At 32.9% G+C, this 288358-nt stretch overlaps 4 protein-coding genes and 1 non-coding gene across 6 annotated transcripts; 2 read left to right on the forward strand and 3 right to left on the reverse strand.

Moving 5' to 3' along the window:
- Window positions 1-10001: 10001 nt before the first annotated feature.
- On the reverse strand, window positions 10002-16648 carry LOC126880930 (52 kDa repressor of the inhibitor of the protein kinase-like). Its single transcript, XM_050645007.1, has 4 exons — window positions 16480-16648; window positions 11858-12286; window positions 10899-11425; window positions 10002-10811 (listed from the first exon to the last, which is right to left on the reverse strand). Exons 1-4 carry the CDS (start codon window positions 16646-16648, stop codon window positions 10002-10004), a joined length of 1935 nt encoding a protein of 644 aa, XP_050500964.1.
- Window positions 16649-22460: 5812 nt separating this feature from the next.
- Window positions 22461-62590, reverse strand: LOC126880444 (vesicle transport protein GOT1B). Its single transcript, XM_050644304.1, has 5 exons — window positions 62459-62590; window positions 62309-62400; window positions 47545-47723; window positions 38784-38865; window positions 22461-32597 (listed from the first exon to the last, which is right to left on the reverse strand). The coding sequence occupies exons 1-5, from the start codon at window positions 62481-62483 to the stop codon at window positions 32553-32555; spliced, it is 423 nt and encodes a 140-aa protein (XP_050500261.1). The 5' UTR covers window positions 62484-62590; the 3' UTR covers window positions 22461-32552.
- Window positions 62591-62885: 295 nt separating this feature from the next.
- Window positions 62886-219760, forward strand: LOC126880443 (carboxypeptidase D). Of its 2 annotated transcripts, XM_050644302.1 has the most exons (19): window positions 62886-63512; window positions 69244-69346; window positions 103226-103355; window positions 105131-105300; window positions 122358-122667; window positions 132102-132193; window positions 162295-162525; window positions 164833-165024; window positions 168134-168219; window positions 169720-169917; window positions 172550-172792; window positions 173609-173800; window positions 187038-187280; window positions 190010-190440; window positions 197939-198201; window positions 201988-202341; window positions 205210-205485; window positions 210983-211144; window positions 219426-219760. In XM_050644302.1, exons 1-19 carry the CDS (start codon window positions 63072-63074, stop codon window positions 219560-219562), a joined length of 4254 nt encoding a protein of 1417 aa, XP_050500259.1. In that variant the 5' UTR covers window positions 62886-63071; the 3' UTR covers window positions 219563-219760. The 2 variants fall into 2 exon arrangements, with proteins under 2 accessions (XP_050500259.1, XP_050500260.1); XM_050644303.1 differs by lacking the exons at window positions 62886-63512; window positions 69244-69346 and adding an exon at window positions 76809-77269.
- LOC126880999 (U6 spliceosomal RNA) lies at window positions 105419-105525 on the forward strand. Its single transcript, XR_007696704.1, has one exon. It is a non-coding gene; the product is annotated as a U6 spliceosomal RNA (small nuclear RNA).
- Window positions 219761-241579: 21819 nt separating the features above from the next.
- LOC126880452 (rhomboid-related protein 2-like) lies at window positions 241580-278634 on the reverse strand. Its single transcript, XM_050644317.1, has 6 exons — window positions 278619-278634; window positions 278182-278286; window positions 259689-259891; window positions 255684-255953; window positions 251666-251876; window positions 241580-247156 (listed from the first exon to the last, which is right to left on the reverse strand). Exons 2-6 carry the CDS (start codon window positions 278269-278271, stop codon window positions 246845-246847), a joined length of 1086 nt encoding a protein of 361 aa, XP_050500274.1. The 5' UTR covers window positions 278272-278286; window positions 278619-278634; the 3' UTR covers window positions 241580-246844.
- Between the last annotated feature and the right edge of the window lie 9724 nt (window positions 278635-288358).

Below are 288358 nucleotides of genomic sequence, written 5' to 3' on the forward strand. Positions count from 1 at the left end.
ATAAGTAACTAAAATTTATATAATATGTACTTATATGTACTTACCTATTTAAGTAATATTGAGTTATCAAAATAGATTATATGTATTTTGAAGGACCGCAAACAAAATAAACAGATTATGTATGTTCTTTAGTCCTAGTACTACATCATTCGCCTTCATCCTTAACACTGCATAGATCCATAGATGATACAAATAATGAAATAATGCCTGTTTTCTTTTTCATATTTTACGGTTTTTTCCTATCCCTGATCCATTCAGGTAATAGAAATGGTCAGAATATGATGGGGGGAGGGGGGGTTATGAATGTATTGTGGAATAACAAAATCGGTGGTCAGTGTTGCCAAACGGAGAGAAATTTCCCTTTTTGCGGGAATTTTCAACATAAACGGTGATAAAGGGAAAAAGTTAACTCAAAAGGGAATTACTGTTCCAGTCCAAATTGTAAAATATTAAGAAAAAATCAAAATATTTGAAAATAATTCAACATATCTTCTCAGATTTTGTAAACAGGAGGGAAGTTTTTTTTTTATAAAAGTGGGAATTTTTAAGGTAAGTTGACGGAAAAAGCTTACTCGACGGTTGGCAACGCCAAAGCCTTTGGTTGCTTTGGTTGTGTAGTTTGGCACGTTTTGGTTCTGCGAAATGGCCTATTGAATTGAATGTACCTAAATTCAAATTCCAAGGATGTAAAAATACTAATGATTCATGATAAACTCGAAATGGTAAAGTCATTTCAATTATGAAAACGAATTTTTAATAGTATCTATGTAAACGTTAATACAATTAATGTTTAAACTTTTTTACCCTACAACAATTTTGAAATGAAATTCGTCCAATACTACCTACATACATAAATTTTATTAATTATGTATTCTAAAAAATAACGAAGTTGATAATCTATAAGGCTAATATTATACTTCCTATACATACAAATTATTTTTAAGATATTTTAAAAGTATCTACTTATAAGTATGTGTTAAGAATGTACTTATAAGTATGTGTTAAGAATATTCGATAAAGGTATATTCTAAGAATAAACTTTTACGAATATTCCGAGATCCTACGTACACGAATATACTTAGTATATTCGGTACGAGAATATACTTTGAAGTATATGCAAAGAACATGAAATTTAGAATGTTTTTTAAGGTAGATGCTATGCTTGTACTACACATATACTAAAAAGAATATACTCCGACGAATGTTGGTAGTATATGCTTAGAACATGATGCGAACATCATTGTTATGTGGGTGTGAGGTCGTTTATTTTCATGCAGTTCTCGAAAAGATCAAGTTTTTTGCGAAATGTCTCAATTTGACCAACCAACTGTGATACATTTTTCCCCTGGAGTTGTAGGTTTAATGTGTTCAAGTGAGAGGTAATGTCTGTTAGAAATGCCAGTTGATGAAGAAATGTTTTGTTCTTAAGCTTTGTTATAAATACGTCCGTGTTAAAAACAATTTCCGTTTCAAAAAACAGTAAGATCTCTTTTCTTAAAGAAAAAAATTTCTATGGCACTTACTTGCACTCAACCAGCGTATCTCTGAATGTAGGGAGACGTCCTTATATTCAGTATTTAATTCTCCCAAGAAAGAGATGAATTTTCGGTGTCGCTGAGCTCTGTTTCCTCCTCTTAAACTGTTTACTATCTGCACTACAGTTTTCATAGTATCGTTGATTTTAATTATCTTTCCGCAGAGAGCCTCTTGATGGATAATGCAATGAAACATAACACAGTTAACACCATTTTCCCGCAAAAGTCCAGTCATTCCCGTTATGCGTCCCGTCATTGCTTTTGTTCCGTCGCGTGTCGGACCAAACGCTAGAGCACTTTTGAAAACCGCCTATATTTTTCACAGCGTCACTACCGGCTTCAAATATATTTATTTATACCTTTGTTCCCGTCTTCCATGTGGTGCAGTTTTAGAAGTTCCTCAGTTACACAAAAATCTTCACTGATGCATCTAACAAAAATTAATACAGTGGAACCTCGATAACTCGGATTAATCGGGACCGTGGCCGATCCGGGTTATCGAAAATCCGGGCTAGCCGGAGAATATGGTAAAAATTAATAAAATACGGTATACTTACAGATAAACTCCGTTAGAATTGAAATAACATGAAATATATTATATAAATAAGCACAGTACCTACACATCTAAATTACTAAAAACACGCAAACACAAACCTAAGCAAACGGAAGCGAACAATACAATACTGTATTCATACAGTCACAATCGGAACAATGTTTTGTTATTATGTATTAAGAACAGTGAAAACTAAGACCATTGATTAAAAAATAATTTTTGAAGATATTCTTCTTTAGGCGCGATTCGATTGAGGGTAAAATTGTACTAAAATCTGCGAGCCTGCGCACACAGAGAGCATGTAGTTCCTTGCTAATCTTTCAAGATAGGTATTTATGTATCTGTATCCGTGCAAATAAGTCATTAAAAGAATATATTAGTGTTTTTAGTAAATGTATTATTTATTATAATTCTTGTGTTTTTGGATTTGTGTTTCTCTGTAGTAAAATAATTATTTTACACTACATAACATTTTTACACTACTTGTCGCCGTGCTGTGTAATTATATCCGAAACTTACATGTCAATTAGAAGGACCTCGCTGGTGTAGTTGGTAGGGCGTTAGCTCCGTGATTGGAATGACGCGGGTTCAAATCCTGGGCGATTCATATTTTTTTTATTTTTGGTTGTTTTAATAAAAAATTTTTGAAAGTGGTAGATAAGAAAGTTAATTTAATTTTTAAATAAAATACAAATAACCTGTTAAGTATATTTACTTTGTTGAAATTACCTATATAATAGAAGAATATCTTCTTACGTGCGTACAAAGTATACACACATTCTTTTTTTAAATAGTCTTTCTTAAACAATGCTAACACAGTTTGAAATAAAAAATAAAGCAATACTACAGACAGGTGCATGTTGTTTCTGCCGGCTTGTGCCATGAGTCATTTTTACTATCGTATAATTCAAATTACACAAATACACATTATCTCTCAAATATTATATTACATACATACATTTTTATTGTTGAAATTTTTATCTGATAATTAACTATTTTGATGGGAAATAAGCCACAATTAAATTGAAAAAATTATTTTATTAACATTTCGACGCCCAGAACGGGTGTCATTGTCAGAATACAAAATATGTACTGAAAATCAAAATGTTTATCTGATGAAAATCGGTCCGGGTTAGCCGGACTTCCGGGTTATCGGGGGCCGACTTATCGGGGTTCCACTGTAGTTGATTTTTGTCAGTAATATCAACAGATTCGTCCAGGGCTAAGGAGTAGTACAAACGATCATGAACTGTGTCGACACCATTTTTTTTAAATACATGAGTATTCAGCTCATCAACTCTTCTAGATACAGTTTGATGGAAAACTGAAACACATTCAAAAATTTTGGCCATCTTTTCATCTCCAAAGGATCGCGCCATTTTAACCGCACACCGCTTGATCATTTCTCCATCTCTAAATGCCTTTTTACTTTTGACAAGCTCTAAACATACTTCATATGATGCTGCTAAGCTTAATGATTGAACAGCTGTCGGTTTTGTAAATAGAGCTTTTTTGTTTATTCAATTTAGCTTTAAGTTCTTTTACAAGAATATTGCGAGCTTCACCTTGATATTTGTCGTATTTTGTTTTGTGCTGGGTTTCATAATGCCTACTAATATTGTGTTCTTTTGATATCTTCGGTCCAGAAATTAACTGTAGTGGTGTAGGATTTGCAAACGAAATTTTTGGTTATTATTTAGCCAATGTCTATACTGTTTCAGTCATGTAAGTAAAACTAATCAAATATTTACTAAGTGGATTTATTATTATGTATATCATAAAATTTAGATATGTTTTGAAAATTAAAATGAATAATACATATTTGGATAATATTAAAAATTAAAAACAAATGAATAATTACTAATGTACGAATACATACAGTATGTCCCTGTAAGTTGGAACCATATGGAAAACTTTTTTATTATTGACTTTACGAAAAAAAGATATTCTTCATAAAAAGTTCTGCATGGTCTAAAACCGAAGATGCAATCATCTGATATTAAGTTTTATTAATAGTATATGAGAGATGTCAAAAAATATGAATTTCTTTCAAGAGTAACGTATCTTTATACAGAGAGGGGCTAAATTATGGAATAAATTAATTTTCTCTAAAATGGACGACTTGGGAGAAAAATACTGAAACAGGTCGATTTTTATTTTTAAATTATAATTTTTTTGGCATATATTTCATAATAGTGACGTCGTCCATCTGAGCGTGATGACGTAATCGATGATTTTTTTAAATGGGAATAGGGGTCGTGGGGCACCTCATTTGAAAGGGTGTTCAATTCTCTATTCAGTAATATAAACACAAATATCATTATTTATACAGGGTGGCCAAAAAAATAATTTTTGAATTATATTAATTGGCGAAAAAAGAAGAATGTATACAATTTATTTAAATCAAAATACTTTCTATCGCTGTCAGAAAATAGAAAAAACTGTTTATTTGGCAAATAAACATTGGTTTTTGGCTTAAATTAAATGTTCAAACTGCCAAGAGGTATGTACGTGGGAGGCTGTTTGTGATTTAATTTAAGCAAGAAGAAATGTTTATTTGTGAAATAAACATTTTTTTTTATTTATTGATAGCAATAAAATGTATTTTGAGTTAAATAAATTACATACATTCTTCTTTTTGCGTCAATTAATTTAATTAACAAATTATTTTTTGGTCACCCTGTATAAATAATGATATTGTTTATATTACTGAATATAGAATTGAACGTCCTTTCAAATGAGGTGCCACATGACCCCTATTCCCATTTAACAAAATCATCGATTACGTCATCACGCTTAGATGGATGACGTCACTAGTATGAAATATATGCCAAAAGATTGTAATTTAAAAATAAAAATCGATCTGTTTCGAGATTTTTCTTCCAAATCGTCCATTTTAGAGAAAACGATTTATTTCTAAATGTAGCCCCTCTCTGTGTAAAGATACCTACTTTACTCTTAACAGAAATTCATATTTTTTGACATCTCTCATATACTATTAATAAAACTTAATATCAGATGATTGCATCTTCGATTTTAGACCATTCAGAACTTTTTATGAAGAATATCTTTTTTGCGTAAAATCAATAATAAAATTTTTTCCATATGGTTCCAACTTACAGGGACATACTATATATGCTTACATTAGTAATTATTAATTTGTTTTTAATTTTTAATATTATCCAAATATGCATTATTCATTATAATTTTCAAAACATATCTAAATTTTATGATATACATAATAATAAATCCACTTAGTAAATATTTGATTAGTTTTACTTACATGACTGAAACAGTATAGACATTTGCTCAATAATAACCAAAAATTTGGTTTGCAAATCCTACGCCAATACAGTTAATTTCTGGACCGAAATAGCATAGGATATGTAACTAATATTCTGCATACAAACCCTACTCGAATTCAGTCGCTGCCGTGACTGAAATGGTATAGGTTTTGTAAATTCGCGTACGGGCACGTACAAAGAAACATAGGTGGTAGAAAAGAATATTGGACTGGGACCCGCCGGGAAGAAGATGGAGAGGAAGACCTGATATGAAATAGAAAATTTACTTAAGAAATGATATAGGTAGAGACCTCAGAGAAGGTGACTGGGAGAATAGAGTGTTGTGGAGGACGAAAACGGCAAACTCATAATGGGAAAAGCCAAAGAAGAAGAAGAGCAAATTTGCAATGGTTGGCAATGGATGGGGCTACCTGGCAAAATAGACTTGGGAAGGTGGATGCTCTACTATAGGGCAGTAGTAGGTACCAATGATGATGATGAGCATCCACTATTGTCTTTAATCATAATAAAAAAAACTAGTTGTCATCACTAAAAATCATTCAAATACCTACTCTAAAGCATTTGCTCAATAGATTTCTGTGATATTATTATAACAATTAACATGGTAGCAGTGGCGGCTCGTGATTTTTACCATAGGGGAGGCTATACCTAACTGTAAAATATCTAGACAAATTTGCACTAGCAACAAAAATCCGCCAAAAGAATCTAATTTAAGTCCCCCTTTATTTGACCATTTTTATTTACATTTTATAATATCATCATAATTTCATAATATCATATCATTTTAAAAATAGTTAGTCAAATTTTAAAAGTGTATTACCAAAGTTGGTGTCGTTTATTTGTTAACAATTCTATCTCTATAAGTAGATATGCATATCAAAATAAATACAGATTTGAACATTTGTAGTCCATACAGGTTGAAGGTTAACATTTTTTAAGATACTCACGTGATTTTTTTTAATTCTAAAAGCGGCCTACTGCGAATCCAAAAACACGGTAAACACCGATATTTTGCTTTTCATTTCAGATATAGGAAAAAGTTATTTGAACAAGTTGTTCCAAATATTATTCAAACCCCACATACCAAATTTCATCACAAAATTCGCACTTTTAGTTTTTTCATTATTTGTAGTCATGATCCTAAAATTGCAAAGGAGGCTGCTGGCCGATCAGCCGCCCTTGCCCAATCTCCGGGCAGCGTGTGCGTTAAACTATAATACAGCTTTAAGGAGACCGGGTCTCCGTAAACGCTGCTGCGCTGCGCGGAGCATTAGCAAGTGAGATTTTCCGGTCATTTAGGATCCTGACTACAAATAATGAAAAAACTAAAAGTGCGAATTTTGTGATGAATTGGTATGTGGGGTCAGAACATTATTTGGAACAACTTGTTCAAATAACTTTTTCCGATATCTCTAACGCGAAGCAAAATAGCAAAGTAAACAAAACAGTGTAGCATGTGAAAAAATTTATTGGGAGGCTAAGCCTCCCTTGCCTCCTCTGATCAGCCGCCACTGCATGGTAGCCACTATAGGTAGGTACTAAGAAAATTTGGTACCATGCAACTCATAATCTAAAATAGCAGAGCATATATATCTTCAAGTTACATAACACTTTAGTAACTGATTAGTATTGATAGGTCCAACACAAGTTGGCATTTAATGTCACAATGTTCCAAAAGTTTTTGATAAACGAAAAAAGTTTAATTTTATATGACCGTTCGTTAATGCTATCTTGTTTATATTAATAATTATGCAGAGTTGATTGACCTTTGCACTCACTTTTAAATTGATTTGAAATATAATCACACACACTCAAAATGACTTCGTTGATTGTAAAATCCCATAGGTCAATTTCTCACTGAATTTACCTTAATCTGAATTACCGCATCAACAATTACGAGTATCATAATACTATGTGGAAGGCATTATGTATTATTTTATCTACTTCTATTATTTTATCTATTATAAAAAGTATTATCTGTTATAAAAATCTGTTAAAAAAATAGGTACCTACTAATTAACAGGATTTCAAAAAGATATTAGTCCAGGGCGCATCTGTTTTGAGATGGATGTTGAGAGGTGACTCATATTTTTTTGCAGAAATTGCTTGGAAATTACTCATACAATAATAATTGAGTTATCCTCCCACTCAAAAAGTTCCGGAACATTGTTTAAATAATCAAAATGTCAAAAAATTAAGGAAAAATTCGATTTTTTTCTTCGTTTTTTGATTATAACTTTAAAAGTGTTCATTTCCGAGAAAAGTTGCACTGGCAGAAAAGTTGCGTAATTAAATTTTCTACAAGATAGGATTGGTAAAAATTTTTAAAAATTGTCACCCTTGTTGCAAAATAGCAATAATTGCGAAAAAAACATAAAAAACAAGTATTTTTCGCATTTTACTTTTTCAACAAGTTATGCTACACTTTGGACCTTCATATTTCACCCAGAAAAACTTTATGATATAATAAAACAATAGTGTAAATTTCATTAAGATCGGTTCAATAGTTTTAGCAAAATCAATTGTGCAATTCAGATTTCGCAAAAAAAAATGCAAATTTTTAAAATTTTGCAGAACTGAAAATAAAGCAGATAGTACGTTGAATTTTTTTGCGTATATAAGAACACGGTATCTTTCATTTGCAATATGCAAAATTAAAATCGGTCAGGATTTTTTTTTAAATAAACAATAATTTTTGGTGCTAAGCGCAGGACAGCGGATACGTTTGCTCTGATTGGGCATTCCAATGACCTGTTAAGTTGGTGTTTTAGTTTTTATTGTTTCGAGAACAGAGACAAAAGTAAGTTTATACTTGTAGTGATTTTTTAAATAGTTTTTAAAAGCAACAGGTACTTAAGTGTAAGGTACATTCCATGTCAAATCAATCAGGCAAAAAATTTTGGATCTCCGGTTTGTCTGAAAATTGGTATATAGCTTCTGCGGGACGTAAAAATAAGATATTTAAGGTCAAAAAATCTTCTTCTTCTTTTTTTCTCAAAATGTGATTTTATGCGATTTTACAGTGATTTTGTGTTTATTTAAACAAATTTGCATTTTCTGTCGTAAAGTATCAATGAAAAACATAATATTTTAATAGAAAGGACTCAAAAATGTCATTATATGGCATTATAACAAGTTATTTTGAATCAAAACAAGTTTTTAATCAAATTTTATAGTGTAAAAAACGTTAAAATACCGTTTTTTTACATTTTCCTCCATTCCCAAAATACATCATCATCGATTTGGCTAAAAATTTGCCCACAGATATCTAAAAGATAGAACTTTAAGTGGTTAGAAGGATTTGAATTATATTACAATACCAAAAAAGTTACATGCAGTAATATCAGACTCAAAAGTATATATTAGTCCAGTCGGGATAGCATTTGACCTTGAATGCCGAGCTGCCCAAAATTTTATTTTTCTGATCTTTAAGGGAGTCAATAGTAGCCTAAATTTAAAATCACGAATGAATTCCTCCGTTACGTTAGCCGCCATCTTGATTTTAAAGGAGAACCTGTTTGGCTCAATACCTCCGCCATTTTTCGACTTTATTTTTTTACCTCCAACTTTTCGACAAAAATGGTAGGAACTGAAATTGTTCCAAATAAATTTATATTTACAATTATTACAATTTTACGTATTTACAATTATTACAATTTCTTTTTAACAATTTTTGTCGTGAGGTCGATATTTTCGAGTTAATTTTACTTACAGTAGACGCCTATATTTTTGACTATAATATTGCATGTAACTTTTTTGGTATTGTAATATAATTCAAATCCCTTTCACCACTTAAAGTCCTATGTTTTGTCTATCTGTGGGCAAATTTTCAGCCAAATCGATTATGACGTATTTTAGGAATGGAGAAAAATGTAAAAAACGGTATTTTAACGTTTTCTACACTATAAAATTTGATCAAAAGCTTGTTTTGAATCAAAGTAACTTGTTATAATGCCATATAATGACATTTTGAGTCCATTCTATTAAAATATTATGTTTTTCATTGATACTTTACGATAGAAAATGCAAATTTGTATAAATAAACACCAAATCACTGTAAAATCGCATAAAATAACATTTTGAGAAAAAAAGAAGAAGAAGATTTTTTGACCTTAAATATCTTATTTGTACGTCCCGCAGAAGCTATATACCAATTTTCAGACAAATCGGAGGTCCAAAATTTTTTTTGCTCCAAAATTGAGTGATTTGAAATGGAATGACCCGTAAATATTTTAGCATGGTAATGAAAAATTATATCAATATTCTATTTGGAAAATGTAAAATGTTCGATTTACACAAGTTGATTTAAAACAAAACTTCTACCAATCTTTATCTAATAGGTATATTATTTTCTTACTCTATATTTTGTTGTATTTTAATATTTAAATTCCACAAAAATCAAACTAATTTGATTATTGTTTGTGAAATATGGTTTAAACAATGGCATATATTTAAAAATAATCAGGCCCGTGCGCAGAATTCGTTTATGGGGGGGGGGGGGGTTTTGACATATGTGTATCATGTTAGGTTATGAAGTTAATAAAAAATAATAAGAAACTTTTCTTATAAATGAAGACATTTTATTGTGTCTTGGTCTTGACTTGATATTCAGTTATTATATAATAAATTAACTCTGCGAGGTGTAGAAAAAAACTTCTCCAAAACTCTTTGCGGATCGACCTCGACATCGCGATGTATATTGAGCGAAGCTAATCCGTTCAGCCGATCTTCAGACATTGTTGACCTGAGGTAAGTTTTGAGGCGACGCAATGTTGAAAAGGAGCGTTCATTCGTTGCTGTCGTTACAGGCAGAACTGCCAAAATGCGAAGCATTTGATGTACATTTGGAAATGCATCTCCATTGCACACATCGAGTGCTTCAAGCGAATTTTTAACGTTCTTTCCGGCGATGCGTTGACGCCAAAGTTTGACTTCGTCTACCCAGATGTCACGGGAATCATCCCGCAAAATTGAAGAGTATGGTTCAAACAGTTGAGCGCAGGATTCTTCATTGAAATTCTTCATTTTGTTGGGGAAGAGGCAAGCAAAGTTTGATAAAATTTTGCGGTGATTCAAAAATCGATCTTGTATATGGGTCAGAAACAAATCAATGTATGGGATGTAAATCGTTATGCGAAAATAATCTTGAACTGAATCAGTTTGTACGTTGGAGCGTTGAGTCTGTTTTGACGCGAGCCTTGGTTTCCGCAGTTCGATGTCGTATTTTGCGCTGATTTCGCTCACGGTTTTGATAATTCCTCTGAAGTCCTTTTCGGCGTTTTCTCTTCTTTCAAGCAGGACTTGTTTCGCAGCATCAGCCAGTTCGATAGCCTCGCCAAGATCCTGGTTTTCGGACTGAAGTACTCGACTGAGAGACAAAGTCAAAGAATGTACTGAGCTCAAAATATGCATGGAGATCTGGAAATTAAATTCAAAGAATGAAGAATATACAAACATCTTATAATAGAGAGCTGGTAACGTGCTAGTGTGAGTCTTGAATTTTACCTGGAAATTTGCAGTTTTTATTGCTGAAAGAAGTTGGAAAGCTCCAGATGAAGTCGTCGGATCCTTCCAGGTGGTCGAAATCACATCAAGAGCGCGAATTACTGCTGGTTGTAAGTGCAGATAAGTTGCGACAGACTCGTGTTGCTCTACCCATCTGGTTTTGCAAAATTTTTTCAATTTCTTCAACCGACTTTCACGTAGCGTCTCATCTTCATTGATCGCATCTTGAAGAGCATTTTGGCGTTTCGGATAGATGAAGAAAGTATGAATGCTTTCGAGGGTTCCCAAACAATTTCTGATTGCTGTTATATTGCATGCAGAGCTGACTGCCAAATTAAAGCTGTGAGCCGCACAATGGGAGTAGAGCGCGAGTGGATAACGCTCTCTGACAACAGCTTGGGCTCCATGGAATTCTCCGCTAACCGCTCTCGCGCCATCATATCCCTGTCCGAGAAAATATGTGCAATTAAGTCCGGAAGAATCCAAGAAATTGAGATAAGAAGTTCCTATTCCTTTTCCAGTGAAATCTGTGATAGTGATGAAGCACAAAAAATCTTCACGAATGATAAACTTCCCGTCGCTCTTATCCAAGTATCGAGTGCAAATTGAACTTTGTTCTATTCCTGCAATGTCCGGTGTGTCATCTCCAAGAAAAGAAAAGCCCATCGATTCGTTGACTCGATCGACAATGTGATTCATGATCAGATCGTGACAAATGTTAATTAGTTCATTCTGAACTCGGTTGCTTATATACATAGCATTCTTTGGCGATTCAACCAGTTGTTTCTTCAACTTCTCATCATTTTTTGCTTGAAATCTCAAGAGAGCTCGGAAATTTCCATCATTAATTAACGGTTCATCTTTAGAAATTCTCCCCGTATCCCTGGAACCCCGAAGAGCAAGCCCTTGCCGGCCACAAAGAATAATTGTTTCAATAATTGGAATCATGCGTAGTTTACTTTCATTTATAAAGTCAAGTTTTTGTTTCGAAAGTTGTAAATCAATGGATAAAGCATTTTCGTCTTCGATTTTCAGTCTCAAGCTCCATTGCAACAGGCTTCTCTTGTGATATTCTGATGCATTGTGCTTTTCGAAAGTGTCCAGTGCTTTTTTCCAGTTTCTCAATGGATTCGTGACTAACTGGCCCAAGGTTTGGCGACCAACCCCTCCCGCTCGAGCACAAAATAAGACACAGCATTTGCAAAATGCACCGTCTTCTCTCTCCGAGTACGCCAGCCATGAGTATGTCAGGAGCCAAGAGCGTTGGAACTTCAAATTTCTAGGGCCCGATGCGGGAAAACTGTAGCCGTCAGGTGGAGTCCAAATTTTCTTTTGCAATCCAGGGATTAAATTTATCCCATCAGCCGAAGACCTTTGTACGAATAATCCTATATCGTATGAACTTAGATTATCATTCGTAGAGCAAACTGGCGAAGATGGACTTTTCGGTACCTCAGGATCTCAGGTACAAGATCGAGAAAGTTGAGAATGTCGAAACAAAAATTGACAACAAAATATTTATTATCAAGTCGGTTTGACTTTCGTAGAATAAGGACTATTGCTAGTGGAAAATTATGTGGAAAAATTCTCGATGGGGGGGGGGGGGGGTTAGAACCCCCAAAACCCCCCCTGCGCACGGACCTGAAAATAATAAACTTTTATTCTCTTAAACTTTTATTCTCTCTAAGTTAAAATAATATGAACAAAGAAAGTTTTTGGTTAAAAAGGTATTATTTCAAAGGACAGATAATGTGTTTTTATTTTGCAATAAACAAATTTATTTATATCGAAATGTACTAAAAATTAAAGTTTATCAATACGTTATTTTTGATTTTTGCTTCGAGTTACATCAGTCAAGATATAATAATGCAATTTTTTTATGTTTCCATTTTGAAAGTTAGATTTCATTTTTTTCTCGGCTCAATAAGTAGTATTTTTTTACTGATATGGAATATGTTTATTAACTTTTTTAAGGTGTTTGTGACTTTCAAACATTTTGAAAGTTTGTACATAGAAAGAGCTTCAAATGACAAACATTTTAGCACAAGAAAAATTCACGTATTGTTTACACTTTTGTTGTAAATGGCACTCAACTTTGAAAGTCTGTATCTCGAAAACTACCGAACATAACCTAACTTTTTGTAGTTATACTTCTTTAGGCGCGATTGAGAGTAAAATTTCATAATACTGCGCGCATGCGCACAGAGACAGTATGGCGTTTAGTTGCTAAATCTTTCTAGTTATGTATAAATATATCAGTGCAAGAAAAGGTGTGAAAAGACTATATTAGTGTTTTTAGTAAATATATTTATTATAATTTTTGTGTCTTTGGATTTGTCTTTCTCATGAGTAAGATCAGTATTATTAAAACATTTTATTGTATATTTATTATACATCACCTTGTCTGTTTGCTACCGTGAATTGTCATTAGGTACGTTCGAACCGATACAGACACAGTCCTCGTAGCGTATTTGGTATAGCATTCAGCCAGAGATCGAGAGGTCTTGAGTTCGAATCCAGTGCAATCCTATACTTTTTTTTTATTTTTTTGAAAGGGGTAAGCACAAAATTAGTTTGGTGTTTAAAAAAAATTAAAACGAACTGTTTAAAGTACAGTGGAACCTCGATAAGTCGGCCTCCGATAACCCGGAAGTCCGGCTAACCCGGACCGATTTTCATCAGACAAACATTTCAACAATAAAAATGTATGTATTATGTTAAAACATTTTATCTGTAGCCGCTTCTGGAATGTCTTAAAAATATCGAGTTTCATTGATAAAACTTGGCTTTGACCATAATATAATGTAAAAATGACTCATGGCACACGGCGGCAGAACGTTCATTATCCATTATCGGGCTATCGCAAACAACAGGCACCTTTTATTCCTTTATTTATTTTCAACTGTCTTTTTTAAAAAATTATTTTTAGAACAATGGTCTTTTAAACTTTAAAGAGCCACTGTTCTTAAATAACATAACATCGCATGGCAGACGAAATTGACACAACCGAAACTGACTGAGTTTTTTTACCTAGAAATAAACAATACTCTATCTATACTGTCTATACTACAACTATAATAGGTAAGGTAGATGTGTAATATGCATATATAATTCATGTTGTTTTAATTATAACGGACTTTATCTATAAGTATACCGTATTTTATTAATTTTTACAATGCTCTCCGGCTAACCCGGATTTTCGATAACCCGGATCGGCCGCGGTCCCGATTAATCCGAGTTATCGAGGTTCCACTGTATATTTATTTCTAAGAAATCATATAATAGAAGTATAACTTCTTACGTGCGTACAAAGTACACACACATTCTTTTTTTTAAAGAAGCGGTATTAAAGACCTTTCCAATGAGCGTTTATAAATTTCATTTGATTGAGCACCTAGTTTAAAAGATATTTTATTTGTTTATAAGCAAAAAAATTTAGTCCATTGAAATGTTACATTTCTTATAGAGGAGTAAATTCTATTTTTTTTAATGTGTAGGGGGATTCAGTAAAAGCTTAAGTTCAAGTTTTTGGGGTCGCCACCCTTGTCCCCCGGCCGCCATCTTGGAAAAAGGTGTGCAAAGGGCTTTCGCATTGTATCTACTAAACTAGCAACCCTACAGAAAATTTCCTACACATAAAATGTAGCAAATTAAATTTTCTACAATTTTATATCTATTACTTTTTATCGTCAAATGACCAATAAAAAAGTTATAAACAAAAGAGAAAATTTTGTAAGAAGTTTCCTTTTGGAGGTTATAGGTAACTTTTTTTTCCACCTACCTCTACCGAAAGTATACTTTTCCGGACCTGATTGTAGGGAGCAAAGTTGTACTTTTCCTCCCTAGGGAGGAAAATATTTTTCCTCCCTAGGGAGGAAAAGTAAAAGTGACGTCATGGTATTTCATTCATGAAATGTAACTTATTGACGCCCTGTACAATATCTATTTTCTATTACGTAAGTTTCTATACATTTTAACGTTTCTTTATAAAACACTCTGTATTTTGCAGAATGGTAAAAAACAGTAAATTGTTATTTTGATTTAACAATGTTTACATTATTAATTTGACTTATATTTGACAGTTGACAGTTATATTGTACGTACTTGTTAGTTTTAGTTCTAATAAATTTTGTTGGTTAGTTACATAAATAAATTAAGTAAAAATGAAAAAATGACTTGTTATTTGAGGAAGGTGGAAAAACCATATGTATAACATGGGAGTAAAGTGCCTTTTCCTCCCTTGAATGATTACTGCCCTCCGCTACGCGTCGGGCAGTAAACTTCATTCTCGGGAGGAAAAGTAGCACTTTCCTCCCTTGTTATACAAATAGCTATTTCGTTCATTTCACAATAAAATAACATCATAGCGATTGTGTAAAGGATTTTTCAAAGAACAATTTCCACTATAAAGTTGTTTAATATTATTTATTTGTCTAGGTTTTACAGCGCTCTAAACTTGACCAGATTCTCGAATTCTCATAGGAATACAATAAAAACAAAACCTTAGGCTTACTTTTCTATTTATACAGGGTGTCCAGAAACTTTACCGACAAACGAAGACAGGAGATTCCTCAGATAATTTTAAAATAATTTAACCAAATTCACCTAGTCTGAAGGGAGCTAGAGCTCTTTGAAAATGGTGTCTTGTAATTAGTTTTTCTTAAATACCTCCCGATTAGAGATAAATCGATTCCATCTATTGCGAAATTCTAGTACCGGTTATAGGTGTCCGTTTTGGGTAGGGCAACGGTTATTTTATCGCATAACTTTTTTGTCTTTAAATTTTAAGCATTTTGCACTTTGCATTATTAAAATGTGAGGTATTCTAGTACCGTACACATGGCCTACTTTGCCCAGCAAATTTCAGTTTTATTTAAATATTTCTTTTCTTAGCACATATAAATAAATACAAAAATTATTTTGAGAACTCTCGAAATATTAACCGAGAATGTTCTTATTATTTTTTATAAAAATCTGTAACACAGCCGAGAAAAAAAAAATAAATACAAGGTGGGCAAAGTTGCCCCGGAAAAGTTCAACATTGCCCACCTATTTTAAATTCACTGTAGGGCAAAATTAAAACGTAATAGGACTACTTTGCCCATGGCATACGTTTTAATTTGTCTACTATTCCCACGATATACGTTTTTAATTTTATTTTTTAATAAAAACTAGAATAAAAAGCTCTATTTTTCAGAGTTTTCTTTAATTTCAGAGAAACTTTTATTAAAAAAATTGGAAAAAAAATTATTGCACTTTTATTATAAAAATAGAAAAAAATATTACACTTTTATTAAAAAAAAAAACACGACAAACTATAACTGAAAAAAACTTAAATTTTCTTTAAAAGAAAAATATCCTCTTCTACTTTTGGAAGGTTCCTTTAATGTTTTTATAATGTCTTCAAAATTGACGTCCGATATGTCTAATACAATATATATGTTTGGATAAAAAAACCATTTATATTTTTTCTTAAAAATTTTACGGTGCAGTATGTATTGTCGTCGTTTATTACTACTATAATTCCGATGAAATGTTTAACGGTTTTTTTTTGTAAGAAATTGGACCACCACAAAAGTACCAATTTTTAGATTATTTCCATCTACTTCGATATTTTCATCAGACTCGATATTTTCAACCATTTCATCATGCTCTTCTTGATGTAATTCATCTGCCTCCCCACCAATATCATCGCCACTGTTAGTCATCTCCATTTCTTCTGCTAAATTTTCGTTGCCACTCGTCTCCATCTCTATTTCTTCTTCTAAATCATCGTTCCCACTTCCCTCCTGATTCTGACCAATCTCTTCAAATTGAACTGATTGACCGGGTTCAGTATTAAGCAACTTTTATTTTTGTTTTTAATGGTATTCCCTTTATTTTTTGTTGCAAAAAAATTTAATAATGCATTATCAATATCAGAACTTATATTTTTGGCAAATCTCTCATTTGGCATCTTTTTTAGCACTTCATGTGGGCCAAAGGGACAAATTCTAGTTGCACGAAATAAACTTTGAAGATTTTTTTGAAAATTTGGTTCAATCACGTCTATTAGTTTTGTTAGCAATTGAGGAAAGATGGTTTTTTCAACTGAATTTAAGTTAGGTTGACTAGTTTTTAAATCAGTAAGGATCTTTTTCCAGGCTCTTTTTAAAGGCCGGAAAAATCCAACATCAAGTGGTTGTGTAAGCCCTGTAGAATTAAGTGGCAAAAATACAAACCTTATATTTGCCCTTTGACAAGCCCTTATTATCTCAATATTCAAATGTGAGGACAAGGTGTCCCCAATCAAAACCTTTGTGCTGTTATCCCGTTTTGACCAAGGTAAAACAACTTTAAAAAACCAGTCTTGGAAAGTTGATGCATCAAGGAGCACCATATTCTGCACTTGCAACATCCACTAAATGACGTTCTTCTATTTTAGTGAGTGTAAGGGGATGGCCAATGGAGGAAACATGCGTTCGTTTAATTTTATTCAGAATAGTTCGGCATGGCACCTTAAAACGTTCTTCTGCCTGACGGGAACTTAAACCTCCCCTCACTGCTTCCACAGCTCGTTCAAGCATGATTTCAGAGTAGTTTACATACTGCCTTGCTCCCAATTTTTTACTGCTTTTTCTTGGCATTTTGATTGGTCCTTGAACGAAAAAAAAAACAATTAGGTAAATACTTACATGCTTTTTTACGTAAAAATTAATACTTTGTAGCGTTAAACTCAAAAGCACACTTCCGATTCCTTTTAAATGACTCTAAAACATTTTATATAAAAAAATTAAAAATTAAAAATTAAAGACAAATGACAGGACAACATTGCCCACTTGGATTTTATTTTATAAAGAAGAAACATGTAATCCCTGATAAACGTTTCATCTCAAATGCAGTTAAAACAATACTAAATAAGACGTATAAACAAATATTTAGTTAATATTACTACTGGTGTATACCCAGCAGTGCTTAGCTTTTACCCTAAATAAACTACAAACACGTGTTCAAATTTCTTACCTTCCTACAAGCATTACACTTCACTCACACAGGTTAGATTACACCGTCTTGATTTATGCATGTTTCTTAGTACGCGTGTAAACGTCTGTGGTACTTTGTTATGTTGCCAAGTATTTTTTTTACAAATATTATAACCCTTACAGTGGGCAAAGTTGAACCCACTGGGCAAAGTAGGCCATGTTTACGGTACTTAAAGATACTCTTACTTTAAGTCGGTAGGAGTAGGACAAACCGTTTTCTAGAAAAATCGATTTAGAAATAGTAGCATTTAAGTGTAGCATAACTGGTTCAAAAAAAGTAAAATGCGAATACCTACTTGTTTTTTATGGTATTTTTCACATTTATTGCTATTTTGCAAGAAGGGTGACAATTTTAAAATGTTTAACCAATCCTATCTTGTAGGAAATTTAGTTACGAAACTTTTATGTCAGTGCAACTTTTCTCGGAAATGAATAGGTACTTTTAAAGTTATAATAAAAAAACGTAGAAGAAAATCGAAATTTTCCTTAATTTTTTGACATTTTGATTATTTAAACAATGTTTCGGACCTTTTTGACTGGGAGGATATCTCAAATATTATTATATGAGTTATTTTCAAGCAATTTCTACAAAAAAAAATATGAGTCACTACTCAACATCCAAATGTACTAATATTTTTACAGATTCGCCGCGCCCTGGTCTAGATGTAAACAGTACTTTTAGACGTACCTAATAAATGAAGAATTTGAAAGAAAACAAGTTGAGTTAACGGAGACAGTAAGAGCAATTACACAAAATTATAAATGAGGAAGTGGTTCATGCAAATCAACAAAGAAAAGAAAAGTAGTCGGAGCAGATGATATTCCTAGGGAACTGTGGGTAGCATAAGGAGAGAGGAATAAGTTGGCTAACAGGTTTATTTAATAAAATTATAGAAATTGAACAAATAGGGGGAAGACGAAGACGAAATGAAAAACAAATGGAGAAGGAGTATAACAATAATTAATATTATGTTAGAACAGGTGTGGGAGAGACTGATCAATTTCATGTAGGATTGCAACAAGGCTCGCTGCTTGTTAGACTTTATTTATTCGCATTAGTTTTGGATCAGATAATAGCGAAACTACAGAGTAACATTTACTGGTGCTTAATGTACCTATGCTAATGATGTAGTATTAGGAGGAAATGATGAAAGCGACTTAGAACAAAAACGGGAACAGTGGAGACAAACTCTTAAGGAAAAAGGTTGAAAACAGTAGGGCAAACAGAGTATTTGAAATGTATATACATTTAAAGATGGAGTTACTACAATAAAGTGATATCTTTGGATGGTGAAATCAGAAATGATTGTGAAAAGTAATAGTTTTAAGTACTTATACATAATAAGAAATACTTAAAGTAATAGGAAAATAGATGCGGTTGTGTGCAGTAAAATTGGGGTTGGATGGATGAAGTGGAAGGAAGAGAGTGGTGTGTTGTGTCACAGAAAAATTCCAGGCGGTGATTTATGCAATACTGCAATGTGCAAAGGGAAATAATGAGAGAGCATTTAAAAAAATAGCAGATCCATATATTGTCTGAGAGTCAAGTGAAAGTGAAGGCACTGGGGTGTCAAGAAGTGACGTCCAGAATGGCGTGGGCTGTATGAACTGGGAGACCGGAAAAAGATCGAGTTTGTCTAGGTATCAATGCACCAGAGCATCTAAAAAGCAGATTAGCTTGTTGAAAGAGGATCGAACGAATCAAACGGACCAGCCATAACCCTGGGAGCACCAAAGGCTGCAGTATGTAGGGCTGTAGAACACTGGATCCGAGAAAGTCACGAGCGATATTGGGAGAGAATTCCAAAACAAACATGGGAAAATCTTCATTGGTGGAGCATGTACCAGTGGCGGCCGGTCAGGGTCGGCAGTGCCGACCCACACATTTATAGATATTATAGATTTTTTAATATTTAATTTAATCAGAGTTAATGTCATTTGTATCTGTGAAATAAAAAAAAATCTCAGATAATACAGACTAAATTTTATTCATGGTTTTTAAAAGAATTCGACCAGTTCGAGCGTTGGAGTTATAACAGACTTTTCAAAAAATGAATGATCCGAACCATTCATCTGACTGTTTTCGCCGTTTTCGGCTAGCCGACCCCAGCTCATCCCTAGCTTGACGATTTTCACGTAAAACTCAACGAAATACAAGTCGATGAGCAGCCAAACATACATTTCTCTCCGTAAGCATGTACGGCACATTTAAATCTGCCGATGCATCGGCATACATAATGGCTCGATGCCAGAATGAATCGATGCATCGGCATCTGCCGATGGAAGCATAGGCAAAAATTGTAAAGAATAATCACGCCGTTTTCACCGTTTAATTGATATTGCAATTTTTTTTAAGTTGTCAGGAATTATCATTTAGGGGACACTAGAATCAGATTATCCGTTAAATCAAAGTAATTATAGAGAACTAATAAAATTGTTTAAGAAATACCATTTGGAATTTTCTAATTTACTTTCTGATTCTAAGATATTTAGCGGCATGTCTAAAACAGTACAGAATCAACTAATATAATCAATTAGCTACATTTTGAATAACGTTATTGAATCTGAGATTCAGAAAACCATTTGCTTTTCGCTAGAAGTAAATGAAACTTCTGATTATCATGTCATTCACAATTATCAATTATTGTTGTTCGATACGCGTTACGTGGTAATATTTATGGAAGGTTTTTAGGTTTTACAGACAAGGCAGAATATATTTTTGGTGTTTTAAAGAACATACTAATATTTTTTGATATCAAAAATAAATTGGTATGGCAAACTGGGGCAAACTTATAAAGGCGCTGCCGTGATGTCCGGTGAATTGAATGGTCTCCAGGCAAAAGTTAAAACTATTGCACCACACATTTTATTTACTCACTGTTATGCACATAGAATGAATTTAGTTTTGCAGGATACTTTTAAAAAATAAAGAATATCGTCTTTTCTTGCCAGTTTAGCTCGCCTAAATGCATTACTATATTAGAACAATTTGTTAAAAAAAAAAAATGCAAACAGTTTGTCAGACGCGATGAAATTTTAAATCTCGGTTAGTTTTCACTGTAGCAGATTTTCGTTAACAGCTTTTGGAAGTTTATTTTATTATCGAAGGGGACGATTTTGAAAGTGGTGATATCTCGATCGGTGAAGCAATCGGTTTGAGAACTTTATTAAATGATTACTCCTTTTATGCTTTAAATATTTTTAAGAAAGAGTTGTCCAAACCGATTGGATATTCATTGTTGTTCAAAATCAGCCAACTGACATTATTTATTCCAAAAATAGAAGCAATTTCAGAGATTTTCGTAATGATAGTAGTTTCTAATATATATACCTACGCAGTGACGTTCTGGATTCGCTTGATATTTCCGAACCATCCCAAAAAAGACCAAGGCATGATACATCTCGACTATTACTCGAATACTACTATTATGCAAACAGATACCTACTCGTTTTTTCGAATTTTGAAGATTTACAAATTTTTAACCTCTTTGACGATTCAAAATTTAAAAGTTACCTTCGTCAAAGAATTTCCAATATATTTATTATTACAAGTTAGGTAGTTAAAAATTATGCTGATCCAAATATTTTCGGAAATTTGGATAAGTTACAAAATATGTATAATTTTGTATAGTAAGTATGTACTGCAATTCATTACAACAAACTGTTCATCAATTCTCTTATTATCACCAACTGCTGCCTCAAATGAACGGGATTTCTCTTGTTTTAAAAGAGTCAAAACGTATTGTCGAAATACCATGAAACAAGACAGAATGTCAAGTAAACCAAACAAAAAAATGATGATGTAAGCCTTTTAATTTGATGGTATACCTATATGAGGAAAAACCTTGCCGACCCTGTCTCTAAGCCCACGAGCCGCCACTGGGCATGTACAAAAAAAAAGTACCTACAGAGGCACTGCTCCATATGGGCAGGAATGAACTGAGAACAGTAACAAGAATGGTGACCGGGCATGCACCAGTAGCAGAATTCTTGATTAAAAAGAATTTACAGTGGAGTAATATATGGGCAACCAAGAGGAGGCCCTGATAGCAAAAGACCTGTACAACCTTTTACAGAGTACAAAAATTGTGAACTGGATGTACAACGTTTAGGTATACAATTCTCGGACTTATTCTGGTAATACTAACTATATTTTATGTGTGTTTTTTTATAATGAATCCTACTCCACCATTTGACGTGTCTTCTTCGTTATTTGGCCCATTTGGTTGTTTTTAGCTCTTCTTCCAGTTCGATCATCTTCTGGTCCGATATAAGAGTTCTAACATTGTATGAAGTAATATACCTTTATCGCTCTTTGTGGTATCCTGATTTTCCGGGGATTCTTAGCACCGTCTGCTCCAATCGCTACCTTGCTTGGGGGTGTTGGAGCCACCGGAGATTGAGTTATTCAGTAGTTTCGTCTTTTATGGAAGATAACTTTTGGGTTTTTGAGCTATTAAAATGTCATGCTTGGTTAATGCGTGTTGGTGAGTTGGTTTGGATGGTGGAGGAGAAAAGGACTGTAGGTAATAGAAATACGTTTATATAAAAATAATTTATTGAATGATATTATCTGATGCATGACGAGAGGGAAACATTAAATAATACAATACTAAAAAGGTTTTAAACAATCAGACATAATAAAATAAAAATATAAGTCAATATTTTTCCGGTTGTACTTATAGTGAACTATGAGCTGACAATCAATTTAGCCGTGATATAATGTTACAAAATACTAAGCAGACCATACAACATCGTAAAACAATACAATACGACACAAAAATATAAATTATTGTAATAGTGAAAATATTATTGTTTAAAAACATTATAATATTAAAAATAGTATGGTATAACTAGACCCAAACCCAGACATCCAAAGTGAAAGTTATCCTCCAATACCAAATTGTTCTATATGGTCCACATAATGTCCACAAAAAAGTCACACCATTTTGAGCGTTGGGTTTGAGGGGGCGGGGAGAGTGGAGAGAAATCGGTATATTAGTAGCTTTTTACGTTTTTCGTCAATATTTCTAAAACTATGCAGTTTAGCTTGAACAACCTTCTATACAAAAATATTCTACATAAAATTTGAAATAAAAAAGGCCCTATGCATAATCCTTCTAAAATGAACGGTTCCAAAGTTACGGAGATAGTATATTATAATTGGTCCAAAAAAAGGCATAACCCAGACATCCAAAGTAAAAGTTTTCCTCCAACACAAAATTGTTCTATATGGTCCACATATTGTTCAGTAAAAAGTTACACCAATTTGAGCGTCCGGTTTGGGGGGGAGATGGGGGAGAAGTCGGTAGATTAGTAGTTATTTTACGTTTTTCGTCAATATTTCTAAAACTATGCCCAACAAAAAAGGCCCAATACATAATTGTTATAAAATCAACGGTTCCAAAGTTACGGAGGGTGAAAAGTGGACGTTTTCGATACTTTTTATATTATTTGGCCAATTTAATATTATTACGGATGAAAGAAATTTTTTTGTAAATAAAATTTGCTATTTCAGTGGCCGAGGATATGTTAGTGAAAGCCCTTGAAGAAACGTCACCCTCACCACCCAAAATCATCATCAATTGTCCAATTAATATAAAAAGTATCGAAAACCTCCACTTTTCACCCTCCGTAACTCTGGAACCGTTGATTTTATAACAATTATGTATAGGACCTTTTTTGTTTTAAATTATATGTCGAACATTTTTGTATAGAACATTGTTTACGCTAAAGCATAGTTTTAGAACTATTGACGAAAAACGTAAAGAAACTACTAATTTACCGACTTTTCCCCCATTCCCCCCCAAACCGGACGCTCAAAATGATGTAACTTTTTACTGAACAATATGTGGACCATATAGAACAATTTGGTGTTGGATGAAAACTTTTACTTTGGATGTCTGGGTTAGGCGTTTTTTGTTTTTTTGCATCAATTACACTATACTACCTCCGTAACTTTGGAACCGTTCATTTTAGAAGGATTATGCACAGGACCTTTTTTATTTCAAATTTAATGTAGAACATTTTTGTATAGAAGGTGGTTCATGCTAAACCGCATAGTTTTAGAAATATTGACGAAAAACGTAAAAAACTACGAATTTACCGATTTCTCCCCCCTCTCCCCCCAAACCCGACGCTCAAAATGGTGTGACTTTTTCCTGAACATTATGTGGACCATATAGAACAATTTGGTGTTGGAGGATAACTTTCACTTTGGATGTCTGGGTTATGCCATTATTTGGATCAATTTTATCATACTAAAAGTATTTTATAAAGAATTTAAATTCTTGAACCTTTAAATAATATAATTATTATATTCTTAATTTAAAAGACACATTTTTTTGGTCTTGACTGGCCTTGGTTTGGAACCGTTAGCCACGTAAATTACATAAATATAGACTATTTGTGGTAAGTTAGTTTATCACTAGCTCAGGGGAGTAATATGTAGTGTGTGTGTTGAGTAAATGCCTTGTTATTTAGTAAAGTCGACTTAATTGCCTTTACAAAGAGACGCTCATAGAATCCGAACATCTGCGATCCCTCAGGTGAATATCGATCCAACAAGGATAGAAATTTTTTTTATTTATTAATTTTTTTAATAAAGAAAAAGCTCACAATGGCTGGATTAGAAGAAAGGTCTTTAATTGCAACAATTTTGAAATACAGAAATAACTCAGAAATCAAAATAAGTATTGCTGCATATCACAGATTCAACATTATAAATATATACGAATAATTTGACAAAATAATTCAACAAACTTCTCTTTTCTAAATTTAGTTAAGTATCTTAAACCCATAATTTCTGCAGATAGCCTGTTGCTAAACAAAATATCTAGGTATTTTCCAAAACGATAATCGGGTATACTGTGTCCCCTATTTTTATGAATAAAATATGAGCGGCAAACAATAATTATTTACTATGTTTAGCCGCCTCAATTTCATTAGGGCGTCATTGGAATATTATACTACACTCTTTCAGCGGAAGAAGCAACAAAAATAAAGATTAGGTACTTTAGAAATAACGACGTCGCTGAAATTTTGAAGTTCAACAGTTTATGGTGCCAGATTTCGTTTGTATGATGATTTATCTTCTTCAAGATATTTGTGGACTTACCTATATTCAACACATAAAATTAAAGTATTATACGCTTTTTGGAGATATTAAGTCACAATGACGACCTCTCGTGGATTTCAGCGGAATTAAAATTGAGGCCTTTTTATTTTTATTGCACTGCTATAATGGGGTTTTTACTGTCAAATCGTTGTCGGTATTTTCGAAAATCAATAAGTGAAAAATTTAGTAGTCCCATCCATTAATCTACCAGCATCTTCTTCTTATGCAATCCACTAATGCAGGGGTTCCCAACCTTCTAGTAACTGCCTACCACCTAATTATTTTGAAGATTTTGGCGTACCACCAAACATCGGTTTGGGGGGAGGGGGTATGGAATGGAAGGAAGCTCCCCCTATCTTTTTAGAAAACATATTGGCTATCAGAAATATGTCCATTGGCTTGTTTTAATTTATAATACAGTAGACTCTCTTTATAACGAACACGGGTATTACAAGGTTTCGCTTATAACGAGGTACACTAGATGTCTCATAACATTTCTATTGAACTATAACACCTCTATAACGAGGCATATTTGGTTATAACGAGGAAAAATGAAATCGAAGAATATGTTTTTTTACCTGTTTTTGGCATGGTGATGGCTATAAATAAATATCCCAACTACCTGTATACAGGAATGCCCAACATCTGTATGTTTTAGTGATGTAACGAATATTCGTATTCGCATTCGCGAATATTCGCATTCGCATCCGCATTCGCGAAGTTTGTGCGATTGTTTTGCGAATATGAATATCAGAAAAAAAACCATTTGAAGATAATATTAGGTTAATAAAATCAAAATCTATTCACTTCTCAACTTCTTTTTATTAAGAAAAGGCAACTTAACCTAGAATAATCACATTATCAGCTTTCACTTTATTTTATTATTTGGTATTATGTGATAAAGATTAAGAATAAGATTGATTTACACTAAATACCAATTAACTTTTCATTATAAATTTAGGAAACATTACAAAAATACAAACAAATTATTAAAAAACTGGACATTCGCATCCGCATTCGCGAATGTCGGTACCAAATATTCGCATTCGTATTCGCGAATGTTCAAAAAATGACATTCGCTACATCACTAGTATGTTTACCGAGGCCAGTGCTGTAACAAACTTCTTCCTTCCTGTTTATCTATGGACCGATATTGAATATTGTAATAAATTTACAATGTACGATGGCCAAGTATCATTGTTGAACTTGACCATCGACACCTTATAAACGACGTAAGAGGTATCAAAACATTTCATTAGTTGTGGTATGCATAATGTTATTGTTGTCTGATATAAGATTCGCTTATAACAAGGTAATTAGTCCGTCATTTCAGTTCTCGTTATAGAGGGATTCTACTGTAATAGTAGTCTTCTGTTTTATACTGCTACGCGGCTTTGGGATTATAGCAGGGTAGTCTGCTATCTCTAGGGCCTACGGTATACAAGAAAGGTAACGGTGCCAGTGCTACTCTTCAACCGCCTATTAGTCTGGGCTGATTATCGGAGAATAGGCCATTTTTGGGAAAAGTTATTTACCAGCAATTTTATTGCTGGAATCGAATTATAAGATCCTATTTATTAATAATATAGGTATGCAAAGTCCTCAGATAGTGTGCTACTTTTTGTATAAACAAAATGGCGCCCGAAAATCGTGTTTTTTTCAATTATTGCTCTATAACTCCGAAGATTTTAACTTTACAACAAAAACACCCAAATAAAAATTCACCGTGATTAAATTCTGCATAGAGACGTGTTTTTCCCGATCTGCTCCGACGAAAATTTTCCTCGGAAAATGCGGGTTTTCCCAACAAAATCTTTAACTTTCAAATAAAGTTTAGATAAGTAATTATTTACCAATAATTAAATAATTTGGTGACTTAAAAGCCTTCTTGGTTTAGATTATAGTTCCAGAAGCTGGTGAAAATTAAACGAATATTTTAGCAACAATTCAATTGTTAATTAATAATTTACAGTCGCAATAATAACCAAAATAATTATGATACACTGATCAAACTTTGAAATCTTATAAAGATGAGATGCCTATTTAACATTTTGTCGACAAAATATAAATTTTTTATTTTTTGCATAATCTTTAAATGTTAAAAAAAAATAGTTATAAACAAATTAACGTTTCTCAGAAAGTTTTTATTATATTATAATTTTAAGAAATAGCTAAAATGCGCATTTCAAATATCTTGAAAATGAATGGCTTAAAACTTTTTTGCAACCATTTGCAAAAAAGTTATGAAACAGCAAAGTAAACATACGATTACTACGGTATTTATAATTTTTTTTAATTCTTTCAAAGCGTAGAAGTGAGTTTAAAGTACAAGCTAATTATTTATAAAAAAATATCGATTATCAGTTTAATGGTTATATTTTAATTAAAGATTATAAATATATTTTTTTTGTAATTTACACGCGCGAAAGTAGAATAATACAGTACCGTAGCCACCCGCCCACATACACAACTCGCGCGAGTTTAAGCGTGTCAGTCGCTTCGAGTGAGCATTTTATCTCCGGCTCTGTATCAAGCCTACTTTCGCGATAAAAATTACAAAAAAAAGTATTTTTAATCTTTGATTAAAATATAACCATTGCACTAATTTTTGACATTCTTTGTGAGTAATTAGATTGTACCATAGACTCACTTTTAAGCTTTAAAACAATTAAAACAAATTATAAACAACGGAGAATTCGTATATTTACTTTGCTGTTTCATAACTTTTTTGCAAATGGTTGGAAAAATTTTTTAAAGCATTCATTTTCAAGACCTATGAAATACGCATTTTAAGTATTTTTTAAAATTAGAATATAATAAACAATTTCTGAGAAATGTTAATTTGTTTATAACAATTTTTTTTAAACATTTAAAGATTATGCAAAAAAAAATGAAAAATTTATATCTTGTCGACAAAATATTAAATAGGCATCACACCTTTATATTCTTTCTAAGCTTGATCAATGTCTCATGATTATTTTGGTTGTTATTGCGACTGTAAATTGTTAATTTACAATTGAATTGTTGCTAAAATATTCGTTTCATTTTCACCGGCTTCTGAATTTATAATCTATAACAAGAAAGCTTTTATTTCACCAAGCTATATAATTATTGATAAATAATTACTGGCCCAAAAAATTTATTTGAAAATTCGATATTTTGTTGGGAAAACCCACATTTTCCGAGGAAAATTTTCGTCGGAGCAAATCGGGAAAAACATGTCTCTATGCAGAATTAAATTGGGGTGTATTTTTATTTGAGTGTTTTTTGTGTAAAGTTAAAATCTTAGGAGTTATAGAGCAATAATTGAAAAAAATACGATTTGTCGGCGCCATTTTATTTATAAAAAAAGTAGCACACTATATGCGGACTTTGCATACCTATATTAATAATATATAGGATCTTATAATTCGATTCCAGCAATAAAATTGCTGGTAAATAACCTTTCTTTGTACTTTACTAATTAGACCAGCGTATTATAACTATTTTTTTTCAAAATTTAAAGATTATGCAAAAAAAAAAGAAAAATTTATATTTTGTCGATAAAATATTAAATAAGCATCTCATCTTTATAATCTTTATAAGTTTGATCAATGTATCATGATTATTTTGGTTATTATTGCGATCGTAATTTGTTAATTAACAATTGAATTGTTGCTAAAATATTCGTTTAATTTTCACCGGCTTCTGGAATTACAATCTATACCAAGAAAGCTTTGATGTCACTAAGTTATTTAATTATTGATTAATAATTACTTACCTAAAACTTTATTTGAAAATTAGAGTTTTTGTTAGGAAAACCCGCATTTTCCGAGGAAAATTTTCGTCGGAGCAAATCGTGAAAAACATATCTCTATGCAGAATTTAATTGCGGTGAATTTTTATTAAGGTGTTTTTGTTGTAAAGTTAAAATCTTCGGAGTTATAGAGCAATAATTGAAAAAAATACGATTTGTCGGCGCCATTTTGTTTATAAAAAAAGTAGCACACTATCTGCGGACTTTGCATACCTATATTATTAATATATAGGATCTTATAATTCGATTCCAGCAATAAAATTGCTGGTAAATAACTTTTCCATGAATTTTGCTAATTAGCCCAGAGTATATTATCACCCCTGGTGTTTACCCAAAGTACTCATTTTATTCAGGCTGAGTCGATCTGGGGCCTATAGACATTTTTAAATATGTCTAGATGTTTTCGCCCCCGGACTACCTGCTTGGAAGTCAGACATCTACCGCCTGAGCTATCCGGTCCCGTATATTTTATCCAGAAGTCAATTAAGGATTTCTCTTTAAAACTGTCTTCTGTGAAATAGATGAATATTTCCTGTAAAACGTGTAATTCTCATTTGGTAGTGTTCCTGCAAAATGATTTCTGATTCAGTCAAGTTTGGAATAAACTTCAGAGAAATATTTATTAAAACATTCTTGAATATAGATTCCAAATGAAGAATTATATTAGCAACCACATCGGTATTGGATATATTTCGTTTTTGTCAAAAAATTATGACAGCGTCGGAAAGAGGCATCCTTGTCCTGTATTTGAGAACATAAATGAAACTTTCTCATTGGCTGTGAACTGCGAAGTGTGCTGTGTTTGCTCTCTGAAGCCCCATGTTCAGCTTGTTGAGTCTATCATTATTTTTTTCAGTTAAAAGCATTAAAACTTCTGACCTCAGTTTGAAGAAACGGGCGAAAACTTGTGCTGGGATGAAGAGACGCACTGGCACTTCCGTAGACAAAAGCCCATCGTAATTGCTTGCTTCACCCACGCGACGCGTACCACCTGAAACCTTCTCGCGTACCACCAGTGGTACGCGTACCACCAGTTGGGAACCCCTGCACTAATGGATGTTCGCGATCACGTTTGACCATTTTTCCCTATCCCTTGCAGTATGTATTAGGTATTACCAGCATCAGTAGAATAAAAAAGAGCGTGTTCGTCCTAAATTTACTCCAAATATTCTGCAACACAACATGCAAATAAGAACACTTGATAAAAGGTTTGTAAGCTTTTAATTAAATCTTTTGTATTAAAATTTATTAGGTAATTATATTGATTTTTGGAAATACTGACAACGATTTTAACAACGATTTGACATTAAAACCCCCATTATAGCAGGGCAATAAAAAACGCCTCAATTTTAGTTCCGCCGAAATCTACGAGAGGTCGTCATTGTGACTTAACATCGCCAATTCAATTGAATCACATCTTTGATCAGCAATTGTTCTGCAATGTTAGTTATGTTTGTAAACGTCACACTGACCAGTTCCCTGTCATTTGTATTTGATTGTGATTTTAAGTAATGTGACTTAAAAATGACGTATGTTGTTAACATAATATGTATATTATAATCAGCGTGCAGTCATTCAATTTGCTTATGCTGAAGGTTTGCAACCATTGCAAGTTCAGACGAGAATGCAAGTAGTGTATGCAAACGTATGGTTTGCGTATTCAACTGTCAAGGTTGGTCGATAGTGTCGAAAATTTAAGGGTGGAAGACAGGTGATGAATGATAAGCCGTGAATAGGTGCATTGAGTTATTCATCGACAGGAACGTGGCCTGTATGGAAGACTTGATCAAATTTTTAACTTTTGACGTCAAATTTCAATTTGAGCAATTTCAGAAAATATTGGCGTGAGTATAGGATCTGTTCATAGTATTGTTCACAAACTGAATTACAACAAAGTTTCTTCGTAATGAGTTTCTCGTTTTTCGGTTAGAGAACCAAAAAAGCTTGCGTATAAGATTATCTTTGCAACATCTCACAGAATACACGTAAAATCAAAACGGTAATGACTTTCTTTCGTTAATAATTTCTGGCGACCAATCTAATCTAGGTATCATTATTACTTTATATTATCTTGTCATCAAGCAATAAGACGAAAACTTCAAGATAATCGCTCACATGGTGTCATTCTTCTGCACTATGACGACAGCGTCTGTCATCGGCCATGGTTCACTCCGGAAGCTGTAGATATCCCAGGCAACCAAGTGACGTCATATAACGTCGAGGAAACGTCAGCTTTGGTTGAATTTATACACGTGTTTGAACATTACGTCATATAGACGTCTTCTGTAGGTGATTTTAAATACGTAAAATTAATGACGTTACAATTACGTTTAAAAAAATGTTTTCACTTCAGACAGCCAAGTCTGACGTCACAAAATTGGGAGGAGCTTAAAAAGCTTGTTTGTATTAACTCCAAACTCCAAACAATTTCGTTTATAACGTTGTTCATAAGAAATTTCTCATTTATTGTTTACGTGGTTTGTGTCTTGTGTGATAAAATAAGACTTTTCATTTAGATATTTAGTTGAAGAAACTTGTTAATTGAGAGATTTTTATGCGTTTTTGCTCAGTGAGTTATTTTAATGCAGTAATTCTTCATGTTAACTATTTGAGGTTATGTTTATTTGTTTTTGATGTATATTTTCTGTTAATGAACTAATTATGTGTTATTGAGTTTAATTAAATTAATTTTTAGCCTACATTTTAATGTTACCTATTTTTATACTATTTTGAAACATCTGAAAGAGGTCACTTTTTGAAAGTATTTTTAAAGACTTGATTTTACCGACGGCGACGTGTAAAAGTCGTCATCTTTTTGACGTTTGAAAATCGTCACAATCTCGACGTCAAAAATACACGTGATTTTCAACATCAGTACTGTGTCATAGAAACACGTCAGTTGGTCATTTTTATGACGTGTTATCTACGTTATAAAAACGTCGTTTGGTTGCCTGGGATATTTACCAATATTTTTTTTCTGGGGCAAAGATGGGTTTCAATTGAACAAGACTTGATTGTGATGTGAGCTAGTGAACTATATACTTAATATAATGTTTATATTACTTGCTTATCGGTAAAATTTCAAATAGTTTAGTAGTATATTTGAATTTGATATCATATGGAAAGTAACTTTATGGCAATAGTGATACATATTGCTGTTCATAGAAATTCATTGTCTATTTAATTTTGACAGGAAAAATATGTTTTCATTTAAAAATGGATGACGTCATCACGATATGACTATACATTGCCTAAATAATTTAAAGTTCACCCAATATTCCTTCAGAAATATCTATTTATGCAAAAGAATAACGACAAATCTGAGAAACGGTTTGAAGATTTGTCGTCACAAACATACCTGACTCTATATTAATTACGAATAATGCTTCTAATAATAAATAAAAGAAATATTGTTGCCTGTCTATTTCAAACTGTTTATATATGAATCAAATTAATCAAGAATTTGATAAGTAAAAAATATTCTCCAATATACAATTAGTAAATCGAAAACTACAAATTATATATTTGTAATTTCTCATACTGCTAGATCATATTATTATACACAATTATTGGAGGCGCTATTCACCACTAGATTGTGTGATTTCATTTTACTATATTTATTCACATATTACAAGTGGCACATCCTCATTGATTGTCAGCTCTAAAGGAATAATTTTAGTATTAATTTTATTGACAAAAACAAACAAATAACAATGCCTTTACACTCTAGTCCTATTCGCGTCTCCTGTTATCCTGTCCACCAACTAAAACAAAAAAAAAATAAACAGTGAGATTTAGAATTGATTTAGGAATATTTAAAGCTTATAGCCAGGGAGGTAATGTCAAATTTGACCGGAGCATTTTAGCATGGCTGCTTTCTTTTTATTTAGTTAGGTATTCCAAAGCTTATTAACAAATGATGTGTCAGCTGGCCCAAAACCGGGGATGTTAGACAAGAAAAGGTAAAATATGAAACTTGATGGAAAAACGCTACAACTTATGTCAAATATTTATCTACGTGACTTACAACTCTTAATAGCTTTGCTGACTTCTCTCCTAGCTTTCACTCAGGCAATCCGGGTTCAAATCCTGGCGTTGAATTTTTTTTTTGTTTTTAAGATTGACATTTTATTTTGAAAAATAATTATTTTTATAATACCACGTTATTATTATTTATACGAGACAATATAAAAAATCTGTATGTCTTATAGAATTATACATAGAACTTGTGAAATAGAACTATGCATTTGATCATAAATATTATGATTGACCTTAATAAGCAAAGTTGTTTTAAATGAAACCCTGAAGCTTCCTGAGTTAGTACGACCAATCTAAGTGAAAAAGGGGGTTGCCCTCCCCACCTCCTCCCGACATTTTTTTTATTTTTGGACAAACTGTTTTTTCTTAAGGGTTGCCCTCCCCACCTCCTCCCGACATTTTTTTTATTTTTTGGACAAACTGTTTTTTCTTAATGTAATATGATGTAGAACCAAAAGATACATACAACCCTAATTTTTCACTTTTCTCTCACCAACCCCCATTTTATAATAGCAATCTAAATATTTCCCTGTTCTCTATAACAGGTATATAAAAATGGATGTTTGTCTGTATGAGGAGCGATCAATCAAAACGCAATAAATCCTGTTTTTTAGAATTTGAGTTAAATTAATACTAAATAGCTTTGTCATGAAATATATCCAGTGGTTACAGCCAATTCCTTCCAAACGCAATATATCCAATGTAAAATAGCTATCGAAAGTGTGCAAATCAATCAAAACACAATACATCCAGTATTCCGCTGAATAACGCCCTTATTATAAGAATAATTATTTTTCAAAATAAAATGTCAATTTTAAAAACAAGAAAAAAATTCAACTCCAGGATTTGAACCCGGATTGCCTGAGTGAAAGCTAGGAGAGAAGTCAGCAAGGCTGTTAAGAGTTGTAAGTCACGTAGATAAATATTTGACATAAGTTGTAGCGTTTTTCTATCAAGATTCATATTTTACCTTTTCTTGTCTAAAATCCCCGGTTTTGGGCCAGCTGACACATCATTTGTTAATAAGCTTTGGAATACCTAACTAAATAAAAAGAAAGCAGCCATGCTAAAATGCTCCGGTCAAATTTGACATTACCTCCCAGGCTATTATTAGTTTTCGCGTTGAAAGTTCTTACTGGTACATCCTTAATCTGCGACTTTTTCAATTAATAAGACAGCAGACGACGAATATAGAAAACGAAAGGGAAACGATCACATTCCGCCTTCGTCCGTCTAGGAAAAGCACAGCAGAGGAACTTTCAGTACTCAAACCAAAACTATCATTTATTATGAAATTAGAAGAATTTCGCTTGAAATCCGGTGTCTTGTATTTTCGAATACTTCGTGCTTCGTGTACGAATTTTTTCGTATACGACGACTCGAATGGGTATTCGAATCGTGATGCTCTTATACGAATTGTTGTCATTTCAAGGTCATTTCAGTTGTCATGATAGTTTTAGCCGATAATAGTGTTAATTGTGTTGTTCTATACAATATTTTTACATTGAAATTTATTTTCAATGACTGGTTTAAATAATTCTTTAATAGAAAGAAAGAACATGTTGTACGATTATGTCTTGAAAATAAAACATAACCTAACTTTATGTACGCATGTTAGCATTGGATCTAAGCTCCAAACTTGACATATGACACCGTTGCCATAACCTTAATTTTTTGTTACTATCACATTACATAAACGTGCATTAAAAATCGCTTTGAAGTAAAGTTTTGAAAAGTATGTAAATAGTAAAATATCAGTATAAATACTGGATACAAAAATAATATTAAACAAAATAGCATCTTTCTGCGGACTTTGCAAATCGATATTACTAATATACCTATGCAATCTTAAGATTCGATGACACTTAAAATAACTGCTAATCAACTTTTCCCAAAAATGGCCTTTTTATAATTTGTTCAGACTGTAAGTCGTTATCTTTATACATTAAACGTTCTTATATAGTCGGTTCGCTAAACTCAGACACAAATGGCTAGTGATTTTAGTAGGTAATTTTTTTGTTTTTGACCAATTTTGACAAAATTGGCAAAAATACTAACTATTTAGTAAATTATTAACTATTTAGTAATTATTATTATTAAGATCTTTTCCAATTTTACCAAATTGGCAAAATTACTTACTAAAATCACTAGCCAGTTGTGTCTGAGTTTAGCGAACCGATTATACAATCTTATTCTTGTACATTATACCCCAAGTATATATAACAAATATACAACATTTTGTTTTTAATACTGCGATTATACCATTGATTGAAATTATACAAGAAATAGACAAACAAAGTATGGCAACATTGTGACTCTTCAGATGACAAATCAGTTCAATGTTATTCGAATTTGCAGTGTTGCCGGTGCAAATTCTGCTCGTATACGTATAACATTTCGAAGGACGTTCAAAAATACACATTGCGAAAATATTCGATTGAATTCGAAAATACGACTCCAGTAATGATCTACGGTGCGGATACAGTGTCCTTAACAAAAAATCACAAAACAAAGACTCACGAAACAGAACCAGAGTTACAGACGCTGTGGAGAGAGCTTGCAAATTGAAATGGAGATGGACTGTTGCAAATTGAAATAGAGATGAGCTGTTGCAAATTGAAATGGAGATGGGCTGGCCATGTGGCAAGGGTGGACGGTGGACACGCAAGTTAATCGAATTGAGACCAACAGCGAATAAACGAAACAGAGAAAGACCACCCACACAATGACAAGATGATCTGCGAAATATGACGACAAATGCACACACAACACCGTGCACTTTGGATACAGGCAGGGGAGCAGGGGAGGCTATGTCCTACGATGGACTTAAAACGGTCTGATGATGATATAACACCTTCATAATTTGCTCGAGTTTATATTTTAATTTCTGGCTTTTAAATTATTCGTATTATTTAGGATATCTTGTTGCGATTTTGCTGGAATACACTGTGCTGTCACTTCAATATGGCCTCATCCTTATTTGCTCAGACATTTCGGAACTGTACATTTTAAAATTTATTTTGATAAAGCGAGTATATAGGAGTTAATTTTTGGCATATAATTAATAGTCCAAGTAATGAAGCTTAAAATAGGACAAAACCTCGCAATGTTTACAGAATGGATCGATTTGCTTGAACATTTGAGAATAAGTAGTGGATAGTCCAAGGATCAAAATCTATATCATGATAAAAACCCCTTTTACCTTGGGGGTGGTTGCCACCCCATCTGGGGGGTGGAAATTTTTATTATTCTTTGACCGCAAGAGTTTGTAAAAACATTCATTATAAGCAAAAAACGTTTCATACATTTTTTTGATAAAATTAATAGTTTTCGATTTATTCGCTGTCGAAAGTGTTAGTTTTATATCAAAAAAATCAATGTTTTTAATCAGTTTTCTGCTAATAAGTCTTCGTTAACCTTCGGATGACCAAGCGGGGGAAATTGTGACCCCAGCGTATGTCTTTCTTTAATAAATTCAAAAGTATTTTCAATTTTTAACTCATTATTTTTTTATTTAACTTTAATATCATTCTAGATATCCTCATATTTTGAAATAAAAAAAATTCCCTATATTTATACGAATAAAAAATATATTAGGTTGGATCAGGGAGAGCAGCATATGTGCCTCCTGATGAGAGACTAATAAGTTTCGAAACCGGTAGAGGTGCTTGCTGCACTCTCTGATTTGACTAGAATATGGTTCGGCTGTATTTTCTTTAATAAATTCAAAAGTATTTTCAATTTTTAACTCATTATTTTTTTATTTGACTTTAATATCATTCTAGATATCCTCATATTTTGAAATAAAAAAAATTCCCTATATTTATACGAATAAAAAATATATTAGGTTGGATCAGGGAGAGCAGCATATGTGCCTCCTGATGAGAGACTAATAAGTTTCGAAACCGGTAGAGGTGCTTGCTGCACTCTCTGATTTGACTAGGATATGGTTCGGCTGTATTTTCGTTTTGCAACGAAATTGAAAATGGTTATTCATTTTTGATTTACATTTACTCTGATTGGAGTACGAAAGGAACCATTCTCGTTGGAATTTTACCGCGCTGAGCAGATGGGACGTGAATTGTAAATTGTAGAATTCCCTCATCTTCCTTAGTCTCAGCATCCGTATGGCTTGCATATTGTAGAAGCCTCGGAGGGGTAACCAGAGAAGGTTCCCATTGTTTTCATTCTGGTGGGATGTAGAATAGCATTATGTTTTTTTTATATGCCATTAGAGGGAAAACTTAGTCTTTTTGTAGCAGTTGCCGCTAGGGCATCTATGCCATTTCGTTCGTTGCAATCCGGGACTGCACGCTGGGGTTTGTTTTGGTTGGATCAGGGAGAGCAGCATATGTGCCTCCTGATGAGAGACTAATAAGTTTCGAAACCGGTAGAGGTGCTTGCTGCACTCTCTGATTTGACTAGAATATGGTTCGGCTGTATTTTCGTTTTGCAACGAAATTGAAAATGGTTATTCATTTAAAAAATATATTCTGAAGTTGATGTCTAGTAAAATACCGTCTATTATGTGTAATTCCAAGTAGTTTTACGCTAATGACGTCGACTTTGTAACAAGACACTTACTCAACATACACATTACACATGACACTAATACTCATGTTGTGACTGGCTGAATGACATAAAGCCCATGCCATAAAAAAAACTTCATTTTTTTGTTAATTGTCATTTTTGACCTGGGGTCATTTCCTCCCCTTGGTCATCCGTGTAACAAAAAAAGGTTGGTCATCGGAAGGTTAATAACTCTTACAACTTCGTTGTATCAAAACAACTTTACGTAACAAAAATGTACCTTTTGAAAAAGTAAACAAAACCGTTTTTTTGAAGTTATGCTTTTTAGGCGCGATTGAGATTGAGGGTGAATTTATATTGATCTGCGCGCATGCGCACACCGACAGTATGGTATTAGTCGTTATACGGGCTCTGATTGGGTGTTGAAATGATCTGTCAATAATAAATAATTGTTCAATATGAAGGTAAACAAATGTATAATATATTAGTTTTAATGTTGTGAGGACAGAAACAAAAAAGTTTATAATTGTAGTGACATTTAAATAGTTTTTAAAAGCAACAGGTACGTAATAATTGTAAATGTATCATAGGTACCTAACTATTTGAACCTACCAAAATACATAGTATGTAATACTTTTATTTACATAATTTGATTACCATCAAAATTTCTATCAATGTTCACCTAACATATTGTTTTCTTACTCTATGTTTTGTTGTATTTTTTCAATTCTAAATCATTTCAATTCAAAATCAAAATAATTTAATTTAATTCAAAAATGTCACAAGCTTAATCCGTTTAATTAGTCGATCTTCGCACATAATGACACATTGCCTAAGTGGCGAAGCGTTTTAAATTTGTTTTACAGCAAAAATTGAGTGAATCGTAAATAAGTATACCATCGAAAAACATTGATTTTTTAGATATAAAACTAACACTTTCGATAGCGATTAAATAAAAAACTATTAATTTTACCAAAAAAATGTATAGAACATTTTTTGCTTAGAATGAATGTTTTTATTAACTTTTGCGGTCAAAATATAATAAAAAATGTCCACCCCCCGAGATGGGGTGGCAACCCCGAGATGGTAAAAGCGCCTGTCGGCATCATATAGATTTTGATCCATGGAGTATCCACTACTTATTCTCAAATTTTCAAGCAAATTGATCTATTCTGTAAAAATTGCGAGGTGAAAAGCTTTGGTTCCTGGACTATAAATTAAGATTTTAGGAAAAGAAAATATGAAATAAATAATTGGATGTTAAATATCCAACCGCATTCCTACCGTAATAATGCATTTACAGAACTAGTGAAGTTAATTACTTTAAGAATATTTCAAAAATTAATAATAGCCACTTACAATAAAAACACCAATAAACTTACCATACTAATTCCTGGAAAATTTAAAACAGTTCCCAAGATGGGTATCCTCCTTAAAAAGTTTATGGCAATTGGGAAAAAATCGCTGAAAACAATAGAATGTTAAGAGTTGTTATATTACTGTTGAATAAATTAGAAATCATCAAAAGTATCAAAAAGTTGAAACAAATCGGAACGTTGAAAAAAGTTATTTTATAATTTGTTTAAAAATTATTATAAATAAATAGGTTCCCTTGAAAAATTTTTGGTGAACTTTTAAATATTGTTATTTGAATCATAATCTATTTATTAAAACATGTTTCAGCCTGTGGATATGAAATCGACACTTTTTAACAAAAGCCACCCAACTTTATCCCGCTGACATGAAAAAAATTGAAACAGGCCAGAAGAAATGCCAAGTCATATGAAAACGTTGTTTATTAATTCAAACAAGCATTATCCTCTAACTTACGAACAGTTACTTGACTTCCTTGAACACTATGAGGGTTTACTTCATACCACACACAGAAGAAATCACAATTACAACCTTACTCACCAAAATTTATCCTTAGCTTAAAGACGAGAATATAAAGGGCTGATGTGCATGAATAAAAAATAAAATATTAAAGCAAACAATCAAATCAAACAAGCAATCAAAACTTACTAATCAATTAACAAAGATAAAAAAGATCAAGGCAGGTTTTGTTTATATTTGATTCAGAGTTGGACCACCATCTCCATATAGCTATTTCAGCATCCTTATGCCTCATCGGTGAAGCTCAGAAGTCTCAACTCTGAAGGAAATACAAACAATTCTGCCAATTTAAGGCAAACCATCGCAATGCAATGAACCCACCTCTGAGACGCAATTCAGCGACATCTCTCGTATTACGAGGAAAACAACGAAAAGCCCCAGATGCAAAGTTTACTACCTTTTAAACAATTAGAATAATTGAAATAAAAATATAATAAACAATATTTTAAATCCAAGACTTTTCGTTAATAAACTGCTTTCTGGCTGCATCCCATATCTCCGGATTTTACAATATATAATCACAAGAGACGACGAAAGTAGGAGAAAGCAAATAGAGGACGCTTAGGCCACGCATTTACCTTCCCTTCGTCAAGGAAAAGGACCGAAAGACAGTTTCTAAATACTCAAACTGAGTAAAAATGAAAAAGATAAAAAAGATCAAGGCAGGTTTTGTTTATATTTGATTCAGAGTTGGACCACCATCTCCATATAGCTATTTCATCATCCTTATGCCTCATCGGTGAAGCTCAGAAGTCTCAACTCTGAAGGAAATACAAACAATTCTGCCAATTTAAGGCAAACCATCGCAATGCAATGAACCCACCTCTGAGGCGCAATTCAGCGACATCTCTCGTATTACGAGGAAAACAACGAAAAGCCCCAGATGCAAAGTTTACTACCTTTTAAACAATTAGAATAATTGAAATAAAAATATAATAAACAATATTTTAAATCCAAAACTTTTCGTTAATGAACTGCTTTCTGGCTGCATCCCATATCTCCGGATTTTACAATATATAATCACAAGAGACGACGAAAGTAGGAGAAAGCAAATAGAGGACGCTTAGTGATTATATATTGTAAAATCCGATATGGGATGCAGCCAGAAAGCAGTTTATTAACGAAAAGTCTTGGATTTAAAATATTGTTTATTATATTTTTATTTCAATTATTCTAATTGTTTAAAAGGTAGTAAACTTTGCATCTAGGGCTTTTCGTTGTTTTCCTCGTAATACGAGAGATGTCGCTGAATTGCGTCTCAGAGGTGGGTTCATTGGATTGCGATGGTTTGCCTTAAATTGGCAGAATTGTTTGTATTTCCTTCAGAGTTGAGACTTCTGAGCTTCACCGATGAGGCATAAGGATGCTGAAATAGCTATATGGAGATGGTGGTCCAACTCTGAATCAAATATAAACAAAACCTGCCTTGATCTTTTTTATCTTTTTCATTTTTACTCAGTTTGAGTATTTAGAAACTGTCTTTCGGTCCTTTTCCTTGACGAAGGGAAGGTAAATGCGTGGCCTAAGCGTCCTCTATTTGCTTTCTCCTACTTTCGTCGTCTCTTGTGATTATATATTGTAAAATCCGGAGATATGGGATGCAGCCAGAAAGCAGTTCATTAACGAAAAGTTTTGGATTTAAAATATTGTTTATTATATTTTTATTTCAATTATTCTAATTGTTTAAAAGGTAGTAAACTTTGCATCTGGGGCTTTTCGTTGTTTTCCTCGTAATACGAGAGATGTCGCTGAATTGCGTCTCAGAGGTGGGTTCATTGCATTGCGATGGTTTGCCTTAAATTGGCAGAATTGTTTGTATTTCCTTCAGAGTTGAGACTTCTGAGCTTCACCGATGAGGCATAAGGATGATGAAATAGCTATATGGAGATGGTGGTCCAACTCTGAATCAAATATAAACAAAACCTGCCTTGATCTTTTTTATCTTTTTCATTTTTACTCAGTTTGAGTATTTAGAAACTGTCTTTCGGTCCTTTTCCTTGACGAAGGGAAGGTAAATGCGTGGCCTAAGCGTCCTCTATTTGCTTTCTCCTACTTTCGTCGTCTCTTGTGATTATATATTGTAAAATTCGGAGATATGGGATGCAGCCAGAAAGCAGTTTATTAACGAAAAGTCTTGGATTTAAAATATTGTTTATTATATTTTTATTTCAATTATTCTAATTGTTTAAAAGGTAGTAAACTTTGCATCTGGGGCTTTTCGTTGTTTTCCTCGTAATCAATTAACATTCATATCCTGAGAATTAAAATGACTGAAACGAAACCACAGAAGAAGTGGGCAGACGATTTAGATAGACATACCGGTTTACGATGAATGAAAATCACATTGGATAGAGAAAAATAATAGACAGACCCACATATATCCATTACATCCGTTTACAAAAACAAAAAATCACTGACATATATCAACAAATTTGGAATAGCACTTTCATCAGGGAGTACGAATACCAACATTATTATTAACCGGAATAAAAAATAGAAAAGAACAAATAACACTGACTACACATTGATCACATTTGTTCCAGCAGAATGTTGAACTGATTCAGGATCGTACTGAGCGTGCGCTTTACATAAAACCGTGTAAATTTCTCGTTGCTGGAAGGCGTTTTATGTAAAGCGCACGCTCAGTACGATCCTGAATCAGTTCAACATTCTGCTGGAACAAAGCTATAACTTAGCCATGACTATTTAGTTCAACACAAAAATAAACACATGTTGCGAAATGTGAAATAATGATACAACATTAAAGTAAAACATGTTTTATTCCAACACTATTAAAAAAACACAACATATCTAACACCTTAAAAAGTGCCCTAAAAAAAATCTATAAACAAAATCTACACTCTTAAGGGTGATTACATTTAATATAGAGTATGCGGCAAAAAAAACAGTACTGAAATGAATATTGAAATGTTGATTATTATTTATAGATTTATCCTCCCCCCTCAGAAACTCAGAAACCAAGAGTTTCCTCACAATTTAAAAAACACGTCAATTTGTATTGGAAGGGGGACGAATTTTCATGCAAAATTAATGCCCTCAAATGTAACCAACCCCCTACTGCCCCCCAGTTTTTTTTAAATAGCAAGTGTAGTCGAGTTGCACATCATTTGACAGGTATTTTTTCTGTACACGACCCTCTATTTTTTTTTAATTTGCGGAATAACTTTAAAGACAATTTTGGATTTAACTAATTTATAATATATTTGTTAAGTCCAAAATTATCTTTAAACTTATTACGTAAATAAAAAAAATAGTGTCGTGTAGAGAAAAAATTACCTTCAAATGATGTGCCACTCGACCACACTTGCTATTTTAAAAAAAATGGGGGTTGATGCGGGGTAGTAGGGGGTTACATTTGAGAACATGAATTTTGCATGAAAATTCGTCCCCCGCCCATTATAAATTGACGTGTTTTTTTTAATTTTCAAGAAGCTCTTGGTTACTGAGTTTCTGGGGGGTCAAATTTTTGTTGGAACAGACTGTATATCTAGTATCCATGATATAGCCTTGCAAACATTATTCACGATGACGCACGTTCCCGATAAAACAGATGTTAAAGATACCCTCTGACCAGTAGCGGATCTACGGGGAGGGAAAATGAGGAAATTTCCCAACAAAACAAAAAATTGTTCAAAAAATGTTTTTCTGAAGCTATTTTCTTGTGGCATTTTTGCAATTAACTATTTTTAATGGAAAATAAGCTACAATTTTACAAAAAAAAAAATGATTTTATTAACGTTTCGACGCCCAAAATTTTTGGTTCTCAAAATATACAAATTATTAATGAATTAAACAAAAATGTTGTTGCTTAGTAACAAAAATTCTTCTAATAATTTATTTAATCTGACTCATTTATATCGGCAATTCAGACATATATTATACATTTTAAAGTAGAAGACTTAAAATGATATTGCCAATATTGGGATTTTGGGACGACTTTGTTGAAAGATGGTTCATTCGATTACATGAAATCAACCTCAACTCAAGAATATCTGTCACAAAAAAATCATGACATCTGATCTGTCTTTAAAAAGACAACCACATGCAGTGGTGACAGTAAAATTCTCGCGCTAGAGATTCCATAGTAAATCACGAGGGAAAACCAGGAAAAACCTCGTGATACTATCCCGACATCGTAAATATTAAGTCTCACTTTAGTTTACTCTCAAAACTAATAGCAAATTCTGACCTTAATATGTACATATGTTATTTTAAATTATAAATAATATTAATAATACACAGATACATAAAAAATACTAAAATATAAAATATGTACTAACTCGATATGTTATTGACTTCTAATCCTGATATTTTCTTTCTATTGACTTCCTCTTTTAGTATGGGTATCCACATCCTACTGCATTCTACCGAGGAATTTGCGACACAATTGGTTTCATTTAGCATAATTAAAGCCGCTTCTTTGATTTTTCTCTTTTTACTATCTGTTTCTTTCAGGACTATACTTCAATCTCTCCACTGAACTCTATGTTCATTATCCCATGCGTGTTGACATATTTGAGATCTATCAAATTCTCTATTTTTAATATAAAATTGATGTTCACTTATTCTAACGTTTAATGGTCTTGATGTTTCACCTAAATAAAATTGTTCGCATTCACAAGGTATTTTATAAATACAATTTTTTTTTTGTTCTTTCTTGTTCACTATTAGGTTTAGTTTTAGATAGAATAGATCTCAACGTGTTTGTTGTTTTGAATGTTGTTGAAATGTTGAATTTATTTCCTATTGTTTTAAGTTTCTCGGATAGTCCTTTTATATATGGTATTGATATTTTCCTCGTATTATTTCTTGTGAATGCTATAGGATCCCGTTCTAAGTTGTTCTGTTCCATTCGATCCAATCTGGACAATTCCTCATTTATAAACTTATGGAATGGAACAGAACAACTTAGAACGGGATCCTATAGCATTCACAATAAATAATACGAGGAAAATATCAATACCATATATAAAAGGACTATCCGAGAAACTTAAAACAATAGGAAATAAATTCAACATTTCAACAACATTTAAAACAACAAACACGTTGAGATCTATTATATCTAAAACTAAACCTAATAGTGAACAAGAAAGAATAAAAAATTGTATTTATAATAAAATGCGAACAATTTTATTTAGGTGAAACATCAAGACCATTAAACGTTAAATAAGTGAACATCAGTCTTATATTAAAAATAGAGAATTTGATAGATCTCAAATATATCAACACGCATGGGATAATGAACATAGAGTTCAGTGGAGAGATTCAAGTATAGTCCTGAAAGAAACAGATAGTAAAAAGAGAAAAATCAAAGAAGCGGCTTTAATTATGCTAAATGAAACCAATTGTGTCGCAAATTCCTCGGTAGAATGCAGTAGGATGTGGATACCCATACTAAAAGAGGAAGTCAATAGAAATAAAATACCAGGATTAGTAAGTCGATAACATATCGAGTTGAGAAGGTCGAGGCCCTCTAAGGGCTGTAGCACCAAGATGATGATGATGATGACTTTAAAATGTATAATATATGTCTGAATTACCGATATAAATGAGTCAGATTAAATAAATTATTAGAAGAATTTTTGTTACTAAGCAACAACATTTTTGATTAATTCATTAATAATTTTTATATTTTGACAACGACACCCGATTTGGGCGTCGAAACGTTAATAAAATCATTTTTTTAGTAAAATTGTGGCTTATTTCCCATTAAAAATAGTTAATTGAAAAAATGTTTTGTTTGAACAACAAATTGTTCAAACATAACAATACATTAGCTGGCATGAAACCGAAACCACAAAAAGAAAAATTCAATCCAATTAACACGCTAGTTAGGAAAATTAAGTGAACTTAATGCCTAGAAGTTATTATTTAAGTCTTCTTTTTTTGTCTTTTGGTTGGCTTTTCATTGGAGCAAAAGGCAAAAAGAGCCCAAGGCAAATTTATAGATCCGCCACTGCCTCTGGCACGAAAAAATCTTTAATTCTAGTCCGCAATTCCGAAATGGCAGACGGTGGATCTGTCTAACTCCTTCAGCATTCTTCATATGTACGCACCTGGTGGCGTTAGTTCTGGTGAGTGGCAACTCCCAAAATGATCATGCAGTATTCGAAGAGACTCCCTGGCAGTGTGACAGGTTGTCCCGTCCTGCTGAAACCATTGTTGATTTTAAGCTTGGACCGTTTTCGTGACCTTTTCCGTATGACCGAAAATAGTACTCCACCATAAAATTTTTTTCTGCACAACTGAGAACCATTCTGAAGCACCTAACATTTTCACGACATTCACATACGTTATAGTCTAAGAGCTAGTGAACCCTCCGACTAACAGTCGTCCTGTAAGGCTAGAAATTTATCTAGTGATAATTCATAGCACACCAAGGCTAAAAACCATGACCTGGCAGGCATCAGCCGTGCACGTGCAGGTGAATCGAAAAGTGCAAATTTAGGGGGTCAAAAAAACTTTCTCCTGTAAAGTTTAAATTTAAGTATGTGTTTGAGTAAGTCATTTAGAAGAAATGTGTACAATGACAGGCGATTCTGAAGAGCATAAGACCTTGCCAGGCGAGGGGAAAGATTAGGGGTTTTTCCTAAAATTATTTTTTTGCATCGAACAATTTTTTTTTAGGTTTTTTGAATCATTCCAAACAGAAAAGGTCTTTAGTGATTTTTCTCTTAAGTGGATAGTTTTTGTTATATAAGTGATTGAAAATTTTGAAAATTGCGAAATCGACCATTTTTAACCCTAAATCGGACATTTATCTAAAGATTTCAATGTTGCCAAGGTACGTAGATATTCTTTAAACATTGATTGATGAAATCCCGAAGAGTTTTTTGCAATAAAATATCGAAAACCCCTTTGTTTTTTTAATTGCTAATCAAGCGGGCGCGACACTGTAGTATAAGTGAGGACGTTTGAGTTTGCATAAATTCATTATCTCGAGAATGGGCAAATTTCAAGAGAAATCCTCAGACAGGTCGATTTTTATTTTTGAATTAGGACTTTTTGGCATATATATAATACCAGTGACGTCATCCATCTGGGCGTGATGACGTAATCGATGATTTTTTTAAATGAGAGTAGGGATTGTGTGATAGCTCATTTGAAAGGTTATTTAAATCTCTGATCACTAATATAAACATTAACATAATTATTTATACAGGGTGTACAAAAAAAATGTTTCTTCTATTTGTCAAATTTAATCAAAGTTAATTTAATAAAAAAAAATTTTTGTACACCCTGTATAAATAATTATGTTAATGTTTATATTAGTGAATAGAGAATTCAATAACCTTTCAAATTAGCTATCACACAATCCATACTCTCATTTAAAAAAATCATCGATTACGTCATCACGCTCAGATGGATGACGTCACTAGTATTATATATATGCTAAAAAGTCTTAATTTAAAAATAAAAATCGACCTGTCTGAGGATTTCTCTTGAAATTTGCCCATTCTCGAGATAATGAATTTATGCCAACTCCACCGTCGTCACTTATACTACAGTGTCGCGCCCGCTTGATTAGCAATTAAAAAACAAAGGGGTTTCCGATATTGCATTGCAAAAAACTCTTTGGGATTTCATCAATCAATGTTTAAAGAATATCTACCTACTTTGGTAACTTTGAAAGTTTTAGATAAATGTCCGATTTAGGGTTAAAAATGGCCGATTTCGCAATTTTTAAAATTTCCAATCGCTTATATAACAAAAACTATTAACTTAAGAGAAAAATCACTAAAGACCTTTTCTGTTTGGAATAATTCAAAAAACCTAAAAAAATTGTTCGATGCAAAAAAAATAATTTTAGGAAAAACCCCTAATCTTTCCCCTCGCCTGGAAAGGTCTTATGCTCTTCAGAATCGCCTGTCATTGTACACATTTCTTCTAAATGACTTACTCAAACACATACTTAAATTTAAACCTTACAGGAGAAAGTTTATTTTACCCCTAAACTATGCACTTTTCGATTCACCTGGTAGATACTCGTGCACGGCTGATGCCTGCCAGGTCATGGTTTTTAGCCTTGGTGTGCTATGAATTATCACTAGAAAAATTTCTAGCCTTACAGGACGACCGTTAGTCGGAGGGTTCACTAGCTGTTAGACTATTATAACGGCGCAGACGTTCGGAAACCACTCAGTACATTTCGGCGCCTGATGCATACAAATTTGAGGCATACGAATTTCAGTACTGTTTATTTTGCCGCATATCTTATTACTAATTTACCTGAATAACAAAAAGAATCCATACAATTCTAGTAACATCCCCACCAGGGGCCATTTTAATAATACTAATATAATTCCTCCAAAAAAAGCAATTGACCTTTTAGCTTTGTGCCGTTGAAAGAAAAATAGGAATGTTCTTTGTCGTCCTATGATAGCTACCAAACCTGATATAAATAAAATCTAAAAATAATAAAACAATCACTATGATAACAAAGTATACATTTTGATATTTTTACAGTTTCAAGTACTCATTTTAAATACCTACTTTAATGAATCTTTAAATTCTATTGCTTAGTAATAGACGGAGAGGCAGCGCTGAAAAATCTATTTGAATTTACTAAAGCTAGATTTTTCACAGTTGATTACTGTGAGTGTGTAGAGAAACATACTGCGGTCGGTCAAGCGAAACGTAGAACAGGGTTTACTGAGAGGGTATCAAAGTTGCTTTCCTACAAAGGTAATTATTTCCATTTACTAAGGCTGAAAATCAGTACACACATTCTAAATTAAATATAAATAAAAGTTATTATAGTCGGTCAGCTGTATGACGGGACAGAGCCGGTCGGTCGGCCCCAATAGTCGATTGAGGAAATGAAGCATTTTGTCTCGCAATTTTTACGTCCAGCATAGATTTACTTGAAATTTTCACAGATGGTAGGGAATAGTCCAAGGATCATTTTCTATATCATGCCGCTATCATACGCTAAAACCTTGGGGGTGGTTACCACCCCATCTCTTGGGGTGGAAATTTTTTATTACATTTTAACCATGTAATTCGATGGAAAAAGTGATTCTAAGAAAAAAAATGTTTTTTACATTTTCTTCGTAAAACTAATATTTTTCGAGTTATTCGCGCTTGAAAATAACAGTTTTTCGACGAAAAAATCGACTTTTTTAGAGGGTTTTTTGAGAATACCTCGAAAAATATGCATTTAATTAAACAAACTCTAATATTCAAAGCCAAATAATGGGAAAAATTTGCATTTTTCGAGGAAAACTTAAATAATCTTTTTTCAAGTATACAATTAGACCTTTCAACAAAAAAATAATAAAAAGTTTCTTGCATGCAAATTAAGTGACTTATAGTCAAAAAATTGTCGGTACCTACCTGATTTTCTCTACGAAAAAATCAGTGAAAACAACCCCCTAACTACCTTCCTAATTCAAAATTGGTCTTCACCTTTCTGTAGTTCCTTTTATATTTATATTATCAATACACTCAAGGAGTTTGACCTATTTAAAATTCCTAATTTTGGAAAAATATTATATCTCACTGTGTACTGATTTTCAGCCTTAGTAAATGGATTTAATTACCTTCGTAGGAAAGCAACTTTGATACCCTCTCAGTAATGAGACTACTCAAAAATTATTTTGTAGGATTTTTAAAGAGATATAAGACTGTGTAAATTAAATTCCGTAAGATGCCTCAGTTTTTAATTGGGGCGGGTTTAAAGGGCTCGAATAAGGGGGTGTTTGCTGGTAAATATAGGTTTTAAACAGCTATATCTGGCTAACTATTCTTTGTAATGAAAATCTATGCACAGTGTAATTTTAGTCACTAAAAAAGCTACAATTTAGTAGTTTATAATTTTTTTCATTTCTTCAGTATTATCGGAGATATTTTGAAGTAAAAGGTGAAAAATATCAAATTGCAAAAAATTTATTTTTCTTTAAACTCAAATTTTTCCAAAATTAGGCATTTTAAATAGGTCAAACTCCTTAAGTGTATTGATAATATAAATATAAAAGGAACTACAGAAAGGTGAAGACCTATTTTAATTTAGGAAGGTAGTTAGGGGGTTGTTTTCACTGATTTTTTCGTAGAGAAAAGCAGGTACCGACATTTTTTTTAAGTCGCTTAATTTTCATGCTAGGAACTTTTTATTATTTTTTTTTTGAAAGGTCTAATTGTATACTTGAAAAAAGATTATTTAAGTTTTCCTAGAAATATGCAAATTTTCCCATTATTTGGCTTTGAATATTTCAAATTGTGCATTTGACGAAAAAAGCTAACCTTTAACATGCCGTATCTCGGTTTCTATTGGTCTTAAAGATATTATAGGAAAAGAATTTGGTTTGTGTTACTAAAAGATACAATTTCGATATCCACAGTTTTTTTGATTAAATGCATATTTTTCTAGGTATTCTCAAAAAACCCTCTAAAAAAGTCGCTTTTTTCGTCGAAAAACTGTTATTTTCAAGCGCGAATAACTCGAAAAATATTAGTTTTACGAAGAAAATGTAAATAACATTTTTTTCTTAGAATCACTTTTTCCATCGAATTGCATGGTTAAAATGTAATAAAAAATTCCCACCCCCGAGATGGGGTGGCAACCACCCCCAAGGTTTTAGCGTATGATAGCGGCATGATATAGAAAATTATCTTTGGACTATTCCCTACCTTCTACGAAAATTTCAAGTAAATTCATGCCGGACGAAAAAATTGCGAGAAAAAATGCTTCATTTCCTCAATCGACTATTGGGGCCGACCGACCGGCTCTGTCCCGTCATACAGCTGACCGACTATAATAACTTTTATTTATATTTAATTTAGAATGTGTGTACTGATTTTCAGCCTTAGTAAATGGAAATAATTACCTTCGTAGGAAAGCAACTTTGATACCCTCTCAGTAACCTCTGTTCTACGTTTCGCTTGACCGACCGCAGTGTGTTTCTCTACACACTCACGGTAAGTAATCAACTGTGAAAAATCTAGCTTTAGTAAATTCAAATAGATTTTTCAGCGCTGCCTCTTGGTCTATAAAACTTAATAAATAAAAAACAAATCCATAGGATTAAATTAAAACGTATTGTAAATATAGCATATAGTGTAGGAAACAGAGGTTAAACCTCGCAAACTGGACAAAGTCCGGTTTTATTTTTTTTTTCTGGTATATCTAGGGGTGCTGATTATGAGACTGACTTTTTCTTAAAAAAGTTCGCCCCAAAACCCCCATTTTCATCCCTTTAAAAAGGGTAATTTGTGGTTTTTGCGAAACGTAGCCCTTCCTATACGTTTTGCAAAAAAATTTTTTTACAGATATCTGAAGAAAACTATGTTTCCTACAATTTATTCCCCGACAGCATATTATATCTATCACCCACCATTTAGCGGGAGTGGCGCCCCAAAGATGACATGTTTTTAAAAAAGATCTTTTTTAAAAAAATAATTATTTTCCTAACTAGTGCGGAAAGTGATACTTTCACGCACGAGACTGCCGTTGACCCGAACGACGTGATAGCGGAGTTCGGGCAAGCAGTCGAGTGCGGGGAAGACACTTTCCGCATGAGTTAGGAACAATATTTTTTCTAGGGCCGTGCGTTTGGAAAAAGCCACAAAAATAGAGTTATATCAAGTTTTATTTAGAAGTGAAAATACACAAATTAGTTCTTTGACAAGGTTGTCAAAACCAAACCACACCAAACTTTCAATATAATGGCTTACCACGACGACGATATTGGTTTCCATGACGACGATTCAAAACCATTGTAATTGTCTACTGAGCTGACTTTTAAATATTATGTCAAAATAATTTTATTTCACCGAATTATCGCGCCCATTTCATTAAAACATGAACACAATAAGATAAACTTGAAATAAATTAGTAAATAATATCTAAATATTAGTTTATTGCATGTATTATAATATATTATAATGCCATATTACAAGGTATTTTACTTTCCTGCACGCCGTGTGGGACAATTTACTTTCACGCACGCTGTGCGGGAAAGTGCAACTTTCGGAAACGAAATACGTGCGTGAAAGTGGCTCTTTTAGCACGGCCGTAGAAAAATTATTTTTCCCTAACTGTAAGTAATAGTAATAGGTTCCATTTAAGCGCAATTGCCCATTTTTTAATTACAGGGTGTTACATTTAAAAAAACCCCTTTTTATACCATCTGAACCGCTTATGCTAGAGTAAAAAAACTTTCAGGGATTACCCATGTATATATATATATATATATATATATATATATATATATATATATATATATATATATATATATATATAGAGAGAGAGAGAGAGAGGTTTAGACGAAAACCTTTGGGAAGATAGAGATGCATGGAGATTGGGCATCGGAAGACGTTTTAAACCTATAATCGGTTTAAAACGTCCTCCGACGTCTTCCGATGCCCAATCTCCATGCATCTCTATCTTCCCAAAGGTTTTCGTCTAAACCTCTCTCTCGGATCTCTCTGTCTATTCCTTCTCTCCAGCTCTTTCTGGGTCGGCCTCTTTTTCTCTTACCATGTACTGGTGTTATTTACAAATTTGTATAATGCACCCCTATATTTCCCCCGGAACTTCACCCAAAAAAGGAGAATTAATAAAGAAGTTGATTTTCTTGGAATCCTTCACACACCATGACCTTTATTAAAATGCTTCATAATATCATTTTGTGCACGTTCTTATTACACATGCATGGACACCAAAAGCGATTTCTTAGTGCAACCCCTGTAGCCAAACAAAAAAAATTAAAAGGGGGATTAAATTTTTGTTTTGCTTTTTACCCATATGGGCACATGCTCCATCAATAGGGTTTCCTATAAATATATATGGATATTGCAACATCCCTGCAGAAACTACCCCTACCCCTGAAACTAAGTTTTCACAAGCATGTTTTTACGATTTTCTCATTACCTATGCATTTTTTAACAAAACTTAACACAATTAAAGACCACTATTTGCTCACAAATAAGGTCCTATGTATTTTTTTTTCGTATAAGCAACCGTTACGGCACAGTGGCGCCGTAAACCTCAGAAATGCTTTGGCGGGCTCCAGTTTTTGTTTTTCTTTTTTCGTCAACTGTTCATTTTATTGATAAAGTAGGTACTTATGGAAAATAAAATAACACAATGCCAGCTTCAAATTATGACCTATGCATATTTTACTTTCTGTGCACCCTAAAGCCACAGTGGTGGCCCAAAATTTCTACAGTGGTGAACCATTAAACGAACCATATTTGGGCTACCAGACCACTTCCTTTGGATTCAGCGACCCAAAAAAATAATACCACCATCAAATCACGGCGAGCTAGAATTTCCCACGGGACCCCATATGTTGCGACTAGACTATACTTGTAAAGCACTTTTTTACTAAGAATTTAATTTCTATTAACGTACCATACCTTGTTTTTAAACTAGGAGAAATAGTTCAAATTTGCCGCGCTGTAATGCTTGTTTGTAATTGGGGCAAACGCAGGCAAATTTACTCCACTAAATTATGAAATTTTGACACTTTGACATTTAAAATTCATAATGTTGTTCTGAAGCTATTTCCTTGTGGTATTTTTATAATTAATTATTTAATATTTTGTATTTTGTCAACGACATCCGATGTGGGCGTCGAAACCAGTGGCGGCTCGTGGCCTTAGAGACAGGGTCGGCAAGATTTTTTGTCTCATATAGGTATACCATCTAATTAAAAGGCTTAAATCATCATAGGAGATTTTTTGTTTTTTTTTTGTTTGGTTTACTTGACAATCTCTCGTGTGTCATAGTGTTTCGACAATACGTTTTGATTATTTTGAGACAAGAGAAATCCCGTTCATTTGAGGCAGAAGTTAGTGGTAATAAGAGAATTTATGAACAGTTTGTTGTAGTGAATTGCAGTACTTACTATATAAAATTATACATATTTGTAACTTATCCTAAATAATATATATTAAAAATTTTTTGGCGAAGGTAACTTTTAAATTTTGAATTATCAAAGAGGTCAAAAATTTTCAAATCTTCAAAATTCGAAAAACGAGTATCTATTTGCATAATAGCAAGTATCCAAAATTTCAAAATATACTCCTTTTTCGAGATATGTATCATGCCTTTGTATTTTTTTGAGGTGGTTCAAAAATATCAAGCAAATCCAAAACGTCACTGCGTATTATATTGGAAACAACTATCATTAAAAATATCTCTGAGATTTTGCACCAGCTTTCTTATTTAATTTTTGGAATAAATAATGTCAGTTGACTGATTTTAAACAGCAATGAATATCTTGGGCAAACTCTGTCTTAAAAATATTTAAAAGAGTAATTATTTAATAAAGTTCTTAAACCGATTGCTTCACGGATCGAGGTATAACCACTTTCAAAATCGTCGCCTTCGAAAATAAAATAAAAAACTTCCAAAAAGCTGTTAACGAAAATCTGCTACAGTGAAAACTAACCAATATTTAAAATTTCATCGCGTCTGACAAACTGTTTGCATTTTTTTCGAAACAAATTGTTCTAAAACAGTAGTCCGTTTAGGCAAGCTAAAATGGCAAGAAAAGACGATATTCTTTAATTTTTTTACACGTATCCTGCAAAACTATATTCATTCTATGCGCATGACAGTGAGTAAATAAAGCTTGTGGTGCAATAGTTTTAACTTTTGCTGGAGACCATTCAATTCACCGGACATCACGGCAGCGCCGTCGTAAATTTGCCTTACCAATTTATTTTTGATATCCAAAAATTGTAATCTGTCCTTTAAAACACCAAAAATATATTCTGCCTTATTGCTTTTACTGACGTCTGTAAAACCTAAAAACTTCTCATAAATATTACCACGTAACCCTATCGAACAACAATTGATAGTTGTGAATGACATGATAATCAGAAGTTTCATCCACTTCTAGCGAAAAGCAAATGGTTTTCAGAATCTCAGATTCAATAACATTATTCAAAATGTAACTAATTGATTATACTTATTAGTTTATTCTGTACTGTTTTAGACACGCCGCTAAATATCTTCGAATCAGAAAAAAATTGGAAAATTTCAAATTGTATTTCTTAAACAATTTTATTAGTTCTCTATAATTACTTTGATTTAACGAATGCTCCGATGATGTCTCTTATGCACAGAGATCACTTAACGCTCGGATTGGCCGAATCCTTTTAAAAACAATGAATAAAATTCAGTCTGTATTATCTGACAGATTTTTTTTATTTCACAGATACAAATGACATCAACTCTGATTAAATTAAATATTAAAAAAATCTATATCTATAAACGTGTGGGTCGGCACTGCCGACCCTGGTCGAAACGTTAATAAAATTAGTTTTTCAATTTAATTGTGGCTTATTTCCCAATCAAAATAGTTAATTATAAAATTCATAAGTTGATTAAGTTACATCGGGGATTTTTTGTGTTTTCTGCGTTATTCCTTTAACTTTTAGATTTTTAGTCTGCATTTATACAGGGTGTCCAGAAACCCTACCGGCAAACGAAGACAGGAGATTCTTCAGATAATTTTAAGATAATTTAACCCAATTCACTTAGTCCGAAAATGCTTCCTAAGGGAGCTAGAGCTCTTTGAAGATGGCGTCTTGTAATTAGTTTTTCTTAAATACCTCCAGAACGCTTCTATTTAGAAAAACAAAAATTGGTACACGTATTTATCTTCAAGATATAAATCTAATCCATTTATTGCAAATTTCTAGTACCGATCATAGGCGTCCGTTTTGGGTAGGGCAACGGTTATTTTGTCGCATAACTTTTTTTCTTTAACTTTTATGCATTTCTGACACTGGATTATTAAATTGTAAAGTATTCTAGTACTAAAAGGTACTCGTGTTTGAAATCGGTAGGACACACCGTTTTCTAGAAAAATCGATTTAAAAATTTTTCGCTTTTTGAATTAAAAAAATTACAAAAAAAACTGTTTAGAAAGACGAAAACTGGTACATTTATTTATATTCCAGTGATAAATCGATTTCATTAACTGCGAATTTCTAGTACTGGTCATAGGCGTCCGTTTTGGGTAGGTAAACAGTTATTTTATAGCATAACTTTTTGTCATGAATTTTTGACACTAGATTATTAAATTATGAGGTATTCGAGTACTAAAAGTTACTCTTACTTTATGTTGGTAAAATACTTCGTTTTTTGTTGAAAAGTTCTTTCAATTTTTTTTCAAATTCCAAAAACGAAAAACTTTCAAATCGATTTTTCTAGAAAACGGTGTGTTCTACCGACTTAAAGCAAGAGTACCTTTTAGTACTAGAATACCTCAAAATTTAATAATCCGGTGTCAAAAATGCATAAAAGTTAAGAACACAAAAGTTATGCGATAAAATATCCGTTGCTCTACCCAAAACGGACGCCTATGACCGGTACTAGAAATTTGCAATGGATGGAATCGATTCATCTCTGAAAAGTAAATATGCATACCAATTTTCGTTTTTCTAAATAAAAGCGTTCTGGAGGTATTTAAGAAAAACTAATTTCATGACGCCATCTTCAAAGAGCTCTAGCTCCCTTAGGAAGCATTTTCGGACTAGGTGAATTGGGTTAAATTGTCTTAAAATTATCTGAGGAATCTCCTGTCTTCGTTTGTCGGTAGAGTTTCTGGACACCCTGTATAAAGAAACTGCTGTTTTTAGAACTCTTTAGCGTCGTATTAGTGTTATTAGTCTTATAAGTTGCCCGATACTGATTACTGGATTACCGTCGAAGGCCGACATGGATAATTGAATAAGAAGATGAATCTGGCGATTTTTCTAGTGTCGTTATTCTTGAGTTTACTCCTCCTAGTTTAAAAACACGGTACAGCTCCAAGCTCCATAAAATATACCATATTTAAATATGATTCCAAATTCACACATGAATGTACCTTTAATGTGTAAAAATTTACAATTGACTTACTGACTTACAATTCAAATTGAATAAATTACACAATGTTTGAATAATAGATATAATATGATTTAAAATTTAAATGACCGTTTGTGCTAATATTTCTTTCAAAAGAATAATTATTCATCTATTGATTTAGATAATGCTGAATTTGCTGCATTTACAAATTCTCACATGTTTATAGAAATTTTTTATCTGCATAGTTTATTACGGGACAGACATATTGATATCACCAAACAACGCTTGAGCGACTCGTTGCCTAGATCGACTAACCAATGAATATTAAGGGTGCGATTACGTCACGAGAGTGTACTGTCATTTGAATCGTAATATGATTTTGTTCGAATCCTGAGAAAACTAATTATTTTAGAAAAATTTAAACGCAGGATGAAATATTACATTATTACCGAGGGCGGAGAGCCCCTTAGAATAAACAAGCAGTTTCTATTGAATCAAATATTTGAAACTAAATATCACACTTCTCTTTTATTTTCAGCCCTGTAACTTATTAAAATAAACATTATAGAAGTTTTCAGGGACTTTCGGCCCTCGGTAATAATGTAGTCTTTCATTCTGAGTTTAAATTTTTCAAAAATATTTATTAGTTTTATCAGGATTCGAAAAAAATGAATACAATTAAAACACATTGAGAATTTTGACATGCGTCAAAATTTTGCATTAACTCAATGTAAAATTCTAAACTGTTAAATTCCAGCTTCCCTAATTATTTTAGATCAAAAGACATTAGAAACTATTTGTAGAGGATTGAAAGCTGTATTGAAAACAACTGTTAAAATTGGTCTACGTAATTAAACATATTCCAAAATTTTGTAAAAATGTAATACATTTCAGTTTTCAGCCCAAACTTAGGCCACACATAATGCAATAATGTTCACATTTTTGAACTGTCAATATTTTTATTTAATCATCTATTGTTTAAAAACAATACAGTTGATAAAATACCCTCAGTTGCGGAGAAAGTATTAATAATAAAGATTTTTTATTCAGTCAATGGTGTGAACACTAAATAGTAACGTGTGGCCTAACTTTTACACGCATACCTATTGTGGCAAATGTATCATATTTTTCAAAATTTTGGAATGCAATTAAATCGTCGAACAATTTTAACTTTTGATTTTAATACAGATTTTAATTCTCTACAAGTATTCTCTCCTGACTTTTGATGTAAAATAATTAGGGAAGCAGGAATTCAACAATTTAGAATTTTACCTTGAGTTTCCTATGGCCCGTTTTACTATTCACCACCCGGTATAAGATAAAATGTGTACTATTTGTCTTATTATTTCATAATAACACAAATAATACACATATATACACAATACCACACATTCAGTGATCGAAAATCATTTAAAAATATGGGATGTGTACTCTTGTGACGTAAAATCAAAAATATAAGTCTCCCCACCACCGTCGGTCAAGGCAACCGTAATAAAGTCTAATAACCATGTGAGCCAGTGGCGGCTGGTCCTAAGGGGCCACCGAGCCATGGCACTGGCTCTGAAAAATATACTTACAGGAAAACAGATTGAACAATAAAAAGAATATTATTTTTACTTTGTTTTTTTTAATATCAATGCATTATCTACAAACATTATTTATCATTATGTAACTTAATATCCACGAAAAAACAAATAATTCCTGTGAGTTACTCTGCCCGAGCACCATTCCGTATGGCTCGAGATTTGACTTCAAAAGCATAGGAAAAGGTAGACGCGGTCAGCTTACAACGGACGCCGGGGCTTATGAGATTCCGAGCCAGACAAACTTTGGCTCGAGTGTGTTTTAGAATGTGACTTTTCTAGTGTTAGAATGTGTGTTAGAATGGTTTTTGCTTATATATAACTTTTTAGCGTTGATTTGAAATTTCATCTAGCTCTTCAAATTTTGAAGGCTGTGCAAAGATTTTAAATAAATATATGTATATTCAAAAAATTGCCGGATTTGTGGATGTGATAAAAAAAATGCATTTTTCTGTTTCGTGTGTGTTTTGTTTGAGAGCGATTCTACATGGGCAAGACATGGTATCATTGATTTAGTGCATATTTACGATAAAATAAATATTATGCCTTGACTTATTTTCATAATTCTTTATCCATGCGATCATCTAATTATACATAAATATCAATTTTCAAGATACTGTGTCAAAAAACGAAAAAAAAAAAATCCTTTTTCATCCAGTACCCGGTAAATTTACGTATTAAGTTGTGTTAAGGGTAAATTTACCTATGGTAAATTTATCTATTTGTGCACCGCCTCTTTTAGTAATCACGAGCCGCCACTGATGTGAGCGACTGGCGTTTTGAATGTCAGTAATGCACAAAATCAATTTTTTAAATAAAGTTTGTACCAACTTGACAGTAAAAATTCGATATCTAAAGATCTGAGTATCCTCCTATCGACAAAAATCAAAATGCGTTTTAAAGATGAAAGTGTAGCTTTTGCATGAAATTTTTGCATTTTGGCACAAATAAAGTCAGTCTGTGAAGTAAGATGGTCTGTAATATGAATGTTTAAATTCAGCGTTTTTGGGAATATTTCAAATGCCTCATATTTGTTGCCAAAACTCAAAATCTAAATTTCATGTTACTGGTTTTGAAGATTAAGCCTCTAACAATGAAAATTCCACAATGTCCAGTCAAGGGAATTGATAAGTTTTATTGATCTCATGAGAATTAATTATAAAACTCTTAAGTGTATAATTCTTACAACTTTTTTGCAATGACAAATGATCATTATCCTTTTCAATGTGGAAAGCGCACCAGTGTGCCATGTTCATTGTTGATAAAGTGTTAAAGGCGCACCAGCACATTAACTTTTTATTTAAACAAAGTCTGGCTGCACAGGGCAACTCTCTACTATTTTACTCAGCACTGAAAGGGTTAAGGGTTTATAGGTAATTTTCAAAATAAATTATAAATTACACCTAAACATAAAAAGATTACCATTAAAATTATACCTATTTAAAATTGCTAAAAACCCATTTTTTCTTGAAATGTGGTCCTAAGCGGCTGTTTTTAAGGATTGGAAAGTTAATAAACATAAATTAAATGTCAACACATAAATGGATATTATTTATTATGTTCATTCAAGTATATTTCAGTCTATAATGGTTAATTTTTTGTCTTGAGGACTTTTTGTAATTTAATGGATAGTTTTCATCTCTAAAGCATAAAACAGGCACATACAGGGTGAGCCAAAGAAAAGAGTCCACCTCGATATTTGGCAGTAGTCATTGGATTTTAAGAAAATGCCGATACAGGTCGATTTTTATTTTTGAATTACAATTTTTTGATAATATATTTTATACTAGTGACGTCATCCATCTGGACCTGATGACATAGGTAATCAATGTTTTTTTTTAAATGGGAATAGGGATCGTGTGGTAGCTCATTTGAAAGGGTGTATTCAGTAATATAAATATGAATATCATTATTTATACAGGGTGACCAAAAAATAATTTTTGAATTAAATTAATTGACGCAAAACAAAAAGAAGAATGTATGTAATGTATTTAACTCAAAATACATTCTAACTGCTGTCAGAAAATAAAAAAAATGTTTATTTCACAAATTAACATTTTTTCGCTTAAATTAAATCACAAACAGCCTCCCACCCACCTCTTGGCAGTTTAAACATTTAATTCAAGCGAAAAGCGATGTTTATTTGCCAAATAAACATTTTTTTCTATTTTCTGACAGCAATAGAATGTATTTTGAGTTAAATAAATTACATACGTTCTTATTTTTGCATCAATTAATTTATTTCAAAAATTATTTTTTAGCCACTTTGTATAAATATTGATATTAATGTTAATATTACTGAATAGAAAATTAAACATCCTTTCAAATGAGCTACCACACGACCATTGGTGGCTAGTAGAAATGTTTCTGGAGCTCAAATTTCTATTCCTTAACCCGGCACCTGCCACATGGGGTGCTACCAGCACCCCATAACACATTTTTATCAAATATTTGGTATTTCAAGTTTGGTAACAGAGCTGTGCGTCATAGTAGCTTTCTATAATATTATATAGCATATATGTGTTAGTGTTTGAAGTGGTTATTTAGTGTCATTCTGAACTTATAGCTCTAAAGTCGAATTGAAGTGTCATCATCTGGCACTTTAAGTTTTAAATTTTTTTGGTATTTTTGATAAACAGGTCAAATTTACATTTTTTATTGAAATAACTGATTTAAATTATTAATATAGACTCTATACTCAGTAAATCTTAATTTTTTTAGTTATTTTACTTGACTTCATTTATTATGGCTTGGTACTTGCTAATTTGCTTATAACACCTTTTTCATTTTATTTTTTAACTTTTATAACATATTAGTGGCTAATAAGTTAATAAAACATGTTTATTTATATTCTTGTGTTACTCAACACATTATTTTGTTTTTTAAACAAGTAGATCACACAAAATTTTTAAGGGGTGCTGTGAGCACCCCATGTGGCAGGTGCCGGGTTAAAGCGGAATATTCCTATAACCAGTATTCTAATAAGGGGGTTCGACTGTATAGATCATTTTGTCCTAATAGTCCACTGTGGTCATGTAACTTTCAGGAATATGTACTTTTATCTATCAGCTGTTGATTAAAGTTACATTGGAGGTAGAATATAGCCAAAACAGGAGGCTATTTATAAAAAAAAAATGGAAATTGAGGTACTAAATGAACATTTGAGTTCCAGAGCCTTGATGTCAGGTTTACAGTCATATATTCAGCCTGCAGTGATCAAATACATCGATGGTTAAGAGCGCAGATATAGTATGTCCAAATATCTTAATTGTTGAGGAGAACGTTTTGAAGTTTTCGCGTTACTTTTTATTTGATACTGCTGATACCGATATATCATAATGTTTGGGTAATAAGTTCGGGTATCATTATTAGCTTAATGTAGATATTTTTTAAAATATTATGTATCATTGGGTTAAAAAATATTTTTTTTGAAAATGTGTATGAACATACAACATAAGGCGCATGTTACTGCATGTCCGGTCAAATAATATTTACCGCCATGATAAGTTTGATCGCGTGAGCACTAACATTGTATGTCCCAAAACATACTATGTTTGTGCACTTCCAAATGGACATAAAATATCTGTGCAAGTCGGCTTTTAGTACAAATGGGAAATACTATATTTTGACAAGGCCGTTTAACCTATTTACAATCATTCTGGACTTACAATAATTATGCAGAACATTCATATGACCCTACTGAATATTTTTATAATGTTATCTTAAAATCAGCAAAAAGTGGACATACTATATCTGTGCTCTTAACCATCAACATCATCTTTAAAGTTCTATCAGATCAACCCCCCCCCCCCTAATAAAAGAGGACACTGTAGGATATTGCAAAAAACTTAAAACAAGACATTTCTAAAATTGGTTGTGCCGGCATCGTGCAATATATTGTAGTGTGGTAACAAATGTGGAAAATGGAACAAACACTAAAATAAAAGATAACAGATACAAAGAAATGGAACAAACATTAATTAAACCACAGTATGTAATTCCGCTAGTATGTCAGGCTCATGTTAGCGCAAAGTGCCTACAACTGTTAATTTATGGTTAATATAGAGATATTTAAGAAGACTCTTAGACACACTACTACAAAATTATACTAGAAAATTATGACATACATTATCTACGAAAACTGACTAGCCACAAAATGTATTGTTAACTAAAAAACTAGTTGTACAATAGATTACTTACAGTAAAATTTTTGCAATATCACAAAATTACAAAAAAATATTGCATCATAATCTTGGGTCCTGATAGACCACTGTTGTGCACTAATGTATTTTTTAGATATTGTGTAGGCATAGTATTAATGACACAAAAAACAAAGACTTTAATGCACTTAAATGCAATTTAATTAAAATTAAAACACACAAGAGATTGTAGAAAAACGGAATTTTGCAAGATATAATATTAACTACATTAACAATAAACGTTGAGTACCAAATAAAAAGCATCCTACATTAATCAGTAACCATCAGAATCCATTAATATAAATTTTAGTTTCAAGACCTAGCCTCTTACCACACTGATACCAAAAGCAGTATTTTGAATGCAATATATAAATATATTTCAATATAACCAATTAAAAGCAACTTACATTTCCTAATGCTAATAAACTCCTATCCAAAAGAAGTAATACACCTAAAAATATAAAAAATATTCCAAATGTGGACAATCCAACCCCGATTTCTAAAAATAAAAAATTGTTAGTTATGCACCATAATAAATCATTACATACAGTTATTACTTTGTGTATCTGTTAATTCAAACATATTTAAATTTATTTATTATGATAGACTTGGCACAAGAACATAACCTAGCAAAATTTTATAATGATTTGTTTAAAATGTTTTTGAATTCCATTGATGACACATCAATAATAATACCAACCTAATATCGTAAGTCAAATTTCGAATTATTTTACAAATGTTAATATTATTTTACCATAAAAAAAATAAGTTATTCCCTATTTTTGTTTTATTTATAATTTTCGTTGGTTTTGTATTAATGTTTGTCTAAAGTAATTCTATTTTTTACATTTTTTTCTAAATTTAAGTTTGTACATAGTTCCTTTTGTATACTTCGGTTGGTTAACTTGGGTTAAAGAGACACGTTATCAAATACCATAGGATAACAAAGGAAAACATAATCAAACACTGTAGATAGAGAGAGACAGATGTGGTCAACAAAAAATACAGTTCGACACATTCGACAGTACATTTGACGTTTACTTTTTTTATTTATGTATTTGTTCTCCATGCATTAAGTTTATTGCTGGAGAAAATTACATCTGTGTCCTTTGGTAAATTATATACAGCCGGAAGTATACAGATGTAAAAGTTCGCAAAACTTTTAATAAAATGATACTTAAAGCAATAATTTTTTTGTGTGTGATATTTAGTTTAAGTGAAACATTAAGTATAAGAAGTGCAGAATATGAGAAATTCCTGGAAAATCCAAGATACCAAAACTACGATGAGCTCACCAATCTCTTCAAAAAGCTGGAATCCGAACATCCTGACTTGGTAAAATTAAGATCTGTGGGAAAATCTGTAAGAAATAGGGATTTGTGGGCTTTAGAAATAAATTCTAATGTCCAAAACAGGACATTGTTAACACCAATGTTTAAATATGTTGCTAATATGCATGGGGATGAAGCCATAGGAAGACAGTTGATGATTTACCTGGCTCTCTATTTAATTCACAATTATGGCACTAATGATAGGGTGACCAGATTGGTTAATTCAACTGATATTTATTTAATGCCTTCAATGAACCCTGATGGTTATGAAAATTCAGAAGTAAGTACTACTTCAATATGTTAGATTTTGTTTTTATAGTTTAGTAAGATATATCGTAGAATGGTCAGATTTGTAGGTTTTGATAGTTTTGCTTTAAGCTATCTTCTTCATGTGCCGTGTCTGTTCTGAATGTTGGCAATTAACATGGCTATTCTGACTTTGTTTAATGCAGACCTAAATAGTTCAGCAGATGACAATCCGAACCATTGTTGCAAGTTTTGTAGCCACGAGTGTCCCCTCCTCCCTGGATCCCTTCTGCTTGGATAATTATCTGTAGTACTCTACATGTACTGTGCATCATAACATGACCCAAGTATTCCAACTTTCTTTTCTTTATAGTTATTCCTACCTCTCTCTCCTTACCTCTCCGGTGTAGTACCTCCTCATTGGTCACATGCTTGGTTCAGGATATATCGGCTGCCCCAAGTAGAAACACTGTAGTATATCCATTTTTTTCAAAATCACTTTTATTGCATTTTTGGATTTAGGGTGTTGTTATCTACCATTTACCAAGGAAGAAAAAAAATAAAAAATTAGTAGAACCACAATTTAACATTGCTATGAAACACATTATATCACATTCTATCTTCACTTCACCAATTTAAAACACATTATGTCCATATCCCCAAGTATAAACACTGTAAATACAGGATATACAGTGTTTTTATTTGGTTTTTGGGATTTACAGTGATTTACCGTGGGAATCACATGATTTACATTTTACATTCGCCAAGACCATTGATATCCCCAAGGCAATTTTTAGTTGTTTGTTAGTTATTGATGGTTATTGTGATAAGTGCAGTAGACATTTGTCGTGTATAAAATATTTAAATTTATTATATTAATTATTTAAAATATATTTTTAAAATTAAACTGGGTGTTACCTATTAATTATCAAATATGAATAAAAATCGAATAATATTTTGACATGCTGAATTCGAATTTATAACTTTCTTTTGCGTCAGAAGTGTTAATTGTTTAAGTTATTATAATTCGTAAACTAACAAATATACATAGTCTTTACAAAATGCATTTTGTTCTTAAAAAAATCTACAAAATAATGTTTGGTAAACCTTGACCAATAATTAGAAACACAGATGCTGCAAAATTAGTGCAAAAACATTGCAAAATTACAGAATTTAGTCGATTTTTCACTTGTAAGTCGGCTGAATTTTGAGTAAGATAACTTTATAATAGCCCAAATTAATAAAAAAAACTACAAGCTGTAAAACTAAACCTTAATATAAATATTATATAAACAAAGTTATAACAATATACGAACATTTTTTATTAAAAACTGCATAATATAATTTGTATAAATATGTATACAGAAATAATAGAGAAACTTATTTCTTTGATTCCTGAAAACGGATGATCGTTTTGGTGTACTTGGTCAGTCTCAGAGACACTAGTGGACAAGCTTTTCCATAACCCTGGATGACAGCAATTACATGACCCAGACACTGACCATTAAATTGTTGCAATTTGTTATATATTTGTTAAAGGAACTTGAATAAAGTATCATTTGTAGTACTTAATGTCTTTAAAAAGTGGGATATTTTATACTATATTTTCAGGTTTCCCAAATAAAAACACTGTACTTATGTGTTCAAAACCTAGTCAGGAAATAAAATTCAGACATAAAAATATTTACTGAAAAACAAGAGTATTTTTTACTAAATTAATGTGTGTTCACTTTTATTTCAACAAAATAGAAATTTGAAAAGTCGAGTCCTTTACGTTTTCTACTCTGGTGAACATTTTTCGAATTGGTGCTTACAGTGTTTCTACTTGGGACAGCCGATATAATATGTAATATACAGTGGAACATGCTTAATTTGAAATCTTCTTTCATTCAAATTTTTATTATGGTTCCTAACATTTCCTATATAAGTAATAATAAAAAGTCGTGAATAATTTGAATTACATTTTGGATAATTCAAACTTTTCTACTATCTTTTCTGAATATCTTAGAATCTTTTGTCATTACAGAATGTTTTGTCATTACATAATCTTTTGTCATTACTGAGAAGCTGAATTCTAAAAAGCAGCTAAAAATTTCGGATTTCTTTGGAAAAAATTAAACTGTCTTTTTTTATAGCTTGCAAATGTTTTAATTGGTATTGTTGGCCCATTTTTTTCGGTTGACAAAATTCGGGCAAGAATAGGAACAAAAACATCGGCAAGCGATAAGAATAATAATTGTCACCTACTATTATTGATTTTTATTGTTTGCAGATGTTTTTGTAGGTATCATTGTTTTTTATAGATATTTTAATTAGAATTTTGGGATAATTCAGATTTTTTTAACAGTTTCCTGAGATTCGAATTATCCAAGTTTCACTGTACATTGGTAAGCCCACATTTCAAAGGCCCCTACTTTTTTCATTAATATTGCAGTCATTGTCTACACTTCCATTCCATATAACAAAACAGGAAATACATAACAATTGAGAAGTCAGATTTTGAGAGGTATGGTGAGGCTGTTAGATTTGCTTCACGCTGGTGAACTACACTCTTGCTTTTTCTATTCTTATAAGTATCTCTAATGGGAAATAAGCCACAATATTATTAAAAAAATTTTTTTAATAATATTGTGGCTTATTTCTTATTATAAATAGTTAAAATTGTAAAAATGCCACAAGAAAATAGCTTCAGAACAACATATAAGTATCTCCTTTGCTTGATCACAACTTGTATTAACTGTTGTTCCTGAGTAAGTGTACAAATCCACCTGTTCAATTCTTTGATTGTCTAATATCAGTTGTCTTGCTCGTTGCTGGGTTTTGCTTACTAGGATCCATTTGGTTTTTATGATGTTTAGTTTGAGCTCATATTGTGTACTTGTTCTTTGTATCATACTCATCAGGCACCTCAGCTCCTCCTTGCTACTAGCGAGAATCACAATGTCATCAGCACACCTTATGTTATTAATTATTTCTCCATTTATCTTTATGCCTTCTGTGCTTTCCTCTTTAAGCTATAGTGCCTTTTTTCTGGTAATTAAATATGTGATTAAACATATTTATTTTTTACTAAGGTATATACTGTTACAGAACATGTAAGACAGTACAACTCGTAAGAGCTAAAATTAATTTTGGCCATTTTTATTAACATTTAACCTTACAGTGACCCTCCCTCATACTAAATGTTTGCATTGCTAAAACTGATTTAGAATAGCCTTTATAATTACTCTTGTTATTGTTAAAATTATTGATACTAAAAGAACTTTATAATAACTTAGTTACAACTAAAATTGATGTAAGTATACAGTTCAAAATTTTAAAAATTAAAACCTACACTCTACTTAACCCGCTAGTAGTCGCGCCGTTAGGTAGAATCTCACATTTTATCCTTTTCTGCGATAACTTGATGAAAAATTTTGCAATTTTGAAAAAATTTCGTAAGTGCCTCGAGGAAGGGTGTAGTAATGCGTAGGATTTTCTTTTTTTTTCTCTTCTTCTTCTTCTTTTTGTGGAATTTATGGCTTTGCCTAAAACCTAAAACTCTTTGCACTCTGTGCAAACCAATCATGTAAACAAAAAAAGACTTCTTTTTTGTTTACACCAGTCGGCATAAACAAAAAAGAGTCTTAAAGTGTTTCTACTATATTTCTTGCTTATAACTCTATACTCTATAGCTATACTATACAAGATTTGGCATTTAATTTTTTATTTCTAAAAATTATGGTTATAGTCGTAATATTAATTTGAAGTTACTTTCAAATGGTGTTAATAGTCTCACATCTATAAATAGTTAACTGATATCTAAACTTGTTAACACTTAGAATATATTTTTATAAACTAAAGTGGGAAAGTACAGATATAAAAATGAACAGTTATTATCTATATTGTTTAATATTTGCAAATGTATATCTCAGTGTTGATCTCATCCAAAGTACAGAAGTGTTAGAGTTTAAACATTTAGAAGATTAAGTTAAGTTTATCCCAATTTCATTTAAAATATAAATGAAATTGGGATAGTTCCCAGGAGTTGTATACCATTTAGTTAAAATACATCAACATGGAAGTAAAAACTTTTGTTGTAATTAGTATAAGTATTTCATTAAAAATTATATTAAAAAACTAAACGGATTACAATAGTTGTTCAGAATGAATGTTTTTGAACTTCTCAGTACATCTTCAGTACACTTTGAAGTACTTGCGCTAATAATTGAAAATCCAAACAGTTGTTGGGTTTACGTAAGTACTTAAAAGTATTAAACTAAATGATAAGTCGGTGAAAATGGATTTAATTATCTAGGAACATCCTGAGTCCCTACTTGAAATAATAATTACATCTGTATGAACTGCAGTAGAGGCTAATAAATTATCGATACTTTTTTTGCTAATCAATCCTATATCTTATTGTGATCAGAATACTCTTATAGGCTACATAAAAAACTGCATTCAAAGATTATTTAAAATCCAAACTGGGAATCTAACCCTTCAAAAACTGAACAACCTGTATTTTTGTGACAAATCTATCTAATGAACATTACCTCTAAAATTTGTGTTAGGTTATGTTATATGCTAATCATAAATGATAATCACATCTAAATTATTGTTTTCTTTACAAAATGCAAAGAGAAAGTTTTTGGCCGTTTCTAATAATTCTAGTGTACTGTAATAATTTCTAGTAGGTACTCATAGCTAAAATGGTTTCCAGCACTCACTTTGGAAAACAACATAGTATTTAGATCGTATTTAATTTTAGTTGCTGCTTGCAATTTTTCTTCAATTTTCTTAAAGACAATAATATCAAGTTTTTTGTTGGACTTTGGTTGTAAGTAACTGATAATTACTCCACACTTAGTTAACTAACTTCTGATTTTGTACTTTTGTATTTGTATGACAGTTTTTAAAACTTTCTAACAGTGTTTGGTATTACTTGGATTTCTCTATTTGAAATGACATTTTAATTAAACAACTCATTTGTGGCGAAGGTGGATCAACAGTAATACAAACATTAACTTGCTTTGCTTACAATATGTCAAATCCTCAATTGTACCAAAACAAATCAATAGATTGACAGAAGGAATTTGAACAAGTGAATAGTACGCAGTAATTCCCCTACTTGTTTGCAAGCAAGTGCCTAAACGAATGCATTCTTTGTGTGAGTTTCCAAAAACACATTTTGTTTTCAAACAGAGACAATGTTTGGGTTGCAATATGTGTAAAACAGTAAATTTAATTCGTATCGATTGTCAATGGTTCGGACTGCAAGTTATTAGAAAATAAATCTCATTTTACAATGTCATAACACTGGCTGGGCAATAAAAAAGGTATCTATGTACCGCTGTTTAGTACATTAACGCTTCGAATAAAAACAGATTTTTAACAATTTCAACAAAATTCAATGTACCAATAATTGTCAATGGTTCCTACTGCAAGTTATTAGATAAATAAATATCATTTTACAATGACAACACAGTCTTGGGCAATAAAAAGGTATAGATGTAAAACAAGAAGAAAAAACGTAGAAAAGATTTTACTGCTATTTAGATATTTATATGCGTTTATACAAATACCAACTTCGCAAGTGCTTAAAAAATTGAAAGATTAAAATTTAATGGTCGCTCGGGCCAGAGTGGAGCGTGTACAAAATTGCCAGTAAGGCACGCTCGTGTCAGAGTCGAGCGCGTACATTAAGGGGTTAAATATTATTGAGTTGTTTTACGTTTTACTGTCTGCCATTGAATATTACAAAATAATATTTTGCACTTTTCTAGGAGGGCAGATGTGAATCTAAAAAACAATATGTTGGAAGAGAAAATGAAAATAGTGTTGATTTAAATAGAGATTTTCCAGATCAGTTTGATGCTACAAAAGCAGGTAAGAAACTTTTCTTTTTGAAATAGTATATAAAAACGGAATGTGGCACTTCGGGAGTGCTCGCCGAACACACGGAGCTATGGTTTTTAATTTAATTTGTTTAATTTATTTTTAGTTTTTTCTATTTTAATTTATTTTATTATATTATATTTTAATTAAATTTATGATATTTTATTAAGAAACATGCAAGGGACTGAGTTTATAATCTATGTAGTGTGTGGTCGTGCAATCTTTCGCTATATTGTATTTCATTGTGTTTCTTTTTTTTTCTGGTCGTGCAATCTTTCGCTATATTGCATTTCATTGTGCTTCTTTTTTTTTTCATTTTTTCACACCTCTGCGAGATCCATGGCACCGATCAATGCATTCTACATTCATACTAAGGAAACTGTGCTTCTAACGAGTTAATTTTTAAATTGAAATGTAGAATATTAAAAAAAAGGTTTTTGGTGACCCGGTTGCAACTCTGGAACCTGAAGTCCGAGATCAAATTTCTCACCCTTGATACCATCTTTGGGTTTTGTAAAAATCTGTTCTAATAACGGAGGAGTTTTGTTCACGGAACAGACAGGACAGAGAGGCATGGCACAGGAAGTATATATTTATTCTCGTTTTGCTGTGTGTCAAATAATATATCGCTAGTACTATTTCGGTGACTTTAAAACAGTATTTCTGGTTGCAGCTCTGGAACCGAAAGTCCGAGGCCAAATTTTTCACCCTTAATACCATCTTTGGTTTATATGCTTTCATTCGACACCTCATTTGTCATTCTATCTGCTCTAATAACGGAGGAGTTGTTTACAGACCAACAGACAGACATGAATAATGCAAGCTTTTCACATTTTAATGTTGTAAAATGAGTGAAAACAATGTTTATATATCAGTGTATATTTTATTCCAATACTTCTTCCTTCATTAAATCATCTTGGGGCAAGTTTTAAGTTTATTATCTTACATATTAGCATTTTTTGAATATTTTTCCAATATTTTTACATATCTTTATTGTATACGTCAGATATTTTTTATAAAGTTACAAAGTATATAAAATTAGTGAATTCTGTCTCATATTGAAATTTGTAAAATTTATTTTTATTAATCACAAGGTATAATAATTATAATGAATTACAAAATTTATGCATCTGATATTCGGTCTTGTTTCATACTCTTTATTAACTGATGGGAAATCCAAATATCTGACTAAGACTTCATTATATACCTTTTGTTTTTTTTTTCATATACTTAGAACTATGTGCTTCACATCTATTCAGAGATAATAAAATATCTTGGAAAAAGTATGTATAAAATTGAAATTATTTGAAATTATTATTTAGTTTATCTGATAAGCGTTTGCCCAATAATTACGTAAGTGCTTTATCTAATTAGTCGTTTACTATTTTGTTTGCAATATTATCTGGGGATTTTACCGCAAAAATTAAATATTTATTTAGTTTTTTGACCTTAATAATTCTGTTAGACCTATTCTAAGTGTGTCCCATAGATGTTTGATTTAAGTGAAGTAGGGGCTGGAAGCTGACCAATTGTTAAGGACAATCTTCACGTCTTTTAAATCTTCATTAAATTAGGTCCCAAGAATGGCGCAAAATGTATCACATGCTCATCTAAAATAGTTGTTATATACCTACCTACCTTGCTCCTGTCATAGAACCTTTATCCACAAGAGCTAACTCAGTACAAGCATCGGAACTTATAAGGCCCAAACTATAACTGAGGCTACCCGATAGATTATTCTGTCGGCAATATTGCATTGAAGAAATCGTTTTGCTGGTTTTTTCCAGATTCTTTCGTGAGTGTCTGGTGACCACAAGCAAAACCTGGACTCATCCGAAAACAAAACATTGCTCCAATCTGCGTAATTCCAATTTTCCCCATGCAAAAACAAGTCGAGCTTTACGGTGTTCGATGGATAGCTGTGGACATAAGACTTGGTCTCTTGGATAATAAATTCGTTTCAATCAACGAACTATCCACCTACTTACATCCATATTTCGGACTTCGTTCCAGCGATTTGCCAGCTCAATTCCAATATCCTACATTATATTTTCTCCATTTGTGTTTGCATTCTTTTATTACGTCATCTAATACTAGGTTAAAGAGTAGTGGGCTCAGGACACAACCCTGTTTTAATCCAATGTTGTTGTCGAATACTTTTGATTTTTCATTTCTTGTCCTTACATAGCTTTTCGTTTTTTCGTATAAACTCTGGATGCATCCTATTAGATCTTGTTCAATTTTTCTCTTCTCTAGTATTTTCCAAATATCTTTTCTTTTAATTCTGTCGAATATGTCGAGCTTTTTCCATATCTATGAAACATGCATGTATTTCTTTTTCTGTTTTAAGAGCTTTTTCTATTATTTGTCTTATTATGAAAATCTGATCGTTCGTCCCTCTTTCTTTTCTGAAACCACTCTGGCTCTCCTCAAAGGTGTTTTCTAGTTTTTCTCTTAGCCTGTTTTCTAGTGTATGTACTAGCATATAGTTTTACCACTGTTCTTCCAAGTGTATTCCTCTATAGTTTGAGCATTCTTTGCTATCTCCTTTTTTATACAATGGTGTTTTCTTTCTAGTACCTAAAAATCTAAATATGTATGTATTCTCATCGCACCACATTCACCTCTGTTAATAATAATTGCCGCCTTAAATACATAGTTAAACTTATGTTTTTAAACGTACATTTAGATACGCTTAAAAAACTTTCCTAGTTGACTAGAACAATTACTTTAATTATGAAGTTTACTTAGGTCGTGTGTGCAAGTTATAATTAATTTGTTTATTGTTGGTAAATGTTTCATGCACTCGTTTTCCACCCATGACTTTAAACATTTTTACAATTTATCGCTTAAATTGTTCTTACCCTTTTTTTAAATTAATTGACGAGAACTACTGATGAAAATTTAGGAGTCTCATATGTTATATTTTCCTTTTAGTTAAGCTGATCTTAACTTTATTCGGGTTTAAAAGGAGTTTCCAAGCAATCAGATAAACTGCTTTTTAGTAGGTATACGAATCTTCAAATACAAATTCTCCTCAAGTAGAGCTGTTAAGCTTTGTTGCAAGTGGTATTGAAAATTGTTCTATAATTTTAAAATGGTGCGAATCGTTGTGCTTTTAGTGCAGTCATTGAAGCTTTTTAGCTCAGAAATTTTTTACTATGAACCGATTTACATGAAATTTTGGAATTAGGCTTATCCTACCCTTAACTTCAAAAGTGATATTGATCCGAACTCCGTTTTCACCCTGGGGGTGGTTGCCACCGCTTTTCGGTGGTGGAATTTTTTTTTAAATAACCTCAGATATCGATAGGGGAGCGTTCAAGTATTACGTAACGCGATTTTTGAAGATTTTTGACCCCCCTTCCCCCCTACGTAACGCACTGTAATGGGCGTTTAACTATTACGTAACGCAATTTTTGAAGATTTTTGACCCCCCCCCCCAACCTGCGTTACGTAATACTTGAACGGTCCCTAGAAGACCTAATTTTAAGCAAAAAATGTTGTATAAAGTTTTTTCAAAAACCCAATACTTTTCATGTTTTTGGCAATTGAAAATTCGGAATTTTCTCACGATTTTCAACAGTTCTTTGCAAATATCTCCAAAAATATGCGTTTTAACGATAATATTATAATAAACAAAATTGTAGCAAGTAAAAAAATGAACAAATTGGTGTTTTAAAGAGTGTTCTAAGTGCAATATTAAGCTAGATATTGAAGATCAAAACCGTTTTTTATTTTGTGTGAAATTTAATCGATGTATTGAATGCCATCTAGCGGAGAGCGAATAAATTTTATGCATGCTAATGAGAAAGGATTTTATAGTGCTTAAAATAAGCTTTAAAATGAGTACTGTTAAAAGTCTCTTGTACGTAAAATGAGTAAGCTGTAATGAAAAAAAGGAACATCTAATGGTTTTTTTTTAAATCAATGTATTTCATAAGTCCCATTTCCACCAAAATTAAAATTAATCGTATTCCGTCTAAATTAACTTTAATATAAAGAGTTTGATGGATTCTAGCAGTTTCGCTGATTTGGAACACATACTTTTTGAAAAAATCACGATTTTTTTTTTATTTTATTTGGGATACAGACAGGACAAACCCATAAAAGTATCCACTACAGAATTTCAGATACATTTACAATTTTACAAACTGATATATAACTACAAACTAAAAGTACAAATATTCATTGAAGTAAGAACATAAATACAGAAAATGATATAATATGTATGAACAAAAGAGAAGAAAAAAAAATGAGAAAATAAGCGATAACAAAACTGAATACACCAAAAGACTAAGTTTCAAGAAAGTGATTCTTCAATAGTTTTTTAATCATATCCGCTTTATGAAAGAAGATATCAATATCCACAACGCTAGACAATTTATTATAAGTATTTGTCATTCTCTGAGCAGGTGAATTTAAAAAGTAATTTGTGCATGCTTGGTCCGTAACAAAAGTATAATTATTTCTAGTAGTGTGGCTTGGAGTACGAATTTTCAAGAAATTTATAAGGTCAATACAATCTACATTATTATTTAGGACCTTGTGAACAAATAAGACATGCACAATTTGTCTACTATGCTCAAGAGAAATTATTTTTAAATTAGAGCGAATGCGTTGTCTATCACTATCAGGATAAAATTTCCTTTTACAATAGGAAATAAACTTATTTTGAATGGATTCTACTTTAGAGATGTATACCGAATAACGCGGATTCCAAATAATAGAACCAAACATTAAAATACTATTGACATATGCCATATATAACGTTCTAATGGTAAAAGAGCTTTGTAACTCAAAACAAGTTCTATATATGAAGCCCAACTGCTTACTGGCTTTTCTAGTAATATTAGAGATATGTTGATCAAAGAGTAGCTTACGGTCCAAAAGTATACCAAGATCCTTAACGCTTTCTACTGCATGCAATACACAGTTAGAAATTTCATATGTGTTATAGTTTAAGTCAGGGCTGCTGCGAGAAAAATGTATATAATTACATTTTGAAACATTTAAGAACAGGTTATTTCTTACACAATAATCAGATAAATTGTTTAAGTCTTCTTGAAATTGAATTCTATCATTAGGACATGAAATACAGTGATATATCTTTAAATCGTCGGCATACATAATAAATTTAGCAAATTTAAAACAGGCAGAAATATCATTAACATATAAATTGAAAAGTAAAGGACCTAAATGGGACCCCTGAGGCACTCCTGACGTAGTGATCACAGCATTGGATTTAAAAGCTCCTAAAGTTACTTGTTGTGATCTATTTCTGACGTATGAGTCAAACCATCTTAATAAATTACCATGTATACCGATTTCAGATAGTTTCAAAACAAGAATCGAATGATCGATTTTATCGAAAGCTTTACTGAAATCAGTATAAACTGAATCAACGCTTTTTCTCTCATTTAGACTTTGAAGTATGTATTCGATGTATAAGAATAAGTTTGTATCGACTGAACGTTTTTTCATAAAGCCATGTTGTTCAATATTAAGTAGGTTTTTTACGTCATAATAAAGAAAATCAGAAATTATACTTTCAAATACCTTACTAAAAATATTTAACTTAGAAATAGGTCTGTAATTTTCAACTTTGCTTTTATTTCCGGATTTATGAATTGGAATAATAAAAGCATTCTTCCATTTATCAGGAAATTGGCCGGCATTAAGTGATTTATTAAACAATAGAAATAAAGGTTCTGTTAGAGATTGTTTACAGTTTTTAATAAAATCAGTAGTTAGCTCATCTGGTCCAGGCCCTTTATGAGGTAAATTTTCAAGTTTATTTTCAATAATTTCGCGAGTAATAGTATATTTACAGATATTTAAAAGCGTGTTAGTGTAAATATTACCAAAATTGCTAACATTACTAGGTACAAAAACGGAAGCAAAGTAATCAGAAAATACGTTACAAATTTTCTATACGTCAGTAGTAGAGCCCTGAGCAGTAAGCAAACTGTTTGGAAAACTATTGGAATTTCTCTTATTTTTTACAAATTGCCAGAAGTATTTAGGATTTTCAGTAATATTGGTTTCAACGTTAGTTAAATATTTTTTATAATCTTCATTTATCAAGAATTTAGATCTGCCCCGTAAAATTTTGAAGGTTAAATAATCTAAATTATTGTTGTATTTTTTCCATCGACTATGAAATTTAAGCTTTTCTTTAATAACTTTTATTGTAGAAGTAGAGAACCAAAGAGGGTATCTTTTATAGTAATTAGGATATGTAGGTACATGCAAATCAATGATTTTATCAATAATATTATAAAACAAATTTACAGCTTCATTTATATCATTTAACTTAAATTTAGTTTTCCAATCAACTGCATATAAAAGACGGTTAATTTCATTAAAATTCGAGAGTTTAAAATTTCTTCGAGATTGGTTTAAAACCCTAGTGCAAATATTAAAAGGAATATCTACATCAAACTCTAAAGTATTGTGATATTTATCCTCGGGAACTAGTGGATTCGTAGACAAACATACATTTTTTATCAAAAAACTATTGTTAAATATAAGGTCTAAAGTATTACCTGATTTATTGACATTTGGGTTGTACTGAACCATACCAACCAAAGACATGGTGTCAACTAATAAGCTTGATCTAGGATCATTATAATTACTTGGTTTGCAGTGGTCATTCCCATATAGTAACCATTTAATTTCAGGGAGATTAAAGTCTCCACAAATGACAAAAATATCATTAATATTATTTAGGTAGATATCAACAAGCTTATTACAAAAAAAAAATTAATGCAGCCATGTCTCTGGGAGGTATCTAAACACAACCCACGTGTACTTTTTGTTTATTCCGAGGAGTGATGGTGACTTAAACATCTTCTGCTTCAGAACACCAAGACTCCTCGGAATAGCTAGTAAGTTCCTCGGACACAGCTATAAGAACACCTCCTCCCGTAAGTTTGCTAGAAGAACTTGTCTCCCTATCCCGTCTATACACTTTATAACAAGAAAAAATTTCTTCACTTAAAATTGATGTATTCAGCCACGTTTCCGTTAAACAAATTATGTTTTGTTCACAATTAAGAATATTGCGAAATACAATGCTAACTTTTGAATTTAATCCTCTAACATTTTGATACAAAAAAGACAGATTAGAAACACCAGTATCCATAAAAAAAAATACAAAAAACAATGTCAAAAAAATAAATATGTAGTTTAATCCAACTTCTCGATATCCCCATCGCATGAAATTTTTATAATTCGGGATCTATCATCCTTTCGCACAAATATGACGCAATTTCTTTTCCAAATATATTTGTATTGTTTTGATTTCGCAGCTAGTTTCGTATCTCGTAGAAGTTTTTTATTTTTAGGGGTCAAGTGTTCATTAACATATAATTGGTCAGATATATTTGCTATTTTAAATCCCCTAAAACTACCATTTTGAGGACGTTTTGCTTTTGCGGCAGCCAGAAATGCATTCTGAACAATTATGTTTATATTTTTGTACAATTTAGAATTTAACTTAGGTGTTAAACGTGGCAACAATGCTTTCCATATTATTGACAGCGCCAGTGCGGGGTGGCAACTCTGTCTCTCGCGAATTGACGTGCGACGTGCAGCGCAAGAAAAAAGAAGATTCACTCTCTGATTTAACCTTCACAAAAGAAAAATGAAGTCATGTGCATTGTAAAAACTAAATGTTTGATTTTATGTATTCAAGTAAATTTGATTTAATAAAGTATTATTTTAACGATTACTACAGTCCATTAAATCGAAGTAACCATTTTTGGACCTTCGACCGAATGTATTAAAAACCTATAAGCGGTATTCAAGAATAAACTTGTTGATTGCAAGTGGTGAGTGGTGATGGTTCCTGATTTTAGCCAAGAAGCGGTACAGGGTACAGTGATAGCATTGATTTGAGGAGAAATAAATGTGAGTCTTTTCCTATTTTTTACAGTTCCTGATTATCTTGGTGTAGTTTGATTTGCACAAGTATACAGTATACCGGTGTTTAGATTTATGAATTTAATTCATGTGACTATTTGATTTGCTGATTAGGTATTTCATTAATTGGAATTTGATTGATTTACGGCATAAATAATTAATTATTGTCGTGTGAATAAGTATATTTTTTGGGATTTGTTGATTTATAGATGTATTTTTATGATTGGGTTTTATGTAAGGTATTTTTAGTTAATACTAAGTAGATTATAACAAAGATTACAAGGTATATTTAACCTGCAATTGTTCTGGAATTTGTCTATTGTAATTGATTGCCAGTAAATACAGTTTGAGGTGCATAATTGCTCTTTATGTTCGTACAAATTTAAATATTTAATTGATATTGATATTGGGTTTTGATTTATATAAAAAGTATTTAATCCATTCTTCATTGACAATATGAGGACTTTAAAAGCAGCAGAAGTTAAGCAGTTGTACAAAAAACGAGCGTTAATTTTAAAAAGATTAGAAAGCTTCGTAGAATTTATAGAACCATTGGAATCGATTAATGATTTAACTGAACAGAAGATTTCTGAACTAGAAATCAATGTTCAAGATATTGAAGATAGTAGAAAAGAGTTTAACTCTGTTCAGGAATCGATAGAATTAAATTGTGCTGACGATGTAATCGATGATGAGTTTGAAAAAAGAAAGAATTTTGATGATAAATACCGGAGATATATGTCAATTGCTAAATGTATCTCAAAAAAGTGGTATTTTAGTCAGGAGTCAGGTGATTTTAGTTCTACGGCCAGGGTGGAACAAAGGGAAACAGTACAAGGTGCTTGTGGATTGGAAGGGATTCGATTACCTCCAATAAGACTCCCTTCATTCAATTCAGACTATTTAAGATGGTTAGAGTATAAAAATACTTATGAGGCTTTAATTCATAATAACAAAACTCTTTCAGACATTCAAAAATACCATTACCAGAAGAAATATTGATAGGTCACTAAAGATTTTTATCGATTCAGATCTTACCCCACACCAGAGAACAGCATTAAACACTGTCAAGAGTGAACTTAAGGAAAGAGAGAGAAAGGGCGAACAAAACTTATTTATCAAGTACTTAAATGGCACTCCTAGAATAATGTCAAAAAACTAACACAGTCTTCCTCTGGACTGTGGGTTTATTTCCAAAATGTAGGAGGTCTCAGAACTAAGCTTGACCATTTGTTTATGAATGTTTCCTATTCTCACTACAGTATCATCATATTCAACGAGACCTGGTTGACATGTAACTATGCCGATGAAGAGCTGCAGTTGTTTGACCTCAACGTATATAGAACTGATCGCTCCAGTGAAACAAGTTCATTCTCAAGAGGTGGTGGAGTCCTTATTGCAGTTCATAAGGGCTTAAGCAGTAGATCTTTAAAAGTTAACGGGACAATCGAACAGCTTTTTGTCTTGGTGACCGAAGGTGCAAATCAGTTTATTATAGGAACAGCATATTTTCCACCTAAGTCTACATTGGACAAATATTCCATATTTTGTGAAACCCTGGAAAAAATAGCCGAAGATTATCCATCTGCACACTATTATCTGGCTGCTGACTTCAATTTACCAAACTGCGAATGGTTTTCAAATGATATGTGCTCTTCAACAATTCCTCTGCCAGGTGCCACAGCTTCTGAAGTTGAAGCCCTGCAGGTTGTGACTGGTATGTGTGCATACCACAATTTGTTTCAGTCCAATACTATTGTGAATGCAACTGGTAATATTCTGGACTTGGTGTTGGTCGATGATGCTGATGTAACTGTGTCCAGAGCTAATGAAGCTCTTTTGAGGGAGGGTATGCATCACCCACCCCTGGAATTTGAGATAAAGATGACCAAAAGGCGCCCCAATGATGGTGGTTTGGTTAGTGACGGTTTTTATAGGGACTTCAAGTCAGCTGACTATGTGAAAATAACTGATTTTTTGTCACAGTTCTGTTGGGATAATTTATTTTTAGGAAAAACACTGAATCAAATTGTAAATATTTTCTATGATATAGTTTACTTAGCTATAGAATTATTCATCCCCCTAAAAAGGTATTCAAAACGTAGATTCCCTCCTTGGTTCTCTTTAGAGTTAAAGAACCGGATAGTTGAGAAAAAGAAAGCTCACAAAAAATATCTTTTATCTAAATCAGTTCTGGATTATCAGACTTTTTCACAGCTGAGGGCTAATTGTAAATTGTTAAAAGCTGAAAGCTACAGAAATCATATTTACTTAACAGAATTATCAATAAGAAATAATTTGAAGGGATTTTGGTCGTTTGTGAATTCACGGAGAGGAAAGCCCTCTATGCCCGCTGTGTTGAGGTATGGTGGTGTTGAATCCGGTCATGGACCAGATATTGTAAATCTTTTTGCAGAATATTTTTCTACAGTATATTCCACTCAAATATGTGTCATACCCAGTGACTCACCTACATTTGGTCTTACTAATCTGACTGGCTTCAACATAACTATATCTGATATTTATCTAAAATTATCAGAACTGGATGCGAATAAGGGTCCTGGTCCTGATGGATTGCCTCCTAGCTTTCTCAAGAACTGTTGTTTTATATTATCCAGACCTCTTTTTCACATCTTTAATCTATCCTTAAATACAGGTGAATTTCCAGAATGTTGGAAAAATAGTTATTTAACACCCATTTATAAAGCGGGAGATAATTCATTGGTGAATAATTACAGGCCCATTAGTATAATTAGTGTAATACCAAAGATATTTGAATGTTTTGTATGTGACTATCTTAAAGCTTCACTTGAAAAACAACTAGTAGACCAACAATTTGGATTTCGGAATAACAGATCAACCGAATGTAACACACTAGTATTTGTGGACTTCCTGAGGAAGGCATTGGAGAGGGGTTGTAGGGTACATGCACTATACACCGATTTCTCCAAGGCCTTTGATCGGGTCAACCATAATATTTTAATATTTAAACTTAAACAAATGGGTGTTAATGGTCCACTTCTTGAGTGGCTGAGAACATACTTGATTGACCGAGTTCAGATGGTGCGTATCAGGGATTTTGTTTCCAGTGAGATTAAGGTTCATTCAGGAGTACCTCAGGGTTCACATTTGGGGCCCCTGTTATTTAACATATTCATCAATGATATACACCACTGCTTCCGACACAGTTCACCTCTGCTTTTTGCAGATGATCTAAAGTTCTATACAATTATCAACAATACAGAAGACTGTATTAATCTTCAACATGATCTTGATCGGTTGAGTGAGTGGTGTATGTTGAATGCCATGGCCCTGAATGAATCTAAGTGTCATGCTATTTCTTTTGGACGATCGAGAGACCCAATAGAATATAATTATAATATACAGAATATTCCTGTTGACTGGGTTACTGAAATTCGTGATTTGGGAATTAATTTAGACTGTAAACTTTTATTTGAATCACATTATACATCAAAAATTTCCAAATCTTTACAAATGCTTGGTTTTATAAAAAGATGCACTAGAGACTTTCAGAATATTGATGCAATTAAATTACTATATTGTTCTTTAGTTAGACCTCATCTAGAGTATTGTTCTTGTGTTTGGTCTCCATCTTACAATATTTACATAACAAAAATCGAGACAGTCCAACACAAGTTCTTAAGGTACATAGCATATAAACTGGGTATACCTTTTGAGTTAAATCAGTTAAATTATTATCAAATTGAAACCCAATTGGGTATTCTCTCATTGCGTGACCGACGAGTAATTAAGGATGCAAGGATGCTCTATGGCATAATTAATTCAACAGTTTTGTGTCCTCAGCTACTTGAGCAGGTTGGTCTCCATGTACCTCTCCGCAGAACTCGATTAAATCAAACATTCTATGTTCCTATCCATAGAACCAACTATGCATATAACAACTTTTTATCTCGAGCACTAAGATGGGCAAACACTCAACCTGATCTAGATTTCTTTGCACCGAAGTCTGAATTCATCTCTGGCCTCAGACGTTTGTTTGTTTGAGTAGTTGTTGGATATTCATTATTGTGATATATGAATCTGATTTATGTGTTTAAGTTTGTGATATTTATATTTTATTGTATTATCGTTTTATTATTACTATTTTACTGTAGTTTTATTATTATTGACACATGTATTATGTATATTGGACTTATAAACTTGTAATCTTATTGGGCAGTGTCCCGTTGAAAATAAATAAATAAATTACCTAAAGTCAAGTTTAACGGATGAAGCTATAAGTATTATTCAGGATTTAGATTTTTCTCCACAGAATTATATGTATGCATGGGAAACTTTGTGTAACAGATACAATAATAAACGAATGTTAGTGGATAATCATATTAAAGCTCTGTTTAATATTCAAAATTTAGCAAAGGAATCGGCAAGTGGTATACGAACTTTAATTGATACGGTAAAGAAACATTTATATGCACTTAAAAGTCTTGAATTGCCTACAGAACATTGGGATGCAATAATTATTCATATAATTTCATTAAAATTGGACAAAGTTACTTCTCGTGAATGGGAATTGATTAGGGAGAGATTAAATGTCCAGCAAACGACGGCACTGTTGCCAGATTTACCTTTTTCCTTTTAGCGGGAATTTTAAAATTAGTCTAATGCCACTTTGGTTTTAAGAGAGAGTTCTGTATTCTTAAATTTATAACCTTACTTTTACAAGTAATTAGGATTATTTTATTTACATGTAAATATTGAAACAAGTATTGTACTGTGTCATAATTTAAAAGTCATGTTGCAGTATTTTGAAAAAAAAAATGAAGCTCAAAAGAAATATACTTATACAGTACAAATTATTTTTTAATGGGAATGGAAATTTACGATTTCAAAGGTGAAACTGTGTTGGGATAGTATAGATGGACACTTTTTTATTTTAGTATTAAGTGGTTACATAATTATTCAGAATATTAATAAAATTACTAGTAATTTGAATTAGTTTTAATATGTATTATAATAGTATTAATTCTCATCATGTATCTGGCTAAATAGTTAAGTGCTAAAGCCGCAAAATAAAAAAAATTGAAAAAACATTCTTAGTGGCCTAGCACCTTTACTTTGCCTGGGGGCGAGGCGAGTTAATAAATTCTATTTTCTTATTGCAGTCATTTTGTGACGGCTTAAGAAGTTACATAAATGATGTCCTTAGGCTGTGAAATTTTAACCGTAGAAAGACATCTCTATGACTTGTATTTACATGATATAGGGCTTTTCACTCAGTCATTTGTTTCGAGCTTCTGTCATGTGTTGTCTAATATTAATATATCTATGTCATATGTTATTGATATTGCCAATGATACAAACTAAAGACGTATGACGTAGATATATTAATATTATGTGACGCTTGACCAAAGCTCGAAACAAATGACAATCGATGAAAAAGCCCTATTCAATGGGGCATTTCATTCACAGTCATTTGTTTCGAGCTTCTGTCATGTGTCACATAATATTAATATATCTACGTCGTACGTTATTGGTATATACCAATGATACAAACCAAAGATGTATGACGTAGATACATTAATATTATGTGACTCATGACAGAAGCTCGAAACAAATGACGATCGATGAAAAGCCCTATTGGCGTCTGCATATCAGGATCCGGTAATACTACATTATTTATCTATGATCAGGATATTGCTGGGTGTACACAAGTAAACAACACTTTTTTGATTAAAAGGTTTATTTCATTAAATCAAAACTTACATGGATACAATTTAAATAAGATATTTTTTCTATTTAAGGCAATATAATATAAGATATATATTTTAGTATAACTCTCCTACATTAACAAGCTTTAACACATTCAGTGGCCATGAAGTATGGGTAGCATCACGAAGGTTTTACGGAAGGTACTGACGACACATAAGTTATGTGAGTAGTACTGTGTAACTAAATAAATGATTTAAGTATGTGGTACCAGCCAAGTAGAGCTTGTTCGAGATGGGTACCAAACATGTTAATCTGGTCATGCACAGAGACTTATACTATATTATGTTATATCTCATATTGCTCACTCATTACTTCTGGAGTGAACAATATGAGATGTAATATTATGAGATATACCTATTATATATTATGGTATAGAGTATAGCTCTCCATGAGTGCCAAGTTTTAAACTTAACTGATAACAACTAATGGATACCCTTTTATCCAAAATTTTATGAAAATTTTGAATGGTCATATTGGTATTAATTCCACAACCCCTTCCTATAACAATAGGCCCATTGTTGGATGTTATTGCAGTAGTTCTACTGGAAATACTTACTAAAATTGTATGTATCTGCATCACTTAGAAGTCTACCCAAAAAGCTATTAATACTCTCTAAACCATCATTAATACATCTTGTATATATAATAGGATTTTTTTTCAGAATCAGATATTTTATTAAGATTTACTTACCATGCTCTATCTATGTGCCAGGCACTTAACAGTCTATTAGGAGCAATACCCATTACATTTGACGAGGCATTGTAAAAGGTGTCATATGAAAACATTTGACTATACATATAATACCAACACAGACATGTATTTAAAAAAATTGGTAAATTAAACTAGGTATCTTTTCTATTTGAAAATAAGAAAGCAGTACAAAATCCATTCCCAAATTCATCTTTTACTAATACTGTCATAAGTTCAAAGTCATAGGAATTGAGCCCATGAGTTCCATCGATTGCGATAAAGGATTTGCCAAACTTAATTAACATTTCCTTTTGGCACAGTATTAAGGAAAATAAGACAAAAATCATAAATGTTAAATTCAGAATGAATATCCATTAGTATGCCCTGTTGTTTGTAAAAAAAATATTGGAAAAAATAAATAATCTGTAAGCATTCAACCCAAAAATAAACACTGATTGCATCATCATTGTACATATACCCATCTTTCAAATCAATGCCATAAGAGAGTTTAATGTTTGTGATATCTCTTGTAAGTAAATTAATTCTTTTTAATTTGCCTCCTATGCTATTATGCTATCCTGGACAGTCTGAAGTTTACTAAAAAAGTAAAATATAGGTATAGGAGAATCAAACACACTAGTTTGAAATTGTAAACTGTAGTAAATATTCATGAGTATAGGCGGGTTGACATTACTAGTAAATAACGAACGTGGCTCACGCTTACGTATTTTGCCCGTGCTATTGTTAGATATTTTATTATCTATTTTCAAACCCAAGCAGTACATTTGTATTTATGCAATGGCTCACGCTTACACATTTTGCCCGTGCTATTGTTAGATATTTTATTATCTATTTTCAAACCCAAGCAGTACATTTGTATTTATGCAATGCATAGATACAAATGTACTGCTCGAGTTTGAAAATAGATAATAAAATATCTAACAATAGCAGGGGCAAAATATGTAAGCGTGAGCCACATTCGTTATTCACTAGTAATGTCAACCTGCCTTAATATTTAAAAAGTGGTTTAGTGGTAACATTCTTGTTTTAAATTATATTGTGTATATCGACGGCGGAAAGGCAGGACCTCATAACTGAAAAAATTGTATAAAATGAGTTACTTCGGTTTTCGCTTTAGAATAAGTGTATCAGCACCTATTAAACAGCTTTTAGAGCTGGGAAAGCCTTTTGGAAGCCTTCCGGAAACTTTCCCAGCTGTAATCGCTGTTTAATAGCTGCCAATAAACTTATTCTAAAGCGAAAACTGAAGTAACTCATGTTATAAAAAATTTTCAGTTACGAAGTTTTGCCTTTCCGCCATCGATATGCAATTATTTTACTTACATTTTTGAAGAAAGTCTCAAAATAAACTTTGAAGAGATATTTATCTGATTTTGGTATTTATGTAAGTGCTCTATATCATCCTCATGTTTTAAAACAGTTTCATTATTTTTAGATACTATTATTCGACTAGTACACCAAATAGACATTTTGCAGGATCCTTGGGATTTTAAAGCTCATTCTCTATCTTGTTTTGAAAAATAAATTTTTGAGGATCACATACATATACATTCATAATAAGATGTTTCATGTTCTTGTACTCTTGTTCTCTGTTCTCTTCCTGTGCCATCCATACAGTACAAATCTAAAAAAAAAACAACATAACAGGTGATTACATGGGCAGTTATACTACTTACAGCTTACTTTGTATCTAATCTATTATCTAGTTTATTAGTATTTAGATTACTCTATTAGTATCTACCTACATAAAACTATCTTTGAAATCTAAATTTTTGATATCAACATCAACCTTAATACTTAAAAAATAAATAATAATGTGGAAGTTACACGTACCTACCTAAAAGTTTTTGAATTGCAATTTTATCAACTGGAAAAGACTTCAACATAATGAGTTTTAAATTATGACAAAGCACAATATTTATTGTTTCAATTTACATGTAAATAAAATAATCTTAATCACTTGTAAAAGTAAGGTTAAGATTTTTGACTTGAGAAAACAGAACTGTCAAATTTAAAACCAAACTGCTATAAAATTTTAAAATTCCCGCTAAAAGGAATCTGGCAACATTGCCGTCGTTTGCTGGACATTTAATCTCTCCCAATTGATTAAGGGTGATAATAATATGCCCCGATTAGATGAACTCTTTGAATTTCTGAAAAACGTGCTGATTTTTTGGAGACATTAGATTTAAATCAACAAGTTAGTCAAAATAAGTCTGATAATAGAAATAAAAACTTATCACGTTCATTGGTGGTAAATAATGCAGGAAAGAGTTGTAATTTTTGTAAACAGGATCACATGATATACAATTGTGAAAAGTTTCTCAAATTATCCATAAATGATAGGTGGGCTCAGATTAAAAAATTAAAATTATGCAGTAACTGTTTATGCATAGGCCATTTTAATTCAAAATGTCAAAGATTTGGTTGTAAAATTTGTAAACGTAAACATAGTTCCCTATTGCATGAAAACAAGCATGCGGATTCAAGTTCGATTGAAAATATAGATTTACAGCAAAAAGGTGTAGCAGACGGTGTAAGTAATGTTAGCTCGTTATTCTCAAATCAGCTGACTGATATTGAAAGTAATTTAAAACAATCTAGTAATGAGATTTTAGCTTTGCAAAATAAAAGGGAAATTGAATCTGCTAGGAGTTTAGTCTTGTTGAGTACGGCTAATATTAAGGTTGTTGACCATTTGGGTAACTGTCATATAGCTAGAGCAATTTTGGACTCTGGGAGCCAATCTTGTTTCATTAGCGAAGAATTTTGCAAAAAATTAAATTTAAAAACAGAAAACACTAGGATTTGTGTGACAGGCATTAACAATTCTTCAACTTCCTTAAATAAAAAATGTAGGGTTCAGATTAAATCTAGATTTAATGATTTTTCGTCAATTGTTGACTGTTTAGTAGTTCCCAAGATAACAGATAATTTACCTGCATATACTTTTGATATTTCTAAGTGGAACATACCATCTAATCTTGTGCTTGCTGATGAATCATTTAATGTTTATGATAAGATTGATATTTTAATAGATGCTAGTTTATTCTGGGATGTTATTTTAGATGGGCAGATTAGGCTTGGAAAAAATTTACCTATGCTTCAGAACACAGTATTTGGATATATTGTGACTGGAAAGATTTCAAATCCCTCACAAAGTGTTAAATGTCATTTCTCAGTTCAATTATCCGAAAACGATTTAGATAAACAATTACAAAGATTTTGGTCTCTTGAAGAGCCAATGGATGTACCTATAGAATCTGAAGAAGATAATTTTTGCGAAGAGCATTTTCAGAAAAATGTGTCTAGAGCAGATAATGGGCAATTTATAGTAAAGGTTCCTTGGAAGAAAGGTCCTTTAGATTTAGGTGATTCTAAACCTATGGCGATTAAAAGATTACTAAACCTTGAGAAAAGGTTTCAAAGGGATTTCAATTTTAAAAGGGATTATATTGAATTTATGAATGCATATAAGGATTTAGGTCATATGACCTTAGATAATTCAGATTCAGAGGCATCTTATTTTTTGCCGCATCATGGGGTGATTAAAAGTGAAAGTCTAACGACTAAACTAAGGGTTGTATTTGATGGGTCTTCACCATCCAGTAATGGAAGATCGCTGAATGACATTCAGTATGCTGGCCCAGCGATACAAAATGATATCATAGGAATTTTATTGCGATTTAGGGAGCATAAGGTGGCAGTGATTTCGGATATAAGTAAAATGTACAGAATGATTCTCTTGCATGCAGATGACAGGTCAATGCAAAAGATTGTATGGAGAGAAAATCCATCTGATCCAATTTTAACCTATAAATTAAACACAGTAACTTATGGTACATCGAGTGCACCATTTTTGGCAATGCGGTGTATACGACAATTAGCATTGGAGAACAAGGAAAGTTTTCCTAGGGCATGTGAAATTATTTACAGGGATATGTATGTAGACGATTTAATTACCGGATTTTCAAACGAAATTGATGCTATGGAAGTTTGTGATCAGATAGTTCAAATTTTGAGATCAGCTCATTTTGATTTACGAAAATGGACATCCAACAATGAAACTATTTTAAATCATTTTCAAGATCATTCTGATTCACTTCGTGTATTAACTCTTGGAAATTATGATTCAGTTAAAACATTAGGAGTTCAATGGTCTAGTGAATTGGATGTTTTCAGTTTTCAAGTAGATATTGTCAAGACTGATTCAATTACTAAACGTTCAATACTTTCCGTAATTTCAAAGATTTATGATCCTATGGGGCTCGCCAGTTGTTGTGTAATCATGGTGAAAATTATTATTCAGACACTTTGGTCTCTAAAGATTGATTGGGATTCAGAGGTTCCTCCAGAGTTGTGTTCTAAATGGAAACAATTCCATTCAAAACTTACGTCATTGAATGATCTGAAGGTTCCTAGATTTGTTTTAGTTGATAACCCGATTCTAATAGAGCTTCACGGTTTTAGTGATGCCTCTAAGAATGCTTATTGTGCTGTTATTTATGTCAGATGTATTGATTCAAATGGTAATATAAGTGTAAAGTTACTATGTGCTAAAACTAAGGTAGCTCCATTAAAGATTTTAACTATTCCCCGATTAGAACTGTGCGCTAGTGTGCTGCTGGTTCGATTAATGAAAACTGTTACGAAATCAGTTACATTTAAACATGATATATTTTATTGGTGTGATTCGCAGATTGTGCTGCATTGGTTACATACACCTCCAGCAAGACTGCAGGTGTTTGTCGGAAATAGAATAGCAGAGATTCAAAATGAATCTAATATAGAGCATTGGAATTATATAGCATCTGCGCAAAATCCTGCAGACGTTGGTAGTCGCGGAATTTTACCAGATCAATTACAACATTGTCAGATGTGGTTTAGTGGTCCATCATTTTTGTCGACAGATTTTGTTAAACCAAAATTTCGTGATTTGCCTACAATTAAGGAGGTTCCAGAAATAAGAAACAATGTAAAAGTTTTTACTTCTGTAAAAAATGATTTATGTTTAATTTTTGATCGATTTTCAAATTTGAATAAGTTAATTAGAACTTTTGCTTATTGTTTGAGGTTTATTTCTAATTTGAAACAGGCTTCTAGAGGTAAGAAATGTGTGGGTGTAATTTCCGCAAGTGAATATTACAACAGTAAGATGTTCTTAGTAAAATTAGCCCAAGAAGAGTGTTTTTCCAATGAGATTAACTTATTGAAAAATAATAAGTCTATTCCTTCAACAAGTAGATTGTTATCATTGACCCCCTTTGTAGACGATAAAGGTATATTAAGGGTTGGGGGACGTCTTAAAAATTCATTTTTAAATTATGAGGGAAAACATCCTATTTTGCTTAGTAAGAGTCATATATTAAGTAGATTAATTTTCAATCAAGAACATTTGAATTTACAACATGCTGGTCCACAACTTTTGTTAGCTAGTGTGCGTCAACAATTTTGGATTATTGCAGGAATGTCCTTAGCAAAATTTACAGTTAAAAATTGCATTCGTTGTTATAGATTTAAACCAAAGGCAATAATGCCATTAATGGGACATTTACCTGAACAACGTGTTATAAGTTCAAGACCATTCTCGATTACAGGCGTCGATTATGCTGGTCCTTTTCTTTTGAAGGACAGAAAGGGAAGAGGTTGTAAAACATACAAGGCCTACATTTGTTTGTTTATCTGCTTCTCAACAAAGGCAGTTCATTTAGAATTAATTAATTCATTAAGTACTGAGGCTTTTTTAGCTGGCCTTCGCAGATTTGTTTCAAGACGGGGAAAGCCATCTCATATTTACTCAGACAATGGCTCTAATTTTGTAGGAGCAAAAAGAGAATTAAACCAGCTATTTAATTATTTACAACAGATTCATGATGACATTTTGAGTGATTGTGCAGGTCAAAATATTACTTGGCATTTTATTCCGCCTAATACACCACATTTTGGTGGACTATGGGAAAGCAACATAAAGGGTGTTAAGTTTCATTTATATCGTGTGATTAAAGATACCATTTTAACTTATGATGAATTTTTAACATTTCTTGTGCAAGTTGAAGCTACATTAAACTCCCGCCCACTCTATGCACTTTCATCCGATCCTAATGATTATAATCCTTTGACCCCTTCACATTTTTTGATTGGAACTACATTAAATACTGTACCAGACCCACTCTTTGACCATGATGTGAAGATCAATCAATTATCAAGGTTCCAATTGATTCAAAAATTACTGCAAGGATTTTGGAAGCAATGGTATAAACTATATTTAACTCAACTTCAGCAACGCAGAAAATGGAAAACCACTGAGGCTCAACTTAAGATTGGCGATTTAGTATTACTGAAGCAGGACAATATTCCACCTTGTAAATGGCAGTTAGGTAGAGTTGATGAAATTCATCCAGGTGAAGACAATGTAGTGCGAGTTGCAACGATTAAAACTGCTCACGGAACTTTTAAAAGAGGTGTTTCAAAACTATGTCCACTACCTTTAGCAGAAACTGTGTACTAAACTGTAAGACGGTATAATTTAAATTGACTATTATTTAGTTTTTGTTTGAACGCTTGTTACCGTTCAAAGGCGGGCAGGATGAACAATTATGTTTATATTTTTGTACAATTTAGAATTTAACTTAGGTGTTAAACGTGGCAACAATGCTTTCCATATTATTGACAGCGCCAGTGCGGGGTGGCAACTCTGTCTCTCGCGAATTGACGTGCGACGTGCAGCGCAAGAAAAAAGAAGATTCACTCTCTGATTTAACCTTCACAAAAGAAAAATGAAGTCATGTGCATTGTAAAAACTAAATGTTTGATTTTATGTATTCAAGTAAATTTGATTTAATAAAGTATTATTTTAACGATTACTACAGTCCATTAAATCGAAGTAACCACATTCTTTTTAATTTTTTTAGAAAATTTTACAATAATAGGCTTAGGTAAATCTGTACGAAAAGTTGAGGAACGGTAAAAAGAGTCAACATCACCTTCGGTTATAGGGAGATCGATAGCCGAACCAATTTCGGAAACTATTTTTAAAACATTCTCGTTATCTTTAAAAGGAACTCCGCATATCTCAACATCATTGGCTCTTAACTGTAGCTCAAGTGTATCCACTCGAGAATTTAAAAACTTGACCTCATCCCTTAAATTTAAATTTTCTTTTGTCAACTTTTCAATTTCCTTAATCTTGTTAGTAAGAGTAGAAATAGTATTTTCAAAAGTTGTAATTGAATCGCTGCGAAAATTAACAGACTGCAACAAATCTCCGTATTTAATGTTCATTGATGCCATATCCTTCTGAATACTATGCAAAACTTTCAACGTTTGTGACGAGGAGGTTTCTTCTAAAGGAAAGTCATCAGAATCTTCATCAGCAACAATGACCGAACGCCTCTTATCAACTGTCCCTCTGCAATTAGTACACGTCCAAGATAAACCTGGTGTCTGAAAGCGTGAGACATCCGATTTAGTTAAACCAACACACTTAGGGCCGGTTGTTCGAACGCTAATCAAAACTGATCATTATCAAATATTTAATTACAATTATATTTGATTAAACGTACTTCTGACAGATGTCGAATTTTGAGGTTATGTTGACTGATTTATTTTATTATTTTGGTTTTAATTTAAAACAAAACATAATTAAACTCTTTCTGATGTTAATTTCTTGTTTTTACTTACAAATCAATAATAATAATAAGCAATTTTTTAATAATTTAAGAGCTGCGGCTATATTTTAATTACTGTTTTACCTACAATCAATAACTGATTAGTGTTTTGTATTTTTCATGTCGCGATTTGATTCTCATCAAGAAAATTGATTTTAATAAATGATTGATTATAATCAACTTCTTGATTAGCGTTCGAACAACCGGCCCTTAGCGTGATAGAATTTCTGACAACCACCACAACATTTCAGACCAGGTGATTTGCCGGTGACTCCTTGAGTACAAAGTACACAGATTGGCATCGTATAACCAGAAACGATTAGATAGTCTATTAAGTAAAAACTAGACAAACTTTTTACAGTAATTAGTATATTTGATTTCTGACAAGGGCCGGTTGTTCGAACGCTAATCAACAATGATCACTATCAAATATTTAATTACTGTCACCAAAACTGTCAATGTCAACTTTTATTGGGTTGCTGAAAACATAATTGATTAAAATTATGAGATTAGTTAATCAATTAACATAACAATTATTGACATAATTGATTAAGTAATTTCATATTATGTTTTCAGGAACCCAAACAAAGTTGACATTGACAGTTGGTGGCAGTAATTAAATATTTGATAATGATCATTGTTGATTAGCTTTCGAACAACCGGCCCTGAATTATAACCATCAAATTTATGAATTAATTACTCACATTCAGAATCCATATGCAAACAGAAAAACTACACCAACTAATACTTTAAAACAATACTCTGCTGCAGTGAAAATTTAAACAATATCGTTTACGGCAAGACTGAGAATTTTAAGAAAAAAAAAATTTTCGAATTAAAAAAAAACTACCTTCTTTTCATAATATCTCAAAAATAATGAAAGATACGTAAAAAAGTGTAGTAATAAAAAAATAGTTTTTTTTGACAAAAATTTTGGTTTGTTTGTTTTTCCTATCACACAAAAATTGACAAAGATAATATGATTGATTAAAGAGCGCGCGGTGGTTGGGCAACGTGGCATTAGATAGAAAACAGTGTTTTAATTTTCGCCTGCATTTTACCCGATTTTCGCGTGGTGCAGCGAACATTGAATGCTGAGTGAGTGAAAAAGGTAAGGTATAAACTGTGCCCTACCTAATGCAAGAATAATATAAGTAAAAACGGTAAAAAATAGTATAAAATACTAAACGGACAAATAAAAGTGAGGTTAACAGCTAACAGATAAGCTTATAAACACTGGCGAACGCTGGTCAAATTTCAAGCGGTGTTGCCGGATTTAAAAAAAATAGAAACACCTGCCGAAAAACAAAAGCAATTTTGGTGCGTGGATAATTGGGCATACCTCCTCGTGGTTGAAACGGGTGTGCCCAGTTAACGCTACGTACAAAATGGCTGAGAACGAGTATAGTGTGGACGAAAAGACAAGAAAAAGAGGAGATGAATCGGAAGATGAGGCAGACGATAGCAGAAGTAAAAAAGTACATCGGTCGCCTGGGAATGATAGGCAACTAGAAAAAATATTGGAGAGCCTAAATATTATCACAATGGAAATAAGGGAACTAAGAGAAGAGCAAAAAGAGTACAGAGCGGAAATGAAGGAACTCAGACAAGAAAATGAAAAGCTGAAACAGGAAAACAGAGAAACCCAACAAAAAGTGGAAGAATTGGAAAATAAAATAGACAGAATGGAAAAGGACAAAAGACGAAATAATATAATACTGCAGGGATTAGATATGGATACCTACGATCAAAACATAACAAAAGATAACGTCCAAGATTTTTTATGCAATGCACTAAAAGTTGAGACAAAAATAAAAAGCGCAAGAAAAATTGGAAGTAAATCCTGCTTGATTGAGCTCGAAAATGCAACGGACAAAGAAGAAATTATGAAAAATAAAGGCAAATTGAGAGACATAAAGGGAAAAGAAATATATATTAATGACGACATGGACAAAAATGAACGGATGATACAGGGTAAAATCAGAACGAAGGCAAAAGAGGCTAAATTGGAAGGAAAAAACGTCAAGGTAGGATTTCAAAAAATAAAAATAAATGAGGAGGTATGGACATGGAATAAACATCAGCAACAACTCTTAAAAATAGAAAACCAAAACAGAAACCAAAAAAACTAAACGACGTAAATGAAACGGTAGCAACAACGGCAATGGACAAGGAGACGATTGGGATTAAAAACAAGAAAATGAAAACTAATTTGGGAACATGGAACGTAAGAGGCACTTATGAAACGGGAAAACTTAAAGAATTAATTAGAGAAACAAAAAGATATGAAATAGATATATTAGCTTTACAAGAAACAAAACAATTAGACACAGAAATAGTAGAAATAGATGATATAGTATTTTTTAAAAGTGGGGGGAATAACAGATTGCTAGGAACAGGCTTTATCATACAGAAAAGATGGAAAACCAGAGTGATGAATTTCAAGCCGATATCAGATAGAATGTGCACAATCAGGTTAAAAGGGAATCAACGAAACATAAGCATAATAAATGTACATGCACCAATAGAAGACGCCACCGAAGAAGACAAAGATGCATACTATGAGCAACTAGAGAGAGAATATGACAGATTACCAGCATTTGATATCAAAATAGTAATGGGAGACTGCAATGCTAAAGTGGGAAAAGAGGATATATATGAAAATATAACAGGAAAATACAGTAAACACGATGTATCAAATGATAATGGTCAACGAATTATAGGTTTTGCCACAGAAAGACAAATGGTAATAAAAAGCACATACCAACGCAGAAAAGATATACATAAAGGAACGTGGATTTCCCCTGACAAAAGGACAATAAATCAAATAGACCACATATTAATAGAGAAGAAGCACGCCCATAATATAATAAATATAAAAAGTATGAGAGGAGCGGAATGTGACTCAGATCACTTTTTGGTAAGAGCAGCCTATAGAATAAATGCTAATATAAAGAAAGACAATCAAAGGGACAAAGAAATCAAAAAACAATTCAACACAGCAATACTAAAAGATAATATGACACAGAAGAAGTACGAACAACAAATAACCAGCAGACTAAACGAAGAACCAGAAACACTAGACCCGGAAGAAAAGTGGGAAAGCATAAAAGAAGCAGTTTTAAACACCAGTAAAGAAATATTAATTAAAGGTAATAGAAAACAAAAAGCAAAAGAATGGTATGATGAGGAATGTCAAAAAATAGCAGAAGAAATTAGAAAAATAAGAATAAAAAACTTAAGAAATAATAGTGACATTAGCACACAAGAATATAGAGAATTGAAGAGAATTATGAAGAGAACATGCAGAAATAAAAAAAGAAAATACAACGAAGAAAAACTCAAAGTGATAGAGGAAAAATTCCAAAAAAAGGAAATAAGATCCTTTTACCAGGAAACAAGAAAAATGGAAAGGGGATATCAGAAACATAACCCATATATGAAAAATGAGGAAGGAATATTAATAAATGAACCCGGGGAAATAATGAGAAATTGGCAAACTTATTTTACACAACTTTTAAACAAAAACGAAGAAGAAAGGGGAACAATCCAGGAAATTGAAGATGACCATATAGTAATAGTAACACCTACGAGGGAAGAAATAGAAAATGAAATAAGAGGGCTAAAAAACAATAAAAGCCCAGGAATAACGGAAATATCGGCGGAAATGATAAAGGCAGGAGGAAAAAGACTACACAAGGAGATACATAGCCTGATAAAAAGTATATGGGAAACAGAAAGAATGCCAGGAGAATGGACCAGGGCAAGGATATGCCCCATACATAAAAAAGGTGATAAAATGAGATGTGAAAATTATAGAGGTATCGCGTTGCTAGAAGTCGTGTACAAAATATTGACAAACATCTTAAGAAAAAAGCTGAATCAATACACGGAAAAGATATTGGGCGAATATCAGGCAGGATTCAGAAGTAATAGGTCGACGACAGACCAAATATTTGCGTTAAAAGAAATCCAAACTACGTGCTACGAACATAAAATAGCAGTATACGTCCTGTTCGTCGACTTTAAACAGGCCTATGATACGGTAAAGCGGCAACAGATGTACGCACTAATGAAAGAAATGGGCATACCAAGTAAAATCGTCAGGATGGTAAAGATGACTATGGATAACTCCACAAACGAAATAGCATGAAAGGGACATAAATCAAATAATTTTGAAACAAAGGAAGGATTAAGACAAGGAGACCCACTATCAACGACTCTTTTTAATGTAATACTGGAAGGAATAATCAGGAAAAGTAAAATAAGCACACAGGAAACGATTTTTAAAAATGGCCACCAATGTATTGCATTCGCAGATGATCTAACATTATTATCGACAAGTAAGAAAAAGCTAACAAAATTAATGAGCAATATAATAAAACAAGCCAAACCTTTTGGTCTTCTCATAAATAAGGAAAAGACAAAATACATGATAATGGGAGAAACAGATAAAGAAAATGAAGACAATTTCACATTGGAGATAGAAGGAGAAAATGTATGCGCATTTAAAAGAGTTTCAGAATTTACATACCTGGGTGTAAAAGTAGATGAAAAGGGACATGGGGAAGGGGAAATAAAAGCAAGAATAGCAAAAGCAAACAAAAAGTATGGAGCATTGCGTCCATTAATGAAATCCAAAGATGTGTCAAGAAAAACAAAAATAAGAATCTACAAAACAGTTATCAGACCTACAGCTACATATGCATGTGAAACATGGGTGCTTAAAAAATCAGAAATAGACCTTTTAGAAAGATGGGAGAGGAAAATACAACGAGCAATATATGGAGGCGTGAAAATAGACGGTCAATGGAGAAGAAGAAATAATAAGGAACTTGAAGAACTATATAATGAACCAAAAATAACGACGGCAATCAAAGCACAGAGAATCCGATACTTAGGACACATAGAAAGAATGGGAAAGGCGAGAATTCCAAAAATGGTTCTATTACGTAAGCCAATACAAAAAAGAAGAATAGGAAGACCAAGAAGGAGATGGAAGGACAGCGTATATGAAGACTTAAAACAAAGTAATATTGTAAACTGGAAAGAAAAAGCTTTGGACAGAAAACAATGGAAGGAAGTGGTGAAGAAATGTATGGAAAGACTATAATGTTAAGTGTAGTATTAAGTGTTTTATACAAACAAATGTAATATTGTATATATTATAGTAGTATAGGATATAGCATTATATATAAATATGTAATAGTAATTGTAAGGAAAAATTAAATCTTTCAGCCCTAGGCCTTCACGGCCTGTTGAGCTTAATAAATAAATAATAAATAAAGAGCGCGCGGTAGCGCAACCACAGTCTCTCTCGAGCCCTTTGACCCTTCACCGTTTTGAAATAAAAGGTTCTTCACTACATAATACACTGAAAAAAGTTGTAGCTCTTTTAATTACCTTCAAAATGGTTTTTTATAAGTTGTGATAGCTTCAAAATTGAAGTAGTTATGGCCCACAAACTAAATCATACATATTCAATGTTTTAATTTAGGGGTAGTTTTAAGGGTTAAAAAACTTGAGTATATGATTTGCCAGCATAGCTTTTTCGAGAACGTGGAACGATATTTAAATCCTTTTTAGTTTATCAAAAGAAATTTTTTATACAAATTTTAATCGAGGGGTTGATTTTAAGGGTTGAAAGGGTTAACAATTAAATAATTAAGATAGAGAACGTAAAATATTATTTACTCTATATTTAAGTCTTCGTGTCAAACCAAATTAATTTTTTGTAAATTTTTTCTGTTTAGCGGTTGTTTTTAAGGGTTGAAAGGGGGTTATTAATATGATAATTAAGATAGAGAACGTAAAATATCATTTACTCTATATTTAAATTTTTTATGTCATACTAAATTAATTTTTTGTAAATTTTTTCGATTTAGGGGTTGTTTGCAAGGGTTGTACGGTTTTCAAGGGGATGAAAATGAGTTTAACATGCGGTTATTGTGTTAGAAAACATTTCACAATGTCACTTTATTATTAAACACGTTTTCTGGCGATAAAATGGCTCAATGTCAATTTTTCCATTAAGGGGTTGTTTTCCCCTTGTTTAAAAATAAAAAACGGAGTTCGGGTCAATATCACTTTTACGCTGTTAGCGCTCATTGATAATAATTAAAAATAACAGCTTAGTAATACATTAATGACACACATTTCTGCAAGATCATGTGGGGGGGGGGGTCCTTAAACTTTTATTTAGTCACTTTTTGACTTTCATAATAATAATTTTTAACCGAGTTATTAAGCTTTGAAAATGGTCATTTTGGCGTTATATTATACAGGGTGTCCAGAAACTCTACCGACAAACGAAGACAGGAGATTCCTCAGGTAAATTTAAGATAATTTAACCCAATTCACTTAGTCCGAAAATGCTTCTTAAGGGAGCTAGAGCTCTTTGAAGATGGCGTCTTGTAATTAGTTTTTTTTAAATACCTCCAGAACGCTTCTATTTAGAAAAACAAAAATTGGTACGCTTATTTATCTTCAAGATATAAATCTAATCCATACATTGCAAATTTCTAGTACCGATCATAGGCGTCCGTTTTGGGTAGGGCAACGGTTATTTTATCGCATAACTTTTTTATCTTTAACTTTTATGCATTTCTGACACTGGATTATTAAATTGTGAAGTATTCTAGTACTAAAAGGTACTCTTGTTTTAAATCGATAGGACACACCGTTTTCTAGAAAAATCGATTTGAAAATTTTTCACTTTCTGAATTACAAAAAAAAATTTCAAAAAAAAACTAGAAAGACGAAAACTGGTACATTTATTTATATTCCAGAGATAAATCGATTTCATTAATTGCGAATTTCTAGTACTGGTCATAGGCGTCCGTTTTGGGTAGGTCAACAGTTATTTTATAGCATAATGTTTTTGTCTTGAATTTTCGAGCATTTTTGACACTAGATTATTAAATTATGAGGTATTCGAGTACTAAAAGTTACTCTTACTTTATGTTGGTAAAATACTTCGTTTTTTGTTGAAAAGTTCTTTAAATTTTTTTTCAAATTCCAAAAACGAAAAACTTTCAAATCGATTTTTCTAGAAAACGGTGCATCCTACCGACTTTAAGCAAGAGTACCTTTTAGTACTAGAATACCTCACAATTTAATAATCCGGTGTCAAAAATGCATAAAAGTTAAGGACAAAAAAGTTATACGATAAAATACCCGTTGCTCTTCCCAAAACGGACCCCTATGACCGGTACTAGAAATTGGCAATCGATGGAATCGATTCATCTCTGAAAAGTAAATATGCATACCAATTTTCGTTTTTCTAAATAGAAGCCTTCTGGAGGTATTTAAGAAAAACTAATTTCATGACGCCATCTTCAAAGAGCTCTAGCTCCCTTCAGAAGCATTTTCGAACTAGGTGAATTGGGTTAAATTGTCTTAAAATTATCTGAGGAATCTCCTGTCTTCGTTTGTCGGTAGAGTTTCTGGACACCCTGTATAATCTTAGCTTGGATTCTAGGCCATACTGGAATAAAGGGGAATACAGAGGCTGATAAATTGGCAATTATAAGCAAGAGTTTAAATGTTTCTGCAGACATTAAAATAGATAAATTTGACTTTTTACCTTTTATTAAACACAAAATTGTAAATGAGTTTAAAGTTGAATGGACAAAACAGTTTAAAACTAAAGGGAAATGGTATCAACAATGCCAAAGTGATTTTTCTACAAACCCTTTTACAGTTCGAAGACAGTCGTTCGGTGCGGACGTGTTTATATTCGCTCTCAATTTACGGCGATATTCTCAGTCTTACCGTAAACGATATTGTTTAAATTTTCACTACAGCAGAGTATTGTTTTAAAGTATTAGTTGGTGTAGTTTTTCTGTTTGCATATGGATTTTGAATGTGAGTAATTAATTCATAAATTTGATGGTTATAATTCTTTTTCAAGTCAGAAATCAAATACACTAATTACTGTAAAAAGTTCGTCTAGAATGAATATTTTTACTTTTAGTTTGTAGTTATATATCAGTTTGTAAAATTGTAAATGTATCTGAAATTCTGTAGTGGATACTTTTATGGGTTTGTCCTGTCTGAATCCCAGAATAAAATAAAAAATAAAAAAAACCCTTGGTTCCACAAATTCACATTAATTTGTGGATCGAAGGCACTTGACATCAATTAATGCGATGACATTAAAATGCGAACGGGTCAATGCCTCACACCAGATCATTTGTTTAAAATCAATTGTAGTGATACTCCTTTTTGTGAATGTGGACAAATAAGAAGTATAACTCATATGTTACTTGAATGCCCAATTAACAAAATAAATCAATTTGACCGGTATCAGAAACTTGTTAATATAGGAAGTCCAACCCCCATTTCAATATAAAATCTCTTACATAATATTAATGACCAAATCTTAAGAAAGATCAATCAATTTATAATAATATTTCAAATTAAATTATAAAATAGTTATTTGACAATCATAATACATTGAATTACCGAAGGGAATATGGAAAAATCCAGACCCTTTGAAAAGAGGATTCCCTTCCAATTGCAGTCTAAATACGAGAACTGGCCAAGTACCTAAGAGGTGGAGGTCAAGAAACTAAAAGGAGAAGAAGTCATTTTGGCGTTTTTCAAATTTTAAATCGCGTATAACTCGACAACAATAAATTTTAGAGAAAAATCACAAGAGACCTTTTTTGTCCATAGTGACCCAAAGAATCTAAAAAAATTTGTACGAAGTGAAAAAATTGATTTTTTTTAATTTGTTTAAAAAAAATGTTTAAACAATTTTCCGACCGCGGCTCTTCCCGGTACCCTGTGGATTTGTTATTCGGACCTCTTTTTCAGTAAGTTTGTGCAAAAAAAACGAATCGGAATCATTTACCTAACGGGGGCAACGATACAGCATGGTCTAGTAAATAGCAGCTGTTAATATACAGTAAGAGTCACCGTACTAGACACATGGGTATGTACTTAATTGCTATGCTTATGGGCTAATCCGGTCCGTTCTCAGATGTGACTTTCATCCCTATGTAACTGTCAAGAAACTATTCAAAATAATTGATTTTTGATAAAAAAAAACATTAGTTAATAGTATTATTACTCTATTTTAAAATAATGTTATTCAAACACCAAGAATAGTACAATACTTTAAAGTGTTTACAACTTTAACAAAATGACAACTATAAACTTCAAAATTAAATCAGCTGTATTTAATACAGCTGATCTATTATTATTTGTCAACTTTCTATGTTAATATTTAGTTTCTATACATTTTCTGACGTTCTAAACGTCACTTGACATAAAAATAAACATTGCAACAAGTGAAGGGTCCAGGACTGTAATAACTCAATGTTCCTATGTGTCTAGTATGGTGGCTCTTACTGTATGTAAAAAACTCATACAGAAGTAAAAAACTTCAAATTGTATTCTGGTATAAAATTGTTTATTAAAACTATCTAAAAAGTCATCCAAATGGATTGCAAAAGGTTTTCGTTCTAATTCAGAACATCTTCAGTGCATTCTGCAGAGCAGTTTGAAACTAGCACACTATTTAAAGTGGTAACCATAATATATGGTTTACATATTATATAATAATAGAATATGTTGATTACAAGTCGACAACCAACCAGTTGGTCTGTGCCCATTGCCCATTGAATTGGCAAGTACCTAGCATTTTCGAGCAGGGAAGCATGTTGTCCTTTAGGCATGTATTCTATTATATCTAACAACATCGACTTGTAGTCAACATATTCTATTATTATATAATATGTAAACCATATATTATGGGGTTACCACTTTAAATAGTGTGCTAGTTTCAAACTACTCTGCAGAATGCACTGAAGATGTTCTGAATTAGAACGAAAACGTTTTGCAATCCATCTGGATGACTTTTTAGATAGTTTTAATAAACAATTTTATACCAGAATACAATTTGAAGTTTTTACTTCTGTAGGAGTTTTTTAAACTATGGTATACAGCCAACTATTGGGATTTTCACATTGAAGTTAATATATGTATTCAATGCACTTAAACTACCTACAGTAGGAAAAATGAAAGAATACCCATGAACGAACATATAAAACACGTTGTATTTTCCTGTCACCGTGTCAGACAAAAAATTGGCCAGCGCAAGTACGTGTAATAAGTATTGTTACATGTACATGCACTGGACAATTTTCTTTGTGAGACGGTGACAGGAAAATACAGCGTGTTTTATATGTTCGTTCATGGGTATTCTTTTATTTTTCCGACTGTAGAACTATTAGCAAGCAAAATCATCTTTTACTTACCTAGAATTCTTTGAAACCTCGTTCACCCATACAACGGTATCGGATTCTCAAAAAAAAAGCAGGAGAGTGTGCCAGATGTCCAGATGTGTGTATTTGGGATTGAGGGCGTAGAATAAGAAGGATCCTAGGGCATTATAATTTTTGAGATAATAGGTTTATTCAAATCAATTTTTTACAATAATTTGTTTACTTACATAATAAACTTAAAAAATCTTAAAAGCATAAACATGCTTGTTGACTTTTTTTTCTCTGGCGTCTTCTTAAAAATTGCCAAGCTACAATAACGTCTTCTTCGCTTGAAGACATTTCAAATACTGATTATACTGAAGTTCCAAAATTGGCACGCTCCTGTATTCAACATATAAAATGTGTTATGCGACGTTATCTCTGTTGAGTATAAACAGATGTACGCTATTATGAAATGTGCAACATTTTACGTATGTATTTTAATTTGTGTGTTGCATTGGTGTGCGAGCTCGCTTAGAATTACGCTATGGTTTAGGCAATTTTGGGCAAATACTTTTTTCGAATCATGACTCTATGTCGTTCTGAAGGTTCGCTATGCCGCTGAGAAAGAGTGCGACGTGCTGGGAGAAATCTCGCAACACTACGTTACACACAGCTTTCCCTCTCTTTACCCCACCACTTTCGTCTCGCTGCATTGCTTAGTGTCGGACTAGCAGCCTTTGAAGATAAAGGTCACGGTTGCTGTTACCGCCAATACGAAATTCATGATATGATACGTTTCTTAAATGCAAAATGGATTTCACCTATTGACATTCATCATCAGTTAATCGAAGTTTATGGTAAAAGTTAAGTTTAAGTTTAGGGTAAAAGTGCATACTTGTTCAACATGTTCGCAAATGGTGTAGGTGTAGAGAATTCAGTGAAGGCCGAACGGAAATTCACGATGAATCTGAAGGCCTTCAGCTCCCATCTTCATCGTGAATTTCCGTTCGTTGCGAACATGTTGAACATATGTGCACTTTTACCTATAAACTTTGATTAACTGACGATGAATGTCAATAGGTGAAATCCATTTTGCAATTAAAAACGTATCACAACATGAATTTCACATTGGAGGTAACAGCGACCGTGACTTCCATCTTCGAAGGCTCCTAGGCCGACACTGAGCAATGCAGCGAGGTGAAAGTGGTGGAGTGAGAGAGAGAGAGAGAGAATGAGAGTTGATGTGTAAGGCAGTGTTGCCAGATGTCTCCTAACACTTCGCGCTCTTTCTCAGCGGCATAGGGAACCTTATTTTACGAGTGACCTTCGTACTTTTGAATTATTGATAAGGAGTGTTGACTATGGCCTCCACTCGTTAGGGTGTATGTTGACGGAGGAGGATGAAAATATGAATGGATTCGTAGGGTGGAGACCTGAAGAGTGCATTCATTCTAGGACAAGGTGCTTTGAGAACACTTCGAGGCCCAGTGATAGAGCCTCTAATCTACATCAAAGCTTAAAGCGTCTTTCTAGTTCTTGCAAGATGGATATGTAAAATAAGATTTGTTGTTCTGTAGTTATCGTTTCGTTTTTTTTTCAGGAACAATTCTGTCTGGTAGGCAGCCTGAAACGATAGCTATGATGACTTGGATTATTTCCAGACCATTTGTTTTATCTGGAAATTTGCACGGAGGTGCAGTAGTAGCTAGCTATCCGTATGATGATTCTAAGTAAGAATTTAACATTTTAAATTAATTATTATATAAATAATATCCCTACCTTCGACTCACCTTGCGCAGCAGCTTCACGTCAGCGCGCTTGAACATAGCGAGAAACATTCAACAGCTGTTTCCCTTTTCTTGTGTAAATTACTCCGCGATTCAAAAACATATTCCGGTCTGCATCACTTTACGATTTGACAGACAAAAAGAATTGGAAGATAAAAGTGGTCCAAACTTTAAACGCTTTTTTTATCAAAACAGCTTTTTGGAAAGGCGGCGGACATTGTAACTCAAAAACTAATGGACCGATCCACCTAAAATTTTGCATATTATACTTTCTTTAGACATTTTTTGAGGTAACGTTGTCGAGATAGTTTTTGTTTTATGGTTACTTTTTGTGTAGCAATAATAAATACATATGTTAATTTTCATCGTTTTTTTACCAAAAATTTCGTTATTTTGACTTCTGAGTGATATAAAAAACTCAAAATCGTTCAAACTAAAAAAAATCGGCAGCGTTACCTCGAGAAACTCATAAGCTAATAAAATCTTTTTGAATTCTTTGTTTCACATGCTACAATGACGAGTTCTGATGTCCACCGCAAAATCCATTTTTTTGGAGGTGTTTGTAAAAATTTGACAGCGTTGGCTTATTTTTCAATATTTTGCCTTGAAATTATTTTTGAATATTCTTTGAATTGTACTGAATATATTTAGTTAATTTAAAAATAAAATAATTCTACCATATTTAAAAAAAATCAGAAAAATGTGTTCCCCCCTTAAACTAAAACTGTTTTTTTTTATGAAAGAAAACATAAAGAAACTTAACAGAATATAAAGAAAGTATAACTTTACCTCAACAGTAACGTCGCAAAAATATTAGAATGTTTAACTTTAATTTAATTTTTATTTAATTTGATGGCTTTGGTAAAGACCAATTAGCCAGACAATTTTTACATCTAAGTATAATATTACATATCTAGAATAGGTATATGATACAAGTATAAAACATACGTATACATATATAATCAAGTATATTCAAATGGGAAATAAGCCACAATTTTACCTAAAAATGATTTTATTAACGTTTCGACGCCCAAGATCGCCCAATTTTATTAACACCCAACATATATAAACACATACATACACATATATAAACACAAATTATACATATTTTTCGAATTAAAAAAAATCATCCTTCTTCACGATTATATTTATAAATTATATTAATATATTATATTAATACAATTTATTTAATTATTAAACTAAAATATTACACTAATTTTCCAAAAGTATTACACTGTTCCAAAACAACCCACACTGAAACAACTCTGTACGATTTGTACAAAATTTTGAATGTTTTGTTTCATATGATCCAATGTCGAGCTCTGATGTCCACTGCAATTTTTTTTGAGGTGTCTGTAAAAATTTGCCATCGTTGGCTTATTTTTCAATATTTTACCTTGTAATTTTTTTAATATCCTTTGAATTGTACTGAATATGTTTATTTAATTTAAAAATAAAATAATTCTACTATAGTTTAAAAAAAATCACAAAAATGTGCTTGAAATGTTGATTTCAAACCATACTCCACCCCCCCTTAATAATTGTTCCTCTTGTTATTATTCTTCTTGTTATGATATCGATATCGTCTGCATACGGTAGTATTTGTACACTCTTATTAATAATTTTTCCTCTTGTTGCTTTCACTAATTTCACTTTACTTATACGTTCACCTCTTTGATTTCTTATGTAATAATCATTTTATATTATTTATTGTCTAGCTCTGGTCGAAGATGCTGTGTAGAGAGTAGATCACCAGATAATAATATTTTCAAAACGTTAGCATTAAACTACGCTCAATCGAATCCTGTGATGAAAAAGGGTAATGCTTGTAAAGACGATACATTTGATCAGGGCATCACAAATGGTGCTTTTTGGTATGAAGTGAGAGGTAAGTATTACATTTTATTTTTTCTATTAATTTAATTTCATTTAAACTAGAAGTACCTATTAGAGGTTAACTGACATTTAGGATTGGTAAATTTTTCGTAAGAGAAATGAATAAAGTTGTACTCGCTTCGGCGGTACATATACTAAAATTGGAACGGTACAGAGAAGATTAGCATGGCCCCTGCGCAAGGATGACACGCAAAATCGTGAAGCGTTCCACATTTTTATAACCATGTAAATAATTATGCATTAGTTAATAACGTAACCTTTGTTTCTAACCCAATTGTTAAATACCTTTCTTACGGTGGTCTTACGGTATGTCTTAAAAAAATGCCTTGATTTTATTGTTGTTTATGTTTGTATTATGTTTATTGTTTTGTATATTTATTTTAATATAAACTCGGACAACCATTTTTACCATGTTGTGTCTGGTTGAATGACTAAAAGTCTATGCAAAAAAAGAATGTGTGTGTACTTTGTACGCACGTAAGAAGTTATACTTCTATTATATGATTTCAACGAAATAAATATACTTTCGAACAGTTTATTTATATTTTATGTAAAGATTAAACTAATTTTTACTTATTACTTTCCAAAAAGTTTTATTAAAACAATACTAAAAATTAAAAGAAATTAGGAAACTCCCGGATTCGAACCGGGACCTCTTGATCTCCAGTCAAACGCTCTACCACTGAGCTATACTCCTTTTGTTTGTGCGGGTGCGGACTACAAGATTTCTCAGACAATGTGTCAAATAGACCAAGTGAAGTGTAAAATACTGTAAATATTACTTTTATTATCTTATTCCCGAGGTAGACAAATCCAAGGATACAAAAATTATAATAAATATATTTAATAAAAACACTAATATATTATTTCCACATCTTTTTTGGACTATAATACATACATAACTAACATTTAGCAACGAACTCCATACGGTCTGTGTGCGCATGTGGGCAGAACAATAAAAATGCACTCCCAATCGCGCCTAAAGAAGTATGACTTCAAAAAAATGAATAAAGTTGTGTTGATTTTGTTGGTTTTCCTCCATATACTCCTTCATACACTTTTTAGCCGTCAGTATACCAGCATTGACGTGGCATCATGAGATTCATTTTATTTGACTCCCATAACTAACCTAAGTCCTCTTTGTTATGAATTGTATATATTAACTCAATTTTTGCCGTAGAAATAATTTTTTTCATATTAAGTTCTTGGGAATTAAATAACCTACAATTTCATATTTAAAAATTTTTTCGTATCTCTGATGCTAATCTTTCTATTCTGAAGAAAATGGCATTTTTTACCAAACTACAAAAATTCGTTATTCGCTTTTAACTCCAGTGTTTTAAAAACTAATCATTGTAAGCCAGCCAAACTTCTAGAATCTACTAATAATACATAAATAAAGAAGAATGAATAAGGCCAATGACTAGAAACACCGCTAACTTACATTATTATGCTTCCAATTGGATTTCTCCTTTTTTTTCCAAAAAATATATTGATTTTTTAACCGCAACTTTTTCATTTTTTATCTTAGAAAATTGGGTTAAAAATAATTTTGTAGGTTTTTACAAGATCTATAAGCTTATTAATATTAAATCTTTGGGTTGGTAAAGGTGGTTTTTGCATGCTATTATAAGTTTTAATTGTCAATAGCTCACTCAATTTTTGTCGTAGAAAATTTTTTTGCAAACCAAGTTCTTGGGAGTAAAATAAGCTACATTTCCCTATTTAAACATTTTTTCGTATCTCTGATGATAATCTTTCTATTCTGAAGAAAAGGGCATTTTTTTCCAAATTACAAAAATTCGTTATTCGCTTTTAACTCCAGTTTTTTTAAACTAATAATTCTAAGCCGGTCAAACTTCTAGAACAGGGGTGTCAAACTCAATTTTGCAGAGGGCCATATATTAAATTCAGAATGTGTCGGCGGGCCAGATTCAAATAAAAAAAAATGTACTGAATTATTATAACATTTTATTTAATAGTATACTTATAATATACGGTTGTTAAAAATCATATCAAAGTTATAAAAGAGGGTAATTATTTTGAGCTCGAGGATCCAGATACCTGACTTCTCTTGTTTTTGACAAGCTCATTGATGTCAGGTATCATATTCGTTGTATTTATTTTAAGAATTGATTGGAGATGTTCATTTGTAAGTCTTGTGCGATGTTTGTTCTTATTTATTTTCATGACGGAAAACATCTGCTCACATAAATAGGTGCTACCAAACATGCACAGAATGCGTGCTGCATGCTTTTTTAATTCCGGGTAGTTATCCAAACTCTTGAAATATTGTGTATAAAATGTAAGTGCGTTAACCTCTTTAAATTTTTCTTTCAAAATACTGTCCGATTGAAGATCTATCAACTCCATTTGCAAATGAACTGGTGCCTGTGAAGCTTCAAAATTGAATGGATTGTTGAAAATTGGGAATTCCATTTCATTCATTTTGTGGAAGTCTTCAAAACGATTGTTGAATTCCGTGATAAGATTTTGCAGAAGTTGAGAATATTGATCCAATTTTTTTTGATCCACTGTGCCAAATGATTTTAAATGAGGGAAATGATCCAAAGTTTGATTTTTTACCTGATTTTCCCACAGCCTCAACTTTGTTTCAAAGGCTTGAATACATGAGTACATTTGAGTGACAATCAGATTTTTACCCTGTAACTTTACATTCAGATCAGTCAAGTGTTTATTCATATCTACCAAAAAGGCACAATCAACCCACCAGTCATTGTCATAATCAATTGGGTTGCCTTTTTCTAACATGAAAGCTTGAATAGGGTCACGTAATGCAAAAAATCTTTCTAAAACTACTCCTCGACTGAGCCAACGAACTTCGGTGAAATAAGGGACATCAGAAAACTTTTCGTCCAAATCTTGTAAAAACTGCCTGAACTGTCGGTGATTTAGTCCTCTGCTCCTTATAAAATTTACTATTTTAATTATAGGTTGCATGACATGGTCCATTTTTAAATGTTTGGATGCCAATGATTCCTGGTGAATTATACAGTGAAATCCCACAAAATTTCCTGATGTTTTCTGTTTTAATTTAGTTACAACGCCCGAATGTTGGCCAACCATGGCAGGAGCGCCATCCGTAGTTGTGCTGCTAAGTATATTCCAATCGAGTCCATATTCTGCCATCAAATGCTCCAATGCAGAATAAATATCATTTGCTGTTGTAGTACCTGTCAATGGAACGCACTTTAATAGTTCTTCAGTTATTTCAAAGTTACTGTTAATACCTCGTATAAAAACAGCAAGTTGAGCTGTATCAACAGTATCAGTGCTCTCATCAACAGCCAGTGAAAAGTTTGTAAATTCCTTAATTTTCTCCTTCAGTTGAAGAACCAAATTTTGAGATAAATCATTTATTCTTGAAGCAACAGTGTTTCTTGACAGCGAAATATTTTGAATTATTGACTTTTGAAATGGAGATGAAACATCGGCAACTTTCAACATACAGTCTTTAATAAAATCACCATCAGTGAAAGGTTTTGATCTCTTCGCGATTTCTAATGCAATAATAAAACTTGATTTCAGGGCATCTTCGCTCTCAGTATTAGCTTTACTAAACATCGATTGTTGACCTTGAAGTTTAGATTTTAAAGATGACAATCTGTCCATTCTTATTTTTTCAGTGTAACAATCTAATTTTGATTTATGATTCGTATCATAGTGTCTCTTCAAGTTAAACTCCTTACAAACAGCAACTGTTTGATTGCAAATCAAACACAGTGGTTTACCTTTCCATTCTATGAAAAAATATGCATTTTCCCATTTAGACTGAAAAACTCTACGTTCACTATCAACTTTACGTTTTTGTGACATTATGCCGAAATCGTAACAAATATGGAACTCGACACAATTATGGATATCGCACACGCACGACACAAACAAATGTACAATACCTTCTCAACCACTACTTCGCAACTGACTCACGTGACACGTCGACGCACTTCTTTTATATCGATAAGGAAGGTTCTAGTCTAGACTCGAAGCGCATGGAAGATTCTATTGTTCTCAACAAAAATAATAGGGTGTTTCCGCTAAGAGATGGTGTTACTGTCTATCTCTCTCGCTTGTCTAGGCTGTAATATATATATAATATATATATATAATAGCTTGTCTATCTCTCTTGCCTTTGAAATGACTTATAAATGTAGTGTAGTGTACGCATTTTAAAACTTCCGTAGAGCAATCGAGTGAAGTCTAAAAGCTCTAAAAAACATGATTCTTCTTTCTGTGACACATTGCGATCGCGGGCCGTATTGGTATGGCCCGGGGGCCGGATGCGGCCCGCGGGCCGTATCTTTGACATGACTGTTCTAGAACCTATTAATAATACATAAATAAAGAAGACCAAATAAGGTCAATGACTAATTTTAATTTGGGTGGTGATTAGGAGGTTGCTTCCGATCACTTTTTAGCTGAAAAAAATAGGGACTGTCATTCTTTTCATTATAAGTCACTTAATTTTTGAGCTAGAGACTTTTTTATTTCTGGAGATAGATATTTTTAAATACATACTTTAAATTAGTTTAAACAAGTTATTCTAGAAAAATGCATAGTTTTCATGTCTTTTGACTTTGAAACTACAATATTTAGCATTTGACGAAAAAGACATAATATATAAAAAAAGACTAAGTTTTCACTCTAATGGCATATAAAACAACATAATACTATTCTACATCCCACCAGAATGAAAACAATGGGAACCTTCTCTGGTTACACCTCCGAGGCTTCTACAATTTGCAAGCCATACGGATGCTGAGACTAAGGAAGATGAGGGAATTCTACAATTTGCAATTCACGTCCCATCTGCTCAGCGCGGTAAAGTTCCAACGAGAATGGTTCCCTTCATACTCCACACAGAGTAAATGGTTATTCATTTTGAAAATGGTTTTGGAGTATTGAAAATGGTTATTCATTTTTTACATAATATATAATAAAGTATAGCTCGATTACTATTGGACTTAAAGAAAATTAAAAAAAAAACGGTTTTGTTTATTTTTTTAAAAGGTACATTTTTGTTAAGTAAAGTTGTTTTGATAAAACGAAATCTTTTAGAGTTATTAGCAGAAAACTTATTAAAAAATTGATTTTTTCGATATAAAACGTAACACTTTCGATAGCGAATAAATCGAAAACTATTAATTTTATCAAAAAAATGTATAGAACGTTTTTTCCTTAGAATGAATGTTTTTATCAACTTTTGCAGTCAAAATATAATGAAAAATTTCCACTCCCGAGATGGAGTGGCAACCACTCCCATGGTAAAAGCGCCTTTCGGAATCATATAGATTTTGATCATTGGACTATCCACTACTTATTCTCAAATTTTCAAGCAAATCGATCCATTCTGTAAAAATTGTGAGGTTTTGTCCTATTTTAAGCTTCATTACTTGGACTATTGCATTCGATTTGTAAGAGCCTTAAGAACCTTTCTAAACTAAAGCGATGATGACGAAATGAAAATTGCATGATTGAACAAAGAAAATGCACTTTCCAAAGTGCATTCGAAGCGATGAAACATGGACGAAAATGGGTTAAATATTACTACTCGGTAGGTTTTTGGGCGCGCTGAACACGAATATCACAACCACAATAATCTCCGAGACACTTGGTGCTCAGGATAGGCCTCGTCTGGAGTTTTGTGAATATTCTATACAAAATCAGTGCAAAGTGGTTACACGGTTGCACATTGCCTCGCCTATATTTAGTTAATCCAATTCGATTTATGTTGATTAAACATGTTTAAAATAGGGACTGCACAACATTTTAATTATCATCAAATAATTAATAATGAAATATAGGGCAGTCAATGAGGGTATTTGGCTCCGAATTCCATCCTACTACATCGATTTACTTGATATTTTCACACTAAGTAGGGAGTAGCTCAAGAAACAAAGTCTACCCTATGCCGATGTGCGCTTTTATCTTGGGGGTGGTTCCCACCCCTTTTCGGGAGTGAAACATGTTTTGGTTAAAATAGCCACGGAAGAGGCTAGACTACCTAATTTTAAGCAAAAACTGTTCTATAATTATTTTTTTGAAAACTCAATACTTTTAGAGTTATTTGAGATTGAAAGTGCCATTTTCATTGAAAAATGACACCTTTTCGGACGGATTTTTGCGAATACCTTAAAAACTATGCATCTAACAAAAAAACTATATAAAATATTTTTGTAGGTTATAAAAAAACAAAGAGATTCGTTCCTTCATAAATCTTCTAAGTTAAAATATAAAGAGGGATATGGTAGGTAAGAAGAGTTTGTTTTTTTTTGCGGCATGCTCCAATTGGTGTATTCAACTTAAAATAACAGAGAAACTGTCGATTTTAGGTGTATCATGATACTAAAATAATAATAATTTATAATAACTTTTGTAGTGCTTTAGTCCATTCTTTCACGGTTTTTGCTCTAAATTTTAAAGAACCGCTTGGATTGACATGAAATTTGGCATACGCATAGCTTAAATGTCAAAGAAAAAAAGTGATATTGTGCCGACGTGTGCTTTTGCCCTGGGGGTGACTTTCACCTCCTCTTGGGGGTGAAAAAATATATGTCCAAAACAACTCCGGAAATGGGTAAACTGACTAATTTTAAGTAACTTTTGTTCTATAGAGCTTTTTCGCCAAGTCAACACTTTTCGAGTTATTTGCGAGTGAATATGTTCATTTTTCAACAAAATAACCACATTTTTAGACGGTTTTTCGCAAATAACTCAAAAAGTAAGTATTTTGTCGAAAAAACCGTTCTTAGCAAAAATATAGCCTATAAAAAAGTAACAAAAATGGTGTACGCGTTAGATCTCTGGATATCGTAGAACCAGAGTTATAGCCAATGAAATATAGATTCATATTCACCAAATTTCAAATAGAATATTTCGACGTAAAATATCCAAAAAATTAAGCACTTTTTGGGGAAAACCCATTTTAACTTTTTTAAAGTGTTTAAAAAAAGCTTTATTTCTGTTTTTACGAAAAGTTTCTAGCATTAAATTTAAGCAAGTTACGCTCAAAATAAAGTTGGTCCCTTTTGTTTTGGCAAAAAAAATCGGGAAGACCACCCCCTAATTAGCAACTTAAATGAAATTAATCGTTGCCGCTCCATAAATTATTTTACTTATATTGTGTTTATATGATCTGTAAGTTTCATCGATTCAAAGTGTTTATTTTTTAAAAAATTTGGTTTCAAAGTAAAATTTTTAAAAATTTAAATTTTGAAAAATATGCTTTTTTTCAAAATAACTTAAAAATTGTTAGAGATACCAAAAGTCTCGAAATACAAAAAAAGTCAGATTTGCTTTTCTGAATATCATGTATTTTTTTGTTTTTCTGTTAGACAAAAATTGATCAAGATTTGGTGTTTCTAAATTTGCATACATTCGTGATCAGTGACTCGTTCAACCCCTTTTAACTACAGCCGTTTCAATAATAAGGACTTTGAACCGATGAAACTTACAGATCATATAAACAATATATACACGAGTCAAGAAACTTGTGAAGTCGTTACGATTAAAAGATACTAATTAGGGGGTGATTTTCTCGATTTTTTTACCAAAACCAAAAGGGACTAACTTTATTTTGAGCGTAACTTGTTTAATTTTGATGCTAGAAATTTTTTTTATAAAACAAAAATGAGCATTTTTTAAACACCTTAAATAAGTTTAAATGAGTTTTCCCCGAAATGTGCTTCATTTTTGGTTATTTCACGTTAAATTATTCCACTTGGAATTTGACGAATATGAACCTATATTTCATTAGCTATAACTCTGCTTCTACTAAATAAAAAAACGTGATATATTCACTATTTTTTTAAATTTTTTATAGGCTATATTTTTGCTAAGAATGCTTTTTCGACAAAATACTTACAATTTGAGTTATTTGCGAAAAACCGTCTAAAAGCGTGGTTATTTTGTTGAAAAAATGAACATATTCACTGCCAAATAACTCGAAAAGTATTGACTTAGTGAAAAAACTCTATAGAACAAAAGTTACTTTAAATTAGCCAGTTTACCCATTTCCTGACTTTGTTTGGACGAATATTTTTTAACCCCCAAGAGGGGGTGAAAACCACCCCCAGGGCAAAAGCACATATCGGCACAATATCACTTTTTTTCTTTGACTTGTTAGCTGTGTGTATGCCAAATTTCATGTCAATCCAAGCGGTTCTTTAAAATTTAAAGGTTTTGCAATATTTTACCGTTAATGAATGGACTACTTGGAAAGACCTTTAAAATGAGTAATACTAAATGTCGATTACATTCAAACTAAGCGAGATATTCTACAAAAAGGTTGATGACTAATGTATTTTAAGAATAAATGAGAACTATATTTAACCCCTCATTCATCAGAATTTAAATACATCGTTTTCCTTCTACAATACTTTTTATTATAGTGTTATTTCTATGTTCAAAAAGTTGGAATGGATTAAAATGAATGGTTTTTGAAAAAATAAGATCAATTTAATTATAGAGCGCATTTTTAAATTCTCTAAAAATCTTCATTTTCCTCCATGTAACTCGAAAAAGATAAGAGATACAAAAAAAGATACCACACAAAAATGTAGGGCTTTTTCAGATACAAATTTTCTTTTTGTTTTTCATTAAAGTATCTCTTATCATTTTCAAGTTACATGGAGAAAAAGGAAGATTTTTAAGAAAATTTAAAAATGCTCTCCATAATTTGATCTTTTTTTTTTCAAAAACCATTCATTTTAAACCCGTCCAACTTTTTGAACATAGAAATAACACTATAATAAAAGGTATTATGGAAGGAAAACAATGCATTTATATTTTGGTGGATGGGGGTTAAAATTACTTCTCATTTTTTTCTTAAAATACATTAGTTATCAATTTTATTTGCAGCATATCTCGCTTAGTTTTAATGCAATGGACCTTTAATATTGCTCATTTTAAAGGTCTTTTCAAGCACTACAAAAGGTATTAGTAGCATTATACACCTAAAATCGACCGTTTCTCTGTTATTTCAAGTTGAATATACCAATTTGAGAATGTACCAAAAAACAAACTATTTTCACCTACCATATCTCCTTTTGTATTATAACTAGAAGATTGATGAAGGCAAAAGTGTCTCTTTGTTTATTTATAACGTACAAAAATGTTTAATATAGTTTTTTAGTTAGATGCATAGTTTTTAAGGTATTCGCAAAAAACCGTTCGAAAAGGTATTATGTTTCAATGAAAATGGCCAATTTTCAACCACGAATGTCTCAAATAGTATCGAGTTTAAAAAATATATAGAACAGTTTTTGCTTAGAATTAGGTTCTCTAGCGAATTCCGTGGTAATTTTAACCAAAATATTTTTCACCCCCGAGAAGGGGTGGGAACCACCCCCAAGATAAAAGCACACATCGGCATAGAGTAGACTCTCAATTAGGAGATCAGTAGAGGCTAGGCCCAAAATTTCATTAAAATCCATGCAGTAGGATAGAATTCGGGGGTAATATCCCTATTCTTGCTCCCACTGACTGGCGTAATATGCACTATAGTAAGGTATAAAAAACATTAAATATTACATTCTATCTCGTAACTCAAGTCAGTCTCTTGGATTTTTATATAAAGTTTATTAACTTAAAATAACATTACTTGAATTGGTTTAGAATAAAATTGCTTTTAGAGAAGAAAATGATGTTTAATCTCGATTAAAACATGTATTTTTCCTAATCCAAACTATTTTTTTAAACGAAAATAAGAAAAATAATAACTTTAACTGACGTGGTCACTACGTAGTGTGAATTTGAAAAAAAAAAAGTTGAATTTCTGTGTTTTTGACTTAATTGCCTCATTTATAGGGTTCTGCTGTTAAATTTAATGAAAAATTTAATGAAAGTATAATATAAGTATGGAAATCATGTTTGTGTAAATTTAAGGAATTCTTTGCTTGAACTGTGTGTAATAATGGTAAAAAAGTTTTACTTTTTAGTAATAGATATTAAAAATTTCTCTAGCTAATGTGATAATCATTCTGTGTACCAATGATTAATTAATATACCAGTACTAACTGCTATTTAATCACGTTATTTATAATTTGCCTTACGTTGTAACGTGTATGTAAATAAGACGTTAAAAAGTAAAATAAACTTGCGTTTTGTCATTAGCCAAGTCTAACGCTTAACAAAAATATTTTTTTATTTATCGCACAATAAATGTTATATTGTCCAATTAATATTTGTTTATATTTTAAAATGATAAAAAGGATGGTACTGTACATATGTATCTAATTAAAATTATAGTCTAACAGTGTCGAATATTATATTATTGGAAACAATGTTATACTGAGGTGTACTCATAAAAGATTATTATTAATATTCAGAAAACCTTGACAAACTATCTATATAAGGATTTTTACAGCTGTTGCGCCTGCCTTCTTTCAGCCAACGTCTGGGAACATCCATAAAATACGTCGTAAAATTTTTGGACTTTGTAATACCCTCTCCCCTTCCGTCGTAAAGCGTCGTTTACAGTTGACCCCCCCCCCTCTTACCGACGTCGCAATTGCAACTCATGACTCCCCCTTTTTAGTGATTTTTTTTTTAATTCCATGTTATTTCTGGATTTTTAACTATGTTTTTAACTATGATACTTTTTAACAGTATTACTATGTAGCTCATTAATATCCGCGTACTTTTGTCTCTCAATTCACTGTTCAACTAATTACATTTTTTTTTGGCAAAAGTCAATACTTTTATCGCAGTTCCTATGCTTTCTTAACCGAATCATATAAATCTTGATACTTATTTTGTTTTGATTTCAATACCATTTCTTTTATTCATTATAAATACAATGTGGTAATTAAATAAAATAGAATATTTTATTTCTATTCATTCTTGTAGAATAATTGTTTCACACAGAGTATTAAGTAAATCAATGAGTAGTTTAATATTTATTGCTTCCAGACGTTGTTCTGTATAGAAGCGTTTGTTTAAATACATAGAACAATGTTTTATTGTTTGTTATTCTGTACAAAACTGCTAGCAATATTATTAAGGCTGTGAGTGATAAAAACGAAATGAAAAGTATGCCATAAAAGTAATATATCTACTAATTCTTTTTAATCCTACAATAGGGTATATTTTTTATATTCGTGAACATCAAACGACGTCGGATGTGCACTCATGGTCCCCTTCCCCCTGTCGTATACCGTCGTAATAAGCAAAGATCCCCCTCCCCCTTATCAACGACGTAGTTTAAGGATGTTCCCGTCTCCAGTCGTTTCTGTTCTGCCATTCTCCATCTCTAAGGTCTCGTCTTTCCATGGCCTCGTCCACTTCATCACTCCATGATCTTCGGAGTCTACCTTTTCTTCTCTTTCCTATTGGGTTCCTTGACAAATTTCAGTTATAATTTAAGGCAGACATACGAAAAATTTTAATATTTATGTGATTAAAATATGAGTAAAGTGTGGTTAAATAAAAATGAGTAAAATATTTCAAATTAACCCATTATAGGCCAGCGTCCTATTTATAGATCATTGAAAATTTAATATTTTGTTACGCTTATAAAGTTTGTTTAAATTTATAGAAATTGAAAACATGAAATGAAAACATTTCCATAGATAATCGGCGGGCTGAAAAGTTCGTAGGATGACACATAGATGGCTCTACTGGTATTAAATCCATATGATTTTTACTCAGCCAAAAAGATGCGTTTATAAATTTGATAAGCAATATTCGGACTCTGCACAAGGAAAATCAACCGTTGAGGAATGGTTTGCTAAGTTTAAACGAGGCGAAATGAGCACCGAGGACGATGCATACAGTGGACGCCCCAAAGAGGCTGTTACCGATGAAAATATCAAAAAAGTCCACAAAATAATTTTGGATGACCATAAAGTGAAGTTGTTCGAGAAAGCTGAGACTGTAAAGACATGAAAGGAACGTGTTGGATATAATATGCATGCATATTTGGATATGCGAAAGCTCTATGCAAAGTGGGTGCCGCGAGAGCTGACAATCGATCAAAAACAACAACGAATTGTTGTTTCTGAGAAGTATTTGAAGCTATTCAACCGTAATAAAACCGAATTTTTGCAGCGATATATTACAATGGATGACACATGGCTCCATAATTTCACACCGGAGTCTAATCGAGAGTCTGCCGGGTCGACTGCACGTGATGAACCGACTCCAAAGGGTGGACAGACGCAACAGTCGGCTGGCAAAGTTATGGCATCAGTATTTTGGGATGCGCATGGTATAATATTCATCGAGTATCTTCTTAAAGGAAAAAAACATTAATAGCGACTATTAAGTTGCGCTATTGGGGCGTTTGAACGACAAAATCGTGTAAAAATGCCCCAATTTGAAAAAAAAATAAATAAAGTGCTGTTTCATCAAGATAACGCACCGTGTAACAAATTAATAAAAATGATGGCAAAATTTCATGAACTGGGATTCGAATTGCCTCCGAAGCCACCGTATTTACCAGATATGGCACCCGGCGACTACTACCTGTTAGCTGACCTCAATAGAATGCTCGCTGGAAAGAAATTTAACACCGGCGAAGAGTTAATCGCCGAAACTGAGGCCTATTTTGAGGCTGAAGAGAAATTGTATTATAAAAATGGTATTGAAAAGATGTATGACCGCCATAATCGTTGTAGAGACCTCGAAGGAAACTATTTTGAATAATAAAATCAAATTTTATCAAAAAAAATTATTTCTATGTTAGCCTACGAACTTTTCAGCCCGCCTGTTATTTTAGACTGTAGTAATAGTACATTCTTTCACGGTTTTGCTGTAAATTTTAAAGAACCGCTTGGATTGACATGCAATGTGGTATAGGCTTATAGGCACAGCTAACATGTCAAAGAAAAAAAAGTGATATGGTGCCGATGTGTGCTTTTGCCCTGGGGGTGAGTTTCCTCCCATCTCGGGGGGTGAAAAATATATGTCCAAGATAAGTTTCGAAATGGATAAACCGACTAATTTTAAGCAACTTTTGTTCTATAGAGTTTTTTCAACAAATCAATACTTTTCAAGGTGTTTGCAAGTGAATATGTTCATTTTTCAACAAAATAACCACGTTTTAAGAAGGTTTTTAGCTAATAACTCAAAACGTAAGCATTTTGTCGAAAAAAATATTCTTAACAAAACTATAGCCTATAAAAAAGTGAAAAAAAATGGTGTTATAGCAAAAGCAGAGTTATAGCTAATGAAAAATAGGTTCATATTCGAAAAATTCCAAATAGAATAATTCAATGTGAAATATCCAAATAATGAAGTATTCTTGGGGAGAACACATTACAACTTTCCTATAGTGTTTAAAAAAGCTTTATTTCTGTTTTTATAAAAAAAATTTCTAGCAACAAATGTAAGCAAGTTACGCTCAAAATAAAGTTGGTCCCTTTTGGTTTGGCAAAAAAAAAAATCAGGAAGATCACCCAAAATTAGCAATTTAAATGAAATTAATCGTTACCGCTTTACAAGTTACTTTACTTATGTTGTGTTTATATGATCAGTATGTTTCATCGATACAAAGTGCTTATTTTTGAAAAAAATTGGTTTTGAAGTAAAATTTTTAAAAATTTTAATTTTGAAAAAAAAATGCTTTTTAAAAAAATGCTTCTTTTCAAAATAACTTAAAAATTGTTAGAGATACTAAAAATCTTAAACAATAAAAAGTGTCGGCTTTACTTTATGAATATTTTGTATTTTTTTGTTTTTCTGTAAGACAAAAATTTTTTAAGATTCGGTGTTTCTAAATTTGCATACACTCGTGATAAGTGACTCATTCAAGCCCTTTTAACTACAGCTGTTTCAAAAATAAGGACTTTGAACCGATGAAACTTACAGATCATATGATCAATACATACGCGAGTAAAAAACTTGTGAAAGTGGTAACAATTAAGTTCATTTGAAATGCTAATTAGGGGGTGATTTCCCGATTTCCTACCAAAAAAGGGACAACTTTATTTCGAGCGTAACTTGTTTACTCTTGATGCTAAAAAATTGTTTTAAAAAACAAAAATAAGCATTTTTTAAACACTTTAAAAAAGTTAAAATGAGTTTTCCCCAAAAAAGTGCTTCGTTTTTTGGTTATGGCACGTTAAAATATTCGATTTGGAATTTGACGAATATGAACCTATTTTTCATTAGCTATAACTCTGCTTCTACTAGGTATAGTGACTTAATATATACACCATGTTTTTCACTTTTTTACGTGCTATATTTTTGATAAGAATGTTTTTTTCAACCAAATACTTTTTGAGTTACTTGCGAAAAACCGTCGGAAAACGTGGTTATTTTGTAGAAAAATTAACATATTCACTCGCGAATAACTCGAAAAGTATTAACTTGGTGAAAAAACTTTATAGAACAAAAGTTGCTTAGAATTAGTCATTTTTATTTCCGGACTTATTTCGAACATATATTTTTCACCCCCAAAAGGGGGTGAAACTCTCCCCTAGGCCAAAAGCACACATCGGAACAATGCTTTTTTCTTTGACTTGTTAGCTATGTCCATGCCAAATTTCATGTCAATCCAAGCGGTTCTTTAAAATTTAGAGGTCTTGCAATATTTTACCTTTAAAGAACATACTATAAACTGAATAATTCTAATTATACGAGTATAATAATAATTATACAACAAAAATTATTTATGGTGTATAATTATTGTTATATCGTTTCAATAAAAAAATTAAAAACATTGAACAAATTTGCGGACTTCGTTTAGATTTATATATTTAATAATACAAGTTTCATATCGGCCCTTTTTTATCGTTTACTGGATTATCCTTGTTGAGTAATGTTTATTATGAACTATAATTATGAATAAATCTCGGAAATATAAATTGTCGAATGATCATTACGAGTATAACTTTTATTTTACTGATCTATAAATAGTTAATGGGTATACTAAAAGAGCCTGGATTAACGACACATTCGAATAACAGCAAATTTGTACTGGAATCAAACAGCTGACATCAGAATTAACAACCAGACATCTAAAGAAATTGGAAAAGACTGTGAGACTTGTACACACTTCTAAGTAGGTCAAAACGACAAACAAGTGTATGTTCTCAAAAAAATTGATAGTGTGTAAAAAATGTTTTATTGTCAGCTAAGTATTTTCAACACATAACGTGCCATCATCAAAGCTTCGTCCTCTTATAAAACCTTCATAGAAGAGCAATTGCTAAACGACACAATAAAAAACATAGATTCTGGGCAAAAGCCACAGATATCGGGTATAGACCCCCTTAAAATGAATAAATTTACATCTAATTTCTTTTTTATTTTAAAAAGACAACATGGCTGAGTCAAACCATTTTGAGCCCACGTGATGGCTGCACTGATCTGCTTAATGGATAAAAATTATTGGATATGTAATTTAGTATGTTAATATTTATAAGAAACAAGTGGTGCCCTATCTAATTTTGTTCTGACATAAGTAATTAATAATTATTAAAAAATGACTTAAATTGAAGTAAATTTAAAAAAAATTAGGACCGGGCAGATATTATTTTAGATTTTTTGGGTCATTCGAAACAGAAAAGGGCTTTCGTAATTGAAGACCTATTTACAAAATCAACATAACTGTATTTTTAAAATTTCTGTAATTTGTTTGTGTAAAAACCTAATTTCTATAAAAGAATTTGGAAATACATATTAATGATATTATTTATAAATATTATAGATATAATATCTATAAATACTATCTATAAATAATATCATTAAAATTTACAATTCCTTCATAGAAATTGTATTTTTACACTAAAGAATTACAGAAATCTTAAAAATACACTAATGTTGTTTTTGTAAATAGCTCTTCAATTTTTCTCTAAGTTAATCGTTTTCAAGTTATAAACAATTTAAAACTGAATAAAGAACGAACGATGGAGATTTTCAAGGCTTAAAATAAAGAGTAAAAAATATTATTTTTGTAATCATCAAGTACCTAAATTCAAGTTCAAAAGTTCTATCAAGTTCCGGTAAAAAATTTTCCCATGTTCTATTCTAAAATGTATTTTTTAAATTGTTAATGAGGAAGGTTCCTTACGAGAAGACAGGCGATCGTGCTGCATTAAACTAAAAAAACAATATTTTAAAATGAAATAACTCCAAAATACTTACCAAAAACTGATAGAATAATGTTTTTAACTTGAATTTAGGTACTTTGTAATTTCAAAAATGATATTTTTTTCTTGTTTTTGAGTCTTGAAAATCGACATCTTTCGTTCTTTTTTCGGTTTTAAATTGTTTATAACTCGAAAACGATCAACTTACAACAAGAAAATTACAAATTACAAAAATTACAACCAGAAAAATTACAAAATACAACCTTTTTGTTTAGAATTATCCAAAAGATCTAAAATAATAAATGCCTGGGCCGAAAGTTTTTTTAACTCATAAAAAAAGTAATTTTTTAATTATTAATTATAGTCAGAAGAAAATTAAATTGGGCACCTCTTGCTTTTTAGAATTGTTAACATACTAAATTACATATATCCAGTAATTTTTATCCATTAAACAGATCGGTGCATTTCGACCCTATACGCTTATATTGTATCTAAACACTACTAAGAGGCCCGCCTCTCTAGGATATTTGAATCAGCGTCCGAAATTGTTGACAGGTTGAATATTGTTGCTGGTTCCGAGCTCCGTCTAATAGTCCCTTTTACGAAACCGTATGCTAGACAAGGGACCTATGAGAGACTGGTTTCACCCGGCTTCACTTAACAATTTGAGACATATACTCGCACGTGGACGACAGAAATTTTATTTTTTTGTCATAAAAATAAAATTATTTAGCAAATTTCAAAAAGTTAAATTGTATTTAAGGAATTGATGATTGAATAGAGAAATAAGGTAAACAGTCAATTTATATACTGGTGAGGCACTGCCTCACCTGCCTCATAGGACCAGCCGCCACTGATACCTTTTAGAACCTTCAAAACCTATAAAAGATTTTGAAGTGAAATCGATGATTTTTTCTCAAACTGGGATAATGCTATTATATACCAAATAGGCTCTTAATGGAAAAAATTCTAAAATTGTATATAATGTTAATTTTAGGTGGCATGCAAGACTTCAACTACGTTCACTCCAACTGTTTCGAAGTAACTTTTGAACTGAGTTGCTGTAAATTTCCGTTAGCCAAAACTCTACCTCAGGAATGGGCAAACAACAAGGAAGCCCTACTAACTTTCATGGAGTCAACACATTGGGGCGCTAAGGGATTGGTTAGAAACGAAAACGGTGACGCCGTTTTGGACGCCGACGTAGTGGTTGTGGGTATTACACATAACGTCACTACATCCAACCGTGGAGAATATTGGAGGTTGCTTCTACCCGGACGTTATCAGATGTATGCAGTAGCTTTTGGGTAAGATCTATTTGAGCTCAATTAAATTTGCCTTCCTAGATTAAAACTACTATACCCTGTTTTTAAACCAGGAGGAGTAAACTCAAACATACATATTTACACCTAATAATGCCACTAGAAAAATCACCAAATTTATCTTCTTCCCACATAACAATTTCATGTTCTTAGTAGATTCATAGAACATACTTTTCAGAAAAAGTATATACATACTGAGAATATGCGTAATTACCATTGCGAATGTGCAGAGGAGATACTGAGTATATACTACATTACAGTACTTAAACGTTCTATTTATATACTTAGAATGTACTACCGCACTTCTTTTCAGTATATACCAAGAATGTACTTTTTAGCACATTCCAAGGAAGTGCTATAAACCTTCTATTTATATACTTAGAACGTACTACCGCACATCTTTGTATGGGAAGAATATATTTTTAAGAATGTTCTAAGAAAGTGCTATATTGCTCAGAAGTAGCTTTTCAGCATCACCTAATCTCATCTTAGGTTCTACTGGTTCTACCAAATACCTATTCTGCCGTACTAAGCTCAAAGGCGGTAACTGATTTTTTATCGAAAATGAGATTGTTTTATTTCTAGGGTAGAACAGGGTATTTAGAATATATTTACAAAGTTCTTGGAGTTGCAGAAGTATTATAATGGGTATCTAGAATATATTTACAAAGTCTTTGGAGTTGTAGAAGCATTATAATATAATGAAACCTACCTAGAAATACAAAAATCTCATTTTCGATAAAAAATCAGTTACTGCCTTTGGGCTTAGCACGGCAGTATTATATTTACATATTCTAATTGCATATGAGAATGTAGATAGTACCTACATTCTACAATATTACTTAAAAGTAAGTACATATTTATAAATTTTAGTTATTTATATAAATTATTATATAATATTTAGCTAAGCTAAACTATGTATAAGTAACTAAAATTTATATACTTATACATATGTACTTACCTAGATAGGTATCTACTATTTAAGTAATATTGAGTTACCAAAATAGATTATATTTTGAAGCACCGCAAACAAAATAAAGAGATTATGTATGTTCTTTAGTCCTAATAGTACTTTATCATTCGTCTTCCTCCTTAACACTGCACACTGCATAGATACAGACACCCTCTTATCTATGGATACAGATACAAATAATGCCTGTTTTTGTTTTCATATTTTACCTTTGTTTCATTGTTTCCTATGCCTAATCCTTATTCAGGAAGGAAAGACTGGCCGTGTGGCCGTTGGCAGTTTGTTTGGTCACCGAACGAAACATCGGTGCATCGATGGTTAGTGTTGCCAAACGGAGGGAAATTTCCCTTTTTGCGGGAATTTACAACATAAAAGGTGATAAAAGGAAAAAGTTAACTCAAAAGGGAATTTTTGCTCCAGTCCAAATTGTAAATTATTTAAAAAAATCAAAATATTTGAAAATAATTAAACATATCTTCTCAGATTTTGTAAACAGGAGGGAATTTTTAAGGTAAGTTGACGGAAAAAGCTTACTCGAGGGTTGGCAACACCAAAGCCTTTGGTTGTAGGTTTTGGTGCTGGAATGACCCGTATTGAATTGAATGTACCTAAATTCAAATTCCAACGATGTAAAAATACTCATGATAAACTCGAAATGGTAAAGTCATTTCAATTATAAAAACGAATTTTTAATAATAAACGTTAATACAATTAATGTTTAAACTTTTTTACTATACAACAATTTTGAAATGAAATTCGTCCAATACTATACCTACATACATAAATTTTAATAATTTTATTATTCTAAAAAATAACGAAGTTGATAATCTATAAGGCTAATACATATATTATACTTCCTATACATACATATTATTTTTAAGATATTTTAAAAGTATCTACTTATAAGTACGTGTTAAGAATGTACTTATAAATAAGTATGTGTTAAGAATATTCCATAAAGGTATATTCTAAGAATAAACTTTTACGAATATTCCGAGATACTACGTACACGAATGTGCTCAGTATATTCGGTACGAGAATATTCTTTGAAGTATATGCAAAGAACATGAAATTTAGAATGTTTTTTAAGGTACATTCTATGCTTGTACTACGCATATACTAAAAAGAATATACTCCGACGAATGTTGGTAGTATATGCTTTGAACATGATGCGAACATCATTGTTATGTGGGTTTTTTGATTGATCATGTCGGCCTTCGACGATAATTCATAAATATTATAATTATACTAATACGTTGCTAATGAGTTCCAAAAACAACTGGTTTTTACATAAGTGCACACTAAAAAACTAAAGATTAAAGCAATAACGCAGAAAACACAAAATCGCAGATATAACAATTAACCTATGAATATTAAATGTTAATAGTGTCAAAATTTCATAATTTAGTGGAGTAAACTTGCCTGCGGTTGGACCAATTACAAACAAGCATTACGGCGCGGTATATTTGAATAACTCCTTCTAGTTTAAAAGCATGGTATAGTAGTACAATTTAGAAGACCAAAAATTAGCATTTTTTACTCAGCCCCTTTATTAAATAGGAACTTAAAAAAAATTATCACCCATTTTGAGTGACAAATTCCTCAAAAAAAAACAAATCATGAAAATTTCAACAAAATTGTGAAAAAATCGACTTTTTTTCTTGACATTTTCCGCATGAGTTAGGAATAGAGATGGCATGATGGAACTGGAGCAGGTACATCGGAATAGGTTCTAATCGTCTAATCGTTCTAATTTCGACCTCGGAATAGGTCCACGCACCAGTGACAAAAAGTCGACGGCATCGGTTTCGATTCCAACGGCGCCGCATCGACCGCAATCCGCAATTGACAATAAACTCGAACTGGATTCTCGCTCGGAATAGGTTTTAGCATGATACTATAAATAACGAGATAGTATCTTCCCGTAGCTCAAATACGTCCGAGTTCGCGCATGATGACGTACCTGGAGACCGGAAGTTGAATTTGAATTCTTGTTAAAATAAAATGGGATTTGTATGCATTCTGTGATGAAATTATTCAATTAGCAACATAACATTAAACTTCAATGTATTCGAGAAAAATTTAGTGTCGAGATTCCTGTCAAAATAACCGACATAAATAAAATATAAAATACACTTAGCTTACAACCGTGAACAATTCAAACTAATGGGACATTACGAATGATTACGAACCATTACGAACTTGCCGGTCTCCAGTTATGTCACGACTCCAGGATGTGCAATATATTAGCTTTGTTCCAACTCGATACAAAACCGTTCTTGAACGGTTACGAGTATGCGCAGTAACGAAGAATGTGTTACTGCGCATAATTATTCGTTTTGTATCGAGTTGGAACAGACCTAATATCCTGTTATTTATAGTATCATGGGGTTTAGCACAGCACAGCCATTTAGACATCGAAAGAGCCACCGTAGGGTTAGTAGGGAACGCATCGGTGATGTTCGTTTCGATTTAGGGATAGCATGATGGAACTGAAGCGGGTACGTCGGAATAGGTTTCAATCGACTATTCCACGTAATACAAGTGACAAAACTTTGACGGCATCGGTTTTGATTCCAGCGCCGCCCGTAGTTAAGTACACTTTCCGGAACGACCGGGCAAGAATTTGAAATGAAACTTGAACTGATCTCTCGGAATAGGTACCATAGAGAAACGCATCGACGCCGTCTGTTTCGATTCCAACATCTCACATCTGTTTAATGTGATGGGTTCAAAAGAATTTCAGGTCGATACCGCTGTTAACAGATATCAAATTATTTATGGCGGGTATAGTTGTCATTTAAAACTGTTAAAATTTTGACTCTTTCGCATTATGTTTTTATTTATATTACTATAATCTAATCGATCCTATCTTCTGTAATAACTTAGTGTCTTCATTTTCCATTTGCATAAATGAATTCTGAATAAACCTCGACTTTAGGTAATTTAAAAACCCATAATTACATGCAAGAAAAATTTGTTTTAATAGCTGTTATATAAATTTACGAATTGTAGGAAAAACATGGTAAGAAATTGAGGGGTCTAGATTCAAAACCGGACATTTCCACTTAATGTCATTCCGAGTAAACTGAAAAAAAAACAATTTACAACTTTACTGTTCCCTATCTCAAATTGGAGGAAAAGTCCACTTTTGCATCTGAACCAATTCTTTCGATATATCGTCTTTTCACCTCGGAATCAGAAACTCGCATTAGGTTTCTGGAATAGGTATTTGTTTGGAATAGGTTTAGTTCCAACCTATTATCGAAAAATGCTATTCTGTACCATCTCTAGTTAGAAACAATATTTTTTCTAAGGCCGTAAGTTTGGAAAAAAGCCATAACAAATAGAGTTATATCAATTTTTATTTACGAGTAAATACAACATACAACAATACGTAATACAAAAATGTATGCAAATTTAATAATTTGAAAAAACAATAATGTCTTTACTTATTGCTTGGTAATATTAAATGTAAACGAGCAATTCGTGGCATTTGCAAATGTATAACTAATACAAGCTGATCCTTGAATTGTTCAATACGTTATCTGACAAGGTTGTCAAAACCAAATTTTCAACAAGTAATTGGGCTTCGTAAGTCCTAGGTTTTCACTCAAAGTAATCGAAAGTAGAACTGGAAGTCGATATTTGAACTCTTCGTGTAACTTTGCGTTGATTGATATACGATTTTACTAATTTTGAGTAATTGAACTCTAAAACCGGAAGTCCGATGTCAAATTTCTCATCTTTAATACCATCCTTGGGTTATAAGCTTTGGGTTATAAGCATTCGACACCTCATTTGTCATTCTATCTGTATTAATAACGGAGGTGTTGTATTCACGAACGGACAGACAGACAGTCATGAAACCGGAAGTATATATTTGTTCTCGTCTTGCGAAGGCGCGTCGAATAATACATCGCTTGTACTCTTCCGGTCACTTTAAAACGGTACTTCTGGTCGCATTTCTAAAACCGGAAGTCCTAGGTCCAATTTCTCACCCTTAGTATCATCCTTGGATTATAAACTTTCATTTGACACCTCGTTTGTCATTCTACCTGGTATAGTGGCGGAGGAGTTATATTCGCGGTCGGAGGGACAGACGGGCAGACAGTCTAGGTCAAATTTCTCACCTTTAGTACCATCCGTGTATTATGAGCTTTCATTTGGCACCTCATTTGTCATTCTATCTGGTATAATGCCGAAGGATTTATATTCACGGTCGGACGGACAGACAGTCTAGGTCAAATTTCTCCCCTTTAGTACCCTCATTGGATTATAAGCTTTCATCTGACACCTAATTTGTAATTCTACCTGGTATAATGACGGAGGAGTTATATTCGCGGTCGGACGGACAGACAGCCTAGGTCAAATTTCTCACCTTTAGTACCATCCTTGGATTATAAGCTTTCATTTGACACCTCATTTGTCATTCTACCTAGTATAATGACGGAGGAATTGTGTTCACAGACAGACGGACGTGAATAATTCAAAGTTTTCACATTTTTTCAAAATTGGGTGAAAACAATAAAAATAAAATTGTTATTGCCAACTGATTAACTTTTGAATATTATGTCAAAATAATTCTATTTCAATGAGTTATCGGGTTAATTTCATTAAAACATGAACACAATGAGATAAATTATGACAATTATGAGAAAAACATGAAATTAATTAGTAAATAATATCTAAATATTAGTTTATTGCATGTATTATAAGATATTAAAGCCATATTACAAGATATTCTACTTTCCCGCACTAGTGCGGGAAAGTGCAACTTTCGGAAAGGAATTGCATGCGGGAAAGTTCCTGTTTTAGCACGACCGTAGAAAAATATTTATTTTTTATTTTATGGCCAAATTGTGTAAATTCTCACACAGAATATAATGACAAATAAAACGCACCAAGATTTATTTAAATTGGTTCAGCCAATCCGGAGTTTATTTGTCCGCAAGTGAGTGGGCTTAACTGATTAAATAAAATAAATTTGTCCGCAAGCTGAAAAATGACATTTCGAGAAAAAGACGTTTAAAATTTTATTTGTTCAAAATTTGGTGAAAAATCGAGTTCTGACTCTTACCATCAATTAAACCGCAATGCCTGGGCGATATAAAAGTACACCACTTTCAAATAATTCATTTTCTTCGACTTTCTTACTGTTTGTGTTATTATTTTATCCAAACTGCCTTCTCTCTTTGCCACCTTGCTTGCTTCATTGGCCATGAAAATTCTCTCTTCGTCCCACCTAGGGCTTACAATACCGAACTAAAATCTGAATACCGGTATTTGATATTTGAAATTTGAAATATCGGGATACCGGTATTAAAAGCGGTATTATAATGTCTAGTCTAATTTCTAAAAAATACTTGTTTGTTAACTGCCCAGACTTTGAAAATACTTTTTCGGAGGGTACCTACTGATGTGGCAGGTATTGACAAATAATTTTATAGCCAAATAATAAAGCTCAGGGAAAGTGGATTTGTATTTTTTGTGAATGTGGCATTGGGTAGTAGACGTAAAACATAAACAATCGCTTTATTCGCTCCGAGCGTTAACAAAGTGTCAAAGCAAAATCGACCGACCTGCTCATGGTGGTTTTTTGAAAGTTTGTAAGGACGCTTTGGGTATGTTTAAATGGGATATTTTAAAAAAGTGCCGTGTCACGCTAGTGATATTATGTATTGATATAAACAGGAAATAAAAACGCACTTAATCTGATATAAATTTTTCACTTTCCAATATTGATTATCACTTTGATTATGTATACATAACCTCACTCTCGCAGTTCATGTCAATAAATCTTTATTAAGGCGGGTTGACATTACTAGTGAATAACGAACGTGGCTCGCGCTTACGTATTTTGCCCGTGCTATTATTAGATATTTTATTATCTATTTTCAAACTCGAGCAGTACATTTGTATTTATGCAATGCATAGATACAAATGTACTGCTCGAGTTTGAAAATAGATAATAAACTATCTAGCAATAGCACGGGCAAAATACGTAAGCGTGAGCCACGTTCGTTATTCACTAGTAATGTCAACCCGCCTTAAGAGGATCGGTACGTATTTTCGGCTGCAATGCTATTCAAATAAGGATTCATTTTTTTCGAATCCTGAGAAAACTAATAAGTATTTTTGAAAAATTTAAACGCAGAATGAAAGATCACGTTATTAGCGAGGGCCGAAAGTCCCTGAGAACTTCTATAATGTTTATTTTAATAAGTTACAGGGCTGAACAACTAAGAGAAAATTTAGTGTGATTTTTAATTTCAAATATATTATTCAAAATAAACTTTTTATTTATTCTAAGGGACTTTCGGCCCTCGGTAATAATTTAGTCTTTCATTCTGCGTTTAAATTTTTCAAAAATATTTATTGGTTTTTTCAGGATTCGAAAAAAATAAACACAATGCTGTGGTAATATTTTCCAAATCTATCTTTGTCTTACAACGCACTCAGCCGAATATAATATTGTCAGCATATATTGTCAGTCAGACACTGACAATCAGTGACAATTGCATCGGGAATATGTTGAGTTATTGATTAAATATTATTGAAATATTGGGACCGTGCAAGTTCGGCAAAGCGACCTCTATTTCTACGCTCTGTACTTTTATTCGCACTTTTAATTATATTGGCCAATTATATTAGTCCTGGTTGCTGGATAATTGTCAAGGCCATAGTCCAAAAAAATAATAAGAAGAAAAATAAGATGCAGGTTATGTTATGCAAACGTAAACAATTGTATGTAGTAAATAAAATTAGTTATTAAAATACAGTACTGCAAGCAAAATACAATCAATTAAATTTACCTTTATATAATAATTGCATATCATATCAATATTGTGGAGCAATATATAATTTTTCTGCTTCAATGACAGAAGGTATGAAATATACGTCAATTTGACAATTTCAATTGACAATATGAATTATTTAAGATAGTTGCAATATTTCTCCGCGACTCGCGCACGGTCGTTTCTCGTTTCCCTTCCAAGTACTTGCACACCGCGAATAGTGTATTTGATAAATAATTGATTTAAGACCTGAACTTGATAAAAAGTTATTTATTGTGTATTATTTGTGGAAGATCCAAGCAGAGAATACATCAGGATAATATATTCTGTGATCCAAGTATTTTGTTGTTAAAGATGTTCAAAATTGTAAGCGTTCCATAACAATATATTATTAAAAAATCACTTTAACACTTTTCTTCTTTTCTCGATTGAGTATTAGTCTTTGTTGTACAAATAAATTATTACAATCACTGAATACATAGTTAGTGAAAAAATTATCACATTTATTAACTGAATTAATAATTTCCAAATATAAAAATAACAGTTATCCAAGAACATTCAAAACCCATCTCTTTAAATTAATGATGATATTTTCAAGTAGAATGACATTCTAGTAATGTTTACATATCAATATCAGTGTGAATTTTACTACACGTAATTTGCCGTCTAAAGACAGAAAAAGTAGGGATACACGTAAAATATTTGCGAATTATGTACCCATAGCCTTAACGAAAAAGAAAATATTTTTGTTGCACTATAAATTACACTATAAATTAATAAATAATGAATTCTAACAATTGTATTCGGTTATTATCACTAAAAAATAAAATATTCAAGTTTAACAAAATAATCCCATAAGACTCAATGTTAAAACAACCTTACAAAATCTGACAGCGTGTCACGTGACTGTAAATAGAGGGGAGACGCTCGGAGCGAATATTGCCGACACCGCCGCTTCTCGATGGTGCCATACTTAGCTCGGTATGGGTAATAAAAAATATGCCTGATATAGATTTTAACACAACGAAATTGTTTATCTTCAAAAAAAATTCTTGTAATTAATTAATATTATTTTAAATTAGATATTTATTGTGCATAAATTCAATTTTTATCAACTAATGTAATACCAAAATACCGATATTTTTAGATAAATACCGGTTTTTAATACCGGGCAAAAATCGTCTATTCGTCGTATTGTAAGCCCTAGTCCCACCTCCGCACGTAACGGGGAAGCATCGAAGCCAATGGTACAACCCATAACTTCCATAAACTTTAGAAGTGTCATACGACATTCATTAAAGATAGCCAATGGTATTTGGACTGCCAATTCAACAATATTTTTACCAACGACACGGGGAAGTTTAAAAGTTCTTTTAGACTCCCCACCCCCGTGTCTTCTTTTGTTCATCGTTCGTTTGGTTTGTAAATAATAGAAACCACGAATAGGCGAAACCAGAAACTTGGTCCCAATAGGGGTGTTATTTCTCCGAAAATAAAACTGAAAAAATAAAACTGAAATAAAATGAAATAGAATTGAAAAAAAAAATAATTCTGGGAATGAGGGCGTTTTGCCTATCTAACGAGGAGTACCATTTAAATTTTCTACATTTGAAAAATAAATTGCTATATTTATTATTTAATTATATTTTCAGATATCAACCATCGGAGACGGTGAATGTGACAGTTGAAGAAGGAAAAACTGTGATACAACATTTTGAATTAAAATTACACACTCCACAATCAGGTAATTCCAGGCTAAGTTCTCAAAATGATGATCTCTGGTATTGGAACAAATAACAATAGATTACTAAGGAATTAATCATTACTAACTCTATTTTAAAATACACTTGGTACATATCACTCATAAGTTTATGGTTGTATTCAAAGATCAGGGTTTATTTCAGTATTTGGATCTAATAAGAATTTTCAAAATGATGGTAATTGTAACAAATTGATAATTTAAAAAAAATGTATATAAAAGATCGGTGACTGCAAGAAGACCTTAGACCTTACAAGAAATTTTGAAAATAATTAGAATGAAATATAATTTCTTTAGTTTATGTAATTGGTAGCAAAGTACAATATGTAAATCAACGGGTTCGATTTGGTTATTCAGATTAACTGTGTCCCTTCACATATCCACCTAAGAAGTCCCTTTGTGCTAATACCTCTATCAAAATAGCAATATTTTTAACAATGTTCCACATAATTTTATTGTCCACGTAATTTCTACCTTGTTTCACATGTTTACTCCTCTTCAAGTGTGATATTCTCCTTCTGGTTTTTGCCATTACAAAGGATGGATGAATTCCTTACATCTATCAGGATGTGATCTATCTAGTTAACCGTTTCTTTGTCAGATGATTTCCATGTTCCATTGTGTATCATTTTATGGGGAAATCTTGTTCCTCCTACTATCATGTTTTTCGCGGGGGTTTTTCATCCATCATCGTTAAGAGGGAGAGCCGATTTGCTAAATTTCTATAAAAATAAATGAATGTTTTTATAATCTTTATATATAATTAAAAAAAAATTAAATCACTTGGTTTGAGACGGCCAATCACCCCCATCGCCCCTCCTGGATCCGCTACTGAGCAGGTATTGTTGTGACTCGTCATGTAAGCTCTCACGTCCTATAATTGGCTGGAAAAGTTGATCTTTGCCAATTTTTGCATTAAGATCTCCAATAATTATTATTTTCACAACATGATATGGGCATCGATCATATTCATAGACATATTTTAACATAGATTAAGCGTATACTACCCTCGGATATCGGTGGGAAAATTTACAACCAAAATAACAAAATTCAGTTTGGCAACACAACTGTAATTTAGTCCAGACAAATTATTATATTTTTTTGCCAACAAAAATGAGATTTTTCAACCAAATAATGTTTCAAATATGATATACAAAATAATTTTGAAAGACTTGCTTTTTTTATTATTAAAGTAGAAAAAACTTTAAATTTATTCTTTGTAATCATTATCGTCCAGTTCTCGTCTTGTTCTCCAGTACTAATATCCGTCGACTAATTTACAATGATTAATGCGATGTTAAAACCTCTTATCGTAAGCGGCTTCTGAAATCTCTTAGACATATCTAATTTCGTTGATAAAATGCGCATTTCCACCGATTTCCACTTGAACCATACCTTCCGCACTTCCTGCCAACTAGATATCTTGGACTGGTTTGATGCTATCTCTTTCTAATACATTGTATCGAGAAACTAACATGTTTCATCCTTTTCTCCACTTAAAAATGACGTGGATGATACTGTCGCACCTTTACTATGTGTAAGAGTGAAGCAGTACTGATCCAAAAAAAGATGGTGTCGTCACTTCGCTCAACGTCACACTCTGTCTATGTTAATAATATATATATAAGTCTATGATCATATTCTTTATCTAAGGTGTCCTAGAATTCATTTTTTTCGTCATCTTTTTCTTCCGTACATGCATGTACACTAAGTAAGCTATATAATTAAAGAATTTTTCCATTTTCCAACTATATTCCCATTTGATTTATAAAAAAAAACATTTTGATCTTTAGTTTTAGAGAAAGTATTTGTTCCGTGTGATGAATTTTTAAAGCAAAATCATTTGTTTTACAAATGTTACCACATTTTAAATCTATGTAGATTCTTATACTATATTTTTCCAATATATATACGTAAATAAATGCAATTTTTTTTAAATATAAACAAGAATATAAATACCTCTTAATATCCATGACAGGTCCAAATATATTTTACACATAAAATGATTTATTTAGACTGTATTATATTAGAACTGATTTACTTAATCATAGTGTGCACTGTTTTATTACAGAATTAAGTTTACACAATGAACAATTTTTGAGCTTTTATTGTTATGATTTTAAGTTTAAGTAGCTTACTAACTCCTCACATAATCTATTAATGGGTCATCTTTAATAATAAACAGTAATCCTTCTGATAAAATATCTAACATTAAGAAAAAAATATGTACATACCTAAAAAGTAGTCAATATAGGCATAATAAAGAGTTATTCGCTACATATTTAATAACTCTTTGGAAAGTGTGCGAATCAAGATTTTCTTTCTTTATGTGCTCTCTGCCCTAAGAAAGTTGGCAATCATCACGGCAATAACTGACATCTTTGCTATTGATGAGTAAGTGCCTCTTGAGAGTTTAAATATTACTCTGAATGCCCCATTTAAACAAGTAACAGGACACTTATCTTATCATTTAACAATTACATTATCAAAAATGACAGTCATTTACTAGCTAATAGGGCGGTCCAATAAGTCCTTAGCCTACGAAACAAACACGAAAATTTGGGAAAATGGCGATTTATTTCTCAACATTGACCCAGCATGCTCCGACTTATTTCACCTGTTTGCAAAGTAGGCTTCCGTGGCGGCGATTACCTCCCCATTCGACTTAAATTTGGAAACAAAAGAAGTCACAGTGGGCCAAATCTGGAGAATACTGTAGATGGGGTAGCGATTCCTAGCCCAATTCGACAAATTTGGCCATGGCAACAGCGGAGGTGTGAGCCGGTGCTTTAACATGGTAAAAGAACACTTTTCTTCGCCAAATAGGGTCGTATTATCTGCAATTCGGCGTCCAATTGACCCAATAATACGGCATATTAGAGCCCTGTTACCGTTTTGCCCTTATCCAGGTAGTCGATGAAGATCACACCTTGTGAATCACATAAAATGGTGGGCATCACCTTTCCAGCCGATAGGACATCTGTATAAATTTCCCATAAATTTCTACAGTGAACAAATATTTTCAATATTACCTTATATTTCAACATATTACAACCTTGTACCTGTTCCTTCAAAACTAGTTTTTTTCCATATACCCGCCAACTATTTTCGCGCCAACCACGTAGCATCGAAACTATAAGTTGCCCAATATACCTGTCTGTCTGTTTTCAACCATCGTCGAATGCACACCGCATGTAAGAAGCTCCCGATAATGGAGTTTTTGTAAGTACAACTATAATCCTATTTACATCTTATTCATTTACCTCTCGTCAAGTTCCCGGTGTTGCAATTACGTGGAAACGGTTCACTGTTCTATCAAAAACTCTAAGCGGGATAACTGTCTCACAAACTCACAATTTAAACTTATAATATCAATCTGCTACCTCTCATTTATTCTTCGATTAACTTAACTCTTCAATATACCTATTTTTGTTAGTTTATGAACATTGTGCTTTTATTACCTATCATCCTCTCCTTATCCCTCGCAAAGATTACTCCTTGCAGGTGCTGAATTCAGCTGGTCCTTCGACAAATAAAAAGAAGAACTTAACCAGCCGAGTTCGCTATGGCGAGCTCCTTAATCGCACAACATATTCTCCTTCTTAGGAGCACGTTCGCCGGGTGACGTCCACTGTTTCTACTGTTCCTTGGTCTCTAGTGTACACTAGTTAATCCATGTTTATATGTCTATGAGAATCTATTATACAATAGTAGATTTCTCTAGAGATAGTTACGCCATCGGGTGGTGAGGATAAGTACTTATCGGACCGCCTAGATAATTGAAAAGTTGTAATGTGATTATTTTTGAGTGATGTTAACTACAGAGTGTCCCAAAAGTAGTGGAACGGTCGAATATTTCGCGAAATAAACATCGGATCGAAAAACTGAAAAATACGTGTTTAATCATTTTCAAAAATCTATCCAATGACACCAAACACCAACCCCCACTACACCCCCTGGAGGTGGGGTGGGGGGTAACTTAAAAAACTCAAATGGAAACCCCTAGTTTTTCTTGCAGATTTGGATTCGTTGCGTAAAAGTAAGCAACTTTTATTCAAGACATTTTTTCGAACTGTGGATAGATGGCGCTATAATTGGGAAAAACGATTTATCCTGATACCATAGGTAAATTATACAAACGGTCCAATATCTCGAGAAATACACTTCCAAATGAGAAACCAAAAAAAAGATTTTTAATACTTTTCGAAAACCTATCGAATAACACTAAACATGACCCTCCAACTCACCCCCTGGAGGTGGGGTGGGGGGTAACTTTAAAATCTTAAATAGCAACCCCCACTTTTTATTACAGATTCGGATTCGTAATGAAAAATTAAGCAACATTTATTCGAAACATTTTTTAGAATTGTTGATAGATGGCGCTTTAATTGGAAAAATACGATTTTTCAGCGCCATCTATCAGCAATTTTAAAAAATGTTTCGAATAAATGTTGTTTAATTTTTCATGACGAATTCGAATCTGCAATAAAAATTGGGGGTTGCTATTTAAGATTTTAAATTTACCCCCCACCCTATCTCAAGGGGGTGGGTTAGAGGGTCATGTTTGGTGTTTATCGATAGGTTTTCGAAAACTATTAAAAACCTCTTTTTTGTTTTCTCATTCGGAAGTGTATTTCTCGAGATATTAGACCGTTTCTATAATTTACCTATGGTATCAGGAAAAATCGTTTTTTCCAATTGAAGCGCCATCTATCCACAGTTCGAAAAAAGTCTTGAATAAAAGTTGCTTACTTTTACGTAACGAATCCAAATCTGCAAGAAAAACTAGTGGTTTCCATTTGAGATTTTAAAGTTACCCCCCACCCCACCTTCAGGGGGTGTAGTGGGGGTTGGTGTTTGGTGTCATTGGATAGATTTTTGAAAATGATTAAACACATATTTTTCAGTTTTTCGATCCGATGTTTAGTTCGCGAAATATTCGACAGTTCCACTACTTTTGGGACACCCTATATATACAGTGCGGTGGAATAAGTGTTGCCCCCCCCCCGTTAACTTGTTTATTTTAAGAATATAAGCAAAACGCTCGGACAGGTCGATTTTTAAACTAACCATAGTCTATTATAGCATCAACGTTTCGAACTTTACGCGATCCCTCTTCAGGTGACAGTCATAACTTTGATTTTTTTAAATGCTAAAGTACATCATGTGACACCTCATTTAACAGCTTTTGAAATACTGATTTCAACAATGTATAATACTTTAATCCTTTTTGAGATCGTAGGCGCAAAATTTCGGTCGAACTCTTTTTAAACGTATTTATTTTTTTCGAATTCTGAGAAAACTAATAAGTATTTTTGAAAAATTTAAACGCAGAATGAAAGATTAGATTATTACCGAGGGCTGACAGTCCTTTAGAATAAACAAAAAGTTTCTTTTAAATGATATATTTGACATTAAAAATCGCACACAATTTTCTCTTTTTTTCACCACTGTGACTTATTAAAATAAACATTATAGGAGTTCTCAGGGACTTTGGACGATCGAGAATACTGTAATATTTCATTCTGCGTTTAAATTTTTCAAAAATATTTATTAGTTTTTTCAGGATTCGAAAAAAATGATTGCATTTAGAAAGAATTCGACCGAAATTTTGCGCCTACGCTCTCAAACAGGATTAAATTATTATACATTTTTGAAATCAGTATTTTAAGAGCTTTTAAATGAGGTGTCACATGATGTACTTTCCCATTTAAAAAAATCAAAGTTATGGCTGTCACCTGAAGAGGTATCGCGTGAAGTTCGAAACGTTGATGCTATAATATACTATGGTTAGTTTAAAAATCGACCTGTCGGAGCGTTTTGCTTATATTCTTAAAATAAGCACGTTAACAGGGGGGGGGGGGCAACACTTATTCCACCGCACTGTATGAAAAGTCAGCGTGTCAGTATAAAAATATGAATCACAAAAAGAAATAAAAAATATCAAACGAGGTCGTGATAAAATAAAATTATCTATTTGATAGCAGTAATACCATGTTTTATGTCTATTAGCAGATAAAAATCAAAAATTTACATTCTATTTCGACTCGGGTATGGAAATTTATAACAGAAAAATAGTAGAAATGTGATAATTCTGAATCTTAACTGTTTATTTTTATGATGACTCATTATACAAATCATAGTTCTTCTATGCGTATTTGAAGCAATTACAAACAGATAGAAATTAAAGACTTTATATTGTAGGCACCACATTTTTTTATTTTTTTTATATTTAGTCATAATAGTAGTTGTAACATATACTCTATATACGTAACTGGGAACGAATTATTAGATGCTCTCTAATTTTTAACACACTTCATAACTTCTTGGGTTAGTTAACTGATAATTTCTTTCTCATGAGTATCAGTGCTACTGCTTATCTTCATCTATTAACAAAACTCTTGAGCTTCAATTAGGACTAGAAGAACTATAGATACATTAACCTCGTATTTCGAACAAATAAAATACATATGTTTTGTATTTATTAAGTGTTTGCATGTTTTTCAAGCCCAAAGTCTATTATACTTTACATTTTTTTATCGTTTTACAAAATTTTATGAACATTCCATGACAATATACATTTTTATAATTGATATTATTGTGAATCTCATATTGAAATGGTAAAACCGTTAAAAGACATGTTTGTGAATCTCATATTGAAATAATAAAATCGTTAAAAGACATGTGTATTTTATTTTCTCTTTTATTACACTCACATGCACTGATGGGACATTCCTGATTGGCTTAAGCCGGTAGCACACTAATCGGTATCATAGAGCTTCCATTGGTTTACATTTAATTTGCTGGTTACTCATTCCATTGTACATATATATGCATATTTACTTCAGCACTTGCACTTCGTTAAAGCATTCCCTTCTGCTACTAAAGACTAATAAGCTACTGACTACTATTATAATGTTTCTTTTACGCAGTATTGAACATAAGAAAGAAGAGATAGATTTACATGAACTACCCATTTAGATTCAGAGCCGACATATGAACGAGAGAAGCCGCGTTCAGTTTACTAGTTCTGGTCCGAAAATGCTACGAGCAACAGAAAGATATATTTGTATGCTTTATAGACTTTGAAAAAGAATTTGACAGAGTAAGACACGACCTACTATTAGAACGTTTGCAAGAAGTCGGTTTAGATAAAAAAGAAATCAAATTACTAAAAAAGGACTGAAACCAAAAGGCCAGAGTTAGTATCGAAGGTTCCACATCCACAGAAGTAGAAATCAGGAGGGGAGTTAGACAAGGATGTGTTTTATCACCCCTGCTGTTTAATCTTTACTCCCAGTTTATATTCAAAGAGGCACTGGAGGATTCCAAGGATGGAATCAAGGTAAATGCCGTAAATGTCAACAGCATCAGATACGCCGATGATATGGTATTGATTGCGGATTTCGACTTGGGTCTACAGCGAATCATCGACAAGACCAACTCGACCTGTGAGCAATTTGCTATGAAAATAAACAATAAAAAAAAATTAGGGCACTCGTGGGAGTGCCGACAGGAGTGAAAACCTCTTACGAAGCAAGCCCCTTCGGGTACACACTCTATCCCTCCTTCATCCATTATAACTTCGGTCGAACTTATACGCAATTCAATCTATAGTATCGTCGGCTTACTGCCAAAACCAACCAACTCCATTTTAAAAGTTTTGGGAAATCTACCTTTTAAACTTTAATTTGAAATTGAAAATATACTGAATTTAACAAAATTATTTAATAACTGAAAAATATTTTTGTCATACTTTTCAGTTAATAAATCATTATTTAAATTCAGACGATTTTTCATTTCAAATTAAAGTTTAAAGGTAGGTTTCTCAAAACTTTTAAAAATGGAGTTGGTTGGTTTTGGCAGTAAGCCGACGGTATATAAATTGCTAATATCTGCCGTGTCGATAACTATCGCGAGTTCAATGCTTTTTCCCCATCCAAAGAGAAGTTATATACCTACATTAAATACCCATTGGGTGCATCCTATACTATTTATATATGCATACACATAATACATAAACGTACAGAATTTATTTCGGCGAAGCGATAACGGTCACGAATTCAATGCTTTTTCCCCATCCAGAAAGTGCAGAAAATCGCTACAGAAGTTTTCACTTCAAAAATAATTTAAACTCTAATCACTTATAATGATTGGAGTAGGGACCGTGTGGCCCCATATGCGCTTGCTTCGCAAGCTCCTTCGGGTACACACTCTATCCCTCCTCCAACCATTATAACTTCGTTTAAACTTATACATACGCAATTCAACCTATAGTATATAAATTAGGTGCTAATATCTCGCCGTAGCGATGACGATTGCGAATTCAATGCTTTTTCTCAATCCAAAGATAAGTTCTAAGCTATATTATAAACGCGTTGCGTGCGTCCCATACTATTTATATACACCTAATATGTTGGTACTACAAACGCGAAAATTTCAAACCAATAAGCCTGTTGCCACATCCGTACAGAATGCTTACCAAAATAATTACTAACAGGCTATTAAATAAATTCGATAGTTACCAGCCTCTTGATATAGTACCATAGAACACCTACAGACAATAACGACACTTATCGAAAAGTTCAACGAATACAATGAACCTCTTCGTTTGGTATTTGTGGATTACAGTAAGGCATTTGATTCCATAAAACTCTGGGTCGTATTAGAAGGAATGAATAAACGCAAGGATTGATTCTAGATATAGAATACTCCTCAAATACATATACGACAATGCAACTATGCAAATAAATGTATCAGAAGGTCTAACAACAAGCAAAATAAGAACGGGGAGAGAAGTTAGACATATAGGACAAAAACAAATAAAACGAAAGTGATGACAAATCTATATATCACAATCGACTTAGATGGAAGTGATATCAAAAGTGTCGAAAAGTATACCTAGGTCGCACGATCAAACTAGGCAAACATAATCAAACGGCAGAAATAACTAGAAGAATCCGAATGACTTGGGCAGCAGTAGCAAGACTCAGTGATTTGTTGAAGAAAAAAAAGATACCAATAAATCTAAAGAAATGGGTATTCAACAGTTGTATTCTACCAATTGTTACGTATAGAATGGAGACGATGACAATTACAGAGGTGTCAGCCAATAGATTGAGAACGACACAGATCTCTGAGGGAACATATTTACACAAAATGAGGATGTGCGAAGCAGGACGAAAGTGGAATATGTAATTGGAAGAATTGAAATGCAAATGAAACGGACCTGGGTAGTATACGTGGCACGACAAAACATCGAAACGTGGACGAGAAACATTGTACATTGGAGACCACGCTAGCACAGTTGTAGTAGAGGAAGACCGCAAAAACGATGGCTAGACGACATCAAAGCAAAAATGGGGAGAAACTGGCACCAAATAGCACAAAACAGGGAAGAATGGAGAACTCATGAGGAGGCTTTTGTGCCGGAGTGAATGCAAACAGGCTAAAGAAGAAGATAATATATAGGTATATGTACATACAAAATTTATTTCGACTAAACGATGACGGTTGCGAAATCAATTCTTTATCCCCATCCAAAAATAGGTGTTATACCAATATTATATATGCGTTGCGTGCCTTCTACACTTTTTATATTATATACATACAGTCATACATATAATAGTATATATGTATATGTACAAAATTTATTTCGCTGAAGCGATGACTGTCGCAATGACGGTCGCGAATTCAATGCTCTTTTCCCATCTAAAAAGTGCACAACGTCCTTAAAGAAGTTTTCACTTCAACAATATTACTATTATTATACGTACATTATAATAATATACGTACCAGTGGCGGCTCGTGACCTCAGTATGCGGGTAGGCTACACATATACTTCGGGTAGGCGACAAAAAATATCCTACAGTTTGTAATACATTTTGAGCCGTCTTGCAATACTAAATGTAATCTATGAGCGCAACAATGTGTAAAAATTGCTTTTGGAGCATCTACTTTAATTTTTGATTGTAATCCGTTTAAAGAGCCAGCCATTACACTTGCACCATCGTAAAATTGAGCAATTAATTTATTTTTGTAATCATATGGCTCAAGCACGTTTGAAATTAAACTATATAGAGCGTCTGCAGATCTATTATCGCTAACATCAAAAAACCCTAAAAATCTTTCTGTTACCTGACCAACTTTGTTAACAAAACGGATTGTTAAAGTACACTGTGATTTTTCGGTTATATCAGTAGTATCGTCAGCTAGTATAGAAAAAAATTGACTTTCATTTATTTCTGTTGAAATTTCATTTTTTACGTAATCGGCAAGACAATCTATTAAATCATTTTGTATTGTTTTTGACAAACCCGTGAACACCCCTTCTATTTTTTAACATGATCCTGGATTTCCTGATCGCGTTTAACTACTAAATTAAAAATTTCTTTAAAATTACCCATGTTTGAAGAATTATGGCTCTTATGACGACCGCGAAATGTAAGTTCTTGTTTTGCTAAAAGAATTGTAACATCAATTTTTTCAACTTCTTCAATCTTTTTCAACTTCTTCATTATATATCTTATTAGATAGAGAAATATGTCCAGCGAAAGCACTGTCAGTAGTTTGTTTATTTTTTTCTAACCGTTTTAAATCTAAGCAATTGTTTAAATGTTCTTTCGAAGATTCATGTTTTTTTACACTAGCTGATAAATTTTTCAAATCTGAATATCCCTGACTCACCCAAACATTTTGCTTCAAATTTGAGAGCAACAGACAAGGCCAACAGAAAAGTGAATTTTTAAAATAACTTCCGGTTAGCCATTTATGATTTTCATACCATATTGTTTTAAACGATCTCGAAAATGGTTGATTGTCTTTTGTCTTATCTGTGGATAAAATTGTTAAATTTTGTAAAGGCCGGCCCATTGAAATAATTACTAATCTTTCTTGATTTTTGCGCCTTGAAAAGGTGTCTCGATCAAACTGCATATTACATCGTTTAAAATATTCATATTCGATGACTAAAGTTTTTCCACCAATAAAACTAACACACCTACGTTTCAACAACGTCAAATATTACTTATTTTATTTATGTATCAAATAATAATTTACTATTCGAATAAATTGATAAGTTAACAATTAACCTCGCTTTAAATTTTTAATTATCTATATAATCTAATAACACATTATTCAGTTTTCATAAACAAATTTAAATTGTCCTACCTAGTTTTATTCAATACTTAACCTACTAATAACAGTCAAAATCAAAAAACAATTATTTTAAAACAGTTTCACAAGACACAAGAGAAGCAACTGATAAAATTTTGTAGGTCCGGCTATAAGACTCTGTGCCTATCCGCCCATTCAAAATCCGCCGGCCTGCAGCAGGCCTGCTCGCGTAAACAGAGAGAGATCGCACGTCAATTCGGTATTGGCGTCGTTCTATTTCAGGCTACGTTCCCGAGTGCCTGACCAAGGAGAATATAGAATCTATACAGTACTACTGATACTACAAGGAGCGTACAATAATTATAACTACGGAGAAAATTTTTTGGATATTTTTAAAAATAATTTGGATAATTTTTGCTATTTTATTGTAGATATTTTGTCAAAATTTATAAATTACAATTTTGAAATAAGTAATTTATATTAATAATTTATATTATTGTACTACATTTGAAGAGGGTAGGCGGCGCCTACCTTGCCTACCCCGACGGGCCGCCCCTGATACGTACAAAATTTATTTCGTCGAAACGATGACGACCGCGATGACAGTCGCGAAATCAATCCTTTCTCTCTTTTATATTTATTTTAAATTTAAATGTTTCTATACAATTTATATATACATACACATAATATACATACGTACAAAATTTATTTCGCCGAAGAGATGACGGTCGCCAAATAAATCCTTTTTCCCCATCCAAAAATAGGTTTTACATTTATTTTAAATTTAAATAATTCTATAGAATTTATATATACATACACATAATGTATATATGTACAAAATTTATTTAGCCGAAGAGATGAGGGTCGCGATGACGGTCGCGAAATAAATCCTTTTTCCCCATCTTAAAATATGTTTTACATTCATTTTAAATTTAAATACCTCTACACAATTTATATATACATACACACAATATATAGCATAAGCGATGACGGTCGCCAATTCAATGCTTTTTCCCCTATCCAAAAAGTGCACAACGTCCCTAAAGAGGTTTTCACTTCAAAAAACCAAAATGTACCTCCACCTATCACAATAAACAGGTCAATAGATTTAAGTAACTGGGATGTTGGATCGATAGCCGCCTAAATCCTGATCTAGAAATGAGATCGAGAATAGAACAGGCCAGAAAATCTTTCGAAAAAATCAAAACACTGCTTTGTGATTCTCGAATAAAACTCGAAATTCGAGTACGTTTATCAAAATGCTAGGTCTGGTCGACTCTTCTCTATACAGTTGAGACATGAAGCCTTACAACATCAACCATAAATAAATTGAAGGCCTTTGAGATGTGGATCTACCGGAGTATCCTCAAAATTTCATCACATTTGCAAGAAAAACATCATACCTAGGCCACATACTGAGAAATAATAAGTACCAATGTACTCAACTGATAGTGAAAGGAAAGAGAGGACTAGGAAGTAAAAGACTATCATGGCCACAAGAAACATCCGAAAATGGGCAGGGTTAAATTTTGAACAGCTGAAGACAGAGAATAGTTTGCAATTGAAGCGCTTATTGTATAAAGGGTATAAATCGACAATACTCAGCTTTGAGATAAAACGAAAAAAACTATTTAGTTTAGAAACTTGATGATCTATCAAATTTTTTCTACGGATGAAATGTAGAAGGAGACTAGTAGAGTGACATGTGATACAGCAAACTTGGCTTTGAAAACGATTGAGGTCAAAAAGTCGTTTTTAAAGGCTGGGACTTGATTCCTTTATACAATCAATGAATAAATGACGAAATAGTGCTTCTACAGTTAAATTATTAATTTATTTATAAAAAAAGTTTATTATTACAAACACACATACACAAACTACTGAATATTAATATAATACAAGTCTATGCACCAACAGCTGACAAACCTGATGAAGAAATTGAGCGATTCTACAGCGAAATTAAACAAATTCTCCGGAGCACAAAAAACATGAAGCTACAATTATTATGGGAGACTTCAACTCAAAAGTCGGTGCCGAAATCACAAAAGATATAACCGGAAAGTATGGACTTGGAGAAAGGAACGAAAGAGGGCAAAGACTAATACAGTTCTGCCAAGAAGAGAAATGCATTATATCAAATACTTTGTTTCAGCAACCTAAAAGACGACTATATACCTGGAAATCTCCAGCTGATCAAGAGAGAAAGATAGTCAGAAATCAAATTGACTACATTATCATTAATAGAAGGTTTAGAAACAGTATTACATCTGCAAAAACATACCCAAGTGCAGACGCAGCAACTAACCATAATCTGCTCTGTGCTGTATTCAAACTAAAACTAAAAAGAATAAAAGCCCCCACAACGTAGAAGAAACCAATACTCGACTCCTAAGAAACGCCGTAATAGCAGATGAGTTCGGAAATAAGATAAATCGTAAGATTAAAGAGCAGTTAGAAAGATCTGAACAAGAAAATATCGGTCAAAATCTAGATATCATGAATTCCGCCATGGTCACCATAGCAAACGAAGTTTTGAAACCAGAAAAAGACTCAATAAAGAAAAAGGATTGGATGACCGATAAAATACTAGACCTTATTCAACAAAGAAGAAATTGGAAAAACAAAGACGAGATTCGGTATAGAGAGATATATCGACAAATAAGGTACGAGGTTAAGCGAGCAAAAGAGGACTGGATGGAACAAAGATGTCGTGAAATGGAAGAACTACAAAGAAAACATGACGAGTTTAATATACATAAAAAGCTTAAAGAAATTACCTACACTCAGAGAAAAAGAACTCCTCACTTTATGAGAAACTCCAAAGGTAAAATAATTCTCGACTTGGATGAAAAAAAGGAAGAATGGACTAACTATATAAAAGAGCTCTTCCTGGATACGAGGCCACCACTTAACACCACAAAGTATACGAATACTGGTCCTAGCATTTTAAAAGCGGAAGTAGAGAAAGCCATCCAACAGAGCAAAAATGGGAAATCTCCAGGCCCTGACCAAGTACCATCAGACTGGCTCAAACTTCTGGATGACGACAATGTCTCACAACTAACAAACATTTATAACCATATATACGAGACTGGAATGATGCCACAGATATGGTTAGAGTCTACATTTATTCCACTCCCAAAAAAAACCTAATACATCATCATGTAAAGACTTCGACTAATTAGTCTCATGAGCCACTCTCTCAAGCTACTTCTTAAGATAATTCTTAATAGAATCAAGCAGAAATGTGAAGAGACAATGGGAAACAAACAATTCGGTTTCAGAGAAGGATTGGGAACAAGGGAAGCTTTGTTCTCAATGTTAACATTACTTCAACGATCATGGGAAGTACAGAAACCAATTTACGTCTGCTTTATAGATTTTGAGAAGGCGTTTGATAGAGTTCAACATGATAGGTTGTTTCAATATCTAGAAATGATTGGAATAGATGATAAAGATCTGAGACTTTTACAACATCTATATTGGAATCAAGAAGCTTCTATTCTGGTAGACGGCAAAGAAACAGACAAAATTTGCATTCAAAGAGGTGTCAGACAGGGTTGTGTGTTATCCCCAACTTTGTTTAACGTATACTCAGCAATAATTTTTAATGAAGCCTTGGAAGGACAATGTGGAGTTCGAATCGGGGGTGAAACTATTAACAACATCAGATATGCAGACGACACCGCGATCATGGCTAAAAACATCGAAGATCTTCAATTCCTTATAGATCGAGTCACTAGAGAATGCTCCAATAACGGACTTAACATAAATGCAACAAAGACAAAGTTACTTGTGGTTAGTAAACAAGACGTCGGCCCTATGCAACTAATTGTCAGTGATGAATCAATAACAAAAGTTAACCATTTTAAATACCTAGGATGTTGGATAAACGAGACACTAAATCCGGATGAAGAAATTAAAACTCGTATAGAAATTGCAAGAGGAGCATTTGTGAAACTTAGATCTATTCTGAGCAACTCTCAGCTGAACTTACAACTAAGAATCAAGTTCCTAAAATGTTATGTGTATCCTGTATTACTATATGGATGTGAAACCTGGATCATGAAGGTTAACATGATGAACAAATTAGAAGCCTTTGAGATGTGGTCATACCGTAGAATGCTCAGAATATCTTGGGTTCAACGCATTTCTAACAGAGAAGTCTTAAACAGAGTAGGTCAAGGCGAAGGTGACTTAATGAAGATGATAAAAAAAGAGAAAACTTGAATATCTGGGGCATATAATGAGAGGTAGCAGATACAGGATGCTGCAGTTAATACTCAATGGAAAGATCGACGGAAAAAGAGGAATTGGTCGAAAGAAATATTCATGGCTCCGAAACCTTCGTCAATGGACTGGCTTATCAGCAGATCAATTGTTACATGCCGCACAGGATCGAGAACGATATCGGCAAATTGTTATGGAAGCTACCCACGCCTAAAAATTTGGGCACGGTACTTAAAGAAGAAGATTACAAACAAGACCGAAAATACATCGTAAGACTAACTAATAACGTAAGCTAACCGAAGTAATAAAATAAACGACAAAGTACCACAAACGATGGTGGCACCACAAGAATTATTGTATAAAGGTAATCAGTCCCGGACTAGTTCCCTTTATACGCTCAACAAAAATTTTATCGTGCAATATTTTGCGTATAGTGAGAGATACAAATTTCCTTTATAGACTCATCGATCCGTCGACGTTGGTTTAACAAAATGTATATCTCACTTTAATTTCGTACGGAAGTGGACTTATTCCCTTTATATAATAAGCGATTCAATTGTAGTAGCCAAGGGCACTTAGAAACGGACTTGGAATTGTAAAGGATTGGAACCAAAAGAACAAGAAATCAAGGACGAACTACAAAATCGTAAAATAATAACAGAAACAAAAAAAAACTTTGTGTAATGAAATATTTGAACGGTTAAACCATGATATACCCTGGCATAGATCAAACTAAAGAGCTTGCTACGGTGTAGCTATACTGATAGACAGTTGACACCTAGAATAGAAAGCTAATCAAACAAAAATAAATGAACGAATAATGTTGTAACGGGTAGTTCTTTTGGACAACAAACCCACTAAAACATAGGTTAATTAAATTAAATTAAATTAATTAAATTAAATAAAAAATATATTCTTGCTCTTTCAATACAAAAATCAAAAATAATAAAATAAAACAGTACTCTGGTCTTCGTTCTGCCTCCGAAGAAAGATCCCTGTGCGGTTGTCTGTAAAAGAAAAACCAAATTGTATTTTACTACTATTTATCAAAATGCAGTAACAAAATACAAGAAGCAATCCCGATATTCCTCAATACAGAATCAAAATATCAACAACCACACACATACCACACGACTGGAGACGGGCGATCGCTCAATGCGCGACCACCAACTAAGCAATCCTTCAATTCAGAACCGCTTCTGGCAGGCTCCGACTCGTACGTCCCAACCCAATTAGCTCACTAAGTCAGTACAGTAAAACCAATTTGTCTGCAACCGTGATGAGAAGAGATGACAGACGTTCGTTTATGCGGTGCAAGTGACCTTGCGGGTTTTTGTTAACTCTGTTTACCTGTACGTTAGTTAGCCATGCATTTTAGAAGGTCAACGCCCTGAAATACTGACTATTGTTCCTCGCTGGCTCGCTTTTATACCTTTGACTGGCCACCTCTCTCTACCTTGGCTGCTTCGTGGTGGGACGTACACTATCTATCCAAAGTCAGTTGAAAATTACAATTTTACGAGGAGGTTCAAATATATTATTTAACAGATCTGTTTTCTGTATGAAGCGCTGTACGCAACATAACCAATATATTACAGGATATTACCGTTGCACCTCAATCCGTGCAGCGAGAATACGAGGATATCTTACATAGCTTGGTTACGTTGCGTACAGTGCTTCGTGCAGTAAAAAAGATCTGTTAAATAATATATTTGAACCTCCTCGTAAAATTTCAATAATTGACTTTGGATAGACAGTAGATCGATCGCGTATACGGTTCGATTTTTCGGCGTCGAGGCAGTGCGCGTTCGGTATACAGAGAGGTTCAAAAATTATGGAATAAGTTCATTTTTTCTAAAGTAGGTGACTCTGAAAAATCCCGAGACAGGTCGATTTTTATTTCTAAATTGTAATTTTTTGAAATATATGCCGTAATAATGACGTCATCCATTTGGGTGTGATGACGCAATCGATGATTTTCTTAAATGGGAATAGGGTCGTGTGGTAGCTAATTTGAAAGGTTATACATACAATTATTTATTCGTATATAATATCACAAGAGAGAAAATTTTGCCGGCAATATTTTCGACTGGTATGAAAGTTTGTTGCCTGGCAATTTTCGCGAATTAAATATTGACTTAAATCACGAGACGTCAGTCGAGTGATTTTGTCAAAATTTCATAAGCGAAAATTACCAAAAAGCAACGATCTTGAATGAAACCAGGAGAAAATTTTGCCGGTATATAATTTTCTCTCGAATAATATTCGACAAGACTATTTCACGAGTCAATTAATGCACCATATTAACGAAATATAATCTTTATTTATTTGTTATTACCAGACACTTTCGTGACGGATCTGTCATAATTTTGTCGCTGAGAAATCACGTCGCTAAGGAGTTTTGTCCAAAAACCATACATACTTATAGACGTTTCACGTAAATTGTCAAGGTCAAGACAGCAAATTAGTTACCATTCCAATCCAGAGATGTCGCTGTCAGTCAATTCTCTTGTCATATTTAACAACTGACAGTTGACAATTAAATTAATTTGTTATTTACTTTTTATTTTACAGTTTGTGGCTTAAATATTTTATTATAGTGGTGTTACGTTTTTAATTAGATTTAATCACAATTTTAATCAATTGTATTAACCTCCTCTCCGTTTTTGTGAGTAGAATTTTTAGTTTACATTGATCATCCCGTGTTGTGTATCTCCACATTTAAAAAAACAATATAATAGATCCTGAAACAGTTTATTCCAATATACAAGTGTGTCATCAACATTTCGGGCCTATATATTTTTGGAAGTTTGTGAAAGATTATAAGGTATTTAGCTAAACAATCATCCTACAAGATTATTTCAAAAATTTTCATTCAACTCAATATTACACATCAGTGCTTTCACGTGACACATGGCAGTAGTGTTTATAGCATTTTGAAAACAAATTGGAATATTTGAAGTTTTCAGTAAAACATTGAATAAAACATTGAATTGTCTTTCTGTTGTTTTAATTTCCTGCGAAATTTCATCAAAAATCCCGCAAAATTTATAATTTGAAATTCCCACGTAACAAATTTGTCAATTTAGTTCCCATTCCAATCAAGAGATGGCGTTAATTCGATCCGAAAGATTAACATGGCCGTGAAACGTCTATGAGTATGTATGGTTTGTGGTTTTGTCAGTAGGAAACGATGCGTTGCTATGACGTTTTATCAGTTAAAAACAGTCTAGTCAAATAATCATTGCTTTTCGCTTAAATTAAATGTTCATACTACCAAGAGGCAGATGGGTGGCTGTTTGACATTTAATTTAAGCGAAAAGCAATGTTTATTTATCACACAAACATTTTTTATATTCTCTGACAGGAGTAAAATGTATTTTGAGTTAAAAAAATTACATACGTTCTTCTTTTTGTTTCAATTTAATTCAAAAATTATTTTTTAGCCCACCCTGTATAAATAATAATGTTAAGGTTTATATTAGCGAATCAAAGATATATTTTTTCTTATGGAACACCCTGTATTTGACTGAATTTTTTAATTGTCCGCAAAAATACGGTATAGTTTCATAAGGCTTCCCTATACCTCTGTACAGAATGTTCTGAGTTATGTTGACTTTTCTTAAAATGTAAAGTTTTAAAAGAAGGCTTATTCTCAAGTTATTTACGAAATTATAAAAACATTACTTTTACATCTAAATAGTTGGATATTGGTTGAATGTATTCCATGATTAATTATTACACATTTGTCTACAGGGTGTTTAAAATTTACAGTTTCAATGTGTCATATGATGCTTATTTTAAATGGAACACCATGTATATTAATAAATAATTATACTAAACAAGTTTACCTCTTTCGAATGGTAGGTATATGGATGTCCTATACCTAGGTGTCATAGTTTTTGCGTAATTTACAATTATTTAAATTCTTAATCTGTAAATTTTAAAACAAAAGATATAGGTAATTAATGTCATTGTATGACATTGTCAGTTTATGACAGTACGGTCTGGTAATTATCAAAACTATAAACATTGGTGTATGATATTTAATTTTTTTTTACTTAAAAATGGCTTTGGCAGAGCCAATTACATTAAAATTTAATTATTCCTAAAAATGAATAATCACGATATCTATGAAAGAGTAGACATGCTACTTTTCATTGGGGAATATTTTTAAAATTGTCTCTTAGCTTCTTAAATTTACGCTTAAAGGTATCCTGATAGAAGACACCCAAAAAGGACGTTTTTGAGAGATTTCTCGATAAATTCCGTGCTACTGGTAATGTTGCATAGGTACGAAAAGTTAAATAAAAATAAACCATTTATTTTTAATGACGTCAACGAACTTGATGTCCTGCTTTCTGTTACGGAAAACCCAAATACTAGTAAGTGAAAAATTTCGAGTCAATTGGAAATCAGTCAAACGAGTGTATGTAGAATACATAAGAAAAACCACTATCATCCGTATAAAACTCAACTACACCAGCATTAGACAGAACAGGAACGTTTAACTTTTCGTTAATAGACTTAAGAATTTGGAGAAGATCCTGATTTTTTTTAAGAATGTATTGTGTACAGAAGAATCTACCTACTTTTCATAATAATCGTCTAGTTAATAGACATAGCTTTCATTTTATTATGATACAGTAAACAAACATTTTACTGTTGATCACCAACACCGATAAAGTGTTAATGTTTGGAGCAGTATTCTGACCGAGTACGTTATCGATCCATATTTTTTTGACGAAAATCTGAATAGAGCAGCTTTTTTAAATTACTTAAAACAAGTTTTTTGGATCCTTCTTAAAACCTTCCACTTAGCGTGCGAACAAACATGTGGCTCCAATTGGACGTAGCTCCTGCTTATCTTTGACGTGATGTTAAGAACAACCTCAACATAAAATTTAGAAATAAATGGATAGATAGATTCGGTCCATATATTTGGCCACCTAGGTCACCAGGATTGACCCAGATGAATTTTTTTAAATGGGGTTATATTAAAAATATTGTAAATGCTACACTTCCTACCCTAATACTTCAGATGACATTTTTATGAAATTAAGAATTTCGAACGCTTTTGCGTCTATCTATAACACCAGCTATGTTAAATAATGTAAACAAATAATTTAAAATCGCTTGTTATATAAACATTTTGAACATGTATTACATAACTGAATTTTTTTACTTATAGTAAGTTGTGATTCATTTTGTATTTAGTTATTTTCTTAATATTATTACTTAATAACGAAAAAATTTATTTTACAAATCAGCAAATAAAAATATATCTACATATTTATTTACAACTACACTCTATAACAACTATGCCAAGATGATGGGTTTAAAAATCGAGAGTGACTATAAATATTTTTAATATCGATGTACCGTTTAAGAAAATTTTAAATTACGCAAAAACTATGACTCCTAGTTATAGAACATATACCATATACCATTCGAAAGAGGAACAACCTGTTTTTAGTATAATCCTTGATTAATATACATGGTGTTTTAATAAAATAACCATCATATTATGCTACATTGAATAATCCAACAATGAAACTGTAAATTTTGAACACCCTGTAAATAAATGTGTAATAATCAAGCATGGAATGCATTAATTATAAGACAGTTACCAGACCTTATTGTCATAAAATGACAATGTCATACAATGACATTAATTAACTTCATCTTTTGTTTTAAAATCGATTTACACATTAAGAATTTAAATAATTGTAAATTTCGCAAAAACTATGACACCTAGGTATAGGATATCCATATACCATTCGAAAGAGGTAAATTTGTTTAGTATAATTATGTATTAATATACATGGTGTTCCATTTAAAAGAAGCATCATATGACACATTGAATACTCCACTAATGAAACTGTAAATTTTGAACACCCTGTAGACAAATGTGTAATAATTAATCATGGAATATATTCAACCAATATCCAACTATTTAGATGTAAAAGTAATGTTTTTATAATTTCGTAAATAACTTGAGAATAAGCCTTCTTTTAAAACTTTACATTTTAAGAAAAGTCAACATAACTCAGAACACTCTGTACATAGGTATAGGGAAGAATTATAAAACTATACCTTATTTTTTGCCGACAATTAAAATATTCAATAAAATACAGGGTGTTCCGTAAGAAAAAATATAACTTTGATACGCCGCAATTTATTGGGACACCCTGTATATTTCAAAATAATTTTAAAATGTAGCTTTTATCAACTGACAAACTATTCAATTTAAATTTTTTTTCAAATCTTTTACCATTTCGCTGTAATCTTCCGTCGCGTTAGTGGTGACTCACCCTGTATATATGTCAAAAAAATCATAATTTAAAAATAAAAATCAACCTGTCTTGGGATTTTTCTCCAAAGTGGCCTATTCTCAAAACATGAATTTATTCCATAATTTTGAACCTCTCTTTATACAAATCATTACAGTATCAGTAAAATTAATATCTTATAGAGGTCATATCACACGTATTTGCGTGTAATGCTTCAGAGGAGGGTAGAATTAGTACATATATATCTATCCTTATTTAAGTGCCGTCTCTCAATCGGAGTTTGGATAGCACCATCACTACCTTTACTATATCTACTGCTGTTTTGAAGAGTTATATTGAACTGCATTTAAACCAGTGCCTTAAGATTTTCAACCAGGACACTCTCCTTCTTCCCTCACTCCTTCCTCCTCTTATCTTTCTCTGTATTTTGAATCTTAGCAGCGTATATCGCTGTCTCTTCATTACGTGTCCTACATATTCTAACTTTATTATTTTTATTGTGTTTATCACTAAGTACTCTTTGCTCATTTCTCGCAATACTTCCATGTTCGTTTTCTTCTGTGTCCATGTTATTCTAAGCAACCTTCTGTAACATTTCAAATGACTGTAGTTTATTTACGTGTTTTTGCTTGAGTGTCCAGCTTTCAAGTCTATATAGACCAGTAAGGATCTGCGAAAAAACGTCTATTTTTGGATGTGAGAGGTGGCATTCGGGTTTTTGCAGATAAAGTTAGGTGACACCTTCAGTAATAATAATTAACTTATGCTCCTTCTCAAATATACCCGGAACATTAATAAAAAAATTAAAATATTTAAAAATTTCGAAAAACATCGATTTTTTTCTGCTTTCTTTGCTTATAACTTTAAAACGATTCGTTTTGGAACAAAGTCGTAGAGAAATAAAATAAAGATAATTGAATTTTGTATGATATACGACTGGTAAAAAATGTCTTAAGGTATTACCTTTTCTGCAATATAGCAATAAATACAAAATAAGGGGGCAAAATAAGTCTGTTGTTATTCAATATTTTTTAACCACTTCGGTGGCACTTAGAACCTTAGTAATTCGCTTAGGAAATTCTTATAGCATACTTAAACCGTGTACCAAATTTCATTAAAATCGGCCTAATAAATTTTGCATAATAAATTTGCAATCTAAATGTTTTTAAAAAAGTTCAAATTTTTTAAAATCTTTCTGAACAAAAAGTAGACCATTTAGAAGTTGGCTAATTTTTTTACATATAAAGAGGTGCTCTACCTATCTAATACACTTTACAGAATTAAAATCGGATTATTTAAGAGCCTCAGCAATGTTGTAAATTTATAAACAATTTTTTGGCTTATAAACAAATAGCTTTGTTTATTAATAAAAAAATTAATTTTTAGCAATGCAAATAATTAAAACCGGTATAATTTGACTTAAACTTTCAAATGCTGTCAGCAGAATTGCTATTTTATTTTTTAATCAAACGTTATTCGCGTTCAAAAATTGCAATTTCTAGATTTTTTGAAAGTTCCACCGCGTTTATCTCGAAAACTATGCATCCTACGAAAAAACTTGTAAGAACATTTTTTGCTTAGAATTACCCAATAAATACAAAAAAATATTTTATTTTGCGAAAAATCGATGTTATGTAATTCCTCAAGTTCTTTGTTTATAACAATCTTATCAACATCCGGATCAACTGTTACCCAAAAAATTCGTGTTCTACGGGTCAAAATACATAAAAAAACTTGGGTAAGTCCATCTAAATAAAGGAGCCCGCAGCACCCCCTCCTGGCCACAGCACTAATTTGTTTATAAGCCAAAAAATTGTTTATAACTTTAAAACGTTGCTGAGGCTGCTTAAATAATCCGATTTTAATTCTGTAAAGTGTATCAGAGAGGTGGAGTACTTCTTTATATGTAAACAAATTGACAAATGTTTGTATGGTCTAGTTTTTGTTGTGCAAGATTTTAAAAAATTTTAATTTTTTAAAATAAGTTTAGATTGCAAAATTATTATGCAAAATCTAGTAATTCAATTTTAATGAAATTTGGTGTACGGTTTTAGCACATTACAAAAATTTTCTAAGCGAATTAGGAAGGTTCCAAGTGTAACCTAAGTGATGGAAAATCATTGAATAAGGACAGGCTTGTTTTGCCCCCTTATTTTATATTTATTGCTATTTTGAAGCAAGGGTGATAAATTAAGACATTTTTAACTAATCGCGTGTGATAGAAAATTTAATTATCTTTGTTTTATTCATATACGACTTTGTTCTAAAATGAATAGTTTTTAAGTTATAAGCAAACAAAGTAGAAAAAAAAACGAAATTTGTTGAAATTTTTTAAATATTTTATTTTTTTTATTAATGTTCCGGGCATATTTGAGAAGGAGCATAAATCAATTATTATTAACGAAATTATCACCTAACTTTATCCGCAAAAATCTGAATGCCACCTCTCACATCCACCTAAAAACAGATCCTTACTGGTCTAATATTGTAGTATCGAAAACACGTAACACCTCAGAGCTCTTTCTCTCAGTTCTGATCTAATCATTTTTGCTATTTCTATCTTGGCCCTTAGTTCTGTTGTTTGATTATTATTTTCTGAAATCCAGGTTCCTGGGCATTTGTATTTTCAACCATTATTATCGGGACATCTCCCCTGGTCCGAACCTAGGGATTTTGCCGCCCTGGGCAAGATCGGTGGCCGCGCTCCCGCTTCCTCACTTGGTAGACAAAAATTGGCTCCCTCTAAAATTTGCCGCCCTGGACAGCCGTCCAGGTCGCATACCCCTGGGGGCCGGCCCTGCATCGACCAAATGAATGTTTGCATTTTTTTCTTGTTATTATAATATATTTACTCATATTCACTTTTAGTCCATATTTTTCAAAGAAGCTGCTTGTTTTATTTAGTAGTAGTTGGGGTTGTTCAACAGAGCTTGCCATAATAACGCTGCGATTTGCGCATCTTATTTTGTTAATAGATCTTCCGTTAATTATTATTCCTTCACTTTCAGATACTAATGCTTCTTCAAAAATGGATTCACTAAATACTATAATGATTTATTTACTGATTTATATTTTTAACACTTAATTTATATTATGGTAAATATACTGATTTATATTTAAATAAAAACACTTAATTGTCATGGTCACACACTTTATTTATTAGGAATATTCCACTTCTCAGCACCAATGTAATGATTTATTTAGTGATTTATATTTTTAACACTTATATTTAAATAAAAACACTTAATTTATATTCTTTTATTACACAAACTTATTATTTAATTTATTTAATATTTACAATCTTTTATCTTTCACTAAAACATATACTTACTAACACATACATAAATTTATCTCAATATTACAATTATTTATTTTTTTACATTTCAAACCACACGCGGTAACAACTAAAAACTAACAGTGGGGGCGAGCCGTGTAACAATACATTAAATAGTAATAGAGATATAATATATCCCAGTCTAACTACTCTCCCGATTTCAATTTTTGAACTGGGTTCTTTATCTATTACATATTGTGCTCTTTAATTCTAGTGATTTTTTATTGTTCTTAAGTCCATTTTGTCTATGGTTTTTTGTCTTTAGAATTTAGACGAATATTTCATGTCTCATGTCAAATTCTTCTTAAAGTGCTCTCTCCTCAATGGAAATTGGCTACTACAATAGGGAACTTGCATAAATTTTTAAATTCGAAAAAAATGTTATAAATCACAACACAATATAATTTAAAACATGTATCAAAGATAAAAAAGTTTTGTTTGTCTTTCGTTTGGCCCCTAAAGACGATTAAAAATTCAAATTAAAACAGGTGGTCCAAAACGCTTCGTGACGTCACTTGGTTTTACATTTACATTTTTCCAATAAAGTAAACAGAATTTTAAATTAGACGTTATAAACGTCAGTAGAAAATACATTTATGTGACGTTACAAGTGTTTTTGATCGTTTGAACTATTCATAGAAAAATTCGTACTTTTACAAAATGGTTTTATTTTCAGTAGGAAACCTTCGTTCCTTTCCTTCAAAAACAGTATAAAACTACAAATTTAACAAACTGGTATATATTATTACAATGACATACGATAAATGTCATTTATATTTTTTACAAATATTTTTGACTTATTCCACGACGATGAGCTTGCCAAATACCCAAGTAGGTGGAGGCCAATAAACTAAAGAAGGAGAAGAAGAATATACCTAAATATTAGGTTGTGTCTAGGTGTACGTTACCGTGTACGCAAATAAAAAAGTTAGAGTGTCAGTGATTTCTTATTTTTTATTTGTTTAGTGTTTGTTTTTAAATTAACTACGGAGTGTGGACAATTATTTAGTTCTATTAATGAGAACATTAAGAACATTTTAAAACAGTACGAAAAAGATTAGAGACTATAAATTAATATATATTTTTTTTAGTTATAAATGAAATAGTATGTATTACCGTAAAACATTACAATAAAAAGAAGACCTAAAGCTTTCACAATAATAATTAACTTGTTCTGAAGCTATTATCCTTGTGGCATTTTTGTAATCAACTATTCTAAATGGGAACTAAGCCACAATTTAACCAAAAAATGATTTTATTAACGTTTCGACGTCTAAATCGGACGTCGTTGTCAAAATACAAAATATTATTAAATTAAACAAAAATGGTGTTGCTTAGTAAAAAATTTTTCTAATAATTTATTTAATCTGACTAATTTTTGTATTTTGACAATGACATCCGATTTGGACGTCGAAACGTTAATAAAATCATTTTTTTTAGTTAAATTGTGGCTTATTTCCCATTTAGAATAGTTGATTATAATAATTAACTTACGAATAAAAATTATTTTAGCAATATTTTGTACGTGTCATATCAACTAAATACATATATTTATTTTGCTAACCTAAATATATACTTTTATATATACATTGATTTATTACAATTAAGTTTGAAACATCTAAATAGTTCTGCTTCCCTTCCCTTAACAAGTATTTTTCTATCAAACAAACACTAAACATATCAAAATATCATGTACCAAAATATACAGTCACTGCGCACGTTAAATAATGAAGTCACTGGCTTGATCAAGTTTAATTCGCGTGTACCTAACTTTTTTATTTGCGTACACGTTAGAGTGTACCTAGACACAGCGAAATATAACCATAATAATAACTAATGTAAAACTATGTGACGTCACGGGTCGTATGAACTATTTTATACCGCAGAAGACTTTAAATATGTATTTCTAAGTTATTACGAGTTTTTGAAGCGTGAAATTTCGGAAATCTCATTTTTAAACAAAACTGAACATTATTATGTAACAAAAAAAAATGTGCAAGTTCCCTATTGCAGACTCTTGTCTGCCTTCAGCTGTTCTTATTAGCTATTCAAAATTTAGCCGTAGACTCCAATTTATTCATGGTTGCTGTTTTGAGAGTCCACGTTTCAACTGCATAGAGAACAGTCGACCAGACGTAGCATTTTGATAAACGTAGTCGAATTTCGAGGTTTATTCGAGAATCACATAGCAGTCTTTTGATTTTTTTGAAGATTTTCTGGCCTATCTATTATCGATCTTATTTCTAGATCAGGATTTAGGCTGCTATCGATCCAATACCCCAGGTGCTTAAATTTATTGACCCTTCTAAAATTTTCCCGTAGCCGCAAAAGCAACCGAAATCGTCGCACCCTTGCATCAGGATAATGCGAGCTCTCACACGGCTCTTATAACATGCGATTATTTGAAGGCAAAAAACGTCCATTGGTGGGTCATCCAACACTGTCCGGATTTGGAACCGTGTGAATTCTTTGCGTTCGCGACAATCAAAAACATACTACACAGTAATCGTCTTAAGATAAAATGCTAGTTGAGACGGATTCATATTTTTAGATACCTATTTCAGACTGGCATAAATGTTTCCTCGAGTGATTTGTTTGAAAACTTTGGTGTACTTGGGCTCATGCATTCCAACGCGGAAGAGTTTGAACTGGATACAGCTAGTATTTTACTTTCATGTGTGATACATTAACTGAACGATCTAAAAAATACAATATAAAATATAAATTTTTAGAATTATTAATGCCTGTGACAAAAAATTTAGTTATAATATTCGTTTTATTACAGGAACTAGCAATTGAAGAGTTTAATGAAAGGGTAAGGTACCTAAAGTTTGTTTTCAACAGTTTGTCGATGCCATTTTTTTAATTTGTGTTTTTGGTTGCGCAAATCTCTTATTTTAGCTTGGTGTTTATCTGAAAATATTTTTTGCTTTTTGACATTTTTGCGATATTTTTAGTAAGATTTATTTATTTTGGTTTAAGTACTGTCTTTTGGACTAATTTAATAATTTCCCTTTGAATTTACTTTAGTTTGTATTAAAAACTATATATTCTCAAAAAAAACTAAAGATATTGAAACGGGTAGTTCTTTGCGAACAACAGACTCAGAACACTGGTTCAAAATAAATAAATATATCCTGGATTTTTATATACAAAGTAAAATAAAACAATATTCTGTTCTTCGCTCCGCCTCGAAGAAAGCCCCCTTGGCGGACGTCTGTAAAAAAACTAAAATTGTATTTACTACGATCAAAAAATGCAATAACAATGGCTATAATTACGCACAGACTCGCAACCGCGTTATACCTTAGCACAGTATAACCACACACGCAATCTCGCAATCAAAGAATTAACGACTATACACACCGATACCCTTACAACAACTCTAGGCCGGAGATGGAAGCAACCGCTCACTACACGGTTACACGGATTTTGTTTAATTACAAGCGAAGCGCCTCTTCAATACAGAGTTGCTTCGCCCCGACAGGCTCCGACTCAATCCGTCGCAGCCCAGTTGGCTTACTTACTCAGTACGTTAGTTAGACAGAGAGTCTAGAGCTTAACGCCGCAAGACTGGCTGGCCTGATTTTATACCTCTGACTGACCACCTCTTTTCTACAATATTCTTTCCTATTTTCTTTATGTATATTTTCTCCTTTGGAGGGACTTTTCGAAATGGTATTTTTATTATTGTCAAGCACTTAAATTCCTACATCCTAGTATTTTAATTTATGGTAATATATGCTGGAGATTATTAAATCTGTTTGATTTCCTGAGCCTTGGGCTCGAGTTGCACATGCTTTGGAACTCACGCTTTAGTCAAATATTTTGGACCTACGAAAATGGCTGATATCCTACGTTGATACACAAATGCTTTATTGTACCAAGGTAAGTGAATTCCACAACTGAATGTGCACTAACTTCTCGATTTCAGCCTGCCACATTAAATACAGACAGGTTATGATGGTCTTAGCTGCTTTAGTATATAGAACTATCACGATTGAGTTCACAAATGGAATAATACATAGCATTAACAAATTTTCACCCCATTTTCTTCTTCATGAAAATCTTTTGTGGTGTTATACAGTTCTTCTTCAGAACATATCAGCCTAAAATACCCTTCCATGAGTCGACTTCCGTCATATTGAGGCGCACATGGAGTTTCATTGATGAAGTTTATTAGGACATCTTTTATTCTATTTTAGGATACCCTTAACGGATAAACTTAATAAGTATCATCATTCTGCTTAGTTATGTTCCTCAACTTTCTTCTTTGAGCTACCAATATGAAATGTCAATATACCTTACGTTTATGGGTGTTTTTTCGAATGGTGGAAAAATCTTTCTCTAATGTTGGTTTCTGTCTTGATATCGCGGGGACTGGTAACCCAGGTCCCAATAATATGGAATACATAAAGATTTATACATACAAATCCTGAATCTTCTTTATTTTCAGTTTATTTTCATCCACTTTTGTGAGTATAAAGGAACTATCTTGCTAAAGATTATTGCCACGGTAAACGACAAGTCGTGAATGACATTTTAGATTCCCTTGTCTACTAGTTCACCACTCTGTTTTGCTCTATATTTACATCTTAAAAGGCATCAGAGGACAATAATCCGAATTTTAAATTATCCGCCTCTTTTAACTTTACATACAAATTCGTTCACGGTATAATATGCCTTTACTTGACATGTAACTGTTTTCTTGGTCCCCTGACATTAATTTACTTAGCTCATTATTTCAAGGTGGAACAGCCTGATATTTTCTCTCTTATTTATGTCTTTGATTTTTACTTTGTTTTATTAGTTCACTGACACACTTCGCTACTTCGCATTAGTTTGGAATATTATAACCTCATGTTACGCTTAACGCCCAGTGATTCCCAAAGTGGTCTATATCGACCCCCGGGGGTCGATGAGAACCTGCAAGAGGTCTACGTGGATGAATAGAAAAATTGGGGTCGGTGCTTTGCGCAATAATATTTTAATACTTACGGGTTCTTTATTTTATTCTAGCGAGTTTTAATTCATGCACTTATTTTTATTTTTTTATTATTAAACCTTTATTTTAATACCCTGTTGTGATTTCCTAAAACTCTTTATTTTTTTAGATAATTATATGAGTCCAGATACTGTTAACAGCACATCTGACAAATATGGTTTTATGATACCGGATGATAAAATCTTCAAACATCACCATTACGACGAGATGATTAAATTTATGGAAAGTTATAATAATACTTACAGCTCCTTTACTAGGATGCATTCCATAGGAAAAACTGTTCAAGGAAGAGATCTTATGGTATTCGTGATTGGAAATACACCAGATCATCACGTGGCCGGTAATAATAAATTAAATATATACATAGGGTCTTTTCTTAAGCGCTTCTTATATACATATTAATAATTTACTTTTTATCATGAAGAAATAGTCAGTGGAGTAGAATGTAGCAGTGAAAGTGAAGGATTATTAAAATTTCGTATTTTATTCATCACAAACTAGTAGTTTTATTTTTAAAATATAATGATAATCAAAATGAAGTAATTAAATATACAGGGTGTAACGAAAATACAGGTCATAAATTAAATCACATATTCTGAGACCAAAAATAGTTCGAATGAACCTAATTTACCTTAGTACAAATATGCACATAAAAAAAGTTACAGCCCTCTGAAGTTACAAAATGAAAATCGATTTTTTCGAATATATCGAAAACTATTAGAGATTTTTTATTGAAAAAGGACATGTGGCATTCTTATGGCAGGAACATCTTAAAAAAGAATTATAGTGAAATTTGTGCACCCCATAAAAATTTTATGGGGGTTTTGTTCCCTTAAACCCCCCCCCCCCAAACTTTTGTGTACGTTCCAATTAAATTATTATTGTGGTACCATTAGTTAAAATCAATATTTCTAAAACTTTTTTTGCCTCTGAGTATTTTTTCGATAAGCCAGTTTTTATCGAGTTACGGCTCCTTTTTTAATATGTTTACATAAAAATTTTATGGGGGTTTTGTTCCTTTAAACCCCCCCAAATATTTGTGTATGTTCCAATTAAACTTTTACTGCGGTACCATTAGTTAAACACAGTGTTTTTAAAACCTTTTTGCCTCCTTATATTTTTTCGAGAAGGCACTTTTTATCGAGATGTGACTTCTTTTTTAATATGGTTCAAAATATACCTAAAAATGTAAATCATAAATAAATTTTCATATTATTACCAAGTCTCCATAATCGTACTTAGCCATATACAAATATGTGGTGGATTTGACAAATATTCAAAATATCTCGATAAAAACTGACTTTTCGAAAAAGTACTAAGAGGCAAAAAGTTTTTAAAATAGTGTGTTTAACTAATGGTACTACAATAATAATTAAATTGGAACGCACACAAAAGTTTGAGAGGGTTTAAAGGAACAAAACCTCCATAAAATTTTTATGGGGTGTCCAAATTTTACTATAATTTTTTCTTAAGATACTACTACCATAAGAATGCCACATGTCTATTTTCAATAAAAGATCTCTAATAGTTTTTGATATATTGGAAAAAATCGATTTTCATTTTGTAACTTCAAAGGGCTGTAACTTTTTTTATGTGTACATTTGTACTAAGGTAAGTTAGGGTCAATCGAACTATTTTTGGTCCCAGAATATGTGATTAAATTTAATAAAAATAAAAAAAAAATTCCTCTTGGTAAAAAGTATATTAGTTTAAAAAGCCCTAAAGGGCTACAAACATATGAACAAAACGTTTTCGCTCTGTAACAAGAGCATCATCAGTGTTACAAGAACATGGTGAGCCAACCAAAAAATACAAAGGTCAAAGCCTTTCAAAAAACTGACAAAAGTCTTATATAAAAGATAACATCGCAAAATCCAAAGGATGGATAAAATTCCTAAGGATAAGGCCCTATAGCAACATATGACTCCCACACGTTGTAAGTGGGTCAAAAGGTAACTAGGTCATTCTGTTATAAGAGACCTTTTGACCCATTTACAACATGTGGGAGTCATATGTTGCCATAGGGCCTTATCCTTAGGAATTTTATCCATCCTTTGGATTTTGCGATGTTATCTTTTATATAAGACTTTTGTCTGTTTTTTTAAAGGCTTTCACCTTTGTATTTTTTGGTTGGCTCACCATGTTCTTGTACCACTGATGATGCTCTTGTTACAGAGCGAAAACGTTTTGTGCATATGTTTGTAGCCCTTTAGGGCTTTTTAAACTAATATACCTTTTACCAAGAAGAAATTTTTTTATTAAATTTCACTTGTAATTAATGGTATACAGCCAACTACAGGAAGTTCTTCCTTGTGGATGATTAAATTTATGACCTGTATTTTTGTTACATCCTGTATATACAAGGTTACTGATGAAAATGTAAATGATGATAAAATCATTAAACAAAATATCTAAAGAACAAAATTAAGATTTTTAAATTTTACAGAACTTAAATGTGTGGTGTTATTATAAAAAAATATTAACAATTCAGTAATAAGCAGACATAAAATTTCATTCATGCACATAATATAGTCAAAACGCCCGATAAGAAGTAGTCACTTCTGTGGGCACCCCCAAATTACCATGCTCCGTTTTTTTAATTTTTATTGTGTTTTTCTTTTGTACTAACCGATTTGTCTTCTTTTAGGAAAACCAGAATTTAAATATATTGCCAATATTCATGGAAATGAAGTAGTTGGTAGGGAACTGTTATTATATTTAATAAAATATATATGTGAAAGATATGGCGCCGATGAAAGGATTACGAAATTAGTAAATACTACAAGAATTCACATTCTACCCAGTATGAATCCTGATGGTTATGAAATAGCAAAAGAAGGTAAATTATTTTTAATTGCAAATCGTGATTTTTTTTGCTTATGGAAGTAAGAATTTGAAGGTGACACAGAACAATTTGCTTGAACAAGTTTAAATACAGGGGTAGAGGTGGCAAGTCAGCTGACGTAATCGAAAACGATGCATGACTCTCGCTATGCAATGTCGGAAAATACTAACCTAGAGTGACAAAATGACAATTGTCATTTTAACCGTTGACATTGTGAAAGTCCTGCCACGATCGAGAACTTTTGCGTCAAATTATCTTTATTCTCATCATTTATTGGTTATCGATTACACGTATTCTAAACGTCAACCAATTATACATCCATAGAAGTCTTTTTTTTTAATATTTCTCCATATTTCTTTAATTTGTTTTATGTTAATTAAATTAAATGAATTATTGAGTATACTGAGAAGCTAGACCGAGTCTTCAAATAAAATAAATAAATTCATAAAACCTATTAAATCATAAAATTCTCAAAACTGTGTGATCTATTGCAGTGTTCTAAAGAGTTTCCGAGATATATTTATGTTACACTGACCTGCTTACAGTGAATTGTATTGCCAAATACGTTGACGGACAGAACGTCTATAGACGTCTTATTTCCATTGATGTAATGTGACACAACGTCTATAGACGTTGAATTTTTCCCTATTCTACTTTGCAAAATACATATAGTGTCACAACCAGTGGCGGCTCGTGACCTCAGTATGTGGGTAGGCGACACATATACCTTTATATATACTCTATACTGTACGCTATACTTTACATATTATGTACTAGTATATCTATATACACAGTGTGTCGCATTTAATATGAAGTCACCCCTATATTGCGGCAATCAAAATAAATACAGATTTAAAATTTTGCAGTCAAGCAATTGTGATGGTTCACATTTTTTAAGATAGTAATAGTCAACTCAAATTTAAATTTTAAACGCTATCTGCTGCGTATCTACAAACAGGGCGAATTTTCGGTATTTTGCTTCGCGTTAGAGATATCGAAAAAAGTTATTTGGAAAAGTTGTTCCAAATATTATTCTAACTCCACGTACCAAATTTCATGACAAAATTCGTCTTTTAGTTTTTTCAGTAGGCAGGATCCTAAAACATACTATTGGCTATCCCGAGATGCAGCTTGGGACAACCATTGTCGAAGGCGCAAACAAATGTAGCCTAGCCCCAAAAAATTCCCGGAAATTCTCGTCCACTACGGCTAGACAAGCCACAGTTACAGCGCTGTGCTTAGCGTAAAGAATGAGAGACGCTTATCATTCTGTTTTGTTCTTTAGGCGGATTTGAAAAGTGCCTGACTATAGGGTAGTGCCATAATAGAAGTGAGTAGCACTACTACGAGGAGCGTACAATAATTACAACTTCGAAGAGAAATTAAAAAGTAGCTTTTATTTTAGATACTTACGTAGTGTGTCAAAATTTATAAATTACAATTTTGAAATAAGTAATTTATATTAATAAATACTTTATTATTGTATTGTACATTTGAAGAGGTTAGGCGGCGCTTACCTTGCCTACCCTGGTCACAACACTTGCTTATACATTTATATCATTTATATCAACGTGTTAGTAATGATGGAAAAATATCGAAAGTCTGTTCAGATTGTTACATTGCTGGAAAATGGAACGAGGCAAAGGGTTGTCGCAAGGAAACTGAATGTTAGTTATCCATTTATGCAGACAACTTACCAACGATCTCTTGAGAGCGAATCTCATCAACGCGACCCGGTAGGGGTGCAAAAAGGAAGATAACAGTCATAAAAGAACACAGTCTCACTATTGCTGCATTGCGAAACCGGATGCAAACTGCTAAAATGCTCAAAAGACATATTCAGCAAATCAAAGAACAGTAATAATCAGCGTTTTCACTGTTCAACAAAGGTTAACAGAACAGGGTTTGATAGCTTGCAGTTCAGCAATGGGGCCATTACGTACTGCTGCTCACAAAAGAAGCAGACTTACATTTGCCCGTGAATACGTCAATTGGACAATAGACCATTTCGAAAAAATATTGGCTACGGATGAGTGTAGAATATCAATTCAGGCCCTTCTGTACAGAAGGGCTTGAGAACGTTATCTACCTGCACTCGGTCACACCGGGTTGCTTTTGGTGGTGGCTCAGTATTGTTTTGGGCCGGAATTTTTTTGTGGCATACGGTGATCTCCTCTTGATTGAGAGGGGCACATCAACAGCACATTGATACAGAACGGAGATCCTATAACATCATGTGATGCCACATGCTGGGTTTATTGGTAACGGTTTTGTGCTAATGACATAATGCGGATCACACTCGGCAAGGATTGTAACACAGTATCTTGAAGTTGTTGGTATTTCAAAAATGGACTGGTTTGCTCAAAGTCCAGACCTTAATCCTATTGAGCAAATATGGAGCTTTCTTAATAGGCGTGTGGGATGTCGTATACCTGCTCCAACAACATGTGAAGAGCTTCGACTGGCTCTCATTGAAGAATGGATCACTTTTCACCGAAGGGAAATCGAAAACGTGATCGGTTGTATGCCAAACAGAATGATGAGTGGTATCCAGAATCGTGGTGGGAACACGTATTATTGAAACGAGTGATACTTGTCTTTTCTTGACCCTATAATTTAATTATGGCTATAACTGCAACTGTAAGGGTACATAGAAATTTTCGATACATTTATTATTTTCTCAAATTTCTCCTTGTTTTCCATTTGTTACTAATAATCATGTCGGATTATATGCTACAAAAGTAACTGACTGAATATACAATAGATTTAACTTGACACAAATAAGAAAAAAATCAAAGATTTCTTAAATTTTGCGGGTGGCCCATTTTCTCTGACGCGCAGTGTATAATAATCACGGACGTACCGTTTCACTTCCAACTTAATGCATTAGAGAAAATTCGATAAACTGTGACGCACTGAAAGAGTTTGTTTTGATCTTTACCAAGCAACACGACCGGCTAGGCATAAGTGTATGCTAGTCGACCACGAGATGAACGAATACTGGACGATTCGATGTAATATAAGGTTCGAATTCTTATAAAGAAATCTATCATTTTCAGATTATTCGTGTAAAAGGTTGTCAACAATTCTGTATTTTTTTTAGGTGATGGATCTAGTTTGGTAGGTAGAAACAATGCTAACGATTTTGACTTAAACAGAAACTTCCCGGATCAATATGGCGAAAATCAGGTAAGTTACATTCTTTGTAATATATTACTCCTTATTTACCATCATTTTTTCTAGTTTTTATTCATTTACGTTATGTAATATTATATTCTTTTTCCTTGTAAGAAAAAATGGAGTATATGGAAAGGAGGGAAAAATTCAGCAGAAAATAAATAGATGACTCTAAGAATGAATGAGAGAGTACACATTTGAGAAGACAACAGAATTTGAGTACCTTGGAGTAACAGTTACAAATAGACGAGGCGAAGAGAGGAAAATACATGAACGGTTGTTGAAAGGTGTACAATAACTTTTACATATGTGAGAGTATGAATATACTCTCAGGGTATAATTGTGGACTGTAGTTAGGATTGTTAGTTTACTGGTTCAAGTGGGAGTATAAAGGTTTTATACAGACAATATTGATATGTAAATAAAGAGTCTTACCAAGCTGTGAGACCTTGTCCCGAACACTGAAGCCGGTCACATACGAGTTGACTGTTCCCGTTCCACGTGTCTCGCGTTTTGACTGTTGCGAAGTCGTGTGTATGGCGTCACTCCCGAATTAACTGTTCGTGCACGACTTTTGATTGTTCGTTTCAGGCCAAAAGAAAGGCTGTACCGTCAAGAGATGATCGGTACCCGCGTTGACCCTTCGAAAGGTCGTAGAGAAAAGAGGTTGCACCTTCACGTGTGGCGAGAGGTACGAGAGAGAAGCTCACCCTTCGACGTGTGTAGGTGAAGAGAATTTTTCTCAATCGCAAATTGTCTAAATATTGTCTATTGGAAGGGATGGCATTTGGAGGGGATTAACTAGGTGGTGCTGGACAGGACAGGGTTGGCCTAGTACTTTTTTAAAGTTAAGGGGTGTAATTAGAAATTTAACACAATAAAAAATATAATATTTTTGACATGTGAAAATTGAACAAAAGGTATTAAATAAGTAGGATCATTAAAGGCACTGTTGAAGGCAAGAAACGTGTCCAGGACAGCCAAGATCCGAACTTATGAAACAATAGTGAGAACAATGGTATTATATGCATGTGAAACTTTGACAATGAATAAGAAAAAGAAAAAATGCTAGAAATTTGGGAGACGAAAATCTTGAGAAAAATTGTTGGCGGTATAAAGAGCCTAAGGGGAATGACGCAGAAGACCAAACCAGGGGCTAATACATGGTATAAAAGATCCAAAATAACGCTAGAAAATCAGGGAAAAGAGAGTTAGATGGTTGGGATATGTTTTACAAATGTCATTAGCAGGAATCGTCTTAAGAATTTTGTAGGGGAGGAAAAGAAGCGGAAGACCACGAAGGAAGTGGTTTGATGCCGTCCGGACTCACATAAAAAATGGGAACAACAGACAGGGAACAATGGAATGGATATTTATTTATTTATTTAAATATTGCCAAATTATACTGTTTAAAATATAATATAATTTAATAAATTGACAATTTTCCTTATTCTTTGACAATGCCACTTAATTACCTCTACAACTTGAAAGACATGATATTTATTTTTGTAGTATAACAGAGACCCTCAACCGGAAACAAAAGCTGTGATGAACTGGGTCCTATCTGAGCCATTTGTATTATCTGCCAACCTTCACAATGGCGCCCTTGTGGCAAATTATCCGTTTGATGATACTCCCAATAATACAGCTTTAGAAAATGTTTCTCCCGATGATAAGTTATTCAAACATCTAGCTTCAACGTATGCAAACGTAAGTGTTTACTTTTATTAAAGTTTTATACAGTTGGTACAGTATAAATCCTGATACACGTCATTATCTACGTCAGAGATATAAGTTGACATTGTTGCCAAATTAATTACAAAAAGTTCTTAAATTCATTTTACATCAAATATGTCAGATAATTATTGCAGAAACAAGAATTAAGTAACAATCTTACGTTAAAAACAATTTGAGCCGCTTGTGTAATATAAAGAAGTAAAATAGAATTAAAATAACAATTTTTTCATTACTTATTTACTTTGAATTTTTTTGGTTACAGCTAACAACTAGATTTTCAAATGTTAATAAATCTTTTCTTCTTCAGCTTTATTTAGATTTCAGTTTTCTGATCGATACATTACAATAATTGTAAATATGATGGTTTTATATAGTTTGTGAGCAATGTAAAAGAAGTGCGGTGCGTAAAAAGTTACACATTAATACATACTTCTGTTTCCAGATGTTAGTATTTGTTATACTTTTTTCATCCATCTTATAGTTTTTTTTTTACAAAAACTTTATTTCATTATCAGTTTACGTAAGTCACATTTCTAGTAGCCGTACGGCTTGTTTTTAAAGGATTTCAGTTTCAATCTGTTTACCAGCATGCGTAAGATTAATAGGGCTTTTCAACGCTTCTCATTTGTTTCGGGAACTTTTATTGTATAATCTGTGTATAGTATAGGGCTTTTCATTCACAGTCATTTGTTTCGAGCTTCTGTCATGTGTCACATAATATTAATATATCTACGTCATACGTTATTGGTATTTACAATGATAAAAACCAAAGACGTATGACGTAGATATATTAATATTATGTGAAACATGACCGAAGCTCGAAACAAATGACAATCGATGAAAAGCCCTATTAATATACGACATATGACAAGTGCTCAAAACAAATGCGAACCGTTGAAAACCCTGTTATAATTATGCGTCGCTAGCTTACTACATTTCTCCAAGGAATTAACGCACCATCTTAAAAATTGGTAATTTTTAATGTCTCGAGTTTCCTAAACCTGTTTTCCGATTTAAGTGATTTTTTTAACATGTCCTTATTGTTTACCAATATCGCTATAATAATATTGTTTCTAGACAGGTAAATTGTCATTGCATACCGGGTGTACCAATCAAACCAATCAATACTATTCTAGCATTTATAAAATACTGAAATTAAAACCCAACTATAACCCCATGTTTTCTTAACATTTTGTTTTTTGATTCATTCGCTTATGTTGGATGATAAAAAAGTTAGATACTTTAACAGCTAGCCATGTTTTTCATCAATACATGGCGTTTTTAAATAAGTATGGCAAACTTTAATGACTAATTCTACATGAAAAAATTATGACAGTTTGCTTTCTATACGTTTCCAAGGTACGGGATGTTGATTTTTTTTTTGCAAACTGAGGTTTTATTTATTTCTCTAAAACCGGGTGAGATATGCAAATGAAATTTGGTGGGTTTAAGAGAAAGTTATTATGCATTTTTGACATACAATTAAGAATTTTATGTTCACCATTGGCGCACATGGGGGGTCATATTATCCGTATGCGCACCAATGGTGAACATTAAATTTCTGATTTTATATAAAACTGCGCAATAGCTACCTCTTAACACCGACCAAATTTCGTTTGCATATCTTAACCGGTTTCAGAGCAATAAATAAATCGGCAGTTTGTAAGAAAAATTTCAACACCCCCCTATCTCGGAAACGAAGCATTGGTGGACATACGTTTATAAAGCAAACTATCATTATTTTTTCATACAGAATTACCCCTTAAAGTTTGGCATACTAATTTAAAAACACCCTGTATTGACGAAAAACAAGGCTAGTTGTTAAAGTACCTAACTTTTTTATTATACAACATAAGCGAATGAATAAAAAAACAGAATGTTAAGAAAGCATGAGGTTATAGGTGGGTTTTAATTTCAGTATTTTATAAATAATGCTAAAATATTCCACAGGTTGTGGTGAACTTTGAGAAACAAGCACAGTTTGATTGGTACACCCGGTATATAATGACAATTTACCTGCCTAGCAAGAATATTATTACACCGATATTGTTAAAGAATAAGACTATAACATGTTAAAAATCACTTAAATCGGACAACAGGTTTAGGAAATTCGAGACATCAAAATGACCCATTTTTAAGGTAGTGCGTTAATTTCTTGGAGAAGTGTATATGCACTTGCATAGGCGCTGAATTTAAAAACGTACGTCCGCGTTTAAAATACTAACTCGCCTATATCTGACAGAGATGTAACTGTAAATGTGTCTCGGGTATGATTTCACTCATCGGACAAAATCCGTGAAATGAACTATACCAACTTACATTAGATTGATAAATTCATAATAAAATCAACATCCTGAGTATTTTATCCTTCCTTCTTCTTCTTAACGTGCCCTATCAAGTCCCCTTGACGTTGGCGATTAACAATGCGAAACTGTCTCTGTCTCGAGCTATTCTAAATAGTTGTTCTGCTTTCTTTATTCCTGTCCACTCCCTGATATTCTTCAACCAAGAGGCCTGCTTTATACCAATTCCTCTGTAGCTAATCTTTCCTACAAGTATAAAAGTATTAAGTGTACGATTTACTTACATTTAATAATTTTTTTAGGCTCACAAAACCATGCATAACGGTGTCGCATGTCCTATGTTCCCGAACGAGACATTTACAGGAGGTATCACAAATGGAGCAAAATGGTACTCAATCACGGGTGGTATGCAAGATTGGAACTATTTAGTGGCTGGATGTATGGAAGTTACTTTGGAAATAGGTTGTTATAAGTATCCACATGCTAAAGATATGCCGCAATATTGGTTGGACAATAAAGAAGCTTTGCTGTCTTATATGGAAGAGGTAACTATTCTTGACACATGTGTTTTTTTAATACTTTAGGTTATCAGTCAACATAGAAAAGAAGTTAAATTTTTTGAAAATTCCCAAAAAAATTCTCGAATTTTCAGCGGGTAGAATAAAATCCCTTTGCAAAAAGAAGTAAAGTAGTGATTAGCCAGATGATCCTGTTCAGGTTACGTTTTATTAATTGATAGTCCTGGATCCAGCGTACCAAATAAAAAATTATTAATAGCATGCTGAAAATTTGTTCATAGTTTAACGGGGTCACGTCGGACAAACTTTTATGTATGGAGACACTGGAACAGGGGAATCTTTAATTGTGGAACGTTATAAACACAACATCCTGAGAAGTTTATGATTGTGAACAATAGCAGGCTGTTTTTAAAATTATTTAATAGTCAACCTTATACGAAAAAATGTTTTTTCCGAAAAAATGGGGGACATTTTAACCAGTCCGACACGTAGAACATGTCAAATGACAGGAATTATGTTGGTGATAAAATAGCAGTCTGATTTTTGTATGAGTGTTTAATCAAAGGTTAAAAAATCAATTGTAAATTTTGGGCTAAATGAGAGGGCTAAATTTTGAACAGCTAAGAAGAGCAGCTGAAGAGGGGGAACAGTTTGCAATTGTAGTAGTCAATATCCGTTAAGGAGAGGACACTTTAATGAGACTTTAACCATCTGTACAAATTGTACCTATAGTGGAACCAATTGACTGGAAACAAAATTTGCACCGTGTCAGCCAAGAGAAAGAGTTTATGGTGGGATATGCATGTTTTGGATAATTTAATAATTAATTTTTTCTGTTTTTAGGTTCATAAAGGCGTATCAGGTTATGTGACCAGTACAATTGGAAATGCGATCGAACATGCGGAAATTATAGTGGAAGGTATAGATCACGTTGTTAAATCCTCTAAGTTTGGAGATTATTGGAGGTTGTTGTTGCCAGGAAAATATAATTTAACAGTTGCAGCAAGAGGATATGAAAGTTATACATCTGAAATAGTAAGAAATTAGTTGTATTACTTACTTACCAATATATTGCATTTATCTTATTTTCGGTGCAATGGATCTTGTAAAGGAGTAAAATAAATAAGAACAAAGGAAACGCTATGTAACGACTGTGACGACTGAAACGGCAGATTACGTGACCACACATTCCGTGGAGTCGAAAATGCAGTCCAATGCCTGTTTCTTCAAAAAATATATTAAAATAAAATAAAAAATTTAAATAAAATGAAAAAATTAAATAAAATATATTAAATAAATTAAAATAAAATATGTTGAAATAAAATGTTCTTCGACTGCCATATTCGTGACGGAGGTTGGCAATCACCGTAGCTATTCGGACTTTAGAGACGGCTGCTCTGAAAATTGGAGCAAGTTGTATCTCTCTCCACGTGTAATATGTCCAAATTATTCTAATTTTCTTGTTTTGTTAGGTGTTCTGTTCACGATATTTTTAGAATCCTTCTGTGCACCCACGTCACCCACAGCTCGAATGATTCTAGTTTTTTTTATTGATGCCGCATGAAATAAAATAAATTAAATTAAATTATACAAAATTAAATTAAAATCAATTAAATTAAAAAGAAAAACAATTAAATTAATTTAAAATAAATATAAAATAAACTAAATCAAAATAAAAGAAATTACAATAAAATAAATCAATTTAAATTAAATAAAAATAAAATAAACTAAATAAAAATAAAAGAAATTACAATAAAATAAATCAACTTAAATTCAAATAAATTAAAATAAAATAAAAGAAAATAAATAAAATAAAAATAAAAAATAAAAATAAGATACATTAAATTAAAATATCACTCCGTGAGTCAACTTTAACAAGTCAAGCTACCTTCGTCGGTCACTCTCGGAGTGAAACATTCCGTTTTTGTTTTCATAATTTGTCTGATTTACTATTCTAATTGGAAAATTAGCCACAATTTAAGTTAAAAAAATATTTTATTGACCTTTCGACTTCCACTTCGGAGGTCGTTATCGAAATCTATCTATCAATCGGTTTTAAAACGTCTTGCGACGTTGTCCGATGCCTAATTTCCATGACACTCTATCATCCCATTGGCCCTCTCTAAGATCTCTTGCGCTCATCGCCTTCGTTACTCCCTCTCTCCAAGATTTCTTGGGTCTTCCTCTCTTTCTGCGGTTTGGTGGTACCCATTGCATAATTATTTTAGGGAGTCTTGAGTTATCCATCCTCTGGACGTGTCGGTACCATATCAGCTGTTTTCTTTCTATGTCTGTTGTTAGAGAGCCGTCAACCCCCATTCGCTGTCTTATCTCATCATTACGTATTCTCTCTCTGCGTGACACTCCTACTGATCTTCTAAAAGCGTCCATTTCTACTGCCTCCAGTTTTCTTCTGTTGTTTTCGGTTATCCGCCAAGTTTCTGCTCCGTACAATAGACTGCTTTTAATAAGAGATTCGTAGATATCGTTATCGAAATACAAAATATTAATAAATTAAACAAATTTTATTGTTTAGTAAAAAAAATCTTCTAATAATTTAATTTAATCTGGCTCATTCATATCGGCAATTCAGACTTATATTACCTATACAATTAGAAGACTTTAAAAAATGATACTGCCAATATTTATGAGTTGCGTTCCTAGGACGACTTTATTTAGTTCAGAGAAATAAGGAAAAAAAATATCCTGTTGGTGACACAACCCCCTCCAGGCCGAAACCAAATTTTTTAAGTAGTGTGTACATCTATAATAATAACCTATATGTTTCCTGCAGCCGATTTTGATGATATATATATATATATATATATATATATATATATATATATATATATATATATATATATATATATATATATATATATACGTCTTTATATCAAGGCGAGATCCGACTAAATCGAGGACAACCCGAGATCCACCAATAGGAAATTAATTATTGGAGTATATTGCTCATAACTATCTTTATAATTAACATATTAATCATGGCACACTTAGAGGGGAAAAGATTTTTGTACTTAAATTTTTCTGATAAATTTACAGCGAAACGAGATCCGTAGCTGAAAAGTAAAGGGGAGGACTTATATACGAAATTTTAGATATTTACCGATCAACGCGAGATCACACACTGATGCCAGCTCTAAAGAGTATTAGTCGAGCGATTGGAGCTCGTGTTGTATTGTATATTTCCCACGATATACAGATATATAGCGGGCGGAGTCAATGACGGCACCAACAGCGTTGTCTCGAATTCTTTATGTAACTTTTAAGTATCGCTTCTTTTGTGTCTTTAACGTCTACGATTTACCTTTCAGAAAGTCCCTTAGTTTTGTTACATACATAAGGGTGTAAAAAAAGAAAAAGAATACTTCACAAATAATAACCATTTAATAATGATAATTATTTGCAATACAATATTTTAAAACTATACATTAATATTCTTAAAAAACACTTACTACGAAACCAAAATGTAATTATTATATTCTTAAATAATACAAATTGTTACAAAATAATTATTTAAATGATTGCTTGTTTTAAAAATACATTACAAGAAAGTAAAAAATTGTATAATTATTATTAAAGTTTAAAAAATAAAATAACTCAATATGTAATTATTATTTGGTAGTTAAAAAATGATTTTAAGTTAAATGATTTAAAAGATAAAAAGAAACACACATAATTTTCAGGGTCAACTCCTAATTGCATGAAAATTTGGATTTAGATTCTACCCATCCCCCACTTCAAAGTTGAATTTGTGCCGTTGATTGCTTTTACTTGGAGGGTGAAAAAATATACGTTTAAAATAAGTCCGGAAACAGATCTGACTAACTTTAAGCAACTTTCGCTCTATAGAGTTTTTTTTAACTTAGGTACTAGGTTAATTCAGTGGTAGGTACTAGAGTCACTTGCGACTAAAAATGTTTACTTTTCAACAAAAAAAAAACACGTTTTTCGGCGGTTTTTCGCAAATACTCAAAAAGTAAGTATTTTATCGAAAAAATATTCTTGGAAAAAATGTAGCATATAAAAAAAAACGAAAAATGGTATATTCTTAGTCTATAGAACCAGTAAAAGTAAATTTGTAGCTCATAAAAAAAAACGATCTTATCCTTCAAATTCCAAATCAAATATTTTAACGTGATACATAGTACCAAAAAATGAAGCTCATGAAATGAAATGGGAAAACCCATTAAAATTTTTTTAAAGTGTTTACAAAAAGGTTTATTATATTTTATACAAGTTATATACGGGTAGGAAAGACAACGGAACGAATTTTCGAACGTTTAAACAGACGACATCCCAGATTTACCAATTTCTGGACAATTGATCCAAAGGCTGGATTCTAACAACGAAACAGTTGTGGATTTTCAAGTTATCAATGAGAGTCAGAATGAAAAAACATTAGTGACCTCGAGTATGATGGTTTGGAGAATTTGGCTGGTTATATCTGCCATAAATTGAAGGACTCCAGTATTCAATCCGAAGATGTTTCAACGTACACGTGGGTTGATCATTTGAGTAAGTGTGGTTTATGTAAACCATCAGACACTCTCTTGTCATATATTAAGTATAACCTATTCCACGAACATACGCCTGTTTTGGATTACTTCGAAAACGAATATTTTACTGTGCAAAATAAGAAGAACGAAAGTAAATTGCAAATTACATTGTTGTTTCTTGGAATAATTATTAGCGCCATTTACTTTCGTACTTCTTATGTTGCACAGTAAAATACTCATTGTCGAAGTAATCCAAAACAGGCGTATGTTCGTGGAATGGCCCATAACTGGAGACAATTTTTCCTTCCACATGAATGGTGATTCCATTTTGGTAACTAAAAATTATTTAGAAAACCTTATGTCCAAAAGTGTAACTGTAGACTGTTCTAACAAAGCGAACAAGTTATTTTTTAGGTCTCGGATGTACTTCCGAATTAAACAATTAAACAAGTCTCTTAACAACCTGACATTGCGTAAAAGAAAAATTATGAAAACTGCTACATAGTTGCTGTATGTACATCTATTTCACATGCACAAAATTTAAATAAAGTGCATGGCATGAAAACTGTAAAACTTGTTTTTGTCTTTTCCAAGCCTCTTACTTAAATCTGATGAAATACATTATTTAAAAAGTAAAAAATTTTGTTTTTTATCAATCCATTAAATTTATGGTTTTATTTTGGGGCTTTTCTTCCCCTTGGTAAAAATTATATTTACTAATGTCTAGGCCACTAATCAATTTTTGCCAACTAACGAAATATAATAATTTTATTAGATATCGATTATATGAATATTTTTATTTTCCGGATACCAATATAATCAAGAAACTGGGAACTTTACAAATAACTGAAAATCAATTTAAATAAAAGTAAATAGTTTAATAATTTTCCTCTAAACTATAAAAATCACGTAGTTTCTTTTAGTCATAATTCATTCATTTGTACTATTCTCAAATTTCATTCGCGTTTGTAAATTTCATTCGCGTTTGTATTACGAACGCATAGACGGGACTATGCTTTACTCTGTTGCTGACGTCATGCGCCAATCGGACGAGCTTACGTAACTAGAATATCAAGGTGTGCATATTTCCGCGTCCCGGTGAATTCGTATCTATTTTAATCCCCCATCCTAATTACAGGCCAACTGGCAACTCTGGTGCGCAGTTAATTTTTAGATAACCCATTAACTACCGGTGAATTGGTAACTTTCATTTTTTAAGTATTGTTGATAATCTAATATCGGTATTCCAGGTATTTAGCGCTGCACTCCTAGAAAATGGAAAAAATGGCACAGGAAGTGAAACCGATGATGAAACGAAACGCAAAAGAGAAAACTTGGATGATTGTTTTAATAGAAGTAAAATTAAAAAACGGTCACCAAGCAAAGCAGGCAACGAAAACAAGGAAGACATGGAAAATGTTATGATTACAATAATGAAAGAGCTAATGAATAAAAACGATGAAATGCTTCAGGAAATAAAACAAATAAGGAAAGAATAACAACAAACCAATAAAGAGTTAATGGATGTAAAAGCAGAGAATCAAAAACTAAAAAAAGAAGTAAAACAGCTACATGAAAGAATGGAGCAACTGGAGAAATTTAGCAAAAAGAAAAGCTTGATCGTAACTGGGTTGAAAGTAGAAACAAATGATTATAAGAAATTAAAAGAAGAAATGGAAAATTTCATAGCCCAAGAGTTGCAAATACAAATAAAACTAAGAAGTGCAAAAAAATAGGAGAAACATTATGCGCAATAGAAACAGAAGCCCTCACGGATAAAATGGAAATCCTAAACAAGAAACGTAAACTAAAACAGCATAAATATCGTATCTATATAAACAACGATTGGACATCCAAAGAAAAAGAAATACAAAAGGAAATAACTAAAATAGCAAAGGACGAAAGAAGCAAAGGTAAACAAACGAAAATCGGCTACAAGAAATTAATAGTGAATGGCAAAATCTAGATATGGGACGAAGAGAGAGAACAGCTGATAAAAAATTCAAAAAACTAATAAACGAAGAACAGCGGCTGAAATATGATATTGACATGGCAAAAAAAGACTCGGAAATGCAAACGGTTAACGAAAACAAAATAACGCACACAAAATAAAGAAATAATCTCAATAAGAAGAAAAGAACAAAACCCATTAGAATGGGATCTTGGAGTATTAGAACCATGCTGGCAGTTGGTAAGATGCAAGAAATAGCTCTTGAAATGAAAAAATTACCAACTAGAAATCCTAGCCCTACAGGAAATACGATGGAAGAAAGAAGGAAAAATTGAGAAGAAAAACTTTAGCATGTATTATTCGGGAGAAAACAAACAGGGAACGAATAGTACGGCATTTATGGTGAACAAAAAAATGAGGGAAAAAGTGATACAATTCAAAGCAGTTAATGAAAGGATATCTTACATAAGAAAATAAACAAGCCAACATCTCGATAGTCAATTGCTATGCACCCACCGAAGAAGCAAACCAAGGAGATAAAGCAGAATTCTACGACATCCTGGAAGAAACCTGTGAAAATATTCCGAGGAATGACATATTAATAATATTGGGTGATTTTAATGCAAAGATCGGAAAGGAGGACTATAATCGTAATGTAGCTGGCAAAGAAACCATTCATGAAACTACGAATGATAATGGAGGAGAAATCTGCAACCTAGCAGCAGCAACAAATACATATATAGTTAGTACTGGGCATAAACATAAAAAAGAACACAAAATAACATGGATGATACCAGGAAGAATGGATGGAAACCAAATAAATCATACTCTAATTTCGAAAAAGTGGACACAAATAGTACAAGACGTAAGGTCATATAGAGGGGCAAATGGAGGCACTTACCACATATTCTTGATAGCAAAACTTAAGATGAAAATAATCAAAGCAAATAATCATAAGGAAGGAAAAAGGAGGAAATGGAATATAGCCAATCTGAAAACGCAAGAAACAAAGCAACAATATACAGAACAACTGGAACAGAAATTGGGTCAGTACGAGCACACAGAAATAGAAGGAGAATGGAAAAACATAAAGAACAGCATAATAGACACAGCAGAACAAATAATAGGATTCCAAAAAACACAGAATCGAAAGAATGGTTTGATGAGGAATGTCACCAAAAAAGTCAACTGAAGCACCTCGCAAGAAACAAATGGCTACAAAGTGCCGAACAGGAACAACTGGACCAATATAGAAAAGAAAAACAAGAAGCATTGAAACTCTATAGAAGAAAGAACAACACATGGATCTCTGAACAAATGCAAGAATTAGAAACGAATAATAAATACAACAAGAAATTGTTCGAATGGATAAAACAACAATACAGTACCAAAAAATCTGTCACAAAAATAAACAAAAAAGATTGGGAAAAACATTTCACGGACCTATACAAAAACGACAATAAGGCATATTCAGAGGATGAGGATATAAGAGATAACAGAGATGAAGAGGAAGGCGCACCTACTTATCAGGAATTCATGGAGGTATTAAAACAACTAAAAGTAAACAAAACGCCAGGGCCAGATGAAATCAACAACGAACTGATCATCAACGGAGGAGAGGAGCTCACGAAGCGAATGCACAAGTTAATGGTTACAATTTGGAAGGACGAAAGCATGCCCATAGAATGGAAAAACGGACACATCGCACCAATCTTTAAGAAAGGAGATCCAACTAAGTGCTGCAACTACAGACCAATTATGCTACTAAATACAACGTATAAGATATTGACCACAATTATAAGAAACCGACTAAATCAATACACAGAAAAAATTATAGGACCATACCAACAGGGTTTTAGAAAAGGAAGATCAACAATAGATGCAATACACGTACTGACACAAACAATTGAAAAAAGCTATGAACATGACATAGAATTACACATACTATTCATCGACTTCTAACAGGCCTTCGACAGCATATACAGACAACAATTATTAAAATAAATGAAAAAATGGAGATACCGGCAAAATTAATAAGACTATCTACAATGGCAATAAAAGACTCAACAGCAAAAGTTAAAACAAATTAGGGCGATACAAATGACATCAAAATAGAACTTGAAGTAAGACAAGGAGACAGTCTGTCAACGACAAACGACACTATTTAATATCGCTCTAGAAGGAGTAATTAGTGACACAGGGCTGAAAATGACAATCATTCAAAGCTCAACACAGATCATAGGATATGCAGATGACCTGGGACTGGTAGCACGAGATAAAAAAAAGACTAGAACAGGCACTTTTAACCCTGGTAAGAGAAGCAAAGACGAGAGGATTAATAATCAATCAGAATAAAACAAAATATCTTATAAGCAAACGAGACAATGTAAACAGAATAACAGAAATAAAGATAGGTGAAAATACATTCCAGAGAGTAGATTGCTTCAAATACCTGCGGGTGATGGTGGACGGCAAAAACGGAAGGAGTATAGAGATAAACGAAAGAATTAAAGCAGGTAATAGAGTATATTGGAAATATCACCAATTACTCAAGGACAAAAACCTGAGCAAAAAACAAAATAAAAAATATACACAGCAGCAATCAGATCAGTGATAGCCTATGGAGCAGAAGCAATGTGCCTTACGAAAAAAGACGAAGAAAAGCACAAAGGCTCAGATGGTTTGGGCACACACAAAGAAGAGGGGTAGAAGAACTGATCAGGAAGATAATGAACTGGAAACCAGTAAAAAATAGACCAAGAGGAAGACCAAAAATAAGATGGGAAGATCAACTGCTAGACGATATATCAAAGATGGAAATTGCAAACTGGAGAGAAAAGATTCAGGACCGGAGAGAGTGGAAGAAGATAGTAGAGAAGGCAAAAAAACATCACAACCTACGAACTACGACCTAAAGGAAAAGCGGACTAATTTACCGCGTGAAATGGATTAAAAGAGCTCATATTTGAGTGAACTATACTCTAACAAGAGTGAACGGTCCATATAATAATTCCAGGTATGTACCTGTATAAATTACCCTCCTTGAAGTTGGTGTAAAAGGTATTCATCATTTATGTATTGGAAGGATTACTAGAGAAAATCCAAATAAATTTTGAAAAAATGGCTGAAATCGCTGAAATTCTTGTAACAGATTTCGTAATGAGTGAACATGGGTGTAAGTTATTGGTGGTAAATGATTTTAAATTTCACTTAAAGAAAGTGCTAAAAAGTGGAAAACATGTATGGTACTGTTCTGCATCTGGTTGCAACGCAACCTGTTATACCGACGGTTAGTTTTTTTTTAAATATTTTGAGTAGTAACTATGTTGGTTATCAACAATTTGATGTCAAAAATGCACATTTTGCCATTTTTTGTCTACCAGTAAGAAGAAAAACATTCAAAACAAAATTTAAGATAACCGCATTATAGAGCATGTAAAACAATTTAAACAAGGTTTTATAAATTTCGCTATACTTAATTGTTGCTTATAAAACTATAAATTAAGTCAGTTTAACGTTAATATAACTTATGTAAAAATACAACTTATATCTCGATTTTACGTGAAATAGCTCACAGCAATGAGTAAAAATACACGGTTTTTATGACACTCAGTGTAACTACGTAACAATTGTTTTAGTTTCTATATGGACGGAATAACAAAATTTATGTAAATCTGACCAATTTTTTTCTCAATTTAATTATTTATTGACAATTTAAATGAAAAATAGCCGATTTTAAGAATTTTCGTTTATAAGTTACAATATTTTACCAAAAAACTGAAAAAAGAACCGGTGAGTTTATTGAAATAGCCTTAAAATGAGTTGAAGTAAAATAGAATTGGAGCTTTGTTTATCAATAAACATTATGGTAGGGGAGCCCAAGCGAGGATTTTTGCAGTTACTCGAGCGCGTCAGATTAGCATATGGGAGAAATCTGGTACCCTGCAGATGAACCTCTACCATATATTGGCTCTTAACACAGGGGAGTTTGTTAAGGGGGGCCCCAAAAAAAAATCTATCTTTAAAAATACTCGAAATTGTCAGATTAAGATAAGATAAGTTAAGTACATGCAAAAGAGTGTATATTTCAAAAATCTGACGATTTGAGCAGGGGGTAAGGAAATGGGTGAGTCCCAAAGTTTCACAAAAAATAAGCGAATATGTCGCGAAATAAATGACAGATCGAAAAACTAAAAAATATGTGCTCAATATATTTTAAAAATCTATCGAATGATACCAAACACGACTTCCCACGGAGAGGGGTGGGGGGTAAATTTAATATTTTAAATACGAATCCCGCGATATTTCGCGAAATGAACATCAGATCGAAAAACAGTAAAATACACTTATTCGATACTTTTAAAAAATCTATCGAATGGCACCAAACACGACTCCCCAAGGAGGTGGGGTGGGGGTTACTTTAAAATCTTAAATAGAAGCCCCCATTTTTTATTGCAGATTTGGATTCCTTACGTAAAAATAAGTAACTTTTATTCGAAACATTTTTTCGAATTATGGATAGATGGCGTTATAATCGGAAAAAACGATTATTGGAAATGGAAAATTAAATTAAAAAATGGCAAGCGCCCACTAAAATGGAAAATTTTACTTAACTTTTTTTGGTTTTAGGACCTACTCTTCACAACCCAATAGGTCCCCATAACGCTCGAGTGACTACACATTTAGCATACTTTCCTCCCCTACCATTAATGAAAAGTATACATTTGCGATAGGCTCTGTGTTGGCTTAATCCGTTACTATTCAAATTTATTTCTTACGTTTTAAGCTAACTACCTGAGGTACCCCTAAACCCTAAAAATGTCATCAAAACGACGATTTTGAAGCTCTTCCGACTGGATTAAAGAAGCTATTATCGATTCAAACAAAAGTTGTGTATTTTTAATTCTAAATTTCAACTATTTAATTAAAAATAAAGCGTTTCAGTTGATAATTCAAAGTTGCTACACCCACCGCTTTCGCAGGCACAATAAGAACCCTGCTATTGCATAAGTATATAGATTTTGAAAAACCATTAAAAAAGCATTCCAAAGTTTTTTTCGATATGCCGTCTAGTTCTCGAGATATTTGACAATCGCCTTTCTGGACAGAGCCCTTAAATAATGTAAATATTCTTATTCAAGCTAGACATAAGCCGAGTGAGAGAGCTGACCGTGAAATTCATTTGCGATGTTTCCAAATTTACCGGATCTCGGGTTGTCTGCAAAATATATATTTAGGATATACACAACGGATCGCGCGCGCTGCCCTCTACAGCGGATTTAGTGGAACCAATGCAATATAAAATTCACCAAAAGGGATGCAAAATGAGGTCCAGACAAAAATCGATTTCCTTGTACCCCAACCATTGTTACATCGAGATGTCACTATATACACGTGAATACAAGGTGAGATCCAAAATCGGATCTCGCCTTGCAAAACGGATCTCATCTTGTATACCTTATGATACAAACGGATCTCGCCTTGATATGAAGACATATATATATATATATATATATATATATATATATATATATATATATATATATATATATATATATATATATATATATATAGTTTTAAACAAATGAAGATCAGAAAACGGTAAATTTTCGCTTTTTTCGTCTATAACCAAAAAGTTAAGTACTTTAAAAAAATTTGAGAGTAAGAAACTCATAAATCGTATAAAAAACTTCAATATGGCGTTCGCTGAATATGTCTATCCTTATTGGTTGCTTAGAAACTTGCAAAATAATAAATTTTGAGTTTTTTTATAAATATTTATAACTTATGTAAAAATTAACTTAGAACGTTCTTATTACACGGAATGCTTAGACTTCTGGTGCTTAAATTATACCCTAAGTTTCAAAGCAATTGGTCAAATATTTTAAAGGGTATTTAATTTGTTTATCCCAAATTAATTAATATCCTAAATTAATTTTTTTTGCTACGCTATAAGTCAGAAAATTATGAAGTTACCTAATGCTTTGGATAGTTTATGAAAGAAGAAGACTTATACTATTAATTTAATTTAAAAAAATGACAAAAAATAATTCTAAATACTGCAAAATAATTTTGCAAAAACATGTGAATTAAAAAAGGGGGGGGGCTAACTTCGTCCCTAATTGACCTAGGACAATTGTTTTCTTTCTGAATGTGTATAAAAATTCAGTCTTTCCAAATATGAACAAATAATTTTTCTACGGGTAACGGTTAAAAAGTTATTCTAATTGTTTATAAGTAAGCAAGAAATCGACGTGTTTTTGCAAAATAATTTTACACTGTTTATAATTAATTTTTATATTTTTTTAAATTAAGTCAATAGTATAAATATTCTTCTTCCATAAACTGTCAAAAGTCTTACTGTAACCTCATAATTTTCTGACTTATAGTGTTACAAAAAAAAATATATTTGGGATAAACAAATTAAATTACTTTTAAACTATTTGACCAATTGCTTTGGACTTTAAAATATAATTTAAGCACCAGAAGTCTCAGCAATTCGTTTAATAAGAAGGTTTCAAGTTAATTTTTACATAAGTTATAAATATTTAAAAAAAACTCAAAATTTATTATTTATTTTGCAATTTTCTAAGCAACCAATAAGGATAGACATATTCAGCGAAGGCCATATTAAAATTATTTAGACGATTTATGAGTTTCTTACTCTCAAATTTGTTTAAAATGCCTAACTTTGTGGTTATAGACGAAAAAAGCGAAAATTTACCGTTTTTTGATCTTCATTTTTGTTTATAACTATGTATATAATGAAAATCGGCTGCAGGAAACATAAAGGTTATTAATATAAATGTCCATATTCAAAAAATTTGGTTTCGGCCTGGAGGGGGATGTGTCACGAGAAAAATCTTATTTCTCTGGACTAATTGTGGAATTACGGAATCACTAACACGAGAATTTTACTGTCACCATTACATGTGGTTGTCTTTTTAAAGACAAATCACATGCCATTAAGTTAAAGTTGATTTCATGTAATCGAAGGAAATATCTTTCACAAAAGTCGTCCCAGGAACGCAACTCATAAATATTGGCAATATCATTTTAAAGTCTTCTAAATGTATAATATATGTCTGAGTTGCCGATATGAATGAGTCAGATTAAATTAAATTATTAGAAGAATTTTTTACTAAGTAACAAAATTTGTTTACTTTATTAATATTTATATTGTAACGTTGTAATTTCGATAACGACCTCCGAAGTGGAAGTCAAAACGTCAATAAACTCATTTTTTAACTTATTTCCCAATTATAGTAAATTACATAAATGCCACAAAGAAATAGCTTCAGGACAATAATTTATCTGGCCATTTTCCCTTTCCATTGCTTCTTCTGTTACTAGCTATATTTGGCTTTTTATATTATCACATCGTTCTTCATTTATTATTCCTTATACATCTTTCGTTGTTGATGCTAGTCTCAAGCTATAAAGAAAAGAAATGGACTGTTTATTTTATCTGTAAGGTACCTTCTTTTTGATTTTATTTTTTCACTCTCATTACATTTTATTTTTATTAGACTGTTGTGATCGTTATTTCTTATGTATATTCTTGATCACACCAAATGGTGGTCTGATGCTCAGGTGGTTCCTCTATATACTCTCTTTTCTTCGGCTTTCATCATTAACTCTTGTCTAACAACTACATACATAGTCATTATTGATTTTTGATAGAGTTTGAGAGTATGATTTACTGTACATTTTAATGTTGTAAGTGTTAGCTCAGTTTATATGGCAGTGCCTTTTTTGTCCCGCAATGTATGTTATTTTATTTATTATTCTCACCAATTTATTTCAGGTTGTGCCAGAGAGTGGTTATGTTCAGTACAATGCTACTTTAATGAAAGATGACCCTTCGCATTGGGCAAGCGGATACGATTTCGGTATCCTCGAAAACCAGTTCCAGCCAAAATATCATACAAGCCAAGAAATAAATGAAATATTAGCAGGTATGGAAAACCGATATCCGGAAGTTGCATCGTTCCAAGGGGGAGATAATTTAATTTCTATTTCCATACATTCACTGAAAATCTCAAAAGAAGTAAGTATGCATTTCCGCTATAAATTGTTTCTCTTTGTTTTCCTTATATAGCATAATATGTAAGTTGAATTTTATGTGTAGCTCATTTTTGTTCTTTTTTGGCGTTGGAAATTTTTTGTCGAGATTTAGCTTCTACCATGAAGCAGTCTGAGTCAATGTTTGCGCTTCTGTAACTTCTGACGTCTATTAACTATGTAAAGTGCTATCTTGTCGTATCCCTTGTCACATCTCTTGTCAAATCCCTTATATGTCTTGTGATATCTCTTTTCATATTCCTTGTCCTATATCTTGTCATATCCCTTGTCCTATCTCTTTCCCGATCTGGGCGTTCATGTCCCCATTGATTATTTTAATATCGTTGTTTTCATTGGATGGATGTAGTAGTGTCATTATAATCATCAGCTATTCCATCCATCGTCGGATTTAAGCCTCCCTTATATGTGTCCATTCATTTCTGTTCGTTGTTTTTCGCATCCATTCGCTTGTCCTAAGTATATACAACTCATCCTTCTAAATTGGTATATGATGATATAATTTATTTAAAAAAATTTAAAATTCATCCAAGTGGATTATAATTCTTCAGAAGGTTTTCCGCCCAGTCAGACCATCATCAGTGTAACATTCTATTTGTAGTTGAAACTAGCCCACTTTTTTGGCGAATAAAACGTTTTAAGTTATAAGTTTATCATGGTAAATTGTAAAATTAAAATGACCTTAGGTCAGGTGTTAAAAGATTCACTTTAAGGGAACATATATTTCCCTGCTCGAAAAAGGTGGCAGTTTGCCTGGCGAGTGATACAGACCAACTCGAGAACAATCAGTTGGTCTGTATCACTCGCCAGCCGAACTATCCCTTTTTTTGAGCAAGGAAATCTATGTTTCCTTAAAGTGAATCTTTTAACACCGACCTAAGGTCATTTTAATTTTACAATTTACTACTATAAACGTATAACTTAACCCATTCGCTGCTTATCGAAGAGGATGGAACTCGGCTAGAAGCCATTCTGTTGAACGGTACCTGAGTGAAGTAACCATATCACGCGCTGGAGCGTGATCGGCAGCGAATGGGGTAAAGGTTTTATTAATCAAAATGTGAGCTAGTTTCAACTACAAATAGAATGTTTCACTGATGATCGTCTGACTGGACCGAAAACGTTCTGAAGAATTGTAATCCATAATAGAAGGGTGTCGGGAGAATATCATGGATGTCATCAAGACATGATTTGGAGAAAAACGAATTTTAAAGTTCTAACATATATGGTTTTCTCCCGAGATGGTCAATTTAAAAGGCTTAAAATCACGGAACAATAATCGTTTTCTCTCAACCCCTTTCAATTTTAATTATTTTTTAATAAATTATACGTCTCAAATTAAAAATTATACCAAAAATGAATAACCATTTTCAATTTCGTTGCAACACGAAACTACGGCCGCATCATTATTCTAGTCCAATCAGAGAGTGCAGCAAGCACTTCTACCGGTTTCGAAACTTATTAGTCTCTCATCAGGAGGCACATATCCTGCTCTCTCTGACCCAACTAGGACAAACCCCGGCAGGCAGTCACGGATTGCAACGAACGAAATGGCAGGGATGCCCTAGCGGCATCTGCTAGCAAAAACTAAGTTTTCGATCTAATAGCACATAAAACAACACCAAACGATGTTACTCTACACCCTACCAGATTGAAAACAATGGGAACCTTCTCTGGTAACACCTCCGAGGCTTCTACAATTTGCAAGCCATAACGGATGCTGAGACTAAGGAAGATGAGGGAATTTTACAATTTATAATTCACGTTTATAATTCATGTGACATTTATAATTCATGGACTAGAATAATGATGCGGCTGTAGTTTCGTGTTGCAACGAAATTGAAAATGGTTATTCATTTTTGATTTACATGTTTACTCTGATTGGAGTACGAAGGGAACCATTCTCGTTGGAACTTTACCGCGCTGAGCAGATGGGACGTGAATTATAAATTGTAAAGTTCCCTCATCTTCCTTAGTCTCAGCATCCGTTATGGCTTGCAAATTGTAGAAGCCTCGGAGGTGTTATCAGAGAAGGTTCCCATTGTTTTTAGTCTGGTAGGATGTGGAACAACATTTTTTGGTGTTGTTTGATGTGCTATTAGATTGAAGACAGTCTTTTGCTAGCAGTTGCCGCTAGGGCATCCCTGCCATTTCGTTCGTTGCAATCTGTGACTGCCTGCCGGGGTTTGTCCTAGTTGGGTCAGAGAGAGCAGCATATGTACCTCCTATGAGAGACTAATAAGTTTATAAACCGGTAGAGGTGCTTACTGCACTCTCTGATTGGACTAGAATAATGATGCGGCTGTAGTTTCGTGTTGCAACGAAATTGAAAATGGTTATTCATTTTTTATTTACATGTTTACTCTGATTGGAGTACCAAGGGAACCATTCTCGTTGGAAATTTACCGCGCTGAGCAGATGGGACGTGAATTAATTGTAAAATTCCCTCATCTTCCTTAGTCTCAGCATCCGTTATAGCTTGCAAATTGTAGAAGCCTCGGAGGTGTTACCAGAGAAGGTTTCCATTGTTCTCAATCTGGTAGGATGTAGAGTAATATCGTTTGGTGTTGTTTTATGTGCTATTAGATTGAAAACTTAGTTTTTATAAATTATACATTCGAAGTTTTTTACTTCTTTGTAAGTTTGTAAATTGTTTGTTTACCGTTTCCCGCATTAAATTGCCAATAAATGTTTCAGGTTGAAAATTATAACGAAAACAAATTCCATATAGCCGTAGTAGGAAATTTGTTTGCAACTCAACCTATCGGCAGAGAACTAAATGTTTATTTAGCAAGGCACTTGTTAGAAGGAAACCGATTCCACGATGTATTAATAGAAAAAATCCTATCAAATGCTGTGATACATATCATACCTGTTATCGACAAAGCGTTCGAGAAAATTTGGGGTGTTTATGATAGAGAATCTCTAGGAGTCACTAAACCAGATAAATTTTTATGTAATGATATTTCTGCAGATTTTAGGCAAGTCGGTGAGCAGTTATTGAATTTTAAGGGAAGGGACAGCAACAATCAAGATACTAAGAGCGTTGCTAATGCCTTTAAACACTTCTTATTAGAAGAAAAAGTTGATTTGGTGTTAAATATAGAGGGAGGTTCTAGTGGACTTTTGTAAGTACTGCATCTTTGTTTTTTTAACGCTTTTCTATTATTTGATTTTCTCATTGATCGAGTAGATATTTGGTTCATATCTTACGTCTTTACTTCTCTATTCATCAAGTCTTATAATGCTTTTTAGTCTTCTGAGAAATGTCATTTCGCTAGCTTGGATTCTAGAGTCATCTTATTGCCTACATTTTGCAACCATATAATAGGTGTAAGATATACAGGGTGTCCAGAAACTCTACCGACAAACGAAGACAGAGATTCCTCAGATAATTTTAAGACAATTTAACCCAATTCACCTAGTCCGAAAATGCTTCCTAAGGGAACTAGAGCTCTTTGAAGAAGGCGTCATGTAATTAGTTTTTCTTAAATACCTCCAGAACCCTTCTATTTAGGAAAACGAAAATTGGTGTGCGTATTTACTTTCCAGAAATGAATCGATTCCATCCATTGCGAATTTCTAGTACCAGTCATAGGCGTCCGTTTTGGGTAGGGCAACGGTTATTTTATCACATAACTTTTTTGTCTTTAACTTTTAAGTATTTTTGCTACTGGATTATTAAATTGTGAGGTATTCTAGTACTAACAGGTACTCTTGCTTTAAGTCGGTAGGACATACCGTTTTCTAGAAAAATCGATTTGAAAGTTTTTCGTTTTGGGAATTTAAAAAAAAATAAAAAAAATTTTCAAAAAAAGACGATGTTTTTTACTAATTTAAAGCAAGAGTATCTTTTAGTACTCGAATACCTTATAATTTAATAATTTAGTGTCAAAAATTCTTGAAAATTAAAGACAAAAAAGTGCCATAAAAAATGCTATAAAATAACTGTTGACCTACCCAAAACGGACGCCTATGACCGGTACAAGAAATTCGCAATTAATGAAATCGAATTCATCTCTGGAATATAAATAAATGTACCACTTGTCGTCTTTATAAATAGTTTTTTTTTAATTATTTTTTGAAATTCAAAAAACGAAAAATTTTCAAATCCATTTTTCTAGAAAACGGTGTATCCTATCGACTTAAAGCAATAGTACCTTTTAGTACTAGAATACCTCACAATTTAATAATTCAGAGTCAAAAATGCTTAAAAATTAAAGACAAAAAGTTAGGCGATAAAATAACCGTTGCCCTACCCAAAACGGACGCCTATGATCGATACTAGAAATCCGAAATGGATGGAATAGAGTTATCTCTGGAAGATAAATAAGCGTACCAATTTTTGTTTTTCTAAATAGAGGCGTTTTGGAGGTATCTAAGAAAAACTAATTACAAGACTCCATCTTCAAAGAGGTCTAGCTCCCTGAGGAAGCATTTTCGGACTAAGCTAATTGGGTTAAATTGTTTTAAAATTATCTGAAGAACCTTCTGTCGTCGTTTGTCGGTAGAGTTTCTGGACAGCCTGTATACACCTAACAGTAATTTACGTGTAAGAATTTGTTTAGTCACAAATTATTTTATATTAGAATTTGCCAGTTAAAATTATGTTTAACAATGAGGATATACACATTATTAAAATCTTTCAGATACGTCACATGGATGCACCTTCTTCAGCTTGTCTGATGAATGTTCTATTATAAGGAACGTCACATAAGAATTAGGTTTTATACGTAACCTAACATCATGCTTCTTGGAAAACTTGAAAACTTGATTTTTACCATTCTGAGTTTAGGTATTGAGCTATCACATAGTTTGGAACATACTACCTGCATTGATTATCATACCGAGAACGCCAGAGTTACAAACCATAACTCGAGATAGGTTTTTGAATTATTTTGATTATTTTGTAAACCAGTAGTTTCTTGTTGATCAATATTTGTCATTTACATCCGTTTAGTTAGTTTAACTTTTCTATTTTTAGTTGTAATTGTTTTTGTTTCGTAAATATGTAGTATTCCAAGTAAATGTTTAGTGTAGAGACATTCTTAAGTAATTTATTAAGACAAACGGACATCATTTTCACCTCTGAATTGCACCGGAATATGCAGCAAACATAATTTTAGCGAGGTGTGCGAAATGACCTATTTTCGACTATGTTCTGTTTTAAATCAGGAGGAGTAATTCAAATTTACCGCTCCGTAATAGAACTTTTCATCGATTGTCATTTGTTTCGATCTTCTGTCATATGTTGTATAATCTGTGTATAATATTAATATACACGGATTATACGACATATGACAGAAGCTCGAAACAAATCACTGTGAATGAAAAGTCCTATGCTTGTTTGTAATAATTGATCTAACCTCAGGCAAGTTTCCTCCACTGTTATTAAATTTTGACATTATTAACATATGAAATTTTGGACATCTTGGATTTTAAAGCACCCTCAAATATGTCTGTGTAGAATTGGCATTGAATCCGACCCGGGCCGACCGTCACATGTAACACCGTTGCCGTATCCTCTATTTTTTCATACTATCATGTTACAATTTTTTGTGATATTATATTTGTGTGTGAAATGTATCATTTTTGTGTATTTTAGGTATGTTCTAATATGTTATGTATATACAGGTTTTTACTTGATTATTTTAAATCATTATGACGTTTAACTTGCTAGAAACCTTGTAATATTGTGTACCTAATGTGTTAAAAGTAAGTAGTTTTGAAACACCAATTAAGTAAAGTTTATTATGTTGTTGTTTTCACCAATTTTGAAAAAATGTGAAAACATTGAATTGTCCACGTCCGTCTGTCCGTCCGTCCGTCTTGTCTGTCTGTTTGCAAACTCAACTCCTTCGTCATTATACCAGGTAGAATGACAAATGAGGTGTCAAATGAAAGCTTATCCAAGGATGGTACTAAAGGTGCGAAATTTAACCTAGGCTGTCTGTCCGTCTGTCTGTCCGACCGCGTATATGATTCCTTTGTCACTGTACCAGGTAGAATGACAAATGAGGTGTCAAATGAAAGCTTATAATCCAAGGATGGTACTAAAGATGAGAAGTTTGACATAGGCTGTCTGTCCGCCTGTCCGTCCGACCTGGTATAGTGACGGAGGAGTTATATTCGCGGACAGACAGACAGACTGACAGACAACCTAGGTCTAATTTCTCACCTTTACAACTATCCTTGGATTATAAACTTTCAGTTGACACCTCATTTGTCATTCTACCTGGTATAGTGACGGATGAGTTATACTCGCGGTCGGACGGACAGACGGACAGACAGCCTATGTCAAACTTCTCATCTTTAGTACCATCCTTGTATTATAAGCTTTCATTTGACACCTCATTCGTCATTCTACCTGGTATAGTGACGAAGGAGTTATATTCGCGGTCGGACGGACAGACGGACAGACAGCCTATGTCAAATTTCTCACCTTTAGTAACATCCTTGTATTATAAGCTTTCATTTGACACCTCATTTGTCATTCTACCTGCTATAGTGACGGATGAGTTATATTCGTGGTTGGACGGACAGGCGGACAGACAGCCTATGTCAAATTTCTCACCTTTAGTACCATCCTTGTATTATAAGCTTTCATTTGACACCTCATTTGTCATTCTACCTGGTATAATGACGAAGGAGTTATATTCGCGGTCGGAAGGACAGGCGGACAGACAACCTATGTCAAATTTCTCACCTTCAGTACCATCCTTGGATTATAAGCTTTCATTTGACACCTCATTTGTCATTCTACCTGGTACAGTAACGGAGGAGTTATATTCGCGGTCAGACAGACAGACGGACAGACAACCTAGGTCTAATTTCTTACCTTTAGTACTATCCTTGGATTATAAGCTTTAATTTGACACCTCATTTATCATTATACCTAGTATAATGACGGAGAAGTAAATGTTATTATTCTATTATTCTTGTAGGTATATTTAACATTGATTGAAATTATGAAAGAAATATATAGAAAACAGCATGGCAACTGTTGCACAAACATAAAAATGCAGCCACATTCAGCTGTGCTAGCTGTGAGTTACATAGGGTGCTTTAAAATCCAAGATGTCCGAAATTTTGATACTATTTGCATTTCATAGGTTATTGAAGTTATATTGAAGTTTTCTGTGTTATTCCTTTAATTTTTAAATATTTAGTCCGCATTTACATAAAAACAGTTATTTTTGGAACTCTTTAGCGACATATTAGTATAATATAATATTTATGGATTAACGTCGAAGGACGACATGATCAACTAAAAAAGAAGATGTATTTGATGATTTTTCTAGTGAATGTCTTGGGTGTGAATATGTCTTTTTAGTTTACTCCTCCTGGTTTAAAAACAAATCATAGAACTAAATATCTTCTCCAATCGTGTAACAATCAGAAGCTAAGCATTTATTTAGGGCCGGTTGTTCGAACGCTAATCAACAATGATCACTATCAAATATTTAATTACTGTCACCAAAACTGTCAATGTCAACTTTTATTGGGTTGCTGAAAACATAATTGATTATAATTATGAGATTAGTTAATCAATTAACATAAAAATTATTAACATAATTGATTAAGGGCCGGTTGTTCGAACGCTAATCAACAATGATCATTATCAAATATTTAATTACTGTCACCAACTGTCAATGTCAACTTTGTTTGGGTTGCTGAAAACATAATTGATTACAATTATGCAATTACTTAATCAATTATGTTAATAATTGTTATGTTAATTGATTAACTATTCTCATAATTTTAATCAATTATGTTTTCAGCAACCCAATAAAAGTTGACATTGACAGTTTTGGTGACAGTAATTAAATATTTGATGGTGATCATTGTTGATTAGCGTTCGAACAACCGGCCCTAAGTAATTTCATAATAATTGTAATCAATTATGTTTTCAGCAACCCAAACAAAGTTGACATTGACAGTTGGTGACAGTAATTAAATATTTGATAATGATCATTGTTGATTAGCGTTCGAACAACCGGCCCTTAGTCGTGTATCTACAAAGTGTTAATCATTTGTGTTGTTATTAGATTAGAGCATGTTCTGTGACTTGTAGATTAGATTGTAGATATAGAGGTCGTTTGACCACATAGACGGCCTGGAAAATTTTTTGTGTATACCCTATACCTATTTTTGCGGCTTTCGGATAGGTTTTTGCTACTACTGTCGAGCATTTTTTGGATACACCGCTCAGGCTCGTTAGCTGGATCTTTTTCAGTAACTGATGAGCTTCATCGCAGCTTTGCTGACATATCTTGATTTTCGGTAATTATTCCTGATCTTCAGATGAGGAATAATTAGGTACCTATTATAAACTATAACAGGATTCAGTTTCATAGTTTTCGGATAACTTCTTTTCTGATTCTTTTGTTTGTTGGTCTATTTTGTCCACGAGCTAGGGACGCTAGGGAATGGACCATCCGGTAGTGACCATCCTGTAGTGGATGGACAGAAAGCTAATCAAATCTAGATGTCGCCTGGTTGTCTTAGTTAAGCCGACCTTAGCTCCCTTCCCTTCGAGAATTAAGTGCATTCCATCACGATAAGTTCTCCCTGTTGGGATCGTGTAACCAGAGCCACCTGTGTGAAATTATTAAATTATCTGAAGTTCTATAGGAGCCGGTTCACTGTTATAAAAGGTACTTAGCTGTGTACGTAAGGTAACAGCGAGACTGCTTCTTAAAAGGCTTAAATCTAGCCTAATAAAATAGAGAAGTGATTTATTTATAATAAAATAGAGAACACATTTATTCTAGGATATGTGAATATACACTATACAGTGATGGATGCACTAAGAACTGACAAAATAACGTAAAAGATGGAAAACATAACACTTTGTGAAATGAAAAGAGGTGAAACTAGTAGAGGTGGGAAATTATCAATATAAACCTATAAATTTACTTATATTGATAGTTTTCCGCCTTAAGGCGTATCGGAGGAGTTTGACAACTGCCATTGTAACAGGAGAATTTTATAAAATTCGAGCAAAACTCCGATACCTCTAAAGGTGGGAAACTATGAATATAATGTAAATTTATAGGTTTCTATTGATACTTTTCCACCTCTACTAGTTTCATCTCTTTTCATTTCACAACGTATTTATGTTTTCTGTCTTTTCCGTTATTTTGGCGGTTATTAGCGCACTCATCACTGTATATAAAAAGTATTATAATAGAGATATACTAATAATACCAAAACTAATGTAAATGAGCTGAAAAAAAAACTCTAAAATTGTACTTTTAATAACGTTCCGCGCACTAAGAAAGTCTGATCTGTTTTTTCTTCAGACTTTATCGGGACATATATGAGCTTATAAGGCATATGTCCTTAGCTTATCTGCTGGGTTCATTAGCATGAAAACCTTTACCGGCAATTTCTCAGAATTCAATGAATTCTTTCCGCTATTTGAAACTCTAATCATAAATAATTCAAGTTTAAATAATATACAAAGATTTATATATTTAAAATCATTTCTCAAAGGAGAACCTTTAAACCTAATGAGCAATATAGAAGTAATAGAAGCTAATTTTTGCTATCGCTATAAAAACTCTAAAAGAAAGCTAAAGAACAGAATTCTAAAGAAAGCTTATACTCTAACGTATAAGCACATAATAGAGGTGCTGTACTGTAATCAAATCTAAACCATTCTTTCTTTTCTTTTAGTTTATACTTTATTCACTTTTGTGGATATAAAGGGAAATAATTCGCTAAAATTATTATCACGGTGAATGACAGGACGTGAAATGCATTTTTAGATTTCCCTTGTCGAGTATTTCGCCACTGTTATGCTTTATTTTTTCCAACTTAAAAAGCTCAGAGGATAAATAATTTCGAATTTTATTTCCTGACTCAACTTTCGATTTATAGATGGTGCTAGTAGCATCTTTGGTAAAATTATTTTGATAATTACCCGGAAAGGATGAAAGGATTTGATTTCAGTTCAGTGCCTCTACCCAGGTGCTCCGATGAGGAAACGGCTATTCCGAAATACGTATAAGCACATAGTAGAGGTGCTGTACTGTAATCAAATCTAAACCATCCTTTCTTTTCTTTTAGTCTAAAAGAAAGATATGATGACAAATCACGAGTGATTAGTACTCTTATAAAAAAGTTGCTAAAGTCTCCATCTCTAGTCAAATGCACTCCACAATTACTAAGAGATTTTCTTGTACACACGAAGCAAACGCTTCAAGCTCTTAGTAACCTCGTAGAAAAAATAGATTTTGGGTATCACTTGCCTAGATTTATGCCGTAACTCGACCTTACAGCTTCCAACTAAATTCGTAAGAAACCGCTTATAGTTCAAACGTAACGAGTGCTATTGGTACTAGCGCACCGAGATTGTTTTTCAAATATTCTGAGCCGTTTATTACGAGATACGTTTTAAAAAAATTGTTTTGCTACGTCATAATTGTTTTTATAGTCATGTTGAGATATTAAATACTTGGAGAATTTCTATAAACCACGCTTAGCGAAGAGATTAGAGTATTAAGTTAGAAAGCTAATGTATGTAGGCTTATTCTAATCAATATGTTTTGTTAGTTAGCTATATACAATAGCATGTTTTGATACAAAGTTTGATATATTTGTTTATTATATATTTTTTAGGTATCCGACTACTCAAGATCAAGTACAAATATACAAGTCTTTAGCGAATCAATATACGTCAAGTTTAAAAGTACCCAGAAATTGCATATCTACTAATAAAGGAACTGATGCCTTACTAACCGAATTTCTCTACCACGAGTACGGCATTCCTATGTTAACTGCGAAAGTTAGTTGCTGTGACTATCCCTTTATTGCCAATATTCCGTTTGTATGGAGAGACTCTTTGGAACCTCTTATGAGGGTTCTTTCTTCTACACTAACAGGTATATTAGTATGGTCATTTTCAGAGGCATTTTTCAGTGCATCACAAGTGACAGAAAAAAAGGTAAATCCGTGACAATAGGGCTTTTCATCGATTGTCGTTTGTTTCGAGCGCCTGTCATATGTTGTATAATCTGTGTATAATATTAATACACACGGATTATACGACATATGACGGAAGCTCGAAACAAATGACTGTGAATGAAAAGCTCTATACACATTTACAGTTGAGTCCCCGAGTCTTTACCCGTGCGTCATCATTTAAAGCATACGAAATAAGTCGGAAATTTACTAAACGCAACGGTAAGTGACAGAAAGTGGGTATTATTCCGATCACGGGTTATAGTATAAAATTTGACGTTATCAAATAAATAGAATGTCAAATTTAAGTTTTGCTTTAAACTTTTGGTGCATAATAATTACAGCTAGGTACATTTGAAGTAGTTTAATAAATTCTTTTATTATCATTGATTAAAGGGCCGGCGTAGATAAGCGGTAGTGTGCTTGGCTCGCGTGCCGGTGGTCCGGAGTTCAAATCCTACCGCCGGCAAGAACAACTAGACATTTTTAAAATGTTTATAGGCCCCAGGTCGACTCAGCCTGAATAAAATGAGTACCTTGGGTAACCAGGCGTAATAATAGGCGGTTGAAGCGTAGCACTGGCCCTGTTACGTTCCTTGTATACCGTAGGCCATAGATATAGCAGACTACCCTGCTATACTCCCAAAGCCACGTAAGCGGTATAAAACGGGAGGCTATTATTATTATATCATTGATTAATAAATAAATAAACAGTTTATAAAAAAATTCGATAACACCCTATTTTCTTTTTGTTATTTTATTCACTTTGGCGGAACATTAAACACAAGCATTCCTTAACTGTGTCAACAATGAGGTTATTTGTACGTTGTCAAAATTTATCGTAAAATAACATCAACTTATCATAAAATTTCTAACTCCAATATAAAATTAGTTGTGAAAACAACTGGTTTTATACTATAAAACACTTCAAAATGCAAAAATTCGACAAAATAACAGCAAAAAATTCAACAAACTGACAGCCACAAAAGTGAACAAACCAAAACGTCAGAAATTGTACTTAAAATATGTGAACCCCAATCGTCTTTCTTTGTACCTATCTCTTTTCAATGCACTGAGTCTAGATCGTTCATAAAAATAACATGTGTTTTTACTTAATAACAGGTGGCAGCTGGTTTGTCATTAGTTTCATGCGTGGAAGAGAATGATGCTAAATAAAAAGTATGTGTTTTATCTCGCCAGGTGTTAATGACGCACGCGTAAAGACTCGCGGACTCAACTGCATAACATGACATTTTAGTTAAATCTGACAGTTTTCAGAATCGTAATTAGCCAAATATGAAAAAGGTATTGCAGTATAACCCTTTCATTTGCAATTTGGCATAAAAACCAATAAATTGTGTTTATTGCATTTATAAAATGCTATTTTCTTTGATTTGTATAGTCTTATAAATTTTACAGATTATAGTCGTATATATAATTCGTAAATCATTTTTTGTTCGATTATAACGCCATCTATCAACAGCTAGAATAAATCGTATAAATGACTGTAATCACGGACGTACGTTTTTTTCTGTCACTTGCAACTTAATGCGTTAGAAAGAAATCGAAAAACTGTGACGCACTGAAAGGTGCCTCTGAGAAAGAGATTAGCAATTCTTAATATTGCAATATAAAGTTAAACAGCTAAATTAAAGTGTATTTTTCATTGATTAGGAATTTATTACTACATCGACAATATAATTATAAGTGATTATATCGCATTACAAACACAAATATACATATACAGTGATGAGTGCACTAAAGCCTCGGTTTCCTCGAAAGCGGCACCGACAAACTGAGAACGTAACACTGCGATGAATGACGTCATAAAAAACTGTACCATGCAAAATAATAGCGGTGGTTTCCAAGGATGAGTTGGAAGCCACCGCTTGCTGAGTTTGCACATTCCATTGGCGCAGTGAAGAACCTTGAATTTTTCACCGTAATCTGACGTAATTCATCGCAGTGTTACTGTCACAGTTTGTCGGTGCCGCTTTCGAGGAAACCGAGGCTTAAGAACCGGCAAGGTAACGCAAAAGATGGAAAACATATTTAGTCGAGGAAATGAAACTGAAAAAATGGCAAAACCTCGCAATTTTTTCGTCAAGCATTGATTTGTACAAAAATTTGGTATTAGGCTCATTTTACCCTCTTGTTCATTTTCTATATTGAGCCCATGTACGCTTTTGGTTTTTTAGGGGTGAAATCTAACCCTAATTGTAAAAAATTATAAAATAACATTTTAAACTTTAATAGTGTCAACATTTGCTTCTTATTAGTTACATCTAAAAAATGACATAATATTAAGAAAATTTAACCTAATCACAGATATATTATGTTTATCATTTTAGGGTGAACGGCCGTAGCTCAACGCCATGATCACTGGCCTTATACTCCAGAGCACGCGGGTTCGAGCCCTGCCAACGAGAATCAATTTTTCATTTCTAAAAATGATACGAGCCGTTTCACCGTGTCTCGGAGAGCACGTTAAGCCGGCGGTCCCCCTGGACTAGTGTACATCGACACTAGTTACTTGAAACAGGGTTAAAGATGTAAACGGCGCCGGAACAATCCGAAAGGATCTCCCCGGCAAAAATGCCATACGATATTATCCAGATTTATCCACACTCCCTCTAAGGGGAAAATTGACTCATCCCAGATACCTACGGTATCAAAAGGATTGAGCTCTGGTGGGACTATTTCCGTGTTATCGAGCCCTAGGTGACTTGGTATGCTGGAGTTTCTCCCAGAAATTTTCGTACGCATCTGGCCGTCGCGAGTAGTACAGCTTTCTGCATGGTCTTATAAAGTTGTTCATTTAGACCCAGCTTTTTTATGCTTTCGAGGAGGGTCTTCGGAATGACTCCAGTAGTAGACATAACAATAGGTATCGTCTGGGTACTTTGCATTCTCCTTTGTCTCCGTATTTGAATTTCTAGATCTCTGTACTTGGCGATCTTTTCAGTAAATTTACTACGTAGATTATTGTTGTTAGGTATCGCCACATCAATTAGTGTTGTTTGTCTTGTTAATTTATTAACTAGTACGAGATCTGGTCTATTATGTGCCACTGTTTGGTCTGTGAGCACAGTGCGGTCCCAGTATAGCTTGTAGTTGCCATCCTCAAGCATACTCTCAGGGACGTATTGATAATACGGGAGATGGTCTGTTTGGAGAAGTCCCAGCTTGATAGCTATCTCTTGATGAAGGATTTTTCCCACTGCGTCATGCCGTTCCTTGTATTCAGTTGCAGCAAATGCCTGGCAGCTCCCTGTAAGATGTTGGATGGTTTCTTGGGCTTGACATCCATATCGGCATCTGTCGTTTTGAACCTGAGGGTCTTTGATGATATATTTCAGGTAATTTCTTGTTGGTATAACCTGATCCTGAATGGCCAGTAATGAACCCTCCGTCTCAGGGAACATCTTTCCTGATGTCAACCAGTAGTTCGACGCTATATTGTCGACATAATCTTGGCTGACCTCATTGGGATGTCGCCCGTGCAGAGGTTTACCCATCCAGGCGCGCACTTTTTCGTCCTTAGTAAGGTGGTTTATGCGTATTTCTGGTTCCCTCAGTTTGATCGGTGTTGTGTCATCTACTGCGCAGATAGCGCGATGTAGAGTAGATGTCTCAGCCTGCATCTGAAAATAAGTTCTTAAATTAGCAATTTGTTTACCTAATTTATATTATTATTATCATTTTAGGAGTGAAAGGTGTCGTAGAAAATAAAGGAGGAGAACCAATGAGGAATGCATCCATAAAATTAGCAGGGGTTTCTCAATTCTACGAAGTTTCGAAAAACAATGCCACATTTAAAATGATTTTACCGAAAGGAAATTATACTCTGGAAGTATCTTGCCATGGATATGAACCACAAAACATATCGGTTTCTGTTGCCGATCAAAATATTACTGTTCTTAAAGTTGTGCTGGAGACCCTCAAACAACTAGCTGCAAACCAACAAGCCACGGAGTCAGCAAATAAAGAAATTCTTGATGTACATTTAGATGAGAGTTTGCACCAACCGTTTACTGGAAACGTTGCCACTGGCATACGAGGTATGACAAAATTTATTCATGATTAATTCTAGTTATTTTAATTGAGTATTGACTGGTTTTTATGTGCTCTTAATTTTTGTTCTTCAAGTGCCATCTCCGCCACCGAGGTCGGCAATCATCATAGTTATTCGGACTTTAGAGACGGCTGCTCTGAAAAGTTCATTTGATGTACATCCGTACCATTCTCACAGGTTACGCAGCCACGATATTCTACGTCTTTCTACTATATTCGTTTTTTTAATCTTTTCCTGCATAATCAATAGGGAACATGCACAGTTTTTTAAATTACATAATAATGTTCAGTTTTGTTTAAAAATGTGATTTCCAAAATTTCATGCTTCAAAAACTCATAATAACTTAAAAATACAAATCTAAAATCTTCTGCGATAGTCTAATATTTCAAACGATCCGTGACGTCACATAGTTTAACTATATGGTTATATTTAGGTATATTCTTCTTCTCCTTCTTTAGTTTATTGGCCTCCACCTATTTGGATATTTGGCCAGCTCATCGTCGCGGAATAAGGGAAAAATATTTATATTCTAATGACATTTATCGTATAGGTATCATTGTAATAATATATACCAGTTTGTTGAGATTGGAGTTTGATACAGTTTTTGAACTATTTTGAAGAACAGGAAAAAAGGTTTACTATGGAAAATAAAACCATTTTATAAAAGTACAAGTTTTCTATGAATAGTTCAAACTATCAAAAACACGTCGGCTGCCCCAAGTAGAAACACTGTATATCCATTTTTTCAAAATCACTTTTATTGCATTTTTGGATTTAGGGTGTTGTTATCTACCATTTACCAAGGAAAAAAATAAAAAATGAGTAGAACCGCAATTTAACATTGCTATGAAACACATTATATCACATTCAATCTTCACTTCACCACTTTACGTTTTCTACTCTGGTGCGGGAGCACGCCAAATATAATTATATTTTAGTGACGTCACGTTGCCTAGCAACCGTCGATTCTCCCATTATGAAATTATATTTTGTGACGTCAGCAAAATAGAATTCTATTTGGCGTGCTCTGGGCTCGGGTGAACATTTTTCGAATTGGCGCTTACAGTGTTTCTACTTGGGACAGCCGACTTGTGACGTCACATAACTGTATTTTCTACTGACGTTTATAATGTCTAATTTAAAATTATATACAATTTTGTTTACTTTGTTGGTGCAGAATGTAAACATTAACCGTATGACGTCACGACGCGTTTTGGGCTAGTTGCTTTAATTTGAATTTAGAATCGTCTTTAGGGGCCAAAAGGAACACAAAAACAACTTTTTTTTTATCTTTGATACATGTTTTAAATTATGTTCTGTTGTGATTTTATCTCTTTGTTTGTGACGTGTTTTGTTCACGATATTTTCAGAATTCTTCTCCGAATGATTCCAGTTTTTTCATTGATGCCGCATTCATGGTCCAAGCTATTCCATAAAACAAAGTCAAAAAAACTTGTCTATTCTGATTTTGATTTACTTGAAGTGATCATTTGTGCAGTTGCTCATTGTTTCAAGATATGTATATTGTATATTGCTCTTCTCGTTCGACGTTGGTTCCGTTTATGGAGAGATTTTCGTTATTTCTTCGAGTTTTCGATATTCTCATAAATTTTGTTTTCTTGACGTTCATTGTTAGACCGTATTCTTGTCCATATTCCGCTATTCTGGTCATCAGCCTCAGACGATCCTCAATATTTTCGGCTAAGATGACTCAAGAGATTTTTTGAGTATCTCTTCAGGATATGCATTAAAAAGAATTCGCGACAACACGCATCCCTGTCTCGCACCGCGTCTGATTTCAACTTCCTTTGACATCTGTTCGTTAACACCCACTTCTGCTCGCTGCTTATAGTATACATTCGATATAATCCTGAGGTCATTGTAGTTTATCTTCTTTCATTTTAGGACATGCATTTATTGTTCATATCATACCTGCTTTGTCCAATGCTTTATTATAGTCAATAAAACACGCATATATATTTTGATTGACGTCCAGGCACCTTTGTATTAGTATATGAAAAAAGAGCTTCGCGCGTTGCTAATATGCCTTTGTGCAATCCAAATTGCTTATCATTAATGTCGATGTACAGTTTATGATACAGTATATAAATCGTTCTGCTGTACATAGGGATTAGGGCTGTTAGAACGAATAGAATGAGTGATTTTGAATGCAAGGCAGTCCATAAATAAATCAAAAACAAAGATTATGACTGATAAATTAATAATTTTACTTTAATTTTTAAAATATCTTTTATTTAAAAATTAATTTCCAAATTAAACAGACACAGTTTTCCCATTAGGTCAAAAATAGTTCTGCTGCAATGTCATGCTTTGACGTTTATTTGTGTCACCCGAAATTAATTGTCAATTTTGAGGTTAATGCCCCTTAATGCTAACAACTATTATTGTCATTGAGAGAGCGAAGTTGCCACAATTATCTTAATATAATACAATGTATGTATTTCTGTATCTAAATATATACAATGTATGTTCCCTATGTCCAGCTGAACGATTTACGCACTGTATATAGGGCTTTTCAGCGATTGTCATTTGTTTCGAGCTTCTGTCATATGTTGTGTAATCTGTGTATAATATTAATATACACGGATTATACGACATATGACAGAAGCTCGAAACAAATGACTGTGAATGAAAAGCCCTATTCGATTATGGATGACTTTCAGTAGCAACTTTAGCACATGGGACATCAAGCTAATGATGCGTAGACGCCGCATTCTCTTGCGTTTTTCTTTTTAGAGAGACAAATAAATATCGACGTTAATCATTCTTTGGGCTCTTCTTCGTGCTCTTAATGACTGGAACAATTAATGTATAAATTAATGTTTATTTTCAGGCTACGTTTCGGATTATTCCAACCATCCTGTAGTTAAGGCAAAAATAACCATACCTGAGAAAAATTTAACGGTTTCTGTTGATGAATCTGGAAAATATGGAATTCCTTTACCAGCTGGTAACTACACCGTTAGATTTGACGCTTTAGGCTTTTACCCGGACGTAAAATTAGTAGGTATAAGCGCTGCTAGCAATTTGCCAACAGTTGTAATGGTTAAGTTAAAGGTTAATTCAACTTTCTATGGAATTCCACGCTTGGCTTTTGTTTTCATATTAGGTAAGATTTTATTTAAAGTACAGTGGGTGGCAAAATTATTAGGGCAGTAAAATGATTTCTTAATTTTCTGATATAGGTAATTGAATTTTTTAGCAAGTAGTGGGCTTGAAGGCTTGCATTTATTAAAGTTATACTTCTTTAGGCGCAATTGGGAAAAATGTTGAGAGTGAATTTTTATAAAAATGACAGTATGAACTACGCGCACACAGACAGTTCTAAATCTTTCAAGTTACGTATACATAATATATCGATGCAATAAAGTGTAAAAAATATATTGGCGATGATAGTAATAGTTATTTATCTACCAGATCAGTAAAGTGACTCTTTATCGAACGAGTCTTGATATTACGAGAAGATCGAGCGTAGCGAGCGAGGCGAGTAACAGACGAGTTCGATAAAGAGTCTTTACTGACGTTGTGCATACCAAATTTTATCGCCAACGTAATTTGATTGGAAATCAACTTGGAATTTGAATTCGCACCTTAAAGTTGACTACGTCACAGAATAAATAACAACACAGAAGCGAATCTGACTGTCGTTTCCATTGATTTTGTAGGGACCGAAATATTTGACCTTGTGCACTAGTTACAGAATAGAACTTGATGTTCTAAGGAATAGACCATTCCAAATTAGGTAATGTTTTTGACAAGTAGTTATTAATTAAATCTTCTTCTTCATGTGCCGTGCTCGATTATCGAACGTTGGCTATCAAATTGGCTATAGTAATTTTGTTAACGGCAGCTCGGAAAAGGGATGCAGAGGATCTGTTATACCATTCTCTCAGGTTTTTAAGCCATGACGTTCTTCTTCGACCTTAATTAATTAAATATGAAATATAAAATTTAACTATAAAATATAAAATAAAACATATATAAATATAAAATTTAACTATAAACAACTGTCACGTCTGGTCACGTCAGTCGCAAAAGTGAGGTTGCACCAGTTACGTTGACACATGGGCATGAAAATTGTGTTACCGTTTTCGTCAGGGGTTTCGCTTCTGTGTGGTTATTTATTCTGTGACTACGTAAGAGTTTGGGCTCTGTGATAATTTTGAAAATTTATAAAATAAATTGAATAAAAACCTGTCGTTTATTTAACTTCTTTAAAATCTCATTATAACACTACACAATTTTTTTAATTTGATTATCTTCATTATTTCATAAAATTAATCATCTTTAATTTTAATAATCCCTGAATGAACAACTGGAAAATGAAGTACTGAAAGCTTGACAGCTTTCAGTACTTTCAGAAATGCCAAAATATATTTTATTATAATTTTTGTGTCTTTGGATTTGTCTTCGTCGGGAATAGGATAATAAGTATTGGAATATGATGAAATGAAGATTAAAAGTAATCTTAATATTATTTTAATATTATTTGTATCTTAATATACCTATTTAATATTATTTGTACAATCCGTCAAAATAATTCATTTTGATATCAATTTTACGGCCATAGAACACTGACTTACACGTTTGTCGCCCGATAACCGTAGTCAAGCAGTGTTTGGATGACCGCTTAGGAACACCTCATGTTGTTGCCTTGCCTTACTTATTTATTAATTTTTAATATTGTTTTAATAAAATTTTTTGCAAGTAGCTTATTAATATTAGTTTAATATTTAAATAAAATACAAATAAACTGTTTACAGTATATTTATTTCGTTGAAATCATATAATAAAAGTATAACTTCTTATGTGCGTACAAAGTACACACACATTCTTTTTTTTTTGTATAAGAGAGTGTGGTATAAAGTAACAAAACCAATCAGTTTGGTCAGTAACACCATTTATTTTTTTCGCAAAAAAAGAATGTGTGTGTGTACTTTATACGCACGTAAGAAGTTATACTTCTATATATGATTTCAACGAAATAAATATACTTTAAACAGTTTATTTTTATTTTATTTAAATATTATAACGTGATTACTGTTAAAATAATACTCTCGATTCGTTTATACGAATTTATTTATACAAGTTACAGATCGAATTTATATTATACACTTTATTATTTATTTATACAAGTTTTCTTTACAAATATCTAGCTTCGACTAAACTCAAATAAGAGAGCGCTCCCCTTAAATAGCAAATAGGTCCTGTTCTGGAAATGTCTACACATCTCTCGGCCTAATAGACCAGTGCAGATAGCTCTAAAATGGACCAAAAAAATAAAAAATTAATAGCAGGATGAGACCAATTCCAAATGAAAGTACACATATTAGATAACATGTGGAACATTTTTCACCAAATCTGGATGAGGGGAACATGGGTTGGGGGAGCGTTTTTAAGGGTGAAAACGGTTAATTACGATTTGCGGCAAAACGGCACATCCTATCGAAAAAAGTTAAATTGCAAAATTGTAGGCAATAAAAAGATCTACAACTTTTGTAAATAAACATTTTTCACATAACCTCAAAATATCCGAGAAAATCTAAAAATTCGATGTTTTTAATCTTATTTTTTTTCTCACTGAAAAAAAAAATTTTTTTACCAAATATGGTGGAAACTTACCTCTTTCTGTCCCAAACACGCTGTAATTTTTCTGTATAAAAATATTTTTGAAAACTCTTGTTTTTTATGTTTAAGGGAAAATGTAAGCATTTTTTCAATTGAAAAATCTCCCGAAATTTTTTTAGCTTTTTTAAAGAAGTTGGCATTTTTTTTGTTTATTGAAACCTCTATTTTCTGATGGTGTAAAAAAATATATACGTTACTGTGGAAAATTTTGTCACAAACGGCAAAAATCGGAAATTTATTTTCAACCTCTCACCATTTTCAGATTCTCAGACGTAATATAAGTTGCATAGCGAGCAGGAACCAACGAACCTCTGTTAAAAATTTACTACACTAATGCCGATGTCTGTGATTTTTAATTTTGTGAATAAATTATAGTTAAAAAAATAAAAAACACGCTCTTAAAGCACTAAAAATTTAAAAATAAAATATTACTAGCTTTAATTTTAAAAGTTATTTTTAAATTTTTAGTGCTTTAAAAGCGTGTTTTTTATTTTTTTTAAACTATATTTTTTTTAAAGTCGGCCTACTTACCTATAAACTACTTTTTTAAAACTTTTTTCTCATGAACCAAATTAAAAGTCGCAACAACTTTTTTAACGAAAAAGTTTATTTAATACAAAAGAAAGTAATTATTATAATTTTAATGGCCAATTTTTCATCAATTAATTAAGTTTTTGCTTCTTTGATGGCATTTCTTCATCACATTCGGTAATGCTTACAGATTCTGCAGTTTCCTCTAAATCTTCTAGGCCATCATGGTCTTCGTCTACATTTTCTTCATTTGGCGTTGGTTTCTCATCCATAATGTCATCATATTCATTATAAATAAATTTGTCACTAAATTCTTTTCACAAAATTATGTTTAACACGTACGTTTGATTCACTGTATGTGTCATCATGGTACACATAATGGCCGCGGCGCGGCGTCTGGCTGGGCTGCACCTACTCACTATGCAACTTACATTACGTCTCAGAATCTGAAAATAGTGAGGGGTTGAAAATAAATTTCCGATTTGTGCCTTTTGTGACAAAATTTTCCACAGTAACGTATATATTTTTTTACACCATCAGAAAATAGAGGTTTCAATAAACAAAAAAAATGCCAACTTCTTTAAAAAAGCTAAAAAAATTTCGGGAGATTTTTCAATTGAAAAAATGCTTACATTTTATCTTAAACATAAAAAACAAGAGTTTTAAAAAATATTTTTATACAAAAAAAATTACGGCGTGTTTGGGACATAAAGAGGTAAGTTTCCACCATATTTGGTAAAAAATTTTTTTTCAGTGAGAAAAATAATAAAATAAAAAACATCAAATTTTCCAATTTTCTCGGATATTTTGAGGTTATGTGAAAAATGCTTATTTACAAAAGTTGTAGATCTTCTTATAGCCTACAACTTTGCGATTTAACTTTTTTCGATAGGATGTGTCGTTTTGCCGCAAATCGTAATAACCCGTTTTCACCCCTAAAAGCGATCCCCCAACCCATGTTCCCCTTATCCAGATTTGGTGAAAAATGTTCCACATGTTATCTAATATGTGTACTTTCATTTGGAATTGGTCTCATCCTGCTATTAATTTTTTATTGTTTTTTTGCTATTTGCACTGGTCTATAATGAACATTCTGGAGATCATCACTCACAGCGCCGTCGCTTCTGTGACGTCACGTCTACTGTTATTCAGACGGTTGGAATTGGTTAATCGTGGGGACTGTGTATTGCGCCGATTCGAAACTCTTTCGTTACAATATTAAACTAATGTTAATGCCCAACACTTTCCAAAACTAAAAAAAAAAGAATAGAAATGGTCCGGATTTGAACCCAAGACCTTTAGACCCGTAGCCGAATGCTATACCAATAACGCTACCAGCTCTCTGTTTTTGTAGTTTCGGACATAATGACAATTCGCGGTAACAAACAGACGAAGTGAAATATAATAAATATAAATGTTTTAATAATACTTATCTTACTCCCGAGGAAGACAAATCAAGAGTCACAAAAATTATAATAAATATATTTACTAAAAACACTAATATATTCTTTTCACACCTTTTTTGCATTGATATATTTATACACAACTTAAAAGATTTAGCAACTAACGCCATACTGTGTGTGCGCATGCGCGCAGAATAATAAAAATTCACTCCCAATCACGCCTAAAGAAGTATAACTTCAAAAAAATTTTAACATAAAATCACTAATTTTAATATTTAGTGATGCCGCGCCTTGCTGCAATTACAGCTTCTGCGTATCAGAGCATGCTCTGAATACAAACTTCTATTTTTTAAGTTTTTGTTATGATGCCTGTCATAGGCCTGACAGTTGATGATAATCAACTGTCGCTTCGTGGTGATAACAGCTTTGGTAATCGTCCATTTCGTAACTCCCACATGGTCTCTATGGGGTTCATGTCGGGTAAGTTTTCCGGCCAGGACAGAACAGCAATATTTTCTTTGGCCAGAAATGCAGTTATACTCCTAGCTTTGTAGCACGGAGCAGAATCGTGCATACAATTGTAATTTTTTATCCCAAAAAACATTTTTTCAGCTGGGACAGAAGCCGAGTTTCAAGTACTCACTTACACTGGTCCGGCTTCATTGTCCCTTTTACGATGTATAAGCGTCCCATGCTCTTATCCGAGATTACAGACTAATCAGATGTTCAAGCCTCTCCACAATGCAATCTGGAGGAAACTACTCCCCAGGACGTCGTCGAAACAAAGCAATTTTGCCCAACAAAATCTGGAATGTTTGCCAAAAGGTTTTTGTACCTAAATGGTATTGAAGTAAAAAGGAATAGACATAAAGAAAAATTCTCACAAAAAAATGGCACTTTACTTTTACATTAACCTTGGACACATTTGTGATATTTTAGATATAAATGAAAGCTAAATATTAATTAAATTTACTGGGGCCGACTAAGGTTTTTATTGATTTTCGCAATATACGATTTATTTTAAAAACTTATTTATTTTTGAAGGTTTTGTTGGTATCGTGATATTGATGTTAGGACTGGCATGTTACAAATCTTGCAAAAGGAAAAATGATTATGGACCAATTTCCCAGCATAGTTTTTATGAAGATTTTAAATATGATTTGAGAGATGAATCCAAAGAAGACGAAATATTTAGGACACCTCTAAGTTAGTACAAATATTTCTTATATTTATTTTATTTTGTTGTAAGTATAGCTTTTATCAAAATGTTTAATATTTTCAATTTGTCATCGTAGAAGGATAATACACGGAATTATATATCAATGTGTTAGTCTACTCATTTTTAAACATAGTCGTCCCCTTTTAAACCGTAAAGAGGGTTGGAAGAATATCTTTAATTTCTCTGAGAGACCGATGCGTGGTTGCACCAACAGATATTAAGCTTAAGACGTGCTTTAAGCTCAGCTTACAAAACATACGCGTTACACCATTGAGTCTTAGATCAATTTTCAGCTGGTCACAATGGATTGCGACGTGGATTGGATCGATAATAATCGAAAATTATGGTGCAAAGTAAGTTAAACTTAAAGCGGTCCTATGTATAAGCTGAGCGGGGCTAAGCTGGAGCTTAAAATTTGTTGGTGCAACCAGGCATAAGTATATATCTATCTTCTTCTTTCCCTCACTGTTTCCAAACTCCTTTACACACACTAATCATTACCAACTACACGAACCCCTATTAATCTAAACCCAACTAATTCACACTACTATCTTCTCACTTCTCTTTCATTTCATTATTTCATTCTGTTTAACCTTCACACCCCCTCTTTTCTCAATCCCCCTCTTTCCCTTATTACACTTGTCCTTCGACCTTACACCACAGTCCCTTACTTTTTGTCTTTGACTATTTCCAAATATATTTTACCTCTCCAATTAAGAGGAAACAGTAGCGATCAAGAGGTAGCGAAAACGCGTTCCAAGATTGCGGCTGTAATTTTGAATATTTTTTCGAGATATTTGGCACACGTATTCGTAATTCTTGTGCTCTGCACAAGAGATTTGAAGTTGGAGCTAAGAGTTAGGTTGGCTAGGTGCTACGTTTTCTCGACTCTGTTTTATGGAATGGAAGCTTGGACCTTGAATGCTGCATCAATGAAAAAACTAGAATCATTCGAGCTGTGGGTGTACAGAAGAATTCTGAAAATATCGTGGACAGAACACGTTACAAACAAAGAGGTTCTGAGAAGGATGAATAAAGAAATGGAAATCCTAAATACCATCAAAACAAGAAAATTGAAATATCTCGGATATATTACACGTGGAGAGAGATACAGCTTGCTCCAATTGATTATACAGGGAAAGATTCAAGGAAAGAGAAGCATAGGGCGACGCAGAATATCGTGGCTGCGCAACCTGAGAGAGTGGTACGGATGTACATCAAATGAACTTTTCAGAGCAGCCATCTCTAAAATACGAATAGCTATGATGATTGCCGACCTCCGCCGCGGAGATGGCACTTAAAGAAGAAGATTCGTAATATAATAAAGAATGGCGGTACAGAGCCCAATTTGAAAAATATATTAATATGTGGAAATTACTCTGTAATTAAATACAAAATTAAAAAACGAGCCTGTACCGCCATTAAGAAGAACAAAAAAATACACTTTCTTCAAATAAACTTTTTTATCCGATGCCTAGATTTTGTGTCATTTTGGAACTACTAATGAAATAAAAAATTTTAGTATGTAGTTCCAAAATGACACAAAATCTAGGCATCGGATAAAAAACTTTACTTGAAGAAAGTGTATTTTTTTGTTCTTCTTAATGGCGGTACAGGCTCGCTTTTTTAATATTGTATTTAATTACAGAGTAATTTCCACATATTAATATATTTTTTATATTGGGCTCTGTACCGCCATTCTTTATTATATTACGAATACGTGTGCCAAATATCTCGAAAAAATATTCAAAATTACAGCGGCAATCTTGGAACGAGTTTTTGCTACCTGTTGATCGCTACTGTTTCCTCTTAACATTTCATCACTTAATTTCAACCTCACATTTAAACCCGTCATTATTACAATTAAATTATGTCAATATTCTTTCTCTTAATTCAGTTTTACTAATTCTATTTTATTCATTACACTTTTTAATATTAATTTCATTTTAATTTCTTTGTTGTATCAACTGGGCTAAGCTATAATCTTACATTTCTTTATCTTCAATTTTACATACTACCCACTTTGTCACGAGAATTCTCTCAAATTTTTTTAAAAAATATCTCGTAATAATTACAATATTAATTTGACTGTATCGTAACTCCAATCCATTATTTTAACAATTTCATTTAAATTTAAATAAAAATAATTCCCTTTTACATATACAACCACCAATACAATATCTCTTCTTCTTCACGTGTCATCTCCGCGACGGAGGTTGGCAATCAATACAATATACATATAAATAATTTTGCCAACATGGCAATTCCTGTGTATAATAGCATTCCAATTTAAAATTTATTCTTTCTCCTCTCCCACCATCATTGGTTTAATCTTTTCGTTTATCATTATTAATAGCAGCTCATACTCCCCTTTAATCAATTTGATCAGTTTAATTTTATAGTAAACAGTCAAAATAAAATGATTTTATATTCTAAAAACAATTTTTTAAAACACAATTTTCTTTTCAAAAAACGATAGATTTAAATCTTAGACATTTTCAGATATTAAAATCTTTATCATAATATTATCATTGTTTTGGATCATGACCTTTTGTTAAAACCTTTGAAAATCGACTGCCTTCTTCTCTACTGTCAATGTCACTCCAAACAGTTCCTTACAAACTTTTGACACTTGACAGTCAACGTTGGCCTAAGATGGTTGATTAAGTTTCCTGGTAGAGTTTCACCATGTTCCCGGAGGTTATATCTTTTAACATCGGCGTTTAGCCTGTTCAATATCACTACAACATAATGTAGATTGAATTATAATTTCAACCATTGTTTGGTTCTGGGGCTATTTAGCAAGTATTCGAGTAAGTAATCATAACCACATTTTTTAAACTTTTAAAATTTCAACCATCTTTCAATTTTATTAGTGGGATTACTTATTATATTTTAGATTCACTGATGATGGACTGATAGGTCCGAAAACGTTCTGAATTGGACACATTTTTTCAATCCTTGGGATTTTTAAAATTTTTAATAAATATACCAATTACATAGAAGTGATTTTTACTTCATGTTTGAGTTTTTTTACTATATAACTAGTACTAGTGTAGACTTATACATAGACGAGCGGTTTACTCTCAAAAATGTGGATGGAATATCTTCTAAGATAATCTTAAAAGGCATTTTAGTCCAGGTCACTGCATAACTGACTTTACTGATTTTTCGTAGTACCAGCGATAGTTCCCGAGGTACTTTAAGACACCCCTCTCTTAACAGAGCACCGAACTTCGAACGCCCACATGTTAAAACAGACCTTCTGTAATCCAGCGCTCCGGTAGCATAAAGGCCACTCTAAGGCCGAGTAACACTTCCGATTCCGAAGCACTACCTTCCTTTTCTTCTACGGTTTCCTCTTTTTTTGGTTAGAAAATTGGGCTTCTTATTGGGCTTAAAGACCCTTATCACTCCCATCACTAAAATGGCATCACTCCCAGCCGGGTATTTCCTGCTTCCCCACTTGTTCGTCTCTTATCAAAACGTCTTCTCTTTATCTTTAGCTTGCAACAACTTCCTCTCTTACTTTTTCAGTTAGTCCAGCTATCTTTCTTCCTCTTCCTTCTTCTTGATCACTACACCAGTCCAACCTGCTTTATTTTCAATCATTCTCTCAATCATTTCTCTCACTGTCAGAAAATTCACACCTGTCTCTTTCCATGCTGCTCCTTTCTACTATTCATTTGTTGCACTCCAGCACCGTATGTGTCACAGCTTCCGGGTGTGCGCAGTATAGGCATTCATCCATGTCCGCCTTTCCGAACCTATAGAGGTGGGCCCTAAAACACTCGTGTCCTGTGAACATCTGCGTTAGGAAATAATCCAATCGCCTGCGACCACAGTCCACCCAATTTCTTAGTTTTCTTAGGGATCAACATTTTGTTCACTGTGCCACATGATGCGTGCTTTTCTATCTTCTTGCCATCTTTCAAATAACATTTCCCTTTTATATCATTTCTCGGCCATAGTAAGGTCTAGGTATCTTGTTTCTTAGCTCTTTTCTTTCTCAGACACATACCTGTAGGCGCGTGCCACTCGCAACAGACTTGTTCTGTTCATTCGTGTCATGAGCCTCCTGTAGACTCCATCGACTGCGCAACACCGTATAAGGCCCTCCTCCTTTCGGATTTGGGTCCCCTCATGTTGGGTAAAAACCTATCTTTTTGAAGTTATACTTCTTAAGGCGCGATGGGAGTTAAATTTAATATGCGCGAATTCATCAAAAACCTTGGTCTCCGGCGCAGACGCATTATACCTTTGCTCTGATTGGGTGTTCAAATGACATGACAATAATTTTTCAATATGGAGGTTATGGATGAACAAATATTGTATAGGTATATTAGTTTTTATTGTTATGAGGACACAGACAAAAGCAAGTTTATAATTGTAGTAACTTTTTAAATAGTTTTTAAAAGCAACAGGTACGTACTTAATTGTAAATGTTTAAGTATTGTAATAAAAAATTACATAGGTACTTACCTATTTGGAAAATTTATGTACCTATCTAGTAGGTAATACTTTGATATACATAATTTGATTCTTACCAATAAAATTTCTACCACTCTTCATCTAATATACCTATTGTTTTCTTACTCTATGTTTTGTTGTATTTTAATATTTTAATTTCCTTTGTGAACACACACACAAAAATCAAACTAATTTGATTAAATTCAGAACTGTCAAACAGTAAAATGTTCAGTTCGGCTATCTTCCCACATGACAAGTATGTGTAAGTGGTTAAGTCGGGTGACGGGTGTGTGTAAGTGGATTTCAAATCTAAGCACGCGGGTTCGAATCCCAATGCAAGTTTTTATTTTTATTTTTTATTTTTTTTATACATTTTATGATTGTGAATATATTTGTTATATAATTTTTTTTCAGAAAATGCGTATTTAGTTAAAATTTTTGCCAACAATTATTGTTCAGAAATCATTTCTTTGTGGCGGAGTCCGGCACTGATATCGAATAAGCACACATGCTTTTTGATCGATCCTGACAAATAGTAAATTTAACTTACAAAAACCAATCATAGTATTCTTACACTACGTTAACATCAAGTATAATAGTGTTAGTTAAGTGTGTATAGAAAAACATTTTCTGTGAGTACATATTTTTCTATTAATAAGTATTTCATAACCAAAGAATTTTATAAAACCGTCAATAAACAACACCAGTCATTAATCGACACCAATTTTTTGTCTTTAAAGACAATTACCAAAATCCGAAGCGGAACAGGTCCGTACTTAGGAAAATCAAATGGTGTTGAGAAATGGAATTCGACGTCACTAATAATAGCGATGAATCATTATCGCAATCCACATCACAAAAACCTTTATCTTACTCTGCTGCAGCTAGTAGACAAAAAGAAACAATCTATCCATCCAAGCTACAAGCAGTAGTTTTTAATTCTCTCAACGATGTTAAATTAGAAGAATACTTGTTAGCGGTAGGAGCTTTAGTTAGTCCAAAACACATTATTTTTTCATCAAGAATCACCAACAATCGTATCTGTATCTATTTCTCAACCAAACAAGTCGTAGATGAATTTTTTTCAAACAGTAGAGGTTTCATCACTGTAAACAATACACAAATTCAAGTCCGTAGACTAATTACTCCAAGTGAAAGACTCCTAATATCCAATGTTTCTCCCACTATCCCGCATAAGGTAATAGAAAACGAACTACTGCTCTTAGGGCTAAAACCAACTTCATCAATGTCATTTTTGCGAATAGGAACCAACAATCCTGAATACAAACATGTACTCAGTTTCCGTCGACATATTTACGTATCTCCACCCACAGGTCCAATTCCCGATACCATTTTAGTAACTCATGAAGATACTACAAATCGAATTTTTTTGACATTAGACAACTTATGTTTCATTTGCAAACAACATGGCCATATTTCCAGTAGTTGCTCAGTAAATGTAAATCACTCAGAAACAGCTGTCCCAACTGCTACACTTTCAAACAGAAACGAACCTAGTACAGTAACTTCAACAGAAACGACTGCTATTACACCTTCAACAACATGCACTTCTACAAACATATCAAATAATTCAACGCCACTAACAAAAATATTATCTACAACCAACCTAACACCTCTTGATACATCAACTACAGATAATACAATGCCAGTGATATCTAAACCAAATATATCCACCTCATCAGCCCCCTCACCTCACATAGTCATAACTAACCAGCCTTCATCTTCCAGTCTAAGCAATAATTCTTGCTCGGTTAATGAAAATAAAGAGAATCCAGCACCAAAAGAATTTAGCGTATCCAACGAAGAAAATACATCTAAATCATCTTCCAAACGAACTGTATCTGAAGCAATATCACCCCCGATTGAGACATCAGCTAGTGACGATGTATTTTCAAAGCCAACTCAGAAACAAAAAAGAATAAAAACAAAAATATCAACAATACCATTAGAAACGCTAATGCAACCAATTAAAGAATTATTCAATTCCGAAAATCAAATATTAACTTTTGAGGAAACAGTTGATTTATTTGAAAACGCTCATGGAACAAAAGATGTTATCAGCGTTGTAAATAAATATACAGTAGACATTCTAGGATTTAAAAAACTCATAACCAAAATTCATTCATATACATCCGAACGCTCATTAAAATTGAAATGTACAAAGCTTAACAAAAAAATTACGAGACAGCTCACAAAAGACAACTACGAGGATGAAGAACCTGACACGGATACATCGACTGAATTATCCCAGGAGCTGAACATTCAATAATTATAACTATAACATTCAACAAACTAACAAAATTTTCTAAATCCTATCATATATATATACAGACGCTTCTAAAACATCTACTGGAGTTGGGGCAGCTGTCATTACTCCAAATAGTACACTTGAGTATAAACTACCATCCTTAAGCTGTATACATACTGGCGAGCTATACGCCATCTATCAATCTCTCGTTCATATTAACTCCAGTAATATATCCAGTGCTCTTATAATTACCGATTCCCTCAGTTCCATCCATACCATTAACCAACTGTACACGAAGCATCCAATTGCTTTCCTAATTAAAAAAGAACTAGCTACCATTCAAAACAACAACCATATTGTACAATTCCTATGGGTTCCTTCACACATTGGCCTCCAAGGAAATGAAGCGGCGGATCGGACAGCCCAACAAGCCAGGGACAGTGAAACCGCGAGTGAAGTGAGAGATGTAGTTCTTAATGATTAAAAATCATTTATTAAAGTGAAAGTCAAAAATCTATGGCAAAACCAGTGGGACAGTTCAACTTCAAAACTTCGCGAAGTGAAAACGTTTGTAAAACCGTGGAAATCTCAAATTCACAACAGAACTCACCATGACATTGTTACTCGCCTTCGTCTAGGACATACCCGACTTACCCACGGACACATAATTGGTCACACTAATCCCACTTTATGTGAAAACTGTAATATCCCACTAAGTGTTAAGCATGTACTTGCAGAGTGTCCAAAATACCAGTTGCAGAGACAGAACAACCACATCATAGGATCAACAAGTGAAATCTTAGGAGAAAATTGTAAAATTGAACACTTGGTAAAATTCCTTAAAGATATCAATGTATTTAACAAAATCTAACATCTGTAAATAAATTACCTTATGTATATGTATATGTCGCTAATAACCTCCGAGGTTGATGCGACTATTTTGTAAAATAAAAAAAAAAAAAATTTCTTTGTGGCATTTTTCAATGTGTTTGTGTGTGTTTTATTCTTTTATTTTTTTAATTTTTGGTATTCTTTAATAAAAATGTTTGGAAAGTAGTAAAGTATTAAAATTAGTTTAATAAATAAACTGTTTAAAGTACATATATTAATTTCGTTGGAATCATATAATAGAAGTATAACTTCTTACGTGCGTACAAAATACACACACATTCTTTTTATCTAAGTGGTCCTTAATTTGTTTTTAGGTTAATTGAGAATAAATTACCCCTTTTGGTGTTTAAGACTTTTTTCGAAAAATGCTTTCCTGGCGAGTTTTTAAAACTTGATTTACTCAGCTTGCGAATATTTTGATACAGTAATTGTAGGAAATATCTAACATAATAATTACTATCACTTATTAATAGTAGCTGAAATGAACTCACTGCCTCTCGTGTTCCCAAACCGTTTTTGAAAGTAAACTGATGTTTCCTGTTCTCTCTTCGCATTTGTTATAATATATAAATGTATTTCAATATATATTTTTTTAATTTCAAAAAATGTAGGTTGATTATAATACCAAATTTTTTTAGAAAAACCAATATTGAGACCGTACTACGACGAAGATGAAGAAAGCGAAGCAGAAGAAGAGGTGCAGGATAAACGATATTCACTAGATGATAATTATGTTGACACCGATGATGAAGTAGTACTTTTACAGCATCCTTAGTTTTTAAAACGAAAGACACATACCAGTGTGATAGGATTAATTGTAAACGCTAGATTTGTGTGTAAATATTTTTTAAAATTCAAAAGTTTTTATCGCAAAGTGTAGACGTACTGAAATACTAATAGGTACTAATATATAAAGTATATGCAGTAACCAAGGCTGGATAAACTTAAATATGTCGAATATACTAAAGAGCAATATTTGTATATTTTAAGTTGAATATTTACAGTTAAAAGTCTTCCAATTTTTTTATAATCTTTGTAATAATTTACGATAGCTATCCAGAAATTTCGTTACGTTTTGATCTATAGCCGCTAGAGGCGGGGCTAGCGCGGCCATCTTAGCATCGTGGCGTTCCTCCGTTCAGTAGCTGTCCAGCCGTGCAAGCGCGATATCACTGCCTCTTCTCGTTATTTTACAACAACTGTTTAAAATGTGTTCAGCGATCGAAAACTCCGCCAATTGTGAGGTGCGATAATACGGTTCTTGTTGGCTAAAAACAACAACTTACTTACTTAATCCAGAACTCGTCTACCTTTCGGTGTGAGTTATTACGGAGTTAGTCCACATTTCCTTCTATCCATGGCCAATGATTTTGTTTCCTCCCATTTTATTCCTCTTTTGTCGGCCGCTTCCCTCACTTCTTCTGTCCACATCTTTCTTGGTCTCCCTCTCTTCTTTGTTCCCATATTTCTCGCTTCATACATTTGTCTTACTATTTTTTCTTCTCCTCTTCTCAGTACATGACCGAGCCATATAAGTTGTCCTTGTTCGATTGTTGTTGTAACTTGTAACTGGGTGTATTTTCAGATTTTCTCTAAAGGTTTGATTTCTAATTTTATCTTTCCTTTTTTGTCCCTCTATTGTTCTCAAAAATCTCATTTATGTGCTTATTAGTCTATTCTTTTGCCTTTTTGTTAATGACCAAGATTCACAGGCATAGGTTAGAGTGGGTTTCACAATCTTTTTTACTATTGTCGTTTTTATAATCTTAGGTATTTCTTTCTTTTTTAAAAAGTTACTCTTAATAATATTGTACAGCTTACCAGTCTTCCAGCAATTCTGTCATTTATCTCATCTTCTAATTTTCCATCCCGGCTTATGATTACCCCCAAATCTGTCTACCTGTTCAAGTTGTTTGCCATCTACTTCTATTTCATGTTTTCCTTTTTGTCGTCCAATTATCATTGTTTTTGATTTTTCTTTGTTTATTTTCATGTTTCTGATTTTTAGCTCTTCATACAATATGTTTATATTTTCTTGTAATTGTTTTTCTGACTCCGCAATGATCACCAGGTCGTCTGCGTTGCATAGTTCTGTTATTTGTATCATTCTCAACTTCCAATATCCTACATTATATTTTCTCCATTTGTATTTGCATTCTTTTATTACATCATCTAGTACTAGGTTAAAGAGTAGTGGGCTCAGGACACAACCTTGTTTTAATCCAATGTTGCTGTCGAATACTTTTGATTTTTTATTTCTTGTCCTTACATATCTTTTCGGTTTTTCGTATAAACTCTGGGTGCATCCTATTAGATCTTGTTCAATTTTTCTCTTAGTATTTTCTAAATATCTTTTAATTGTGTCTAAAGCTTTTTCCACATCTATGTATGAAACATGCATGTATTTCTTTTTATGGTTTAAGAGCTTTTTCAGTCAGCTAAACACTAAAAGCAACAAACTAATTGAAATTTATCGCGAAATTTGTGCTGTTTATGGGAACAATGGAATCACTGAAGGTGGAGTGCGTCAATGGTGCATTAAATTTAAAAATGGCCGAACCAATGCGCGCTATGAAGAACGAAGTGGATGGCCAAGCATTGTGACTGATGAACTCTTATTTTCAAGTGGGAGGTGTTTCCTCATCCGCCGTATAGTCCGGTTCTTGTACCTGGCTACTAGCACCTGTTTGGAGCAATGAAGAACTGGCTTGCAACACAGCGCTTTGGTGACGATGTGGAGCTACGGGACGGTGTTGAACACCTAGTTGAAGTCTCAGCCGGCAGAATTGTATGACAATGGTATTTCAAAGCTAAACTTACGTGCATAGAAATCGGCCCACTTAAAAATTTGGTCATTTTTGATGTCTCATATCTCCTAAACCTGTTAGCCGATTTAAGTGATTTTTTGAATATGTTATAGCCTGATTCTTTAACAATAACACTGTATTGTCCTTTTCGTGATCATTTTTCAGTGCGTAACAAATGATAGGAAAAAGGGTAAGTCCGTGATAATACACATTTATGACATTTATTCTAACATGACATTTTAGTTAAATCTGACAGTTGTCACATTTTATTTTCAATTTGGAATAAAAACAAATCAAATGTGTTTATTGCATTTATAAAATGGTGTTTTCTTTGATTTGTATAGTCTTATAAATTATACAGATTATATTTGTAATATTATGATCTAATTAAAAAAAATTATTTTTTATTATGGCGCCACCTATCGACAACTAGAATAACTAGAAGAAATTATTTATATGGGAAATAAGCCACAATTAAAATGAAAAAAATAATTTTATTAACGTTTCGACGCCCAAATCGGGTGCCGTTGTCAAAATACAAAATATTACTAAAATAAACAAAAGTGTTGTTGAATGTCATTGTCAACAACACTTTTGTTTATTTTAGTAATATTTTGTATTTTGACAACGGCACCCGATTTGGGCGTCGAAACGTTAATAAAATTATTTTTTTCATTTTAATTGTGGCTTATTTCCCATATAAATAATTAATCATAAAAATGCCACAAGGAAATAGCTTCAGAACAACAACTAGAAGAAATGTTATAAAAATGTCACCGACGAAATGTAATCACCGACGTGCCTTTTTTTCTGTCACATACAATTTAATGCGTTAGAAAGAAATCGAAAAACTGTGACGCACTGAAAGATGATCATGAGAAATACTGTAATAATATTGTTGCTAAACAGGTAAATTTTCATTGTATACCGGGTGTACCAATCAAACTGTTTTTTTCTCAAAGTTCGCATCACCCTGTGGAATATTCTAGCATTTATAAAATACTGAAACCAGAACCCAACTATAGCCTCAGGTTTTCTTAACATTCTGTTTTTTGAATCATTCGTTTATGTTGGATAATAAAAAAGTTAGGTACTTTAACAACTAGACATGCTCTTCATCAATACACGGTATTTCTAAATAAGTGCGACAAACTTTAAGGGATAATTATGCATGAAATAATAATGACAGTTGGCTTTATAAACGTATGTCAGCAATTGTTTCGTTTCCGAGATACGGGATGTTGAATTTTTTCTTACAAACTGACGATTTATTTTATTGCTTTAAAACCGGTTGAGATATGCCAATGAAATTTGGTGGGTTTTAAGATGTGTTATTGTTATTGCACATTTTTTGACGTACAATTAAGAATTTAATATTCACCATTAACGCTCAACGTGTAATATGACCGATCATATTACCCGTATGCACGCTAATGGTGAATATAAAATTCTTAATTTTATGTCAAAACATCTCTTAAAACCTACCAAATTTCATTTGCATATCTCAACTGGTATTGGGACTGTGCAAGTTCGGCAAAGCGACCCCTATTTCTTCGCTCTGTACTTTTATTCTCAGTTTTAATTATATTGGCCAATTATATTAGTCCTGGTTACTGGATAATTCCCACATAACAATTTCATGTTCTTAGTATATTCATAGAACATACTTTTCAGAAAAAGTATATGCTGAGAATATGCGTAATTACCATTGGGAATGTGCAGAGCAGATGCTTAGTATATACTACATTACAGTACTTAAACGTTCTATGTATATACTTAGAATGTACTACCGCACTTCTTTTCAGTATATACCAAGAATATCCGTTTTAGAACATTCTAAGGAGGTGCTGTAAACCTTCTATTTATATACTTAGAATGTACTACCGCACATCTTTTTAGTATATAGGAAGAATGCACTTTTTAGTATATGGGAAGAATATTCCAAGGAAGTGCTATATATTGCTCAGAAGTATGTTTTCAGCATCACCGAATCTCATCCTAGGTTCTACTTTCTACTAAATTTATATATTATATATGAGAATGTAGTTTGTACATTCTACAATATTACTTAAAAAGTAAATATGAAATATATAAATTTTTGTTAGTTATATAAATATTATATAGGTAAGTAGGTATATATATTTAGGTATATATTATATTTAGTTTATTTGCATATAAAAATAAAAATGCTGAATATACCTATAGTACCCAAATATATATTATGTAAAATATGTATGTAAATAACTAAAATTTATATGTTGTTTATATGTACCTATATACATACTTACTATTTAAGTAATATTGAAGTACCAAAATGAATTTTTTATTTGTAAGTTGACCGCAAACAAAATAAATAGGTTAATTATGCATGTTCCTATTTCTTGTAGAAATACTCGGTCTTCCTCATAACACAGCACAGACCAAAATACACATCCCGCATAGACAGTGATAGTGTTGAGTGTAGATACAAATACAAATGCCAAATGCCTTGCCTAACTGTTTTTCATATTTTGTATTTTGCCTTTTGTTCCCAACCCCTTACCCCTTATGCAGGTATGAAGCGGTCGTTTCCTCTTTGTTTGTGGGTTTTGGCTCAGCTTATCTGAATGTCAATTCCATGTAAAAATAAAATTCTAAGAATACTCATGATAAACTTATTAAACCAAAATAGTAAATGCATTTCAATTATGAAAGCGAAACGAGAATTTCTCCTTTTTCATTAATACAATTAATTTTTAAACATTTTTACCTTACAATTAAAACAATTTTAAATAATGAATTCGGTAGTTCAATAGTACTGCCTACATACATATATTTTTAAATTTTATTAATTATTATTCATAACGAAGTTGATAATCTGTTAGCCTATATATATATATATATATATATATATATATATATATATATATATATATATATATATAGGCTAACATTATTCTTCCTATCCATACACATATTCCTTTTAAGATATTTTAAAAGTACTTATAAGTATGTGTCAAGTATATACTTTTATGTAATATTCGATAAAGGTATATTCTAAGAATAAACTTTTTTGAATATTCCGAGATACTACTTACACGAATGTACTCATTATATTCGGTACGAGGTTATTCCTTAAAGTATATGCAAAGAACATGAAATTTAGAATGTTTTTTATGGTACATGCTACGCTTGTACTACGCATATACTAAAAAGAATATACTCCGACGAATGTTGGTAGTATATGCTTTGAACATGATGCGAACATCATTGTTATGTGGGTTGTCAAGGCCATAGTCAAAAAAAAAATAATAAGAAGAAAAAATAAGATGCAGGTTATGTTATGCAAACGTAAACAATTGTATGTAGTAAATAAAATTAGTTATTAAAATGCAGTACTGCAAGCAAAATACAATTAATTAAATTTACCTTTATATAATAATTGCATATCATATCGATATTGTGGAGCAATATATAATTTTTCTGCTTCAATGACAGAAGGTATGAAATATACGTCAATTTGACAATTTCAATTGACAATATGAATTATTTAAGATAGTTGCAATATTTCTCCGCGACTCGCGCACGGTCGTTTCTCGTTTCCCTTCCAAGTACTTGCACACCGCCAATTAAAGCAATAAATAAATCGTCAGTTTGTAAGAAAAAATTCAACATGCCGTATCTCGGAAACGAAACATTTGCGGACATACGTTTATAAAGCCAACTGTCATTATTTTTTCATGCAGAATTACCCCTTAAAGTTTGTCGCACTTATTTAAAAACACCGTGTATTGATGAAGAACATGTCTAGTTGTTAAAGTATCTGACTTTTTTATTATCCAACATAAACGAATGAATCAAAAAGCAGAATGTCAAGAAAACCTGATGCTACAGTTGGGTTTTAATTTCAGTATTTTATAAATGCTAGAATATTCCACAGGGTGATTCAAAATTTGAGAAAAAAAAACACAGTTTGATTGGTACAAATATATAATAGAACTCGTTAAATACGGGGTGTTGATTAACTGGAGGTGAGGGTTGGTTTGATAAAATACTACTTGTTCATACTTATTTATTGAACACTACTAAATATATTAGTAACGAGTTGGTGTGCTTACGGTATAACCATCTGATGATGAATTTGTCTTACGAATGATAATTGATAACAGATCGAATTAGAATGAATCACGCTTCTTTTGCTGGATGTATAAGTAAAGTGTAAGGTGTTGTTGTTTTGAATGCTGATACAGCGTGGCCGTGAATTACAATAATATTGACTAGCTGACAAAGCGTTATTGCCGATTAGTGTACTTGTTTGAGAAATCTGTGTCACCTACTTAATTGAAAACAAACGCGGTGTTTGTTTTTCTAGGACATTTAAAAATTAAATGAGTATGTCTTGCTCTTATTTTTGGATGCTGATAATCCTGATACACAACAGGTATACAATGAAAATTTACCTGTTTAGCAACAATATTATTATAGTGTTATTGCTAAAGAATCAGGCTATAACATGTTCAAAAAATCACTTAAATCGGCTTACAGGTTTAGGAAATATGAAACATCAAAAATGACCAAATTTTTAAGTGGGCCGATTTCTATGCACGTAAGTTTAGTTCACAGCTATGATATTTGCCTGAATTTGTTGTCGAAATCGAAATCTTTTTCTTCTACTTGTTTTTTTTCTATTCCAAAACATAACGTACTTTCTAGATAGCCTGCGTATATTACAATGGGAATTATTCAATATTTTTGACCAATGGGTGTAAAAATTCTCACATTTTTGCATCATACATATTCCCATCTCCTCGCTGTTTATTAGTCTTAAACTTAAGTAAGAGATTATAAATTTAGCTTTTTTAGATGATCGTTGTTAATTTTATATACCTACTTAACTATTAACTGAAGTAAGAATAATTTTTTTGAATATCTTTAGTATTTATTTTTATAAAAATTAATAATTTTAGATGTTGTTTTTCCATTAAAACCGTTGCACGTCGTCTATTTTGCTGTTGAAGTTGATGTTGTCATTTTCGCACAACGTTGCCATATTGCCAGAACCATATAATGTAATGTAATATTTGCCTTCAAAATAGACTTCAAGTTCGCTGATTCTTTCTATACTTCTTCATCGGAGCTAAATTCTCTTGCCACAGAACATTTTTTAGATAGGAAAGAAGGTGGTAATCACTGGGGGCCAGATCCGTTGCATTTTTGCCATCACTTTCATCAACTTGTGACACGGTGCATTGTCTTGGTGAAGCAACAATTTTCTCTTCTACAAATGAGGCCTTTTCTTTGCGATTTCGGACTTCAAACGCTCCAAACCATGATCTTTCCAGCATTTTGTTGTACCTTTGGTCACTTTGGGCGGGTTTCTTTGGATTCTATCCATTCAGATGACTGTCGATTTGCTTCCGGATGGAAACATGTCCAAACAGCGCCTAGATTAATAAATTCATTGTTTTTGCTCTGGTGTGAGACAATGCGGCACCCGTTTGGAAAATAGACCCAAATATTTATTTATAATAATCAAAAAGCTACCCTTTGGTAACTTTAAGTATCAGCTATCTTTTGCAACTTCACTTTGCCGTTGTCCATAATAATTTTCAGTGTTTTTTCGATGTTTTCTTGAATAACTGCATCCTTTCGCCTTCCAGAGCTCTCAACTTCATTGGTGTAGTTATGGCCGCATCTGAATTCAAGAAATTAGTCTAGGTGCCAAATAGGGGTCACCGTGTCCTTTTCAATTCTGATGGACAAACTCAACGGTTTCTTATGGATTTTTGGCTGCTGATTACGAATTTCGAGGGTGGATTTCGATCCGAGTGGTCAAAAAATTGTTATAAACAATTTAATTGTTTCTAAATTGTTTATAAGCCTCTGGCTCATAAACTAAAAGAAATAAAAAAGAATGTTTCAAATAAAATTTGTTCGTTAATAAAAAACGAAGAAAAAAACGTTTACTAAACTTAAATCCAACAATTACAACTCAAGATATTGTAAAATTAGTGCACAATGCAAATTGCAAAATAAATATTTTTCGAAGTTTTATCGATCGTAACTCGGCTTCTACGCATGCAAATGAGCCTTAGAAGGTCTCATTTTAAAGCTTCATTAATAGGCTTCCAAACAGAGTTTGTTAAATTAGAAAGACGAAGCAAGTTTTCAATCCTAATAGTAAATTAATAATATTGAAAAATATTAAAAATCACTAAAAGATTTTTAAATTGAAAACTTATTGGTACATTTTCATGGTAACACCTCCAAGACTTCTATAATTTGCAAGTCATATGGATGCTGCAGTGAAGACGAAAGGGAAGGAATTCTACACCTTGCAATTCACATCCCCCGTCTGCAGCCGGCAAAGTTCCAACTGAAAAATGCACCTGGTTACTCTACGGAGTAATACGAAAAATAAAATAAAAATGTGTACCATTTTTATTCGGTTGAAATGCGAAGGCAAACCAATCTTACTTTTTAATTAGAATACGGAGTGCAGTCCAGTTCCTTTAACCGCGATTTTCTGCTCTTATTGGAGCTTCATCTTTTTTTTTTTTTTTTGTTAAATTACTTGATCTTCATTTGTTTTATTAAAGTTATACCCATTTGAAGTAACAATTTTCTTAAAAAAATTGTACATTAATTTGTTTATAAGGGTTTCAAGCAAATTTAAGCTATAAACATTTATACTTTAATTAACAATAATGATAGAAGAACACAAAAGGATCATTTTGAGCTTACGAAAATGTTTGTAAGTTTATTTTTGGCCAAGATATCGAAATTTTAATAGTGCGCTCTGGGGCTCACCGCGTAAAGGTTTACGCGCTAACGTCTCGATGCAAATTATAATTTCTATGTATATATACGTTATCTTCATTTTTCATTTTTGAAGATCCTAATAAAATTTTATCATATAATTCTTATAATTAAATCATCATACTGTACCTCGTATCACCTTTCATTCTATTTACTTTGTCTTCTATTTTTTGTACTAAATGAGAAAAAAAACATTAAAAACTAATATTTCAGAAATAGAACTAAAAAGTAAGTTGATATTATTTAGTAATACTATTTTTACAAACTTTTTGTTTCATGCATCTGAATCGAGATATACAGGGAATCTCAGCTTTTTTACATCTGCATAAGTTCTTAGAGCAATTTTTACAGTTACATGGTGGTACTAAGTCTGTTCTTGTAGGCAGTAAAACTTTCTGGGGCTTCAGAGTCTAATTATCTATATGATATAGATATAATACAGATACCCTAAACCGATTTTGGCATGGACACCACAAGGGAGAAGAAAAAGAGGAAGGCCGAGAGGAAGCTGGAGGGAAGGAATTGAAAAAGAACTAGAGGAAAGAGAAATCCCTCCAGGTCTATGGTTAAACAGAGAAGAATGGCGGTTAGGAGTCGGAAGGCGTCGGAGAACGCTGTAAACCGATAGTAGTAGTAGTATAGATATAATATATATCATATAGATATCCAGTGGATAGTGGATAGTATCCATATAAAATGGATCTATTTCTTTTGCAGCATCATCAAGGCACGTCAATTGTGTGTATGCCGCCACATCATAAATGCTCGTTTTATGTGCAATGATGATGCTGCAAAATAACTCGATTTATTTTTATACGAATATCACATATTGGCTCATTTGCATGCGTAGAAGCCAAGTTACGATCGATAAAGCGTCGAAAAATACTTGACTGTGAGCCGATGTTGCGCCTCATAGCGCGGCATTAAAATATCGATATCTTGACCAAAAATAGACTTACGAACATTTTCTTGGGCTCAAATTATTCCTTTTGAGTTCTTCTTTCATTATTGTTAATTAAAGTATACATGTTTACAGCTCAAATTTACTTGAAACCCTTATAAACAAATTAATGTACAGTTTTTTTAAGAAAATTATAACTTCAAACGGGTATAACTTAAAAAAAAGTGAAGATAAAGTAATTTAGCAAACTTTGTTTGGAAGACTATTAATGAAGCTTTAACATGAGACCTTCTAAGGCTCATGTTCATGCGTAGAAGCCGAGTTACGATCGATAAAGCTTCGAAAAATACTTATTTTGCATTGTGCACTAATTTTACAATATCTTGAGTTATAATTGTTGGATTGAAGTTTAGTAAACGTTTTTTTCTTCGTTTTTTATTAATGAACAAATTTTATTTAAAACATTCTTTTTATCTCTTTTAATTTATGAGCCAGAGCCTTATAAACAATTGATAAACAATTAAATTGTTTATAAACATTGTTTGACCACTCGGATCGAAATCCACCCTCGAAATTCGTAATCAGCAGCCAAAAATCCATAAGAAACCGTTGAGCTGGTCTATCAGAATTGAAAAGGACACGGTGACACCTCTGGCGCCTAGACTAAATCGTCGTTTAATGGTTATAATCGATGGAGCAGAGTCCAGGTAAGACTTTTTGAGCCTCTGCTCAGTTTGGACGGTACTTTTTCCTATCAACTAATAGTCATAAATCAACACTCTTTGCTTTGAATCTATTATTTACAAAAATCACAATAGTAGCGTTATTTCAAGCATTGTTACTCGTGAAGGATACGACTACCGAAATATCTTAGCTATGGAAAATTCATTCGAATCGCCATCTTGTGTTTCGGCCCGGGACTTATTGATCCACATATTAAATGGTTCAAGTATTTGTAATTTATTGTTTCTTTATATTTATTTTCATCTTTACTCACTCAATTTCTTAATTTTTGTATTGCAAAAGCTAGATTATGCAAAGTTTGAAAACATAATTCACATACTCCTCAATAATATTATTAATTTCTTTTGTGTTTTACAATATATAAAAAAATTTAAGAATGTTCCAACATGGTCCTTATAGCAGAGTTTATGCGATAAAGGTTAAAAACACCTTTTTTTGTTGAAATACATTTTCAGCTCTTTTTTTGTTTCTGTAAGATTTCAAAAAATGCAATTCTCATATTTAAGTCTCAATAGTTTACCGCTTGATTAAAGCTGTTTAACTGATTTTTGGGTACTTTTAACAAATATTGTATAAATTTTTGAAAAGGACACGGTGACACCTCTGGCGCCTAGACTAAATCGTCGTTTAATGGTTATAATCGATGGAGCAGAGTCCAGGTAAGACTTTTTGAGCCTCTGCTCAGTTTGGACGGTACTTTTTCCTATCATCTAATAGTCATAAATCAACACTCTTTGCTTTGAATCTATTATTTACAAAAATCACAATAGTAGCGTTATTTCAAGCATTGTTACTCGTGAAGGATACGACTACCGAAATATCTTAGCTATGGAAAATTCATTCGAATCGCCATCTTGTGTTTCGGCCCGGGACTTATTGATCCACATATTAAATGGTTCAAGTATTTGTAATTTATTGTTTCTTTATATTTATTTTCATCTTTACTCACTCAATTTCTTAATTTTTGTATTGCAAAAGCTAGATTATGCAAAGTTTGAAAACATAATTCACATAGGTACTCCTCAATAATATTATTAATTTCTTTTGTGTTTTACAATATATAAAAAAATTTAAGAATGTTCCAACATGGTCCTTATAGCAGAGTTTATGCGATAAAGGTTAAAAACACCTTTTTTTGTTGAAATACATTTTCGGCTCTTTTTTTTTTGTTTCTGTAAGATTTCAAAAAATGCAATTCTCATATATTAAGTCTCAATAGTTTACCGCTTGATTAAAGCTGTTTAACTGTTTTTTGGGTACTTTTAACAAATATTGTATAAATTTTATTTTGTTCAGAATATGAAGTATATGTCATGTCAACATAATATTATTCTGATTAGGGTTGTGATGTGAAGATATATAAAATATCGTTGGTGACGTGCAACTGCGTTTGTAGGAAGAAGGGTTGCATATATCTAAACTTTAAAATATCAATGGTAAAACCTAATAATGTATTGATAATGTAAATATCGATGGTTTGAGAATATGTTCTCTTTTCTAAGATGAATTTTCTGTGATCTACAAGTACTAATACCTTTTTCGTTAACTCAAATTAAATGCATATTGCTTACTTACTTTACTTTATCGTGTCCGGACATGCCATTCATAAAATGTCAACCCAGTATCAGGCTACGTCGGTTCCATCTTTGTTGGCGAGCCATAAATCTTCGAGGGTACACCAATGGACAGTTTCTGCATGTAAGAAAATATTCCATATTTTGTGTTTCTCCACAGTTACAGTTCACATCATCTTGGTCTATTTCCTCCCATTTTGCAATGTTTGATTTTACTGGAGCGAACCCCGTTCTTATCCTATTCATAGTTTTCCAAGTTTTAAAGTCTAGAGACTGACTGGTTCATTGAACCTGAAGAAGAGGGAAATACTCGGGCGGTTCATCCGGCACTGTTCCAAGGAAGCTTTTCCTGTATTTTAGTCGCTTTCGTGGTGTTCGAGCTTTGTATAGGGCATCAGTTTAAGTTTCGCTATGTGCTCTGCAACGCCTTTGCGTGTTGATGGTTCTGCAAAACCCGCTACTTTATATAGATTTGAGAGTGGCGTTGGTTTCATGCACCCCGTTACTATCCTGCATGTCTCATTTAGCGCATTTTCCTGCATATTGCATCTTATATTCCTCAATCTCTTATAATAGTGATTGTTAAAGATTTATTTTGACTGCCGATTATGTAACTCTAATTTTAATGATTTTACTTACTTACTGATTGTTGAATATTAATAAAATATGGGGTATGAGATCTTACAGTCGTAAGAATAATTTAGTAATTATGTTGCTAGAAACATGATCTTATTGGTAATTTTCTTCGTCGTCCAATAATAATATCATATGGCATTTTGACAAAGAGATCCTTTTGGATCCCGGCTCATTATCATTTTGCGTTCGCGTATGCTAAATGTCCATTTGAGGCAAAATAGTCTCGAGAGCAGTCTTGACATATAGGACCGATGATGAAATTTTGCAATTAATTTCTCTTTACTAATAAAAATAATTTTTATGAAATATTAACCACAAGTTATACAGGAACCGCGAAAAAAATGAGTTTGATGAGTTTTCAATAAAATTTAATAATTATAATGCAAACTAAATACAAAGGAAGTTACACAATATAAATTTATATTCTCGTAATGTGATGTTTTATTAAATCTAAAAGAAGCTGCACAGCAGATATTCGAATACAATTTTTGAATTACTTTGCATTCTCCAACCGCAACTCATTTACGAGATCTTAACTTGCTTCCAAGTCAATTCGATGCTGCATCCATGTTCCCATCCAACACGTCTTTTTCTTTCACCTTTTTTTTTTCGTGTTTGCATAATCGTATACCCAATTATAAAAGTTAGTGTCTGACACGAATCCAATTTGAAGAATGAAAATATGTATACGCGTGATGAAGTCACACATTGTGTGTTGAGTCTCAAGACTAAAGTTACTAGCAAGTCTCCCATGCCGATCTCGAGATCGCAGGTGATCTCAAATGGGCAACACTTGAGACTAATCTTGAGATTTTATCTCAAGTGGACAGTTAGCATAAAGGCCAGTGGCGTGGTCGCTGAGTTACGGTGTATAGGGAGTAATATTTCAATAGTAGGCGCGACACATACTCATTATTCAAGAACCTCCAATTTTCAACGAAAACATTTCGTTTATAAATTCGCAAAAGTGTGTGTGTTATTGCGTTGCCGCTCCAGCAATACTCAGATCAGATTTATCAATGGATTCTTATGTAGTTTTTTTTTTCTGAATTCAAATCTGAAAACGGCATTTCGATGTTTCTAACCGTCTTCGAGATAATCGACTTCAAAGTCTAAAATGTGACGTCACAATCGTTTTATTTTCTGCCGACACATTACACGTCCAGCTGAAATCGTTGCTATTAAGTAGGCTAGTTTTTAAATCTCAATTTGTTAAGCAAAGCATAGGTTATTTACATTTGAGTTTAACACTTCGTGAATGTCAAACTAAATTTTAAATTAAGTAGGTATTAATAAAACATCAATGACATTTGGACGGCGTTATGCATAACTCGACCAAGCGCCATTTCTCTAAAATCGAGATAACAGCGGATTTTGGTGACACATGACTAAAACTATCTTGGAAAAAATCCCTGTTATTGTCACATTAACGGTTACTAAGAAAAACAAAATTAAACCAAGCGATATTCTGTCTATTAAGGGTTTTTAGTTTTGCATAACAAGACTACATCCATAACGGCCATTCTTAGTTTCGCAATAGTAGACTAAGCGCCGAATAAGCGTCTTTGGTCTGGTTATTCTAAACTAAGCGTTTGGCCAGAATAACATTTTTGAACCCCTTAATGTACACATTAATTTTGAAGTTTCAGGCAAAAAATGATCGAATTTTTTTAAAGTGAAAATGTTGTGTTTATTTATAATTAAATTGAAAAATACAAATAATCTATATAAAATCTCTATATATAAGGCTTAAAATAGTTCTAAGAATAAAAAAACACGATTCACTTCAGACTGTACCCTAACCTAACGCTTTGTATAAAAACCAAATACTGAAAATTCTACAAAATTCAATTCGTATCGATTGTCAATGGTTTCGACTGCAAGTTATTAAAAAATAAATCTCATTTTACAATGTCGTATTAACACTGGCTGAGCAATAAAAAAAGGTATCTATGTACCGCTGTTTAGTATACTAATGCTTCGAATAACAACAGATTTTTAACAATTCAATAAAATTCAATTCATGAATTGTCAATGGTCCCTACTGCAAGTTAATAGATAAATAAATATCGTTTTACAATGACAACATAGTCTTGACAATAAAAAAAGGTATAGATGTAAAATTAGAAGAAGAAAAATGTAGAAAAGATTTTATCGCTATTTAGATATTTATACGCTTTTATACAAATACCAACCTTACGAGTGCTTGAAAAATTTTGAAAGATTAAAATTTAATGGTCGCTCGTGTCAGAGACAGCGTGTACATTAAGGGGTTAATGTGCAAGCAAGTATTGCATTGTGTATGCAAATAAAAGTAACTGTATTGTTATTCGTTATTGTGTATTATTCGTTATTAAACTTCTAAATTTAGGAATTATCTTCAAATATGAGCAGGTTTCAGTCAAGGACAGAAAAAACTCTATATACTCCAATTCCAATTTTTGATTGATATAATTGTAACTGCATTGGAATTAACGCTATTGAATGGTAAAATAAATTTAGAGCAATAAAATTCAAAAAATACATTTAATGATAATTGAATTAATTATGTCGTAGCAATACACGTTCAACATATAAATTTAAAAAATACTAGTTTATTTATTTAGTGATTACAAGAGGCATATCGCAATATTTTGTTTTGCATTAATAGACCAAATGACATAAATGGTAGTTGGTCTAGTAATGTATAACAGCTAAACGTCCTAAAATATATTTAAAGCATAAGTAGACCAAGCGACATTTTATTTTTTTTTCTAGAATATGGTAGGTGCGATTATATTGAAACTTTGCAACCAAAAAGAGTTATAGGTGATCATTCCTCTGTTAAAATTTAGTGCAAATATGTTAATAAATGCATTTTTAAGAAACGAAAAACTTTGAAGGCATTTATCTCAAAATTATGTTTTGGCGCTTGGTCGAGTTATGCATAACGCCGTCCATTTGATAGTGAATTTAGTTATTATATAAAATAAATAAGATGTTCAAAAATACAATTTGAGCATATTTTAAAAGCAATAATTATTTATTAATAGCTTTAAAAAGGTTTATACGGATATACGGCCTCCCCTTTATGATAAATGGACTGTTCCATTTGCTATGAAATTAAAATATAGTCGGTTCGCTAAACTCGACACAACTGGCTAGTAATTTTAGTAGGTAATTTTTTTGTTTTTGCGAATTTTGCCAAAATTGACAAAATTACTAATTATTTAGTAATTTTTAACTAATTAATAATTATTTTTTTTTCCAAATTGGCAAAATTATTGACTAAAATCACTAACCAGTTGTGTCTGAGTTTAGCGAACCGACAGTATATGAAATAATATTGTTTGGTATAAAAAATTATGGTCTGATATGTGCAATTACATCCTTCTAATGGAAAAAAATATTTGAAGATTTTTCTCAAATTATGGACACCAACAACATTTTCATTTATAACTCTTTTATTTTTAATTTGACGAAGAAAAGTTATTCTTCATAAAAACCTCTTCATGTTCTAATATTTATGATGCAACCATCATATGTAAATTTTTATTAATTTTATACGAGGTATATAAAAAATATGAATTTCGATCAAAAGTAAACTACCTTTATAGTTCATAACATTTAAATTAGAATGATATAATTGCACATTAAAACAAAATTATTAATTCTAAACCACTTTTCATAATAGCAATTTTCCATATTATGAATTAAAATACGTAAATAAACAAATTTTCGTTATGATAATGCTCGCATTTTCAGCTTGTTGGATATGGTTTGGCATACAATAAACTTGAACGGGTAAATAAAAGGCCCAGAAGTTGGTCTCTATTTTGGGTCCAAAATTAACCCAAGTTATCAAAGTATCAATTCAATGGTACAAATGTATCAATTCTTTGTAACTGTGCTTCTTTATTAGTTGAAGTATAAGATTTAAGACAAAAAATTTAAATGTTTTATATTTGAGATTATACTGATACTCATATAAAATCGTATTTATCCTTTTCCCTTTTATATACCGGATGAAATTTTGTATATCACCTCGCGTTTGTTATTTGTTCTCATTTTTAAATTTCGTTACATATATAATATGTAGGTTATTATTCTCAAACCATCGATACTATATTAGTTTATCTTTCGAATGTTTCTAAGAATATACTAAAAAAAACTTTATAAATTGTTATGTCCCATAGCATGTAAGTTTTAAATTATTATTTTTTTCTACTTAATAATTATGTAACTTATACGTCTCCTGATTCAGCCTGAAGGCAATTCACAGGTTTAGGAAAACCAGATAGTGTCCAATAATATTTATATATTTTATAGATCTAACTACATCAAAGATTATACAAAAAATGTGAATGGGACATCAGTGATTCTCAGTTTGGGTTTAGGCAAGGTTTGGGAACAAGAGAAGCAATAGTAGCAACACAGGTGTTGGTCCAAAATTGTTACGATCAGAGGAAGGACGTATTCCTGTGCTTTCTAGACTACGAGAAAGCGTTTGATCGTGTCCAACATCACAAGTTAATGCAGATCCTCAAGAAGCTTGATATAGACCAAAAAGACATAAGATGCATTGAAAACTTGTACTGGTATCAGGCAGCACAATTAAAAATAGACAATTCTATATCCAAATCCATACATATAAGAAGGGGTGTTCGGCAGGGATGTGTGCTTTCCCCTCTTTTATTTAACATTTATTCGGAAGCCATATTTCAAGAGTCTTTGGAAGATGCAGAGATGGGAATCAAAGTGAATGGAGTATTAATCAACAACATACGATATGCTGATGATGCTGTCTTAATTTGCGACACCATAGCAGATCTTCAACAACTTGTCACTATAATCGGAGAATACAGTAAGCGAATGGGATTAGAGATTAATACCAAAAAGACCAAATTCATGATCATCTCCAGAAACTTGGATGCATTTGAAAACTCCACCATAACACTGAATACTAAGTCCATTGAGAGAGTGAGCAAATTCAAATACCTAGGAACGTGGCTTTTTGAAGACTGGGCATCGGACAGGGAAGTAAAATGTCGCATTGAGCAAGCTCGACAAGCTTTCGTAAAATTCAGGAAGGTACTGAGCTGCTCAGAGTTCGACCTTACACTGAGACTAAGGTTTACTAAATGCTACGTGTGGTCGGTGCTGCTATATGGCATAGAGGGCTGGACACTCAAAACGAGTGATATAAACAGATTAGAAGCCTTCGAAATGTGGCTTTATCGCCGTATCCTAAAGATACCATGGACGGCGAAAGTCACAAATGTGGATGTCCTTAAAAGAATCAACCAAGAACGTCAGCTTTTCGAAAACATCAAGAAAAGAAAAACGGCGTATTTGGGTCACATCATGCGAAACGAAAAATACCAGTTCCTTCAACTTATAATCCAGGGTAAAATTGAAGGCAAGAGAGGAATAGGACGCAAGAAAATGTCCTGGCTCCGAAACATAAGGCAATAGACAGGGATTACCGACATACAATCACTGATCCACATTGCAAGAAACAGAGAGTTAATGGAAAATGTGATCGCCAACATCCATTAGTGGATTTGCATTTGAAGAAGAAGAAGATAGATCTAAAAGGTCGAAGTAAACAAAAAAAAAAAGTAAAAAAAGCGTACTAAAAAGCATTCAAAATTCCTTTTCCAGGAATACGTGAAAACTCAAAGCAGCCTTAAATAAAAGAAATATTTTAAAAATTTGTTTTTGAAAATGTATGTTTTCTTAACATGGCAAAACATGGATTTAATTTAAATTTTGATATCTACTGGGAAATGTCACTTTGTGGCACTCCAAAATGGAGACAGGACGATCTCACACTGTGCAGAAACCGAAGAAGATTATTTATGAATGAGATAAAGCGGTCAAGGAAAGAGGTGAAGGCCTTGTATAAAGGCTGAAGGTGAAAATTGTATAATATTTGTTGCTAACCAGTTTTCGATTATTATGACTGTGGGTATTTTGATTTCAACCTCAAAAAATTGAGAAATATTTTCGAGGTGGATATCAAAACATCAAATTGTTGTTCATTCCCAATAAATATAGTGAATAATTTTTATTTGTAAAGGCACCTGGTTTACGTATCTCTATCGTTACTTGTTAAATAGTGTAGGTATACGCTATGAGCTTGTACGTAGAGGGGATATTGATAAAATCGCGAGCGCCAGTAGTGACAAGTCTGTAAACGTTTACCGGAAATTTGACACAAATGTCAAAGTGATTAATTTAAAATTAAAATTAAAAACATTAATTATAAAAAATATTAGTTCGCCAAAGCTGTGGTATATATTTTTACCTTAAATATACTTACGTTTTAAACATAGAGGTATATATTAACATAGAGAGAGCCTACCTTCCGCGCTTCCTGACGACAAGATCTCATGGACTGGTTTGCTGCATCTCTTTCTAACACATTGTATCGAAAATCTATGATGACATTCAGTGTGAATATAGGCACGGAAGAGGAGGACAACTGTAGCAGCTTTACTATGCGTAAGAGTGAAACAGCACTAATCCAAATAAAAAAGATGGTGTCGTCACTTCGCTCTGAAAGATACTCTCTCTATGCTAATATATAACTCTATGGTTTTAAATACTGAATTTACGTTTTTTAATGTTCCGTAATATGTAATTATAAATTAATATTAGCGCCATCTACACGATATATGTGAAAGTGGCCGAAGTAAGAAATTAATATTTCATCAATAGAACGTCAAAATGATTAGCAAAATCTTTAAAAAATCTATTACAATTTAATTACTTTTTAGCGTTGTAAATATTAAGCGATAACAATTAAATAATAAATTTAAAAATTACCGGTGAAAGTTGAATAGTAATCCACTAGGATCGACACCAGCGAAGCTCAGAGCGTATACTCAGTTTTTTAATAATAAAGAGATACCTTTATAAAAGAACCATCTCTGATTTAAGTGTCTTGATATTAGCTTGCAAACTTACCAATGTTATTGTTATATTTTGTTGTGTGATTTAGTTTTATTCCGAATTCAGGAGACGTTTTTATGACACAACTATAACAATACCTAATTAATAATTGTACTACATTAATCATATACGTGCTGTGTACATAGTTTTAATATAATTACTCAAAATGATGCTCTAAGCTGAATTAATGTTATATAATATTTAATACATTTTTCATTATTATTATTGTAGTTGTTCATTTTATGTAAAAAATACTTTTACTATTTGTAATCCTCACATGGTTATTCATGACAAACAGGAATCATATTTAAGTTTCGGTTCTACATTATGCAGATCATCATGAAAATATATGTGATTAACAACACCAACTTAATTAACCTTATACTTATAAGATTTTAGAGGAAGGAGGTTATACACCTATTTGTTGTGTACAATCAGTCAACCGCCAACAGTACAAAACAATCATGAACAGTGGTAGTGTATATTAATTTATTTTTCTTAAAACTTGATTTGCAGCAGTTCAGAGCACTGCTGTCTAGCACTTGCCGAGGCTCAGTGCAGATCGGTGAGAGGTGGAAAATGGTGGTTTGCTCTGACTATTTTCGTTATGGTTCACTAGAACCACCTCCAATAGATGAGGTGGTGGAACTGGTCAGTTACTGTGAGTACTCACAGCGTTCTATCCTATTTCGAAAATTTTGATCCATAATTCATTACTTTGATGTTACGTTTGTGTTGTCATGGAGACGTCAGGTTATCAATCTTACTTTATGGTCTCGATAGAGTCAGAGTGGACCAAATCTCAGGAAATTTTTCAGGCATTTTTTCATTAAGCGGGGATCACTTATCCAGAGTACTGATCTTCGTATATGGGGTTAGTTGTATCCTGCTACAGAGGGCTACTGGTCCTATCATTCTCTGGTGGACTTCCTAGGTGGAAAGATGACTAGGCTTCATCATGCCTTCTTCAAGAATCTGACTCCGTATAATGTATTTATTTAATTCGTGTAATTTGAAGTCAGTTAGAAACGTCTTAATAATTTATTTCCTTCTCGACTATGAAAATCAATAACGCAAAAACAATATAATTTATTTTTTACATAAATTTCATGCCCTTTTAATGTTATGATTAATAACTGTATTGCCGAATAATTTTGATACTGATTGACAGTACGACAATGTTGACACTTGCCAATAGCTAAGATGATCTCTGATGAAAGGTAGAGTCTTACTGATCGGTGACGCTTATTCATTGATCTCTACCAGATGTTCCTAATATGTTATAAAATAACAACATCTTCTTCTTCTTTGTGTACCGTGCTTGTTTTCAAGCGTTGGCTATGGTCGTATTAATAAGCTGATGTTTCTCGGTCGGCAGCTATATGAAACAATTCCTCGACCCTTCGGCCTGTCCATTATCTAATGTTACGCAGCCAGGACAATTGTTTTCTTCCAACCCAGCATTTTCCTTCGATTTTGTCCTGGATGATCAACCGGAGTAAGCGATATTTAGGTCCTCTCATTATATGACCTAGGTATTGAACCTTTCTCATTTTTATGACGTTGATCAATTCTCGCTCTTTGTGCAAGGTCTCCAGCACACGTTCGTTGGATATGTGTCCTGTCCATGGGATTCTGAGTATGCGACGGTAACACCACAACTCGAACGCTTCTAATTTGTTGAGATTCTTCACTTTTGTTGTCCAAGTTTCACATCCGTAGAACAAAACGGACTAGACGTAGCACTTCAATACACTTAGATGTATGGTCAATGAAAGACTTCTACTGCACAATACAGAACGCAACCTAATAAAGCTTTTTCGTGTAAGTTCTATTCTGGTCGAAATTTCCCCATTACTTTCAACTCAGTCAATCCAGCTACCCAGATATCTAAAGCGTTCCACCCTTTCCCAGGATTTTGTTATCTAATTTTAGTACTGAGTCTTCGATATTAATTTTTCCGACCACCATCCATTTTGTTTTCGTTGCGTTGATTGTTAAGCCCTTTGCAATGCATTCGTTGTTTACAGCGTTTAACATAGTTTGAAGGTCTTCCAGACTCTCTGCCATTATGGCAGCGTCATCTGCGTATCTGATTTTATTAATGATTTCACCACCGATTTTTAACACCTTCGTGACGATTATTTAACGCTTCATCAAAAATTGGTTCGGTGTAGGCATTGAACAATGTCGGTGACATAACACATTCCTGTCTGACACCCCGCTTAATAGAAACTTTAGCTGAAACTTCTTGGTCCAACTAAATACAAGCGGTCTGATTGTAGTAAAAATTTTTGAGCAATCTAATGTCGTACGTGTCCAGAACAACTAAGTCCAAGCATGGAAATAGTAAGTGGTACTCTATCAAAGACTTTTTCGAAATAACAACGTACATATTATGTCAATATTTTTTATTCCATTTTTTTATAACAAAAATTTACAATTTACAATTATCGAAAATTTTCAATACACAATTAATTGTGAAGACAATTTAAATACATTTATAGTGTCACTATAAATAAATAATAATACTTTATGACTAAATTATATGAATATAACTTTAGATATGTTTGCCACACTAATTCAAAAACTAAGTGATTTGTTTTTGGGTAGTTTTGTAGTAATCAACAAAAATAGATAATCAGTATTCGTATTCGTTTCTTGCGGAATTATAATTTTTTTTTTATAAAATATAGCCAAAAATTTTTGGATTTCTTAGTTTGTGCACTAATGTGGCGACAAATAACTTATTTATTATTAACCAGCAATGCAGTAAATTTCTTGTCAATTTTAATGTAGGTATGCTTTTTCTCATGAGGATCTTTCAGTGCGTCACAGTTTTTTGATTTCTTTCTAACGCATTAAATTGCATGCGACAGAAAAAAACGCACGTCGGTGATTACATTTCGTCGGTTACATTTATAACATATATTCTAGTTGTCAATAGATGGCGCTATAATCGAAAAATACATTATTTCCGAATTATATAATATATCTACGAATATGATCCGTACAATTTATAAGACTATACAAATCAAAGAAAATACCATTTTATAAATTCAATAAACACAATTGATTTGATTTTATGCAAAATTGCAAATAAAATGTGATAACTGTCAGATTTAACTAAAATGTCATGTCACTAGAATGTATATTATCACGGACTTACCTTTTTTTCTATCATTTGTGACGCACTGAAAAATGCTCATGAAAAGAAGCATAGCTACTAAATTTATAATGCAATTTTTTGGAAGCAAATCTTCCTTATCGCGGGCTATGGATAAAAAGAATAAATAAAACAAAAAATAATATAAAAGAAATTAAATAAAAATATCATAGAACAAATTAAAATAAAATGAAAAATTGAAACGAAATGAAATAAATGAAATTAATTCGAAATAAAATAAAAATTAAAAACCATCACTCCGTGCGTAGACGATAAGAAAGTTATGATTCCTCTCGTTGGCCATACGTGAGTGCCACATCCAAGTTTTTATTTTGATACAGGGTGAGTCATGAGGCACTGTACATACTCCCACCTCGCATAGAGGCTCCTATGGGGAATAACAAATGACCATTAAAAAGTGTCTGCTCCCCTTGTTTAATAATATACAGGGCGAGTTTGGGTCTTAGAAAAAATTTCACCCTGTATGCGCTTTTTGAAAACTCTAATATGAATTTTACAAATTAGACAAATAGGCAATTAAAATGGCATATTTGTTTTTTCCCCACAAGAATACTTATCTTTTTATAAAAAAATCAAATTTGACTATGAATAATAATTAAAAGTTTGGTAAAGTGAACCATAGATTTAAAAAAATGAACTTTTATTACAAAAATTAATTTTTTTAACAAATATTTGATTTATTTTACCACCCAATCAACTGATTTATTCAAACTAGAAAAAATCAGGTCCGACTTTAACAAAATATTTCGTTTTGGTCTTCTGGTCTTTTGGAAACTAAAAATTTCACCCTGTATACGCTTTTTGAAAACTCTAATATGAATTTTACAAATTAGACAAATAGGCAATTAAAATGGCATATTTATTTTCCCCCACACGATTACTTAATTTTTTATTAAAAAATCAAATTTGTCAAAATCGGCATTTTAACCTAAAAATAAAAAAAAGATGAAATCACGGTTTAACTCGCTACAACGATCTATTTAAAAATTTTTTTTCTGAAATTTTTACAGCACATATCTCTTACCATTGTGAAGACTATGACAATTATTGTTGTTGACTTTCAGTCTTCTTCTCGTAAAAGTTATGAATTTTTAAAAATAAAAGGTGCAGCTTCGTGAATTGCAAAGTTAAATCGCAAAAATTAAGGGAAAAAATTTAATATTTATCTATTTGATCACGTCTATGTTAAACTATAGAGTCCAAAGAGAAGTGTTATGGGGAGTTTTAGATCTAGACGTGTTATAGAAAAAAAAAATGGTGAAACTTTTAATTTTAAGAAAAACGGTTGTTTAATTTTTTTTATTTTTATGGTAAAATTGCGATTTTGACTTTGATTTTTTAATAAAAAATTAAGTAATAGTGTGGGGAAAAATAAATATGCCATTTTAATTGCCTATTTGTCTAATTTGTAAAATTTATATTAGAGTTTTCAAAAAGCGTATACAGGGTGAAATTTTTTCTAATACCCAAACGAACTAATTTTTTAAAGCCGCACCTGATTTTTTTTAGTTTGAATAAATCAGTTGATTGGGTGGTAACATAAATCAAATAGTTGTTTAAAAAAATTAATTTTTGTAATAAAAGTTAATTTTTTTTTAAATCTATGGTTCACTTTACCAAATTTTTAATTCATAGTGAAATTTGATTTTTTTATAAAAAATTAAGTAATCGTGTGGGGAAAAAAATAAATATGTCATTTTAATTGCCTATTTGTCTTATTTGTAAAATTAATATTAGAGTTTTCAAAAAGCGTATACAGGGTGAAATTTTTTCTAAGGCCCAAACGAACTAATTTTTTAAAGCCGGACCTGATTTTTTTCTAGTTTGAATAAATCAGTTCATTAGGTGGTAATAGTGTAACGATTGACCAAAATAAGAGACACATCGATCTGACCGTTCAAAAATTATGGCGAATATAAATTTCTGTCAAAATGCGAAACTCGCCCTGTATATTATTAAACAAGGGGAGCAGACACTTTTTAATGGTCATTTGTTATTCCCCATAGGGGCCTCTATACGAGGTAGGAGTATGTACAGTTTCTCATGACTCACCCTGTATAACTCAAATGAAGCGGTACAAATAACATAGTGGTAATTATTTGTAGAAATATTTTCCGATAATTTTTTTCTGGACCAAATATGGCTTTTCATTGCCATAGCCTTCAAGAAATAACGATAATACTTCCGTATCTATATTAATGTATAAAGCAGTTTCAAGTTCTTGTACTATCATCTGATCTTGCCTTAGATCTAATACGTTCTTTAAAGGTAAAATATTGCAAAACCTCTAAATTTTAAACAACCGATTGGATTGACATGAAATTTGGCATACGCATAGCAAACAAGTCAAAGAAAAAAAGTGATATTGTGCCGATGTGTGCTTTTGCCCTAGTGGTGAGTTTCACCCCCTTTTGGGGGTGAAAAATATATGTTCGAAATAAGTCCGGAAATGGATAAAATGACTAATTCTAAGCAACGTTCTATAAAGTTTTTCACTAAGTTAATACTTTTCGAGTTATTTGCGAGTGAATATGTTAATTTTTCTACAAAATGACCACGTTTTCAGAAGGTTTTTCCCAAATAACATAAAAAGTAAGTATTTGGTCGAAAAAAATTCTCATCAAAAATATAGCACGTAAAAAAGTGAAAAACATGGTGTATATATTAGGTCACTATACCTAGTAGAAGCAGAGTTATAGCTAATGAAAAATAGGTTCATATTCGTCAAATTCCAAATCGAATATTTTAACGTGCCATAACCAAAAAACGAAGCACTTTTTAGGAGAAGTTGCTAATTAGGGGGTGATCTTCCTGATTTTTTTTTGCCAAAACAAAAGGGACCAACTTTATTTTGAGCGTAACTTGCTTACATTTGATGTTGGAAATTTTTTTATAAAAACAGAAATAAACCTTTTTTTAAACACTTTAAAAAAGTTGTAATGTGTTTTCCCCAAGAATGCTTCATTATTTGGATATTTCACATTGAATTATTCTATTTGGAATTCTTCGAATATTAACGTATTTTTCATAAGCTATAACTCTGCTCTTGCTAGGTATAGAGACCTAATATATACATTGTTTTTTTCACTTTTTTTATAGGCTATAGTTTTGCTAAGAATATTTTTTTCGACAAAATGCTTACGTTTTAAGTTATTTGCGAAAAACCGTCTACAAACGTGGTTATTTTGTTGAAAAATGAACATATTCAATTGCAAATAACTCGAAAAGTATTGATTTGGTGAAAAAACTATAGAACAAAAGTTGCTTAGAATTAATCATTTTATTCATTTTGGGACTTATCTTTGACATATATTTTTTCACCCCCGAGATGGGGTGAAATTCACCCCCAGGGCAAAAGCACACATCGGCATCATATCACTTTTTTCTTTGACATGTTAGCTATGCGTGTGCCAAATTTCATATCAATCTAAGCGGTTCTTTAAAATTTACAGCAAAAACCGTGAAAGAATGTACTAATCCTGATGAGCGCCAAATTAAATATTTAATCAGCGTTGCCAAATATATTTTTTATACATACATTAAACTTTATTTTTATGGTCAGCACACGAAATCACATATTTTTTCTAGTTCTATACAGTGGCGCACCTAGAATTTTCGTCTGGGGGGGTTTGGCTTGGGCACAGATATTTTTTTGTATAGTTTATTAAAGACAAGTTACATTTTCCTACTGTTCTTTATATGTCCTGGGAGGGGTTTTAACCCCCAAAACCGCCCCTAGGTGCGCCACTGGTTCTATAGCTCGAGTATCGAGCTAGCCCGACTGTCGAAACGATTGGAAGCTCAGCATCTATTCAGTGGCGTACGTACTACATTTTACCTTCACTGAGATTGTTGTGTTACAAGAAATAACCTATAGCCGGCCCTGTCAAAATATTTCCCTTAATAATACCGTATATTACGAAAAAAAGAGAATCCGGAATAAATAAAATAGTATATATAGGGCACTGGAATCAATATACTTTGATTAACTAAACCCTTTTTCCCAAAACACCTAACTTTATATTTTAAAACCTCATCTAGGGTTTCATATTGCTCAAGAAAGGTACGGTTGGAAAGGTTCGCAGCCCGAGCCTAATGGTTTTGACGTTATGCGACCCTAGGCGAGTGAGGGTTCACGCCCCTGAGAAGAGTTCACGTCCCTGAGAAGAGCCGTTGTAATTAATATATAGCACCTTAAACACCACTTTCAATTCTACAGAATTAAGCAAAAGAAACAGATTAATTACATATTTTATACAGATTTTTACCGCCTCATAGTTTTTAACTATCACAAAACCCCCCCAAAAAATGTTATTCTATGCCACTATCACACAAATGTGTACTCGTATATATAAAAATCTCAGTCTTAATCTTAAGTAAATATAAATGATGTCATTTTCTACTATTTTTAAAACCCTTCCATATGGCAGTAGTAATTCAGTCTTAACAAAATTATTACTATAATAATCATACATCATGTGTTTGCACCAGTTAAAAAATGTTCAGTCCAAAATATATTTATACATATAAGAATACCCATAAATATTATGTAAACGGTAACCGCACCCCACCATATATAAGTTTCTCTTCGGGAAGGCACAAAATTCTTCAAGTTCCATATTCCTACCAGTAGACCAGCAACTGCACCCGAAGCGTGCGCAACGTATCCTATATTGTCGTTGAGTTCCAAGTAAAACTTGTTGTACAGTGAAGTACCAATATCTATACAGGTAATAAGCAGGAAAACTCCCAGTTGAATTAGTGGAAAATCCATTTCATTCCAGTTCTAAAAAATTGGTATTTTAACACGTTAAATGCCACAATGTATAGTAAAAAAAAGTTGAGAAAATATTAAACACGTTTACGACCGATCCCGTACTAATTGTATACTGCAGACGTGCCATCAATACGACTGGGGTACCACTGTTGTGACATTTGCTGATGATACAGCCATTTTGGAGTCCCACATTTTGGAGTCTAAACAAGGTCCAAAACTGGCTAAAAAGATGGCTTATTAAAGCAAATGGATTGAAATCAATACACGTGACGTTTAACCTCCGCAGAGAAACGTGCCCGCCTGTTCAATTTATTAATTTTAAATCTGATAGCGCCAAATACCTCGACATGTACCTGGATGCATGGCCAACTGACTTGGACAAAACACATATTCACTAAGTGCAAGCAATTTGGGATCAAATTAAGAAACATGTGTTGACTCATCGGTCGCAGATCAAAACTCTCAATAAACAATAAAATATTATTATACAAAACTATCTTAAAACCTGTGTGGACTTACGGCATCCAGCTGTGGGGAACTGCTAGCAACTCCAACATATCCATCTTGCAGAGGTTTCAAAATAAAGTAGTGCGAACTATTGTTGATGCTCCCTACTACGGTAGTAACGAAATCATTCAACATGATATCCCTTTAGAATCCATCAAAGATGTCATACATAATTTTAGTGTCAACCATGGTGAAAGAGTGAAAGAATGAAATCCGCTGGCTATAAAACGTCTACTGCCATCCGACCTATCACTTATCTTCACACAGACTTTAATTTGATTTTAAAGACAGTTTTACATTATGCTATTTTCATGCTAGGCAAGAGCCATGCAAGACAGATCACACTACTGCGCATGCCCACGCGCTATTTCCATGCAATTCCTGTGCTAGACGAAAAATTAAAACATGTTCTATTTTTCATGCTATTTTGATGCAAGTCCTGTCAAAATTCATGTTGCCAATTTGACAAAATTTATAGTTTAGAAAAAACTTAACCTTATTGTGTAAGTTTAAATGGTATTTATTGGATGTAATAATTTGTGGTTTATATTTGAATATATTTAATTATGGACTGAAGTTTTTAAGTGAAATATCTAAAGTTAATATTTTGATATATTTCTTCTATTGGCAACAATGAAAGTGGTATCTAAAATTGCACAGAAATAGCTCCGATGTAAAAAGATCAGGGTAGGCAAGAGATATGCCATGCAAGACGGACTTGCATAGCATGAGACTTGCGTAGCCTTGATGTAAAGCTGCTTTAAGGCAAATGTTTATAAATTCGTACCAACAATGTTTAACTTCCAAAGGTTTAGATATATTTAAAAGAGATTATTCATTGGAATGATACTCTACATTACATGTCTTCAGCTTTACAGGAAAAATGCTTATTGCCTAATAGGTAGCTTGAAGATTTCTCTAGGAGTTAATAAAAAAAATAAAATTAAAGATACACGATTAAAGAGAGGAGCCGAATGTGGCACTGACCAGCGATTAACAATTTCAAAAATGGGATTTCCCTACACGTTGAATACCCAAGCTAGAAAGAGGAGGAACGCCAAGTAGAAAATGAAGGGAAAGAAGAAGAAATGAAGTTTAATATACATTGACTGTAAGACCATAGAGTTAAATATTAGCATAGAGAGAGTGTCATTCAGAGTGAAGTGACGACACCATCTTTTTTATTTGGATTAGTGCTGTTTCACTCTTACGCATAGTAAAGCTGCTACAGTTGTCCTCCTCTTCCGTGCCTATATTCACACTGAATGTCATTATAGATTCTCGATAAAATGTGTTAGTAGATCTTGTCGTCAGTAAGCGCGGAAGGTAGGCTCCCTCTATGTTAATATATACCTCTATGTGTAAGACGAATCTATATGTGACCTTTATCAGAGAAGAATTGACCAGAACTTACGGAATTCGGTTTCAGAAACGTCAAAGAAACGTACGAGTACGTAAAACACAGTAAAAAAGAGGTGGCTCTAGAAGCTTTGAGAGAACTCAAGAAAAGAACACCAAAAAAAATTAAAAATAAACGAAGGCACAAAAAAATGTATTGAAGAAAAGAAAGTTCTAACAATAGGTCCTGACTACTCGTGAAAGTACTTTCTTGTGGCATATATCTAATTTAAGTACCCTATTATGTTTATATGTTACTTTACGCCAGTCAATGGGAGCAAAAATAAGATATTACCTCCCAATTCTATCCTATTACATGGATTTTAATGAAATTTTGGGCCTAGCCTCTACTTATCTCCTAATTCAAAGTCTACCCTAGGTGCTTTTATCTTGAGGGTGGTTCCCACCCCTTCTGAGGGGTGGAAAATTTTCTGGTTAAAATTACCACGGAATTTGCTAGAGAACCTAATTTTAAGCAAAAACTGTTATATAATTGTTTTTTGAAAACTCGATACTTTTTGAGTTATTCGTGGTTGAAAATTGGCAATTTTCATTGAAACATAATACCTTTTCGAACGGTTTTTCCCGAATATCTTAAAAACTATGCATCTAACTAAAAAAAACTATATTAAACATTTTTGTAGGTTATAAAAAAACAAAGAGACACTTGCCTTCATCAATCTTCTAGTTATAATACAAAAAGAGATATGGTAGGTGAAAATAGTTTGTTTTTTGGTACATTCCCAAATTAGTGTATTCAACTTGAAATAACAGAGAAACGGTCGATTTTAGGTGTATAGTGCTACCAATACCTTTTGTAGTGCTTGAAAAGACCTTTAAAATATTAAACGTCCATTACATTAAAACTAAGCGAGATATGCAGCAAACAAAATTAATAACTAATGTGTTTTAAGAAAAAATGAGAAGTAATTTTAACCCCCATCCACAATACAATACCTTTTATTATAGTGTTATTTCTATGTTTAAAAAGTTGGACGTGTTTAAAATGAATGGTTTTTTGAAAAAAAAAAAGATCAAATTATAGAGCGCATTTTTAAATTTTCTTAAAAATCTTCCTTTTACTCCATGATACTTGAAAATAATAAGAGATACAGTAATGAAAAATAAAAAGGAAATTTTTATCTGAAAAGGCCCTACATTCTTGTGTGGTATCTTTTCTTCGTATCTCTTATCATTTTCGAGTTACATGGAGAAAAAGGAAGATTTTTAAGAAAATTTAAAAATGCGCTCTATAATTTGATCTTATTTTTTTCAAAAGCCATTCATTTCAAACAAGTCCAACTTTTTGAACATAGAAATAACACTATAATAAAAAGTATTGTAGAAGGAAAACGATGTATTTAAATTCTGATGGATGAGGGGTTAAATATACTTCTCATTTCTTCTTATAATAACATCTTCATAAAAGTCATCAACTTTTTTGCAGTATATTTCGCGTAGTTTGAATGTAATCGACATTTAGTATTGCTCATTTTAAAGGTCTTTTCAAGCACTACAAAAGCTATTTGTATCATTATACACCTCAAATCGACCGCTTCTTTCAAGTTGAATACACCGATTTGAGCATGCAGCAAAAAACGAACTCTTCTTACTTCCCATATCCCTCTTTGTATTTTAACTAGAAGATTTATGAATGAACGAATCTCTTTGTTTTTTTTATAACCTACACAAATATTTTATATAGTTTTTTTTTGTTAGATGCATAGTTTTTAAGGTACAGTGGAACCCCGATAAGTCGGCCTCCGATAACCCGGAAGTCCGGCTAACCCGGATCGATTTTCATCAGATAAAATAAAAATGTTTTCACTTTGACTGAGTTTTTTTACCAAGAAATAAACAATAATGTATACAACTGTACGTAATTTAGATGTACTGGACATAAGTATTTCATTTTTTGGCAATTATAATTAAGTTTATCTGTAAGAGTACCGTATTTTATTAATTTTTACCATATTCTCCGGCTAACCCGGATTTTCGATAAGCCGGATCGGCCGCGGTCCCGATTAATCCGACTTATCGAGGTTCCACTGTATTCGCAAAAATCCGTCCGAAAAAGTATCATTTTTCAATGAAAATAGCCAATCTTCAACCACGAATAACTCAAAAAGTATTGAGTTTTCAAAAAATAATTATAGAACAGTTTTTGCTTAACATTAGGTTCTCTCTCAAAACATTTTTCACCCCCGAGAAGGGGTGGGAACCACCCCCTAGATAAAAGCGCACATCGGCATAGGGTAGACTTTGTTTCTTGAGCTATTCCCTACTTACTGTGAAAATATGAAGTAAATCGATGTAGTAGGATGGAATTCGGAGCCAAATACCCTCATTGACTGCCCTAATTGAGCCACAATTATTGGTATAATGAAAATTTCATTACGTTTCGATCTCCACTCCGGAAATCGTTCTAAAAAAAATTCTAAAAATTCTGGAAAGATTGTATAGCGTCAGATTATACAATATTAGAGAAAAAGACTATTAAACAAACCAATGAAAGAACAACGCGGTACTTGAGTCACGTATTAAAAGGTGAAAATGTTACTATTAGTGTAACACTTAAAACAATATTCAAATGCAAAGAAACAAAAAACTTACCATATATATCGTTCCAATATGACCAGTTATAAGAGCGTAAACACCAGCACTGGCCCCAGCAAGGTAAGTACGAGGATCAGTGACAGAGGTACCTAGAGAGCCAGCTAAAACACCTGCGAAGTACACTGTAAGCACCCTCCATTTATGTACCATTTCTAATGGAAAACCAAGGAATAGTTGGACTACTAAATTCACAATTAGATGAGTATACCTGAAAATTTAAATTAGTCAGTAATGGATATATATTTTAAAGTGAAAGATTTTTTTTCCAGTGAAGGCCCTGGATATAACTGTGAAAGATATTAGTGACAATCAAAACATATTTGGTGGAGCCATTGTCAGGTGATTTTCGTCAGGATCTTCCAATTATTCCCCGATCGTCTGCTGCAGACGAACTAAACGCATGCCTAAAATACACTTGTTAGTTGTCCACTTAAAGACAATTGACAACTAACGTGCGAGTCTTTTGCAACAAGATCAAAGTGATCTTTATCGGACTGGTCTAACATCAACTGATCTATCTCGAGCTGCTGTGAATAGAGTAAGATAGGTCAATGTGATCGCCATTATTCACTAGAAGATTGGTAGGTACCTTTAGAAGAAGTTTTACACATTATTTAATATAATATACCTATATAAAATATAAAATTTCAATATGAACTATAATTATTACATCTTAATCATCATCATCATCACGTAGCGCTACAACCCTGGCTGACTGTACAATTTTCTTCCAATTTGTTCGGTCTTTCATCAAGCTAGGGTCAAATGGAATGTCCATTTTCGGAGATCTAATTGTATGTTATCTCTCCATCGCATTCTGGGACGTCCGAGTGGTTTTTTGCCTGTAGGAATCTCCTCCCATACCAGTTTTACAAGTCTCTCGTTATGAAGTCTGTGCACGTGGCCTGCCCATTTTAGTCGCTGTGATTTAATTTCTTGGAAAATATCGGTGTCATTGTAGAGTGCTTTTAATTCGATGTTGGGTCTGATCCTATACTGGTTTGTATTAATGTCGTGGTGAGGTCCGAAAATGTTTCTAAGTATTTTTCGTTCAAAACGTCTGAGCTTTTCTTCGTTTGATTTGGTCATGATCCACGTTTCGCATCCATATGATGCGAAGAATTTTTGATTTTATAAGCTTATCCAGTGCAAATAGACAGCGATTTGCTGATTGGATTCTGTCTTTTATTTCTTCAGTAACACCGTTGTCACCTGTGATTACGGCCCCCAGATACTTAAAACGTTGTACTCTTTCGAAATTGAAGGTGTTGACCGTCACATTTTGTCCTATCCTGTCTCTTCGTGGCGTTCTATTTATACACATATATTTCGTCTTCTCTTCATTAATCCTCAGCCCTACTTCGCTTGTTGCTCCTTCCACCTTGTTGAAAATGGCTTTTGTAGATAGGATGGAGTCTCCAACGAGATCAATGTCATCTGCGTAAGCTAGTAATAACTTGGGACCTTGAACCGATAGCAGTTCTGTTTTTATTTCGGCCGACCTCGTGGCTTTCTCTAATACAAGGTTAAAACGTAGTGGAGATAACGCTTCACCCTGTTTGAGTCCACTGTTGATTTCAAAGCTGTCGGAACGTTTATTATTTACACGTACTTTTGATATTCCACCCTCCATACAGACTTTAGTCATCCGAATTAGTTTCTTTGGTATTGAGAACTCCGCCATGGCATTCCATACTTGGCTTCTTTCTACGCTATCATATGCCTGTCGAAAGTGTATGAAGAGATTGTGTATGGGTCTGTTATACTCCCATCCCTTTTCTAGAAGCTGTCTCAGCATGAATAGTTGGTCTATTGTGGATCTGTTTGCCCTAAAACCGGCTTGATATTCTCCTAGGACATTTTCAGCATAGGGGCTTAGTCTACTAAGAATGATGTTTGAGAGGATTTTATATGCCGTGTTTAGGGGTAAAATTCCTCTATAATTCGAGCATTTTGTTTTGTCCCCTTTTTTGTGGATGGGCACTATGATGTTTTCCTTCCATCTTGCTGGTATCCTTTCTTCTAACCCTATTTGTGTTATTAAGTGGTGGATTTGGCGATGTAGTGCGTCTCCACCATATTTCAGAAGTTCTGCTGGTATCTCGTCCATACCCAGCGCTTTGTGATTTTTCAGCTTATTTGAGGCCTTTTGGGTTTTTTAAAAGAGGGATTTTCGACGGGCATGTCCGCTGTAATATAGATCTCTTCTTTGTGCTTGTTCTTCCTGTATGATGTTTAGAAGGTCCCTGAAATACCCTTTCCATTCTCCTGTTAGTTATTTATCGTCGATTATCATATGAACTTGATTGTCTCTCAGTGTATTGATAGAATTGGTTCTATGTCCTCTTTTCTCAGTGGCAATTGCTTTATAGAATTCTCTGGAGCCTGTTTTGAATCGACCTCTCTCCATAGCTTCATATTTTTGTTGTTCATAGTTTCTTTTCTTTGTGAGTATTATTTTCCTTGTTTCTTTTCGGCAGTCGTCGTATTCCTTTTTACTTTTGTCTGTTTGTAGTTGTATCCATGTCTTCCTTACTGTTTGTCTTTTTTCCAGCTGTTTCCGACATTCCTTGTCATACCATGTTTTTGTCCTCTTCTGCCTACACCTTCCAGAGATCTTTTCGGCTGTCTTGGTTATTATTTCGGCAGTCGTTTTCCACAGCTCTTCTATATCATTGTAAACTGTTTCAAAGTTCAAGGTTTGTTCAAGTTGTTCTATATATTTTTGATGTTTCTCTGTATTCTGCATTTCGTCCATGTTCCATTGTGGGTTCATTGTTGTTTCGTTGTATTTGTGGCTAGATATTCTGGATTTGACTTTTGCTCTGACTAAGTAATGATCTGTGTCTCCCTCTATTCCTCTGAGGTTTTTTACGTCGATGATATTGTTCCCATGTCGGGCATCTACAATGATGTGGTCAATTTGGTTTCGCGTAATATGGTCGTTTGAGATCCAGGTTTGCTTATGAATGTCTGTATGCGGAAACATAGTTGACTTTATTAACATATTATTAGCGGAAGCAGTTTCTGTGAGTCTTAAGCTGTTGGATATATTGTGGAGGCTATGTTTACCGATTGTGGGGTGTAGGCTAGGCTCTTTGCCTATTTTAACATTAAAATCTCCGCAGAGTATGCGCATATCTTGTTTGGGCATCGCATCTATCACTCATTTTAGGGCGTCGTAGAAGTCATCCTTGATATCTTCATCCTTCTCTTCCGTTGGTGCCTGAGCTGAGACGATCGAAATGTTGTATCGTTTATAGGTTTGAAGTGTAGTATATTCTGTATTAGGCTGTCTCTAATCACAAAGCCCGTTCCAAATTCATGTCTTCCGTTTTTGTTACCGCTGAAGAAGATGGTGGATTTACTTATTTTTATATTTCCATTGTCTGGCCATCTTATTTCTTGAACTGCTGTTATATCCATTTCTACGTTTTCCAGTTGTTCCACAGCATTTGTGGCAGCTCCAGGTCTGTACCAACTCTGGACGTTCCAAGTTCCCATATTCATAGCCCTTTTACATTGCATTGGTCGTTTTTTGTGTTTATCCGTTTGGTTCCGAGGCAAAGTTGCAGTTTTCATAACTAGCTTCTTTTTCCGAGGGTGGGTAGTTAACCCTCCGCTCAACCCTCCTCTTTTTTTCCGGGCTTGGGACCGGCTGCAGTAAGTTATTTCCGAGCTACTCAGTCCACCCGTTCCTCACCCTACCCCAGGCAGAGTTTTATCTTAATTGGTCGTTTGAAAACCCCGACATGCCCACAAAATCAAAGTTGTGGAAATTTACAAAATACATCGTGAAGTTGTCGGGTTTCTCTTGATTCAGAAAAATTCCTCAAGTGCCTAGGTTCGTTTGGAATGTTAAATAGGGTCGGGTTTCTTTTGAAACATGTGACTTTATAATATCTAAGGTTAGTAAAAATGCAAAAAAACGAAAATTGATTTTTTTGGACATGTCGAGTTTCTCAAACTACTGATTCAATTATAATTAAGGACATTTAAAATGATTTATACTCACCCTATATGTACAAACATGTATGTTAAAAATCTCCAAGCTTCTTCTCGTTTATAGGGATCATAAATAAGCATTTTACCTATAGGATAATTTTCACCATAATTATTTGATTCTGCAGGTTCTTCATTTATAATAAACAGTGTCAATTCTATAGCTGAGATAATAATTAATGCTATGGGTGGTGGCCAGCATGTATATTTTTCTTCGTATAAAGCATCGGGTTCAGAATATACTAGATGATGTTTTCGTTTTGGAAGAACATACTGAATATACCTGGAATAACAGAGTTAGTAAAGGACATTTATTCAAAGTATGTATCGTTAAATTTTGAAAGAAGTTAACACGTTGACCGTTGAAGGACAACAACGTCTATAGACGTCTAATTTCCATTAAATATACAGCTTATACATTTGACGCAGTGTCCGTCAACGTGTTAATGACAATATTATAATATTTATATACTCCAGTCGTCCAGCCAAGCTGAATTTTGCTGAGAATGTCAATTTTGGGACCCCAAACCCCCTTGTAGGTGGGGCGGAAATCATCAATTTACCAAGAATCGCTAGGCCGAAAAAATGTTTCAAACAAGAATTATAACGCTTGTTTATTAGCATTTTTTTTGTATAAAATGAACTGTTCTCTCAGACACAACGCTTGGAGCGACCGGCGATTTTGAATGTCAGCTACACGGGCAAAATCAATTTTTTAAAAATAAAATGTGTATCAGCCCGACGGTAAAAATTCGATATCTTTCGATCAGTGTCCTATCGACAAAAATCAAAATTAGTTTTAGAGATGAAAAGAGTATAGCTTTGGTATGCAATTTTTGCATTTTTTTATTATACATTAGATATGTATCTATTCATAATCATACATCTCCAAGTGGAGCAAAGGGGACCTTGCGGTGTTTCAAGTAGCACTATGCGGTATGCTGGTGAGGTTGCTAGTCCCACGCATCATCTGTTGAGTTCCGTCCAATTTTGTTTACTAGTTTCCTCCATTCCCTTCTGTTTTTTGATATCTCTTTTTTGCATCGTTCCATGTTAAATTATTTTCTTTGAGTTCTTTCTCTATTGTTCTTTTCCACGTATAAGATGGTCTACCCTTTCTTCTTTTGCCTTGAGCATTGTAATGTAGAGCTTGTCTAGCAATATTTGTTGCTGGTTTTTGTAAGGTGTGTTCTATCCATTTCCATTTCCGTTTTTTTATTGTATGTTCTATCCTTTCTTCATTTGTTATTCTCCACAATTCGTCATTAGTGATTTTGTTTGGCCAAAATATTCTCAATATAATACGTAGGCACCTGTTAATGAAGGATTGTACTTTCTGAAAGAATTGTTTATGGTGTTTCCATGTTTCTGCTCCATATAACAGGACAGACTTTACATTAGTTTCAAATAATCGTAGCTTTGTTCTTCTGCTGATGTTTGTCGAGGCCCATATCTTGCGTAAAGAGTTGAAAGCCTTTTGTGGCAAGCTTATTCTTTGTGTTATGTCCTTTTCTGTGCCTCCTGTTGTGTTTACCAGACTGCCCAGATGTTTGTCGAGGCCCATATCTTGCGTAAAGAGTTGAAAGCGTTTTGTGCCAAGCTTATTCTTTGTGTAATGTCCTTTTCTGTGCCTCCTGTTTTGTTTACCAGACTGCCCAAATAACATAAATCTTTTACTTCTTCTATTTGTTTGCCTTCTAAATATATATTATTTCCGTTCGTTTCTCCATTTGATAATATTTTCGTTTTTTTGGGATTTATTTTTAAGCCGGTTGTTTTTGCTATGTTGTTCAATCTGGTAATGTTGTTTTGCATGTGTTGTCTATTTGATGTTATGAGGCATATGTCGTCAGTGAACTCTAGATCCTCTAGTTTTTTAAATGGTGACCATTGTATACCTGTTTTTTTATCTTCGTTTTGTTTCATTATCCAATCTATGACTATTATAAACAACGTCGATGACAAGACACACCCCTGTCGTACTCCTTTTTTGATGCTTATTTGTTGGGATAGTTCCCCTTCATGTTCAACTCTATCAAAACATTCATTGTAGAAAAGCCTTATTACTCTTATATATTTGTCTGGTATTCCATAGAATTTTAATATCCTCCAAATCATATTACGATTTATTGAATTAAATGCTTTTTCGAAGTCTACAAAGTTGATATAAACTTCCTGATTCATTTCCGCTGATTGTTCCAGGATGATTATTAGGGTATTTATATGGTCAATACAGGAACTGTTCGGTCTGAATCCTATTTGGTTAATTCTTGATTTTTCATTTATGGGATCTTTAATTCTCTCCAATATTATCCTGGCTATTATTTTGGTAGCTCCTTATATCTATAATTGTGGCTTAATCTCAAATAAAAATAATATTTAAATTTTAGAAGTTTTAGAACTTTGTTTGTCGAACTCGATATATTTGCCATTTTATTCAATCGCAATTATGATACAGGAAATATCCAAAGACTGTCTAGAATCAACACTCATCCCACTACCGAAAAAGCCAAACCCACAACACTGCAACGAGTTCCATCTGATAAGCCTTATGAGTCATGCAATAAAAAAGAATTAAAAATAATTGCAAAAACTGAATTTATAAAAAGTGCGAAACAATCATCGGAAACGATCAGTTTGGATTTAGAGCCGGCATGGGAACGAGAGAAGCCTTGTTCAGTTTATTAGTTCTGGCTCAATAATGCTATCTCTAAAAAAAAAGATATATTTATACGCTTCATAGACTTCGAAAAGGCATTTGATAGAGTCAGACACGACCTACTATTAAAACGTTTACAAGAAGTCGATTTAGATATGAAGGATATCAACCTACTAAAAAACTTGTACTGGAAACAAACCGCCAGAATTCAGATCAAAGGTTCCAGGTTTGCACAAGTAGAAGAGTGGGGAGGAGTCAGACAAGGATTTGCTTTGTCACTCCTGCTATTTAATCTTTATTCCGAGTTTCTATTTAAAGAGGCACTCGAGGATTCCAAGGATGGAGTCAAGGTGAATGGCGTATGAAAATAAAATATTAAGAAAACCGAAGTCACATATCATAAAGCTAAAAGTGCGAATTTTATCATGAAATTTGGTATGTGGGGTTAAAATAATATTTGAAACAACTTGTTCAAATAACTTTTTCAGGTATCTCTTACGCGAAGCAAAATATCGGAAATTTACTTTTATATCAGGTTCTCTCGGTCAGGAATTAAAACAATTCTATTTTTTGTCATTTAATATTTCGCCAATTGGTTGCCCGCTTCATCAAATGTGCACTACAATTTTATTAAAACAAAAGTAAGAGCAAGATAAGACTAAAATTACATGCATGTAATATGTACAGTGATGAGCGCGCTAATAACCGGCAAAATAACTCAAAAGACGGAAAACATAATACATTGAGAAACAAAAAGAGATGAAACTAGTGGAGGTGGAAATTATCGTTATAAACGTATAAATAATTAACATTACATTACATAGTTTCCCACCTTTAGACGTCTGTGACAGGAGTATTTTATAAAATTCTACTGTCACAGTGACAGTTGTCATATTCTTTCGATACGTCTAAAGGTGGGAAACTATGTAATGTAATGTTAATTTATATGTTTATAACGATAATTTCCACCTCCACTAGTTTCATCTCTTTTTGTTTCGCAATGTATTATGTTTTCTATCTTTTGCGTTATTTTGCCGGTTATTAGCGCGCTCATCACTGTATACTTACAAAGATGGAATTGTTAACCAATAAACGACACAAGTATTACACTTTTACAATTAGACTAACTATATTTAAAATGATATGATATTAAGAAATTATAAATTATGATGGTATTATGAAATGTAAATAAAAAATGGTCAAAAACAAATGGGGCCTTAAATTACATTTTTTGGCGTATTTTTTTGCTAGTGAAAATTTGTCTAGATATTTTATATTTATAGCCTCCCCTATTGTAATAATCAGGAGCCGCCACTGTTGGAATATAAAAATATATTATGATATGAAAAATGTACTTACAAATTTATGTATCTAGAAAACACTTCCTTGTATGACGCGTTTCTGACCATGTTACGAAATTCTTCGAAATCTAAAACGTTATTTCTATTTCTGTCAGCAGCTTTAAATATTCTTTCTGATATGTGCCTTGGTATTTCATCGTCTAGCTCTAAGGTTTCAGCCAGTTCACTCAATTCTACACCTCCAGATTTATCCTTATCAAACTGAAAAATATTGAATTATTCATAATTTGCAAAGTAACATAAAATGGTAAATATAAGTTTCATGTTACCTACTTTACTAAAAAAATTGTTATTCAAATGTTCCGATTATGGTAAATATAAGTTTCATGTTACTTTACTATTAACTAAAAAATTCATTATTCAAATGTTCCGATTAATTTGTTTACCTTAGATTGTAAAATCTCCCATGGAAAATAAAAAAAAGGAGGGCTCAAAGGGATAGTGATTCACATCATAAAGTGTTGCTTTCAGGTAACACCTGCAGCCTCACCCACTCACGTTTTATCTTCATCTCTAAGAAGTGAGGTATGTATTGGCCACATGAGTAACCCCTGACAAACCTGAACAACCATGCCGAACATTGGGTAACCAAACCTTACTGGAAGGTAGAGTCAGGGTTAACGAGGATGGAAAAAATAATCATCCCAAAAGGGAGTGAGCTGAGAGAGGCCTATGTCAGCAGTGGACGCGATTGGCTTAATGATGATGATGAACCTTTAGGGGGGAGGTCAATAAATAGTAGTGTAAATTTGAAATCGCGGCTTTTGCTTTCTTTCCCCTATTTTTGGCTATTTTATATATCTTTGTTTTTTGTTCCCTGGCATCAAGTTGATTGTATAGATTTGTATACGCTTCTGCTTTAGTTTTGGCTACGATCTATTTTCTTGCCACTGTTTATATAATTTTCACTTCTCTTTTTTTTATTTCTTTTTGAACTTTGTTTGGGCACCATCAGATCTCTTTATTCTCAAACTTCTTTCCTGACATTTTTCCAAATATTTCAATTCATTATCTCTAATGATGCTGTCCATCTTCCTCCAAATTATATTGGGACTTCCTTTCATGTCTCTTCACATTGTTTCTACTATTTTTGCCCTAAATAGGCCTTCTTTCATCTTTTAATATCCACCACTTATTTTTTGTGGTCCTCTCCGATATTTTGGTTTAGTTTCGCTTTCTACTTCGATTTTCAGCACAAGCAACTGGCTTGTTGACTTCTATCTCACTAACTATACATACACTAACTATACAAGGACCTTGCAGTCCTTACATACATATACTCGTATGTCTTCGTTTCTTGACATGAAATAAGGAGAGAGATTTTGTTCACTTCTGTACGTAACAAATTAGGTCTCTCTTTTAAAAGAATGTGTTAACAATTGCCATATCTAATGCTGTTACTAATTCAATCATATTATCATCTCCAGATTCATTTCTAATTCCAAAGGCTAGTCGTCCATATATTATTTCATATCCTGCCAGGGATTGTGCAACATGTGCATTAAAATTACTTCATATTATGACTTTCTCCTCTGATCGAGTATCACTCAGTATATCTCCTCATTGATCATAGAAAGCTTTTCATAGAAAACTAATAAAGTTTACGACAATGACAATGGAAGGATCGAAGGCAGGAATAATCACAGATGACGGCATCTCGAAAAATAACTGGAGTACGACAGGGAGACTCTCTATCAACGTCACTTAATGTTGCTATACAAGGAACAATAATAGCTACCGAAATTATTGGTACAATTATCAGTTATAACATAAACGTCGCAACTTGTAACTTGTGGAGTACGATGGTGACATAGCACTGATTAACAGAAACCGAAAATTTGAGAAGTTGTGCAAGGAAGCATCCGAGAGGAGTTTGGCAATAAATCAAAATAAAACAATAGCTATTTGTATAACAAGGGAGGAAAGTGCTACTTTTCCTCCCGAGAATGAAGTTTACTGCCCGACGCGTAGCGGAGGGCAGTAATCATTCAAGGGAGGAAAAGGCACTTTACTCCCATGTTATACATATGGTTTTTCCACCTTCCTCAAAGAACAAGTCATTTTTTCATTTTTACTTAATTTATTTATGTAACTAACCAACAAAATTTGTTAGAACTAAAACTAATAAGTAGGTACAATATAACTGTCAACTGTCAATAATATAAGTCAAATTATTAATGTAAACATTGTTAAATCAGAATAACAATTTACTGTTTTTTACCATTCTGCAAAATACAGAGCGTTTTTAAATAAACGTTAAAATGTATAGATACTTACGTAATAGAAAATAGATATTGTACAGGGCGTCAATAAGTTATATTTCATGAATGAAATACCATGACGTCACTTTTACTTTTCCTCCCTAGGGAGGAAAAATATTTTCCTCCCTAGGGAGGAAAAGTACAACTTTGCTCCCTACAATCAGGTCCGGAAAAGTATACTTTCGGTAGAGGTAGGTGGAAAAATACCTAATATGCTCAAGAAAAAATACAGTTAATGTGACAAAATTAAATATTATCGAATATGAGTTTGAAAAGGTAGAACACTTTAAATATCTTGGGGTCTCAGTTAATGGAACTAATGATATAAACATAATATGCTTCTTAATATTCTTAATATCAATGAAAGAATTCTGGCAGGAAACAGAACCTACTGGAAATACAACTTCTTCAAAGATAAGAAGCTTACTCAGAATACTAAACAGAAAATTTACCGAGCAGCAATTAGACCAGTAATCACATACATAGAACCATAGACCAGTAAGAATGAATGAGGCTAGAGATCATTCGGAGAGTAGCAGGCCCACTAATCTTAGGTAATAATGAATTTAGAAAACTGATGAACTACGAAGTAAGAGAACTTTTGAAAGGAGAAAACATCGTCAGATTTATCAAGGCACAGAGACTCAGATGGATGAGACATATAGAACGGAGGGATCCAGTAGCAGCTATCAAGAAAATCACCAAATGGAGACCAGTATCAGACAGACTACGGGGAAAACCGAAAACGAGATGGGGAACCAGATAATTGCAGACCTTAAGAAGATGGGAATTAGAGAATGGACAATCATAAGCAGAAACAGGAAAGAATGGAGAAATACTGTAGAAGACACCAAGTCACACAACCAATTGTAAAATTAAAATGTTAATGCGGATTGATTCACCGCGACAAACGAATCGGAAGAGCCCAAAGAGGACGGCAATCACTCCGCTAGGAGTGTAGATGCCATGATGATGGCTGTTGCCCGTATCCCGCCACTAGGAGGCACCTACTTTATTCGAGGAGATATTCGACACGAGGAGATTAAAAAAATTTCTTGTTGACTCACATAAATACCCAACAGGGGACCACACATACTTACTGATAAGGTGATAAGAGTTTAATCAATTTTAAACATGCGTTAATGTAAACAAATTCAGCGTCTGTATTGAATATAATAAACCACTAAACCATAAAATCCTTTAAATTTGCAAGCCAATAAAACACAAAACAAGATTAAATCAGTGTAGATGAGATGGTAGAATACATCCATCTATATAAAGGTACGGACCAACGACGCGTTTTGAGGCGCGCTTCACCAGTTTGCCAATTTAAACGTCGGCAAAGAGAGATCAGCACAAGATCAGACCTTAGTCGGCGAACACAGTGGAAGCGGTTTCCGCTTACGGTTAAACCGCGTGGACCCGCTTTTAAACGTTTTCAAAATGAATGCACGTCTTTAAATGTACACGAACATAGTCAAAGCAGGTTCGCGCGGGCCAACCGCTTTAACCCGCCTGGCCGCTTTTACTCGAATGAGAATTTAGTTTATTCTCGCTTTTTGTCGCGCGAGTTCAGTGATTTTACAATGAATAACGAGGCATTGATTGCTGCAGTTTTCGAACGACCTCCTATTCGGGACAAGAGGGAAAAGTTGCATTGCAACCGGAATGTCATTGATAAATGTTGGAGGGAAATAAGTATTCAAATGAAAGAAGATGGTAAGTGTTTACAGTATTTATTTATATATTTATGTGTAAGATAAAGGATTTTGTGAAAAATACGTTACAAAAATATCACGAATATTTTTTGCTTCATTGAGAGGTCTTCCCGTGATTTGTCTCTCGATATTTCCCCTGCAATGTTCGACAGATACATCGCTTAATAGATGTCGTTGAAAACCTTCCTTATCAATAATTATATTATGTAAAATACAAATGCATTTAATAGCCTGCTTATGTAAATTACACCAGTTTTTAGTTAAACGATATTCCACTTTCTCCAAAAAATATTTAAAAGTCTCTTGTTCATTATCTTCTTTTAATTTTTGAAATAAATGATGATATTCTCCATAAATTAATCTTTCTCGATTATTAGGATGTACAGCAACTCTCTTTCTTTTCAGTTTAGTCAAAACAGAATCTAAAGCAATTATATCGTCATCAGAAGAAAGGCGGCACACATAGTGGAAGCGGGTTCCGCTTACGGGCAAACCGCGCGAGTCTGAGCGGTTGTCGCGCGCGGGTATGGTAAGAGTGAAGACGGGTAAAAGCGAGAAAAATGGTTCAAATTTGTCAGTTGCATCTACATATAACTTATAGCAAAATTTCGTCTTCTGATGACGATATACCTAATTGCTTTAGATTCTGTTTTGACTAAACTGAAAAGAAAGAGAGTTGCTGTACATCCTATTAATCGAGAAAGATTAATTTATGGAGAATATCATCATTTATTTCAAAAATTAAAAAAAGATAATGAACGATTCTTCCAGTATATGAGAATGAATCAAGAGACTTTTAATTATATTTTGGAGAAAGTGGAATATCGTTTAATTAAAAACTGGTGTAATTTACATAAGCAGGCTATTAAATGCATTTGTATTTTACATAATATAATTATTGATAAGGAAGGTTTTCAACGACATCTAAGCGATGTATATGTCGAACATTGCAGGGGAAATACCGAGAGACAAATCACGGGAAGACCTCTCAATGAAGCAAATAATATTCGTGATATTTTTGTAACGTATTTTTCACAAAATCCTTTATCTTACACATAAATATATAAATAAATACTGTAAACACTTACCATCTTCTTTCATTTGAATGCTTATTTCCCTCCAACATTTATCAATGATATTCCGGTTGCAATGCAACTTTTCCCTCTTGTCCCAAATAGGAGGTCGTTCAAAAACTGCAGCAATCAATGCCTCCTTATTCATTGTAAAATCACTGAACTCGCGCGACAAAAAGCGAGAATAAACAAAATTTTCATTCGAGTAAAACCGGCCAGGCGGGTTAAAGCGGTTGGCCCGCGCGTACCTGCTTTGACCATGTTCGTGTACATTTAAAGACGTGCATTAATTTTGAAAACGTTTAAAAGCGGGTCCGCGCGGTTTAATCCTAAGCGGAAACCGCTTCCACTGTGTTCGCCGATTTAGTCTGGATCTCAGAATCGGAATGATCAGATGTTATGTGTTTTCTTAAAGTTGGACAATGAACCACAGGCGCCCATGAAAACCGACTCTGAAACAGAAAAGAGAATAGATGTCTTTGAGATGTATATATACAGACGGATGCTGAGAATTCCATGGGTACAAAAAGTTTCTAGCAATGAGGTACTTCGACGCATGAACAAACAAAAAAATTACTAAGAATAATCCAAGAAAGAAAACTAGAATACTTGGGCAATCTGTTGAGAGGGAAAAGATGTGAGCTACTTCAAATCATATTGGAAGGTAAAGTACAGGGCTAAAGATCAGTAGAAAGACTCAAGGACTCCTGGCTGAAGGACTTGAGAAGATGGTTTGACCGCTCATCCGCAGAAATTTTTCATGCAGTAATTTCCAAAGCTATAGTTGCCATTTGGATCGCCAACCTTCGAAAGGAGACGGCGCTATAGGAAGAAAGAGAGATAGAAAATATACAGAGTGTTTCATTAAGAATTGTCCATATAGCAACTGGAGAAACCTTAGCACAAAATACGAAAATTGATCCTAAAACACTTAAATAAGATATTACTCCTTACCGAGATACATAGTGTTTTATTGTTAAAGCATCTTTTAATATATTTTGTTCAAAGTTGACACACAGTTTACACATAGGATACTCTAACTCAGAGGTTCCCAAACTATTTTTTCTCGTAGACCCCTTTAAAAAATATACTGGTTTCGGTGGACACCCTGCTGCTATATTTTTACCATACTTCCAATGAAAAACATTGGGGGGGGGGGGGGGGGGGGGTAAAAATAAGACATTGAAGGTCTTTTTCGTCTTCTTTTCTTTTCTCAAAATATCATTTTAAGCGATTTTACAGTGATTTGGAATCTATTTAAACAAATTTGCATTTTTTATCGTAAATTATCAATAATTGAAAAAATTGTGTTTTAATAGAAGGGTTATCCAAAATGTGATTCTTAGGCATTATAACAAGTTTTTTGTTTTAAAACAAGTTGTTGATCAAACTTTAGCGTAGAAAACGATAAAATACTGTTTTTCCATTTTCCTCCATTCCCAAAATACATGTTCTTTTATTTGGCTGAAAATTTGCCCACACATAGCCAAACACAGGACTTTAATGGTTAAAAGAATTTGTATAGTTTTACAATACAAGAAAAGTTACATGCAATAAAGAGTCAAAATTATATAGTACAGTCGGGTTAGCATTTGATCTTGCATGCCGAGCTACCCAAGCAAGATTCTATTTTTCTAATCTTAAGGGGGTCAATAGTAGTGTAAATTTAAAATCGCGAATAAAGAAGAACCGTTTTTGCTTAATATCTCCGCCTTATTTAACGTTTCGACAACAAGTGTAAGAACTGAAGTTGTGGAAAATATGATTTGGTATAATTTATTCTATTATAATTTTTTTTGTGCCCGAGTTATGGGAGAAAGAGTGACAGTTACAGCATAATTATTGAATTACCTCGTTTATTGTTAGTTTCATAACAAAAATGTACCTATACAAAATGGAGAGAATTAAATTTTATACAATTTTGATCTCTTTCATGTTTTTGCTAAAATCAATATTTCAGGTAGTACGTATGCGGTAAAGGCGCGAGCATAAGCCCTGATTGATTTGATAGCAGTGGTTTTTGTTCAATATCTCCGCAATTCTCAACTTTTCGACAAAAATGGTAGGAATTAAAATTGATCCAAATAAATTGTATTTACAATAATTATGTATTATAATTTTATTAACCATTTTTTTCGTATTGGTCGATATTTTCCGAATTAATTGTACTTACAGTAGACGCCTATATTTTTGACTCTGATATTATTCCACGTATTTTTTTTTGTATTGTAAAACGATACAAATTCTTTTAACCACTTAAAGTCCTGTGTTTTGGCTATCTGTGGGCAAATTTTCAGTCAAATCGAAAGACATGTGTTTTGGAAATGGAGGAAAATGTAAAAAACGGTATTTTAACGTTTTCTACACTAAAATTTGATCAAAAACTTGTCTTTAATCAAAATAAATTGTTATGATGCATTATAATAACATTTTTGGGTCACTACTATTAAAATATTATTTTTTCCATTGATATTTTACAATAAAATAAATGCAAATATGTTTACATAAATACCAAATCGCTATAAAATTTTCGTGGACCCCCACTTTCAACTTGTGAACCCCCATTTTTATTTCACGCCAACGTAAACCCCCGTTGAATCCCTCGTGGACCCCTGGGGGTCCACCTGGACCACTTTGGGAATCACTGCTCTAACTGGTGTTAAAAGATAGTTTTCCGCTGTTACCAGAGGAATGCTGTAGGGACATATTATATTTCATTTTTGCCCCTTTTCCTCCTTATAATCTACACCACTGTCGTAATAATAATTTCAGGATTTTTTTTTGATTCCTTGTTACTTTTTACATAAATATCATCCTTTTCTCTCATTGCGAGAAAGTAAGTAGTTTTCAAGTTATTTGCGTTTAAGTAGTGGATTCCATAAGACTATGTATTTTAAACTACATTCAATATAGTCCAGAGAAATAAGATTTTTCTCGTGACACATCCCCTTCAGGCCGAAACCAAATTATTTGAGTAGTATGGACATCTATATTAATAATAATAACCTATATGTTTCCTGCAGCCGATTTTGATGATATACATAGTTAATACATAGTTATAAACAAATGAAGATAAAAAAACGGGAAATTTTCGCTCTTTTCGTCTATTACTAAAAAGTGAAGCATTCTAAACAAATTTGAGAGTAGATAAGAAACACTGAATATGTCTATTCTTATTTGTTGCTAAGAAAATTGCAAAATAGGTCATAAATTTTGAGATTTTATTAATGTTCATAACTTATGTAAAAATTAAGTTAGAACCTTCTTATTACACGGAATGCTGAGACTTCTTATGCTTAAAATATATATTTAAATTTTAAAGCAATTGGTCAAATAGTTTAAAAGTTATTTAATTTGTTTATCCCAAATTCATTTTCTTTTTGCAACACTATAAGTCAGAAAATTGTGAGGTTACAGTAATACTTCGGACAGTTTATGAAAGAAGAACATTCATACATTTTACACTCTTTAAAATTACTTTTTGTCATTTTTTAAATTAAATTAATAGTGTACATCTTCTTCTTTCATAAACTATCCAAAGTATTACTGTAACTTCAACATTTTCTGACTTATAGTGTTGCAAAAAATTAATTTGGGATAAACAAATTAAATAACTTTTAAACTATTTGACCAATTACTTTGAAATTTAAAATATAATTTAAGCACCACAAGTTTCAGCATTCCGTGTAATAAGAAGGTTCTAAGTTAATTTTTACATAAGTTATGAATATTTATAAAAACTCAAAATTTATGATTTATTTTACAATTTCCTAAGCAACCAATAAGGATAGACATATTCAGCGAACGCCATATTGAAGTTTTTTGTACGATTTATGAGTTTCTTACTCTAAAATTTGTTTAAAATGGTTAACTTTTTGGTAATAGACGAAAAAAGCGAAAATTTCCCGTTTTTTGATCTTCATTTGTTTATAACTATGTATATCATCAAAATCGGCTGCAGGAAACATATAGGTTATTATTATAGATGTCCATACTACTCAAAAAATTTGGTTTCGGCCTGGAGGGGGTTGTGTCACCAACAGTATATTTTTTTCCCTAATTCTCTGAACAATAAAATGTGTTTAAAATACATAATCTCATTGAATCCATTACATTAAAACGCAAATAACTTGAAAAATACTTACGCTATAGCATTGAGACAAGAGGATATTTATCTAAAAAGTAACAAAGAATCAAAAAAACATGCTGAAATGGTTATTAGAACATTGGCTCAGATTGTAAGGGGAGATTCGTATATTATATATTATATACGAAATGCGGAAGTGCGAAGAAGGACGAAGGTGGAGATGTAATTGGAAGAATTGCGCAAATGAAATAGAACTGGGTAGGACACGTGGCATGGCAAAACAACGACAGGTGGACGAGAAATATTGTACATTGGAGACCACGCGAACACAGTCGTAGTAGAAGAAGACCACAAAAACTATGGCTAGACGACATCAAAGGGAGAAACTGTCACCAAATAGTACAAAACAGAGAAGAACGGAGAACTCATGGGGAGGCCTTTGCCCAGGAGTGGATGCAAACAGACTGAAGAAGAAGAAGAAGAAGAAGGTTGATCTAAATAAACAACAACAAAAATGAATATAAAAAAGACTAAATACATGATAATAATAAAGAAAACAAATATACAAACAAACATACATTTGAGAAATGTACCGATAGAAAGGTAAATACAAATATCTAGGAACCTGGATTTCGGACAATAATAATCAAACGACAGAAATAAGGGCTAGGATATGGGCTATTCCATGAATATACGACTGTCTTGGATTATCGCGACAACGAATATTTTAGTGAGCAACATAAGAAGTGCGAAAGTAAATGGCTCTAATAATTGTTCCAATAAACAACAATGTAATTTGCAATTTACTTTCGTTCTTCATAATTTGCATAGTAAAATATTCGTTGTAGAGATAATCCACAACAGTCGTATATTCGTGGAATAGGGTATAGAAATAGCAAGAAATGCATTTGTAAAAATGAAAACAATTCTCTGCAACAAAGATCTTAGATTAAAACTGAGAGTAAGAGCTTTGAGATGCTACGTTTTTTCAATACTGCAATATGGACTTGAAAGCTGGACATTGAAGCAAGAACAAATAAATAAGTTACAGTCCTTTGAAATGTGGTGTTACAGGAGGATGCTTAGAATAGCATGCACACAGAAAAAAAAACTAACACGGAAATACATATTGCGAGAAATGGACAAAGAATACGCAATTATAAACATAATAAAAATAAGAAAGTTACAATATCTGGAACACGTAAGGAGAGGACAGCGTTATGAACTTCTAAGGCTGATCATACAGGGAAAGATAAGAGGAGGAAGGAGTATAGGAATAAGGAGTATAGGAAGAAGGAGAGTGTCATGGTTGAAGAATTTATGAGACTGGTTTAAATGCAGTTCTATAGAACTCTTCAGAGCAGCGGTAGATAGAGTCAAGATAGTGATGATGATATCCAAACTCTGATTGGGAGATGGTACTTAAAGAAGAAGAAACTAAACAACAGAGTGCCGATTGACTTAGTCTTGGTTTTCTTGATAAAGCACTATACTAAAATCACAATAACGGTGCACTAGAAATAAACAAATCAAGGCACGTTGAATGTTACGAGGAGCACTCTCGAATCATGATTTACAATGTATAAACTCTATCAATGAAGTTAGGACAATTAATTCCCGGACAAATAATCCCGGACAAAAATCTCCACAAATAATCCCCGGACAAAAAATCCCCACGAAAAATCCCGGGCAAATAATCCCCACAAACTTTTTTGGGCAAAATATTCCCACACAAAATCCCGGACAAAAAATCCCCAAGAAATATTTGCTGCTGAAAGTTTTCCCGAAATTTTACCAAATTTCGAATTCCAATTCCATGCTGAAAACTTCAAATTTTAAAATTTTTAAAATTAAAAAATCGTGGAAGATATGGGGAATGAGCTAAGGCCGCGTTCTCTTGATAGGCGCTTAACCCGCGTTTTGATAACGCGCGATTACCGTTCACATGCTAAAGCGCGTTTTAGGTCATTAAAATGTATGTAGTTGTAATCGCGCGTTGTCAAAACACGCATAAAGCGCCTGTCATGAGAACGGGGCCTTAACGCATTCCCCATACCTTCCACGATTTTTGAAAAAACTCACACTCTTTTGTCATGTAAAATTTGAAGTTTTCAGCAAGGAATTGGAATTCGAGATTTGGTAAAATTTCGGGAAAACTTTTAGAGAACTATTGCAGCAAATATTTCTTGGGGATTTTTTGTCCGGGATTTTTTGTGGGGGGATATTTTGCCCAAAAAATTTGTGGGGATTATTTGTCCGGGATTTTGTGTGGGGATTTTTTGCACGGGGATTATTTGTCCGGGTATTTTTTGTCCAGGGATAATTTGTAGGGATTTTTTGTTCGGGATTATTTGTCCGGACTCCCTGTCAATCAAGATTTGGGATTTACAATGTATATACCATAGATTTAAGTATATACATTGTAAATCATAATTTGGGAGTGCTCCTTGTAACATTCAACGTGTTTTGGTTTGTTTATTTCTAGTTCATCTTTATTGTGATTATAGTATAAAACCAATTTAAGTATGACACATTTCACCGTCATTCACAAGAGCTTATCTAATTGAAATTTGATAACGAAGAGGAAATGTGTGTCAAAACCGTGACCGGTTTGTTAGATATAAATTGAATATTTTGCATTTAAAGTGAATCACTGTTATATTTATACTCTATCTGTGTCCGGTCGAGGGATCTATATCCATATTTGAAGAGTAACATAGCACCGAAAAAAAAAAAACAAATTTTTCGTAATTATTTTCAAAATGTTTTTGTCTTTCTAAGTGTCTTCCTACTTTTTGCATAATCAAAAAGTTCCCTATCCTGCCTCATTTCTGACTCTGTCCGTCCATGATGGTCTAAGCATTTGGTGCAGACACCGCATTCCAAAGACTTGAAGTTTGTTAATGGAGTTGACCTTTAACGTTCATGTTTCCATTCCGTACACGAGAACAGGCCAAACGAAACACCTTAGCATCTTGTATCTAAAGTTTATATTGGAATATTGTATGCGCCACCAGGGGCGGCTGTGGCAGGGAGGCGCTTGGGGCACTGCCCTCCCACTAGCTCATTTAATGTAGTAGATATCTCATACAATTTATATTGAATGAATTTTTCTTTATTTAAAAATCTAATAAAAATATTCAGTCGATGCGACGCGACGCTCCAAAAAGTTTAGAAATATAAATTAACAGCGTTCACCCGCACCATTGATTAAAAACTTCTACACAGTGTAGTTTTTAATTATGCCCGCACCCGAGGAAGGGCTCTTTTCCGAGCGCCCGGACTCACTGTTGTCAAGTTAGAAAAATATCGGGCGCTAGATGATGACTTGCCGTGTGCGAAATAAGAAATATCCTCAGATGCAGGTAGTAACTGGCAACGTTACGGGATTTGGCTTGGCAGTCGGTATCGCACCAATATACTTCACCTAGGACACAGCCCGAGCGTAGTTTTCGGTCTGTGTTAAAGTGTTAAGTGTACAATTCTCAATACTGACTTCATTATTGTCGATGTCGATATCCAATAATTCGATATGGCAACAAATATTAATAGTGTATGCTTTATTAAGACAAAAATACTTTAGAGTTCGAAAATTTTTTAAATACAAAACAATAGGACCTCCTAGACCAAAATTGGACATAATTCAGGCAGGAAAAAGTGGTAATAGAACTTTTAATCGTAAATTCAATGAGAAACATTATTTGTTAGCAGACTGGTTATTCGATTGTGAGGAGACAAATCGCTTCTATTGTTTTAAGTGTTTATTGTTTTAACCACAAGTGGACGAGTCTTACACAATCCGTGGTGTAAATGATATTAAACATCTCTCAGAGAAACTTAAAAAACATAATGTTAGCTCCAAACTCCAAACACATCCAGTATTGTGTTGAATACCAATTATTAGGGTCAATAAATATACAATCACAGTTAGATTCGGCTTTTAGAAGATCAATAAAGGAACATAACGATATAGTGACCAAAAACAGGTATGTTATGATGGATGAGCGATGGTGGGATAACATCCACAACTATGTGATAAAAGTGCTGTCGATAAAAGAGAAGGTAGAGGTAGGAAGAAGGAGTGGTTCACAGCATAGGGGTAAAGGACGTGGTGGTCAGATGAGTGCGAGAGATTGAAGCTGATGCGTGATGGCGAGCGACTGAGAATCGGGCAAAAGAAGGACATCGGGGAGAAGTTATGCTCTAACGAGCGATTCCACCCTGATGCCCTAGTATGAGAGTGGTGGGGTTTTAGCTCAGGAACCCAGCACTGTCGGAAATGTTTACCTCCGACGCGATGTCTGTTTGCAGATTCCCCACCTAGTGGTGAAAAAAAAAAGGACTATTCACTAGAATCCTTAAATACATGGGTAAGTTTGTAACTAGCAACATTTTTTCGGTGTTCATAATTTCGTATTTGCCGCTCAAAATAAAAGTGCCCCACCGATATTTTTACTCACGAGCCGCCACTGTGCGCCACTCATTTTTACGGCGTTTAGCGGTTTTTTATTCTTGTATCAGGAGTTTTTCAAAGTTATTTATAAATTAAATGTATGAAGTTGAATGCAATTTTTCTTGATTACACGTTAAGCTTTCTAAATGGTCGCCTTTGTCGCATTATCTCCATCGAATGTATACTAGATTTTTTTCTATTCGAAATAGATTGAAAAAAAATAGTGGGATGGCCGGTTAATGAACTCGGATTGCCCGTTGCCAAAACAAATTTAGCGTCGTAACCACTACAACTACATAGACCATTTCGGGAATAATCGTTAATTTTATTATACTTTTGTAGCTTAATAACTTCTAAATGGCTTAACCAATTTTGATCACTAAACATGAGTTTAAAACGTATTGACATGAAGTATCTGATGCATCTAAGGTCAAGTATGATAACTGAAGCTATTACAGGAATTATTGAGCTTGCAAAACCGTTTTTCCCATAGGAAATATATTTGATCATACTTATAAAGCCTATAACTTAAAATTTCGAATTTTCCCGGATATGCGGTATACACCGTCAGATTCGCCTAGAGTTCTTCTACAAATGCTCAGTTATTGGCGCAATTCGTAGGTTTAAATTTTGAGTAGGTAATTGTCGAAAAACCAAAATTTTCAAAGTTTAGTTTTTCAGTTTTTCGGCGATACTGAGCCGTGTGTATGTCTGATCCTGACGGCTTAGACACCATTTGAAAGCATAACTCAACACTATTGATTTGGTGTATTTGCGGTACTCCTGTCTCTTCTTGAACCGAAGATATATACCCCCAAAAAATATGCCGTTTTGTACCTACCAAGTCCTATAGCTGGCTTATGGGTGGTCAAAAGTCACAAACTACACCGGTTCTGAATCGGCCCTGACCCCCTCTTCAAACACAGAAAAAAATTCAGATCGGTTTAACTTTTCCAGTCACATACACACATACATACATTTCCACAAACATTTTCCCTTTTTTAAATAGAAATTGAGTCATATTTCTGTAGGTTTTCTTTAAAGACAATCGTAATAAAAGTCCGTTTGATGTTTAACAGTTTTAATTAATAAAATAGATGACTAAATTATTGATACCATTAACTTGACGAAATGTAAAAGTGTGTAATTGCGACCAAAATCTTACGTGTTCTTATTCTTACAAAAACGAAATGTATTTATAGATAATTTGCGTCTAATCAATATAATACCCGTCTTAATTCGTCTTTTCTAAGTATTAGCCCTAAGAACGCGTCTGGCGTCGCTGTGATGTTATATCGACTGGCTATACAACCAAAACAGCCTCCTGTCTTCCCCTCTTTATGCTTAAAATCCGAAACTATTAAAATTCTACTGCAATAAATTTCGATCCCTATTAGTAATAAAATTTGGTTCACAGTTGCGAATGTTATTCTTACTTATAAAGTTAAAAGTAGTCCGCTACCGTCGTAATCCCCAATTAGTTCCACCCATCTGTGCCAACGTAGGTCCATATGTGTGAGACTCTTATCCCGTTCTCGTACTAATATTAAGAAAAATGATATACAGGGGAATTTAAAATATAAGGTAAACTATTTACAATCCTACATTTCTGAGCTCGGTAACTTTTGAATGGTATAACCGATTTTCAAAATTAGACATGCGTTAGAAAGGTAATGATCAGTACTATTAGAGAAGCCGCAAAGGTGGGACTTAAATTTTCGAAGTTTTTGCGAGTTTTGTGGACGAGAATGAAAAACAGGCCCTAAATAGGAAAGGCCGTAAAATCCACACCCTTGGACCAAAATGGATGGTTGACATATGAATGGGTGGGTCTTTTCCTGAACTTTAAGATGGGAGTTGGCACAATTTTCAACTCCGTCAGATTTAGAAAATCGAAAATTTCGTGTACTTATATATTAGTGTCACGTGTAGGGGAGTGTGGGTGTGCGCCACTGGCGAGAACTGCTATTCTCTGGTAGTAATTATTGTTTGTCACACATTATTGATCTCCGCTAAAACAACTGTAATCGTCGCATCGTCTTGCATCAGGACAATGTGAGCTCTCACACGCCTGGTGTAACATCCGAGTAGTTGAAGGTAAAAAACATCAATTTAGAGAGCCAGTCTGCAAACAGTCCTGATTTGGAACCGTGTGAATTCTTTGAATTCCAGCGAATCAAAAACAGACTTATGCGGTAAACGTTTTAAGACGATGGATGAAGAGATCCAAGCATCCAAAAATTTAATTTCTAAATGCCTATTTTGGACTCTGATAAATACTTCGATGGTTGGTTTGTTAGAATGCAAAAGTGTATTTATCTTCCATGTGCAAAAACAATAAGACTGGTAGCAAAGCAAAGTGGGGAAAATTTACTTCTGAGGACTTCCTGCTCCTTTGTATATTATAATCAATTCTTATTAGTTCTTGAGGAAGATCAGGAAAACATGACCCATATAATAATTAAATGTAATTTTCGGTTAAAATAATTTTATTTTAAGATAATATAAGTCTTTCTTTAGTCAATGACTGTGAAATAATTTCTTAATTATTGTTATAAATAAAGTCACTACGATTTAAGAAAACAAAAACAATTATCCCGGCTTCAGTTGGTCGTAGAAAATTTTTATTTTGTTTTGAATCTTTATTTTGTCTTCAGCAACAATAACCTGCAAGTTAGAAACTCATAAGATGTGCAGGGGCGGCTAAAGTTCTAAATGTTTATAACGAAATTTGCCCCCTTATTTTCAAACCCGAAATACGAGGTTGAAAAATGTTAATCATTTATTTACCTCAGAATATGAAAACATAAGTCTTTAGAAGGAGAGTGGATCTTGGATTAACTCTCTAAGATTTCTTTTGAAAAAGTTATAGCCTTGGACATTTGACCCCTTGGGATAAACAAGTTATAATATCTAAGCAGCAAGTTCACCAATCGGGCTCTATAAATTTTTTTTATGTTAGGTATTAGAAGATCTTCATTTTAAAGCATTAAAAAATACATAAAAGTTTATTAAGGAAGTAAAACTTCACTTATAGGTAAATGGTATATAAATTTATTAAAATTTTATCTAAAATGATCCAAATTGGATAAAAGTGGGTACATCTATAGTACAAAAATCACACAAACGTTTTCGGACCAATCAGTCCATCATCAGGTGGTAGACACCTAAAATGAGCAAGGTTTCTACCACCTGATGATGGACTGATTGGTCCGAAAACGTTTGTGTGATTTTTGTACTATAGATGTACCCACTTTTATCCCATTTGGATCATTTTAGATAAAATTTTAATAAATTTATATACCATTTACGTACAAGTGAAGTTTTACTTCCTTCGTAAGTTTTTTATTATGGTATACAGCCAATGAGAGAAATCTTTTCCTTTTTATTTTACATAAAAGTTATTTTTACAATAAATAATTCAATTGCAAAAAACGGCCATTTTGAACCTTTTGCCGGCTGTTTTGCAATAACGTATTAACTAAATTAAACTTGCCGTAGCTCAAATTGTAGGTTTTTAAATATAATACAATTTTCTATTTAAAAGTTTTCTCTAAAATGAATATCCTAAGCTGCAAAATTAAAAATCTTTAAAAATTGCAAATTTAACAAATGAAAAACGTCATAGGAATAAAAAACCGCACACAATTTTTGGTTGTATTTTAGTAAAAGTTATTCCTGACATCGTCCTTTACAACACCTGGTAGGTTTCAAAAATTCCTGAATTATATCCTGAATTCGACCTATTTTTCACCCACAGGGTCTATATTTGGACTATAATAACAATTTTTAACCGAGTTATTAAGTCTTGAAAATAGCCATTTTCACGTTTTTCAAATATTAAATCGCGTATAACTCGACAACACTCAATTTTAGAGAAAAATCACAAGAGAACTTTTTTACTCATAATGACCCAAAGAATCTAAAAAAATTATACGAAGTAAACATATTGATTTTTTAAATTTGTTTAAAAAAATTGTTTAAACAATTTTCCGACCGCGGCACCTCTCGGCACCCTGTGGATTTGTTATAAGGACCTTTTTTGAATAAGTTTGTGCAAAAAACGAATCGGAATAATTTACCTAACGGGGGCGACGATACAACCTGGTCTATAAATTATCTATTAAAGAGTGTCACGATTTGTCACGAAAAAGGCTTTCTATTTGCTAATTTCTGTGGTCTACAATAGAATAATTTTATAATGGTTGTTTTTTATTATTATGTAAAAAAATGTAAATTAAACAAGCAGTTTTGAAAGTATAATAAAAATTTTGCAATTTTTCATTAAAACATAGTTATTTTTAATTCGTGATTTATATAGGTACCTATAAGTACAATAATGATTAGAAACATTCTATTTAATGTTGGCCTACACCTAATATCGAATAAAATATTAGGTACAGTGGAACCCCGATAAGTCGGCCTCCGATAACCCGGAAGTCCGGCTAACCCGGATTGATTTTCATCAGATAAAATAAAAATGTTCATTTTGACTGAGTTTTTTTACCAAGACATAAACAATAATGTATACAACTGTACCTACGTAATTTAGATGTACTGGACATAAGTATTTCATTTTTTTGGCAATTATAATTAAGTTTATCAGATCTGGTAAAAGTACCGTATTTTATTAATTTTTACCATATTCTCCGGCTAACCCGGATTTTCGATAACCCGGATCGGCCGCGGTCCCGATTAATCCGACTTATCGAGGTTCCACTGTACTACAAAAAAAAAACAAATGATTTATAACAGCTGATTTCTGATTTAATTCAAAACGGTAATTCCTACTCATACATGGCTTACATGAGTCATTACTTAATGTCGAAACAATAAAAATATGTTATGAATTATAATTAACACAAAATGAAGTAGGTAGGACGGTAGATAGGTACTTACTTTGCGAAATACACTCTTATAGTATTTATGTTGATCCGCCTTCTCTTTCTCTTCCAGTGTAGATTTACTTTCATCACTACTAGAAGACATCTTAACTAGAACAAACTAAACAAAATCCTGTTAAAACAAAATACACACAAACACAAACTTCTCATGTAAAACTTTACTGATAACACCTAATATCACATTATCGGTGTTGATAACTACAGATACACAATACACAATGCTATTGAATTTGAAAGTAGTGTTTAGCATTAGATCATTTTATTCACGGAATATACGTGGAGAGATTAAGGTGATATCAAAATGTCAAAAGAGTGTTTGTTTTCGTAAATTTAAAAATTGGTTATACCAATAGAATGGGATCCGACAAGGTTGGAGTCTGCGTTTTTAATTAACAGTAGCGTAGTGTTTGTAATAATTGGGAAACACCTTACCTTGAATAATATTGAACCAGACTAAAGGTAGCAGGTAGTTGTTTTAAATACAGTACAACTTTTTTTAACACTATGATCAAGGTCAGTTTTTAAAGGAAATGCGGTGTGCGGTGATATAATATATAGTGACAAAAATGAAACTGTAACGTTTAGTCCTGTCGCCAGGGGGGGTACAACGGCCTCGTTAATTCAGATGGACTTACCCAAGTTTTTTTTATGTATTTTGACCCGTAGAACACGAATTTTTTGGGTAACAGTTGATCCGGATGTCGATAAGATTGTTATAGACCAAGAACTTGAGGAATCAAATAACAGCGATTTTTGGCAAAACAAAACAATATTTTGTATTTTTTGGGTTATTTTAAGCAAAAAATATTTCTACAAGTTTTTTAGTAGGATGCACAGTTTTCGAGATAAACGCGGTTGAACTTTCAAAAAATCGAAAAACTGCAATTTTTAAACCCGAATAACTTTTGATTAAAAAATAAAATAGCAATTCTGCTTAGCGCCTTTGAAAGTTCAAGTCAAATTATGTCGGTTTTGATTATTTGCATTGCTAAAAATTTATTGTGTTATTGTTAAACAAAGCTACAAACAACTAGTGCGTGAGTGATGTTTCTATGATTTCTCATTTAAAATCGAACGAGTAGGTAGAATAGGTACTAGTGCAATCAAGACTATTTCTACGTTACATGCGTTAAAACGCATGTAAAAGCACGGGAAACCCTACGTGTTTATAGCTTTGTTAAACAATAAAAAAATAAATTTTTACCAATGGAAATAATCAAAACCGATATAATTTGACTTAAACTTTTAAATGCGGTAAGCAGACTTGCTATTTTATTTTTTAATCAAAAGTTATTCGGGTTCAAAAATTGCAATTTTTCGATTTTTTTAAAGTTCAACCGCGTTTATCTCGAAAACTGTGCATCCTACGAAAAAACTTGTAGAAATATTTTTTACTTAAAATGGCCCAAAAAATACAAAATAGTGTTTTGTTTTGCCAAAAATCGCTGTTATTTGATTCCTCAAGTTCTTGGTCTATAACAATCTTATCGACATCCGGATCAACTGTTACCCAAAAAATTCGTGTTCTACGGGTCAAAATACATAAAAAAAACTTGAGTAAGTCCATCTGAATTAACGAGGCCGTTGTACCCCCCCTGGCGACAGGACTAGTTGGCAAGAAATTCTATTAACATGTAATAAAAAAAAATAATAATGTGTTTGGCGACCCCGTGGCAGAATACACTCCAGTCATATCTACATAGGCATTTAGTCCAGACTGTATCGTCGCTCCCGTCAGGTAAATCATTCCGATTCGATTTTTTTGCACAAACTTACTCAAAAAGAGGTCCTTATAACAAATCCACTCCACAGGGTACCACAGGTACCGTGGTCGAAAAATTGTTTAAACAATTTTTTTAAACAAATTCACGAAAATAATGTTTCTACTTCGAACAATTTTTTTTAGATCACTTGGGTTCATAGGCGCCCATATCCATGGGCAGGGGGGGGCCGTGGCCCCCTATCTTTTCGGGTGCTTTAAACTATAATATATTGTTTTCCATAGTGTACAAAATGTAATGTGCAAAATCTTCACGTCTGGCCCCCCCTGAAAATTTTTATATGGGCGCCCATGTTTGGGTTATTTTGAGCAAAAAGGGCTCTTGTGATTTTTCTCTAAAATTGATTGTTGCCAATTTCAAGGCTTAATAACTCTGTTAAAAATTACTATTATGAAGTGACCAAATCAAAGTTTAAAGTCCCCCTACAAGATCCTGACAAAAGTGTCATTATTGTATTATTTCTTCAGGATCTTGTAGGGGGGAGGGGGATTTAAACTTTGATTTGACGGCATTCTGACTTCCATAAGAATAATTTCAAGAGATCAAGCATCCTAATACCTCTCTTCAAAAAAGGAGACAAAATCGGACAACACAACATAAAAATTAACAACCAAAGTGATGACAAACAAATTGAATGAAATTATACCATTAGCAGAAGAACAACAAGGTTTTAGGTCGGGAAGGTCATGCACTGACGCTATATTTATAATGAGACAAGTTCAAGAGAAATCGTTGGAATACAACAAACCGGCATATTTATGTTTCGTGGACCTTAAGAAAGCATTTGACAGGGTCACATTAAAGGACGTTATCCATTTGTTATACTCGAGAGAGGTACCTCTAGGAATAATTAAAACGATCGAAAACATCTACCAAAACAACACAATAAAAGTAAAAATGGAAGATGAACTAACTGACCCAATTGAAGCCGGCAATGAGATAAGACAGGGGGATTCCTTGAGTCCTTTATTGTTCAACCTGATCATGGATGAAATAATAAAAAAAGTAAGAACTAAAAAAGGATACCAAATGGGACAATGGGAGAAAAACAACTTACAATAATCTGATATGCAGACGATGCAATACTTATCTCTCAAAGTGAAGATGATTTACAGCGTATGCTGCACCAATTTAACATAACCGCCAGAAACTTTAACATGTTAATTTCCTCAAAAATGACAAAATACATGGTTATAACAGCAGATCCAATAAGATGTAAATTGGAGCTGAAAGGTCAGATAATAGAACACAAGTGATGGAGTTTAAATACCTAGGCATCACACTATCTAGCTAAGTAAGGCTCGAAACATAAGTGGAAGATGTGAATAGAGCAAACAGAGCCGCAGGTTGCCTGAATGACACAATATGGAGAAACAAAAATATCGGAAAAGAAATGAAAGGCAGAATTTGTAAAACAGTCATCAGACCAATAATAACATACGCGGCAGAAACACGACCCGACACAGAGAGGGCAAAAATATTGCTCGAAATAGCGGAGATGAAAACCCTTCGAAAAATCGATGGTAAGACTATATGGGACAGAGCTAGAAGTACAGACATACGACGGAGATGCAAGGTGGATAACATTAATAACTGGGTAAGAAACAGAAGAATAGAATATAATGACCACATTAGCCGAATGACAACAAATAGGGTAGTCAGGACAGCGAGAGACGGCTCCCCAATAGGAAGACGATCAGTGGGAAGACCACGAAAACGATGGAACGACAACTTACTAGAGGCACATTGAAAAAACAGACAGAGTCATGTCTATACAAAAATAAGAAGAAAAGAAGATAAGAATAATTTTTAACCGAGTTATTAAGCCTTGAAAATGGTCATTTTTGCATTTTTCAAATTTTAAATCGAGTGTAACTCGACAACAATCAATTCTAGAGAAAAATTACAAGAGAGCTTTTTTGCTCCGAATTATCCTGATGATCTAAAAATAATTAGTCCGAAGTGAAAAAATTGTTTTTGTGAATTTGTCTAAAAAAAATGTTTTAACAATTTTTTGACCACGGTACTGCCTGGAACTCTGTGGATTTGTTATAAGGACCTCTTTTCGGGTAAGTTTGTGCAAAAAAATCGAATCTGAATAATTTACCTAACGGGGGCGACGATACAGGGCACTAATTAATTGACAAAATGAGATGTTCGATGTCTGCTTGTGACACCTAGTTTCAAGCAACTAGAACTTCATGGATTAATTATTAACTGAAGAGACATCCACAACACAAATTGGTACTCTGGTGGAACGTTTTTAACAAAATTATTATACTAAGATTAAAAAGATTTTAAAAATTAATGGAGACAGATTCTAGAGAAAGTATTTTACATACAAGTCTTAGAAAATCTTGGGATTTTTAGTAGGATTTATAAAGAAGATACGAAAAACATTATTTGTAAATTAAGCCACTTTTTCTAAAAATGCAAAATGCTAATCCGCAATTTGGCCATATTATTTTAGCAATAAGACTATGGCCCAGACTATTCCGTAATCCAGTACAGATGACCAGACGGTTAGAACGATTACAAAGATATGATTACAAGATCGAACACAGAGCTGGAAGAGTTCATTCAAATACTGATGACCTTTCGAGATGACCATGGGACCATGCAGTGCAAATTGTAATCACTATGTTAAACTAGAGGAAAGATATTGCCCCGTGAGACGAACCACCTTCATTGATGATGAATGGCAGCCTCAACAGTTACAGACGCCCAAGCAGATGATCCATGTATACAAAGAGTATTAGATTGGATGCGTCGAGCTGAGAGACCTTCTTGGCAGGACATTAGTGCATGTAATCTAGAAGTCAATGACTACTGGAGCCAATGGAATTGCCTGGTACTAAAAAACGATCTTCTGTACAGAACCTTTGAGAACGATGATGGTACAGAATCTAAGCTTTTTGTCGATTGTACCTAAAAGTCCGAAGTATTGCGGCAGTTGCATGACAGTGCATCAGGTGGACACTTTAGTACTACGAAGACTCTGCAAAAGGTTAGAGAACGGTTCTATTGGGTGAACTGTAAATATGATGTAAGAAAATGGTGCCGTAAATGTGAACTGTGTGCAACCAGTAATGGTGCAGTTGGCAAAAGGATTGCACCCGTGAACCAATACAATGTTGGTAGTCCTACGAGAAAAGTAGCAATCGACATTGCTGGTGCATTTTCAGAAACGCATCTCTCTCTTGTCGTTTCCCCATTTCTGAGGATCGTGATTTCTTCCAATATTCCTAACGATGTTTCTCCATTGGTCTCTATCTTCAGCTGCTTTAAGAGCTTCGCAGAATGAGTTTCCAGCTGAATTCTTTATTTGGTCGGAGCATCTAGTTGGTGATCGTCCTCTTGATCTTCTCCCCGGAACGTTTTCAGAAACAATTAATCTCTCCAAACTGTCGTCACCTCTGCGAACCACGTGACCAAAGAATTGCAGTATTCGTTGTAGACATATTGTGAACAGCCTTTTTTTAATCTTAAGTTGGTTTAGAATGACAACGTTTGTCCTATGAGCTATCCAAGGTATGCGCACCATTCTTCTCCAGCACCACATTTAAAGGCATAAATCTTATGGCGCTCGCATGCGCGAAGAGTCCAAGTCTCTGCTCCGTATAGAAATATTGAGAGTACAAGGGCATTCATCAGTCTCATCTTGATATTTTGAGAGATAGATCTGTCTTTCCAAACTTTAGTTAGGCGACTCATCGTATTTTTGCCATACCAATACGTCTCCGAACTTCTGCTTCACAGTTACCATCTTTAGTTATACTAGACCCGAGATAGACAAAGGTGTTTACTATCTGGTATTATTGTAACCTGTTAGTCAGTTGAATTGTGTCGAATCTGTCGACCACCATTATTTTTGTCTGAGCTTTATTGATTTTTAGACCAACTTAATTGCTTTCGTACTCAACTGTTCGCAGGAGATCAAATATTTCTTGCTCATTTGATGCTATAAGTGTAGTGTCATCAGCAAATCTTAAATTGGAGATTTTCCTACCAGCTACTGTTACTCCACCGGCCCATCCTTCTAAAACCATCCTCATGACATGTTCACCATAAATGTTAAATAAGTCAGATGGCAACACGCATCCTTGTCTAACACCTTTGTCGGTCTTGAATTGGTTTGAGAACTTATGCTCTAGTCCAGTGGTTCCCAACGGTGGCGGTACCGCCCACCGGTGGGCGTTGAAGAGAGATAAGGGTGCTTTTTGGGTCCAAGGAAAATTTGGGGGGCGTTGAGGAACAGCTGCCGCCCCCCTAAAGTAACTCATTGCTTCTTTGCTTCTAACAACTTTGCTTTTCGCTTCTCACACAGAAATAGAGAAGGTGAATCCGAAAATATAACCGAAATGCACAAAATGCATTTTGGTTATGCACCGTGCAATTTTTTATTTATCACTCAGTCCAACACTGCAACAATTTCGACGTTGCAGTCGAACGTTTCAGTTTGGTTAGTATAATTCCACTTCCAGTAGAACCTTTCTGCTTTAAGTGAATTTTGGCTCCTCCTTCGCGCAGCGGCATGGTCAGACATAACTTAATCATTCGAGATTGTTTCGCTAAAGCAGGGTGGTGAATTTTCTGTGTGTTATTTGCAGAAAGTTGCAGTGCATTTATTAGAAATATATTTTATTGTAATACATATTTGTCTACGTGGCATTTATATCACTTACTATAATTCTTTATTATTTTTCCCTATCGTAATTTACGAGGTATTTGTAAAAATGTAATAAATCTAAATTTGTTTCCTTATTTGTATAGTTATTGTAAAATATTCAAAAAGTACCAACTTGCACAAACTGGATCAAAGTAAAAAGTTAATTAGGACCTACCTACACTGAGAGAAGAATTGGGGAAAAAGTACAAAAAATCTTAATAAAATTTACTATACTGAATAGTAATCTGATCATAGACTGCCAAAAATAAACTATTTACTGAATATAAAGTTATTTTTATAATATGTGTACAGTATAGTAATTTTTAAAAAGTTGTTTTGTAATTTTTCCTCAAATTCTTCTCTCAGTGTATATTTATTTACTTGTGGCATGTTTTAAATTTCTCGACTACTTGCTTGGATATTCCGCCACTCTGAAATATTGATTTTGCTAACTAAAAAAATATTTAAAAGTTTATTATTTAAAATTATCAAAGCGGTGGCTACAGCATATTTATTTTTACAGATATAGGTACCTACAGTATGTCCGATCCAAAGAAAAAGTGCAGACAATACAATGTCGAATATTTGAAGTATGGTTTTATTCAGTCGCCTTCTAATAAGGCATTACCAATGTGTTTAATTTGCCAGAGAGTTTTCTCAAATGAAGCCATGAAACCTTCACGATTACAAGAACATTTGACCAAAATACATCCCGACAGAAAAGACAGAAATTTATCATATTTTGAAATGCTCAAAAAACAACATTTCAAACGTCCAACTTTAGCTAGTATCTTTTCAGCAGCATCAAAGCAAGACGATGATGGGCTACGTGCTTCTTATAACATTTCCTTACTTATAGCTAAATCAGGAAAACCCCATACTATTGGCGAAGAATTAATACTGCCAGCTGTAAGTGAAGTTTTGCGGACTGTACTGCACCAGCCGGCATCTGATATTATTTAAAAAATTCCATTAAGCAATAATACGGTACAGAGACGAATTGACGAAATGTCTGAGGATGTGGAGCGTTCTCTAACTGATTATTTAAAGACTACTGAGTTTTCTTTACAGCTTGATGAATCAACTCTGCCAAACAATGAGTCTTTACTTCTTGCGTACGTTCGCTTCATAAAAAGTGAAAAAAGCTGTCAAGAACTGTTAGTTGTAAGAACACTGGAAACAGATACTAATGGCAAATCGATATTTGATGTTCTGGAACACTATTTTACAGATAAACGTATACCTCTGGAAAATGTCATAACTGTTGCTACAGATGGTGCTCCGGCAATGGTTGGACGACACCACGGACTGATAGCATATTTGAAAAAAGCGGTACCAAATATACTCGCCGTGCATTGTGTAATTCACAGACAGCATTTAGTTGCAAAAAATCTTAGTGATCGCCTTCATTGTTCACTACAATATGTAATTACTGCAGTTAACAAGATCAGAAGCAGTGCTCTCAATGATAGATTGTTTAGAAAACTGTGTGATGAAAACGACGAGAATGTTAATCGTTTATTGTTGCACACAGAAGTTCGATGGCTTTCGAGGGTACCTGTCTAAAAAGATTTTATGATCTCTTTGACTCAGTTTTAGAGTTTTTTGAAAGCAAAGATGATTCTTTGAGAGACAATTTATTAAAATTTAAGAGCGATATTGCTTATTTAACTGATTTATACGATAAATTTAATGAAACAAACCTACAGCTACAAGGTGATAATTTGAATTTGATCAAAGCAAAAGGAACTATTTCCTCGTTCGTGTCAAAACTTAATTTGTATAGGCAAAATTTGGGTCGGAGACAATTTCATCAGTTTCAAAATCTTTCCTCTGTGGAGACAAATGATGAAGACATTCTGGTATATTGCCACCACTTGGAAGCACTTCAAGAAGATTTTAGGAATAGATTTCAGGATATCCTTGGTCTGATTATTCCAGATTGGGTGCTAGAACCGTTCTCAAGTTTAGAAACAGCAGAATTATCACTACAGGAAGAATTGATAGAATTGTCAACAAATGAAGAGTTAAAAGTGAAATTTAAAAATGGATATCAAGAATTTTGGCTGCAATGTCAAATTTCAGTATTATATCCAGCTTTATGGGCTGCATCAAAGAAGTTTTTCATTGCCTTTCCTTCATCGTATTTAGCCGAAAGAGGATTTAGCATAGTCAGCAATGTATTAACAAAGAAGAGAAATAGACTGTCCATAGTGGAGCGCGGTGATTTAAGATTGCTGATGACAAGTATGGAACCAAATATTGACAGATTACTATCATTACATCAAGCTCAGCCTTCTCATTAAAAATGTTATATTATTATTATATTGTTTTTATGATATGTATTTAAGTTAAAGTTTGATCAATACATGAATACTGTATTTTTGAATAAAACATTTTTTTTAAATTTGTTGTTGATTGGATTAGTTAAGGGGCCGTCGAATCATATTTAAGGTAGCCTTTGACCCAAAAAAGGTAAAACAATTGTGAATGAAAGTGCGTTACTTATTTTAAGAATGGAAGAGTTTTTTAAGGGGGGCGTTAAGTATTTTGTTTTTGGAAAAATGGGTGGTAGGCCGAAAAATGTTGGGAACCACTGCTCTAGTCGGACTGTCGCTATATTGGACTGGTACAGATTTTTAATAAGTGTCACCAGGTGCATTAGTGCGCCCATTTCTATTAAAATTGACCACAGATTTATCCAGCTTACACAATCAAATGCCTTTTGGTAGTCAACGAAACATATAATCATAGGTACTTGAAATTATCTAGACTTTTCAATGAGTTGTCTCAGGTTCACGATTTGTTCCCTTGTACCTTTACCCTTTACAAACCCCGCTTGTTCCTGAGGTATTTGGTAATATAGATAGGCTTTTAATCTGTTTTTGATGATGTGTAACAAGATTTTACTAGCATGTGTTATTAGTGACAGTGTGCGGTAGTTTTCACATCTAACAGTAGTTTCTTTTTTGTGTAGCGGGATATAAATTGAGGTACACCAATCAGATGGCCATTTACCTGAATTCCAAACAGCGACACAGATAGAATGGATATGTAATCCTTTGTATATATCCTGGTAGCCATGGATTATTTTACGAAATGGACGGAGGGCTTAAAGTTATGCGTTACCAAATCAAGAACTTACAGAGGTAAGTTCACTTCAGCCGGTTGGGTGTCCCCTTGGAGATCCACTTTGACCAAGGGCGAAACTTTGAGTCAACCCTTTTCCAAAACGTTTGTAAACTGATTGGTGTCAATTGGAGCAGAACTACCCCCCGCATTCTCAATCAGATGGAACGGTCGAGAGGATGAACCGAACGATGGGTAGTAAAAACTTGTCCAAAGTGGTATCCGAGCATCAGAGGGATTATGGCCAGCATATTCATTAATTCCTAATGACTTACCGCTCGGCCGTGAATGAAACTACAGGTAAGACACCAAACCACCCGATGTTGGGCCGTGAAGTTCGTTTTCCCTGCGACCTGGAATTTGACTGCCGAACTTCCAAGGAACATGTTGTAGGCAAATAAGACGTCGACCGTCTAAAGTTACCAATGAACAACATTCATGAACTTGTCCGACAACACATCCAGATAGCCAGTGACAGAATGAAAGATCAATATGATTCTCGATGGAAGAATGAAAGCTTGGAAGTAGGTGATCTTGTCTGGCTTTTTAATATACTATGTCATCGAAGCTTGTTTCCTAAACTACAATGACAA

This window comes from Diabrotica virgifera, chromosome 2, assembly GCF_917563875.1.
Source record: "Diabrotica virgifera virgifera chromosome 2, PGI_DIABVI_V3a".
Classification (NCBI taxonomy): domain Eukaryota; kingdom Metazoa; phylum Arthropoda; class Insecta; order Coleoptera; family Chrysomelidae; genus Diabrotica; species Diabrotica virgifera.

Excerpts from the sequence above, each read along its gene's own strand:
- LOC126880930 (XM_050645007.1), bottom strand. The coding sequence starts at position 16,648 with ATGGAGACGAGTGGCAACGAAAATTTAGCAGAAGAAATGGAGATGACT. Across the intron at positions 12,287-16,479 it reads TGGAAATAATCTAAAAATTG|GATTATTCGTACAAAGGTCT; the intron begins GTACTTTTGTGG and ends CATACGATATAG. Across the intron at positions 11,426-11,857 it reads ACTTGACTTTATAAATGAAA|ATTTCACTGGAAAAGGAATA; the intron begins GTAAACTACGCA and ends TCACTATCACAG.
- LOC126880444 (XM_050644304.1), bottom strand. The coding sequence starts at position 62,483 with ATGTTTGAATTAACAGATACACAAA. Across the intron at positions 62,401-62,458 it reads TGAATTAACAGATACACAAA|AAATCGGGGTTGGATTGTCC; the intron begins GTAATAACTGTA and ends TTTTATTTTTAG. Across the intron at positions 32,598-38,783 it reads ATTTTCCAGGAATTAGTATG|TTGGTGGACAGGATAACAGG; the intron begins GTAAGTTTATTG and ends TTTTTGTTTTAG.
- LOC126880443 (XM_050644302.1), top strand. The coding sequence starts at position 63,072 with ATGATACTTAAAGCAATAATTTTTTTGTGTGTGATATTTAGTTTAAGT. Across the intron at positions 63,513-69,243 it reads ATGGTTATGAAAATTCAGAA|GAGGGCAGATGTGAATCTAA; the intron begins GTAAGTACTACT and ends GCACTTTTCTAG. Across the intron at positions 211,145-219,425 it reads AATATTTAGGACACCTCTAA|AAAAACCAATATTGAGACCG; the intron begins GTTAGTACAAAT and ends AAATTTTTTTAG.
- LOC126880452 (XM_050644317.1), bottom strand. The coding sequence starts at position 278,271 with ATGTCTTCTAGTAGTGATGAAAGTAAATCTACACTGGAAGAGAAAGAG. Across the intron at positions 259,892-278,181 it reads ATAAGAGTGTATTTCGCAAA|TTTGATAAGGATAAATCTGG; the intron begins GTAAGTACCTAT and ends AATATTTTTCAG. Across the intron at positions 255,954-259,688 it reads TTTTCTAGATACATAAATTT|GTATATTCAGTATGTTCTTC; the intron begins GTAAGTACATTT and ends CTGTTATTCCAG.